Source organism: Thalia democratica, chromosome 2 (assembly GCF_965202585.1).
Source record: "Thalia democratica chromosome 2, ktThaDemo2.hap1.1, whole genome shotgun sequence".
Taxonomy (NCBI): Eukaryota; Metazoa; Chordata; class Thaliacea; order Salpida; family Salpidae; genus Thalia; species Thalia democratica.
Window position 1 is genome coordinate 17,565,658 of NC_139166.1, and position 288,358 is coordinate 17,854,015.

At 25.9% G+C, this 288,358-nt stretch overlaps 61 non-coding genes across 61 annotated transcripts; 29 read left to right on the forward strand and 32 right to left on the reverse strand.

The window, feature by feature from the left end:
• Positions 1-7,067: 7,067 nt before the first annotated feature.
• On the reverse strand, positions 7,068-7,140 carry Trnaa-cgc (transfer RNA alanine (anticodon CGC)). Its single transcript has one exon. It is a non-coding gene; the product is annotated as a tRNA-Ala (tRNA).
• A 3,653-nt stretch (positions 7,141-10,793) lies between these two features.
• Positions 10,794-10,876, forward strand: Trnal-uaa (transfer RNA leucine (anticodon UAA)). Its single transcript has one exon. It is a non-coding gene; the product is annotated as a tRNA-Leu (tRNA).
• A 9,009-nt stretch (positions 10,877-19,885) lies between these two features.
• Positions 19,886-19,967, reverse strand: Trnas-cga (transfer RNA serine (anticodon CGA)). The gene has a single exon. It is a non-coding gene; the product is annotated as a tRNA-Ser (tRNA).
• Positions 19,968-27,044: 7,077 nt separating this feature from the next.
• On the forward strand, positions 27,045-27,116 carry Trnad-guc (transfer RNA aspartic acid (anticodon GUC)). Its single transcript has one exon. It is a non-coding gene; the product is annotated as a tRNA-Asp (tRNA).
• Positions 27,117-27,767: 651 nt separating this feature from the next.
• Positions 27,768-27,840, forward strand: Trnar-ucu (transfer RNA arginine (anticodon UCU)). Its single transcript has one exon. It is a non-coding gene; the product is annotated as a tRNA-Arg (tRNA).
• A 6-nt stretch (positions 27,841-27,846) lies between these two features.
• Positions 27,847-27,928, forward strand: Trnal-aag (transfer RNA leucine (anticodon AAG)). The gene has a single exon. It is a non-coding gene; the product is annotated as a tRNA-Leu (tRNA).
• A 1,203-nt stretch (positions 27,929-29,131) lies between these two features.
• Positions 29,132-29,213, reverse strand: Trnal-aag (transfer RNA leucine (anticodon AAG)). The gene has a single exon. It is a non-coding gene; the product is annotated as a tRNA-Leu (tRNA).
• Positions 29,214-29,219: 6 nt separating this feature from the next.
• Positions 29,220-29,292, reverse strand: Trnar-ucu (transfer RNA arginine (anticodon UCU)). The gene has a single exon. It is a non-coding gene; the product is annotated as a tRNA-Arg (tRNA).
• A 651-nt stretch (positions 29,293-29,943) lies between these two features.
• Trnad-guc (transfer RNA aspartic acid (anticodon GUC)) lies at positions 29,944-30,015 on the reverse strand. Its single transcript has one exon. It is a non-coding gene; the product is annotated as a tRNA-Asp (tRNA).
• A 9,148-nt stretch (positions 30,016-39,163) lies between these two features.
• Positions 39,164-39,236, reverse strand: Trnal-caa (transfer RNA leucine (anticodon CAA)). Its single transcript has one exon. It is a non-coding gene; the product is annotated as a tRNA-Leu (tRNA).
• Positions 39,237-41,110: 1,874 nt separating this feature from the next.
• On the forward strand, positions 41,111-41,196 carry Trnay-gua (transfer RNA tyrosine (anticodon GUA)). Its single transcript is given in 2 exon segments — positions 41,111-41,147; positions 41,161-41,196. It is a non-coding gene; the product is annotated as a tRNA-Tyr (tRNA).
• A 4,067-nt stretch (positions 41,197-45,263) lies between these two features.
• Trnak-cuu (transfer RNA lysine (anticodon CUU)) lies at positions 45,264-45,336 on the reverse strand. The gene has a single exon. It is a non-coding gene; the product is annotated as a tRNA-Lys (tRNA).
• Positions 45,337-48,853: 3,517 nt separating this feature from the next.
• Positions 48,854-48,935, forward strand: Trnas-cga (transfer RNA serine (anticodon CGA)). The gene has a single exon. It is a non-coding gene; the product is annotated as a tRNA-Ser (tRNA).
• Positions 48,936-55,574: 6,639 nt separating this feature from the next.
• Positions 55,575-55,646, forward strand: Trnah-gug (transfer RNA histidin (anticodon GUG)). The gene has a single exon. It is a non-coding gene; the product is annotated as a tRNA-His (tRNA).
• A 4,097-nt stretch (positions 55,647-59,743) lies between these two features.
• On the forward strand, positions 59,744-59,815 carry Trnae-cuc (transfer RNA glutamic acid (anticodon CUC)). Its single transcript has one exon. It is a non-coding gene; the product is annotated as a tRNA-Glu (tRNA).
• Positions 59,816-60,230: 415 nt separating this feature from the next.
• On the reverse strand, positions 60,231-60,304 carry Trnan-guu (transfer RNA asparagine (anticodon GUU)). Its single transcript has one exon. It is a non-coding gene; the product is annotated as a tRNA-Asn (tRNA).
• A 6,919-nt stretch (positions 60,305-67,223) lies between these two features.
• On the forward strand, positions 67,224-67,297 carry Trnan-guu (transfer RNA asparagine (anticodon GUU)). The gene has a single exon. It is a non-coding gene; the product is annotated as a tRNA-Asn (tRNA).
• Positions 67,298-67,711: 414 nt separating this feature from the next.
• Positions 67,712-67,783, reverse strand: Trnae-cuc (transfer RNA glutamic acid (anticodon CUC)). The gene has a single exon. It is a non-coding gene; the product is annotated as a tRNA-Glu (tRNA).
• A 940-nt stretch (positions 67,784-68,723) lies between these two features.
• Positions 68,724-68,795, reverse strand: Trnah-gug (transfer RNA histidin (anticodon GUG)). The gene has a single exon. It is a non-coding gene; the product is annotated as a tRNA-His (tRNA).
• Positions 68,796-68,802: 7 nt separating this feature from the next.
• Trnam-cau (transfer RNA methionine (anticodon CAU)) lies at positions 68,803-68,874 on the reverse strand. The gene has a single exon. It is a non-coding gene; the product is annotated as a tRNA-Met (tRNA).
• A 1,173-nt stretch (positions 68,875-70,047) lies between these two features.
• Positions 70,048-70,119, reverse strand: Trnag-ucc (transfer RNA glycine (anticodon UCC)). The gene has a single exon. It is a non-coding gene; the product is annotated as a tRNA-Gly (tRNA).
• Positions 70,120-73,706: 3,587 nt separating this feature from the next.
• On the forward strand, positions 73,707-73,779 carry Trnak-uuu (transfer RNA lysine (anticodon UUU)). The gene has a single exon. It is a non-coding gene; the product is annotated as a tRNA-Lys (tRNA).
• Positions 73,780-74,164: 385 nt separating this feature from the next.
• Positions 74,165-74,246, forward strand: Trnas-cga (transfer RNA serine (anticodon CGA)). Its single transcript has one exon. It is a non-coding gene; the product is annotated as a tRNA-Ser (tRNA).
• Positions 74,247-80,254: 6,008 nt separating this feature from the next.
• On the reverse strand, positions 80,255-80,337 carry Trnal-uaa (transfer RNA leucine (anticodon UAA)). The gene has a single exon. It is a non-coding gene; the product is annotated as a tRNA-Leu (tRNA).
• Positions 80,338-82,526: 2,189 nt separating this feature from the next.
• On the forward strand, positions 82,527-82,598 carry Trnav-cac (transfer RNA valine (anticodon CAC)). The gene has a single exon. It is a non-coding gene; the product is annotated as a tRNA-Val (tRNA).
• An 8,471-nt stretch (positions 82,599-91,069) lies between these two features.
• Positions 91,070-91,140, forward strand: Trnag-gcc (transfer RNA glycine (anticodon GCC)). The gene has a single exon. It is a non-coding gene; the product is annotated as a tRNA-Gly (tRNA).
• A 1,523-nt stretch (positions 91,141-92,663) lies between these two features.
• Positions 92,664-92,749, reverse strand: Trnay-gua (transfer RNA tyrosine (anticodon GUA)). Its single transcript is given in 2 exon segments — positions 92,664-92,699; positions 92,713-92,749. It is a non-coding gene; the product is annotated as a tRNA-Tyr (tRNA).
• Positions 92,750-95,203: 2,454 nt separating this feature from the next.
• Positions 95,204-95,276, forward strand: Trnaf-gaa (transfer RNA phenylalanine (anticodon GAA)). The gene has a single exon. It is a non-coding gene; the product is annotated as a tRNA-Phe (tRNA).
• A 2,011-nt stretch (positions 95,277-97,287) lies between these two features.
• Positions 97,288-97,359, forward strand: Trnac-gca (transfer RNA cysteine (anticodon GCA)). Its single transcript has one exon. It is a non-coding gene; the product is annotated as a tRNA-Cys (tRNA).
• A 3,029-nt stretch (positions 97,360-100,388) lies between these two features.
• On the reverse strand, positions 100,389-100,460 carry Trnac-gca (transfer RNA cysteine (anticodon GCA)). The gene has a single exon. It is a non-coding gene; the product is annotated as a tRNA-Cys (tRNA).
• Positions 100,461-104,448: 3,988 nt separating this feature from the next.
• On the reverse strand, positions 104,449-104,520 carry Trnae-cuc (transfer RNA glutamic acid (anticodon CUC)). The gene has a single exon. It is a non-coding gene; the product is annotated as a tRNA-Glu (tRNA).
• Positions 104,521-105,687: 1,167 nt separating this feature from the next.
• On the reverse strand, positions 105,688-105,760 carry Trnaf-gaa (transfer RNA phenylalanine (anticodon GAA)). The gene has a single exon. It is a non-coding gene; the product is annotated as a tRNA-Phe (tRNA).
• Positions 105,761-116,702: 10,942 nt separating this feature from the next.
• Trnay-gua (transfer RNA tyrosine (anticodon GUA)) lies at positions 116,703-116,788 on the forward strand. The gene is given in 2 exon segments: positions 116,703-116,739; positions 116,753-116,788. It is a non-coding gene; the product is annotated as a tRNA-Tyr (tRNA).
• A 1,525-nt stretch (positions 116,789-118,313) lies between these two features.
• Trnag-gcc (transfer RNA glycine (anticodon GCC)) lies at positions 118,314-118,384 on the reverse strand. Its single transcript has one exon. It is a non-coding gene; the product is annotated as a tRNA-Gly (tRNA).
• A 4,745-nt stretch (positions 118,385-123,129) lies between these two features.
• Trnag-ccc (transfer RNA glycine (anticodon CCC)) lies at positions 123,130-123,202 on the reverse strand. Its single transcript has one exon. It is a non-coding gene; the product is annotated as a tRNA-Gly (tRNA).
• A 6,258-nt stretch (positions 123,203-129,460) lies between these two features.
• Trnav-cac (transfer RNA valine (anticodon CAC)) lies at positions 129,461-129,533 on the reverse strand. The gene has a single exon. It is a non-coding gene; the product is annotated as a tRNA-Val (tRNA).
• Positions 129,534-133,180: 3,647 nt separating this feature from the next.
• Trnal-uaa (transfer RNA leucine (anticodon UAA)) lies at positions 133,181-133,263 on the forward strand. The gene has a single exon. It is a non-coding gene; the product is annotated as a tRNA-Leu (tRNA).
• Positions 133,264-145,580: 12,317 nt separating this feature from the next.
• On the reverse strand, positions 145,581-145,662 carry Trnas-cga (transfer RNA serine (anticodon CGA)). The gene has a single exon. It is a non-coding gene; the product is annotated as a tRNA-Ser (tRNA).
• An 8,508-nt stretch (positions 145,663-154,170) lies between these two features.
• Trnal-aag (transfer RNA leucine (anticodon AAG)) lies at positions 154,171-154,253 on the reverse strand. Its single transcript has one exon. It is a non-coding gene; the product is annotated as a tRNA-Leu (tRNA).
• Positions 154,254-154,259: 6 nt separating this feature from the next.
• On the reverse strand, positions 154,260-154,332 carry Trnar-ucu (transfer RNA arginine (anticodon UCU)). Its single transcript has one exon. It is a non-coding gene; the product is annotated as a tRNA-Arg (tRNA).
• A 16,570-nt stretch (positions 154,333-170,902) lies between these two features.
• Positions 170,903-170,974, forward strand: Trnag-ucc (transfer RNA glycine (anticodon UCC)). Its single transcript has one exon. It is a non-coding gene; the product is annotated as a tRNA-Gly (tRNA).
• Positions 170,975-172,023: 1,049 nt separating this feature from the next.
• Trnam-cau (transfer RNA methionine (anticodon CAU)) lies at positions 172,024-172,095 on the forward strand. The gene has a single exon. It is a non-coding gene; the product is annotated as a tRNA-Met (tRNA).
• A 1,017-nt stretch (positions 172,096-173,112) lies between these two features.
• Positions 173,113-173,184, forward strand: Trnae-cuc (transfer RNA glutamic acid (anticodon CUC)). The gene has a single exon. It is a non-coding gene; the product is annotated as a tRNA-Glu (tRNA).
• A 415-nt stretch (positions 173,185-173,599) lies between these two features.
• Trnan-guu (transfer RNA asparagine (anticodon GUU)) lies at positions 173,600-173,673 on the reverse strand. The gene has a single exon. It is a non-coding gene; the product is annotated as a tRNA-Asn (tRNA).
• A 4,607-nt stretch (positions 173,674-178,280) lies between these two features.
• Trnan-guu (transfer RNA asparagine (anticodon GUU)) lies at positions 178,281-178,353 on the forward strand. The gene has a single exon. It is a non-coding gene; the product is annotated as a tRNA-Asn (tRNA).
• Positions 178,354-178,767: 414 nt separating this feature from the next.
• Positions 178,768-178,842, reverse strand: Trnae-cuc (transfer RNA glutamic acid (anticodon CUC)). Its single transcript has one exon. It is a non-coding gene; the product is annotated as a tRNA-Glu (tRNA).
• Positions 178,843-181,060: 2,218 nt separating this feature from the next.
• Trnag-ucc (transfer RNA glycine (anticodon UCC)) lies at positions 181,061-181,132 on the reverse strand. Its single transcript has one exon. It is a non-coding gene; the product is annotated as a tRNA-Gly (tRNA).
• Positions 181,133-184,612: 3,480 nt separating this feature from the next.
• Positions 184,613-184,685, forward strand: Trnaq-uug (transfer RNA glutamine (anticodon UUG)). The gene has a single exon. It is a non-coding gene; the product is annotated as a tRNA-Gln (tRNA).
• Positions 184,686-185,071: 386 nt separating this feature from the next.
• Trnas-cga (transfer RNA serine (anticodon CGA)) lies at positions 185,072-185,153 on the forward strand. Its single transcript has one exon. It is a non-coding gene; the product is annotated as a tRNA-Ser (tRNA).
• Positions 185,154-191,177: 6,024 nt separating this feature from the next.
• Positions 191,178-191,260, reverse strand: Trnal-uaa (transfer RNA leucine (anticodon UAA)). The gene has a single exon. It is a non-coding gene; the product is annotated as a tRNA-Leu (tRNA).
• A 2,174-nt stretch (positions 191,261-193,434) lies between these two features.
• Positions 193,435-193,507, forward strand: Trnav-cac (transfer RNA valine (anticodon CAC)). The gene has a single exon. It is a non-coding gene; the product is annotated as a tRNA-Val (tRNA).
• An 8,159-nt stretch (positions 193,508-201,666) lies between these two features.
• Trnag-gcc (transfer RNA glycine (anticodon GCC)) lies at positions 201,667-201,737 on the forward strand. Its single transcript has one exon. It is a non-coding gene; the product is annotated as a tRNA-Gly (tRNA).
• A 1,547-nt stretch (positions 201,738-203,284) lies between these two features.
• On the reverse strand, positions 203,285-203,370 carry Trnay-gua (transfer RNA tyrosine (anticodon GUA)). Its single transcript is given in 2 exon segments — positions 203,285-203,320; positions 203,334-203,370. It is a non-coding gene; the product is annotated as a tRNA-Tyr (tRNA).
• Positions 203,371-205,821: 2,451 nt separating this feature from the next.
• On the forward strand, positions 205,822-205,894 carry Trnaf-gaa (transfer RNA phenylalanine (anticodon GAA)). Its single transcript has one exon. It is a non-coding gene; the product is annotated as a tRNA-Phe (tRNA).
• Positions 205,895-207,183: 1,289 nt separating this feature from the next.
• Positions 207,184-207,255, forward strand: Trnae-uuc (transfer RNA glutamic acid (anticodon UUC)). Its single transcript has one exon. It is a non-coding gene; the product is annotated as a tRNA-Glu (tRNA).
• A 726-nt stretch (positions 207,256-207,981) lies between these two features.
• Positions 207,982-208,053, forward strand: Trnac-aca (transfer RNA cysteine (anticodon ACA)). Its single transcript has one exon. It is a non-coding gene; the product is annotated as a tRNA-Cys (tRNA).
• Positions 208,054-213,286: 5,233 nt separating this feature from the next.
• Trnac-gca (transfer RNA cysteine (anticodon GCA)) lies at positions 213,287-213,358 on the reverse strand. The gene has a single exon. It is a non-coding gene; the product is annotated as a tRNA-Cys (tRNA).
• Positions 213,359-213,985: 627 nt separating this feature from the next.
• Positions 213,986-214,058, reverse strand: Trnaf-gaa (transfer RNA phenylalanine (anticodon GAA)). The gene has a single exon. It is a non-coding gene; the product is annotated as a tRNA-Phe (tRNA).
• Positions 214,059-231,869: 17,811 nt separating this feature from the next.
• On the reverse strand, positions 231,870-231,942 carry Trnav-cac (transfer RNA valine (anticodon CAC)). The gene has a single exon. It is a non-coding gene; the product is annotated as a tRNA-Val (tRNA).
• Positions 231,943-238,985: 7,043 nt separating this feature from the next.
• Positions 238,986-239,068, forward strand: Trnal-uag (transfer RNA leucine (anticodon UAG)). The gene has a single exon. It is a non-coding gene; the product is annotated as a tRNA-Leu (tRNA).
• A 6,056-nt stretch (positions 239,069-245,124) lies between these two features.
• Trnas-cga (transfer RNA serine (anticodon CGA)) lies at positions 245,125-245,206 on the reverse strand. The gene has a single exon. It is a non-coding gene; the product is annotated as a tRNA-Ser (tRNA).
• Positions 245,207-288,358: the final 43,152 nt, after the last annotated feature.

The window sequence follows — 288,358 nt, forward strand, 5'->3', positions numbered from 1 at the left end:
TTGCTGCAATTAAGTAAAAATAAAATACTGTCTACTTTTAAATCAAACAATTGGTTTAAATGTGTTCAAGCTTTTTTTATTTATTAAATATTACATAAAAAAATTATCCATAATCTTTTAATAAGTCTATTCACTACTTCTGTTAGTTTACAAAATACAATTTAAATAAATGTACAAATAAATCAAACTATTTGTTTATGTGTATCCAAGTTTTTTTTAATTTGTTTGTTTATAAATTTAAAACTACAAAAACTATCCATAATATTTATATAAGGCTTAGAAAGTATTTTAATTTTCACTTAGTTGCAGCAACATCTAAATACAACCCATTGAATATAATTGATTGAAGCAATTCTACACATAAAATAGTGCCCATAAAATAGTACACATAAGAGCAAACCACTACTTTTATAAGTTTACTAAATATAAATTACATATATACAACTATAAATCAAACAATTGGTTTATGTGTGTTCAATTTTAATTTTTTTATTACGTTTATAAAATCTTAAATAAATAAAAATTTCAAAATATTTATAATATGCCACGCCATTGCTTTTGTTAATATAAAAAACATAAATTAAATAAACGTAATTTTATATCAAACAATTGGTTTAAGTGTATTCAAGTTTTTTTTCTTTATTAAATCTTAAATGAAAAACACATCCATAATCTTTTAATAAGTCTAGCCACTACTTTTTCAGTTTACAAAAAATAATTTAAATAAATGTACAAATAAATCAAACTATTGGTTTATGTGTATTCAAGTTTTTTTATTTGTTTGTTTATAATTTTAAAACAACAAAAACTATCCATAATCTTTATATAAGGCCTGGACAGTATTTTATTTTTCATTTAATTGCAGCAACTTAATTGCAGCAACATGTAAATACTACACATAATGTTAATGACATCACATCAAATTATAGGCAGAATTGATTGCAGCAATTCTACACATAAAATAGTGCCCATAAAATAGTACACATAAAAAGTCCTACCGAATTAGTTTTAAACAACAGCTAACGAACAACGTAAATTAAAATTCAACGCAAGCAAAATGTCTCTATAAGTTTGCAGTTTACTAAACCACGTGATTATTTTCAACGAGCGTCAAAGCTATCGAGCAAAAACACGTTTAAAATTTGCAGCGAAATATTATAGCACATTCTGTCGAGCTAAGGGCAAAAAAATGAACGCTTGAACGAACATATGCTAGCATTCGAGTGCGCTACAGATTTACTTGCCTTGACATTTGGGTTTATAAACAGTAATTTTTCGCCTTGAGACAAGCGTCGATGGTGTAACGGTTAGCATTGGTGCCTTCCAAGCACTAGTTCCGGGTTCGACGCACTTTTGTATTTTTGGTACAGTAGTGAAATATTTTGCATGTAAGAATGGAATGATGTAAATGTTTTAAGTAGAAATGAATAATTTCAAACTAATTTTAGCAAGCTTTATGAAACTTTAATAAAAATTGTAGAATGACTAGTGATGTAAATATACAATTTTTGACTGTACTTTATTTTGAAATTATAAAGTTTGAATCAAGTAGTAAGCAAGTAATTCAGTAATTATTTTCATGACTAGATACAAGATATTGAAAAAAAAATTCGAGTAGCTAGTTATTTGTTGGAATGTACTAATACTCTTGTTTTTAATTTTTACATAACTGTATTTTTTTCATGGTTTAGTAGTCAAGTCAAAAATCAAAAGTCAAGCTCACCTACTTAATTATGTACTACCATTTAAAGTTAACTAGTAGTTATATTTACTAGAAAATATCGTTAAAAAACAGGTCATAAATTGTACCTATTTTCTTTTTAATATACATTCATAAATATTGTTCTGTTGACCCTGCTTAAACAATATGTTGTTTTAGATTCTGTTTGATATTAAAAAAAATAAATAAAAAACACAAAATCAGCTGTAATAAAACAATGTTATTATCAAAAGATAGTTCATTCACCAAAAAACAAAAAGAAACCAAGCCCAACGTTGGGCTCGAAACCACGACCGTTGGATTAAGAGTTTAATGCTCTACCGACTGAGCTAGCCGGGCACTTGCAGTAAAGTCTTGTTACAGCTACATATTTGATAAATTTTAATTCAAACTCTCATTGATTTCTTTTATTGTGTATTACCGGTTAACAATTTAACGGTTTGGTTCATGTTTTATATAATACTGATATATTCTATGTACAACATACGATTTTTGAGTTTCTTACTTTTTTAAGAAAAGTAAAATAATACTTTAAAATTCAATTTATATTTATACCTTAGAACTTAAGGCTCTTTTGATGTAATTATGAAATTTGAACGTTCGCTCAAAATATAACTCAGCGTAAGCCAAATATTTTTAACTAAAACAGAAAAAAAAACTTTCTTTTCAAATCTTAAGCTTATTTGTTTTAATCTGTTTGTTTAAATTTAAATTTGTTTAAATTAATGATTGTAATATTAACATTATGTTAACAGTTAAATTTTTCAGCTGCTATATGGTTACTTATTCAAACATAGTATAAGTATCGAAAACTAGTTGTGATTAAAATTAAGAAACTTAATAGTTAACCTTAATTAATTATTTTATAAAAGTACTTAGCTTTACTTAAATAAGCAACAACACATACTGCAATTTTTTATTATATCTAAATTATGTTTAAAAGTAGTTTCTGTGTAGTCTAGCAACAATAACAGTCTAATTTAAACTAGTAAATAAGTTACTTGTTTGAATTACTTTGTTTTTGTTGTCAGTTACAAAAACAAAAATATTTACAAATTTTTTTATACCTCCACATATTTTTGTTCTGTTATAAATTGTTCAGTTAAAATTTTATTAAAGCTTGTTACACACATTTTTTAGTCTAGTAGTAGCACAAAAGTTTAATGATTTTCGAGTAATCTTATAAAAATAAATTAATACTAAAACAATTTACGTTTCATAAAATGGTATATTATTTAAATGCATGATGAAACTAGTATACTAAATTGATAAATAAATGCTATTTTAAGTATAAAATAATTTTTATTTAATATAAATAACAAATGTTTTTCAGACTTCAAGTAAAGCTTTCAAGCTGTAACACTTTAAACACATGAAAGTTAAGTTAAGTATATAAGTTGTTAATACACAATCATGTAAACTTGTTTACTAAAATCACCTGTAGGTTAAAGAAGTCAACGTGTAGTATTTTTGAAAATTTTGTTGTTTTTTAAATGTTGATAAATAACAAAACCTTTTTAATTAGGTTATGCTTATATTTGATATATGTATTATTTTCTTACCTAAGATACAAAACTAAAGTGGTATAAAATGTAATAGTGTTTATAGTTATTTTAAATAAATTATCTATTTTAAAGCTTTTTAGTAAGCTTTTAAAAAATGCTTAAATTAATATTTTCAGATAAGTGCGAAATTACATTTATTTTTCATACTTCTTAAGTATTTTAAAGACTGTGAAGCGATTATCTTACTTGTAAAAAATATAATTGAAATAGTTTAAGGTATCTTGAAGTGCAGTTTTCTAACTTATAGTTGGTAACAGGGGCGTAGCGTGGGGAGGGACACTGGAGCATGCGTGCCACCCAAAAAAACGAAAAGAAGTAAAAAAAAGAATGTAATATCTTTATCCTTCATTGTTTTTTATTCCTGCTTAATTTGCCTTTTTCAACTATGTTTATCCAGTATTCGAAAAGTTAAACGAAATTTTGAATACCCATTGGTGACAAGTTAGAGAAATTACCCAATATACTGATTCGGTGTTGATGAAAAACTCCATAAGGAAAAATTCTATTACCTCATTAACTTCATAAGATTTTAGACTCAAAAAGTACGCAACTAGTTAGTGCACCGCTGTAGTATAACCTTATGGCAGCTTATTTTTCTACAAAAAAATTACAAAAATACGACACGCTTAAAGGAAAATTAAACAATTTTACAAGTTTTTTTTATGCTACAATAAATGTTTAAGACTACTGCTAGTTTTCTGATCTTCATTTTTGTAAACATACAAGAAAAAGCGTGTCGGTCTATGAGAAATAAACTTTGTTTGTGATAATTATTTTAAACAAGTCCAATCAGATGAATTAAATTTAAAAAACATATCTTTAACTATTTTACAAAGTTGTAATAAACTGTAATAACAGTTATAAAGTTGATCTATTTTAACTTCTGTGTACTTTTATTTAAATTATGTGCAATGAGGTGTTCTTATCACTGTTTTATTGTATATTAAAGAGATTGATATGTTTTTCGTAAATAAAACAGATACTTTCGTTTTATTGAATATAATCATTTTTAAAGATATAAAGTTTACTGTTAGTAGTAAAAACAATTTTTATTTAATAAGTTTACATTTGTGCAAGTATAAGTAATTGTAATGAAATTTATACTTTTTTTTAATTGTTTAATTTTGTAATGTATAAGTAATTTTTACAACAGTTACTTTGAACTTATTTCACTTATTGACTTTTTTTTCAACTTTTTTACTTATAAAAAGATCTATTTATAGCTTATTACAAAAGTTTTAATTTAGGTTTTTTTTTTGAGAAAACAATTGCGAACCCCCTGACCAAAATACTTCGCTACGCCACTGGTTGGCAAGATTATAAATGCAATACAGTCTCATTTACCAAGTGGCCCGTTAATCTGTAGTTGTGATTTTTCAGAGTGAGGGAAGTCCTGGATTCAAATCCCAGGCTGGTTATACTTTTTGATAGTATAAATTGTATTGGTTAGTAGTGTAAACTTCTACTTATTTTTACTACTGCGTATTACTTCTTACTTTAGTAAGAACATTAAATAGTTATCAGCTTAAGTCTTATTTTACTTATCTATATTTTTAAAACTAATTTTATAACACGTTATTAATAAAAGTCTTATAACAGAAATTTCTCAACTAAATTTAAATAACAGTGCAACTAAAGTCTTTTATCATCTGTGAATGTTGTAAATCAATTCAATTTCTCAAAACAGTTTTCGAAAATAAAAACAATAACAAACAATAATGATAAGCTCTTAGTTATTTATATTTTAAGTATTATTTGATTAGAGTGAAACCCTTTTGTAAAACCATAACAATTTGAACAGTTTTGTTTTAAGTTTTATACAAATTACGAAATGCAAGAATGTAGAAGCAAAAAATAACTATAAATTTTTAGGTTAAAACTGTAATTAAACCTTACTAAACTAGTACAGCTAAAATTGTTTAGTAGTAAAGAAAATGGAAACTTAAAGTTGAATATACATCGTTGATTACATAAAAATAAACTTAACTTCACGTTAACATTAAACTTCAGTAACTATTTTTTTTAAATTTATATTTAGTAAATATTAAGATATTTGAAATTCTAAAGTGATTACAACGTTTACAAAATGTATAAAGTAAAATGTTTTCAAGCAAAATTTTTTTTTTGTTTTTTTAGAATATGTACAAATTAAGCCACAGTTATAAATATAAAACAAGCTCATGTAGTAATATTTAAAACTAAAAGTTGCTTTGTAATTTATGTAATGAAAGGTTTTTATTTTTTCTTTGTTTTAACAATTATTTAAACTTTAGTTTAAGCAAGTCACTAAATATAATTTAATGGTACGCTACTAAATTAACGTAGTAAAAATATAAGTAAATAAAAGACAACGCTTTATGGTTCAATCAAGCAAGTTATAGGCTTTTGTATTACAATACAAGAAAATAGCAAAAATTTAAGTTTTTATGGTCTAATTTAAACAACAAACTATTTGACAGTGTCGTACTAATTTGATAAATAAAGCTTAATAAACGTTTTAAAAACGAAAATTCCAAACAGTATTACGACTCAGTGTTTTTATATAAAAGTCATAATATCATTTATTTCTTAAATTAGTTAATTATAATTTATAAATGACATATAAGAATGCTATAATCTATCTTTAATAAAAATAGATTGCTTTTAAAATTATCTGTACATTTTTTCATGTTGAAATTTTTAAATACCGAATATCTTTTGTAACAGTTTTTTATTAGACTTTCATGAGTCGTAAATTATTTATAAAACCAATTTTATTTAAATAAAAATATGTATAGTGAGAGAACCAAGATAAATATAAAATTAAATACCTAAAGCTACATGAAACACTTAGTGATTACGTAAAATGCTTTAGAATTGCTGTTATGACAAGTTTATTAAACTTAACTATTTATTAAAACAACTCAAATACACTTGCTAACGAAATAATTTCGCAGAAAAATAACAATTTGCTCACTACTTTTTTTATTCAACTGACTCACGTTTCTCCGTGTTAATGAAGTTAAAAAGTTTTTACGGATTTATCTAAAGCTTCCAAGTAACAGTTTTCAAAGTTACTTGGAAAACTTTGATGAACCCGCAGAACTGTCTTAATTTTTTTTAAACAGAGAAACGTCCGTCAGTTTAATAACGAAAAGTAGTGTAAAATTAAGTACAACACAAAGTTTATAAATAAAACTTATATTAATCTATTAAACTGTTTTCTTAAGTAAAGTTGTACTTTTCAAATTAATATTCTCGTTTATAAAAATTGACTTCTACGAACCTAACAATAAAAGATTTTTTCACAATTTTTAGACTACTTATTTTTAAACATAAGGTATCTTTGATATTAGTAGATTTTTTTCTTTTTCTTTGCAAATAGTTTATCTGAAGCTATAAACAAAAAAATAAGTATGTGTAATAAAAAAAAACTTGCTTGTTCGATATTAATATTTGTTTTGTCATCGATGTATTAATTTTTTTTATAAATCATGTTTTATTTTAACTATGTTTTTCAACTATAAAAGTTGACATACCTTTTGTATCAAAAATATTAGCTGTTCAGTTATTAAATAAAATTAGAAGATCTAAAATTAGATAAAATTAAATTCACAATAATCAATAAATAAATCACTTAAAAAGTGCAAAACAAATAAAACCAGAACCAAAAAGATAGAAAATTTTACTAAACTTCCAGCTTACAAACAAAAATATACTTATTAATTACATGCAATATAAGCGAAACACTTAATAAAAAAGTTTGACAAAAATGAAACCTTTTTGTACAATGAAAGTAAAAATGTTTCAGCCCGGGCTCGAACCGGGAACTTTTCGCGTGCGAGGCGAACGTAATGACCACTACACTACTGAAACACTTGCCAGTAAGCGTAATATTGCGTATATAAACTTGTTGTACCTTTAATTGACTCTCTTTGAAAGCTTCAAACGACGAAAAATCGGCGAAAATATGCAGTGCAGAAGCCTGGACTATCGTGTGCCGTGAGAAAAGCTCAAGTTTAACAAAAGAGTTGATCATCAGACTTCAGTCATTCCATCTGATCATCAGTTTTTGTTGATTGATACGAGCGTACCAGATGTCTTGCCTAGTGGACAATGTATTGAACGTTGTACAGCAAAAAACAATGCTGAAGTTACTGATCAATGCCATCAAATGGTTGCTTCATGTGAAAACATGATAAACCGTTTGTAGATAGAAGGCTATAGGTTTTTCGGTTGTGACTGACTGATGAGTCCTAATAAGGACGAATCCGTTTTCAGTTTACCGAAAGCATATGGTCTGATGATCTTTGAAAGCTTATGAACATATTCAATAGTACAAAGTAAAAAATGCTGTACAATACAATTGTGTTGTTTAAGTTAAAAATTTGACTTTAAATATACTTAGCAAATTATTAGCCTAAAAGAAACTTAAATTGATATATAGAAGTAATTGCTACAAGATTGGTTTTAATTTAAATTAAATTAGCTGAAGGTCTACCCTTAGAAATAGTTAAAACTAGACTTATATGTTTTAACATTTGAATCTCACTTAGCTATAAATATACATTTTTTCGTTTTTAACAATATTGTTTCAAAAAATATAGAAGTTTTACTATTATGCTGACAACTAGTAAATGAAAAAAATGTTTAAATAATTTGAAAGGTTTTTAAATTTTTTAATCATGTAGTATTTTTAAGAGTGCAAACTTTGTTAGAATAAACGTTCTCTGTTTAATTAATTTAGAATTTTGGTGTTAGTGTAAAATATATACTTATGAGCTTTGAAAAAATATCTCAACTTTTTACTAGCTAGCAAAACATAAATGTACAACTATGTGACAAAACAGAAATATTTAATTAATTGAAAGTTGTTGTAAACATCAAATAGTACTCAAACTAGTATTAATTTTAATCAAAAGAAGACTTAGTTTATAAAACTTGAAACTTTATTTATATTACAATCAGTAAAACTTTTTAGTTTAACTTTTAGGACAAGCTTACAAGCTTAAAGTGACTATTGAGTATTAGTTATTTATTTATTGTCATACTTTGTTTAGTTGTAGTATAGTGATATGTTAATTTATTACTTATCCACAACTTAAATCAGTTTATAAATTTAAATAACAAATTTTCATTAGCTAGAAAATTTTATAATATATTTAGCAGTTTATTTCTACAGTTAGTTTTATCATTTATAAACACCTCAATTTATTTTCTCAGTCATCATTTAATCAAAACATACTTAGATTCAAAAATATTAATTTTAATAAAATCATAAACTTAATATTCTTTGGTCACACGTATGGATACATACAAATAAAAACAAAAGCAATTACAAAATAAAATGCACGACTTGAAATGAAATTTTTTTACAAATAAACATCAAGTTTATAGCCATAAGCGTTAAACCACGTGAGAGTTTACCGCTTAAACTAGCAGATAAACTGTGTATAATTCTGCTAGCGAGCGAAAACGCGTTGAAAATTTGCAACGCATTATTATAGATCATTTTGTCGAGCTAACGGCAAAAAATTAACGCTTGAACGCACATATGCTAGCATTTGACTGCAGTACAGAGCTAGTTGCATTTTCATTTGAGATTATATACAGTAATTTCTCCATTTCAATACAAGCATCGATGGTGTAACGGTTAGCTTTGGTGCCTTCCAAGCACTAGTTACGGTTTCGACTTCAGGTGGACATGTATTCAACATAATATAATCTTAATTAGATAAAACAGTAAGTAAGGATCAACGAAAAAAAAGTGTTTTAAGTAGTGTTCGATAGTTTAGTTGTTAAACTCATTGAAAAATAAGTTATAAATCAATAAACCTAAAACATACACAAAAGAGTAATTATTTTTATTTAAGTATTATAAACTGAATTAAAATTACTATATTTAAAAAGTGTATTTATTCAGTTTTGTAAAATCAAAAACTTCAAGATAATCTACAGAACTCTATTTGAATTCTATTTGAGATAAAAAAAAATATTTTTGAGTAAGATCTAGAGTTTGAAAATCCGCTTTGCGGTGAAATATTGTAATTGTTTTTCTTTAAAATAATAAATTATTACTTATAAAGATTTTAAATATATACATTTTTTTTTTAATTTAACTATATACTATCAATTTTTTGTCGATTGTTGCATAGTTTGTAACTTCAATACGTTTTTTGCAGCAAAACAGTTTGAAAATCTGTTTTACGATAAAACTGAATAGCTTTAATTTTTTTAATAAATTCTAAAACTTTAAAATTTAAATATTTTTTGAATCGTTTCTTGTCATAAATCAATTTTAACCAAGTATTCAATAATTAAAAAAATTTACTCACTGGATGTTATGTTTCTATCAATTAACTTTAATTGTTTTTGTTTATAATTGAGTTCTAAAGTTAAGCTAACAAATATTTAAGTAAATAAAATGAAAAAAGTATAGTTTTTTTTATACAGTTTGTCGACGTTTGTATATATAATATAATGCTTATTATAACTTACACAATCGTACGTTTTTGTATTTAGGTTGCAATTTTTTTTTACTCCTGCTGAAAATAACAAAATAATTTAATCTACTTACTAGAAAATAAAATATTGGACAGCAAAAGATGTTATCAAACTATTAGTAATAATTTATACTAAAAATTTACTTTAATAAAAACAAAAAGGTGCCTAGTTTGGGCTATCTTCAATATATCTTAAAGTTCTAACTAATTTTTTAAAATGTGCTACTTATAAGTATAAGTAAATTAAAGACTGATAAGTTATTTACTTAAACTTGAGAACACTTCTATAAACATTATTATAAGTAAGATAAATATTTTAAGTTTTTAAGTTTAAGTTGGTTACATAAGACACTTAAAATGTAAAAAGGTTACTTTTTAAGTTAAAGAGTATTGCTAAGTTTCCAATTTTAGCGTATAATAATCAAACGTTAATTTTAACTTTGGACAACATATCGTTTAAAATCACTTTTAAACGTAAACTCTATTTTGAATGTAAAGTAATTTTTGAGCGTAAAGTATATTTTAAAATAAAAGTCAATTTTGAATGTAAAGTATACTTTGAACAGTAAACTAGTTTTGTGTTATTTTATCACCAATCACATATAAACTAAAACTTACTTGCAACTTTATTTTGTTATACAAATTGCTATGATCACATATAAATTAAAATATTTTTAACATTGTACATACGTTCAAATGGTTTTATTTAATTGTAAGAAAAACTTTTTATTGGCTCTCTAAATATTTTTTTTAAAGTTGATGTGACTTTAGTTTTATTTTTAATTGCAAAGATAATAGTTTAGTTTTTCGAATATTGAAAAACTAAGCATTCATGTTTTAATTAAATTTTTGAAAAAGTAAACAAATTAGTCAGTGATTAATATTTACTTATTGAAAATTCATTATAATGCTAGTACAGTTTACCAAAAAAATTGCTAGTTTCATCAATTTAAATCTACTTGTTATAATTCAAAAAAGCTACGTATAATGTAGTATATAATTTAAATACTCAGTTAATCTTCGACTACTGGGTTGGCCGAGTGGTTAAGGCGTTGGACTTAAATTCCAATGGACGATTGTCCGCGTGGGTTCGAACCCCACATCCAGTATTTTTTACGTGTAGTATTATTATTTTTCTTTTTATAACTGTAAGTTTTGAACTAAAAAAAGATTTTGCTTAAAAGCCTTATAAATATTATTTATTTAACTTAAGTGTTTAAAGTTTACTTTATAAGTTCATAGTTTTATAAGCTTGTAGTTTTTATGTTTAGTTGAGAAAGTTTTTAAGTTTTTATCCTATTTTACGCATCATAACGTGTTTTATGCTATTAACTTACTATAAAGACGTTTTTAAAAGTAAACTAAAAAAGTTTAAGCTCGTTTTCTTTTGACTGTTACCTTAAGTTATAGTAGTGATTTTAATTAACATTTTAAAAATTAAAACACCATATTTAGAGGGTTGAATACGTATGAAAGTTAAAAAAAAAAACTTTTTTAATCATAGGTAATTTTTATAGTATATTTAGTTTATAATACATGGAATAACTTGAGTGATTTTACAAAAAACTAAGCGTAGTAATACATAATTAAACTAAATGTAGTTTAAACAATAGATAAGTTTCAAAAATAAATAGAGTATAAATAAAATATTTTTTGCTAATGGAATCTACGGTTTTCTACATTTGTTGATAAATAGTTTTATTACATCTTGCTCTAGTTATTTGTTATTTAACCTAGATTGGGCCGACAGGCTACAAAGTTTTACTTATATGAACGCGATAGTTGGATACCACGTAACCGACTGCGTGGCCTAATGGATAAGGCGTCTGACTCCTAATCAGAAGATTACGGGTTCGTGTCCCGGCGTGGACTTCTTATCACAACTGCATTAGAGGTAATTCGTTGGCTTGGAAATAACCTAATTGTAAAATTCAACCGAATAAATTGTTTCCTTATATTTTTTTTTGAAAAATAACTTCAACTCAAAATTTAAATTTAGTAATGTTTCACCTGTTTGAACTAAATCAAACGAGATCATCACTCGAAAAAAACTGTAATTTTTTTTATATCAACATGTAAGAAGACATTAGGCTATACTTTATTTAAAACTTGCGTTTATGTGTAAGAAAACAAAAACAAAATAAAACTTATAGCTTAAAGCTATCAACTTCGGAAAATTATTATATCGCCAGGTTAGTTTATGTTAAGGTTAGTAAAATGTAAGCTACTTAATAATAATATAATTTTAAAACATAAACAAAAAATATACTTACAATTAGCATGCTTATAAGATTCGTGAACAACAAGAAAAAACAACTCTTGTAACTAAAACACTAGGTTAATTACTGCTTTTAGTGTTTAAAATTCAATTATTGTATTGTGACGTAATTATAACTTAGGCATATAAAATCTTAAAGCTCTATTAATTAGAAATTTTGAAATTAGTTACTTTTTTTGGTTTTAATATTTGCTTGTGCAAGTTGAAATAGTGGGGAACAGGTCAAAATTACACGAAGACAAAATTGCACGGGGGCACAAAACTGCACGAAGATACTTTTGTACCAAGGGTCAGTTTTGGACGTAGGGTCATTTTTGCACGAGAGTAAAATAAAGCAAAAGAAAACTATAAGATAAATTAACATAATACCAAAAAAAAAAATTATGCATAAAGTAATACTTATTTTATATATATAAGTATATAATTTAAAATATATATTATATTATACATTATAAATATAATATATTATAAATTATATATTTGTAAGTATATAAGTACTTATACATAAATGTGTAAGTAATAGCAAAAATTAAAACAAAAAACAACTAATAAAAGTTGTTATAAAAATAAAAAATTAATAAAACAAAATAAATTAAGTAAAATAAAATAATAAAAATTAAAAAAAGTCATTTTAATACAAAGAAAAAATTCAACCCGTGCAAAAATTTCTTCTTGCAAAAGTGACCCTTCGTTCAAAAGTGTGTTTTTGCAAGTTTATTACGTGCAATTTTATCCTCTCGTGCAAAAGTTTCTTCGTGCAAAAGTATCTTCGTGCAATTTTGTGCCCTCGTGCAATTTTGTACGCTCGTGCAAACTTTAACGCTACACTAAATAGAAAATAGTGATGTATTTATCAAATTTTCTTAAGGTTAGAAATAAAGCATTTTAAAATGAAAACATGAACGTATTAACTCGTTCCCTTTATTTATAGAAGTTCTCCCGTCAGCATTCGCTATATTCATCTTCTCATCATTACTCATGCAACAATACGACAACTTGCAATTATAAATAAAAACTAACTTTAAAGGTGATTGAATTAAAAAATTTTAACGCGTTCTTACTCGCAGTATGTCTGTGATGTTCCTATTAAAAATAATTGTTTGAAGCATAGTTTATCAGAACTTAGTCTTGAAACATATTTTTAAATTTTTGATTTGTTTGAACTCAGTATCAGCCAAGTTTATCAGCACTGAAAGCTTAATTAAATATTTCAAAGTTTAAACACTTTATCAACTGAAAAATTATTAAAAAAAAGAAACATGAAAAACATTTTTAAATCCTTTTAACAAAACAAAACATAAAATTAAGAAAAAAAAAGTTTGTTCTCACGTAATGAAAACAAATAAGATAAATTATTACAACAAAATTGAGCGAAATATAGTATAAAACATTAATACCTGACTAATAAATGCTAGTTGTAATGAAATACTTTTATGATCAATAAAGTATTATACTCGACTAAGGTTTATGTTTAAAGTTTTTTGAATAAAATTTATTGACAGCCAGTGGTAAACAAAAACTTAAAGAACAATTTTTCAAATGAATATCAATTATTTCTATAAAATTTTAATAAACTTTATTCTGTTGTTTTTGTAAAAACGTAGTACTGTAATTATATAAAATGTTACTGATTTTAATTGTTTTAAATAACCACAAAACACACGTATATTAATAAAAGCTTGAAGAAATTACGTTTTATAGTTGCAAAGTTTGAAAAGTGTTTATTACGTTTCTTTCTTTAAGTATTTGTTGATATTAAATCATTGTTAATAAAATACATACCGATATAATCCATGAAATTAATTTTATATTCTCGAGTTGTAAATTACTTTCACAAGCGTCGATGGTGTAACGGTTAGCATCAGGGGCGTAGCGTGGGGAGGGACACTGGCGCATGCGTGCCACCCAAAAAACGAAAAGAAGTAAAAAAAAGAATGTAATATCTTTATCCTTTATTGTTTTTTATTTTTGCTTAATTTGCCTTTTTCAACTATGTTTATCTAGTATTCGAAAAGTTAAACGAAATTTTGAATACCCATTAGTGACAAGTTAGAGAAATTACCCAATATACTGATTCGGTGCGCAAACGAAAATGCGATGTTGATGAAAAACTCCATGAGGAAAAATTCTAAAACCTCATTAACTTCATAAGATTTTAGACTCAAAAAGTACGCAACTAGTTAGTGCACCGCTGTAGTATAACCTTATGGCAGATTTTTCTACAAAAAGTTTACAAAAATACGGCACGCTTAAAGGAAAATTAAACAATTTTACAAGTTTTTTTTTATGCTACAATAAATGTTTAAGACTACTGCTAGTTTTCTGATCTTTATTTTTGTAAACATACAAGAAAAAGCGTGTCGGCCTATGAGAAATAAACTTTGTTTGTGATATTTATTTTAAACAAGTACAATCAGATGAAATAAATTTAAAAAACATATCTTTAACTATTTTACAAAGTTGTAATAAACTGTAATAACAGTTATAAACTTGATCTATTTTAACTTCTGTGCATTTTTATTCAAATTATGTGCAATGAGGTGTACTTATCACTGTTTTATTGTATATTAAAGAGATTGATATGTTTTTCGTAAATAAAACAGATACTTTCGTTTTATTGAATATAATCATTTTTAAAGATATAAAGTTTACTGTTAGTAGTAAAAACAATTTTTATTTAATAAGTTTACATTTGTGCAAGTATAAGTAATTGTAATGAAATTTATACTTTTTATTAAATTGTTTAATTTTGTAATGTATAAGTAATTTTTATAACAGTTACTTTTGAACTTATTTTTCTTAATGAATTTTTTTTCAACTTTTTTACTTATAAAAAGATCTATTTATAGCTTATTACAAAAGTTTTAATATAGGGTTTTTTTTGAGAAATTAATTGCGCACCTCCTGACCAAAATACTTCGCTACGCCAATAAACTTAGCATCAGTGCTTTCTAGTCACTCCATAACAACTTCCGGTTGATTCACCATTTACCAATAAAACTTTGGAAAAATACAAAAACTATTTTCTATTCTCTAAAATCTTAGAACATTTAGACTACAACAACTGTATAGTGATAGTGAACCTGAAGGCTCATTATATAAACTAAGTATTACTATAAAAAGCCAACCTTGCTAATACATTCTAAATAGAACCTCTTTGTGATATTTACCTAAGTACTGTTCAATAAGTTATACAATTTATAACACATTACAATATAAACAAGTAAACACACACTACAAAGAATACATAACATAATAGTCGATTAAATAATACTTAGCTTAAATAAGAGTTAACAGGTGGCTTTGGCTCACCATTCTACCAAAAGCAACGTTTATTCAAAGTTATCATATTTAAGCATTGAGAAATTGGGAACCGTTCAGTTCCAACCTAAATCAAATCCCACCCGGTCATTTCCCACCCGCACAACTCCCACCTGAATCAAATCCCACCCGATCAAATCCAACTTGAAACAAATCCCACCCGAATCAAACCCAACCCGATCATTTCCCACCCGATCATTTCCCACCCGAATCGAATCCCACCCGATCAAATCCAACCCAAATCAAATCCCACCCGAAACAAATCCCACCCGATCATTTCCCACCCGCACAATTCCCACCCGAATCAAATCCCACTCGAATCAAATCCCACCCAATCAAATCCCACCAAAATCAAATTCCACCCGATCAATTCCTACCCAAATCAATTCCCACTCGATCATTTCCCAAACGAATCAATTCCCACCCGAATCAATTCCCATCCACATAATTCCTACCCGGTCAATTCCCACTATATTATCAAACCCGATTATATTTATTCTTGTACGAATTAAAAATTTTAATACGTTTGGAACTCACATTAAAATTTTATTTTTTGTATTTTCAAAAATCGTTTGAAATATGAAATTAGTAAGGTAAAAACGATTTTTTTATTTAAGCTAAAATTTTTACTGTTGCTTATTTTATCATGTTTTTAGTTTAATGTCATTTTTGTTTGTTGATAACTACGATAATTAAATAATTACGACTTGCGAGCAACAAAAAGTTGGTCTGTTACTTGTAAAATGCTATCATTGTTACTAAAGCTTAATCTAGATCAGGTTTGAATAATAACTAAGTTTTTAGTATCGGTACCATTTTCTATCATGCTAACTAATTTACGTCCAATTAGTTTTTTTTTTTGTACGAGTTGAAACAATTGACATTGACACTTAATTATATTTTAGTTTTTGTAACTACTTAAAACAACAAAATAATATAGTACTGTACAACATAGTTTTTTTTAATAAGAACTTTGAAATTTTAAAATTATTTTAATGCTTATTATATTAAACTCTAGACCTAAACTACTTTTGTTCGTTTATGACTAGATTTTTTTAAGTATTTACGGCCGGCAAGGAAAATTGGCCTATATTTTGTAAATTTATCTTCATTAAGAATGTAGTATGATAATTAACCAAAGATTTATAATTACAAATTTTATTAACCAATTTCAGAAATAAAAGAGTTTAATTACGAACAAAAACGAAAGCTGACACAGATACTACAATATTTAAGTTATTGGCTTAAATGCCTTATATATAAATTGATTCAACTAAATCAATCCCACTAAAGAACTTAGAACTTTTTTTTAACGTTGAGTTCTACATTTTTAAAATAACTAAAATATCAACATTATTGAAAATGGAGAGATGAAAAATTGAATATATAATAATAACCAGACAAATTATCAATAAACTTTGTAAACAAAAGAATTTTTGAACGAACAAAAACTTATACAGATACTAATAAGTTGAAGTTGTGGGCTTAAATGCCTCTTATAAAAGTCGATACTTGATCATGGCATTAATAATCAAATATTTTTTTTACAAAGTTTTACATTTTTAATACAACTGAAATTCAACATTAAAAAAAACGAAAAATTTTTGGGTTAGATTTGATCGGGTGGGAATTAATCGGGTTGGATTTGATTCGGGTGGGATTTGATCGGGTTGGAATTGATTCGGGTTGGATTTGATCGGGTGGGAAATGGTCGAGTGGGATTTGATTCGGGTGGGAAATGATTGGGTGGGATTTGATTTGGGTGGTAATTGATCCGGGTGGAAATTGATCGGGTGGGAATTGATCGGGTGTGATTTGATTCGGGTGGGAATTGATCGGGTTGGAATTGATTCGAGTGTGATTTGATTCGGGCGGGATTTGATCGGGTTGGAGTCGTGTGGGTGGGAATTGAGCGCGGGTTGGAAATGTTAGTATACCGAGAATTTAATCTTTTTTTTTGCAATCTCTTCTCTTATACAATTAAGAAAGCAGTGAAGCATGTATTACTGCTACACTCCCTTAACCTGTTTTTTTTTTAAAGTTAAAATTTGTTTCTTAGATTTTAAAATTAAAACATAATTTATGAAATTTATTTCATATTAGGTTCTTTCCCCCTCTTAAAAAACTAAAAAAATCATTTCACTGGTTAAGTTATTTTTATATTGCTATTTAAAACATTAAAAACTTTATAGAAAGTATCAAAAGACTTGAAAAAATACTTATATACATAACATAAGTGCACATGCAAAGTTATAAGTGAATTATATATTAAAACTTTTTACAACAACTAAAACACTTAATATGTTTGTGTTAGTTCAAATTTTTATAAAGTCAGCCTACTGAAGTCCACTTCTTTTCCTATCATCTTGTCGAAAAACTAACGTCTAATGTCCATACAACTTTTGTGTTTGGTACAAATAGGAAGGTAGTTGTCGCCGACTGAATGAGTCCGAACATCCGCTAAGTCAGACGATGACCTTTAGTAAAAGTTGAAGTTGGTGATGAATCAATTCATCTAATTACATCGAACTTGATGATCTTCATCAAACTTACGGCTGTGACGTCATAATAGGCTGACATGAACTAGATTGTTCGTTGTAGTTGTCCATTGATATTTTAAGATGTATTTAGTTTTATATTGTTAAAATAAATGTTATATTTAGTCACTCAAGATTAAAAGACATTTTAAATGCTTTAACATTTAAAACTTTTCAATAATTAAAACAAGTGTTTTACTAATAATATTAAGAAAGAAACTTTGTTTTCGTAAAGTAACATTTAATAAGTGTAATGTTTCGGAAACAATTAAACTGTAATAATATTATCACAAAACTATTAAGTTTTTAAATAAACCCCAAATGAAAGAAATAATTTAAATTCGTAAACAAATAGAGGAAGGAGATGTTTTGAAATATGTTTAAAATAATCAATTACTCCTTTTCGCTACACAATTTCAAAACAAATGGCTTGAAAAAGCTTTAAGGAAATAACAATCAGACTTCGTAAATAAATAACAATTTTGTTTTTAAAACAATTGTTAAAATTAACTATGAGAGTTACTCCTATAAACATTTTTAAAGTATTTATCAAATATCTGCATCGATAAAAATTATTTTAATTTCTAATATAATATTTTAAAATCATCTTAAAATAGCCAAAACGAAATTAAGTGTTACTTTTAAGTGAATGAAAATAACGTCATAAGAAATGTGCAAAACTTAACTCCCTTTACACAAGTACATTAAGTTTCAGTGAAAAATCAGCTGTAAATGTTTATTTGCTAAAACATACATTTGTTTAAAGACTACTTAAGAAGCTTTTTTTTTAACAAAATAAACTTTTTATTTCAATCTTCACAATAACACACTGACGTTTTGTAGCTAGTTTTTAAAAGTTTAACAATTACGAGTTATTTTAATGTGAAAACAAATTGAACAGTTTTTCAACAAATAATTTTCTACTTTCCTGATTAAAATGCTTTTTTTTTCGAAGCAATAAAATGTCCTTAAATGATTTGCTAGTACATTAGCTGCTTGCTTAGACTATTCATTTATTCTTAACCTCTAGTATAGAGTATTTGCTAAAAATTTTAAGAAATATCACTTTCTTTTCGACTAAACTTAGTTTTTTAAATCGAAAGTTTGCGGTATCATTACACATAGCAACTTATTCGCAACATAAATTTAAAGAATTACTTGCTCATAACTTATAAGAAAGTTTTTTGCTGTCTGCAGTTGTTTAAAATAATCTTTTTCATAAGATAGATTTTCATTTTCTTACCCAAAGGTAAATATAAGAATGGCTACAGATTCAGTATATCCACGATATAAACATTTGTAGCTTACTTTGAGCAAAATGCGAAACATTAGTTAGAAGCTTTTTGTATATGTTGAGAATAAAAGTCAACAAGATTCCTATTCATCGGGCTCATTTTTTGCTGCTAAATGTTTTCGTGGTTTAAAAAGTTCCTCCCTATACTTTTATAAAAAAAACAATTGCAATGTGCATTTATTGCGCTCGGTTGACGACTTTTTCGTGTGTTGGGGTCTTAGATAGACTGCATTTTTTGTTTAAAATTGTGCACTTTGGCACTTGAAAAAAATATAAAGAAGGTAAATGATAATAACCACGAAAACAAGAAAAAATTAAGTATTTCTTAATCTTGAATAAACAACACTTTGGTTACGCAGTTTTTGTATACATTTAACACATTAAATAATTTTAAAGCCAATTTTTTTAATAAACACTAAGTAGTTTTTACAAAGAAGATATTTAAGAGAAAAAGTCAAATTTTGTAGAAATAATTTTTTGGAGGTCGTCGTGACTTTTAAAACTTTATTTAAAAAATTTCTGAAATCTTTTTAGACTCAAGTTTGTATATAAGTTAAGTGAAAAGTCATCCCACTTTAAAATACTAAAATGATTAATGAAAAAAATATGTACATCTTCTATTAATTAAAAAGGTGACTTCTGTATTTATATAAATTATATACTACAGCAATTCCAGAACAAAATAATTCGCTGCGAGCAGGATTTAAATCTGAGCGGGCAATGCCCATTAGATTTCGAGTCCAACGCCTTAACCACTCGGCCATCGCAGCTCCCGTTAAAAATATACTTTTATTGTTTATATAGTTAAGTAGTTGCCAATACAAAACAAATCATATTAAGAAACTAAGTAAATAAGTTTTTTTAAGTGTATATAGTTTATAGTTACAAAAGACTAAACTTTTCAAAAATTTGCTATTTAAATGTTATTTAGTTATGTTATAGTTTTGTTATTTAGTTCTTATATCCAACAATAACTACCAATAAATTTATATCAATACTAATTTACTCGTAATTATATTCAACAAAATATATTCTTCGTAAGTAGATGAAAAATGATTAATTTAAAAAATAAACAATGCATAGGCAAACATAACTATTTTTTTTTTTAAATTGATATGATAAAATTAAATCATTTTCTAAAAAGAAGTTCATAAAGGAGTCTGACAGGGGACTTAAACCCCAGACCGTTGGATTAAAAGTCCAACACTCTACCGACTGAGCTAGCCAGGCTCCCATCGACACTGAAATTATAGCGTTTATAATTAAAATCGTTATACATTGTGACGTAGTGATTCAAACTTTGTGACGTAGTTATTGAAACTAATGTTGCAAAATAGAAAATACTTTTCAATTTTTTTATTTAGTATTTAGGCTGTTACAAATTAATGGTAATACGAAATTGTTAGTAATCTTTGAATTAGGAATTGTAGTAATACTACTACTATTACTTTTTATTAATAGTACTATTACTAATTATCTTTATATTTTAATTTATATAAGTTAAGTTTAGTTCTGGTAGAATTCACTTATTATTAATTTTTTTAAAATTGTACAATAGGTTATTTACCTGTTCAAGTGTGAAACTATTTCTGCTGTTCAAAAAAGAAAAATAACACTTTTAGCAGAAAACACTTTCCAGTTTTATTTAAATGTTTAATTCAAAGAAATCATTAAATAAGTTCAAATAAAAATATTTCACACGGAAATCAATAATATAGTGAAAAAAAAAACATTATTTTAAGTACCAAAACAAAAAAAGGTTTCATTGCGAAGTTATGTTCTACCGAGTCTTGAACTCGGATCACAGAATTCAGAGATCTGATAACTAACCATTACACCATAGGATCGCACGTTAATATTATATTTTTTTTGAATTTATAGCTACAAACACTATCAAACTTTTAGATAAAACACGACTTGTTTAAGTTTGTTTTACACTTAATTAAAGGGAATAAAAAGTATAGCTTTAACTACAATTATACATGTAATTTATAAAATAAGGCATGTAAAACAATTGATTTAAGGATTTGGGATTACTTTTTTAATTATACTTACACTTTAGTTTAAAAAGTTTAGTTTTTGTAAAGAAAAAAAAAAACATAATTGTAAAATATATATAATATGAAGCTTTATTACTTTTTGAAATTTTTAGAATAAAATAAAAAACCAAGTATAGATAAGTTTATATTAAAAAAATTAATTCTGTTTTTTCTATTTAGTTTGAACCGTTTAAAATAAAAAAAATTACAAACTAGTAATAAAAAAATCAATTTAATTATGAAAATGATAATTTTTTTGTTAACATAAAAACTAAACTAAATTTTACTAGTTAGTTTTGGTTACTTATAAACTTGTTTAAGGCTAGTATAGTTAGGGAGCGGGTCAGAATGACACAGCGACAAAATGACACGGTGCGTCACCTTGGCACAGCGACAAAATGACACGGTGCGTCACCTTGGCACGGCGACAAAATGACACAGTGCGTCACTTTGGCACGGAGGGTCACTTTAGCACAGCGACAAAATAACACGGTGGTTAATAAGGGAGAGAACGATTTGTTGTGAAACTTCATTGGTATGGACAACGATCTTATTTTTCTAGGAAATTTTTCGGTTTCCTGTCTTCTAACCGGTTTTGTAGAAATAGCAACAATCACATTGATTAACTTTAAAAACAAAGACCGTAGGATTTTTTGATTGTGACTTCATAAAATAAAGTGAAACACGTAATGTTTATACCTTCTATTGTCCATCGTCGTACTTATAAACAACATACTCATTTTTAAGCAGTAGCAAGGTGTTAGATGTGCTTAATAAACGAAAAATAATTGTTTGTATCAAACAACGTTCACAAAGATGCAAAAGCAGCAATTTTTTTAACAAAATACGACTACCAAAATTAAAGGGAATTTATTTTTGATTTCTTTCAAATGGAAAAACTTAAATACAGTTTAGTACTAGAACTTGAAACGAGTAATAAAAATTAGAAAATGACTTGCCATTTTACGACTAGAAAGATAAAAACTCATATAAACGTGTTTTTTAAACTTCAGCAATATTCTGACTTAAAAAAACAATCTACATTTTAGATCAATAATTCAGCACATCAATTCAATAAACTAGTAGATGTAAATACAGAGGAAAGTTTGTTTTATAAACTAAAACTCAGACGTTAGCGAAAACTCAGACGTTAGCTGTTGTAATTCTAAATTCTAATGCGGTTTTTATTTTACGTTTTTATGCTTAAAAAAATTGATACTTGCGCTCTTTTGGCGACTTAATAGGTTGCAATTTTGAACTAAAATACTGCATTCCCTGACGACCTATGTTAGTAGCAACATCTTCAAAAAATCATTATGCACTTGACTTAAAAGATCGAAGTTTTGCGCCTCTACGCGACTTATGTTAGTTGCAACATATATTGTGCACTTACAAGTATAAACATAATGCTCTTTCGCAAATAAAATTGTGCACCTAAGCACTAAAAATGCATAGATAAAAGTATAAGTACAAATAACCGCAAATAAATTAATTTTTTAGCAAAACATTCCCTACATCAAGCATCTATTTAAATAAAACTCAATAAATCACTAATACACACTTGTAATACAATTGTAGACTTGCTTTAACAAAATACAATGTTTCTCACTTTTATATAAGTAAAACTTCGCAAAATAAAACATTGTTGCAATTGACATTGTCAAGATTTAAACTCGTTAAAAAATTGATTAGTAATTATTTAAATTATTTTCTCGCTCCGTTTTTTAACGGATTAGGCGTCTGATTCCTATTAGAATATTCCTAAAGCTCAGGCAACTCGTGGTCTCTAATGTCTCAATACAGATATTGGAGACCACGGGTTGCCCATGATAATTAGGTAAATAGAGCATCGCTTTCACCAATTACTTCCAATTGCACCATACTTTCAAAATGTTGTCTATTTTATATCAAAATAATTTTTTTTTTTATCAGAAAGAAATTAACTCCTAATTAATAAACAATATTGTTTTAAGATTTTAGAAACAAGTTTTTAGAAATCCTAGAAAATGTATTTATTTTTACAAAAAACTCCGTTTTTTATTTGCAAGATTAAAAATAGAAAATTAAATATTATTTTCATAACAGAGTTATGACAAAACCGAGTTTTTTAAAACTTTGTAATAGAACTCAAGAATATAAAGTAGCAGAAAAGGTTAACTAGCAAATTAAAATCTGCTTTTACTGTATTATTATGAAATTTACTTACTGATTTTGTATTAATAATAAATGCTATTTAATTCCTTATATGTAAAAAAATACTATTTTATCTGTCATACTCTAAGTTTAACTTTTTATATTTTAGACTAAAAAGTTTTGTAAAAATAAAAAAGACTTATATTATTAACTTTAATAGAATGGCTGCAGCTTTAATAAGAAGGCTGCAGTAGCAATGTTGTATGTATAACCTCTAGTGATTATTTTTTTAAAGTGATAAATATATAAATGCGCATGAATGGTTGCATCAGACTCTTAATTTTTCTCAACTGTTCATAATACTGTTTTTAACTTTTTTCATAAATTTAGGCTCCAGGACCGTTTATTTTAATTATTTGCTTTTAGACAAGTTTATTATAAATTTTCAATGCAGAGTTTTAAGTATACATCCTAACTTATTAACTTTTGTTGAATATAAATATATATACATATTTAATATAAATGGCTAGTTACTACAAAAGCATCTGTATTCTTAAAAAATGGAGTTAAAACACGCATGACTTATTCTTACTACGAAATATCTCTGTATTAAATTAAATCTTAGTTATTTTTCATAACAATTCCTAATAATAATTAGTTAAACGTTTAACAAAAAATACTAAATTTTATTCATTACATAAATGTGAAAAGTCGTGAAACGTAAAAATTAAAACTTAAGAAAGTTTTTGTTTTTATACTATGACTTAAATTTAAAGTAATGTATCATATAAAGTTTCAAATGTATCAAGCTACTATAGTTTGGAAAAAATATAATAAATCTTTTGTTTAACTAATTTTTATCTAAATTTTACATTTAAAAATTATATTACTGAAGAAGTTTAGTTTTGCTTATAAGTTTGTTTATCCATGCTATAGTAACGCACGGTGTCATTTTGTCGCTATGTCGAAGTGACGTATTGTGTCATTTTGTCGCTATGCCAAAGTGACGCACCGTGCCTAAGTGACGCACCGTGTCATTTTGTCGCTGTGCCAAAGTGACCCTCCGTGCCAAAGTGACGCATCGTGTCGTTTTGTCGCAGTGCCAAAGTGACCCTCTGTGCCTATGTGACGCACCGTGTCGTTTTGTCGTTGTGCCAAAGTGACCCTCTGTGCCAAAATGACGAACCGTGTCACTTGTCGCTGTGCCAAAGTGACGCACCGTGTCATTTTGTCGCCGTGCCAAAGTGACGCACCATGCCAAGGTGACGCACCGTGTCATTTTGTCGCTGTGCCAAAGTGACGCACCGTGTCATTTTGTCGCCGTGCCAAAGTGACCCTCTCTGCCAAAGTGACGCACCGTGCTAGAGTGACGCACCGTGTCATTTTTTCGCCGTGCCAAAGTGACCCTCTGTGCCAAAGTGACGCACCGTGACAAAGCAGAAGTGTTACTGCTACAACTATTAATTTCTTTATACTACCACTGTATTAGGTTATCTGACTTAACACTGTTTTTGTTTAAAAAAAAAAATCTGCGTGAAAAATATGTTATATAGCGATAAAACTGCTCTTTTATGGCTAATACATAACTGACAAAACACTTACAAAAATATTAAAATATTATACAACCTTAAATTGTATTATACTACCAAAAGGCCTAAAAGTTCATCTAATGTTTTTATTCTTAAATATAGAAAAATAACAAAACATTTAAAAAAAAGTTCAATATGGAGTGTGAGTAAAAAATCTTTATAACTGATTTAAAAGTCTAATATTAATTCAGTTGTTTTGGAATTTTTTTGGAAACCAATTTACTAGTTTAACTATTTTATTTCTAAGTTAGTTTTCTTTTCACATAGTTTTTGTTAAACTGATTTTATACACTGATTACAAAATTGGGTTATAGATCTGTTGATTAAAATTTCATGCAGTTTTTTAAGTTGTATATAAAACTTACTTTAAGTATAAGTAAAAGGTAAAGTAAATGCATCTAGAAATTTTTTCAAAACAAAACATAACTTATAATTTATATTGGTTTCCTTCTTAGAGAGATTTTTTTTAATTTAGATTTTTAGCTGTTTTTAAACTTGTAAATTTTTAAAGTTAATCTAAATAAATTAAAAAAATTCAGTTCAATTAAAGGTCAGTTATAGTAGAGAACTTTTATTTTCTCATTTCAGAACTTACTATTAACCATTTTATATTGTGTTACACTGAGTTGCACAGTAGTGTGACTTTATACTTACTTTAAAAGTAGTTTTTTGTACTTTGATTACTTTGTTAAACAGTTGGTATAGAAAAGCATTTTTTGAATCACTTATTTTTTACATTGCATGCAAAGATTTTAGCATTTTTAAATTGAAGTAAAGGCTTATTCTAAAACTTGCACACTAATGCACAGAGTTAGGGTTTTATATTAAGATAATATTTAGCTATCAAAAAAATATAATCATAGACAATTTTTTGTGTTAGTAAAACCTGTTGAAAAACTCAAACTTATGAATTGTTATATCTGTCACCAAAATCAGTTAACTGATGCAGAAAATGAACAAATTTATTTTTTTTTGTACTACCGTTGTAATATTTGGAATTTAAGAATGCTTACAAAAATGTATTTTTGACATTACTGCTTAAATGCCTATCAAAGCCTAAGTGAAATGCTTTTAAATTTATGCTTTAAGAAACTCTATCGTATTATATTAAATAATTGTGTGGGTTTGAAAAGTACAATGTTATTTTTCTGTGATAAAGATAGTAATTAAAACTAACTTATTTAAAGTTTATACTTTCAAAAACTTTTTTTTTCTTGAATTAAATTCAAACTCAGTAATTAGTAAATTGCTGTAATTTTTAAAGTTATATTTCTTGTTGAGTTTATATTATATAAAATAGTTCAATTTAAGCACCACTTATTTAAAACTCCTCTAAATACTTCTGAAGTTTCTCATGGATATGACTTATGAGCAGACTTATGCTGTTTATATTTGTCAAGATTAAAGTTGACTGTTTTGATAACCTTAAATTTTTTTTTCCTCAAGTAACCTGTTTTTACTTTTCAGTTTAATTTAAGGTTTAAATTTATCTATTCAGCAAATAGGGTAGCTAATATGAAATATTTGCAGCTTTTAGTATTTATAACTTATTATATTTGCTAGATATATAAATACAACTAATATTTATAAATGTTTATATGTTTTTTTATTCTTAATGCTGTTTAAATGCACTTCAAAAACTCTAAAAAAACATTACGTTTATGCTTAATAGACATAACATTTCAATCAACTTCCGCATATTTGCAAATTTTAAGTAAACTTGAGATTTTATTTCTATTAATTCAATAAAAGTAAATGTAAAGCTTAATAACTTGTAAAAATAAGCATACCAATTGTTCATAAAACATTGTTATTTAAACTTCAAGCAACTATAAAAACTTTATTTATTCGAAGTAATAGAGAAACAAGTAATTAAAACAACAAAACAGAAAATGTTAAGGAATTAATGTGTTTTTCTCAGAGACGTAGTCGCGCAGTGTTGATCACGACGTAACAATCGAAACTTCCAGCTTTATAAATTAAAAATTTGCAAGTACTTATGTGTGGCCGGTTAGCTCAGTTGGTTAGAGCGTCGTGCTAATGACGCGAATGTCGCGGGTTCGATCCCCGTACTGGCCACATTTCATCCTCGTTAGTATAGTGGTGAGTATTCCCGCCTGTCACGCGGGCGACCGGGGTTCGATTCCCCGACGGGGAGCTTTTTTATTTTGCTAAAACTTTAGTTGATATTAATGATGACGTAACTGTCATAGTTATTGTGTTAGTAAATAAATTAACACTAATATAAGCTAAATAGACGTTTATAAAACGAACAAATTTAATAAAAACTGTTTTGAACTTCAACCAATGTAATTTTTCTTATCAACTATTCTAGAATAAAACTGTTATAGTTTACTCAGCAGTGGTTAAAAAGTTTGTTTATAACTTGACAAAGGTTTTTATGATAATTAGTTTGAATTGTTGTAACAAATAAACCCATTTGTTTTTATAAATACGTAAATAAACTTAACTTTTATAAACTCAGAAAGCTAAATATTATTTCTATAAAATAAATCAAGTTTATTTTCTTATTAAATTAATAGTTACGTGTTAAAAGCATATAGTAAACTTTGTTATTTTTTAAAACTGTAGCAAAGATATACATGTATAAAAATAAGATGTATGAAATAACTTAACAATAAGTAATTTTATTATTTACAGCTTTAGAAAACATAAATATCATTCCTATGTAATTAAATTTATCTCAATTAGTCTATGTTTGCTTTGCATATATATTAAATGCTTCAATTATTACGTCACGAATAGTCAATTTGAAATTATAAACCGTGCCGTGCCAATTTCCACAAGCGTCTCCGTAGCGCAATGGATAGCGCGCTTGACTTCTAATCCAGAGGTTCCGGGTTCGAGTCCCGGCGGAGATGTGTTAAGGTAGCATGGCCGAGCGGTCTAAGGCGCTGGATTAAGGCTCCAGTCTCTTCGGAGGCGTGGGTTCGAATCCCACTGTTGCCATCTCCTTTATTAACTTTTATCCAATGTTTTACAAGAAATTTGGTTTAATCGTCATGATGTTATATGCTTAGACATAAATAAACTTTAAAGAAATGTATATCTAATATTTTCGTTGTTTAATACTTAGTTAACCCGAAAATTATGATTATTTAAAACATAACTACGGACGATAAGCTGATTTTAGCTTGTTAAAGAAAGACCTTACCTAGTAAAATTAGAAAACAGATTAAAAAACGAATCGGGGAACACATTCTTATATAGAAATAAAATTTTCTTAAACATAAAACGAGCATAATGAGCGCGTGAGATAATAACTTCACTTTTTTCAGTGCTGTAACGCGTTTTCAGTATATAAAACTACAACAGGTCATAATTAGAACAAATTTAATTACATTCGACAAGTAATACTACAGCTATAAGTGTTAAGTTGTATCCATCTTCAGTAATAAAGTTTTTTTTTTCCTTTCCCTTAAACTTTTTCTATTTAAAATTTTTTATTACATTAAGTTAAAAAAACTTTCATTTTCAGTAATTAATACTTATATTAAACTTACCCAACTATGCATTTTTCATTAAATTTGAACACTTAGTATCAAAATTCTTTTGTTTATGTTTTTACGCATCAATATGTTCGGATCAAATTTACAGCCATTGTCTAAATATTATTTACTGTCTTGTTGTTATTCGAAAAGGTCAACTCATGATCACCGAAACCTGGTAGTTAAACGAAGCAGTGTATAAAAGTTTGTTTTATTATATATATATATAAGACATAGTGTCGCTTTTGCACGAGAGTCATTTTGCACAAATCGTCATTTTCGAACATTGCATCACTCTTGCAAGAGGTTAAGGTCAGTGTAATTAGTAATATATTTAGTTTTTGATTAATGAACAAAATAGTAAATTTGTTATGCTCGTTTTATGTTTAAGAAAATTTTATTTCTATATAAGAATGTGTTCCCCGATTCGTTTTTTAATCTGTTTTCTAATTTTACTAGGTAAGGTCTTTCTTTAACAAGCTAAAATCAGCTTATCGTCCGTAGTTATGTTTTAAATAATCATAATTTTCGGGTTAACTAAGTATTAAACAACGAAAATATTAGATATACATTTCTTTAAAGTTTATTTATGTCTAAGCATATAACATCATGACGATTAAACCAAATTTCTTGTAAAACATTGGATAAAAGTTAATAAAGGAGATGGCAACAGTGGGATTCGAACCCACGCCTCCGAAGAGACTGGAGCCTTAATCCAGCGCCTTAGACCGCTCGGCCATGCTACCTTAACACATCTCCGCCGGGACTCGAACCCGGAACCTCTGGATTAGAAGTCAAGCGCGCTATCCATTGCGCTACGGAGACGCTTGTGGAAATTGGCACGGCACGGTTTATAATTTCAAATTGACTATTCGTGACGTAATAATTGAAGCATTTAATATATATGCAAAGCAAACATAGACTAATTGAGATAAATTTAATTACATAGGAATGATATTTATGTTTTCTAAAGCTGTAAATAATAAAATTACTTATTGTTAAGTTATTTCATACATCTTATTTTTATACATGTATATCTTTGCTACAGTTTTAAAAAATAACAAAGTTTACTATATGCTTTTAACACGTAACTATTAATTTAATAAGAAAATAAACTTGATTTATTTTATAGAAATAATATTTAGCTTTCTGAGTTTATAAAAGTTAAGTTTATTTACGTATTTATAAAAACAAATGGGTTTATTTGTTACAACAATTCAAACTAATTATCATAAAAACCTTTGTCAAGTTATAAACAAACTTTTTAACCACTGCTAAGTAAACTATAACAGTTTTATTCTAGAATAGTTGATAAGAAAAATTACATTGGTTGAAGTTCAAAACAGTTTTTATTAAATTTGTTCGTTTTATAAACGTCTATTTAGCTTATATTAGTGTTAATTTATTTACTAACACAATAACTATGACAGTTACGTCATCATTAATATCAACTAAAGTTTTAGCAAAATAAAAAAGCTCCCCGTCGGGGAATCGAACCCCGGTCGCCCGCGTGACAGGCGGGAATACTCACCACTATACTAACGAGGATGAAATGTGGCCAGTACGGGGATCGAACCCGCGACATTCGCGTCATTAGCACGACGCTCTAACCAACTGAGCTAACCGGCCACACATAAGTACTTGCAAATTTTTAGTTTATAAAGCTGGAAGTTTCGATTGTTACGTCGTGATCAACACTGCGCGACTACGTCTCTGAGAAAAACACATTAATTCCTTAACATTTTCTGTTTTGTTGTTTTAATTACTTGTTTCTCTATTACTTCGAATAAATAAAGTTTTTATAGTTGCTTGAAGTTTAAATAACAATGTTTTATGAACAATTGGTATGCTTATTTTTACAAGTTATTAAGCTTTACATTTACTTTTATTGAATTAATAAAAATAAAATCTCGAGTTTACTTAAAATTTGCAAATATGCGGAAGTTGATTGAAATGTTATGTCTATTAAGCATAAACGTAATGTTTTTTTAGAGTTTTTGAAGTGCATTTAAACAGCATTAAGAATAAAAAAACATATAAACATTTATAAATATTAGTTGTATTTATATATCTAGCAAATATAATAAGTTATAAATACTAAAAGCTGCAAATATTTCATATTAGCTACCCTATTTGCTGAATAGATAAATTTAAACCTTAAATTAAACTGAAAAGTAAAAACAGGTTACTTGAGGAAAAAAAAAATTTAAGGTTATCAAAACAGTCAACTTTAATCTTGACAAATATAAACAGCATAAGTCTGCTCATAAGTCATATCCATGAGAAACTTCAGAAGTATTTAGAGGAGTTTTAAACAAGTGGTGCTTAAATTGAACTATTTTATATAATATAAACTCAACAAGAAATATAACTTTAAAAATTACAGCAATTTACTAATTACTGAGTTTGAATTTAATTCAAGAAAAAAAAAGTTTTTGAAAGTATAAACTTTAAATAAGTTAGTTTTAATTACTATCTTTATCACAGAAAAATAACATTGTACTTTTCAAACCCACACAATTATTTAATATAATACGATAGAGTTTCTTAAAGCATAAATTTAAAAGCATTTCACTTAGGCTTTGATAGGCATTTAAGCAGTAATGTCAAAAATACATTTTTGTAAGCATTCTTAAATTCCAAATATTACAACGGTAGTACAAAAAAAAATAAATTTGTTCATTTTCTGCATCAGTTAACTGATTTTGGTGACAGATATAACAATTCATAAGTTTGAGTTTTTCAACAGGTTTTACTAACACAAAAAATTGTCTATGATTATATTTTTTTGATAGCTAAATATTATCTTAATATAAAACCCTAACTCTGTGCATTAGTGTGCAAGTTTTAGAATAAGCCTTTACTTCAATTTAAAAATGCTAAAATCTTTGCATGCAATGTAAAAAATAAGTGATTCAAAAAATGCTTTTCTATACCAACTGTTTAACAAAGTAATCAAAGTACAAAAAACTACTTTTAAAGTAAGTATAAAGTCACACTACTGTGCAACTCAGTGTAACACAATATAAAATGGTTAATAGTAAGTTCTGAAATGAGAAAATAAAAGTTCTCTACTATAACTGACCTTTAATTGAACTGAATTTTTTTAATTTATTTAGATTAACTTTAAAAATTTACAAGTTTAAAAACAGCTAAAAATCTAAATTAAAAAAAATCTCTCTAAGAAGGAAACCAATATAAATTATAAGTTATGTTTTGTTTTGAAAAAATTTCTAGATGCATTTACTTTACCTTTTACTTATACTTAAATTAAGTTTTATATACAACTTAAAAAACTGCATGAAATTTTAATCAACAGATCTATAACCCAATTAATAATAATTTTGTAATCAGTGTATAAAATCAGTGTAACAAAAACTATGTGAAAAGAAAACTAACTTAGAAATAAAATAGTTAAACTAGTAAATTGGTTTCCAAAAAAATTCCAAAACAACTGAATTAATATTAGATTTTTAAATCAGTTATAAAGATTTTTTACTCATACGCCATATTGAACTTTTTTTAAATGTTTTGTTATTTTCTATATTTAAGAATAAAAACATTAGATGAACTTTTAGGCCTTTTGGTAGTATAATACAATTTAAGGTTGTATAATATTTTAATATTTTTGTAAGTGTTTTGTCAGTTATGTATTAGCCATAAAAGAGCAGTTTTATAGCTATATAACATGTTTTTCACGCAGATTTTTTTTTTAAACAAAAACAGTGTTAAGTCAGATAACCTAATACAATGGTAGTATAAAGAAATTAATAATTGTAACAGTAACACTTCTGCTTTGTCACGGTGCGTCACTTCGACACGGAGGGTCACTTTAGCACGGCGACAAAATGACACGGTGCGTCACTTTGGCAGAGAGGGTCACTTTGGCACGGCGACAAAATGACACGGTGCGTCACTTTGGCACAGCGACAAAATGACACGGTGCGTCACTCTGGCACGATGCGTCACTTTGGCACGGCGACAAAATGACACGGAGGGTCAATTTGGCACAGCGACAAAATGACACGGAGCGTCACTTTGGCACAGAGGGTCACTTTGGCACTGCGTTGTGACGTAGCTATTCAAACTTTCTGACGTAGTTATTGAACCTAAAGTTGCAACAGTAGAAAATACTTTTTAAATTATTCGTGTAAGCTAATATAAATTACTGATATTACAACACTTTTTGTAACCTTTGAGTTAACCATTGTAGCACTACTATTACAATATTACTAAAGTTGCATACACTAAAGCAATTGGTTTCAGTTTTATTTTTTAACACTTATTTTTTGAAAATAAATCAAAACCTTGTTTACGTATTTTTTTTTGACTAGTTAAGCAATCAGAAAGGTCTTTTATTTTATTTTGTAATAACTTAATTATCTTTAAAAGTTTTAGATAACTTCGGAGTACATACTATAACATACTCGGAGTATTAAAAGCATAACATAAAAGTTTAAATACTAGAAGAAATGAATAGTTAATCGAAAAAAATTATTTAATATGTTAAAATACAAACACTTTAAAAGATCTTAATATTACAGTCTAGAGGCTATTCTGTAAGCCTAGTGCAAATGTTGTACGGCTGTTGATTAATATATTACTAATTTATAGTCGTATAGACACTCCGCCTAACTGTTCAACATCAAGCAAAGTTTTCTTGCGTAAAGCATAAATTGTTAATTATCAACCAAAACTATTAAGCATCAAGCAAAATTATTCAACATCATAAAAAAATATATGAATGAAGCAAAACTATTAGTCATCAAGCTTAATTATTCGACATCAAAAATACTATTTCGTTTTATTTGAAGAGGAGGGGACACAGGGATTTGAACGAGGGGCCTATCGATCTGCAGTCGATTGCTCTACCACTGAGCTATATCCCCTCACATCCATATAAATACAGAACAAAATATAAACAGTTTGTCAGCGTTGCCTAAAGCAAAACTGTTAACAACTGATTGAATTCGACTTATTTTTTTGTAGCTGAATAATCATTTTGCAATAGTTTTTAAACCTTTACGACAAACTCTTACTAAAACACTTTAAAACTTTTTCCTTTCACTAAAAAATCAATGTTTAACAAAAAAAAGTTAACTTTTATTTAGTTTCAGTTATTTAAACACTATGTTTGAAATAATTTTTCGAATTTTTTTATTTTACAACAATGAATGAATAACATTTTAAAAGGTAGTAACGTTAATGTAGTTTACAATACTAAATAAAAACAATCACTCTTTTGTATACGTTTTAGGTTTATTGAATTATAATTTAACTTTATAAGAACTTAAACATCTAAAGCAGGGGTCGGCAGGCAGTTGGTACTCGCGGGCCAGTTTTCAAGTTTCCAAAATCTTCGCGGGCCCCAGTTTTAGTTTTAGTGACACTAATAAAAAACTTTTATTTTTATTTAGTTTATTATTTTTAATTACTTTTAGCTACACATAGAATACCTATTAAAATTATACACATTTAATGGAGTAATATTTTCATAGACTAATATACTCAAGACTTAACAAACTATGTACTGTCTTTAAAAGTTAATAAGAATAACTTGATATGTTTCTTATTTTACTTACATCTAACTCTCTATAAAACCAAGCTTGAAAACCATCTATAAGTCACTTTTATGTATTGTTTATAATGTCAACCACTTTTTCATATTTAAAAAAAATTTAAACTCTTAAAAATAGTTTTTGAATTTTAAATAATTTGCTTTTTTTTAAAAATTCAGTAACTAGTTTTAATTTAATAAATTTAGCACCTATGTGTAATGTAAAGAAGTATAAAAAAAATAATGCAATAAATGCTTAAATACTTTAGTAAAATACCTTATTAAAAATTAATTAGTTTTTTACATGGTTGTCACTTTAAAAGCAAAAAGTCTGAATTACATAAAACCAGCCTGAGTTTATTAAAAGTTTAAAAAGCCAAAAATTTGCTTTGAAGAAACAAAAGCTTTAATACTTAACTAAAATATCATCATACAAAAGTACAAAATATTCAAAACGACAAGTAAAAAATTATAGTTAATCAACTTCACTACAGTCATAAATATTATTCTGAGAATTCAAAATGTTTTAAATAAAAATTGTACACTTGCACCTAAGTTTTCTTAAATGTTTGAATAGGTTTAACCAAGTGTGAGTTTTTCAAATAGTTTGTATTGCAACCGTGTTTTAAATAAAACTCACGAAATCACGAAGTAACGAAGTTTTTTGACAGCGAAATAAATACATACAGCAAAAAAATATTGTTGTAAGTCAGCTTGAATGGACAGTTAAGTTTCTTAAATATTGTTGACAAAAGTAAAAATTTATTAAGCTATAAATGAAGTAGAAAAACTTATTTTTTATTAATAGTTGTAGCAATTATTTATTGCTTTATCTGCAATGAAAATATTGCCTACAAAAAAGAGTAAATTAAAAATATAAGACGATTTATAAGAATCACAAAACGTTAATTAGTAGTTGTTGCGAGAACCGAAAAAAACAAACCGCTCAAGTCAGTTTTAAGGAAAGCACATGATTATCTTCAGTACTACATACTAAAGAGAAAAAATTGTCAAGGTAAGTTATTAAGAAGCAAAAGTAAATACTTAAAAGGAGACACAGTTCAGATTTCAAAACTTTTTTAAAGAACTTGTGTTGGTGGTAGTAAGAGTATTTTATTAATTTCTTCAGTGACAAAAAAAATGCTTTTAGGCAATTTCTGATATTTCAAAGTCAAATAAATCAAATTGGAACTTTAATCGATCTATTAAGATAAAAGCAACAACAAATGCTGCTCATCTGAGAATATTTATTTCAGGTATTTTTACTAACTCATGTCCTATTTAAAATTGTGGTTTAAAAATAAGCATCTCTGTACAATGGTGTGGTTAGAAATAAATTTAAAATACACACAAAACTTCTAAAAAAATCAAAACGTGTGAAACCAAAATTAAATAAACACTATTACTTATTATTGTGTTATTTCAAATATTTTTGTGTACACTCAAATATAACAAGTAGTGTTAAAACATATATAAGAGAAACTTAGGTATAAACTATATGTCAAACAAAATACTATGGTAATTTCTGTATAAGGTTTACGTATATTTATTAAAAAGGTTAAGAACATTATACTGCGAAATCATATGAATCTGACTACTTACAAGGGGTGTTAAAGATAAGAAAATTGAAACAGTTGGTCATTATACTTAAAATTACCATTATAACATATTTTGTGAAAAAAAAAATTTTACTATGGTCTTTACACATAACATATGTCAAACATAAAATATTTGTGCTATTTTTAACTCCTAGAAAGAATGTAATCAGTTTCAGGGTTGCCAAAGGTTTTTAAGATTTTTTTTCCAGGTATTCTGAATTTCTTCTATCTTTTGAAAAGTGCAAGTTTTGTAATCTAATTTTAGTATGAAATTAAGTTTAAAGTAAAAAAAAACTGTCTAAAATAGTATAGCAATATTAAAAAGATACTGTTAGGCGATTTTAAATGTGTTTTTTAATAAATTAAATTGTTGAGAAATCTTTTGTATAAAGTCGAAGTTTCATAACTTTACATGTAAAAATTGTTTAAAACTCAAGGTGTTTTCGAAAATTCTTAAGTTCCAGATTTTTTTGCCTAAACTGTCAAATTTCAATTTTTTTTCAAAATTCAAGATTTTTGGGCAACAATGATTGTTTACATTTATATGTAAATAATAATAAAAATAATACTTCCTTTTATAGCAGCTGCAAAACTTAAAACTTAACATATATCATAATTAAAATTAAAACTGTGAAATGAACAAAACATACATCATAAGTTTACTATGCCAGTCTTCAAAGCAAAACATCCTGCCTAAGTGATCAAAAAACTATCCTTACATTTAAAAATAAAACTAACAATTTAAGTCAAAAACTAAAAATGCCTAAACTGGCCTGATATTTGAAAAGTTTATAAACTAGTCTGACTTAGTCTGAGTGTGTGGCAATGCTTTGTTTATTTGCTTAAATTTAAACTATTTTGATTGATAATAAACAGACTCAACAAATTTATTATCCCTAAATCTTTTTTGTATTAAATAGGTAATTCTAAAAAAGAACATCTGTGTATATAATTTTGCAATGCAAAGAAATTAACTTAAGTTTCCAAAAAGCTTTGTTTGTAAAATAAAAATGTATACTGAACAAAAATAATGTGATTATGTTATATTAGTTGTTTTAAATGTGTCTGTACACTTTTAGATATTTTATGTAAAATCAATTATAATCGAAAATTATGCTTAAATTGAACTAAATTTAACTTAAATAATGTTTTCAAAGTGGTTTAAAAATAAACTTCACTGTACATTGGTGTGGATAGGAATTAACTTAAAGTACACAGAAAACTTATACAACATTCAATTTATGTTGAAATCTAAATAAAACAAACCTTATTTCTTTTTATTATATTACTTTTAATGTTTTTATGTACACTTAAATACAGTGATAAAATATAATAGGTATAAGTTACGTATTAAACGAAATGTATAAACTTAAAAGAAATGACATTTTTGTCAGTTACTGTGCATTTCTTTTGTAAACAAGGGAAAACATTTGCATTTTGTTCACTTACTTAATAGGTGATATAAATAACTGAGTCCAAGTATTTTTAAGACTGTTTTTTCTCTTCATATTTTGTTATGGTAAGAAGAAAGTTGTTATAAAACACAGCTCGAAGGCTAATCTGTCTTTTTTACTTGTTTAATTTAAAGGAGTGAAGCTTTTTAATTGTTTTAAAATGTTATACAGGGAGTTTAAATGAAACTAATCAAATCTAAACAAATTACAGCATTTTTACTATAAAAAATTATACTTAGAATATATTTTTGCTCAGCGGGCCACATTTACATGCTCGCGGGCCACAGAATTTTCTTTCGCGGGCCGCATCCCATCCAAAAAATAAACGTGCTCGCGGGCCGCAGATATACTCTTCAAGGGCCGCAATTGGCCCGCGGGCCGCAATTTGCCGACCCCTGATCTAAAGTATCGAACATAACACTTCTTTAGCACTATATATTTTTTTCAAGAATGCTTACTTACTAATTAGTTTAATTAAGTTTATTTTATGATGTATATATGTAAAACTTGAATAGATTTTTTTTAAAGAACCTATTTTATTTAATATGTGATTAAAGCTAACGTTTAATCCAACTTATTAATTTCTTAATTAATTTAATTTCATGTATTTTAAGTACAAAAAGTTACATAAAGGTGTTCATAGATTTGTGTAGTTTATAAACGAAATTTGTTACACAGCTTAAAAACTAACTTCTAATTTTCTATTCAAATAAAAAGTTCCTACACCGGGAACTGAACTCGGGCCGCCTGGGTGAAAGCCACGAATCCCAACCACTAGACCATGTAGGACTATGGTTCAAAGAAATATTTTGCATTTATATATGTATACGTAAGCGTTATGACGTGTCAATTAAAGCACGTTTATGTAACTTAAACTTCTGTGAGCTTTATTACTTGAAACTTTTGTGCTATATCTTTATATTTCAAACTATTTGTATGTTAAGTTTTAAAAATTTTTAAGTACTCATAACAATCGAAATGTTCTTTTTTATAAACAGTAAGCTATTTATTATATGTTGTTAATTTAACTTAGTTTAGTTTTGTAAATTATTGAAACATAAACTTATAAAAAGTTTTGACAAAATTTTTCGTTTAAAAAATTAAAAAAATCATTCCTAACAATATATGTATACATATATGTTTTAAAGTCTTACTGTAGCGCATTGCAGTTTATTTGTATAAATACTTATACACTTTACTTTATACTTTTCAATAAAATAAATGTTAAGTCCCTCTTACTTTTAATAAAATAATTACAACCTTTCTGTTTATAAACCGAGTCATTATTCGAAAAGATTATCATAGAGCTTTTTTTTATCTGTTCAAACTGCATTTAGAAAAAGTTGTATAACATATAAGCTTTTACTACTTTTAAAGTCGCTTAAACATTTAAAATTCTAACTCAATAACTTTTAAATTTTATTTCAATCTCTTAAAACTTACAGTTAATGGTGAACATATTTCAAACTTAGTAAAACTTAACTTGATAAAATAAACAAATGTAATTTACAAATAACTAAAACTTACTTAAGTAACTTATGCTACAAAAAATTCTTTTTGATATTTTTTGCCTATATTCTTGCCACACACATTAGCGCCAGAGAGTATTATTGTTTTTTTGTTACTCTTATGTTGTTCAGTTGCTTCTTTAGTGAGTTTATTTGATTGCTTTTCTTAGAATAAACTTTGTTAGCACAATTTTTACTTGTATTATATATATTTTTAGCAGTACATAATAACTAATCACTCTGATACTTATACATACTTAGTTTTTAAGATAGTTGTTACTAAGGTGTTCTGGACTCTAACTTAAATAAGATATATAGTATTAAAAAGTTTACAACTCCTTATATTTAGCATTTAATTTATATTTAATTAGTAAAAGTAATCTCCTAACTCAGACCTTGGGGATTGTAATGCATAAAGCACAACCATTGTAACATAAATCATAAAAAAGCACAACTACATAACGTTGAAAATATATATACGTTAAGAAAAAAAACAACTATGTTAAATAATTCACTATATAAAGTAAAGTGATTTTAACATGAACAAAAGATAAGTACATTTTAAGTAGGTAAAAGGCATGCCTCGACCCGGGATTGAACCAGGGACCTTCAGATCTTGAGTATGACGCTCTCCCGACTGAGCTATCGAGGTATCATGTATGACTCAATTAAATCCGTTTAGTTTTACTAATACATGCTGGACTAAATTAAGTCATGTTTGATTTTACTATATAGTTTATGGAACGGCAAAAAAAGCGCTCAAAAATATTTAATCAAACGACCTAGTGTACGAAAAAACCTTTCGGTTTTTATTACACTTTGAATATCTTAAATCATATTTAATTTTACTAAATCATTTTTTATTAACTAAATCATGTTTGACTTTGCAAAATTAAAAATGAATTAAGTAATTATAAGTTATTAAAAACTTTATTAAACTTGTTCAGACAAATATAAGTTCTTAAAAATTATGTATAATTAAAACAATGAGCTGATTTTTTTCTAATAAGATCTGCAATAAGCTGTGTATTAAAAGTAAGTTCTTGTTTTATTACTAATGATTAGTATTTTTTACATATTAAACAAAAAAAAATAAACAAGTAAAATAATAAAGAGTGTTGTGCTCTCATTTATTTTAGCTAAATTGTTAAAAAAAATCAAATAAGATAAAAGTATATATTGTAACCATTATTTAGATGTGTAGGAGCCGGGCATAGTTCTGGTACATCTCGCATGCTAAGCGAGCGCTCTACAATCTGAGCCAGACCCCCATGTGATTACAAGCGATTCGTAGCGTTTATAATGCATTAATTAACGTTTCCATTATTACGTCACAAAACTGTTGTGACATATGCAGTTTGTGACATACTAACTCTTTAGAGTATGTTTATAATTTAAATTGTATTTTAAAATTTCTAGTTTTCATTGTGTGGAATTCTTTAAAAAAAACTACTCTGTATTTACGTCATAACAGTTTGTGATCTGCACGCGTGGGTTCAAAGCCATCTCCGTATTTTTCTTTGAAATTAATTCCAAAAAGTCGTATTATACTTTGAAGGTTTAGTGTAAATTTATTTACTAATACTTTAATACATTTATATAGTTTTATTTGTATTTGTTTATTACGAAAATAAGTCTTACTTTACTTTTTGTTTATAAAATCAGTTACTGTTTTATTTAAATTTAAATTTATTTTAAACCGTTTAAAAATATGACTTGTTAATTGTAATTTATGTAAATTTTAACACTGCAACATTTATTTATTAACTTATAAACATTTATTAGTTCATTTTTGATAAAAAAAATTCAAAAGTGTAAACAATTTCAATTTTATTGTAAACAATATTTCCTACATTTTATGGTAGCTTTTATTAAATTTGATATTTTTAATCTAAATTAAAAGTAATACTTGTTTTACATAAGTTTAGAATGTATCTATAAAATATTTATTTTACAATTTTAAAATTTTTATTTAATTTTTGTTTAGTTATAAAAGCATATAAAACATATTTATCTGTTTACAAATAAAATTGTGCAAAAACTTAGATTTAAGAACTATGATAGGTTACAATTACAATTTAAACCACATGTAAACAAGCTAATTTAGTTTTATATTATTCTCGGTGTTTACAAGCTTCTTTAAAAAAAATTGTAAAGGTATGCATTTATTATTTAAGTATATAGAAAAAACAATCATGGTTACTATAACAACCTTCGGTAGCTCAGTTGGTACGCATTAAAAATTATTATAAAAGTCTACTTACAAAATATTGTTTGTAAATTGGTATTTAGAAATTTTTAAGCTTTAAAGACTTCAATTGGTACGCATATATTAACTTAACAGTAGAAGCGCATAAGGCCATACTAGTGAGTTGATAAAAGCAATCAAAAAATTTTCAACTTTAGAAGCATACTTATGTTAAAATATGCCGTGTTGATGTACTTAATAAACAAAATCAATTGTTGAGTGCACAAGTGCTTCGAACACTAACGTTTATAAACACAAAATTGTCCTTTATTCCAGCGCCTTCGATAGCTCAGTTGGTAGAGCGGTGGACTGTAGCCAGTTGTTAGAAATCCATAGGTCGCTGGTTCGACTCCGGCTCGAAGGACTATTTTAGTTTCATCAAACTTTATGTTTTTCGTGATTAATATAAATAATGTTTTATTTGACATTTTTTATTTTTAATATCAACAAATTTAACTATTTTTTGAAATATCATTTTATAAAGAAGTATTTTACTAAAAAAACACGTTATAATTTAAATAGTTTGTTAACAACTAAATTTCTAGATAAATATACAAAACATCAAATATTTAAACACAATAATAATTATTAGTTTAGTTTTTTTTTTTTCTAAACAGGCAAACTCCTTGTTTTATATTAGTTTTTTCTTTAACGAAATAAGTTTTTAGTGATAAAACTTACATTACTGTTAAAAATTATTAATGAAGTATTTAAAGGCAGTATTATAAAAATAATTCATTTAATTGTTGTCATCTTTTATTTTCAAAAAACAAATATCTAGAAGACTTTATTGAAATAATTGTTATACTTTTAAGTTAGTTCTGTCGTTAATATTGAAACTTGCACCATTTATATATTAATGGTAACCAACAAAAGCCGATTGATCTATAATTGTTTTATGATTACAAAAACAAAAAGGCAATGCTAAGAATAACAAATAACCTTGATACTTAATTTTAAATGTAAAAATTCTGCCGCTTAAGTTCGAACTTTTTGATTATGTAAAAACTTTGTGTAGAAAGTGTAACTTATTCTTAAGAAAAACTTGTTCCTTTAAATAAGTGTTAAGAAGTTTAGTTTTAAACATGTTTAGTTAAAATATATAAAAATCAATACGAATTAGTACAAAGTTAATAAACACACCAAGCAAGTTATTCAAATGCATTAAACAAAACATGATTTTCTTAATCATGTACAACACAGTTGAAACTTTAATAAAAATTATTTCAAAAAAGCCGGACTAAGTTTTAGTTGTTAAAAGAAAATAAAAAACAGTGAAACTGTGATTTATTTAGATTCAAAAACACTTAAACTAGGATCACATTTTAGTTTATATAAAGTTATCATAGAAAAGTATTTATGGCATAGTTTACAATTAGAGGTGATATAATAAGACCAGGAAGAAAAACTAAAATCATGACTTTCAATAATTTCTATGCCAAATCGAAAGTCATTTAAAAACTTAATAGACTACAGAGACTCTGGTTTATATATTAAATAACTAGTAATTTAGATTTAGCTTTAGTATGAAGGACAATAATTTAGATAAATTTGCACTTTTTTGGCTGTGTTTAAAGTACGAGCTCAAAAAGCATACAATTATAATTTGTTCTCTGGTTTATAGTTTGAAAAATTAAGCAGTAAGTTATGAAAAATAAACAAAACTGTTATACTGGTTATTATTGTTGTATAAAACAACTCGTTATCTTTAATAAAAAACCAAAATAATAAATTTTAAGTTTTTAGGGGAAACTCGTTAAAAAATTTAAAAAAGTAAATTATAAAATTTTCCTTTTTTTTGTTGAAAAGAAATTAAAAAAAAATCTTTTTTAAATAATTCAGTCTCTCGGATAAGAAAAAATAAAACAAACTAAATTAAGACAATATTCAATCAAATGAGCAAAAGTGCATTGTCCGGAGTCGAACCCGGGCCTCCCGCGTGGCAGGCGAGAATTCTACAACTGAACCAACAATGCTTGTTTCAACTTAAAATTTATAGTATATAAACCAAGTGGTTATCAAATGCAGCTTATCTGCATTTGCTTATCAAAAGTAGCAACTGTTGTGATGATATAAACAATCAAGTGTTCATTTAGCTTTGATTTTATGCGACTTGAATATTAGTGCATTTTAGTATTTACTTTTTTCTAACTATTTTATTAGCGGCTAAATATTTAGTTTTTGTTCATTTTTAAATTATAACCATTTTTAAATAGAATATTTATTTTAAAAATGTTATTTCATCTTTATTACAGTAAAACAATTCATGTACAAACTAGAAAATTTTGATAGTAACACTAACCAAAATTTGTATATCACAATTTAAAACTAGCTTATTTATTTATAAAACTAATTTACCATTTTATTTTCGTTTATTTAAATAATAACAGACATTATTTGGTTGAAAACTGAAACAAATTTACAGTTGCAACTACTTAAGCTTAGTAGAAAAAAGTTGAGAAATTTTGTAAAAATATCAAAATTTACTTAAATTTTGTTAAAACCAAGTTGTCACTTTGATATCTAACTTTGTCAAACATTTTAGAAGCCGGTTGTTAAAAAAACAAAACTGAAAATTAATAATGTTTTTAGACGTGTCAATTAAGACAATTAAAATGTTTGCATTCAAACATACCATAAGCAGTAAGTAAAATTTGTGAATGAAACATTAATAGGTATATCCTTTTTTTACGTTTGTGTAAGCACGATGATGACCAATAAAACCAGGGAACTATTTCTTTCTTATTAAATGTATTTATTTGGAAAGGTCCTTAATTGTATTCTATTTGTAGTGTACGACTCGATAACAGAAACGCTTTTTTGTGCACCAGGTCCTAGGACCAAACACTTTTGGTATTTTATTTTTGTCGTTCAGTAAACTATTCTACAAATTGCTCAAGACTATACTTGGATAAAAATATTTAGCCTAGTTTAATCTTCTGATCCCATTAAAAATCGTAAGGTTATGGTAGTTGAAATTGTATAATAAAAAATAGTTGATAGAATCCTTTCATAAGTACGATTAATCTTTAGTTATCATTTAATTCATACAAAGCTATTTTATTAGATTATAAATTAAATAGTGGCTATGAGAATGAGAATTTTATTTATACTTTACTAAATTAAGAAAATTTAAGCCATAGCTTTAAAATTAACATAACTTAATGAAATTAGTAATTTTTGTAGCTAATGAGAATTTGGTATTTATATTTGAAAAAAAAAATTCAACAAGTATTTGTTTATGATTCATCTGAAATGTAGTATATAATAATTATTCTTGATAGCGTAAGCTATTAAGGTATTCTTTTTCACCTAAAGAAAGCTGTAGGAAAATACTTAAATTTTGATTAGACTATTAACACCATTCATCGTTAGTTCTATATTATAAACAATTTTTTTAAAAACCATAGTAGCTAAAACTTAAATATGACGTCAAGAAATTCACTAATTAGTTTTAAACAATAGCTAACGAACAACGTAAATTAAAATTCAACGACCGACAAGCAAAACGTCTCTATAAGTTTGCAGTTTACTAAACCACGTGATTATTTTCAACGAGCGTCAAAGCTATCGAACAAAAACACGTTTAAAATTTGCAGCGAAATATTATAGCACATTCTGTCGAGCTAAGGGCAAAAAAAATAACGCTTGAACGAACATATGCTAGCATTCGAGTGAGCTACAGATTTACTTGCCTTGATATTTGGGTTTATATACAGTAATTTTTCGATAGTGTAACGGTTAGCATTGGTGCCTTCCAAGGACTAGTTCCGGGTTCGACTCCTGGTCCACGCACTTTTGTATTTTTGGTACAGTAGCGAAATATTTTGCATGTAAGAATGGAATGATGTAAATGTTTTAAGTAGAAATGAATAATTTCAAACTAATTTTAGCAAGCTTTATGAAACTTTAATAAAAATAGTAGAAGGACTACTGATGTAAATATACAATTTTTAACTGTACTTTATTTTGAAATTATAAAGTTTGAATCAAGTAGTAAGCAAGTAATTCAGTAATTATTTTCATGACTAGATACAAGATATTGAAAAAAAAAATTCGAGTAGCTAGTTATTTGTTGGAATGTACTAATACTCTTGTTTTTAATTTTTACATAACTATATTTTTTTCATGGTTTAGTAGTCAAGTCAAAAATCAAAAGTCAAACTCACCTACTTAATTATGTACTACCATTTAAAGTTAACTAGTAGTTATATTTAATAGAAAATATCGTTAAAAAACAGGTCATAAACTGTACCTATTTTCTTTTTAATATACATTCATAAATATTGTTCTGTTGACCCTGCTTAAACAATATGTTGTTTTAGATTCTGTTTGATATTAAAAAAAATAATAAAAAACACAAAATCAGCTGTAATAAAACAATGTTATTATCAAAAGATAGTTCATTCACCAAAAAACGAAAAGAAACCACGCCCAACGTGGGGCTCGAACCCACGACCGTTGGATTAAGAGTCCAACGCTCTACCGACTGAGCTAGCCGGGCGCCTGTAGTAAAGTCTTGTTACAGCTACTTATTTGATAAATTTTAATTCAAACTCTCATTGATTTCTTTTATTGTGTATTACCGGTTAACAATTGTTATCAATTTATTTATAAGTAATGCTTTTAAAGTTACGTTAAAGTAATATATTTTTTTAATTTATGTAAGTAGTTGTTAGATAGTTCCCTAAAAATAAAATTCATTTTTATTCACACATACTGGTCTACTAAATAAAATATATTTTATAGATACATTATTGTGCATAAATAACGGTATTAATTTTTAGTCATGAAGTTTAGTATATGAATTGTTTTTCTTTTTTATATACTTTTATATTGATAAGTTTTATTGGTAGTGTCATATTCTTTATAACTTTATTTTCCTAATATATTTATAAACATAACCAACTTATTTCTTGAAGCTTTGTATATAGCTAACAAGTATGTGAACGGGTCAAATATGCACGAAGACACTTTTGCAAGATTTTAATTAATTTTAATACTAAGATTTTCATTTTACTCCAAAAAAACTTTTATAGTCATTAAGAAGTTGCTTGTTTATTTAGAACTTCACATTTTTCTAACATTTTTTATTTTTAGAATTGTTTTTGTAACGTTCAATTCATATGATATATAGTGAAATTATAAAAACTGTAATATTTTATAGCTAGAGTGAATAACACAAAAATTAAATTAATAATTTATGATTAAGAAAAATTAAAGCAGCTAAAATTGTTTACTAAATAAATAGTTTAATGACGATTAAAAATAACAATTAATCATAATAATTAATTCATTTTGATAAAAAAATATATGGCCAGTACGGGGATCGAAACGCGTTATTAGCACGACGCTCTAACCAACTGAGCTAACCGGCCACTCATGTAGACTATATTTTGTACGTATATAAAACATTGTGGTTTATAGTGATGTTGTTTTTAATGACTTACAAGAATGTATAATTCAAATTGTTTACTACACCAACTTATCTTTGGTTCATGTTTTATATAATACTGATATATTCTATGTACAACATACGATTTTTGAGTTTCTTACTTTTTTAAGAAAAGTAAAATAATACTTTAAAATTCAATTTATATCATACCTTAGAACTTAAGGCTCTTTTGATGTAATTATAAAATTTGAACGTTCGCTCAAAATATAACTCAGCGTAAGCCAAATACTTTTAACTAAAACAGAAAAAAAAACTTTCTTTTCAAATCTTAAGCTTATTTGTTTTAATCTGTTTGTTTAAATTTAAATTTGTTTAAATTAATGATTGTAATATTAACATTATGTTAACAGTTAAATTTTTCAGATGCTATATGGATACTTATTTAAACATAGTATAAGTATCGAAAACTAGTTGTCAACTTCGGAAAATCAGTATATCGCCAGGTTAGTTTATGTTAAGGTTAGTAAAATGTAAGCTACTTAATAATAATATAATTTTAAGAAAAAACAAAAAAACAAACTTACAATAAGCATGCTTGTAAAATTTGTGAACAACTAGAAAAAACAACTCTTGTAAATAAAACACTAGGTTAATTACTGCTTTTAGTGTTTAAAATTCAATTGTTGTATTGTGACGTAATTATTACTTAGGCATATAAAATCTTATAGCTCTATTAATTTGAAGTTTTTAAATTAGTTACTTTTGTTGGTTTTAATATTTGCTTGTACAGGTTGAAATAGTGGGGAACAGGTCAAAAATACACGAAGACAAAATTGCACGAGGGCACAAAACTGCACGAAGATACTTTTGCACCAAGGGTCAATTTTGGACGTAGGGTCATTTTTGCACGATAGTAAAATAAAACAAAAGAAAACTATAAGATAAATTGATATAATAACAAAAAGGATAGTAAAATAATTTAAATTCAAAAAAAAAAAAGTTCAATCCGTGCAAAAATTTCTTCGTGCAAAAGTTACCCTTCGTTCAAAAGTGTCTTAGTGCAAGTTTATTACGTGCAATTTTATCCTCACGTGCAAAAGTGTCTTCGTGCAATTTTCTACGCTCGTTTAAACTTGAAAGCTACACTACATAGAAAATAGTGAAGTATTTATCAAATTTTCTTAAGTTTAAAAATAAAGCACTTTAAAATGAATACATGAACGTATTAACTCGTGCCCTTTATTTAATCAAGTTCCCCCATAAGCGTTCGCTATTTCCATCTTCTCATCAGTACAAGTCATCAGATTCTCTGCGGATTCCTTATTTCTCCAATGTGATGTAAAATGTTCCAGTTGATGATGTAATCAGTATTTTTGTTTTTAAACTTTCAAATATATTTCGACAGTTCACCGCTTTCCTTGTGGACTTTAAAATTTCTAATATGGCTATACCACCTTGTTTTAAAAGCCCCCCAGTGCTTCCTACGTGTTGCTGTATTTAATATTTTGTTGTAACCGTAGCTTTATAAATTACGTTTTTATTGGGGCATTTGTTTTTGAGTGGGCATAGGTTTTTGTTTCTGCAATTGCAAAGTGATTTTTCTGTGCTAGTGCTTTCAGTTTTTTCTATATTATTTGAAGTCTTTTTGAAACGTTCTTGAATTATCATTTTTATATTACTCATGCAACAATACGACAACTTTCAATTAGAATTAAAAACTAACTTTAAAGTTAATTGAATTAAAAAATATTAACCCGTGCCTTCTAGCAGTATGTCTGTTATGTTTGTATTTAAATAATTGTTTGAAGCTTAGTTTAGCAGAACTTAGTTTTGAAACAATTTTTTTAATTTTTGATTTTTTTGAACTCAGTATAAGCCAAGTTTATGAGCACTAAAAGCTTAATTAAATTTTTCAAAGTTTAAACACTTTATCAACTGAATACTTACAAAATAAAGTACTATTATTAAAAGGTAATAGTATTAGTACTACTACTATCCTTAATCTAAAGATTACTAACAATGTTGTATTACCAGTAATTTATAACAGCCTAACTACTAAAAGAAAACTTTGAATTTTTTTTTTCTATTTTGCAACATTAGTTGCAATAAATACGTCACAAAATTTGATTTATTACGTCACAATGTAAAACAGTTTTATTTATAAACACAACAATTTCATTACCGACGTGAGCCTGGCTAGCTCAGTCGGTAGAGCGTTGGACTTTAAATCCAACGGTAGGGGTTAAAGTCCCCTGTTAGGCTCCTTTTTGACTAAGTTTATAGGAAATGATCCAATTTTATCATCATATTTGCCTAAGCATTGTTTGTTTTTTAAATAAATCATTTTTCTTCTACTTATGAAGTATATATTTTATTGAACATATTTACGAGTGAGTTTATATTGATATAATTTTATTGGAACTTATTGTTGGATATAAGAATTAAATAACAAAACTAAAACATAACTAAATAACATTTAAATAACAAATTTTTTAAAAGTTTAGTATTTTTTAACTATAAACTATATATACTTAAAAAAACTTATATACTTAGTTTCTTAATATGATTTGTTTTGTATTGAAAACTACTTAACTTTATAAGCTAAAAATGTATGTGTTAATCACGAGCTGCGATGGCCGAGTGGTTAAGGCGTTGGACTCGAAATCCAATGGGCATTGCCCGCGCAGGTTCAAATCCTGCTCGCAGCGTACTATTTTGTACTGGAATTGCTGTAGTATATAATTTATGTAAATATAAATAGGGCTTTTTTAATTGATAAAAGGTGTATAGATTTTTTTCGTTTTACTTTTAGTATTTTAAAGTGGGATGACTTTTCACTTACCTTAAATACAAACTTGCGTCTAAAATCATTTCCAAAATTTTTTAGATATAGTTTTTAAATTCACGACGACCTACATAAATTTTTTTCTACAAAATTTGACTTTATCTTTTAAATAGTTTCTTTATAAAAATTGCCGGTTTAAACAAAAAACTACTTGATGTTTATCAAAACAATCGGCTTTATAGTTATTTAATGTTTTAAAGTTATACGAAAACTACGTAACCAAAGTGTTGTTTATTCAAAGGTTTAATAGATTCTTACAGTATTCTAATAAAAACTAAATTTTAAGTTTTGGAATATTCTAATATCTTTAATTTTATATCTAATAAAAAACTAAACAAATCAAAAAAACCAATAAGCTAAAAAAAAATTATAAATTTTTACAGTTGTTGTGGTCTAAAAGTTCTAAAATTTTAGAGAATAAAAAAATAGTTTTTTTATTTTTCCAAACTTTTATTGATAAATGGCGAATCAACTGGAAGTTGTTATGGAGTGATTAGATAGCACTGATGCTCACCGTTACATCATCGACGCTTGTGAAAGTAAGTTACAACTCGAGCATATAAAATTAATTTTATGCATTATATCGGTATGTATTTCAATTACAAAATTTTTAATTTAAAGAAATACTTAAAGAAAAAAACGCAATAAACACTTTTTAAAGTTTGCGATGATAAAACGTAATTTCTTAAACTTTTTCGTGTGTGTTGTGGTTATTTAAAATAATTAATATCAGTGACATTTTAAATACTCACAGTACTACGTTTTTACAATATAATACGTAAATAAAATTTATTGAAATTTAATACAAATAATTGATATTCATTTGAAAAATTGTTCTTTAAGCCTTGGTTTACCACTGGCTGTCAATAAATTTTATTCAAAAAACTTTAAACATAATCCTTAGTCGAGTATAATACTTTATTGATCATAAATAAAGTACAAAATTCAAAGTATTTCATTACAACTAGCATTTATTAGTCAGGTATTAATGTTTTATACTGCATTTAGCTCAATTTTGTTGTAATAATTTATCTTATTTGTTTTCATTACTTAAAAAAAACGTTTTATTTTTTTCTTAATTTTATGTTTTGTTTTTCTGAAAGGATTAAAAAATATTTTTTCATGTTTCTTTTTTTTTTGTAAGTTTTCAGTTGATAAAGTGTTTGAACTTTGAAATATTTAATTAAGCTTTCAGTGCTCATGAATTTGGCTTATACTGAGTTCAAACAAATTAAAAATTTGAAAAAATGATTCAATACTAAATTCTGTAAAACTATGTTTCAAACAATTATTTAAATACAAACATAACAGACATACTGCGAGTAAGCACGCATTAATATTTTTTAGTTCAATTACTTTTCAACTTAGTTTTTATCGGCTCTACATGTTGTCGTATTAATGCATGAGTAATATAAAAATGTTAGTTCAAGAACATTTTAAAAAGACTTCAAATAATATAGAAAAAACTGAAATCACTAGCACAGAAAAATCACTTTGCAATTGCAGAAACAAAAACCTATGCCCACTCAAAAACAAATGCCTCAATAAAAACGTAATTTATAAAGCTACGGTTACAACAAAATATTAAATACAGCAACACGTAGGAAGCACTGGGGGGCTTTTAAAACAAGGTGGTATGGCCATATTAGAAATTTTAAAGTCCACAAGGAAAGCGGTGAACTGTCGAAATATATTTGAAAGTTTAAAAACAAAAATACTGATTACATCATCAACTGGAACATTTTACATCACATTGGAGAAATAAGGAATCCGTAGAAAATCTGATGACTTGTACTGATGAGAAGATTGAAATAGCGAACGCTTATGGGGGAACTTGATTAAATAAAAATAAAGAGTTAATACGTTTATGTTTTCATTTTAAAAAGCTTTATTTCTGAACTTAAGAAAATTTGATAAATACTTCACTATTTTCTATTTAGTGTAGCTTTCAAATTTGCACGAGAGTACAAAATTGCACGAGGGTACAAAATTGCACGAAGATACTTTTGCACGAAGACACTTTTACACGACAGGATGAAATTGCACGTAATAAATTTGCACAAAGACACTTTTGAACGAAGGGTAACTTTTGCACGAAGAAATTTTTGCACTTAATACTTATTAAGCATTAATGCAAAGTAAGACTTGAATTACCATTTTAAATTATATATTAAAAATGCAGTAATGTTAACGCGCTGATCTTTGAATCCAAAGGTTCCGGGTTCGAATCCTGGCAGAGATGCATGTTTTAAGTGATAATAATTCTTATTAGCTGTAACTTATACTTATATGTTCTACTTAAGATGAAAAATATCATTATATACGTAAAAATGATTTTAAAAAATAACTAATTCAAATTATGCATTATAAATATATAAATTATTTATCATTAGCTTTAAAATCTACTAACTTTACAGTAGTAAACGGATTATCAAACTACAAAGCAATATAATTAAGAGTTTGATAATACGTTTAACGGTGTAGCTGCTAAAGTGTTAAAATAATTTTAAAAACTTAACAGCATCAAAAAGTTTAAAATATATACATATAGCACTAAATCTTCAAGTAATAAGTTTTAAGTGACATAAACGTGCTTTAATAGTTACGTCTTAAGGCTTACTTATATGTTTATATATGCAAAGTAACGTCTGATAACATAGCTCTACATGGTCTAGTGGTTAGGATTCCTGGCTTTCACCCAGGCGGCCCGTGTTCGATTTTCGGTAAGGGAACCTTTTTGTTTAAATAGAAAATTAGAAATTGGTTTTTAAACGGTATTGTATATTTCGTTTTTAAACTAAAAAAATATATGAACACATTTATATAGTTGTTCGTACCTTAAATACATGAAATTAAATACAATAACAAATTAAAAATCCTGATTAAACGTTAAATTTAAACAAATTTCAAACTGTTTTTTTTTAATTTTATACAAGTTTATTCGAGCAGGAAAAATTCAAGCAGGAACAACTCGAGAGGGAACAACTCGAGCAGGAGCAAATCGAGAGGGAACAACTGGAGCAGTAAAAACTCGAGCAGGGGCAAGCTCGTTTTTAAGTTACTTGCGTGTTTTTCTTTTTTTTTTATATTACTAGTTAGACAAGTCCTAAAATCAAGTTGGTAAATTAAATAATTAAGTTAGTAAATTTATGGTTAGGTAAATACCAGGGGCGTAGCGTGGGGAGGGACACTGGCGCATGCGTGCTACCCAAAAAAAGAAAAATATAAAAAAAAAGAATGTAATATCTTTATCCTTTATAGTTTATTTTTTCTGCTTAATTTGCCTTTTTTCAACTACTTTTATCTAGTATTCAAAAAATTAAACGAAATTTTGAATACCGATTAGTGATAAGTTAGGAAAGTATATGTTAATACTCAATATACTGATTCGGTGCGTAATTGCAAATGCGCACCGATGTTGATGAAAAACTACATAAGGAAATATTTTATAAGTTTATTAACTTCATAAGAATTTAGACTCAAAAAGCACGCAATTAATATAGCGCACCGCTGTAGTATAACCTTATGGCAGATTATTTTTCTACAAAAAAGTTTACAAAAATACGTCACGCTTAAAGAAAAATTAAACAATTTTACAAATTTTATTTTATGCTTTATTGTTAAGACTACTGCTAGTTTTCTGAACTTTATTTTTGTAAACATACAAGAAAAAGCGTGTCGGCCTATGAGAAATAAACTTTGTTTGTGATTTTTATTTTAAACAAATATAATTAAATAAATTAAATTTAAAAACTATACCTTTAACTATTTTACAAAGTTGTAATAAACTGTAATAACAGTTATAAAGTTGGTCTATTTTAACTTCTGTGTAACTTTATTAAAATTATGTGCAATGAGGCGTTATTATCACTGTTGTATTGTATATTAAAGAGATTGATATTTTTTTCGTAAATAAAACAGATACTTTAGTTTTATTGAATATATTAATTTTTAAAGATATAAAGTTTACTATAAGTAATAAAAAAAATTTAATTTAGTAAGTTTACATTTTTGCAAGTATAAGTAATTCTAATGAAATTTATACGTTTATTTAATTGTTTAATTTTGTAATATATAAATATTTTTTAAAACAGTTAACGAACTTATTTTACTTAATAAATTTATTTCAATTATATTACTTATAAAAAGCTTTTTTATATCTAATTACAAAAGTTTTAGTTTAGAGGATTTTATGAGAAATAAATTTGCGCACCCCCTGACCAAAATACCACGCTACGCCACTGGTAAATACATAAACTTACATGTACATAAATAAAAATAAAAGTAGCTACAGTTGTTAAGAAACGGTTTTAATATACAAAGGTATGAGATATGTGTTTTTTTTTTAAATCAAAAAATTACTTAGATAAACTAGCATATTAATTTTTTTTTTTCTGAAAAATTTGCTATTTTTTCGTATTACCTTTATAGTTTTAATATAAATGTTTCAAACTAGGGGATTTTTTAACCACGCGACGCCAATGGAACATAGCATACTAAGTAAATTTCATCAAATTAATTGCAATGTTAATTCTAACTAATTTAATTTAACTGAAAAAAAATCATAAAAAGATTGTTAAACTTTTGTAAGACAAGTGTTTTACAGTTTTGAAGTAATAAACATAAGTTTAATGTATGCGATATATATTGTCAACATAATTATGTCAACTATAGATAAAATATGATTTAAACTTTTATAACAAAGTTAGCTATAAACTGTGTTTTAACAATTACAAATAAACTGAAACTAATTTCAAATCGATAGTTTTTATAAACTTTAGCAAATTTAAAAGACCTGATACCAAGCTTAAATTTGTAAATTGTATTTTAAAATTAAAAAAAGTTAGTTTTGAAATTTATTAAACTAAGTTAAATGTACGCTTATTGTGTTAAAGTTTAATTTATAAAAATTTCTATATAAAAAACATTTCAGCTGTTTAAGTTTTTACATTATGTAGCTGGTTTACATTTTAGTATGTAGTAACCTTAACTGCTTAAAAAAAATCTTATAGTTGTTATGAAAATTAGGTAAATAAAAAGGCAACAAATTAGCTAAGTTATAAAACTTTGTTTAAATAGACCAATTCAAAAGATAAATACAAAACAATACTTTTGCATGTTCAGTTTACTAATAGTTACGTTTGCGTTTATAAACTATTTATTCAACGAAATCTACAAGCGTCGATGATGTAACGGTTAGCATTGGTGCCTTCCAAGCACTAGTTGCTGGTTCGACTCCCGGTCGACGCACTTCTACTTTTGTTTTTAATGGACTATTTCAAATGATAACTACTTTATCTTTTTTAATTAGTGAATACAACTTCGAAAAATTTCAAACATAAAACTTTAGTATTATTATTTTACTTCATTTTATAAAGATCTTGTTTTAGGCCTAAAACTTTTTCAATATAGTTTCTTATGGTTTAGATTTAGATAGTTTTAACTTATTAATCAAAAAATTTCTAACATTGAAAAGATATTTTAAAATATACAAACTAGAAATAAGCTTTAGTGGTTAATGTTTAAAGTTGTAACTTAGTTACTAAAGTTATAGATATTTGCAATTTATTTTAGTAATCAAGTAAATTAACTGACAAAACGCTAATGTTGTTTTCAAAACTTAGAAAAAAGTTAATTTAGTTTACTGAAATTACAAGTTTAAATGTGTATTAGGCTAATACAGTAAGATTAAGCTAAAAGTTTAAACTCAATTATGGTATAAAAGTTGTAATTATCCTTTTTCTAAGCACATAGTTATAAGTTTTTTAACCCTTAATAGTACTTTGCAATCAGTACTTATTATAACATATACATGAAAACATTTATTTGTATGAATTAAAACTAACAAAAAGTTTACAACACTTGAATTAGTTCAGTTGATTAGCAAAGTTAAAAGCTTATTTATCATTTAGTAACAACATTAATTTTTATGATGTTTACTGCTGTTTAAAATTAGAAAAACCTCTCAGTTTCATTAAAAAAAGTTAAAGTTTTATTTAAGATTATTTTTTTTTTGTATAACGTAAGCTGAAATATATTTTAGCTGTTTTCAAAGAGTAAAAAACAAGAATAAAAATAAAATAATATATAGATGTATGATATTAGATAGTTAAAAATCAACTTCAGTTTAGGAAACTGATGAATATATAAGACTAAAATAGCTTTTGGTCATAACATGTTGCAATTTAAGTTATTTTAAATTTTACCATAAAAATAATAAATATAAAGCTTAAAAAGCTTTATAACAAACAAAAAATTTAAGCTCAAACAGTTTTACAACATAAGTTTAAATTAAAGTTTAAATAGCAAGGCAAATAAGTAAATTTTAAGTAAGTTTAATTGCATCAACAAAAGTATATAAGTAAGCATTAAGCTTAGAGCAAATTTTCAAGTATACATACGCTATATGAAGCAGTTACAAACAGCAGAGTGGCGCAGCGGATGCGTGCTGGGCCCATAACCCATAGGTCGATGGATCGAAACCATCCTCTGCTACCTTCTTGCTGTAATCGTATAGTGGTTAGTACTTCACGTTGTGGCCGTGACAACCCAGGTTCGAATCCTGGTTACAGCATTTTTTGTTACTGCAATATAAAATTTTATTATTATTAGTTTATACGAATATATATATAATAAATTTGGTCAACATAAGAAAAAAATTATAATAATAATATTTATTTACATAGTTATGAGACTTATTCAAAAAATTTCAATTTGTTATAGTTTTATAAGTAATAAAAAGCTCTTGTCTTAAAAAATAGTTTTAGATTAAACCTCTGCTTCACTTTAACTCCTTATATTATATTTGCTTTAACATATTTTGTTATAGAAAATATTTTTGTATCTTTAAAACGCTTGTTCATAAATAACATACATAAGTTAGCTTAAAATAATAACAAAGAGCATAAAGGTTTACCACATACATGATTTAGTAGTTTTGATTACTAATATATGCACTAAAGTTTAAATGTAATCAACAGTAATATGTTATATTTTTTCGAATTGAATAAGGGTAGATCATGTTTTAGTTTAAATAGTTTTCTAGTTGAAGAGAGTGATTTTTTAAAGTAGATTAGTAATATATGTTTTACTCTAGCTAAATAAAATAAAACGTTACTATGCAAACAAACATTATTTGAAAAGCAAGTTTAAATGTTTCAGAAAAATTAAGTAATACACATAGTTTAAGACAATTCAAAACACAAATACAGTATTTCAATTATTGAGCAAAATAGAGTAATAATGAAATAAAAACTTTTACACATTAAATATGTATTAGACCAGGGGTCAGCAGGCAGTTGGTGCTTGCGGGCCAAATTTCAAGTTTCAAAAAACTTCGCGGGCCGCAGTTTTAGTTTTAGTTATATTTAAATAATCTTCTGGTTTTAGTTTTAGTCAAACTTTTAGTTAACTTTTAGTAAGTTTATTATTTAGATTTGCTTTTACTTTTACATAGACTATTTATTTAAAAAAAAGGATTTACATTTACATTGACTAATATATTTAATTCTTAATATACTATGTACTATTTTTTTCAGTTAATAGTTTAACTTAATATTTACTTAACTTTTTATAAAAACCAAGCTTGAATTACTTTATGATTGACTTTTATACATTCTTTTATGTTATCAACTAATTTTTCATATAAAAAACTGTTAATTATTGAAAATAAATTTTAAGTTTTTAAAAATTTGCACTCTTTTAAAAATTCAGTAATTAGTTTACATAAAAATAAAACCTATTTGTATTGAAGAAACCTAAAACTTTTTTTTTACATAATTATTGCTCGAATTATTTATTACTAATTAACTAGTCTTTTACATAGTTGTCACTTTAACAACTAAAAATGTTTGAGTAATATAAAACCAGTCTAAGTTTACTAAAAGTTAAAAAGCTTAAAAATTGCTGTTAATCAAGCTTAAATAACTAACTAAAATATTATCATTATTAAAAAGTACAAAATATGTACGTAGCCTAGAATAAATTACAATAATTAAATTACACTACAATCATAAAACTATTATGAGTACTGATAGATTTACTTAAAGTACTTGAAAAATAAGTTTCACACAGACCTGAAATTTCAACAATGTCTTAAACAGGTTTAATTTAGTCTGAGTACACAAAATTCTAAACTAGGCATTTTTTTTTGCAATCCTGTTTATATCAAAGTTTACAAAAATAACGAAGTTTATTAAAAGATTAAATATGAACAAAAAAATAAACGTTATAAGTCAGCTTGAATGTATATTTAAGTTTTTAAAATATTTATAACGAAAAAATGAAAAATTATTAACCCTTTAATAAAAGGAAGTTTTTTTTTAGCATTATAACAAATCTTTATCGCAATAAGAATTTTGCATTTATAAATAGTAAATGTGAAATATAAGACGAACTATAAAAATATAAAAACGTTGGTTAGGAGTTATTGCAAGAAACGAAAAAATGCTTACGTCAGTTTTACATGGTTGCCATTGATCAAGCTGAGAAAAAATTCCTGACTTTTCCTGACTTTTTCCTGACTTTTTACCAAAATTTTTTTGACTTTTCTAAATCAAACTCTTAAATTAAATTTATTCTAAAATACATAATCTAACACCTGAAACTATATAAAGCTTTCAATCTAATTTTAATACAGGTTATAAACAACAGTTTTTTGCTGAATTCTATCATCAAACTTCCAGTACATCACTTAAACCATCTGTGTATGATTGATGTTTGTAATAAACAGCTTTATTAGCAAAATACTTGTATTTTTACCTTATTCACACAGCTTGTCTAAAAAAAGACACAATTTTTTAGCATTTCCTAGCATAAATGTATCTAGATAAACAAACGACATATAAGGAACTTTTACAATTAAAACCTTGATTCTAAAATTATGCTAGATAAACTTTTGTGTATATATCACAGTTTCACTATGGAAGTGTCCTTGCTACAGATCATCAATACTAAAAAGCTCTACAAAATCTGCTTGTTCAAGTAGGGTACTTGTTCAATATGTTGATAGAAAAAATTTGCAGTTTTATAAAGGATATTTTACTAACTTATACCAGATAAAGGCATTGGAAATAAAATTAAATATTTTTGTAAATTTCTAGGAAAATTTTGGAATTTTTTTCTGACTTTAATGGATTTTTAATTAATTTTTACCATTTGAAGGCTTTGGAAAAGAAGGAATTTCGTAAATTTAAACTGAAAAAATCTGACTTTTTTTTTATTTTATCAAATTTCCTGACTTTTCCTGACTTTTTTTCAAAACCCCCCATGTTTTCCTTACTTTTCCTGAATTTTGTCATTTTTTAAAATTTTTCCTGACTTTTCCTGATTTCCTGACTTTTCCTGACCGAGTGGCAACCCTGGTTTTAACAAAGCGCATGATTATCTTCAGTAACTACAGACTGATCAGAAAATTTTTTCAAGGCATTTATAAAGTAGCAAAAGTAATTAATTAAAAGGAGATACCGTTTGAACTGAAAACATTTTAAAACATTTGTCTTAGTAACTTAATTTGGTACTACAAAAAAAACAAGTTATCTATGAAATGTGGTGCCATATAATGACACTTGAAACAAGTCAAAACTTTTGGAGTTTCAGATAAACGAACCTTTGAAACATAAAACTAATAACAGATTTTGACTTTTTAGATGCAAATAAAACCCACATACAATTTTTTTTTTCTACAATTTTTTGACCTTCAATAGTTATAAATTAAATTTAGATTCTAAAAAACTTACACAAAAAAATTTAAGTTAAAGTCTAACGCACATTTACAAACAAAGTTTTCTGCGTGCAATAGCTTGATTGAAGTTGTTTTTTTTTTTTTGTAAATTAAGTTGTATCCTAAGTTATCAAATAACGCAAAAAATGACAAAAGAATTAACAATGAAATTAATGAAGGGAAGGATCATTTGAATCACATACGAAAAAATTATATTGTTCATTTCTGCATCTGTAGCTATAAAAGAAAAAAAACATTACTGTGCATTACATGGAAAGCATTTGCGTTTAGTTTGTTATATAAATAATTAAATAAATGTTATATAAACAACCTACTGCATCCAAGCACTTCCTTTTTCAGCTAAAAATTTACAGATGCAATAAGAAAGTTATTGTGAAACTGATACAAAAACACTTGTCAGATGCTAATCTGTCTTTTTAACAATTTCAAGTCAAAGCAATATAGTTTTTTAGTTGTTTTAAAGTGTTATTCAGGGACTTAAAACGATATTAATCAATCTAAACCAAATTCCCGAAAAAAAATTCACCAAAATTTATTTTTGCTCAGCGGGCCATATTTAGTAGCTCGCGGGCCACAGAAATTTCTCTCGCGGGCCGCATTCCATTCAAAAAAACAACGTGCTCGCGGGCCGCAGATTTACCCTTCGCGGGCCGCATTTGGCCCGCGGGCCGCAGTTTGCCGACCCCTGTATTAGACCGTGAAAGTGGTTAGAACTTCAAAAACTTTATCTTGATGTATTTGAGAAAAGTTTAATTATATTAAACAAAAGTTCTTTAGAAGCCATTTAAATAAAAATAATCTTTGCTAAAATGTTTTAATTAAAGCTTACTTTTTTCAGTTCAAAGTATCGTATAAAACAATTCACTTAAAACACTCTGCATGCAAAAAAACATAGGATTATAAACGTGAAAAGTTGTTTGTAGACGTCCTCCCAGGTGGTCTAGTGGTTAGGATTCGTGGCTCTCACCCACGCGGCCCGGGTTCGATTCCCGGTCTAGGAACTTTTTTTAATATGTTGAAATAGCCTAAGTTTAAAATTAATTTCTTTAATATTTTCTACCTTATAATGAAAACTTGTGAACTTCATTATAAAAGTTGCGGATGCTTTCGTTAACATATTTCATTAAGAACTTTAACATAGCGGTTCATTAATTAATACGTGACTAATTGGACTTATGTGAACGCAAAAAATATATACTTAAACTGTTTTGAGCAGTATAGAATTTTAAAAAAGAAGACAGTAATACTTAAACAAATTAGACAATTTAAAATAGTGACTTATGTTTTACTATTTTAAGCACAAAGTTTTAGAAAATTAAAAAAAAAACAGCTTTAATGCCAAGTATTAATAAAATAAAAAGTCTTATTATCAAAAGTAAAGGAAAACACACTTTATTAAAAGTTAATAACAAAACTCGTCCTCGGGTGGGCTCGAACCACCAACCTTTCGATTAACAGTCGAACGCGCTAACCGATTGCGCCACGAAGACTTGTTTGATCTACACTTATACTGTATATAAATTAAAGTTTTCTCGCTTAACATGTGCGTTATTTAATTACAATTATGTACTCAGTTGCTGAATTTAAAACAATTCTGAATTCTTTAATATGAAGTTTTCGAGCATATTTTGAATATTTCAGTAAACTAACCGTTTTGTTAAAATTAGTAATTTTGAAAAAAAATCTTTTTTAATATATAAAATAAGTATTTATTTTTTACAACTACAGTAAAATTACATAACTCTACTTGATATGAAATTAGATTTGAAAATTGTTTTATCTTACTACTTATCTACTACTTATCTTACTTAAGACTATCTTAAATGTTTAATCTAAATAAAAACTACTTTGAAATTTTAATATCAATATGTCAATTACTATAAAACACGAGCTTAAACATTTTTTGAATACTGCAGTTTGTGTGTATATAAATTGTTTTTTTGATATATATTTAATGTTGTGAAGTTTAATATTCTTATTTTAGATAGAAATTTTCGTTTTAGAATTTAAATTTTGACACTAAAGTTTTTAAATTTGTAGATTATTATAACTTTGATTAAGTTGGGTATGCGACTCGATTACCGAGAGGTTTTTTTGCGTATCCAGGTCCTTGAACCAAAAAAAATTGAGCAATTTTTCGTTTTTGTTCAATAAACCAATAATTAAGACCATCTGGAAAATATTTTACACTTGCATGAACAACATTAAGAAAAAATTTAAAAGTATAACCATAAATACTTAAAAATAAAATCAATGAGGAAAAAAAAAACTTTACAAACAAAATGCAAGTTTGAAAAACATTGTAATGATATTAGCATCTCATTTTAATATTTTAAAGCTCGTGAATAAATATGGAATTTTTTGTAATAATAAAAACAATTTTCATTATTCTCAAAACAAGCTTTTGCAAAACAATTTTTATAACTCTTAAAACAATTTTCTAAAACAATAAACAATATTGTTTACTTAAAGGAGTTACATTTGTTTTAGTGCTTATAAAACGGAATTTGACTTGCAATTACAGTGCAGTAGCAGTTTCGGCAAGTGTGCTTTAAGTTAAAATGCATTTTAAACACGTTAGATTTAAGAACTAATATTTTCTTGTGTGTTTAACTTTAGTTCTCGTATAGAGTGATGTAATTGTATCTTTGTGTTGTTTAGTTTATGTAAATAAATATAAGTGTTGTTTTGATTGTTGTACTAATCTACTTTACTAATCCCTATTACCCCCATTAACATCTCTGTATCGAGACATTGGAAACCATGTGTGGCCTGTATTTTAGGAATCTTCTGATATTTAGGAATTAGGTGCCTTATCAATTAAAAAACGCAGCGAAAAAAAAAACTTTAGTTTATTACTAAACAACTTTTTAACGAGTTTTAAATTTTGACACTATAATTTGCGATAATACTTTACTTTGCGACATTTCACTATGATAATAGTAAGAAAAATTGTGTGAATAACTTTCTACTTTGAAACAGCAAGTCTACAATTATAATACAAGTGTGTGGTAGTGGTTTATTTAGTTTTGTTAAAAGTGAAGCTTGATGTCAAGGATTTTTTGCTGGAAGTACTATATAATTTTTGCGGTTATTTCTATGTATAGTTTTATATATGCTTTTTTAGTGCTTAGGTGCACATTTTATCTGCTAACGAGCATAATATTTCTTCTTCTTAGTGCACAATATATGTTGCAAATAACATAAGTCGCATGGGGGCGCAGTATTTCGATCCTAAAAAGCTTAATCTTTTTAGCTAAGAGTATAATATAAGTTGCAACTAACATAAGTCGCATAGGGGCGCAGTATTTCGATTATAAAAAGCACAGTCTTTTTACTCTAGTGCACAATGTTCTTTTGAAGATGTTACAATTTACATAAGTCGTCAGGGGACGCAGTACTTTAGTGCAAAATTGCATTTTATAAGTTGCCAAGAGAGCGCAGTTATTATATTTTTCTTAGCATAGAAATGTGAAGTAAGAACCGCAATAAAATTTAGAATTACAACAGCAGAATAGTTGTTCTTAATAACGTCTGAGTTTTAGCTGATAAAACAAATTTGTCTATTTGTTTACTACTACTACTTTATTGTTTTGATCTGCTGATTGATTGTTCTAAAGTATAGATTGTATTTGTTTTAAACCAGAATGTTGCTGAAGTTTAAAAATATATTTGAATGAGTTTTCATCTTTCTTAGTCGTAAAAAGATAAGTTTCTTGCCTTATTTTATTACTCGTTTCAAGTTCAAGTATAAAGTTGTGTTAAAATTTTTCTTTTGAAAGAAATCAAAAATAAACTCCCCTTAAATTTAGCAGTCGTCGCTTGTAAATAAATTGTTGCGTTTATATCTTTTTAACGTTGTTTGAAGCAAATTGTTGTTTGATAACCACAACTTTTAAGCACACCTGACACCTTGCTGCTGCATGAAACTTTAAAAGTTTTTTTGTTTATAAGTACGACAATAAACAAAGATTGAATGAAGATTTTGTGTTTGTTCCATTACGTCACAATCAAGTTCCTGCTGTCATTGTTTCCGAAGCCAATCGATGTGGTGTTTTGCTGATTCAACAAACCAGCTAGAAGACAGAAAGTCAAATGTTTCCTAAAAGAAACAAGACGTTGTCAATGATCCAATTGATGGTTCAGAAGCCTCTATTAACAACCTGAGGATAACAGCCCGACGACAAGCCCGAGGATAACAGCCCAAGGACAAGAACTTCGAGGACAACAAGGCAGAAGCCAACTAAATGACTATCATTGTTACCTTGTTGTGTTTTATCTAAGTTTTTGTAAATTATGTAATTTTTAAGATAATAAGAAATATAATTTCTTTTTCTTACTTTTTTTAAACCGGACTTTTGATAATTTCTAAAAAGTTTAAAGTTAAGTAGGATTTTAAGGATTTAAATTATTTAAAACCAGGCTTTAAACGTTAAAATTGAAAATTAAAAAAGAAACAATGTAATGAAACTAACATTTCATTTTAGTATTTTAAAGCTTGTGAATAAATATGGAATTTTTTGTAACAATAAAATCTTTTCCAAAACAATTTTTATAACTCTTTTAACAATTTTCTAAAACAATAAACAATATTGTTTACTTAAAGGAGTTACATTTGTTTTAGTGCTTATAAAACGGAATTTGACTTGCAATTACTTGCAGTTGCAGTGTAGTGCAGTAGCAGTTTCGGCAGAGCATTCGGCAAGTGTGCTTTAAGTTAAGATGCATTTTAAGCACGTTAGATTTAAGAACTAATGTTTTCTTGTGTGTTTAACTTTAGTTCTCGTATAGAGTGATGTAATTGTATCTTTGTGTTGTTTAGTTTATGTAAATAAAATATAAGTGTTGTTTTGATTGTTGTACTAATCTACTTTAATAATCTATCACCCCCTTAAACATCTCTGTATCGAGACAACATTATGAGTAAATGATAATAGTTAAATACAAGGCACTAAACATTCCGCCAGAAACGATTGAACTGTCGACTGCTGGTTTGTAAGACCAGCACTCTGCCACTGAGCTATGGTGGCTGCAAGTAGAACTATTTTTTAGTATTTCTAAACCGTACAGTTTTATTACGTGACAATGTAAATGATTCATTTTTCTCATCTTGCAGACAAATTTTTAAGTTTTGTAGCTACAATTTACGTAGTAACTTAGGTTTCAGCAATTTATTTACAATGCTGCTAGTTGAAATTTTCTTGACCTATTTGATTGCAACTAACAAATAATCTGAATTATATTTTTCATTATTCACATTATAACACAGATAAAGTGCTTCAATAATTAATTTAAATTTTCATTTGATAGTTAATTAAAAAAATATTTAAACAAAAACAATATAAAATTAAGCTACAGCTGCATGTCAAACATTGAAACAATAATAAAAAACCACAACAAAAAAGCAATAAACAACAATAAAGTAAATAAAGATGAATCATGTAACTGCAGAAAGAAAGAAACTTGCCCGCTAGAAGGAGAGAATGTAGGGCAGAAAATGTAAATTACCAGGCAACAATAGAAACAGATAATTTAAGAAAAGTATGCATTGGACTAAGTGTTAATCAACTAAAAAAACGTTTATCTACACAAAACAATAAAAAGCAATCCAAATGACAAAAACTACCTCCAGTATAAACAAGCAACTGAACTCTCAAAATTAACCCATCAATTAAAAAGTGAAAATAAGAAATACAATATAAGTTGGAAAATATTACAAAGTGAAAAAAAATCTAAACTAGGAATTATGACATGCAGATTGTGCTAAAAAGAAGCTTTATTAATACTAAAATATGGTACAAATTGCATCAACAAAAGAACGGAATTAATGAATTCATGCAGAGACAGAAACAAATTTTTAATAATAAACTGGAAAGCAGACAAAACTTAAACCAAAGTATAATTATAGTACTAAATAGGTTATTTTTCTTGATTTTTTTATTGATTTTTTGTTGACAATCGGCTTAAATTAAAAAAAAAAGTTTTTTTAGATAGTTCAAAATTCAACTAAGATAAAATTTTAGACTTTTTTTAGATAGTTCTTAAATCCGTTTAAATTTTTACTGTTATGTTAACTTAACACAAATTAGATTTTGAAATCTTCAGTGACTTAGAGTTTTATTAATATTTTGTTGACTATTGACTTAAAATCACAATTTTAGACAATTCTTAATTTCATTTAGATAAATTTCAAGGTATAAATATTAAAAAAATAAATAAATAAATAAAACTCTGAACTAAGTTTTTTTTCTTTGACTCATTTTATTAATATTAATTCAATTCGTTTAAAGAAAAACTAGTACTAATTTTACCTAAATATACTCTGACATACTTGAATTTTCAAATATGCAACATTTTAGATTTTGTTATGTTTATATTCTTCACGCATGAATAAGTTTTTAAATAACAGTATAAATAACTAACATTGTTATATGCAGTTTAATATTTTATTTTTTGCTTGAAAAGGTCGCAATCTCTTGCCACCGAAACCGGTCGCGATTAAAATATACAATTTGCATAAATCTATTTGAAAGACATTACTATAAACACAAGTGAACAAGCTCATGTTTTATAGTATTTGACATATTGATATTAAAATTTCAAAGTAATTGGTACTTAAATAAAACATTTATGATAGTCTAAAACAGTGGTCGTCAAGGTGTACACTAAATTTATTTTGGGGTGCACGAAACTTTTAGGGTACACAAAACTAATTTAGGGATACACAAAATTTTTAGAATACAAAAAAAAATCCAGTTTTTATTATAATATTTATTTAGTTTAAGCGACATTAAAGTATTAAATAAAACATTTTAAGAGTACTGGTATTTATTAAATAATTGCAGAGATGTGTTCAATTAATAAGTATGTAAGATATAACCATATAAATAAAATATCATTGTGCAAACAAGGTAAACCAAATAGAAAGGTTCATTAAAAACAGGATTTAATGATAAATTAGCGTTTTAGTTGTTAGAAGGTTTGCATGTAAATATAAGCTGAGTTAACACTTTAAAGGAAAAATGCATTGGTAAAAGTTTTTACGCAGTGACACCACTAGTAGCATTTATTAAAATCATTTCTTGGGGTTCACCGATTTTATTTTTTGCATTTTGGTGTACACAGACTTTGATTAGCTTGACATTAAAACTGTACGGTTTAAAAATACTAAAAAGTAGTTCTACTTGCAGCCACCATAGCTCAGTGGCAGAGTGCTGGTCTTATCCTCTCTGGCGGAATGTTTAGTGCTTTGTATTTAACTATTATCATTTACTCATAATGTTTTTCAAACTTGCATTTTGTTTGTAAAGTTTTTTGTTTCTTCATTGATTTTATTTTTAAGTATTTATGGTTATACTTTTAAATTTTTTCTTAATGTTGTTCATGCAAGTGTAAAATATTTTCCAGATGGTCTTAATTTTTGGTTTATTGAACAAAAACGAAAAATTGCTCAAATTTTTTTGGTTCAAGGACCTGGATACGCAAAAAAACCTCTCGGTAATCGAGTCGCATACCCAACTTAATCAAAGTTATAATAATCTACAAATTTAAAAACTTTAGTGTCAAAATTTAAATTCTAAAACGAATTTCTCTATCTAAAATAAGAATATTAAACTTCACAAAATTAAATATTTTTCAAAAAAAAAATATATATCAAAAAAAACAATTTATATACACACATGTATCTAACATTATAGACATATTAAATTTATTTTGAACTTTACGTCAAAAGGTAGATTTTATATCTGAAATGATTTTAATTTTAAAATTCATCAATAGTTCAAGCAAATATTTTAAGCTTTTATATGATTTAAAAATGAGAAAAAAAAAATTAATAAATTTGAAATTTTTCTCTTTTTTAAAAGTATGCTTAAGATTTATACTCTATTATCAACTTATTTCAATTTATTATAAAACAAGCAAAAATAAATCAAAGCTATAACGTTAAAAAAATTAATAAATAACAGTGTATATATAAAATAATACTGCAGTATTCAAAAAATGTTTAAGCTCGTGTTTTATAGTAATTGACATATTGATATTAAAATTTCAAAGTAGTTTTTATTTAGATTAAACATTTAAGATAGTCTTAAGTAAGATAAGTAGTAGATAAGTAGTAAGATAAAACAATTTTCAAATCTAATTTCATATCAAGTAGAGTTATGTAATTTTACTGTAGTTGTAAAAAATAAATACTTATTTTATATATTAAAAATTTTTTTTTCAAAATTACTAATTTTAACAAAATGGTTAGTTTACTGAATTATTCAAAATATGCTCGAAAACTTCATATTAAAGAATTCAGAATTGTTTTAAATTCAGCAACTGAGTACATAATTGTAATTAAATAACGCACATGTTAAGCGAGAAAACTTTAATTTATATACAGTATAAGTGTAGATCAAACAAGTCTTCGTGGCGCAATCGGTTAGCGCGTTCGACTGTTAATCGAAAGGTTGGTGGTTCGAGCCCACCCGAGGACGAGTTTTGTTATTAACTTTTAATAAAGTGTGTTTTTCTTTACTTTTGATAATAAGACTTTTTGTTTTATTAATACTTAGCATTAAAGCTGTTTTTTTTTAATTTTCTTAAACTTTGTGCTTAAAATAGTAAAAAATAAGTCACTATTTTAAATTGTCTAATTTGTTTAAGTATTACTGTCTTCTTTTTTAAAATTCTATACTGCTCAAAACAGTTTAAGTATATATTTTTTGCGTTCACATAAGTCCAATTAGTCACGTAGTAATTAATGAACCGCTATATTAAAGTTCTTAATGAAATATGTTAACGAAAGCATCCGCAACTTTTATAATGAAGTTCACAAGTTTTCGTTATAAGGTAGAAAATATTAAAGAAATTAATTTTAAACTTAGGCTATTTCAACATATTAAAAAATATTCCCAAACCGGGAATCGAACCCGGGCCGCGTGGGTGAGAGCCACGAATCCTAACCACTAGACCACCTGGGAGGACGTCTACAAACAACTTTTCACGTTTATAATCCTATGTTTTTTTGCATGCAGAGTGTTTTAAGTGAATTGTTTTATACGATACTTTGAACTGAAAAAAGTAAGCTTTAATTAAAACATTTTAGCAAAGATTATTTTTATTTAAATGGCTTCTAAAGAACTTTTGTTTAATATAATTAAACTTTTCTCAAATACATCAAGATAAAGTTTTTGAAGTTCTAACCACTTTCACGGTCTAATACATATTTAATGTGTAAAAGTTTTTATTTCATTATTACTCTATTTTGCTCAATAATTGAAATACTGTATTTGTGTTTTGAATTGTCTTAAACTATGTGTATTACTTAATTTTTCTGAAACATTTAAACTTGCTTTTCAAATAATGTTTGTTTTCATAGTAACGTTTTATTTTATTTAGCTAGAGTAAAACATATATTACTAATCTACTTTAAAAAATCACTCTCTTCAACTAGAAAACTATTTAAACTAAAACATGATCTACCCATATACAATTCGAAAAAATATAACATATTACTGTTGATTACATTTAAACTTTAGTGCATATATTAGTAATCAAAACTACTAAATCATGTATGTGGTAAACCTTTATGCTCTTTGTTATTATTTTAAGCTAACTTATGTATGTTATTTATGAACAAGCGTTTTAAAGATACAAAAATATTTTCTATAACAAAATATGTTAAAGCAAATATAATATAAGGACATAAAGTGAAGCAGAGTTTTAATCTTAAACTATTTTTTAAGACAAGAGCTTTTTATTACTTATAAAACTATAATAAATTGAAATCTTTTGAATAAGTCTCATAACTATGTAAATAAATATTGTTATTATAATTTTTTCTTATGTTGACCAAATTTATTATATATATATTCGTGAAAACTAATAATAATAAATTTTTATATTGCAGTAATAAAAAGGTGCTGTAACCAGGATTCGAACCTGGGTTGTCACGGCCACAACGTGAAGTACTAACCACTATACGATTACAGCGAGAAGGTAGCAGAGGATGGTTTCGATCCATCGACCTCTGGGTTATGGGCCCAGCACGCTTCCGCTGCGCCACTCTGCTGTTTGTAAATGCTGCATATAGCGTATTTATACTTGAAAATTTGCTCTAAGCTTAATGCTTACTTATATACTTTTGTTGATGCAATTAAACTTACTTAAAATTTACTCATTTGCCTTGCTAGCTAAACTTTAATTTAAACTTATGTTGTAAAACTGTTTGAGCTTAAATTTTTTGTTTGTTATAAAGCTTTTTAAGCTTTATATTTATTATTTTTATGGTAAAATTCAAAATAACTTAAATTGCAACATGTTATGACCAAAAGCTATTTTAGTTTTATATATTTATCAGTTTCCTAAACTGAAGTTGATTTTTAACTATCTAATATCATACATCTATATATTATTTTATTTTTATTCTTGTTTTTTACTCTTTGAAAACAGTCAAAATATATTTCAGCTTACATTATACAAAAAAATTTAATCTTAAATAAAACTTTAACTTTTTTTAATGAAACTGAGAGGTTTTTCTAATTTTAAACAGCAGTAAACATCATAAAAATTAATATTGTTACTAAATGATAAACAAGCTTTTAACTTTGCTAATCAACTGAACTAATTCAAGTGTTGTAAACTTTTTGTTAGTTTTAATTCATACAAATAAATGTTTTCATGTATATGTTATAATAAGTACTGATTGCAAAGTACTATTAAGGGTTAAAAAACTTATAATTATGTGCTTAAAAAAAGGATAATTACAACTTTTATATTATGATTGAGTTTAAACTTTTAGCTTTATCTTACTGTATTAGCCTAATACACATTTAAACTTGTAATTTCAGTAAACTAAACTAACTTTTTTCTAAGTTTTGAAAACAACATTAGCGTTTTGTCAGTTAATTTACTTGATTACTAAAATAAATTGCAACTATCTATAACTTTAGTAACTAAGTTACAACTTTAAACATTAACCACTAAAGCTTATTTCTAGTTTGTATATTTTGAAATATTTTTTCGATGTTAGAAATTTTTTGATTAATAAGTTAAAACTATCTAAATCTAAACCATAAGAAACTGTATTGAAAAAGTTTTAGGCCTAAAACAAGATCTTTATAAAATGGAGTAAAATAATAATACTAAAGGTATATGTTTGAAATTTTTCGAAGTTGTATTCACTAATTAAAAAAAGATAAAGTAGTTATCATTTGAAATAGTCCATTAAAAACAAAAGCAAAAGTGCGTCGACCGGGAGTCGAACCCGGAACTAGTGCTTGGAAGGCACCAATGCTAACCGTTACACCATCGACGCTCATAGAAATAGTTGAATAAAAAGTTTATAAACGCAAGCGTAACTATTAGTAAACTGAACATGCAAAAGTATTGTTTTGTATTTATCTTTTGAATTGGTCTATTTAAACAGTGTTTTAAAACTTAGCTAATTTGTTGCCTTTTTATTTACCTAATTTTCATAACAACTATAAGATTTTTTTTAAGCAGTTAAGGTTACTACATACTGAAATGTAAACCAGCTACATAAGATAAAAACTTAAACAGCTGAAATGTTTTTTATATAGAAATTTTTATAAATTAAACTTTAACACAATAAGCGTACATTTAACTTAGTTTAATAAATTTCAAAACTAACTTTTTTTAATTTTAAAATACAATTTACAAATTTAAGCTTTAGCATTTATATTTAATACAAAATCAGTAAGTAAATTTCAAAATAATACAGTAAAAGCAGATTTTAATTTGCTAGTTAACCTTTTCTTTTACTTTATATTCTTGAGTTTTATTACAAAGTTTTAAAAAACTTGGTTTTGTCTTAACTCTGTTATGAAAATAATATTTAATTTTCTATTTCTAATCTTGCGAATAAAAACGGAGTTTTTTGTAAAAATTAATACATTTTCTAGGATTTCTAAAAAAAAATTTCTAAAATCTTAAAACAATATTGTTTATTAATTAAGAGTTAATTTCTTTCTGATGAAAAAAAAAAATATTTTGATATAAAATAGACAACATTTTGAAAGTATGGGGTAATTGGAAGTAATTAGTGAAAGCGACGCTCTATTTACCTAATTATCATGGGCAACCCGTGGTCTCCAATATCTGTATTGAGACATTAGAGACCACGAGTTGCCTGAGCTTTAGGAGTATTCTAATAGGAATCAGACGCCTAATCCGTTAAAAAACGGAGAGAGAAAATAATTTAAATAATTACTAATCAACTTTTTAACGAGTTTAAAATCTTGACAATGTCAATTGCAATAATGTTATATTTTGCGAAGTTTTACTTAAATAAAAGTGAGAAACATTGTATTTTGTTAAAGCAAGTCTACAATTGTATTACAAGTGTGTATTAGTGGTTTATTGAGTTTTATTTAAAGAGATGCTTGATGTAGGGAATGTTTTGCTAAAAAACTAATTTATTTGCGGTTATTTGTACTTATACTTTTATCTATGCATTTTTAGTGCTTAGGTGCACAATTTTATTTGCGAAAGAGCATTATGTTTATACTTGTAAGTGCACAATATATGTTGCAACTAACATAAGTCGCATAGAGGCGCAAAATTTCGATCTTTTAAGTCAAGTGCATAATGATTTTTTGAAGATGTTGCTTCTAACGTAGGTCGTCAGGGAATGCAGTATTTTAGTTCAAAATTGCAACCTACTAAGTCGCCAAAAGAGCGCAAGTATTATTTTTTTTTAAGCATAAAAATATAAAATAAAAACCGCATTAGAATTTAGAATTACAACAGCAGAAAAGTTGTTTTCGCTAACGTCTGAGTTTTAGTTGATAAAACAAACTTTCCTCTGTATTTACATCTACTAGTTTATTGAATTGAAGTGCTGAATTATTGATCTAAAATGTAGATTGTATTTTTTAAATCAGAATATTGCTGAAGTTTAAAAAACATGTTTATATGAGTTTTTATCTTTCTAGTCGTAAAATGGCAAGTCATTTTCTAATTTTTATTACTCGTTTCAAGTTCTAGTACTAAACTGTATTTAAGTTTTTCCATTCGAAAGAAATCAAAAATAAATTCCCTTTAATTTTGGCAGTCGTATTTTGTTAAAAAAGTTGCTGTTTTTGCATCTTTGTGAACGTTGTTTGATACAAACAACTATTTTTTGTTTATTAAGCACATCTAACACCTTGCTACTGCTTAAAAATGAGTATGTTGTTTATAAGTACGACGATGGACAATAGAAGGTATAAACATTACGTGTTTCACTTTATTTTATGAAGTCACAATCAAAAAATCCTACGGTCTTTGTTTTTAAAGTTAACCAATGTGATTGTTGCTATTTCTACAAAACCGGTTAGAAGACAGGAAACCGAAAAATTTCCTAGAAAAATAAGATCGTTGGCCATACCAATGAAGTTTCACAACAAATCGTTCTCTCCCTTATTAACCACCGTGTTATTTTGTCGCTGTGCTAAAGTGGCCCTCCGTGTCAAAGTGACGCACCGTGTCATTTTGTCGCTGTGCCAAAGTGACCCTCCGTGCTAAAGTGACGCACCGTGTCGTTTTGTCGCCGTGCCAAAGTGACGCACCGTGCCAAGGTGACGCACTGTGTCATTTTGTCGCTGTGCCAAAGTGACGCACCGTGTCATTTTGTCGCTGTGCCAAAGTGACCCTCTGTGCCAAAGTGACGCACCGTGTCGTTTTGTCGCCGTGCCAAAGTGAACCTACGTCCTAAAGTGACGCACCGTGCCAAGGTGACGCACCGTGTCATTTTGTCGCTGTGTCATTCTGACCCGCTCCCTAACTATACTAGCCTTAAACAAGTTTATAAGTAACCAAAACTAACTAGTAAAATTTAGTTTAGTTTTTATGATAACAAAAAAATTATCATTTTCATAATTAAATTGATTTTTTTTATTACTAGTTTGTAATTTTTTTATTTTAAACGGTTCAAACTAAATAGAAAAAACAGAATTACTTTTTTTAATATAAACTTATCTATACTTGGTTTTTTATTTTATTCTAAAAATTTCAAAAAGTATTAAAGCTTCATATTATATATATTTTACAATTATGTTTTTTTTTTTTTCTTTACAAAAACTAAACTTTTTAAACTAACGTGTAAGTATAATTAAAAAAGTAATCCCAAATCGTTAAATCAATTGTTTTACATGCCTTATTTTATAAATTACATGTATAATTGTAGTTAAAGCTATACTTTTTATTCCCTTTAATTAAGTGTAAAACAAACTTAAACAAGTCGTGTCTTATCTAAAAGTTTGATAGTGTTTGTAGCTATAAATTCACAAAAAATATAATATTAACGTGCGATCCTATGGTGTAATGGTTAGTTATCAGAACTCTGAATTCTGTGATCCGAGTTCAAGTCTCGGTAGAACATAATTTCGCAATGAAACTTTATTTTGTTTTGGTACTTAAAATAATGTTTTTTTTTTCACTGTATTATTGATTTCCGTGTGAAATATTTTTATGTAAACTTATTTAATGATTTCTTTGAATTAAACATTTAAATAAAACTGGAAAGTATTTTCTGCTAAAAGTGTTATTTTTATTTTTTGAACAGCAGAAATAGTTTCACACTTGAACAGATAAATAACCTATTGTACAATTTTCTACCAGAACTAAACTTAACTTATATAAATTAAAATATAAAGATAATTAGTAATAGTACTATTAATAAAAAGTAAAAGTAGTAGTATTACTACAATTCCTAATTCAAAGATTACTAACAATTTTGTATTACCATTAATTTGTAACAGCCTAAATACTAAATAAAAAATTTGAAAAGTATTTTCTATTTTGCAACATTAGTTTCAATAACTACGTCACAAAGTTTGAATTACTACGTCACAATGCATAAAGATTTTAATTATAAACGCTATAATTTCAGTGTCGATGTGAGCCTGGCTAGCTCAGTCGGTAGAGCGTTGGACTTTTAATCCAACGGTCAGGGGTTCAAGTCCCCTGTCAGGCTCATTTGTGAATTATTTTTTAGAAAATTATTTAATTTTATCATATCAATTTAAAAAAAAAATGTTATGTTTGCCTATGCATTGTTTATTTTTTAAATTAATCATTTTTCATCTACTTACGAAGAATATATTTTGTTGAATATAATTACGAGTAAATTAGTATTGATATAAATTTATTGGTAGTTATTGTTGGATATAAGAACTAAATAACAAAACTAAAACATAACTAAATAACATTTAAATAACAAATTTTTGAAAAGTTTAGTCTTTTGTAACTATAAACTATATATACTTAAAAAAGCTTATTTACTTAGTTTCTTAATATGATTTGTTTTGTATTGGCAACTACTTAACTATATAAACAAGAAAAGTATATTTCCAACGGGAGCTGCGATGGCCGAGTGGTTAAGGCGTTGGACTCGAAATCTAATGGGCATTGCCCGCTCAGATTTAAATCCTGCTCGCAGCGAATTATTTTGTTCTTGAATTGCTGTAGTATATAATTTATACAAATACAGAAGTCACCTTTTTAATTAATAGAAGATGTACAGATTTTTTTCATTAATCATTTTAGTATTTTAAAGTGGGATGACTTTTCACTTAACTTATATACAAACTTGAGTCTAAAAAAATTTCAGAAATTTTTTAAATAAAGTTTTAAAAGTCACGACGACCTCCAAAAAATTATTTCTGCAAAATTTGACTTTTTTTCTTAAATATCTTCTTTGTAAAAACTACTTAGTGTTTATTAAAAAAATCGGCTTTAAAATTATTTAATGTGTTTAAGGTATACAAAAACTGCGTAACCTAAGTGTTGTTTATTTAAGATTAACAAATACTTATTTTTTTCTTGTTTTCGTGGTTATTATCATTTACCTTCTTTATATTTTTTTCAAGTGCCAAAGTGCACAATTTTAAACAAAAAATGCAGTTTATCTAAGACGCCAACACACGAAAAAGTGCACATTGCAATTGTTTTTTTATAAAAGTATAGGGAGGAACTTTTTAAACCACGAAAACATTTAGCAGCAAAAAATGAGCCCGATGAATAGGATTCTTGTTGACTTTTACTCTCAACATCTACAAAAAGCTTCTAACTAATGTTTCGCATTTTGCTCAAAGTAAGCTACAAATGTTTATATCGTGGATATACTGAATCTGTAGCCATTCTTATATTTACCTTTGTGTAAGAAAATGAAAATCTATCTTATGAAAAAGATTATTTTAAACAACTGCAGACAGCAAAAAACTTTCTTATAAGTTATGAGCAAGTAATTCTTTGAATTTATGTTGCGAATAAGGTGCTATGTGTAATGATACCGCAAAATTTCGATTTAAAAAACTAAGTTTAGTCGAAAAGAAAGTGATATTTCTTAAAATTTTTAGCAAATACTCTATACTAGAGGTTAAGAATAAATGAATAGTCTAAGGAAGCAGCTAATGTACTAGCAAATCATTTAAGGACTTTTTATTGCTTCGAAAAAAAAAAGCATTTTAATAAGGAAAGTAGAAAAATATTTGTTGAAAAACTGTTCAATTTGTTTTCACATTAAAATAACTAGTAATTGTTAAATTTTTTAAAACTAGCTACTAAACGTCAGTGTGTTATTGTGAAGATTGAAATAAAAAGTTTATTTTGTTAAAAAAAGCTTCTTAAGTAGTCTTTAAACAAATGTATGTTTTAGCAAATAAGCATTTACAGCTGATTTTTCACTGAAACTTAATGTACTTGTGTAAAGGGAGTTAAGTTTTGCACATTTCTTATGACGTTATTTTCATTCACTTAAAAGTAACACTTAATTTCGTTTTGGCTATTTTAAGATGATTTTAAAATATTATCTTAGAAATTAAAATAATTTTTATCGATGCAGATATTTGATAAATACTTTAAAAATGTTTATAGGAGTAACTCTCATAGTTAATTTTAACAATTGTTTTAAAAACAAAATTGTTATTTATTTACGAAATGTGATTGTTATTTCCTTAAAGCTTTTTCAAGCCATTTGTTTTTAAATTGTGTAGCGAAAAGGAGTAATTGATTATTTTAAACATATTTCAAAACATCTCCTTCCTCTATTTGTTTACGAATTTAAATTATTTTATTCATTTGGGGTTTATTAAAAAACTTGATAGTTTTGTGATAATATTATTACAATTTAATTGTTTCTAAAACACTACACTTATTAAAAGTTACTTTACGAAAACAAAGTTTCTTTCTTAATATTATTAGTAAAACACTTGTTTTAATTATTGAAAACTTTTAAAAGTTAAAGCATTTAAAATGTCTTTTAATCTTGAGTGACTAAATATAACATTTATTTTAAAAATATAAAATTAAATACATCTTAAAATATCAATGGACAACTACAACGAACAATCTAGTTCATGTCAGCCTATTATGACGTCACAGCCGTAAGTTTGATGAAGATCATCAAGTTCGATGTAATTAGATGAATTGATTCGTCACCAACTTAAACTTTTACTAAAGGTCATCGTCTGACTTAGCGGATGTTCGGACTCATTCAGTCGGCGACAACTACCTTTCTATTTTTAACAAACACAAAAGTTATATGGACATTACACGTTAGTTTTTCGACAAGATGATAGGAAAAGAAGTGTACTTCAGTAGACTGACTTTATAAAAATTTGAACTAACACAAACATATTAAGTGTTTTAGTTGTTGTAAAAAGTTTTAAAATATAATTCACTTATAACTTTGCATGTGCACTTATGTTATGTATATAAGTATTTTTTCAAGTCTTTTGATACTTTCTATAAAGTTTTTATTGTTTTAAATAGCAATATAAAAATAACTTAACTGGTGAAATGATTTTTTTAGTTTTTTTAGGAGGGGGAAAGAACCTAACATGAACTAAATTTCATAAATTATGTTTTAATTTTAAAATCTAAGAAACAAATTTTAACTTTAAAAAAAAACAGGTTAAGGGAGTGTAGCAGTAATGCATGCTTCACTGCTTTCTTAATTGTATAAGAGAAGAGATTGCAAAAAAAAAGAATAATTTCTCAATGCTTAAATATGATAACTTTGAATAAACGTTGCTTTTGGTAGAATGGTGAGCCAACCAAAGCCACCTGTAATTCTTATTTAAGCTGAGTATTATTTAATCGACTATTATGTTATGTATTCTTTATAGTGTGTGTTTACTTTGTTTATATTATAATGTGTAATAAATTGTAAAACTTATTGAACAGTACTTAGGTAAATATCACATAGAGGTCCTATTTAGAATGTATTAGCAAGGTTAGCTTTTTATGGTAATACTTAGTTTATATGATGAGCCTTCAGGTCCTCTATCACTATACAGTTGTTCTAGTCTAAATGTTCTAAAATTTTAGAGAATAGAAAATAGTTTTTGTATTTTTCCAAAGTTTTATTGGTAAATGGTGAATCAACCGGAAGTTGTTGTGGAGTGACTAGAAAGCACTGATGCTAACCGTTACACCATCGACGCTTGTGAAAGTAAGTTACAACTCGAGCATATAAAATTAATTTCATGGATTATATCGGTATGTATTTTATTAACAATGATTTAATATCAACAAATACTTAAAGAAAGAAACGTAATAAACACTTTTCAAACTTTGCAACTATAAAACGTAATTTCTTCAACTTTTTCTTAATATACGTGTGTTTTGTGGTTATTTAAAACAATTAAAATCAGTAACATTTTATATACTTACAGTACTACGTTTTTACAAAAACAACAGAATAAAGTTTATTAAAATTTTATAGAAATAATTGATATTCATTTGAAAAATTGTTCTTTAAGTTTTTGTTTACCACTGGCTGTCAATAAATTTTATTCAAAAAACTTTAAACATAAACCTCAGTCGAGTATAATACTTTAATGATCATAAATAAAGTACAAAATTCAAAGTATTTCATTACAACTAGCATTTATTAATCAGGTATTAATGTTTTTTACTATATTTCGCTGAATTTCGTTGTAATAATTTATCTTATTTGTTTTCATTACGTGAGAACAAACTTTTTTTTTCTTTATTTTATGTTCTGTTTTGTTAAAAGGATTTAAAAATGTTTTTTCATGTTTTTTTTTTTAATAATTTCTCAGTTGATAAAGTGTTTAAACTTTGAAATATTTAATTAAGCTTTCAGTGCTGATAAACTTGGCTTATACTGAGTTCAAACAAATCAAAAATTCAAAAATATGTTTCAAGACTAAGTTCTGATAAACTATGCTTCAAACAATTATTTTTAATAGGAACATCACAGACATACTGCGAGTAAGAACGCGTTAATATTTTTAATTCAATAACCTTTAAAGTTAGTTTTTATTTATAATTGCAAGTTGTCGTATTGTTGCATGAGTAATGATGAGAAGATGAATATAGCGAATGCTGACGGGAGAACTTCTTTAAATAAAGGAAACGAGTTAATACGTTGATGTTTTCATTTTAAAATGCTTTATTTCTAACCTTAAGAAAATTTGATATATACATCACTATTTTCTATTTAGTGTAGCGTTAAAGTTTGCACGAGCGTACAAAATTGCACGAAGATATTTTTGCACGAAGACACTTTTGCACGAGAGGATAAAATTGCACGTAATAAACTTGCAAAAAGACACTTTTGAACGAAGGGTCACTTTTGCAAGAAGAAATTTTTGCACGGGTTGAATTTTTTTTTTTTTGTATTAAAATGATTTTTTTTTTATTATTATTTTATTTTACTTAATTTATTTTGTTTTATTATTTTTTTATTTTTATAACAACTTTTATTAGTTGTTTTTTTATTTTAATTTTTGCTATTACTTATACATTTATGTATAAGTACTTATATACTTACAAATATATAATTTATAATATGTTATATTTATAATATAATATATATTTTAAATTATATACTTATACATATAAAATAAGTATTACTTTATGCATTAATTTTTTTTTGGTATTATGTTAATTTATCTTATAGTTTTCTTTTGCTTTATTTAACTCTCGTGCAAAAATGACCTTACGTCCAAAACTGACCCTTGGTGCAAAAGTATCTTCGTGCAGTTTTGTGCCCTCGTGCAATTTTGTCTTCGTGTAATTTTGACCTGTTCCCCACTATTTCAACTTGTACAAGCAAATATTAAAACCAACAAAAGTAACTAATTTCAAAATTTCTAATAAATAGAGCTATAAGATTTTATATGCCTAAGTTATAATTACGTCACAATACAATAATTGAATTTTAAACACTAAAAGCAGTAATTAACCTAGTGTTTTAGTTACAAGAGTTGTTTTTTCTTGTTGTTCACGAATCTTATAAGCATGCTAATTGTAAGTATATTTTTTGTTTATGTTTTAAAATTATATTATTATTAAGTAGCTTACATTTTTCTAACCTTAACATAAACTAACCTGGCGATATACTGATTTTCCGAAGTTTATAACTTTAAGCTATAAGTTTTATTTTGTTTTTGTTTTCTTACACATAAACGCAAGTTTTGAATAAAGTATAGCCTAATGTCTTCTTACATGTTTATATTGAAAAAAAATAACAGTTTTTTTTTCAAGTGATGATCTCGTTTGATTTAGTTCAAACAGGTGAAACATTACTAAATTTAAATTTTGAGTTGAAGATATTTATCAAAAAGAAATATTAGGAAACAATTTATTCGGTCGAATTTTACAAATAGATTATTTCCAAGCCAACCAATTACCTCTAATGCAGTTGTAATAAGAAGTCCACGCCGACACACGAACCCGTAATCTTCTGATTAGGACTCAGACGCCTTATCCATTAGGCCACGCAGTCGGTTACGTGGTATCCAACTATCGCGTTCATATAAGTAAAACTTTGTAGCCTGTCGGCCCAATGTAGGTTAAATAACAAATAATTAAAGCAAGATGTAATAAAACTATTTATCAACAAATGTAGAAAACCGTAGATTCAATTAGCAAAAAATATTTTGTTTATACTCTATTTATTTTTGAAACTTATCTATTGTTTAAACTGCATTTAGTTTAATTATGTATTACTACGCTTAGTTTTTTGTAAAATCACTCAAGTTATTCCATGCATTATAAACTAAATATACTATAAAAATTATCTATGATTAATAAAGTTTTTTTTTATAAACTTTCATACGTATTCAACCCTCTAAATATGGTGTTTTAGTTTTTAAAATGTTAATTAAAATCACTACTATAACTTAAGGTAACAGTCAAAAGAAAACGAGCTTAAACTTTTTTAGTTTACTTTTAGAAACGTCTTTATAGTAAGTTAATAGCATAAAACACGTTATGATGCGTAAAATAGGATAAGAACTTAAAAACTTTCTCAACTAAACATAAAAACTACAAGCTTCTAAAACTATGAACTTATAAAGTAAATTGTAAACACTTAAGTTAAATAAATAAAATTTATAAGGCTTTTAAGCCAAATCTTTTTTTAGTTCAAAACTTACAGTTATAAAAAGAAAAATAATAATACTACACGTAATAAATACTGGATGTGGGGTTCGAACCCACGCGGACAATCGTCCATTGGAACTTAAATCCAACGCCTTAACCACTCGGCCAACCCAGTAGTCGGAGATAAACTGAGTATTTAAATTATATACTACACTATACGTAGCTTTTTTGAATTATAACAGGTAGATTTAAATTCAATTAGAATTCAAATAGAGTTCTGTAGATTATTTTGAAGTTTTTGATTTTACAAAACTGAATAAATACACTTTTTAAATATAGTAATTTTAATTCAGTTTATAATACTTAAATAAAAACAATCACTCTTTTGTGTATGTTTTAGGTTTATTGATTTATAACTTATTTTTTAATGAGTTTAACAACTAAACTATCGAACACTACTTAAAACACTTTTTTTTTTCGTTGATCCTTACTTACTGTTTTATCTAATTAAGATTATATTATGTTGAATACATGTCCACCGGAAGTCGAAACCGAAACTAGTGCTTGGAAGGCACCAAAGCTAACCGTTACACCATCGATGCTTGTATTGAAATGGAGAAATTACTGTATACAATCTCAAATGAAAATGCAGCTAGCTCTGTACTGCAGTCAAATGCTAGCATATGTGCGTTCAAGCGTTAATTTTTTTGCCGTTAGCTCGACAAAATGATCTATAATAATGCGTTGCAATTTTTCAACGCGTTTTCGCTCGCTAGCAGAATTATACACAGTTTATCTGCTAGTTTAAGCGGTAAACTCTCACGTGGTTTAACGCTTATGGCTATAAACTTGATGTTTATTTGTAAAAAATGTTCATTTCAAGTCGTGCATTTTATTTTGTAATTGCTTTTGTTTTTATTTGTATGTATCCATACGTGTGACCAAAGAATATTAAGTTTATGATTTTATTAAAATTAATATTTTTAAATCTAAGTATGTTTTGATTAAATGATGACTGAGAAAATAAATTGAGGTGTTTATAAATGATAAAACTAACTGTAGAAATAAACTGCTAAATATATTATAAAATTTTCTAGCTAATGAAAATTTGTTATTTAAATTTATAAACTGATTTAAGTCGTGGATAAGTAATAAATTAAGATATCACTATACTACAACTAAACAAAGTATGACAATAAATAAATAACTAAAACTCAATAGTCACTTTAAGCTTGTAAGCTTGTCCTAAAAGTTAAACTAAAAAGTTTTACTGATTGTAATATAAATAAAGTTTTAAGTTTTATAAACTAAGTCTTCTTTTGATTAAAATTAATACTAGTTTGAGTACTACTTGATGTTTACAACAACTTTCAATTAATTAAATACTTCTGTTTTGTCACATAGTTGTACATTTATGTTCTGCTAGCTAATAAAAAGTTGAAATATTTTGTCAAAGCTCATAAGTATATATTTTACACTAATACCAAAATTCTAAATTAATTAAACAGAGAACGTTTATTCTAACAAAGTTTGCACTCTTAAAAATACTACATGATTGAAAATTTAAAAACCTTTAAAATTATTTAAACATTTTTTTCATTTCCTAGTTGTCAGCATAATAGTAAAACTTCTATATTTTTTGAAACAATATTGTTAAAAACGAAAAAATGTATATTTATAGCTAAGTGAGATTCAAATGTTAAAACATATAAATCTAGTTTTAACTATTTCTAAGGGTAGACCTTCAGCTAATTTAATTTATATTAAAACCAATCTTGTAGCAATTACTTCTATATATCAATATAAGTTTCATTTAGGCTAATAATTTGCTAAGTATATTTAAAGTCAAATTTTTAACTTAAACAACACAATTGTATTGTACAGCATTTTTTACTTTGTACTATTGAATATGTTCATAAGCTTTCAAAGATCATCAGACCATATGCTTTCGGTAAACTGAAAACGGATTCGTCCTTATTAGGACTCATCAGTCAGTCACAACCGAAAAACCTATAGCCTTCTATCTACAAACGGTTTATCATGTTTTCACATGAAGCAACCATTTGATGGCATTAATCATTAACTTCAGCATTGTTTTTTGCTGTACAACGTTCAATACATTGTCCACTAGGCAAGACATCCGGTACGCTCGTATCAATCAACAAAAACTGATTATCAGATGGAATGACTGAAGTCTGATGATCAACTCTTTTGTTAAACTTGAGCTTGTCTCTTTCGGCACACGATTGTCCAGGCTTCTGCACTGCAGACTTTCGCCGATTTTTTCGTCGTTTGAAGCTTTCAAAGAGAGTCAATTCAAGGTACAACAAGTTTACGCACGCAATATTACGCTTACTGCCAAGTGTTTTAGTAGTGTAGTGGTCATCACGTTCGCCTCACACGCGAAAGGTCCCCGGTTCGACCCGGGCTGAAACATTTTTACTTTCATTGTACAAAAAGGTTTCATTTTTGTCAAACTTTTTTATTAAGTGTTTCGCTTATATTGCATGTAATTAATAAGTATATTTTTGTTTGTTAGCTGGAAGTTTAGTAAAATTTTCTTTCTTTTTAGTTCTGGTTTTATTTGTTTTGAACTTTTTAAGTGATTTATTTATTGATTATTGTGAATTTAATTTTATCTAATTTTAGATCTTCTAGTTTTATTTAATAAGTGAACAGCTAATATTTTTGATACAAAAGGTATGTCAACTTTTATAGTTGAAAAACATAGTTAAAATAAAACATTGCATTTCTTTACATCGATGACAAAACAAATATTAATATCGAACAAGCAAGTTTTTTTTTATTACACATACTTATTTTTTGTTTATAGCTTCAGATAAACTATTTGCAGAGAAAAAGAAAAAAATCTACTAATATCAAAGATACCTTATGTTTAAAAATAAGTAGTCTAAAAATTGTGAAAAAATCTTTTATTGTTAGGTTCGTAGAAGTCAATGTTTATAAACGAGAATATTAATTTGAAAAGTACAACTTTACTTAAGAAAACAATTTAGTAGATTTACATAAGTTCTTATTTATAAACTTTGTGTTGTACTTAATTTTACACTACTTTTCGTTATTAAACTGACGAACGTTTCTCTGTTTAAAAAAAATTAAGACAGTTCTGCGGGTTTATCAAAGTTTTCCAAGTAACTTTGAAAACTTTTACTTGGAAGCTTTAGATAAATCCGTAAAAACTTTTTAACTTCATTAACACGGAGAAACGTGAGTCAGTTGAATAAAAAAAGTAGTGAGCAAATTGTTGTTTTTCTGCGAAATTATTTCGTTAGCAAGTGTATTTGAGTTGTTTTAATAAATATTTAAGTTTAATAAACTTGTCATAACAGCAATTCTAAAGCATTTTACGTAATCACTAAGTGTTTCATGTAGCTTTAGGTATTTAATTTTATATTTATCTTGGTTCTCTCACTATACATATTTTTATTTAAATAAAATTGGTTTTATAAATAAGTTACGACTCATGAAAGTCTAATAAAAAACTGTTACAAAAGATATTCGGTATTTAAAAATTTCAACATGAAAAAATGTACAGATAATTTTAAAAGCAATCTGTTTTTATTAAAGATAGATTATGGCATTCTTATATGTCATTTATAAATTATAATTAACTAATTCAAGAAATAAATGATATTATGACTTTTATATAAAAACACTGAGTCGTAATACTGTTTGGAATTTTTGTTTTTAAAACATTTATTAAGCTTTATTTATCTAATTAGTACGACACTGTCAAATTTTTACTAGTTTGTTGTTTAAATTAGACCATAAAAACTTAAAATTTTTGCTATTTTCTTGTATTGTAATACAAAAACCTATAACTTGCTTGATTAAACCATAAAGCGTTGTCATTTATTTACTTATATTTTTACTACGTTAATTTAGTAGCGTACCATTAAATTATATTTAGTGACTTGCTTAAACTAAAGTTTAAATAATTGTTAAAACAATGAAAAAATAAAAACCTTTCATTACATAAGTTACAAAGCAACTTTTAGTTTTAAATATTACTACATGAGCTTGTTTTATATTTATAGCTGTTGCTTAATTTGTACATATTCTAAACTAACAAAAAAAATTTTTTGCTTAAAAACATTTTACTTTATACATTTTGTAAACGTTGTAATCACTTTAGAATTTCAAATATCTTAATATTTACTAAATATAAATTAAAAAAAAAAAAGTTACTGAAGTTTAAAGTTAACGTGAAGTTAAGTTTATTTTCATGTAATCAACGATGTATATTCAACTTTAAGTTTCCATTTTCTTTACTACTAAACAATTTTAGCTGTACTAGTTTAGTAAGGTTTAATTACAGTTTTAACCTAAAAATTTATAGTTATTTTTTGCTTCTACATTCTTGCATTTCGTAATTTGTATAAAACTTAAAACAAAACTGTTCAAATTGTTATGGTTTTACAAAGGGTTTCACTCTAATCAAATAATGCTTGAAATATAAATAACTAAGAGCTTATCATTATTGTTTAATATTGTTTTTATTTTCGAAAACTGTTTTGAGAAATTGAATTAATTTACAACATTCACAGATGATAAAAGACTTTAGTTGCACTGTTATTTAAATTTAGTTGAGAAATTTCTGTTATAAGACTTTTATTAATAACGTGTTATAAAATTAGTTTTAAAAATATAGATAAGTGAAATAAGACTTAAGCTGATAACTATTTAATGTTGTTACTAAAGTAAGAAGCATTACGCAGTAGTAAAAATAAGTAGAAGTTTACACTACTAACCAATACAATTTATACTATCAAAAAGTATAACCAGCCTAAAATTTGAATCCAAGACTTCCCTCACTCTGAAAAATCACAACTACAGATTAACGGGCCACTTGGTAAATGAGATGTATTGCATTTATAATCTTGCCAACCAGTGGCGTAGCGAAGTATTTTGGTCAGGGGGTGCGCAATTATTTTATAAAAAAAAAACCTAAATTATAACTTTTGTAATAGATCTTATATAGATATTTTTATAAGTAAAAAAGTTGAAAAAAAATTCATTAAGTAAAATAAGTTCGAAGTAACTGTTATAAAAATTACTTATACATTACAAAATTAAACAATTTAAAAAAAAGTATAAATTTCATTACTATTACTTATACTTGCACAAATGTAAACTTATTAAATAAAAATTGTTTTTACTACTAACAGTAAACTTTATATCTTTAAAAATGATTATATTCAATAAAACGAAAGTATCTTTTTTATTTACGAAAAACATACCAATCTCTTTAATATACAATAAAACAGTGATAAGAACACCTCATTGCACATAATTTAAATAAAGTTACACATAAGTTAAAATAGATCAACTTTATAACTGTTATTACAGTTTATTACAACTTTGTAAAATAGTTAAAGATATGTTTTTTAAATTTAATTCATCTGATTGTATTTGTTTAAAATAAATATCACAAACAAAGTTTATTTCTCATAGGCCGACACGCTTTTTCTTGTATGTTTACAAAAATAAAGATCAGAAAACTAGCAGTAGTCTTAAACATTTATTGTAGCATAAAAAAAAAACTTGTAAAATTGTTTAATTTTTCTTTAAGCGTGACGTATTTTTGTAAACTTTTTGTAGAAAAATCTGCCATAAGGTTATACTACAGCGGTGCACTAACTAGTTGCGTACTTTTTGAGTCTAAAATCTTATGAAGTTAATGAGGTTATAGAATTTTTCCTTATGGAGTTTTTCATCAACATCGGTGCGCATTTTCGTTTGCGCACCGAATCAGTATATTGAGTAATTTCTTTAACTTGTTTTTATGGGTATTCAAAATTTCGCTTAACTTTTCGAATACTAGATAAACATAACTGAAAAATTGCAAATTAAGCAGAAATAAAAAACAATGAAGGATAAAGATATTACATTCTTTTTTTACTTCTTTTCTTTTTTTGGGTGGCACGCATGCGCCAGTGTCCCTCCCCACGCTACGCCCCTGTTACCAACTATAGGTTAGAACACTGCACTTCAAGAGACCTTAAACTATTTTAATTATATTTTTTACAAGTAAAATAATCGCTTCACAGTCTTTAAAATACTTAAGAAGTATGAAAAATAAATGTAATTTTACACTTATCTGAAAATATTAATTTAAGCACTTTTTAAAAGCTTACTAAAAAGCTTTAAAATAGATAATTTATTTAAAATAACTATAAACACTATTACATTATATACCACTTTAGTTTTGTAACTTAGGTAAGAAAATAATACATATATCAAATATAAGCATAACCTAATTAAAAGTGTTTTATTAAATATCAACATTTAAAAAACAACAAAACTTTCAAAAATACTACACTTTGACTTCTTTAATCTACAGGTGATTTTAGTAAACAAGTTTACATGATAGTGTATTAAGAACTTACATACTTAACTTAACTTTCATGTGTTTAAAGTGTTACAGCTTAAAAGCTTAACTTGAAGTCTGAAAAACATTTGTTATCTATATTAAATAGAAGTTATTTTATACTTAAAATAGAATTTATTTATCAATTTAGTATACTAGTTTCATCATGCATTTAAATAATATACCATTTTATGAAACGTAAATTGTTTTAGTATTAATTTATTTTTATAAGATTACTCGAAAATCATTAAACTTTTGTGCTACAACTAGACTAAAAAATGTGTGTAATAAGCTTTAATAAATTTTTAACTGAACAATTTATAACAGAACAAAAAATGTGGAGGTAAAAAAAAAATTGTAAATATTTTTGTTTTTGTAACTGACAACAAAAACAAAGTAATTCAAACAAGTAACTTATTTACTAGTTTAAATTAGACTGTTATGGTTGCTAGACTACACAGAAACTGTAGTATCTGATGCTAGACTGTTATTATTGCTAGACTGTGTATCAAGTATGTGTTGATGCTTATTTAAGTAAAGCTAAGTACTTTTATAAAATAATTATTTAAGGTTAACTATTAAGTTTCTTAATTTTAATCACAACTAGTTTTCGATACTTATACTATGTTTGAATAAGTAACCATATAGCATCTGAAAAATTTAACTGTTAACATAATGTTAATATTACAATCATTAATTTAAACAAATTTAAATTTAAACAAACAGGTTAAAACAAATAAGCTTAAGGTTTGAAAAGAAGGTTTTTTTTCTGTTTTAGTTAAAAATATTTGGCTTACGCTGAGTTATATTTTGAGCGAACGTTCAAATTTTATAATTACATCAAAAGAGCCTTAAGTTCTAAGGTATAAATATAAATTGAATTTTACAAGTATTATTTTACTTTTCTTAAAAAAGTAAGAAACTCAAAAATCGTATGTTGTACATAGAATATATCAGTATTATATAAAACATGAACCAAAGATAAGTTGGTGTAGTAAACAATTTGAATTATACATTCTTGTAAGTCATTAAAAACAACATCACTATAAATCACAATGTTTTATATACGTACAAAATATAGTCTACATGAGTGGCCGGTTAGCTCAGTTGGTTAGAGCGTCGTGCTAATAACGCGTTTCGATCCCCGTACTGGTCATATATTTTTTTATCAAAATGAATTAATTATTATGATTTTTTGTTATTTTTAATCGTCATTAAACTATTTATTTAGTAAATAATTTTAGCTGCTTTAATTTTTTTTGCTTGAATTTTTCTTAATCATAAATTATTAATTTAATTTTTTTGTTATTCACTCTAGCTATAAAATATTACAGTTTTTATAATTTCACTATATATCATATGAATTGAACGTTACAAAAAAAATTCTAAAAATAAAAAATGTTAAAAAAATGTGAAGTTCTAAATAAACAAGCAACTTCTTTTTGACTATAAAAGTTTTATTGGAGTAAAATTAAAATCTTAGTATTAAAATTAATTAAAATCTTGCAAAAGTGTCTTCGTGCATATTTGACCCGTTAACATACTTGTTAGCTATATACAAAGCTTCAAGAAATAAGTTGTTTATGTTTATAAATATATTAGGAAAATAAAATTATAAAGAATATGACACTACCAATAAAACTTATCAATATAAAAGTATATAAAAAAGAAAAACAATTCATATACTAAACTTCATGACTAAAATTTAATACCGTTATTTATGCATAATAATGTATCTATAAAATATATTTTAATTAGTAGACCAGAATGTGTGAATAAAAATGAATTTTATTTTTAGGAAACTATCTAACAACTACTTACTAAAATTAAAAAAATATATTACTTTAACGTAACTTTAAAAGCATTATTTATAAATAAATTGATAACAATTGTTAACTGGTAATACACAATAAAAGAAATCAATGAGAGTTTGAATTAAAATTTATCAAATATGTAGCTGTAACAAGACTTTATTGCAAGCGCCCGGCTATATCAGTCGGTAGAGCGTTGGACTCTTAATCCAACGGTTGTGGGTTCGAGCCCCACGTTGGGCGTGGTTTCTTTTTGTTTTTTGGTGAATGAACTATCTTTTGTTAATAACATTGTTTTATTACAGCTGATTTGTGTTTTTTATTTATTTTTTTTAATATCAAACAGAATCTAAAACAACATATTGTTTAAGCAGGGTCAACAGAACAATATTTATGAATGTATATTAAAAAGAAAATAGGTACAATTTATGACCCGTTTTTTAACGATATTTTCTAGTAAATATAACTACTAGTTAACTTTAAATGGTAGTACATAATTAAGTAGGTGAGCTTGACTTTTGATTTTTGACTTGACTACTAAACCATGAAAAAATTACAGTTATGTAAAAATTAAAAACAAGAGTATTAGTACATTCCAACAAATAACTAGCTACTCGAATTTTTTTTTCAATATCTTGTATCTAGTCATGAAAATAATTACTGAATTACTTGCTTACTACTTGATTCAAACTTTATAATTTCAAAATAAAGTACAGTTAAAAATTGTATATTTAAATCAGTAGTCATTCTACAATTTTTATTAAAGTTTCATAAAGCTTGCTAAAATTAGTTTGAAATTATTCATTTCTACTTAAAACATTTACATCATTCCATTCTTACATGCAAAATATTTCACTACTGTACCAAAAATATAAAAGTGCGTCGAACCCGGAACTAGTGCTTGGAAGGCACCAATGCTAACCGTTACACCATCGACGCTTGTCTCAAGTCGAAAAATTACTGTATATAAACCCAAATGTCAAGGCAAGTAAATCTGTAGCGCACTCGAATGCTAGCATATGTTCGTTCAAGCGTTAATTTTTTTGCCCTTAGCTCGACAGAATGTGCTATAATATTTCGCTGCAAATTTTAAACGTGTTTTTGCTCGATAGCTTTGACGCTCGTTGAAAATAATCACGTGGTTTAGTAAACTGCAAACTTATAGAGAAATTTTGCTTGTCGGTCGTTGAATTTTAATTTACGTTGTTCGTTAGCTGTTGTTTAAAACTAATTAGTGAATTTCTTGACGTCATATTTAAGTTTTAGCTACTATGGTTTTTAAAAAAATTGTTTATAATATAGAACTAACGATGAATGGTGTTAATAGTCTAATCAAAAATTAAGTATTTTCCTACAGCTTTCTTTAGGTGAAAAAGAATACCTTAATAGCTTACGCTATCAAGAATAATTATTATATACTACATTTCAGATGAATCATAAACAAATACTTGTTGAATTTTTTTTTTTCAAATATAAATACCAAATTCTCATTAGCTAAAAAAATTACTAATTTCATTAAGTTATGTTAATTTTAAAGCTATGGCTTAAATTTTCTTAATTTAGTAAAGTATAAATAAAATTCTCATTCTCATAGGCACTATTTAATTTATAATCTAATAAAATAGCTTTGTATGAATTAAATGTTAATTAAAGATTAATCGTACTTATGAAAGGATTCTATCAACTATTTTTTATTATACAATTTCAAATACCATAACCTTACGATTTTTAATGGGATCAGAAGATTAAACTAGGCTAAATATTTTTATCCAAGTATAGTCTTGAGCAATTTGTAGAATAGTTTACTGAACGACAAAAATAAAATACCAAAAGTGTTTGGTCCTAGGACCTGGTGCACGAAAAAACGTTTCTGTTATCGAGTCGTACACTACAAATAGAATACAATTAAGGACCTTTCCAAATAAATACATTTAATAAGAAAGAAATAGTTCCCTGGTTTTATTGGTCATCATCGTGCTTACACAAACGTAAAAAAAGGATATACCTATTAATGTTTCATTCACAAATTTTACCTACTGCTTATGGTATGTTTGTATGCAAAAATTTTAATTGTCTAAATTGACACGTCTAAAAACATTATTAATTTCTAGTTTTGTTTTTTTAACAACCGGCTTCTAAAATGTTTGACAAAGTTAGATATCAAAGTGACAACTTGGTTTTAACAAAATTTAAGTAAATTTTGATATTTTTACAAAATTTTTCAACTTTTTTCTACTAAGCTTAAGTAGTTGCAACTGTAAATTTGTTTCAGTTTTCAACCAAATAATGTCTGTTATTATTTAAATAAACGAAAATAAAATGGTAAATTAGTTTAATAAATAAATAAGCTAGTTTTAAATTGTGATATACAAATTTTGGTTAGTGTTACTATCAAAATTTTCTAGTTTGTACATGAATTGTTTTACTGTAATAAAGATAAAATAACATTTTAAAAATAAATATTCTATTTAAAAATGGTTATGATTTAAAAATGAACAAAAACTAAATATTTAGCCGCTAATAAAATAGTTAAAAAAAAGTAAATACTAAAATGCAATAATATTCAAGTCGCATAAGATCAAAGCTAAATGAACACTTGATTGTTTATATCATCACAACAGTTGCTACTTTTGATAAGCAAATGCAGATACGCTGCATTTGATAATCACTTGGTTTATATAGTATAAATTTTGAAGTTGCAACAAGCATTGTTGGTTCAGTGGTAGAATTCTCGCCTGCCACGCGGGAGGCCCGGGTTCGATTCCCGGACAACGCACTTTTGCTTATTTGATTGAATATTGTCTTAATTTAGTTTGTTTTATTTTTTCTTATCACACCCGAGAGACTGAATTATTTAAAAAAGATTTTTTTAATTTCTTTTCAACAAAAAAAAGGAAAATTTTATAAATTACTTTTTTAAATTTTTTAACGAGTTTACCCTAAAAACTTAAAATTTATTATTTTGGTTTTTTATTAAAGATAACGAGTTGTTTTATACAACAATAATAACCAGCTTAACAGTTTTGTTTATTTTTCATTACTTACTGCTTAACTTTTCAAACTATAAACCAGAGAACAAGTTATAAATGTATGCTTTTTGAGCTCGTACTTTAAACACAGCCAAAAAAGTGCAAATTTGTCTAAATTATTGTCCTTCATACTAAAGCTAAATCTAAATTACTAGTTATTTAATATATAAACCAGAGTCTCTGTAGTCTATTAAGTTTTTAAATGACTTTTTATTTGGTTTAGAAATTGTTGAAAGTCATGATTTTAGTTTTTCTTCCTGATCTTATTATATCACCTCTAATTGTAAACTATGCCATAAATACTTTTCTATGATAACTTTATATAAACTAAAATGTGATCCAAGTTTAAGTGTTTTTGAATGTAAATAAATCACAGTTTCACTGTTTTTTATTTTCTTTTAACAACTAAAACTTAGTCCGGCTTTTTTGAAATAATTTTTATTAATGTTTCAACTGTGTTGTACATGATTAAGAAAATCATGTTTTGTTTAATGCATTTGAATAACTTGCTTGGTGTGTTTATTAACTTTGTACTAATTCGTATTAGTTTTTATATATTTTAACTAAACATGTTTAAAACTAAACTTCTTAACACTTATTTAAAGGAACAAGTTTTTCTTAAGAATAAGTTACACTTTCTACACAAACTTTTTACTTAATCAAAAAGTTCGAACTTAAGCGGCAGAATTTTTACATTTAAAATTAAGTATCAAGGTTATTTGTTATTCTTAGCATTGCCTTTTTGTTTTTGTAATCATAAAACAATGATAGATCAATCGGCTTTTGTTGGTTACCATTAATATATAAATGGTGCAAGTTTCAATATTAACGACAGAACTAACTTAAAAGTATAACAATTATTTCAATAATGTCTTCTAGATATTTGTTTTTTGAAAATAAAAGATGACAACAATTAAATGAATTATTTTTAAAATACTGCCTTTAAATACTTCATTAATAATTTTTAACAGTAATGTAAGTTTTATCACTAAAAAATTATTTCGTTAAAGAAAAAACTAATATAAAATAAGGAGTTTGCCTGTTTTGAAAAAAAAAAATAAACTACTATTTATTATTGTGTTTAAATATTTGATGTTTTGTATATTTATCTAGAAATTTAGTTGTTAACAAACTATTTAAATTATAACATGTTTTTTTAGTAAAATACTTCTTTATAAAATGATATTTCAAGAAATAGTTAAATTTGTTGATTTTAAAAATAAAAATGTCAAATAAAACATTATTTATATTAATCACGAAAAACATAAAGTCCTTCGAGCCGGAGTCGAACCAGCGACCTATGGATTTCTAACAGCTGGCTACAGTCCACCGCTCTACCAACTGAGCTATCGAAGGCGCTGGAGTAATGCACAAATTTGTGTTTATAAACGTTAGTGTTTGAAGCACTTGTGCACTTAACAATTGATTTTGTTTATTTAGTACATCAACACGGCATATTTTAACATAAGTATGCTTTTAAAGTTGAAAATTTTTTGATTGCTTTTATCAACTCACTAGTATGGCCTTATGCGCTTCTACTGTTAAGTTAATATATGCGTACCAATTGAAGTCTTTAAAGCTTAAAAATTTCTAAATACCAATTTACAAACAATATTTTGGAAGTAGACTTTTATAATAGTTTTTAATGCGTACCAACTGAGCTACCGAAGGTTGTTATAGTAACCATGATTGTTTTTTCTACATACTTAAATAATAAATGCATACCTTTACAATTTTTTTTAAAGAAGCTTGTAAACACCGAGAATAATATTAAATTAAATTAGCTTGTTTACATGTGGTTTAAATTGTAATTGTAACCTATCATAGTTCTTAAATCTAAGTTTTTGCACAATTTTATTTGTAAACAGATAAATATGTTTTATATGCTTTTATAACTAAACAAAAATTAAATAAAAATTTTAAAATTGTAAAATAAATATTTTGTAGATACATTCTAAACTTATGTAAAACAAGTATTACTTTTAATTTAGATTAAAAATATCAAATTTAATAAAAGCTACCATAAAATGTAGGAAATAGTGTTTACAATAAAATTGAAATTGTTTACACTTTTGAAATTTTTTTATAAAAAATGAACTAATAAATGTTTATAAGTTAATAAATAAATGTTGCAGTGTTAAAATTTACATAAATTACAATTAACAAGTCATATTTTTAAACGGTTAAAAAAAATTTAAATTTAAATAAAACAGTAACTGATTTTATAAACGAAAAGTAATTAAGACTTATTTTCGTAATAAACAAATACAAACAAAACTATATAAATGTATTAAAGTATTAGTAAATAAATTTACACTAAACCTTCAAAGTATAATACGACTTTTTGGAATTAATTTCAAAGAAAAATACGGAGATGGCTTTGAACCCACGCGTGCAGATCACAAACTGTTATGACGTAAATACAGAGTAGTTTTTTTTAAAGAATTCCACACAATGAAAACTAGAAATTTTAAAATACAATTTAAATTATAAACATACCTTAAAGAGTTAGTATGTCACAAACTGCATATGTCACAACAGTTTTGTGACGTAATAATGGAAACGTTAATTAATGCATTATAAACGCTACGAATCGCTTGTAATCACATGGGGGTCTGGCTCAGATTGTAGAGCGCTCGCTTAGCATGCGAGAGGTACCAGAACTATGCCCGGCTCCTACACATTTAAATAATAATTACAATATATACTTTTATCTTATTTGATTTTTTTTTAACAATTTAGCTAAAATAAATGAGAGCACAACACTCTTTATTATTTTACTTGTTTTTTTTTTTGTTTAATATGTAAAAAATACTAATCATTAGTAATAAAACAAGACCTTACTTTTAATACACAGCTTATTGCAGATCTTATTAGAAAAAAATCAGCTCATTGTTTTAATTATACATAATTTTTAAGAACTTATATTTGTCTGAACAAGTTTAATAAAGTTTTTAATAACTTATGATTACTTAATTCATTTTTAATTTTGCAAAGTCAAACATGATTTAGTTAATAAAAAATGATTTAGTAAAATTAAATATGATTTAAGATATTCAAAGTGTAATAAAAACCAAAAGGTTTTTTCGTACACTAGGTCCTTTGATTAAATATTTTTGAGTGCTTTTTTTGCCGTTCAATAAACTATATAGTAAAATCAAACATGACTTAATTTAGTCCAGCATGATTTAGTAAAACTAAACGGATTTAATTGAGTCATACATGATTCAGTAAATTTATACATGACTTAGTTTAAAAAAATTCTGATTTAGTTGATTAAAACATATTTTAGTTAGGTCAAACATGATTTAGTAAATCAAACAAGATTAAGTAAAGTATAAGTCATACAAAGGTTAGTGAAATCAAACATGATTTCGTAAAATAAAACTTGATTTAGTAAAATTTAACCTGATTTAGTTAAGTCAAATTTGATTTGATAAATTCAAACATGATTTAATAAAATTTAACCTGATTTAGTAAAGTCAAAAACTTTAGTAAAGTGAAAAATTATTTTTTAAAGTCTGACACGATTAAGTAAAGTCATACATTATTTAGTTTAAAACATTTGTAAGATTCTGATTTAGATAATTGAAATATTTTCTAGTATAGTTAAACACAGTTTAGTAAAGTCGAACAAAATTTGTTCCTTTTCTACTTATGTTTTTATAATAAACAAGTTGTCTGAAAATAATTTAGTTTATGTAAAGCAAATACTTTTCATGGGTGAATTGAAATAGCGAAAATGTTGATGTAATTCAGTATTTGAATTTGTATGATGTATATAAACGTTACAAAATGTTTTGTCCACAAGCCTCGATAGCTCAGTCGGGAGAGCGTCAGACTGAAGATCTGAAGGTCCCTGGTTCAATCCCGGGTCGAGGCATGCCTTTTACCTACTTTAAATGTACTTATCTTTTGTTCATGTTAAAATCACTTTACTTTATATAGTGATTTATTTAACATAGTTGTTTTGTTTCTTAACGTATATATTTTTTCAAGTACTTTTACTAATTAAATATAAATTAAATGCTAAATATAAGGAGTTGTAAACTTTTTAATACTATATATCTTATTTAAGTTAGAGTCCAGAACACCTTAGTAACAACTATCTTAAAAACTAAGTATGTATAAGTATCAGAGTGATTAGTTATTATGTACTGCTAAATATATATAATACAAGTAAAAACTGTGCTAACAAAGTTTATTCTAAGAAAAGCAATCAAATAAACTCACTAAAGAAGCAACTGAACAACATAAGAGTAACAAGAAAACAATAATACTCTCTGGCGCTAATGTGTGTGGCAAGAATATAGGCAAAAAATAACAAAAATAATTTTTTATAGCATAAGTTACTTAAGTAAGTTTTAGTTATTTGTAAATTACATTTGTTTATTTTATCAAGTTAAGTTTTACTAAGTTTGAAATATGTTCACCATTAACTGTAAGTTTTAAGAGACTGAAATAAAATTTAAAAGTTGTTGAGTTAGAATTTAAAATGTTTAAGCAACTTTAAAAGTAGAAAAAGCTTAAATGTTATAAAAAATTTTCTAAATGTAGTTTGAACAGATAAAAAAAAAGCTTTATGATAATCTTTTCGAATAATCACTCAGTTTATAAACAGAAAGGTTGTAATTATTTTACTAAAAGTAAGAGGGACTTAACATTTATTTTCTTGAAAAGTATAAAGTAAAGTGTATAAGTATTTATACAAATAAACTGCAATGCGCTTTAGTAAGACTTTAAAACATATATGTATACATATATTGTTAGGAATGACTTTTTTAATTTTTTTAAACGAAAAATTTTGTCAAAACTTTTTATAAGTTTATGTTTTAATAATTTACAAAACTAAACTAAGTTAAGTTAACAACATATAATAAATAGCTTACTGTTTATAAAAAAGAACATTTTGATTGTTATGAGTACTTAGAAATTTTTAAAACTTAACATACAAATAGTTTGAAATATAAAGATAAAGCACAAAAGTTTCAAGTAATAAAGCTCACAGAAGTTTAAGTTACATAAACGTGCTTTAATTGACATGTCTTAACGCTTACGTATACAAATATAAATGCAAAATATTTTTGTACATCTTTGTCCTTCATGGTCTAGTGGTTAGGATTCCTGGCTTTCACCCAGGCGGCCCGGGTTCGATTATCGGTGTAGGAACCTTTTATTTGAATAGAAAATTAGAAGTTAGTTTTTAAGCTGTGTAACAAATTTTGTTTATAAACTACACAGATCTATGAACACCTTTATGTAACTTTTTGTACTTAAAATACATGAAATTAAATAAATTAAGAAATTAATAAGTTGGATTAAACGTTAGCTTTAATCACATTTTAAATAAAAAAGGTTCTTTAAAAAAAATCTATTTAAGTTTTACATATATACATCATAAAATAAACTTAATTAAACTAATTAGTAAGTAAGCATTCTTGAAAAAAATATATAGTGCTAAAGAAGTGTTATGTTCGATACTTTAGATGTTTAAGTTCTTATAAAGTTAAATTATAATTCAATAAACCTAAAACGTATACAAAAGAGTGATTGTTTTTATTTAGTATTGTAAACTACATTAACGTTACTACCTTTAAAATGTTATTCATTCATTGTTGTAAAATAAAAAAAATCGAAAAATTATTTCAAATATAGTGTTTAAATAACTGGAACTAAATAAAAGTTAACTTTTTTTCGTTAAATATTGATTTTTTAGTGAAAGGAAAAAGTTTTAAAGTGTTTTAGTAAGAGTTTGTCGTAAAGGTTTAAAAACTATTGCAAAAGGATTATTCAGCTACAAAAAAATAAGTCGAATTCAATCAGTTGTTAACAGTTTTGCTTTAGGCAACGCTGACAAACTGTTTATAATTTTTTCTGTATTTATATGGATGTGAGGGGATATAGCTCAGTGGTAGAGCAATCGACTGCAGATCGATAGGCCCTTGGTTCAAATCCGAGTGTCCCCTCCCCTTCAAATAAAACAAAATAGATTTTTTGATGTCGAATAATTAATCTTGATGACTAATAGTTTTGCTTCATTCTTAATATTTTTTATGATGTTGAATAATTTTGCTTGATGCTTAATAGTTTTGGTTGATAATTAACAATTTATGCTTTACGCAAGAAAACTTTGCTTGATGTTGAACAGTTAGGCGGTGTGTCTATACGACTATAAATTAGTAATATATTAATCAACAGCCGTACAACATTTGCACTAGGCTTACAGAATAGCCTCTAGACTGTAATATTAAGATCTTTTAAAGTGTTTGTATTTTAACATATTAAATATTTTTTTTCGATTAACTATTCATTTCTTCTAGTATTTAAACTTTTATGTTATGCTTTTAATACTCCGAGTATGTTATAGTATGTACTCCGAAGTTATCTAAAACTTTTAAAGATAATTAAGTTATTACAAAAATAAAATAAAAGACCTTTCTGATTGCTTAACTAGTCAAAAAAAAAATACGTAAACAAGGTTTTGATTTATTTTCAAAATATAAGTGTTAAAAAATAAAACTGAAACCAATTGCTTTAGTGTATGCAACTTTAGTAATATTGTAATAGTAGTGCTACAATGGTTAACTCAAAGGTTGTAAAAAGTGTTGTAATATCAGTAATTTATATTAACTTACAAGAATAATTTAAAAAGTATTTTCTACTGTTGCAACTTTAGGTTCAATAACTACGTCAGAAAATTTGATTTATTACGTCACAATGTAAAACAGTTTTATTTATAAACACTACAATTTCAATATCGACATGAGCCTGGCTAGCTCAGTCGGTAAAGCTTAGGACATTTTATCTAACGGTCAAGGGTTCAAAATTAAAACAATTTGTTACAACTTAAAAACATTTTTCAGGTCTAAAATTCAACGAAATCAAACTCAGAAAGACAAAAATCATTTCAAAATTTACGATTAACTTAGTTCACTAGTAAATGATTTGTTAAAACAAACTACAACTTAAACAAACAAACTTTAACAAAAAATTTGAAGCTTAATCTTTACTTTTCTTAACTCAGTTGCTGAATACAAGCATTCAAAAACTTAATTGCTTCACCGATTTGAACTTTTCAGCTTTTAAGAACGAAACCACACGTCATTCATCTAACCATCTTGAAACTTCACTTAATTTGCTGATAAACATGTTTATCATATTTTCGACTTTAAACAAAGTAGAAGGTGCATTACTGATAGCATTAAACACTGACGAGATACTGCTACACTTAATTTCCAAATACTCGATACCAATTAACAGCTCGAATTTTTGAAAGTCAATCTCTACGTCCTCATCCAAGATCACTTTGAATAGATGGCTGTTAGACTAGTCTGCTGCAAAGTCAACTACAAACTTTAGGTAGTCACCATTGGTCTGAAACTCATTCATTAGACCATAAAACATTAATTTACAGTGAACATTCCAACTTTACAATAAATGAATATTAGCATCATCGGTGTCACGAAACTCTTGAAAAGCATCGTAAAGTCTTACAAGGAAACGCTGCAAATGATCCGATAATTTCACACACTCATCCCGGACACATTGTTGTTCGCAGTAAACTTTGGCGGTCTGTTTGCTTTTCTGTAGAAAATATAAGTCAAGAAATTATAGATTAAAGCAAATCCGAGCAATTCCAGTTCAACATCAATTTTGAAGAAAACCATTAGTACAGAGGGAAATTACACAATGCTTATTCAAAAAGAATCTTTTTTCTATAAAAACACAGAATATTAAAACTTTTATTGAAATCTTTTTCTCAACCTAACAGAAAAGACAAACTTTTACAGTGGTATGTTTGCTTTTCGCAGATAAGGGATATTACTTAGACATTTGCAAACATGAGGGGTAAATCTTCTTAGAAACTTACGATTTTGAATAGTTAAGCGACCTGATCCATCAACTTTGACAACACATTGATGACAGTCCTTCACTTCCACCACCACTCCACTATTCACCTACTTGCTAGGAAAGTTACCTGTTTGATTAAGTATCACGACATGATCACCGCAATTCAGTGGTGGCAACGGTTTTGTGTTCTCACTTATATTTTCAATAGACTTAACAAAACAAATACTGAGAGATTCTTCCTTTTTATTCCAAACGTCACGCCACATATTTGATATCTGCGGGTTTTTGTAAGTCATAACACTTTTTCTGACGTGAGGTAATGATTTCTTTAAATTTCGTCGCGATCCAGTGTGTAAAAGTACGTTTTTCTGTCCCTGTACCTCCTTTTTCTTCTTTGTGACGTAACTATTCAAACTTTCTGACGTAGTTATTGAACCTAAAGTTGCAACAGTAGAAAATACTTTTTAAATTATTCTTGTAAGTTAATATAAATTACTGATATTACAACACTTTTTGCAACCTTTGAGTTAACCATTGTAGCACTACTATTACAATATTACTAAAGTTGCATACACTAAAGCAATTGGTTTCAGTTTTATTTTTTAACACTTATTTTTTGAAAATAAATCAAAACCTTGTTTACGTTTTTTTTTTGACTAGTTAAGCAATCAGAAAGGTCTTTTGTTTTATTTTTGTAACAACTTAATTATCTTTAAAAGTTTTAGATAACTTCGGAGTACATACTATAACATACTCGCAGTATTAAAAGCATAACATAAAAGTTTAAATACTAGAAGAAATGAATAGTTAATCGAAAAAAATTATTTAATATGTTAAAATACAAACACTTTAAAAGATCTTAATATTACAGTCTAGAGGCTATTCTGTAAGCCTAGTGCAAATGTTGTACGGCTGTTGATTAATATATTACTAATTTATAGTCGTATAGACACACCGCCTAACTGTTCAACATCAAGCAAAGTTTTCTTGCTTAAAGCATAAATTGTTAATTATCAACCAAAACTATTAAGCATCAAGCAAAATTATTCAACATCATAAAAAATATTAAGAATGAAGCAAAACTATTAGTCATCAAGCTTAATTATTCGACATCAAAAAATCTATTTTGTTTTATTTGAAGGGGAGGGGACACTCGGATTTGAACCAAGGGCCTATCGATCTGCAGTCGATTGCTCTACCACTGAGCTATATCCCCTCACATCCATATAAATACAGAAAAAATTATAAACAGTTTGTCAGCATTGCCTAAAGCAAAACTGTTAACAACTGATTGAATTCGACTTATTTTTTTGTAGCTGAATAATCCTTTTGCAATAGTTTTTAAACCTTTACGACAAACACTTACTAAAACACTTTAAAACTTTTTCCTTTCACTAAAAAATCAATATTTAACAAAAAAAGTTAACTTTTATTTAGTTTCAGTTATTTAAACACTATATTTGAAATAATTTTTCGAATTTTTTTATTTTACAACAATGAATGAATAACATTTTAAAAGGTAGTAACGTTAATGTAGTTTACAATACTAAATAAAAACAATCACTCTTTTGTATACGTTTTAGGTTTATTGAATTATAATTTAACTTTATAAGAACTTAAACATCTAAAGCAGGGGTCGGCAGGCAGTTGGTGGTCGCGGGCCAAATTTCAAGTTTACAAAGTTGTCGCGGGCCGCAGTTTTAGTTTTAGTGACATTTGAATACTAGTTTGGTTTTAGTCTTAGTCACACTAGAGAAAAGTTTTACTTTTATTCAACTTATTGTTTTAAATGACTTTTAGCTATACATAGAATGCCTATTTAAATTAATATTTATTAGAATAGAATTTACATTGACTAATAAACTTAAGTGTTAATAAACTATGTACTTTCAGAAGCACTTAATAAGTTAAACTTAATATTTTTGTAATTTTACTTACAACCTAACTCTCTATAAAAACCTAACTTGAAAGACAATTTATGGGTTACTTTTATACATTTGTTACATTATCAACCGTTTTTTCAAGAATATTAACTTAAAATTTTTTGCGTATTAAATAATTTACACTTACTAAAAATTTAGTGATCAGTTAACTTAATTAAATTAATACCTGTTTGTATTCCAGAAAGCTAAAACAAATTCTTCAAAATAATTAATTCTCGAATACTTTGATAAAATATTTTATTAGTAATTAGTCTTTTAAATAGTTGCCATTTAAAAAGCAAAAATGTCTGACTTGTATCAAACCAGCCTAAGTTTATTAAAAGTTAAAAAAGCTATTAAATAGTTGTTATCAAGCTAAAATACCTAGTTAAAATATCATCATTATCAAAAAGTACACAAAGTGTAAGAAAACAAGAAAAAAATACAATTAGTAAGCTACACTACAGTCATAAGAACTATTCTGAGAATTGGAAGATTTCTTTAGTTTAAAGATTAAAGTTATTGAAATAAAAGTTTCACAAACATCTGAGATTTTAAGCTTTTAAAACAGCCTGTTTGTGTAGCAGCCAAATTAAAAAAAAAGTTCACAAAATATAGAAATAACGAAGGTTATTAAAAGTAAATAAATTACTTGTCAAAAAAAATATAAGTTAGCTGGAATGGATAATTAAGTTTCTTAAACAAATTTAACAAAAGTATAAAACTTTATTGAGTCATTAGCGAAGTAGAAAAACTTATTTTTTATTAAACATTATAGCAATTCTTTATCTGCAATATAAATATTTCATTTAAAAATAGTAATTGTAAAATATAAGACGAGCTTAAAATAAAATTAGTTTGGAGTTATTGCGAGCAAAATTAAAATCAAATCACCAAAGTCAGTTCCAACAAAGCACATGATTACCTTCAGTAACTACAGAATGATCAGAAAAATTGTTAAGTTATAAAGTAGCAAAACTTATTACTTAAAATGAGATACCGTTTATAGTTGAAAACTTTTTAAAGAATTAATGTTGGCGGTAAGGAAAAACTTTTGTATATTTATTTGATTACAACAAGAAGTGGTGTTTAGGAAATTCATTAAGGTTATAAAGTCGCATAAATCAAATTAGGACTTTAATCAATCTGTTAACATGGGAGCACTGATAGAAAAACTATTGCTCATCTGAGAGTGTTAATTAGAGATGTTTTTACTAACTTTGATATTTTAGTAGAATTTCTTGGTTTAGTTCCAACACGAAGCACAACGATTGGTGAAATTTTACAAATAAAGGTGAAAAGTACCAATACAAAGTTTTTGGAAGTACAATTCCTTCTTTTATTTTTAGTAAAAAGTTTAACTAAAGTTTAAAAGAATGTCTTAAAAAATATATCTATATTAAACAATACTGTTAAGTTACTTTAATATATTTTTTAATTAAAAAAAATTCATTTGGTAATTTTTTTTGTCAAATCGAAATTTTATTTTTTACATGTAAAAGTTGTTTGAAATTCCAGGTTTTTCAAAAATTCTCAAATTCAATTTTTTTTCCAAAATTTTTAACATAAATTTTCAAATTCAAAGCTTTTCCGGGATTCAAATTTTTTGGCAACACTGATTGTTCACACTTAAATGTACACAATAATATAAACAATATGTTGAATTATATTAGCTGCAAAGCTTAAAATTTAACATATATTACAACTCAAACTAACACTGTGGATTGAAAAAAACATACATCATAAGTTTAATTTGCTACTCTATTAAGCAAAAAAGCCAGCCTGAGTCAACAAAAACTTTCCTGATATATTTGTATACAAAATAAAATTCTAGTCAAAAACTTAAAAAATGACTTAGTTGGCCTTAGATTTGTAGTCTTCAAGTAGTGATAGTCTGAGTGTGTGGCAATGTTAAGTTGTTTATTTGCTTGAATTTGAACTATTTTGATTAAAAATGTACAAACTTAATAAATTTACCATCCCTAAATCTAGTTTATATTAAATAGATAGCTCCAAAAAACAGCGATTGTGTGAATTGATATGCAAAGCATTAAAATTAAGTTAGTTTGACAAAAACAATGTTTGAAAAATGAAAATGTATACATAAAAAAAACTATATTAATTTATGTCATATATATTGTTTTAAATGTGTCTGTACAAATTTAGATATTACATGTAGAAACAACAATGTAGAAAATTATGCATAAACTAGACTTAAACTAACTAATATTAAAGTATTAAATAAAAAGTGGTTTAAAATATGAGCATCGTTTTAAGTTAGTATGCATAGAAATTAATTTAAAGTGCAAAAAAACTTCTAAAAAATTAAAATGTGTCGAAACAAAAATCAAATAAACCTTATTTCTTATTACTATGTTTTTTTTTATATGTTTTTACACTAAAATATAACATTTACAAATAAAAAATCTACAAAAGAAACTTAGGTATAAAAAATATTGAAAAAGAATATCTAAGATATAAAGAAATGACACTTCAGTTAGTTACTGTGCATTACTTTTGTACAACATTGGAAACACTTGCATTTAGTTTGTTAAATAAATAGGTATTATGTAACTAACTTATTAATCCCAAGCACTCTTTACACTCATTTTTCAGATAACTACTTGCTGTTGTAAATAAGAAGTTATTATGAAACTGAGAAAAAAATCCTGTTAGAATGCTAATCTGTCTTTTTCACATTTTTAAACTAAAGCAGTAATTTCTTCTAAATATTTTAAAATGTTATTCAGAGACTTAAAACCAAGCTAATCAAATTAAGTCGAATTACTGAAAAAAATTAATCTGAAATATATTTTTGCTCAGCGGGCCACATTTACATGCTCGCGGGCCACAAAAATTTCTTTCGCGGGCCGCATTCCATTCAAAAAAATAACGTGCTCGCGGGCCGCAGATTTATCCTTCGCGGGCCGCAATTGGCCCGCGGGCCGCAGTTTGCCGACCCCTGATCTAAAGTATCGAACATAACACTTCTTTAGCACTATATATTTTTTTCAAGAATGCTTACTTACTAATTAGTTTAATTAAGTTTATTTTATGATGTATATATGTAAAACTTAAATAGATTTTTTTTAAAGAACCTTTTTTATTTAAAATGTGATTAAAGCTAACTAAATCCAACTTATTAATTTCTTAATTTATTTAATTTCATGTATTTTAAGTACAAAAAGTTACATAAATGTGTTCATAGATTTGTGTAGTTTATAAACGAAATTTGTTACACAGCTTAAAAACTAACTTCTAATTTTCTATTCAAATAAAAGGTTCCTACACCGGGAATCGGACCCGGGCCGCCTGGGTGAGAGCCAGGAATCCTAACCACTAGACCATGTAGGACTATGACATATCAATTAAAGCACGTTTATGTAACTTAAACTTCTGTGAGCTTTATTACTTGAAACTTTTGTGCTATATCTTTATATTTCAAACTATTTGTATGTTAAGTTTTAAAAATTTCTAAGTACTCATAACAATCAAAATGTTCTTTTTTATAAACAGTAAGTTATTTATTATATGTTGTTAACTTAACTTAGTTTAGTTTTGTAAATTATTAAAACATAAACTTATAAAAAGTTTTGACAAAATTTTTCGTTTAAAAAAATTAAAAAAATCATTCCTAACAATATATGTATACATATATGTTTTAAAGTCTTACTAAAGCGCATTGCAGTTTATTTGTATAAATACTTATACACTTTACTTTATACTTTTCAAGAAAATAAATGTTAAGTCCCTCTTACTTTTAGTAAAATAATTACAACCTTTCTGTTTATAAACTGAGTGATTATTCGAAAAGATTATCATAAAGCTTTTTTTTTATCTGTTCAAACTACATTTAGAAAAAGTTTTATAATATTTAAGCTTTTTCTACTTTTAAAGTCGCTTAAACATTTTAAATTCTAACTCAACAACTTTTAAATTTTATTTCAGTCTCTTAAAACTTACAGTTAATGGTGAACATATTTCAAACTTAGTAAAACTTAACTTGATAAAATAAACAAATGTAATTTACAAATAACTAAAACTTACTTAAGTAACTTATGCTATAAAAAATTATTTTTGTTATTTTTTGCCTATATTCTTGCCACACACATTAGCGCCAGAGAGTATTATTGTTTTCTTGTTACTCTTATGTTGTTCAGTTGCTTCTTTAGTGAGTTTATTTGATTGCTTTTCTTAGAATAAACTTTGTTAGCACAGTTTTTACTTGTATTATATATATTTAGCAGTACATAATAACTAATCACTCTGATACTTATACATACTTAGTTTTTAAGATAGTTGTTACTAAGGTGTTCTGGACTCTAACTTAAATAAGATATATAGTATTAAAAAGTTTACAACTCCTTATATTTAGCATTTAATTTATATTTAATTAGTAAAAGTACTTGAAAAAATATATACGTTAAGAAACAAAACAACTATGTTAAATAAATCACTATATAAAGTAAAGTGATTTTAACATGAACAAAAGATAAGTACATTTAAAGTAGGTAAAAGGCATGCCTCGACCCGGGATTGAACCAGGGACCTTCAGATCTTCAGTCTGACGCTCTCCCGACTGAGCTATCGAGGCTTGTGGACAAAACATTTTGTAACGTTTATATACATCATACAAATTCAAATACTGAATTACATCAACATTTTCGCTATTTCAATTCACCCATGAAAAGTATTTGCTTTACATAAACTAAATTATTTTCAGACAACTTGTTTATTATAAAAACATAAGTAGAAAAGGAACAAATTTTGTTCGACTTTACTAAACTGTGTTTAACTATACTAGAAAATATTTCAATTATCTAAATCAGAATCTTACAAATGTTTTAAACTAAATAATGTATGACTTTACTTAATCGTGTCAGACTTTAAAAAATAATTTTTCACTTTACTAAAGTTTTTGACTTTACTAAATCAGGTTAAATTTTATTAAATCATGTTTGAATTTATCAAATCAAATTTGACTTAACTAAATCAGGTTAAATTTTACTAAATCAAGTTTTATTTTACGAAATCATGTTTGATTTCACTAACCTTTGTATGACTTATACTTTACTTAATCTTGTTTGATTTACTAAATCATGTTTGACCTAACTAAAATATGTTTTAATCAACTAAATCAGAATTTTTTTAAACTAAGTCATGTATAAATTTACTGAATCATGTATGACTCAATTAAATCCGTTTAGTTTTACTAAATCATGCTGGACTAAATTAAGTCATGTTTGATTTTACTATATAGTTTATGGAACGGCAAAAAAAGCACTCAAAAATATTTAATCAAAGGACCTAGTGTACGAAAAAACCTTTCGGTTTTTATTACACTTTGAATATCTTAAATCATATTTAATTTTACTAAATCATTTTTTATTAACTAAATCATGTTTGACTTTGCAAAATAAAAAATGAATTAAGTAATCATAAGTTATTAAAAACTTTATTAAACTTGTTCAGACAAATATAAGTTCTTAAAAATTATGTATAATTAAAACAATGAGCTGATTTTTTTCTAATAAGATCTGCAATAAGCTGTGTATTAAAAGTAAGGTCTTGTTTTATTACTAATGATTAGTATTTTTTACATATTAAACAAAAAAAAAACAAGTAAAATAATAAAGAGTGTTGTGCTCTCATTTATTTTAGCTAAATTGTTAAAAAAAATCAAATAAGATAAAAGTATATATTGTAATTATTATTTAAATGTGTAGGAGCCGGGCATAGTTCTGGTACCTCTCGCATGCTAAGCGAGCGCTCTACAATCTGAGCCAGACCCCCATGTGATTACAAGCGATTCGTAGCGTTTATAATGCATTAATTAACGTTTCCATTATTACGTCACAAAACTGTTGTGACATATGCAGTTTGTGACATACTAACTCTTTAGGGTATGTTTATAATTTAAATTGCGGTAGGACTTTTTATGTGTACTATTTTATGGGCACTATTTTATGTGTAGAATTGCTGCATTCAATTTTTGATGTGATGTCATCAAAATTATGTGTAGTATTTAGATGTTGCTGCAATTAAGTTGCTGCAATTAAATGAAAAATAAATTACTGTCCAGGCCATATATAAATATTATGGATAGTTTTTGTAGTTTTAAGTTTATAAACAAAAAAATAAAATATAACTTGAATAAACATAAACCAATAGTATGATTTATTTATACATTTATTTAAATAATAATTTGTAAACTAACAGAAGTAGTGGCTAGACTTATTAAAAGATTATGGATAGATTTTTTCAAGTAATTTTTAATAAAGAAAAAAAAAACTTAAATACACTTAAACAAATTGTTTGATTTATATTTATATTTATGTAATTTATTGTTTTTATACTAACAGAATTAATGGCTAGTCATATAATAAGTAATTTTGGTATTTTTTTTTATTTAAGATTTTATAAACAAAATTTATAAATTAAACTTGAACACACATAAACTGTTTGATTTAAATCTAAAATTGTTTGATTTATAGTTTTATATACGTAATTTGTATTTAGTAAACTTATAGAGTAGAGGTTTGGCCTTATGTGTACTACTTTATGGGCACTATTTTATGTGTAGAATTGCTTCAATCAATTATGCCCATAATTTGATGTGATTTCATTCAAATTATGGGTAGTATTGAGATGTAGCTGCAATTAAGTTGCTGAAATTAAATGAAAAATAAAATACTGTCTAGATCTTATATAAATATTATGGATAGTTTTTGTAGTTTTAAGTTTATAAACAAACAAATAAAATATAACTTGAATAAACATAAACCAATAGTATGATATATTTTTACATTTATTTGAGTTATATTTTGTAAACTGACAGAAGTAGTGGCTAGACTTATTAAAAGATTATGGATAGTTTTTTTATGTAATATTTAATAAAGAAAAAAAAAACTTGAATACACTTAAACAAATTATTTGATTTATATGTATATTTATGTAATTTATTGTTTTTATTAACAGAATTAATGGCTAGTCGTATAATAAGTAATTTTTATTTTTATTTTTTTAAGATTTTATAAACAAAATTCATAAATTAAACTTGAACACACATAAACTGTTTGATTTTATTCTAAAATTGTTTGATTTATAGTTGTATATACGTGATTTTTATTTAGTAAACTTATAAAGTAGAGGTTCGACCTTATGTGTACTACTTTATGGGCACTATTTTATGTGTACAATTGCTTCAATCAATTATGCCCATAATTTGATGTGATTTTATTCAAATTATGGGTAGTATTGAGATGTAGCTGCAATTAAGTTGCTAAAATTAAATGAAAAATAAAATACTGTCTAGATCTTTTATAAATATTATGGATAGTTTTTGTATTTTTAAATTTATAAACAAACAAAAACAACTTGAATACACATAAACCAATAGTTTGATTTATTTTTACAATTATTTAAATTATGTTTTGTAAACTAACAGCCGTAGTGGCTAGACTTACTAAAATAATATGAAGAGTTTTTTTTATGTAATATTTAATAAAGAAAAAAATTATTTGATTTCTAATTATATTTATGTAATTTATTTTTTTTGTACTAACAGAACTAATGGCTTGGCATTTTATAAATATTTTGGATATTTTTTTTTTTAAGATTTGAATAACAATATTAAAAAATAAAAATTGAACACACATAAACCAATTGTTTGATTTATACTTGTATAGTTGTAATTTATATTTACTAAACTTATAGAAGTAGTAGTTTGGTCTCATGTGTACTATTTTATGGGCACTATTTTATGTGTAGAATTGCTTCAATCAATTATGCCCATAATTTGATGTGATTTTATTCAAATCATGGGTAGTATTGAGATGTTGCTGCAATTAAGTTGCTGAAATTAAATGAAAAATAAAATACTGTCTAGATCTTATATAAATATTAAGGATAGTTTTTGTATTTTTAAATTTATAAACAAACAAAAACTAAATAACTTGAATACACATAAACCAATGGTTTGATTTATTTTTACATTTATTTAAATAATATTTTGTAAACTAACAGCCGTAGTGGTTAGACTAATTGAAAGATTATGGCTAATAAATTTAAATTTTACTTATCTAACACTTAAGAAAATAAACTTAAACAACTATAAAAAACAAAGTTTTTAAATAAGTTGTTATTTTAATGAATAAAAGATAAATCACTAACAAGTATATTGATTTTTTTTTCTATTCTTACAAAATTTTTCTGTTAATTAATGCTTTCTAAAGATCTACCCTTTCAATATTAAAGTAAGTAACGTGTAAAGAAGTAATAAAAAAGAATAATAAAGAATTAATAACGAAAGACACTTGTATTACAACATTAGCAGATTAGCAAAAAACTAACATGATTAACCTATCTTTAAATATTTATTTGATATGTAGTAAAAAGGTATACTTGATAAATAATAAAGAATTTAGATGATAAATGACTAATACCTTGTTTAGAACTTTTTTTGGTATACTAAAACTTATCAAATTGAAAAATAAACACTAAGAAGAACACTTAAAAAAAATTTGCTTAGTAAAAAAATAAGAAGCAGTAATAAAACTAATACATAATAATAACTTTATATTTTTTTTCTATTCTTACAAAATTTTTCTGTTAATTAATGCTTTCTAAAGATCTACCCTTTTAATATTAAAGTAAGTAACGTGTAAAGAAGTAATAAAAAAGAATAATAAAGAATTAATAACGAAAGACACTTGTATTACAACATTAGCAGATTAGCAAAAAACTAACATGATTAACCTATCTTTAAATATTTATTTGATATGTAGTAAAACCTATACTTGATAAATAATAAAGAATTTAGACGATAAATGACTAATACCTTGTTTAGAACTTTTTTGGTATACTAAAACTTATCAGATTGAAAAATAAACACAAAGAAGAACACTTAAAAAAAATTTGCTTAGTAAAAAAATAAGAAGCAGTAATAAAACTGATAAATAATAACAAATTTATATAGATTTTTTAAATCATAAATCATCACTTGTAATATAAAAAAAAAACCTCAGAGTTAAATTTTAAAATAAAAAATACTTAAAACAAACAATCTACTGAAAACTATAACCTTATACATTAAATTATCTTATACAACAAAATATTAATACTAATATTATAAATTATCCATTAGTTAATTTATATAATGTAGCTCACTGGTCTGTTTATAATTTAAATTCAACTAATTATACTTGAATGTTTAAACTAAGACATAACAAAAAAACCTCAGACTTGACTTTAAAAAAAAACAATCTAATAAAAACAAAGAACTTATAAATAAATTTTTACACTAATTAAGGCAATAATTATGTTTTTGAAATAGTACGTGTTGCCTTAATTCTTTTTCTGCTACCAGGTTTTTTAGCAGTACCTTGTAGGTTTGTAGGAATTTTTGTTTTGCCAGTGTCAGATACAATGTATCTGAACGAATTAATAATAAGATCTTTATAATGTTTATTTCTTACTTGTTTACTAAATTCTTGAAATTGATGGTATGAAAAAGAGTTATATATTTTATAATCTCCTTGGTTAAAAATTGCAAATTTTAGATTGTCATAGTGAAATTTAACTATCGACTTCAGATTGTTTATTAATTCAGCTATATTGGTCTTATTCCAGCCCACATAATTTTTAATGACGTGATTCATTGATTCAGATTGGTTTGTTGTCAAAGGAGACAACAACTTTTTTTCCCACATTGGTTGCTTAACAAAAATAAAAATTTCTTCTATCAGTTTTTGTAAGTTATCTTCTGTTTTTTTATCCATTGGAGTGCTTAATATATCCATTTTTGTTTCTGCGAAGCTAAAGATATTTTCAGAAAGAATTAAAGAATTGAATTGTTGTTTTATTTTTGTTTTTTTTGTAAAATTAATATTTGATTTTCTTAAATTGTATATAATGTTTTTACTTATGTGTAAATGGCATCTGAATTTCAAACTTTCTGGGAATATTTTATAGACTGAATTTATAAGAGCTTGTTCCCCATCTGTAACAAATGATAGTTTGGAATAATCAAACTCAGGGAAATAACTGTGTATTTTAGATTTAATAAAATTAAAAAAATGATCGTAGTCCTCTTGCTTAGATTTTTTGTGCAGAAAACATGGACCTAGAAACACAGGATTACAGTTATTATTTCTGAAGGTAACTTTATTGTTTTTGAAAGTTATAGCTGTAAGAAAATGAGCTCCTAAATTGAAAGTTCTATCGACACTTAAAATTGATCCAAGATCTTTTGAACATGTGATCATGTCAAGAAATTGGTCTTCTGTGAAAAGTACAAACGAAGACAAGTTATCATGTACATTATTAAAATCCGGGTTGTTAAATTTTTTTATATACTGAACAAATCCATCACCAACTTTTTCAAAACAGTTTTCCAAGTCATTAGCAATATTTTTTTCTTTAAACTCTTTGTGCTTATTATTTACTCTATATTTAGTATTTTTGATAGTTTTAGTTGATACAATAGGATCATCAACAGTATTCTTTATTTTTTTACTTTTTACATTTATGTCATCTTTAACTTTTTTAATTGAAATTGGATCAACTCTTATTTTTTTACATTTCATGGGTTGTTTACCTATGTACTGAAACAAAGCTCTTTTGATTTTATTTGAAACTATAACTGTAACTATTCTAAAAAATTTTTCATTAAGTTTATGTTTTGTTTTATACCATACAAATTTAACTATGCCAGTTTCTTTTATTTCATCTGGTATTTTTATTAGAGTTTCTACAGAGCAGGATTTAGACTTTTTGAAAAAAAAACCATCTTTTTTATAAACTTGAGAAAAATTTGATTTTAAGTAATACAATGTTTTATAGTTTTTAGTTTTATAATCCCACTCCCCGCAATCATCATAAAATTTAAAAGGTCTTTTGCTATTTGGAAAATAATAATTGTTCATGTCAACAACAAATTGTTTATTGCTTTTTATAACGTTTGGTATTTTATCAAAAACTTGATCACAGTTAATTAGAAACTCATATATATCCTTGTTTCGTTTAAATTCTCTGTAAGGTTTAATAAAGACATTATCCAAATTGTTTTCTAATTCATTGTTTTTTGTATCTTCAATTGAAACTGATTGCTCAATGTTATTACCCTTATTGTTTTCTTTTTGACCATGAACAGTTTTTAAGTTATTTTTTGTTTTACTATAGTTACTTTTAAATTCTTTATAATCAGCATTATTTACAAAATCATTTTCATCAGAATCATAACTTGAAAAAGATTGTGGAGCTTTATTAATTTTATTTTGGTTTTTAATATCAACAGTTTTTATAGAAGGTTTTATTTTAGCTTCCTTACAAATGTTTTTTTTATCATCACTATCATTTACAAATTCATCTTTATCATTTTCATCATTGTCAAGTAATATAACTCCATCGCTATTAATATTAAAATTATAACTTTTTTTAGTTTTATCAACTAAACTCACAAAATGATTAGGCTGCCAATAACGTTTTGTTTTGTCAAAAATTATGCTTGACCATTGAATATTAATGATCACTTCGCTACCAACTGCTTCACAATTATATATTGTGTTAAGCACTTTAGCCGTAGTGTTTTCTAATCCATTAACAAAGGGATAAAAAGTACTTATGTGAACCTTCAATGCCATTGCACTGCAAGCAATATGGGCCACCCCCATCCAAGTTTGTGGTACTCCAACTTGTAGCGTCAAGGAAAACACAGAATCTGATACAAAATACTTGTACTTCTCTTTGATTTTGACAACAGTTTCTGTATTTTTCAACATCCAAATAAAAACTTGGAGCCTTAGGTTGTGGTGATTGTCTTCAGTACCATATAGTGACTGTGAAATAGCCTTGAAGAGGCAGTCCCCTGCTCCAGAGTTTTTAATTGGAATTAACTCTGTAGGCAAACCAAGTTGCAATTCTAAGGCTGTTTTATCAACTTCATGAGTTTCATCAAAGTGTACACTTTTTCTAAACTCACTAAGTGACCTCAAACTTAATCTGGAAAATTCGCTAAAGAAAAGTTTTTTAAACTCATCTTCTGGCAAGTGTTTCAATTTACTAATTAAAGAAAAAACTTCTTGTTTCATAGCTTTTAAAAAAGAAACCTGTTACAAAAAATATATAAAACAAATTTAGTAAATGATCTTATTTGTATGGTTTGAACTAAGGTATAAATTGCTTTTTACTGTTTTACAAAGTTCAAATTATTTTTGATATTTAACCAGTCAAAGGCAGAAACCAAAAAACATGGTAAAATTAAGAAACTCAAATATAAAGCAACTAAGATTACTGTGCAAGAACTAAAAACTACATAATTAAACTGTGTAATAACTGATACCAAAATACAGGGTTGTCACTCATTTTTTAATTTTTTTTCCAAATTTCTTCCAGATCTTTAAAAGTACATATTTTTGGGTCTTTTTTTGTGTAAAATTAAATTTAAGGTAAGATGACTATGTTAAATAATATAAAAAAATAAAAAAAAATCCTGTAGAGCTACTTTAAATCTTTTTTTTTTAATTTTTTGATGATGAAAAAAAAATTCTTTCTATGAAATAGATTTTTTGTGTCAAATTTAAATTTTACTACTAAACATGTTCAAACTGTATAAAATTCCAGGTTTTATGTTTAAAATTCAATGTTTTTCCTGGTTTTGTTCAAAATTTCTTAAATTTAAGGTTTTTCAGGTTTTTTTTTCCATAAATTTACAAACTCAAGGTTTTTCTATGTTTCCAGGTAAAGAGGCAACCCTGAAAATAATATTAGGGTTGCCACACACTCAGGGAACTCAGGGAATCTCAGGGAATTTTCAAACTGTAGAAAATCTCAGGGAAACTCAGGGAATCTCAGGGAATCTCAGGGAATTTTGGAATTTTCTTTCAACTCAGGGAAACTCAGGGAAGTTTTGATTTTTTCTCTAAATTTCAGGGAAGTTTTTGAAAATCTCAGGGAATTTTTTTTCTAGATCTAGAATGAGGTTTAGTTAATCCAGTTTCAATATTTTGTTCAAAAGTAGTAATTTTTATTATTTAAGTGGTTATTTAGAATTTTTTTAGCCTTGCGGCTAGTTCTTCAATATTCTTAGTATTAACATTGTAGTTTTTTAAGTTTTAAATTTATATTTACTTAAGTAAAATCAAACAGTTTAGAGAAATGAAAGTTGTTGTTAACTATTCATTGAAAAGTTCTAATAAACTTTTTATTTTTAGTTACTTATGTAGTTTAAAAAACACTATGTTGTACTATTAGTTCTTATTTTTTAAATAATAAAGTTATTTGTTATTTGTTTACAACTACTTGTTTTCAGTAAAAAAATTAAAATGAATATAGATTAGTTTTGTATTACTTTTGTTAAAAAAATAGAGGTCAAATTTTTGTTTACAAATAATAATTTCAAAAGTAGTAGCAGTAATGGTAATTAATTTTTTAGTGTGAATGTTTTAATATATTTTGAACTGACTGCAGAAGCATACACATACAACCTTCCTTTTATTATTAAAGAAGAAAAATAAGAATGAGGTATTAATAATTTGTGTTAAGAGAAAATTTTTTTTTTAAGATTTGAAAAATACTCAGGGAAACTCAGGGAAATTTAAGGTTACTCAGGGAAATTTTTGGTCACTCAGGGAAGATTTTTTGGCTCAGAGAGTGGCAACCCTGTAATATTACTATTACTAAAAAAAAATTAATGAGCATTATAACAAATACTTTAACCTAAAAAGACCAACTTAACAACTGTTTTACTACTTATATACTTATTTTCTATATTTTACAAAAAAAAGTTAATATTAATTCTGTTATATAGTCTTCTATTTTGCTGCTGACACTTTTACTTCTTTTAAGTTTTAAATCCTGTAAAAAACTACAAAATATTTTAAACAATACAAAATATATAAAATGTTAAAATTATATTTTTTTGAAAAAAATATATTTTGTAATATATTATATATTACTTTTATAGTTAGAAATATAAATTTCCAATATGAAAAACAAAAACAAAAAAAAAATTGATCAATTTTTATGAAACAATTAAAAGTTACACACCAATTTTTAAAGTGATTTGGCTATTTAAATAAAACAAGCATTCAGAAACTTAACCATAAGCAAATTTTTAACACTTAAAACACTAATGTAAATTTTCAATGTTTTGTTTTAGTCAGTATTGTTTACATGGAATAAACATAAATTTAAATTCAACATTTTAGAGGTTTTTATACTTACAGTTTTTGTTTGTTTACAAAAGAAAAATACAAAAATTTTTTTCACTTAATTGCAGCAACTTAATTGCAGCAACATCTAAATACTACACATAATTTTGATGACATCACATCAAAAATTGAATGCAGCAATTCTACACATAAAATAGTGCCCATAAAATAGTACCCATAAAAAGACCTACCCTTTAAATTGTATTTTAAAATTTCTAGTTTTCATTGTGTGGAATTCTTAAAAAAAAAACTACTCTGTATTTACGTCATAACAGTTTGTGATCTGCACGCGTGGGTTCAAAGCCATCTCCGTATTTTTCTTTGAAATTAATTCCAAAAAGTCGTATTATACTTTGAAGGTTTAGTGTAAATTTATTTACTAATACTTTAATACATTTATATAGTTTTGTTTGTATTTGTTTATTACGAAAATAAGTCTTAATTACTTTTCGTTTATAAAATCAGTTACTGTTTTATTTAAATTTAAATTTTTTTAAACCGTTTAAAAATATGACTTGTTAATTGTAATTTATGTAAATTTTAACACTGCAACATTTATTTATTAACTTATAAACATTTATTAGTTCATTTTTTATAAAAAAATTTTCAAAAGTGTAAACAATTTCAATTTTATTGTAAACACTATTTCCTACATTTTATGGTAGCTTTTATTAAATTTGATATTTTTAATCTAAATTAAAAGTAATACTTGTTTTACATAAGTTTAGAATGTATCTATAAAATGTTTATTTTACAATTTTAAAATTTTTATTTAATTTTTGTTTAGTTATAAAAGCATATAAAACATATTTATCTGTTTACAAATAAAATTGTGCAAAAACTTAGATTTAAGAACTATGATAGGTTACAATTACAATTTAAACCACATGTAAACAAGCTAATTTAATTTAATATTATTCTCGGTGTTTACAAGCTTCTTTAAAAAAAATTGTAAAGGTATGCATTTATTATTTAAGTATGTAGAAAAAACAATCATGGTTACTATAACAACCTTCGGTAGCTCAGTTGGTACGCATTAAAAACTATTATAAAAGTCTACTTCCAAAATATTGTTTGTAAATTGGTATTTAGAAATTTTTAAGCTTTAAAGACTTCAATTGGTACGCATATATTAACTTAACAGTAGAAGCGCATAAGGCCATACTAGTGAGTTGATAAAAGCAATCAAAAAATTTTCAACTTTAAAAGCATACTTATGTTAAAATATGCCGTGTTGATGTACTAAATAAACAAAATCAATTGTTAAGTGCACAAGTGCTTCAAACACTAACGTTTATAAACACAAATTTGTACATTGGTCCAGCGCCTTCGATAGCTCAGTTGGTAGAGCGGTGGACTGTAGCCAGTTGTTAGAAATCCATAGGTCGCAGGTTCGACTCCGGCTCGAAGGACTTTATGTTTTTCGTGATTAATATAAATAATGTTTTATTTGACATTTTTATTTTTAAAATCAACAAATTTAACTATTTCTTGAAATATCATTTTATAAAGAAGTATTTTACTAAAAAAACATGTTATAATTTAAATAGTTTGTTAACAACTAAATTTCTAGATAAATATACAAAACATCAAATATTTAAACACAATAATAAATAGTAGTTTATTTTTATTTTTTTAAAACACGCAAACTCCTTATTTTATATTAGTTTTTTCTTTAACGAAATAATTTTTTAGTGATAAAACTTACATTACTGTTAAAAATTATTAATGAAGTATTTAAAGGCAGTATTTTAAAAATAATTCATTTAATTGTTGTCATCTTTTATTTTCAAAAAACAAATATCTAGAAGACTTTATTGAAATAATTGTTATACTTTTAAGTTAGTTCTGTCGTTAATATTGAAACTTGCACCATTTATATATTAATGGTAACCAACAAAAGCCGATTGATCTATCATTGTTTTATGATTACAAAAACAAAAAGGCAATGCTAAGAATAACAAATAACCTTGATACTTAATTTTAAATGTAAAAATTCTGCCGCTTAAGTTCGAACTTTTTGATTAAGTAAAAAGTTTGTGTAGAAAGTGTAACTTATTCTTAAGAAAATCTTGTTCCTTTAAATAAGTGTTAAGAAGTTTAGTTTTAAACATGTTTAGTTAAAATATATAAAAACTAATACGAATTAGTACAAAGTTAATAAACACACCAAGCAAGTTATTCAAATGCATTAAACAAAACATGATTTTATTAATCATGTACAACACAGTTGAAACTTTAATAAAAATTATTTCAAAAAAGCCGGACTAAGTTTTAGTTGTTAAAAGAAAATAAAAAACAGTGAAACTCTGATTTATTTAGATTTAAAAACACTTAAACTTGGATCACATTTTAGTTTATATAAAGTTATCATAGAAAAGTATTTATGGCATAGTTTACAATTAGAGGTGATATAATAAGATCAGGAAGAAAAACTAAAATCATGACTTTCAACAATTTCTAAACCAAATAAAAAGTCATTTAAAAACTTGATAGACTACAGAGACTCTGGTTTATATATTAAATAACTAGTAATTTAGATTTAGCTTTAGTATGAAGGACAATAATTTAGACAAATTTGCACTTTTTTGGCTGTGTTTAAAGTACGAGCTCAAAAAGCATACATTTATAACTTGTTCTCTGGTTTATAGTTTGAAAAGTTAAGCAGTAAGTAATGAAAAATAAACAAAACTGTTAAGCTGGTTATTATTGTTGTATAAAACAACTCGTTATCTTTAATAAAAAACCAAAATAATAAATTTTAAGTTTTTAGGGTAAACTCGTTAAAAAATTTAAAAAAGTAATTTATAAAATTTTCCTTTTTTTTGTTGAAAAGAAATTAAAAAAAATCTTTTTTAAATAATTCAGTCTCTCGGGTGTGATAAGAAAAAATAAAACAAACTAAATTAAGACAATATTCAATCAAATAAGCAAAAGTGCGTTGTCCGGGAATCGAACCCGGGCCTCCCGCGTGGCAGGCGAGAATTCTACCACTGAACCAACAATGCTTGTTGCAACTTCAAAATTTATACTATATAAACCAAGTGATTATCAAATGCAGCGTATCTGCATTTGCTTATCAAAAGTAGCAACTGTTGTGATGATATAAACAATCAAGTGTTCATTTAGCTTTGATCTTATGCGACTTGAATATTATTGCATTTTAGTATTTACTTTTTTTTAACTATTTTATTAGCGGCTAAATATTTAGTTTTTGTTCATTTTTAAATCATAACCATTTTTAAATAGAATATTTATTTTAAAAATGTTATTTTATCTTTATTACAGTAAAACAATTCATGTACAAACTAGAAAATTTTGATAGTAACACTAACCAAAATTTGTATATCACAATTTAAAACTAGCTTATTTATTTATAAAACTAATTTACCATTTTATTTTCGTTTATTTAAATAATAACAGACATTATTTGGTTGAAAACTGAAACAAATTTACAGTTGCAACTTGCAACTACTTAAGCTTAGTAGAAAAAAGTTGAGAAATTTTGTAAAAATATCAAAATTTACTTAAGTTTTGTTAAAACCAAGTTGTCACTTTGATATCTAACTTTGTCAAACATTTTAGAAGCCGGTTGTTAAAAAAACAAAACTAAAAATTAATAATGTTTTTAGACGTGTCAATTTAGACAATTAAAATGTTTGCATACAAACATACCATAAGCAGTAGGTAAAATTTGTGAATGAAACATTAATAGGTATATCCTTTTTTTACGTTTGTGTAAGCACGATGATGACCAATAAAACCAGGGAACCAGGGGCGTCGCGTGGGGTGTTGCACTGCCGCAACTGCACCACCTTGAAATTTTCTAAGAAAAAAAATAAGTATCTATAACGTTTTCGTTATTTTTTGAACGAAATCTCTTTTAAAACTTCAATTTTGAAAACGACCATTTTGCCCACTTCACTGCCGCAAACTCTTAGCTGACTGCCGCAAATGAACTCAAAAAAGCAAAATTTCTTCAAGAATTACCGCAAAATCAATATCTTGCGGTAAATAAGCTAAGTTGAAAATTCCCTAAAACAGGACTTGCTTAAGTATCATCTACAAGCTATTGTAAACATAAAAAAAAACAAAGCAAGCTACTGCAAAGGATTAAACTTGAGTTTATGTACCCACATGATTTTTTAAATTTAACCGATCACTTCTATTAAAAGATTTGTCATAAATTGCATATTTGAAAAAAAAGATAAAAACCCTAAATCACCAAAGTCTTAAAAATTTGATTTTTTATTTTAATCTGCATACATAAACTTAACTATAACTGATTATTGTTATCATAAAGTTAATAAAATAAATAATAAAATTCAAGTTCTGAAAAAAAGAATTAAGAAGTTTATTATAAACTTCTAGTTCACTCTTACAGAAAAATATTTTAGATTTATATTAAATAAAAAATAGTATTATTGAAACAATCACATATTTAAATAAAGTAAATAGCCTTAATTTAGAAACTTTGATTACTTAGAGTAGTTTAACATTTTAGGAAAATTTAGTCTACCTCTACTTTATATAACTTTTGGTTTAATTTTTTCATAAACAAAGCAAAAATTTTAGATAAAATTGTTGAAACATGGTTGCCTTGCCTCATAATCAGGATAACTTAGAAATGTTAAAAACTCAAGATGACCCAAGATAAATTAAAACAGACCAAATTAGAAAAATATTCAGGCTGACTAAAGCAGTTTTAATTTTTACTCTGAAAATAACAAGGTTATTTAAAATTAAAAAATAAGTGTTTTACCCCTATGGCCACATGAAAACTAACTAACCAAACTTTTACTTCTATAATGGTTACATATTTATAAATTATCTTTAAAATTCTTGAAAAGTTCAACAGCCTCACAACTAAACTTAAAAAAGTTGAGCTCCTGAGAAAAATACTGTCATCAAAATGAAAAACAAATAAATATTAAATAAAGAAAAGATACCCTTAAAAAACTATTGAATTTTAAACCTCCAACAAAAAACATTAAAATTAGAAAAAAAGTTAATAAAAATGTTAATGTTTGTAAAAAAAAATGTGCAAATTAGTGAGGAGTAAGGGGGGAGGGTGTATAGGCACTTTTTTACATGTTGTTCTTATTTTAACTTTTTCAGAAAGCTAATAGTTACTCTTTAATAAACTTGAAATTTCCAATTAAACTTTTAGTTACAACCAGTCAAAGCCAGAGAGTACAATGGTTTATTATACAAGGAGCAAACCAAAACAGCAAAAAATACAATTTTACTGAAAACCTATATTCTCCATCATTTTTAAAACAATTTTTAATTAAACTTTTTCATCCTAATTTTTTAAAAACTTTATACTTTTGTTGAAGAGAAGTTTTCAATTTTTAAGTATCAATATATATTTTTATATATACAAAAAAAAAAACTTTTGTTATAACTTTTTTTTTCTTGGTGTTTTAAATATCTAATTTAGCATTTTTTTTTTGTTTTATATAAGAAACATTTAAAGATTTTGAGGCCAACTTATAAAAAAAAGATATGATTTTAGTGATTTGATTTATTTGTTGTTTGAGTTTATATTATAAAAATAAGGATTCATTTGTACCTCTGACTGTGAATTACCGTATTTCAAAAATTTTAAGAATTTTTTATATTGATAAAAGATGACTTGTAGTTAAATTAAAACTGTATAAAGTAATTTCAGTAAAATAATTCTAAAGTAGATGTTAAGGGCATAAAGGGGGGGGGGGGTAAAACATTTTTTTAAACACTGTTTTAGTTTGTGCCTCCCATTATGAACCTTTTGTTGCCTTTGACTTTGACCGGCTATATCTTAAAACATATACTGAATTTTTAAAATCTGTAAAAAGCATCTTGTAGCTTAGTAAAAACTACATAAAATAAGATCAAATTGTTTTATCCCCCCTATGCCCTTAAAAGCAAAGCTTATCTTCAGGTGTAGCAAAAGTTCAGTTGTTTTCAAACTTGACAGTAAAAACATATTTTTATTAAAATAATTGATATTTTTTAAATTCTGCACCACCTAAAAAAATACCACGCGACGCCACTGCAGGGAACTATTTCTTTCTTATTAAATGTATTTATTTGGAAAGGTCCTTAATTATATTCTATTTGTAGTGTACGACTCGATAACAGAAACGTTTTTTCGTGCACCAGGTCCTAGGACCAAACACTTTTGGTATTTTATTTTTGTCGTTCAGTAAACTATTCTACAAATTGCTCAAGACTATACTTGGATAAAAATATTTAGCCTAGTTTAATCTTCTGATCCCATTAAAAATCGTAAGGTTATGGTAGTTGAAATTGTATAATAAAAAATAGTTGATAGAATCCTTTCATAAGTACGATTAATCTTTAATTAACATTTAATTCATACAAAGCTATTTTATTAGATTATAAATTAAATATTGGCTATGAGAATGAGAATTTTATTTATACTTTACTAAATTAAGAAAATTTTAGCCATAGCTTTAAAATTAACATAACTTAATGAAATTAGTAATTTTTGTAGCTAATGAGAATTTGGTATTTATATTTGAAAAAAAAAATTCAACAAGTATTTGTTTATGATTCATCTGAAATGTAGTATATAATAATTATTCTTGATAGCGTAAGCTATTAAGGTATTCTTTTTCACCTAAAGAAAGCTGTAGGAAAATACTTAATTTTTGATTAGACTATTAACACCATTTATCGTTAGTTCTATATTATAAACAATTTTTTTAAAAACCATAGTAGCTAAAACTTAAATATGACGTCAAGAAATTCACTAATTAGTTTTAAACAACAGCTAACGAACAACGTAAATTAAAATTCAACGACCGACAAGCAAAATTTCTCTATAAGTTTGCAGTTTACTAAACCACGTGATTATTTTCAACGAGCGTCAAAGCTATCGAGCAAAAACACGTTTAAAATTTGCAGCGAAATATTATAGCACATTCTGTCGAGCTAAGGGCAAAAAAATTAACGCTTGAACGAACATATGCTAGCATTCGAGTGCGCTACAGATTTACTTGCCTTGACATTTGGGTTTATATACAGTAATTTTTCGACTTGAGACAAGTGTCGATGGTGTAACGGTTAGCATTGGTGCCTTCCAAGCACCAGTTCCGGGTTCGACGCACTTTTGTATTTTTAGTACAGTAGTGAAATATTATTGCATGTAAGATTGGAATGATGTAAATGTTTTAAGTAGAAATGAATAATTTCAAACTAATTTTAGCAAGCTTTATGAAACTTTAATAAAAATTGTAGAATGACTACTGATGTAAATATACAATTTTTAACTGTACTTTATTTTGAAATTATAAAGTTTGAATCAAGTAGTAAGCAAGTAATTCAGTAATTATTTTCATGACTAGATACAAGATATTGAAAAAAAAATTCGAGTAGCTAGTTATTTGTTGGAATGTACTAATACTCTTGTTTTTAATTTTTACATAACTGTATTTTTTTCATGGTTTAGTAGTCAAGTCAAAAATCAAAAGTCAAGCTCACCTACTTAATTATGTACTACCATTTAAAGTTAACTAGTAGTTATATTTACTAGAAAATATCGTTAAAAAACGGGTCATAAATTGTACCTATTTTCTTTTTAATATACATTCATAAATATTGTTCTGTTGACCCTGCTTAAACAATATGTTGTTTTAGATTCTGTTTGATATTAAAAAAAATAAATAAAAAACACAAATCAGCTGTAATAAAACAATGTTATTATCAAAAGATAGTTCATTCACCAAAAAACAAAAAGAAACCACGCCCAACGTGGGGCTCGAACCCACGACCGTTGGATTGGGAGTCTAACGCTCTACCGACTGAGCTGGCCGAGCACTTGCAGTAAAGTCTTGTTACAGCTACATATTTGATAAATTTAAATTCAAAATCTCATTGATTTCTTTTATTGTGTATTACCGGTTAACAATTTTACGGTTCGGTTCATGTTTTATATAATACTGATATATTCTATGTACAACATACGATTTTTGAGTTTCTTACTTTTTTAAGAAAAGTAAAATAATACTTTAAAATTCAATTTATATTTATACCTTAGAACTTAAGGCTCTTTTGATGTAATTATAAAATTTGAACGTTCGCTCAAAATATAACTCAGCGTAAGCCAAATATTTTTAACTAAAACAGAAAAAAAAAACTTTCTTTTCAAATCTTAAGCTTATTTGTTTTAATCTGTTTGTTTGAATTTAAATTTGTTTAAATTAATGATTGTTATATTAACATTATGTTAACAGTTAAATTTTTCAGATGCTATATGGTTACTTATTCAAACATAGTATAAGTATCGAAAACTAGTTGTGATTAAAATTAAGAAACTTAATAGTTAACCTTAATTAATTATTTTATAAAAGTACTTAGCTTTACTTAAATAAGCAACAACACATACTGCAATTTTTTTATTATCTCTGAATTATGTTTTAAAGTAGTTTCTGTGTAGTCTAGCAACAATAACAGTCTAATTTAAACTAGTAAATAAGTTACTTGTTTGAATTACTTTGTTTTTGTCGTCAGTTACAAAAACAAAAATATTTACAAATTTTTTTATACCTCCACATATTTTTGTTCTGTTATAAATTGTTCAGTTAAAATTTTATTAAAGCTTATTACACACATTTTTAGTCTAGTAGTAGCACAAAAGTTTAATGATTTTCGAGTAATCTTATAAAAATAAATTAATACTAAAACAATTTACGTTTCATAAAATGGTATATTATTTAAATGCATGATGAAACTAGTATACTAAATTGATAAATAAATGCTATTTTAAGTATAAAATAATTTTTATTTAATATAAATAACAAATGTTTTTCAGACTTCAAGTAAAGCTTTCAAGCTGTAACACTTTAAACACATGAAAGTTAAGTTAAGTATGTAAGTTGTTAATACACAATCATGTAAACTTGGTTACTAAAATCACCTGTAGGTTAAAGAAGTCAACGTGTAGTATTTTTGAAAATTTTGTTGTTTTTTAAATGTTGATAAATAATAAAACCTTTTTAATTAGGTTATGCTTATATTTGATATATGTATTATTTTCTTACCTAAGTTACAAAACTAAAGTGGTATAAAATGTAATAGTGTTTATAGTTATTTTAAATAAATTATCTATTTTAAAGCTTTTTAGTAAGCTTTTAAAAACTGCTTTTATTAATATTTTCTGATAAGTGCAAAATTACATTTATTTTTAATACTTCTTAAGTATTTTAAAGACTGTGAAGCGATTATCTTACTTGTAAAAAATATAATTAGAATAGTTTAAGGTATCTTAAAGTGCAGTGTTCTAACTTATAGTTGGTAACAGGGGCGTAGCGTGGGGAGGGACACTGGCGCATGCGTGCCACCCAAAAAAAGAAAAGAAGTAAAAAAAAGAATGTAATATCTTTATCCTTCATTGTTTTTTATTTCTGCTTAATTTGCCTTTTTCAACTATGTTTATCCAGTATTCGAAAAGTTAAACGAAATTTTGAATACCCATTAGTGACAAGTTAGAGAAATTACCCAATATACTGATTCGGTGCGCAAACGAAAATGCGCACCGATGTTGATGAAAAACTCCATAAGGAAAAATTCTATAACCTCATTAATTTCATAAGATTTTAGACTCAAAAAGTACGCAACTAGTTAGTGCAGTGTAGTACAGTGCTTCCTCGCTAATCCGGCCAAATTGGGCAAGATTTTTTTGAAAATACGGCCGGATTTGCCTTTGGCCGGATAAGAACAAAATATCGCTTTTTTTACAAATTATCTACCTTAGTTATATTATGAATGTATATAACAAAACGTACTATAAAATTTCTGTTAATTTAATTTATTTTACTTTATTCAAAGAAAAAAGAATTAAAGCAGACAAAACTAAACGAAACAAAATTTTATAAGTTCTAAATTAGTGGAAAAAAACTACACTGTTAACACTTTTACTAAATTAAGATTTTTTTGAAAAAAGAAAGAATGGAAGATTGTTTTACAGTGCTTTCTCGTTTCTTAGCAGAAAACTCACGGAGGCTTTTTCTAACAGTATTGGGCCAGTTATTGGACAACCCTATTCGCGTTCCTGATGAAACCAAATGTGAAGGGCGCTGTCTAGCTTGTCAAAGACGCCTCCCTCTACTTTTTTTGCCGTTTTAGCAGCTCCAATTAGTCCCAGCTCCTCCTTTTCGGCTTTAAACTTTTTGAACTTTTCTTCGCCTCTCAAAATGTCATTTAAAGTTGACTTACCAATGTTAAACTGGCTCATTAAAACAGCTTTAGGCACATTATTGTTTGCCATTTCGCAAACTTTTAACTTGTTTTCAATTGTTAGTTGAACGCGTTTTCGTTTCTTTGCTGTCTTAAACATTTTTTAACCAGATATGTTGATTGTAGTATATTAAAGTGTAACTTGCTTAGCAAAGACAAAAAATTGCAAATGAATAATAAACAAGTTTGTTACAACTGAGCGGGAAAAGTATGAAAAAAAACTTAAGATTATACAAATGATACTTTATTATGACGTAACAATACATTGCTTGCATACTTATAAAACGTAAATTGAATAATTTATTCGAAGTAAAATGAAGTTAAACGCTAAAAACGCTAAAGTAAATAAGTGACTTCTCGACTAAAACCGGCCGGATTAGCGAGGAACCGGATTAGCGAGGACCGGATTAGCGAGGAAGCACTGTATAACGTTATGGCAGCTTATTTTTCTACAAAAAATTTACAAAAATACGACACGCTTAAAGGAAAATTAAACAATTTTACCAGTTTTTTTTTTATGCTACAATAAAGTTTAAGACTACTGCTAGTTTTCTGATCTTTATTTTTGTAAACATACAAGAAAAAGCGTGTCGGCCTATGAGAAATAAACTTTGTTTGTGATAATTATTTTAAACAAGTACAATCAGATGAATTAAATTTAAAAAACATATCTTTAACTATTTTACAAAGTTGTAATAAACTGTAATAACAGTTATAAAGTTGATCTATTTTAACTTCTGTGTACTTTTATATAAATTATGTGCAATGAGGTGTTCTTATCACTGTTTTATTGTATATTAAAGAGATTGATATGTTTTTCGTAAATAAAACAGATACTTTCGTTTTATTGAATATAATCATTTTTAAAGATATAAAGTTTACTGTTAGTAGTAAAAACAATTTTTATTTAATAAGTTTACATTTGTGCAAGTATAAGTAATTGTAATGAAATTTATACTTTTTTTTAATTGTTTAATTTTGTAATGTATAAGTAATTTTTACAACAGTTACTTCGAACTTATTTTACTTATTGACTTTTTTTTCAACTTTTTTACTTATAAAAGGATCTATTTATAGCTTATTACAAAAGTTTTAATTTAGGTTTTTTTTGAGAAAACAATTGCGAACCCCCTGACCAAAATACTTCGCTACGCCACTGGTTGGCAAGATTATAAATGCAATACAGTCTCATTTACCAAGTGGCCCGTTAATCTGTAGTTGTGATTTTTCAGAGTGAGGGAAGTCCTGGATTCAAATCCCAGGCTGGATAACTTTTTGATAGTATAAATTGTATTGGTTAGTAGTGTAAACTTCTACTTATTTTTACTACTGCGTATTACTTCTTACTTTAGTAAGAACATTAAATAGTTATCAGCTTAAGTCTTATTTTACTTATCTATATTTTTAAAACTAATTTTATAACACGTTATTAATAAAAGTCTTATAACAGAAATTTCTCAACTAAATTTAAATAACAGTGTAACTAAAGTCTTTTATCATCTGTGAATGTTGTAAATCAATTCAATTCTCAAAACAGTTTTCGAAAATAAAAACAATATTAAACAATAATGATAAGCTCTTAGTTATTTATATTTCAAGTATTATTTGATTAGAGTGAAACCCTTTTGTAAAACCATAACAATTTGAACAGTTTTGTTTTAAGTTTTATACAAATTACGAAATGCAAGAATGTAGACGCAAAAAATAACTATAAATTTTTAGGTTAAAACTGTAATTAAACCTTACTAAACTAGTACAGCTAAAATTGTTTAGTAGTAAAGAAAATGGAAACTTAAAGTTGAATATACATCGTTGATTACATAAAAATAAACTTAACTTCAAGTTAACATTAAACTTTAGTAACTATTTTTTTTTTAATTTATATTCAGTAAATATTAAGATATTTGAAATTCTATAGTGATTACAACGTTTACAAAATGTATAAAGTAAAACAGTGCTTCTGAAATGGGGTTCCACGGAACCCTAGGGTTCCGCAACGTCTCTCAGGGGTTCCGCGAAGCCTTTCGAAATTAAAAAAAAAACATTTATTTATTTAAACATTTTATGTAAAATTGAAATTAGGAGTTCCGCGGAAAAGTTAAACTTTGGAAAAGGGTTCCGCCACTAGAAAAAGGTTCAGAAGCACTAAAGTAAAATGTTTTTAAGCAAAACATTTTTTTGTTAGTTTAGAATATGTACAAATTAAGCAACAGTGATAAATATAAAACAAGCTCATGTAGTTATATTTAAAACTAAAAGTTGCTTTGTAACTTATGTAATGAAAGGTTTTTATTGTTTCATTGTTTTAACAATTATTTAAACTTTAGTTTAAGCAAGTCACTAAATATAATTTAATGGTACGCTACTAAATTAACGTAGTAAAAATATAAGTAAATAAAAGACAACGCCTTATGGTTTAATCAAGCAAGTTATAGGTTTTCGTATTACAATACAAGAAAATAGCAAAAATTTTAAGTTTTTTTGGTCTAATTTAAACAACAAATTAGTAAAAATTTGACAGTGTCGTACTATTTAGATAAATAAAGCTTAATAAATGTTTTAAAAACAAAAATTCCTAACAGTTTTACGACTCAGTGTTTTTACATAAAAGTCATAATATCATTTATTTCTTAAATTAGTTAATTATGATTTATAAATGACATATAAGAATGCTATAATCTATCTTTAATAACAATAGATTGCTTTTAAAATTATCTGTACATTTTTTCGTGTTGAAATTTTTAAATACCGAATATCTTTTGTAACAGTTTTTTATTAGACTTTCATGAGTCGTAACTTATTTATAAAACCAATTTTATTTAAATAAAAATATGTATAGTGAGAGAACCAAGATAAATATAAAATTAAATACCTAAAGCTTCATGAAACACTTAGTGATTACGTAAAATGCTTTAGAATTGCTGTTATGACAAGTTTATTAAACTTAAATATTTATTAAAACAACTCAAATACACTTGCTAACGAAATAATTTCGCAGAAAAACAACAATTTGCTCACTACTTTTTTTATTCAACTGACGCACGTTTTTCCGTGTTAATGAAGTTAAAAAGTTTTTACGGATTTATTTAAAGCTTCCAAGTAACAGTTTTCAAAGTTACTTGGAAAACTTTGATAAACCCGCAGAACTGTCTTAATTTTTTTTAAACAGAGAAACGTCCGTCAGTTTAATAACGAAAAGTAGTGTAAAATTAAGTACAACACAAAGAAGTTTATAAAAAAAAACTTATATTAATCTACTAAACTGTTTTCTTAAGTAAAGTTGTACTTTTCAAATTAATATTCTCGTTTATAAACATTGACTTCTACGAACCTAATAATAAAAAATTTTTTCACAATTTTTAGACTACTTATTTTTAAACATAAGGTATCTTTGATATTAGTAGATTTTTTTCTTTTTCTCTGCAAATAGTTTATCTGAAGCTATAAACAAAAAAATAAGTATGTGTAATAAAAAAAAACTTGCTTGTTCGATATTAATATTTGTTTTGTCATCGATGTAAAGAAATGCAATGTTTTATTTTAACTATGTTTTTCAACTACAAAAGTTGACATACCTTTTGTATCAAAAATATTAGCTGTTCACTTATTAAATAAAACTAGAAGATCTAAAATTATATAAAATCAAATTCACAATAATCAATAAATAAATCACTTAAAAAGTTGAAAACAAATAAAACCAGAACCAAAAAGATAGAAAATTTTACTAAACTTCCAGCTTACAAACAAAAATATACTTATTAATTACATGCAATATAAGCGAAACACTTAATAAAAAAGTTTGAGAAAAATGAAACCGTTTTGTACAATGAAAGTAAAAAATTTTCAGCCCGGGCTCGAACCGGGGACATTTCGCGTGTGAGGCGAACGTGATGACCACTACATTACTGAAACACTTGGCAGTAAGCGTAATATTGCGTATATAAACTTGTTGTACCTTGAATTGACTCTCATTGAAAGCTTCAAACGACGAAAAAATCGGCGAAAGTCTGCAGTGCAGAAGCCTGGACTATCGTGTGCCGTGAGAAAAGCTCAAGTTTAACAAAAGAGTTGATCATCAGACTTCAGTCATTCCATCTGATCATCAGTTTTTGTTGATTGATACGAGCGTACCAGATGTCTTGCCTAGTGGACAATGTATTGAACGTTGTACAGCAAAAGACAATGCTGAATTACTGATCAATGCCATCAAATGGTTGCTTCATGTGACAACATGATAAACTGTTTGTAGATAGAAGGCTATAGGTTTTTCGGTTGTGACTGACTGATGAGTCTTAATAAGGACGAATCCGTTTTCAGTTTACCGAAAGCATATGGTCTGATGATCTTTGAAAGCTTATGAACATATTCAATAGTACAAAGTAAAAAATGCTGTACAATACAATTGTGTTGTTTAAGTTAAAAATTTGACTTTAAATATACTTAGCAAATTATTAGCCTAAATGAAACTTATATTGATATATAGAAGTAATTGCTACAAGATTGGTTTTAATTTAAATTAAATTAGCTGAAGGTCTACCCTTAGAAATAGTTAAAACTAGATTTATATGTTTAAACATTTGAATTTCTATTAGCTATAAATATACATTTTTTCGTTTTTAACAATATTGTTTCACAAAAATATAGAAGTTTTACTATTATGCTGACAACTAGGAAATGAAAAAAATGTTTAAATAATTTGAAAGGTTTTTAAATTTTCAATCATGTAGTATTTTTAAGAGTGCAAACTTTGTTAGAATAAACGTTCTCTATTTAATTAATTTAGAATTTTGGTATTAGTGTAAAATATATACTTATGAGCTTTGACAAAACATTTCAACTTTTTACTAGCTAGCAAAACATAAATGTACAACTATGTGACAAAACAGAAGTATTTAATTAATTGAAAGTTGTTGTAAACATCAAATAGTACTCAAACTAGTATTAATTTTAATCAAAAGAAGACTTAGTTTATAAAACTTAAAACTTTATTTATATTACGATCAGTAAAACTTTTTAGTTTAAATTTTAGGACAAGCTTACAAGCTTAAAGTGACTATTGAGTTTTAGTTATTTATTTATTGTCATACTTTGTTTAATTGTGGTATAGTGATATGTTAATTTATTACTTATCCACGACTTAAATCAGTTTATAAATTTAAATAACAAATTTTCATTAGCTAGAAAATTTTAAAATATATTTAGCAGTTTATTTCTACAGTTAGTTTTATCATTTATAAACACCTCAATTTATTTTCTCAGTCATCATTTAATCAAAACATACTTAGATTTAAAAATATTAATTTTAATAAAATCATAAACTTAATATTCTTTGGTCACACGTATGGATACATACAAATAAAAACAAAAGCAATTACAAAATAAAATGCACGACTTGAAATGAACATTTTTTACAAATAAACATCAAGTTTATAGCCATAAGCGTTAAACCACGTGAGAGTTTACCGCTTAAACTAGCAGATAAACTGTGTATAATTCTGCTAGCGAGCGAAAACGCGTTGAAAATTTGCAACGTATTATTATAGATCATTTTGTCGAGCTAACGGCAAAAAATTAACGCTTGAACACACATATGCTAGCATTTGACTGCAGTACAGAGCTAGCTGCATTTTCATTTGAGATTAAATACAGTAATTTCTCCATTTCAATACAAGCATCGATGGTGTAACGGTTAGCTTTGGTGCCTTCCAAGCACTAGTTACGGTTTCGACTTCCGGTGGACATGTATTCAACATAATATAATCTTAATTAGATAAAACAGTAAGTAAGGATCAACGAAAAAAAAGTGTTTTAAGTAGTTTTCGATAGTTTAGTTGTTAAACTCATTGAAAAATAAGTTATAAATCAATAAACCTAAAACATACACAAAAGAGTAATTATTTTTATTTAAGTATTATAAACTGAATTAAAATTACTATATTTAAAAAGTGTATTTATTCAGTTTTGTAAAATCAAAAACTTCAAGATAATCTACAGAACTCTATTTGAATTCTATTTGAGATAAAAAAAAATATTTTTGAGTAAGATCTAGAGTTTGAAAATCCGCTTTGCGGTGAAATATTGTAATTGTTTTTCTTTAAAATAATAAATTATTAATTATAAAGATTTTAAATATATACATTTTTTTTTTAATTTAACTATATACTATCAATTTTTTGTCGATTGTTGCATAGTTTGTAACTTCAATACGTTTTTTGCAGCAAAACAGTTTGAAAATCTGTTTTACGATAAAACTGAATAGCTTTAACTTTTTAAATAAATTCTAAAACTTTAAAATTTAAATATTTTTTGAATCGTTTCTTGTCATAAATCAATTTTAACCAAGTATTCAATAATTAAAAAAATTTACTCACTGGATGTTATGTTTCTATTAATTAACTTTAATTGTTTTTGTTTATAATTGAGTTCTAAAGTTAAGCTAACAAATATAAAATAAAATGAAAAAAGTATAGTTTTTTTTATACAGTTTGTCGACGTTTGTATATATAATAAAATGCTTATTATAACTTACACAATCGTACGTTTTTGTATTTAGGTTGCATTTTTTTTTTACTCCTGCTGAAAATAACAAAATAATTTAATCTACTTACTAGAAAATAAATTATTGGACAGCAAAAGATGTTATCAAACTATTAGTAATAATTTATACTAAAAATTTACTTTAATAAAAACAAAAAGGTGCCTAGTTTGGGCTATCTTCAATATATCTTAAAGTTCTAACAAATTTTTTAAAATGTGCTACTTATAAGTATAAGTAAATTAAAGACTGATAAGTTATTTACTTAAACTTGAGAACACTTCTATAAACATTATTATAAGTAAGATAAATATTTTAAGTTTTTAAGTTTAAGTTGGTTACATAAGACACTTAAAATGTAAAAAGGTTACTTTTTAAGTTAAAGAGTATTGCTAAGTTTCCAATTTTAGCGTATAGTAATCAAACGTTAATTTTAACTTTGGACGTCATATCGTTTAAAATCACTTTTAAACGTAAACTCTATTTTGAATGTAAAGTAATTTTTGAGCGTAAAGTATATTTTGAAATAAAAGTCAATTTTGAATGTAAAGTATACTTTGAACAGTAAACTAGTTTTGTGTTATTTTATCACCAATCACATATAAACTAAAACTTACTTGCAACTTTATTTTGTTATACAAATTGCTATGATCACATATAAATTAAAATATTTTTAACATTGTACATACGTTCAAATGGTTTTATTTAATTGTAAGAAAAACTTTTTATTGGCTCTCTAAATATTTTTTTTTAAGTTGATGTGACTTTAGTTTTATTTTTAATTGCAAAGATAATAGTTTAGTTTTTCGAATATTGAAAAACTAAGCATTCATGTTTTAATTAAATTTTTGAAAAAGTAAACAAATTAGTCAGTGATTAATATTTACTTATTGAAAATTCATTATAATGCTAGTACAGTTTACCAAAAAAATTGCTAGTTTCATCAATTTAAATCTACATGTTATAATTCAAAAAAGCTACGTATAATGTAGTATATAATTTAAATACTCAGTTTATTTCGACTACTGGGTTGGCCGAGTGGTTAAGGCGTTGGACTTAAGTTCCAATGGACGATTGTCCGCGTGGGTTCGAACCCCACATCCAGTATTTTTTACGTGTAGTATTATTATTTTTCTTTTTATAACTGTAAGTTTTGAACTAAAAAAAGATTTTGCTTAAAAGCCTTATAAATATTATTTATTTCACTTAAGTGTTTAAAATTTACTTTATAAGTTCATAGTTTTATAAGCTTGTAGTTTTTATGTTTAGTTGAGAAAGTTTTTAAGTTTTTATCCTATTTTACGCATCATAACGTGTTTTATGCTATTAACTTACTATAAAGACGTTTTTAAAAGTAAACTAAAAAAGTTTAAGCTCGTTTTCTTTTGACTGTTACCTTAAGTTATAGTAGTGATTTTAATTAACATTTTAAAAATTAAAACACCATATTTAGAGGGTTGAATACGTATGAAAGTTTAAAAAAAAAAACTTTTTTAATCATAGGTAATTTTTATAGTATATTTAGTTTATAATGCATGGAATAACTTGAGTGATTTTACAAAAAACTAAGCGTAGTAATACATAATTAAACTAAATGTAGTTTAAACAATAGATAAGTTTCAAAAATAAATAGAGTATAAATAAAATATTTTTTGCTAATGGAATCTACGGTTTTCTACATTTGTTGATAAATAGTTTTATTACATCTTGCTCTAGTTATTTGTTATTTAACCTAGATTGGGCCGACAGGCTACAAAGTTTTACTTATATGAACGCGATAGTTGGATACCACGTAACCGACTGCGTGGCCTAATGGATAAGGCGTCTGACTCCTAATCAGAAGATTACGGGTTCGTGTCCCGGCGTGGACTTCTTATCACAACTGCATTAGAGGTAATTCGTTGGCTTGGAAATAACCTAATTGTAAAATTCAACCGAATAAATTGTTTCCTTATATTTTTTTTTGAAAAATAACTTCAACTCAAAATTTAAATTTAGTAATGTTTCACCTGTTTGAACTAAATCAAACGAGATCATCACTCGAAAAAAACTGTAATTTTTTTTATATCAACATGTAAGAAGACATTAGGCTATACTTTATTTAAAACTTGCGTTTATGTGTAAGAAAACAAAAACAAAATAAAACTTATAGCTTAAAGCTATCAACTTCGGAAAATTATTATATCGCCAGGTTAGTTTATGTTAAGGTTAGAAAAATGTAAGCTACTTAATAATAATATAATTTTAAAACATAAACAAAAAATATACTTACAATTAGCATGCTTATAAGATTCGTGAACAACAAGAAAAAACAACTCTTGTAACTAAAACACTAGGTTAATTACTGCTTTTAGTGTTTAAAATTCAATTATTATATTGTGACGTAATTATTACTTAGGCATATAAAATCTTATAGCTCTATTAATTAGAAATTTTGAAATTAGTTACTTTTTTTGGTTTTAATATTTGCTTGTACAAGTTGAAATAGTGGGGAACAGGTCAAAATTACACGAAGACAAAATTGCACGAGGGCACAAAACTGCACGAAGATACTTTTACACCAAGGGTCAGTTTTGGACGTAGGGTCATTTTTGCACGAGAGTTAAATAAAGCAAAAGAAAACTATTAGATAAATTAACATAATACCAAAAAAAAATTAATGCATAAAGTAATACTTATTTTATATGTATAAGTATATAATTTAAAATATATATTATATTATAAATATAATATATTATAAATTATATATTTGTAAGTATATAAGTACTTATACATAAATGTATAAGTAATAGCAAAAATTAAAATAAAAAAACAACTAATAAAAGTTGTTATAAAAATAAAAAAATAATAAAACAAAATAAATTAAGTAAAATAAAATAATAATAAAAAAAAAATCATTTTAATACAAAAAAAAAAAATTCAACCCGTGCAAAAATTTCTTCTTGCAAAAGTGACCCTTCGTTCAAAAGTGTCTTTTTGCAAGTTTATTACGTGCAATTTTATCCTCTCGTGCAAAAGTGTCTTCGTGCAAAAATATCTTCGTGCAATTTTGTGCCCTCGTGCAATTTTGTACGCTCGTGCAAACTTTAACGCTACACTAAATAGAAAATAGTGATGTATTTATCAAATTTTCTTAAGGTTAGAAATAAAGCATTTTAAATCAAAACATGAACGTATTAACTCGTTTCCTTTATTTAAAGAAGTTCTCCCGTCAGCATTCGCTATATTCATCTTCTCATCATTACTCATGCAACAATACGACAACTTGCAATTATAAATAAAAACTAACTTTAAAGGTTATAGAATTAAAAAATATTAACGCGTTCTTACTCGCAGTATGTCTGTGATGTTCCTATTAAAAATAATTGTTTGAAGCATAGTTTATCAGAACTTAGTCTTGAAACATATTTTTAAAATTTTTGATTTGTTTGAACTCAGTATCAGCCAAGTTTATCAGCACTGAAAGCTTAATTAAATATTTCAAAGTTTAAACACTTTATCAACTGAAAAATTATTAAAAAAAAAACATGAAAAAACATTTTTAAATCCTTTTAACAAAACAAAACATAAAATTAAGAAAAAAAAAGTTTGTTCTCACGTAATGAAAACAAATAAGATAAATTATTACAACAAAATTGAGCGAAATATAGTATAAAACATTAATACCTGACTAATAAATGCTAGTTGTAATGAACTACTTTGAATTTTGTACTTTATTTATGATCAATAAAGTATTATACTCGACTAAGGTTTATGTTTAAAGTTTTTTGAAAAAAATTTATTCACAGCCGGTGGTAAGCCAAAACTTAAAGAACAATTTTTCAAATGAATATCAATTATTTTTATAAAATTTTAATAAACTTTATTCTGTTGTTTTTGTAAAAACGTAGTACTGTAATTATATAAAATGTTACTGATTTTAATTGTTTTAAATAACCACAAAACACACGTATATTAATAAAAGCTTGAAGAAATTACGTTTTATAGTTGCAAAGTTTGAAAAGTGTTTATTACGTTTCTTTCTTTAAGTATTTGTTGATATTAAATCATTGTTAATAAAATACATACCGATATAATCCATGAAATTAATTTTATATGCTCGAGTTGTAAATTACTTTCACAAGCGTCGATGGTGTAACGGTTAGCATCAGGGGCGTAGCGTGGGGAGGGACACTGGCGCATGCGTGCCACCCAAAAAAAGAAAAGAAGTAAAAAAAGGAATGTAATATCTTTATCCTTCATTGTTTTTTATTTTTGCTTAATTTGCCTTTTTCAACTATGTTTATCTAGTATTCGAAAAGTTAAACGAAATTTTGAATACCCATTAGTGACAAGTTAGAGAAATTACCCAATATACTGATTCGGTGCGCAAACGAAAATGCGATGTTGATGAAAAACTCCATGAGGAAAAATTCTAAAACCTCATTAACTTCATAAGATTTTAGACTCAAAAAGTACGCAACTAGTTAGTGCACCGCTGTAGTATAACCTTATGGCAGATTTTTCTACAAAAAGTTTACAAAAATACGGCACGCTTAAAGGAAAATTAAACAATTTTACAAGTTTTTTTTTTATGCTACAATAAATGTTTAAGACTACTGCTAGTTTTCTGATCTTTATTTTTGTAAACATACAAGAAAAAGCGTGTCGGCCTATGAGAAATAAACTTTGTTTGTGATTTTTATTTTAAACAAGTACAATCAGATGAATTAAATTTAAAAAACATATCTTTAACTATTTTACAAAGTTGTAATAAACTGTAATAACAGTTATAAACTTGATCTATTTTAACTTCTGTGCATTTTTATTCAAATTATGTGAAATGAGGTGTACTTATCACTGTTTTATTGTATATTAAAGAGATTGATATGTTTTTCGTAAATAAAACAGATACTTTCGTTTTATTGAATATAATCATTTTTAAAGATATAAAGTTTACTGTTAGTAGTAAAAACAATTTTTATTTAATAAGTTTACATTTGTGCAAGTATAAGTAATTGTAATGAAATTTATGCTTTTTATTAAATTGTTGAATTTTGTAATGTATAAGTAATTTTTATAACAGTTACTTCGAACTTATTTTTCTTAATGAATTTTTTTTCAACTTTTTTACTTATAAAAAGATCTATTTATAGCTTATTACAAAAGTTTTAATATAGGGTTTTTTTTGAGAAATTAATTGCGCACCTCCTGACCAAAATACTTCGCTACGCCACTGGTTAGCATCAGTGCTTTCTAGTCACTCCATAACAACTTCCGGTTGATTCACCATTTACCAATAAAACTTTGGAAAAATACAAAAACTATTTTCTATTCTCTAAAATCTTAGAACATTTAGACTACAACAACTGTATAGTGATAGTGAACCTGAAGGCTCATTATATAAACTAAGTATCACCATAAAAAGCCAACCTTGCTAATACATTCTAAATAGGACCTCTTTGTGATATTTACCTAAGTACTGTTCAATAAGTTATACAATTTATAACACATTACAATATAAACAAGTAAACACACACTACAAAGAATACATAACATAATAGTCGATTAAATAATACTTAGCTTAAATAAGAGTTAACAGGTGGCTTTGGCTCACCATTCTACCAAAAGCAACGTTTATTCAAAGTTATCATATTTAAGCATTGAGAAATTGGGAACCGTTCAGTTCCAACCTAAATCAAATCCCACCCGGTCATTTCCCACCCGCACAACTCCCACCTGAATCAAATCCCACCCGATCAAATCCAACTTGAATCAAATCCCACCCGAATCAAATCCAACCCGATCATTTCCCACCCGATCATTTCCCACCCGAATCGAATCCCACCCGATCAAATCCAACCCAAATCAAATCCCACCCGAAACAAATCCCACCCGATCATTTCCCACCCGCACAATTCCCACCCGAATCAAATCCCACTCGAATCAAATCCCACCCAATCAAATCCCACCAAAATCAAATTCCACCCGATCAATTCCTACCCAAATCAATTCCCACTCGATCATTTCCCAAACGAATCAATTCCCACCCGAATCAATTCCCATCCACATAATTCCTACCCGGTCAATTCCCACTATATTATCAAACCCGATTATATTTATTCTTGTACGAATTAAAAGTTTTAATACGTTTGGAACTCACATTAAAATTTTATTTTTTGTATTTTCAAAAATCGTTTGAAATATGAAATTAGTAAGGTAAAAACGATTTTTTTATTTAAGCTAAAATTTTTACTGTTGCTTATTTTATCATGTTTTTAGTTTAATGTCATTTTTGTTTGTTGATAACTACGATAATTAAATAATTACGACTTGCGAGCAACAAAAAGTTGGTCTGTTACTTGTAAAATGCTATCATTGTTACTAAAGCTTAATCTAGATCAGGTTTGAATAATAATTAAGTTTTTAGTATCGGTACCATTTTCTATCATGCTAACTAATTTACGTCCAATTAGTTTTTTTTTTTGTACGAGTTGAAACAATTGACATTGACACTTAATTATATTTTAGTTTTTGTAACTACTTAAAACAACAAAATAATATAGTACTGTACAACATAGTTTTTTTTAATAAGAACTTTGAAATTTTAAAATTATTTTAATGCTTATTATATTAAACTCTAGACCTAAACTACTTTTGTTCGTTTATGACTAGGTTTTTTTAAGTATTTACGGCCGGCAAGGAAAATTGGCCTATATTTTGTAAATTTATCTTCATTAAGAATGTAGTATGATAATTAACCAAAGATTTATAATCACAAATTTTATTAACCAATTTCAGAAATAAAAGAGTTTATTTACGAACAAAAACGAAAGCTGACACAGATACTACAATATTTAAGTTATTGGCTTAAATGCCTTATATATAAAATGATTCAACTAAATCAATCCCACTAAAGAACTTAGAACTCTTTTTTAACGTTGAGTTCTACATTTTTAAAATAACTAAAATATCAACATTATTGAAAATAGAGAGATGAAAAATTGAATATATAATAATAACCAGACAAATTATCAATAAACTTTGTAAACAAAAGAATTTCTGAACGAACAAAAACTTATACAGATACTAATAAGTTGAAGTTGTGGGCTTAAATGCCTCTTATAAAAGTCGATACTTGATCATGGCATTAATAATCAAATATTTTTTTTACAAAGTTTTACATTTTTAATACAACTGAAATTCAACATTAAAAAAAACGAAAAATTTTTGGGTTAGATTTGATCGGGTGGGAATTAATCGGGTTGGATTTGATTCGGGTGGGATTTGATCGGGTTGGAATTGATTCGGGTTGGATTTGATCGGGTGGGAAATGGTCGAGTGGGATTTGATTCGGGTGGGAAATGATTGGGTGGGATTTGATTTGGGTGGTAATTGATCCGGGTGGAAATTGATCGGGTGGGAATTGATCGGGTGTGATTTGATTCGGGTGGGAATTGATCGGGTTGGAATTGATTCGAGTGTGATTTGATTCGGGCGGGATTTGATCGGGTTGGAGTCGTGTGGGTGGGAATTGAGCGCGGGTTGGAAATGTTAGTATACCGAGAATTTAATCTTTTTTTTTGCAATCTCTTCTCTTATACAATTAAGAAAGCAGTGAAGCATGTATTACTGCTACACTCCCTTAACCTGTTTTTTTTTTAAAGTTAAAATTTGTTTCTTAGATTTTAAAATTAAAACATAATTTATGAAATTTATTTCATATTAGGTTCTTTCCCCCTCTTAAAAAAACTAAAAAAATCATTTCACCAGTTAAGTTATTCTTATATTGCTATTTAAAACATTAAAAACTTTATAGAAAGTATCAAAAGACTTGAAAAAATACTTATATACATAACATAAGTGCACATGCAAAGTTATAAGTGAATTATATATTAAAACTTTTTACAACAACTAAAACACTTAATATGTTTGTGTTAGTTCAAATTTTTATAAAGTCAGTCTACTGAAGTCCACTTCTTTTCCTATCATCTTGTCGAAAAACTAACGTCTAATGTCCATACAACTTTTGTGTTTGGTACAAATAGGAAGGTAGTTGTCGCCGACTGAATGAGTCCGAACATCCGCTAAGTCAGACGATGACTTTTAGTAAAAGTTGAAGTTGGTGATGAATCAATTCATCTAATTACATCGAACTTGATGATCTTCATCAAACTTACGGCTGTGACGTCATAATAGGCTGACATGAACTAGATTGTTCGTTGTAGTTGTCCATTGATATTTTAAGATGTATTTAGTTTTATATTGTTAAAATAAATGTTATATTTAGTCACTCAAGATTAAAAGACATTTTAAATGCTTTAACTTTTAAAACTTTTTAATAATTAAAACAAGTGTTTTACTAATAATATTAAGAAAGAAACTTTGTTTTCGTAAAGTAACTTTTAATAAGTGTAATGTTTCGGAAACAATTAAATTGTAATAATATTATCACAAAACTATTAAGTTTTTAAATAAACCCCAAATGAAAGAAATAATTTAAATTCGTAAACAAATAGAGGAAGGAGATGTTTTGAAATATGTTTAAAATAATCAATTACTCCTTTTCGCTACACAATTTCAAAACAAATGGCTTGAAAAAGCTTTAAGGAAATAACAATCAGACTTCGTAAATAAATAACAATTTTGTTTTTAAAACAATTGTTAGAATTAACTATGAGAGTTACTCCTATAAACATTTTTAAAGTATTTATCAAATATCTGCATCGATAAAAATTATTTTAATTTCTAAGATAATATTTTAAAATCATCTTAAAATAGCCAAAACGAAATTAAGTGTTACTTTTAAGTGAATGAAAATAACGTCATAAGAAATGTGCAAAACTTAACTACCTTTACACAAGTACATTAAGTTTCAGTGAAAAATCAGCTGTAAATGTTTATTTGCTAAAACATACATTTGTTTAAAGACTACTTAAGTAGCTTTTTTTTAACAAAATAAACTTTTTATTTCAATCTTCACAATAACACACTGACGTTTAGTAGCTAGTTTTAAAAACTTTAACAGTTACGAGTTATTTTAATGTGAAAACAAATTGAACAGTTTTTCAACAAATATTTTTCTACTTTCCTGATTAAAATGCTTTTTTTTCGAAGCAATAAAAAGTCCTTAAATGATTTGCTAGTACATTAGCTGCTTCCTTAGACTATTCATTTATTCTTAACCTCTAGTATAGAGTATTTGCTAAAAATTTTAAGAAATATCACTTTCTTTTCGACTAAACTTAGTTTTTTAAATCGAAAGTTTGCGGTATCATTACACATAGCAACTTATTCGCAACATAAATTTAAAGAATTACTTGCTCATAACTTATAAGAAAGTTTTTTGCTGTCTGCAGTTGTTTAAAATAATCTTTTTCATAAGATAGATTTTCATTTTGTTACACAAAGGCAAATATAACAATGGCTACAGATTCAGTATATCCACAATATAAACATTTGTAGCTTACTTTGAGCAAAATGCGAAACATTAGTTAGAAGCTTTTTGTAGATGTTGAGAATAAAAGTCAACAAGAATCCTATTCATCGGGCTCATTTTTTGCTGCTAAATGTTTTCGTGGTTTAAAAAGTTCCTCCCTATACTTTTATAAAAAAACAATTGCAATGTGCATTTATTGCGCTCGGTTGACGACTTTTTCGTGTGTTGGCGTCTTAGATAGACTGCATTTTTTGTTTAAAATTGTGCACTTTGGCACTTGAAAAAAATATAAAGAAGGTAAATCAGGGTTTCCCAAAGTGGGCGATATCGCCCCCCTGGGGGCGATTTTAGTAAGTCGGGGGGCGATAATTAGTAAGGGGGCGAAAGGGTGGGCGATAACTAGTAAGGGGGCGAAAAGGGGGCGATTTTAAAATTTTGGGCAATTAAAAAATTTTTACTTTTTATCTTGCTTTTTTACTAGTTTTAGCTAGCTTACAAATATTTGACCCTGAGGTAAAACTTAAACAAAAAAGTTTATTTTGTTTATGCAAAATATAGAAAAAAAACCAATTGCTTATGATTCCTACTTTCAAGTAAATTACATATTTTCATTCATATATTTTTTTACTTAAAAATTACATAAATCATAGACGATCAGAATCCATCTCGACATTTTATAACCTGACATATATGTTATTTGTGATCATAAATGGTTTATAAAAATCTATGGTGTCTATTATTAAGTATCACCTCATGATATTTCCAATTGTTTTTTGAAAATTTACTAAGTTAGACTAAGAAATAAAACTATACAGGGTTGCCAATTTACCTAGAAACCTGGAAAAACCTGGAGTTTGACAATTTAGGCAAAAAAACCTGGAAAATCTGGAATGTTTAACAATTTTGAATTATTAAAAAGTAAAATTTCGATTTGTCACAATAAAGCTATCAAATAGATAAAAATATGAATCCCTTTGAGGCAGATCTTTTTGAAGTAAACGACTTACAGGAAACATGCTCAGACTTACAAACTGACCTTGAACTTAAAGTAAAATTTTCCAAAGAACGATCTGAAAGCTTTTAGACTCAACAAAAACTAAGACAAAAGCTTCCAATAATTTAAAAGAAATTTAGATTTTTCTTTATAGCTTTTCCTTCTAGCTATGGTATTAAAAAAACTTTCAGTTCAGTTATTAACATTTTGAGCAAAAGATCTAATCTAGATATTTGTAAAGGAGGTGACTTAAAGCTTTATTTTACTGATTTAGAATCAGATTAGAAAAACTTGCAAGAATTCATGAACTTCATCCTTCGCATTATATTTGAATTCAGTAGCAGACATTATTTTATGAAAGTTTTTTTATTTATTTGATCTTTTAAAATACTTCTTGTTTAACCTGGTTTGTATTGTATTTAAGTAGTCATTTTATATTAAAAATTCTTTTAAGTTATTTATTCTATAACAGGTTTGCATAATGCCTAATAAATATTAATTACGGTAGACTTTCTCTTGAGTTCGCACTTTTTACCTAAAAAAGTGCAAATTTATATTTTCTTAAGTTTAAAATAAAAAAAGTCTATTACTAACTAAGTATCAATAAAACAAAAAAAAATATTTTATAGCTCAAATAGATCTATTTTTTAAAGGAATGTTTGTTTTATGTTTTAGTGGACTTCATGTTTATTCATAACATTATTGCATATAACATATTGAAATTTGTCATTTTGTAAAAATAAATGATAATGCATTTTTGAGTTTAAACTTTTTGATTTTTTTCAAAGTGCGAACTTAAGCGGAAGTCTACTGAAACTATTAGATGGTTTATGTTTTAAAAATGTTAATAGTTTTTTTTTGACCTGGTTAATTTTGTAGTTTATATTTGTCGTTTTACATTATACTAAAAGTTTTTAAAGCATAGTGATTAAAATATTTGTTTGAAAAATATTTATTTAATCTTGTTTAATCTGTTTATTCAATAAATAAAAAAATCTTGATAACCATTAAAATTTTTATGTCAAAAAAGATTTTTTTGGTTTTAAAAGATTATAGATTTAAGGTCTTTATTTGAGATGACTTAAAATATTTCATCAAAAAGATTTTTAAACTCATTTTTATTTTCTAACTTGATTTATTATTGTTAAGAAATTTATATATTGAGGATTTTCAAACTATTAATACAACTGTTTTTTATTTCATCTTAATTCAAAGTATCTTAGCAATTAGAATGTGTTGTTTATTTTAATATTTCAACACTAGCTTTTAGTTTTTACTATTTTTCTCTGATAAGTTATTATAGGCTAATAGCTAGAAAAAAAAATAAACACAATTAAATAAGCCATCAAAAAGACTGCTACAGTTACAAAATAAAATTTTAACCTAATTAACAGTTTTTTTTTTTAATTGATTACTATCTGTTCACAGAATTAACTGTAAAACATTTGATTTTTTTTGAGTTTAAATTAAGATAAAAAATTTTGTTAGAATTAAGGTTTAGTTTCCTTAAGGTTATTCCAAGTCAAATACTATTTCATGGTATTCTACTACGCAACATATATCTTAAAATGTTTAAAATTAAAATTTTAACTTTACAGCTAACTTACTTATAATATATCTTCGCATTGAAATTTATAATTTTACTGCATTAACTGAAGCTGTTGATGAAACTACTTTTCATGTGAGATAATCAATCAGTCGGTCAAACTTCCTCAAACTAGATCAGAAATTATGTTTTAATATTTATTTCATTATGTGTAAAATAAACTGTTCATTCTTTTATAGTTCTTTAATCTCTGGTATAGTAATTTTAGAATATGCCTATTTATAAAAAAAAATTAAGTATTTTGTGCGGCTTAAATAAGTTACTTAGTATTAACTACTAAATGTCCAAAATTCGTTATATGAGAGATTATTACAATGCCAGGTTTAAGTAAAGATTTTAGATGGGTAACGTACGGTTCGGATTCAGTCAAATTTCGACCCGCTAATTAACTTGAAAACTACTTTCTGAAAAATAAATAAAATTAGTTTTTTGATACTTAATATTTTGAAATACGCTTTCAACTTGGGTATCAGTTCACAATAGTATTTCTTAGATCACAATAATACTAAACATTTTATTACAATTTCCCTCCAGTTTTTTTATTTTCTTATAAGTTATTTTTTTTAATTATGCAGCCCGCAATCTTATTTTTTAACGAGTTGAAACTAGAAAAGACTTTTTAGTAAATATGAATTGCTGACTACAAAAGTTGTCCACTACTAACCTAAAAGTTTTATTAGTTTTGAAACAATTCATATTTAAAAAGGGTTGATTACAAGTTACTAAAGGATTTTTAATAATTAAGTATTTTTATATACTTTACTGGGCTTATAAGAAAATAACTGTAGACGATTTTCTAAAGCCGTGTAAACTACTCTAAACATAGCCCAAAAGTGCGTGCATAAGAAGTACCGGACTGAATTAGATTTCAAACACAACTTTTTTGGCTTAAAATTTTGTGCTCAAGAGAAAAACTACTTTGTAAAATCGTGGAGGCGTTTTTTTTTTCAAATTTCTGAAAAGGGGGCGATTTAGTAAATAAGTTTGGGAAACCCTGAGGTAAATGATAATAACCACGAAAACAAGAAAAAATTAAGTATTTCTTAATCTTGAATAAACAACACTTTGGTTACGCAGTTTTTGTATACCTTTAACACATTAAATAATTTTAAAGCCGATTTTTTTAATAAACACTAAGTAGTTTTTACAAAGAAGATATTTAAGAGAAAAAGTCAAATTTTGTAGAAATAATTTTTTGTAGGTCGTCGTGACTTTTAAAACTTTATTTAAAAGATTTCTGAATTTTTTTTAGACTGAAGTTTGTACATAAGTTAAGTGAAAAGTCATCCCACTTTAAAATACTAAAATGAAAAATGAAAAAAATCTCTACATCTTCTATTAATTAAAAAGGTGACTTCTGTATGTATATAAATTATAAACTACAGCAATTCCAGGACAAAATAATTCGCTGCGAGCAGGATTTAAATCTGCGCGGGTAATGTCCATTAGATTTCGAGTCCAACGCCTTAACCACTCGGCCATCGCAGCTCCCGTTGGAATTATACTTTTCTAGTTTATATAGTTAAGTAGTTGTCAATACAAAACAAATCATATTAAGAAACTAAGTAAATAAGTTTTTTTAAGTATATATAGTTTATAGTTACAAAAGACTAAACTTTTCAAAAATTTGCTATTTAAATGATATTTAGTTATGTTATAGTTTTGTTATTTAGTTCTTATATCCAACAATAACTACTAATAAATTTATATCAATACTAATTTACTCGTAATTATATTCAACAAAATATATTCTTCGTAAGTAGATGAAAAATGATTAATTAAAAAAATAAACAATGCATAGGCAAACATAACTATTTTTTTTTAATTGAGATGATAAAATTAAATAATTTTCTAAAAAATAGTTCATAAAGGAGCCTGACAGGGGACTTGAACCCCAGACCGTTGGATTAAAAGTCCAAGCTCTACCGACAGAGCTAGCCAGGCTCACGTCGACATGGAAATTATAGCGTTTATAATTAAAATCGTTATACATTGTGACGTAGTAATTCAAACTCTGTGACGTAGTTATTGAAACTAATGTTGCAAAATACAAAATACATTTCAAATTTTTTATTTAGTATTTAGGCTGTAACAAATCAATGGTAATCCAAAATTGTTAGTAATCTTTGAATTAGGAATTGTAGTAATACTACTGCTATTACTTTTTATTAATAGTACTATTACTAATTATCTTTATATTTTAATTTATATAAGTTAAGTTTAGTTCTGGTAGAATTCACTTATTATAAATTATTAAAAAATTGTACAATAGGTTATTTATCTGTTCAAGTGTGAAACTATTTCTGCTGTTCAAAAAGTTCAAATAAAAATATTTCATACGGAAATCAATAATATAGTGAAAAAAAAACATTATTTTAAGTACCAAAACAAAATAAAGTTTCATTGCGAAGTTATGTTCTACCGAGACTTGAACTCGGATCACAGATTTCAGAGTTCTGATAACTAACCATTACACCATAGGATCGCACGTTAATATTATATTTTTTGTGAATTTATAGCTACAAACACTATCAGACTTTTAGATAAGACAAGACTTGTTTAAGTTTGTTTTACACTTAATTAAAGGGAATAAAAAGTATAGCTTTAACTACAATTATACATGTAATTTATAAAATAAGGCATGTAAAACAATTGATTTAAGGATTTGGGATTACTTTTTTAATTATACTTACACGTTAGTTTAAAAAGTTTAGTTTTTGTAAAGAAAAAAAAAAACATAATTGTAAAATATATATAATATGAAGCTTTATTACTTTTTGAAATTTTTAGAATAAAATAAAAAACCAAGTATAGATAAGTTTATATTAAAAAAATTAATTCTGTTTTTTCTATTTAGTTTGAACCGTTAAAGATAAAAAAAATTACAAACTAGTAATAAAAAAAATCAATTTAATTATGAAAATGATAACTTTTTTGTTAACATAAAAACTAAACTAAATTTTACTAGTTAGTTTTGGTTACTTATAAACTTGTTTAAGGCTAGTATAGTTAGGGAGCGGGTCAGAATGACACAGCGACAAAATGACACGGTGCGTCACCTTGGCACGGTGCGTCACTTTGGCATAGAGGGTCACTTTGGCACGGCGACAAAATTACACGGTGCGTCACTTTGGCACAGCGACAAAATGACACAGTGCGTTACCTTGGCACGGTGCGTCACTTTGGCACGGAGGGTCACTTTGGCACAGCGACAAAATGACACGGTGCGTCACTTTGGTACGGAGGGTCACTTTAGCACAGCGAAAAAATAACACGGTGGTTAATAAGGGAGAGAACGATTTGTTGTGAAACTTCATTGGTATGCACAACGATCTTATTTTTCTAGGAAATTTTTCGGTTTCCTGTCTTCTATCTGGTTTTGTAGAAATAGCAACAATCACATTGATTAACTTTAAAAACAAAGACCGTAGGATTTTTTGATTGTGACTTCATAAAATAAAGTGAAACACGTAATGTTTATACCTTCTATTGTCCATCGTCGTACTTATAAACAACATACTCATTTTTAAGCAGTAGCAAGGTGTTAGATGTGCTTAATAAACGAAAAATAGTTGTTTGTATCAAACAACGTTCACAAATATGCAAAAGCAGCAACTTTTTTAACAAAATACGACTGCCAAAATTAAAAGGAATTTATTTTTGATTTCTTTCGAATGGAAAAACTTAAATACAGTTTAGTACTAGAACTTGAAACGAATAATAAAAATTAGAAAATGACTTGCCATTTTACGACTAGAAAGATAAAAACTCACATAAACATGTTTTTTAAACTTCAGCAATATTCTGACTTAAAAAATACAATCTACATTTTAGATCAATAATTCAGCACATCAATTCAATAAACTAGTAGATGTAAATACAGAGGAAAGTTTGTTTTATAAACTAAAACTCAGACGTTAGCGAAAACAACTTTTCTGCTGTTGTAATTCTAAATTCTAATGCGGTTTTTATTTTACGTTTTTATGCTTAAAAAAATAATACTTGCGCTCTTTTGGAGACTTAATAGGTTGCATTTTTGAACTAAAATACTGCATTCCCTGACGACCTACGTTAGTAGCAACATCTTCAAAAAATCATTATGCACTTGACTTAAAAGATCGAAATTTTGCGCCTCTATGCGACTTATGTTAGTTGCAACATATATTGTGCACTTACAAGTATAAACATAATGCTCTTTCGCAAATAAAATTGTGCACCTAAGCACTAAAAATGCATAGATAAAAGTATAAGTACAAATAACCGCAAATAAATTAGTTTTTTAGCAAAACATTCCCTACATCAAGCATCTCTTTAAATAAAACTCAATAAACCACTAATACACACTTGTAATACAATTGTAGACTTGCTTAAACAAAATACAATGTTTCTCACTTTTATATAAGTAAAACTTCGCAAAATAAAACATTATTGCAATTGACATTGTCAAGATTTTAAACTCGTTAAAAAGTTGATTAGTAATTATTTAAATTATTTTCTCGCTCCGTTTTTTAACGGATTAGGCGTCTGATTCCTATTAGAATATTCCTAAAGCTCAGGCAACTCATGGTCTCCAATGTCTCAATACAGATATTGGAGACCACGGGTTGCCCATGATAATTAGGTAAATAGAGCATCGCTTTAACCAATTACTTCTAATTGCCCCATACTTTCAAAATGTTGTCTATTTTATATCAAAATATTTTTTTTTTATCAGAAAGAAATTAACTCCTAATTAATAAACAATATTGTTTTAAATTTTAGAAAAAAGTTTTTAGAAATCCTAGAAAATGTATTTATTTTTACAAAAAACTCCGTTTTTTATTCGCAAGATTAAAAATAGAAAATTAAATATTATTTTCATAACAGAGTTAAGACAAAACCGAGTTTTTTAAAACTTTGTAATAAAACTCAAGAATATAAAGTAGCAGAAAAGGTTAACTAGCAAATTAAAATCTACTTTTACTGTATTATTATGAAATTTACTTACTGATTTTGTATTAAATATAAATGCTATTTAATTCCTAATATGCAATAAAATACTATTTTATCTGTCATACTCTAAGTTTAACTTTTTATATTTTAGACTAAAAAGTTTTGTAAAAATAAAAAAGACTTATATTATTAACTTTAATAGAATGGCTGCAGCTTTAATAAGAAGGCTGCAGTAGCAATGTTGTATGTATAACCTCTAGTGATTATTTTTTTAAAGTGATAAATATATAAATGCGCATGAATGGTTGCATCAGACTCTTAATTTTTTCTCAACTGTTCATAATACTGTTTTTAACTTTTTTCATAAATTTAGGCTCCAGGACCGTTTATTTTAGTTATTTGCTTTTAGACAAGTTTATTATAAATTTTCAATACAAAGTTTTAAATATACATCCTAACTTATTAACTTTTGTTGAATATAAATATATATACATATTTAATATAAATGGCTAGTTACTACAAAAGCATCTGTATTTAAAAAAAATGAAGTTAAAACACGCATGACTTATTCTTACTACGAAATAACTCTATATTAAATTAAATCTTAGTTATTTTTCATAACAATTCCTAATAATAATTATTTAAACGTTTAACAAAAAATACAAATTTTATTCATTACATAAATGTGAATGGTGAAACGTAAAAATTAAAATATAATAAATCTTTTGTTTAACTAATTTTTATCAAAATTTTACATTTAAAAATTATATTACTGAAGAAGTTTAGTTTTGCTTATAAGTTTGTTAATCCATGCTATAGTAACGGACGGTGTCATTTTGTCGCTATGTCGAAGTGACGTATTGTGTCATTTTGTCGATATGCCAAAGTGACGCACCGTGCCTAAGTGACGTACCGTGTCATTTTGTCGCTGTTCCAAAGTGACCCTCCGTGCCAAAGTGACGCACCATGTCGTTTTGTCGCAGTGCCAAAGTGACGCTCCGTGTCATTTTGTCGCAGTGCCAAAGTGACCCTCCGTGCCAATGTGACGCACCGTGTCGTTTTGTCGCTGTGCCAAAGTGACCCTCTGTGCCAAAGTGACGCACCTTGTCATTTTTTCGCTGTGCCAAAGTGACGCACCGTGTCATTTTGTCGCCATGCCAAAGTGACGCACCGTGCGAAGGTGACGCACCGTGTCATTTTGTCGCTGTGCCAAAGTGACGCACCGTTTCATTTTGTCGCCGTGCCAAAGTGACTCTCTGTGCCAAAGTGACGCACCGTGCCAGAGTGACGCACCGTGTCATTTTGTCGCTGTGCCAAAGTGACGCACCGTGTCATTTTGTCGCCGTGCCAAAGTGACCCTCCGTGTCGAAGTGACGCACCGTGACAAAGCAGAAGTGTTACTGTTACAATTATTAATTTCTTTATACTACCATTGTATTAGGTTATCTGACTAAACACTGTTTTTATTTTAAATAAAAAAAATCTGCGTGAAAAATATGTTATATAGCGATAAAACTGCTCTTTTATGGCTAATACATAACTGACAAAACACTAACAAAAATATTGAAATATTATACAACCTTAAATTGTATTATACTACCAAAAGGCCTAAAAGTGCATCTAATGTTTTTATTCTTAAATATAGAAAAATAACAAAACATTTAAAAAAAAGTTCAATATGGTGTATGAGTAAAAAATCTTTATAACTGATTTAAAAATCTAATATTAATTCAGTTGTTTTGGAAATTTTTTGGAAACCAATTTACTAGCTTAACTATTTTATTTCTAAGTTACTTTTCTTTTCTCATAGTTTTTCTTAAACTGATTTTATACACTTATTACAAAATTGGGTTATAGATCTGTTGATTAAAATTTTGTGCAGTTTTTTAAGTTATATATAAAAATTACTTTAAGTATAAGTAAAAGGTAAAGTAAATGCATCTAGAAATTTTTTCAAAACAAAACAGAACTTATAATTTATATTGGTTTCCTTCTTAGAGAAATTTTTTTTAATTTAAATTTTTATCTGTTTATAAACTTGTAAAGTTTTAAAGTTAATCTAAATAAATTAAAAAATTCAGTTCAATTAAAGGTCAGTTATAGTAGAGAACTTTTATTTTCTCATTTCAGAACATACTATTAACCATTTTATATTGTGTTACACTGAGTTGCACAGTAGTGTGACTTTATACTTACTTTAAAAGTAGTTTTTTGTACTTTGATTACTTTGTTAAACAGTTGGTATAGAAAAGCATTTTTTGAATCACTTATTTTTTACATTGCATGCAAAGATTTTAGCATGTTTAAATTGAAGTAAAGGCTTATTCTAAAACTTGCACACTAATGCACAGAGTTAGGGTTTTATATTAAGATAATATTTAGCTATCAAAAAAATATAATGATAGACAATTTTTTGTGTTAGTAAAACCTGTTGAAAAACTCAAACTTATGAATTGTTATATCTGTCACCAAAATCGGTTAACTGATGAAGAAAATGAAAAAAATTATTTTTTTTGTACTACCGTTGTAATATTAGAAATATAGTTGGAACTTAAGAATGCTTACAAAAATGTATTTTTGACATTAATGCTTAAATGCCTATCAAAGCCTAAGTGAAATGCTTTTAAATTTATGTTTAAGAAACTCTATCGTATTATATTAAATAATTCTTAGGGTTTGAAAATTACAATGTTATTTTTCTGTGATAAAGATAGTAATTACAACTAACTTATTTAAAGTTTATACTTTCAAAAACTTTTTTTTTCTTGAATTAAATTCAAACTTAGTAATTAGTAAATTGCTGTAGTTTTAAAAATTATATTTAATAAAAATTAGATATAAATTTATAATGAGCGCGTGAGATAATAACTTCACTTTTTTCAGTACTGTAACGCGTTTTCAGTATATAAAACTACATCAGGTCATAATTAGAACAAATTCAATTACATTCGACAAGTAATACTACAGCTATAAGTGTTAAGTTGTATCCATCTTCAGTAATAAAGTTTTTTTTTCCTTTCCCTTAAACTTTTTCTATTTAAAATTTTTTATTACATTAAGTTAAAAAAACTTTTATTTTCAGTAATTAATACTTATATTAAACTTACCCAACTGTGCATTTTTCATTAAATTTGAACACTTAGTATCAAAATTCTTTTGTTTATGTTTTTATTCATCAATACGTTCGGATAAAATTTACAGCTATTGTCTAAATATTATTTACTGTCTTGTTGTTATTTGAAAAGGTCAACTCATGCTCACCGAAACCTGGTAGTTAAACGAAGCAGTATATAAACGTTTGTTTTATTATATATATATTAGACATAGTGTTGCTTTTGCACGAGAGTCATTTTGCACAAAGCGTCATTTTCGCACAATGCATCACTCTTGCAAGAGGTTAAGGTCAGTGTAAGGTATACGTGCAAAGTGACGACGAGCAAAAGTGAAACGTCATGCAAAAGTTACGCCTTTCAAAAGTTTTCATTTGTGCTAAAGTGACACATTGTGCAAAAAAAAAACCTTTAAAAAGTGACGCTTTTTTGACAAACCAACCCAATTTTTTAACGTCTAGCAAAAATTTCTTACGTCATAAATAGTTAATTATCAACCAAAATTATAAAGAATCAAGCAAAAGCATTGAGCACCAAGCAAAATTATTCAGCATTAAGCAAAATTGATCATCATCAATCATAATTAATAAACACCAAGCAAAATTGTTATGGTTTAAGAAACTTTATAAATATCAAACAAAATTACTAAACATCAAGCATTATTGGTCGAAATCAAGAAAACTGTTTAATTTTTATATTATTTAACTACGTTAACAAAAAACGGGACACTCGGATTTGAACCAAAGCGCCTATCGATCTGCAGTCAATTGCTCTACCACTGAGCTATATTTCCGTACATATGTAATGAAACAAAGCATATTATAAACAGTTTATCAGCGTTGCCTAAAGCAAAAATATTAACAAATGATTGAACGCGACTTTTGTAATTGTATAATCTTTTTACAACACTTCTAAACCATTAAGATAAGTTCTTACTAAAACACTTTAAACATTTTTCCTTACACTAAAAATTAATATTTAACAAAAAAAAAAGGTTCTTTCTTATGTTTCGGTTTTTTAAACACTATATCAAAATACTTTTTTGAATTTTTTGATATTACAACAATTAATAAATATTATTTTTAAAATTAGTAAATTTAAATTAGTTTATAAAACTAAAAAAAACATTACTCACTCTTTTGTATAGGTTTCAGGTTTATTGATTTATAACTTATTTTTATAATGACTTAAACAACTAAACTATCGAACACTACTTTAAACACTATTTCTTTTTTTTTCTGTTAATACTTACTTACTAATTAATAAAGTTTGTTTTATGTTGTATATATATTAAACGTAAATAGACTTTTTCAAGAACATTTTTAGATTTAAACGTGTTTAAAGCTAACGTTTAATCCAGCTTTCTAAATTGTTATTGTATTTAATTTCATTTATTTTAAGTACGATCAATTATTTAAAAGTGTTCAGAGAATTGTGTAGTTTATAAACGAAATAAGTTACACCGTTCAAAAACCATTTTCTAATTTTCTATTCAAACATAAAGTTCCTACATAGCATAAAAAAATACATTAAAAATAAATTTTTAAGAAATTTTTTTTTAATATTTTCGTAGAATAATATTTAGTTATATTTTACTTAACTTTATTTAATTAGTAATATATTTAGTTTTTGATTAATGAACAAAATAGTAAATTTGTTATGCTCGTTTTATGTTTAAGAACATTTTATTTCTATATAAGAATGTGTTCCCCGATTCGTTTTTTAATCTGTTTTCTAATTTTACTGGGTAAGGTCTTTCTTTAACAAGCTAAAATCAGCTTATCGTCCTAGAAGTTGTGTTTTAAATAATCATAATTTTCGGTTTAACTAAGTATTAAACAACGAAAATATTAGATATACATTTCTTTAAAGTTTATTTATGTCTAAGCATATAACATCATGACGATTAAACCAAATTTACTGTAAAACATTGGATAAAAGTTAACAAAAGAGATGGCAGCAGTGGGATTCGAAACCCACGCCTCCGAAGAGACTGGAGCCTTAATCCAGCGCCTTAGACCGCTCGACCATGCTACCTTAACACATCTCCGCCGGGACCCGAACCCGGAACCTCTGGATTAGAAGTCCAGCGCGCTATCCATTGCGCTACGGAGACGCTTGTGGATATTGGCACGGCACGGTTTATAATTTCAAATTGACTATTCGTGACCTAATAATTGAAGCATTTAATATATATGCAAAGCAAACATAGACTAATTGAGATAAATTTAATTACATAGGAATGATATTTATATTTTCTAAAGCTGTAAATAATAAAATTACTTATAGTTAAGTTATTTCATACATCTTATTTTTATACATGTATATCTTTGCTACAGTTTTAAAAAATAACAAAGTTTACTATATGCTTTTAACACGTAACTATTAATTTAATAAGAAAATAAACTTGATTTATTTTATAGAAATAATATTTAGCTTTCTGAGTTTATAAAAGTTAAGTTTATTTACGTATTTATAAAAACAAATGGGTTTATTTGTTACAACAATTCAAACTAATTATCATAAAAACCTTTGTCAAGTTATAAACAAACTTTTTAACCACTGCTGAGTAAACTATAACAGTTTTATTCTAGAATAGTTAATAAGAAAAATTACATTGGTTGAAGTTCAAAACAGTTTTTATTAAATTTGTTCGTTTTATAAACGTCTATTTAGCTTATATTAGTGTTAATTTATTTACTTACACAATAACTATGACAGTTACGTCATCATTAATATCAACTAAAGTTTTAGCAAAATAAAAAAGCTCCCCGTCGGAGAATCGAACCCCGGTCGCCCGCGTGACAGGCGGGAATACTCACCACTATACTAACGAGGATGTAATGTGGCCAGTACATGAATCGGACCCGCGACATTCGCGTTATTAGCACGACGCACTAACCAACTGACCAACTACTTGCAAATTTTTAGTTTATAAAGCTGGAAGTTTCGATTGTTACGTCGTGATCAACACTGCGCGACTACGTCTCTGAGGAAAACACATTAATTCCTTAACATTTTTTGTTTTGTTGTTTTAATTACTTGTTTCTCTATTACTTCGAACAAATTAAGTTTTTATAGTTGCATTAAGTTTAAATAACAATGTTTTATGAACAATCGGTATGCTTATTTTTACAAGTTATTAAGCTTTACATTTACTTTTATTGAATTAATAGAAAAAAAATCTCAAATTTACTTAAAATTTGCAAATATGCGGAAGTTGATTGAAATGTTATGTCTATTAAGCATAAACGTAATGTTTTTTTTAGAGTTTTTGAAGTGCATTTAAACAGCATTAAGAATAAAGATATATATAAATATTTATAAATATTAGTTGTATTTATATATCTAGCAAATATAATAAGTTTTAAATACTCAAAGCTGCAAATATTTTATATTAGCTACCCTATTTGCTGAATAGATAAATTTAAACCTTAAATTAAACTGAAAAGTAAAAACAGGTTACTTAAGGAAAAAAAAATAAGGTTATCAAAACAGTCAACTTTAATCTTGACAAATATAAACAGCATAAGTCTGCTCATAAGTCATATCCATGAGAAACTTCAGAAGTATTTTGAGAAGTTTTAAATAAGTGGTGCTTAAATAAATATTTTATATAATATAAACTCAACAAAAAATCTAATTTTAAAAACTTCAGCAATTTACTAATTACTAAGTTTGAATTTAATTCAAGAAAAAAAAAGTTTTTGAAAGTATAAACTTTAAATAAGTTAATTGTAATTACTATCTTTATCACAGAAAAATAACATTGTACTTTTCAAACCCTAAGAATTATTTAATATAATACGATAGAGTTTCTTAAAGCATAAATTTAAAAGCATTTCACTTAGGCTTTGATAGGCATTTAAGCAGTAATGTCAAAATACATTTTTGTAAGCATTCTTAAATTCCAAATATATTTCTAATATTACAACAGTAGTACAAAAAAAATAAATTTGTTCATTTTCTGCATCAGTTAACTGATTTTGGTGACAGATATAACAATTCATAAGTTTGAGTTTTTCAACAGGTTTTACTAACACAAAAAATTGTCTATGATTATATTTTTTTGATAGCTAAATATTATCTTAATATAAAACCCTAACTCTGTGCATTAGTGTGCAAGTTTTAGAATAAGCCTTTACTTCAATTTAAACATGCTGAAAACTTTACATGCAATGTAAAAAATAAGTGATTCAAAAAATGCTTTTCTATACCAACTGTTTAACAAAGTAATCAAAGTACAAAAAACTACTTTTAAAGTAAGTATAAAGTCACACCACTATGCAACTCAGAGTAACACAATATAAAATGGTTAATAGTATGTTCTGAAATGAGAAAATAAAAGTTCTCTACTATAACTGACTTTTAATTAAACTGAGTTTTTAAATTTATTTAGATTAACTTTAAAACTTTACTAGTTTAAAAACAGCTAAAAATCTAAATTAAAAAAAAATCTCTCTAAGAAGGAAACCAATATAAATTATAAGTTCTGTTTTGTTTTGAAAAAATTTCTAGATGCATTTACTTTACCTGTTACTTATACTTAAAGTAAGTTTTATATACAACTTAAAAAACTGCATGAAATTTTAATCAACAGATCTATAACCCAATTTCGTAATCAGTGTATAAAATCAGTTTAAAAAAAACTATGTGAAGAGAAAACTAACTTAGAAATAAAATAGTTAAGCTAGTAAATTGGTTTCCAAAAAATTTCCAAAACAACTGAATTAATATTAGATTTTTAAATCAGTTATAAAGATTTTTTACTCACACACCATATTGAACTTTTTTTTTAATGTTTTGTTATTTTTCTACATTTAAGAATAAAAACATTAGATGCACTTTTAGGCCTTTTGGTAGTATAATACAATTTAAGGTTGTATAATATTTTAATATTTTTGTAAGTGTTTTGTCAGTTATGTATTAGCCATAAAAGAGCAGTTTTATCGCTATATAACATATTTTCACGCAGATTCTTTTTATTTTAAACAAAAACAGTGTTAAGTCAGATAACCTAATACAATGGTAGTATAAAGAAATTAATAATTGTAACAGTAACACTTCTTCTTGAAATTTACTATATTTGACACGTCATAATACAAAATTAGTTACTTCAAAAAAATATATTAACGAAATGGGAATACTTATCATATTTAAAGTTTAAGTTTGTTATACTAAGTATAGCCTTGTAGTAGGTTCTTATTTAAGTATAAATCAAGAAATCTATATTTTTAATAAGTTTGTATTGATACATGTTAGTGTTTTTATTTGTATTACAAGAAGACACTATAGAGGTATATTTGTAAAACAATCATTTTTAAAATACAAACAGGTACAATTGTATGTAATATATAAATGTATACTTGTATTTGCTTACATTTTAAAAACACCTGAGTAGATAAAATACAAATAAGTGTTTATTGTTTATTTAGGAATGTGAATATCAACAGACAAATATGTAGGGACGTGTTTAGTGTTTCTGTGTAAATACATCTTGAAAATCTATAAAGGAAAAATATATTTCAATAATAATAAGGTATGTATTGAGGGTATAGCAAAATAAGATAAATTTATACATCCGAAACCGGCAATAAATCATGTAAAGGTGCAACTGAAAGAAAGTTCAAATTAAGTTACTATGAGAACAAAGCTTCTTTTCCTAATGTTGGTAAAAATAAGTTAAAAAACACAACAGTAATAGCAAAGTAGTTATGGAAACTAAACGAAAATAATATTAAATATTCAGTTAAATGGAATAGTATCGGATCTGTGAAAATAAGACCAACCATATTAGTATGTGTAACCTATGCAATTTAAAAACTTCATATTACATTATCAAATAAAAAACAGTAAACAAAATAAATGAAGTCTTTATTCGATGCCCACATTATTTAAACGATTTTTTATAAATCATCATTTTACAAATATGTTTACGGCACTAAACACCTCATTTCAGTACTAAATTGTACAACAAAATATGATTTGCAAACAAAGTATAATAAATTTTACTTTATTTATATTAAATATAAAAATTCCAACTTTATTTGCTTATTTTTAGTTTGGTGAAATAGTTTTATTAACCATTATATCGTATTTAAAATTTATACAAAACTATTTTCAACATGTGTATTTATTTATTTATGTAGTTAAATAAAAACATATACTTTATATCTGTTTTATATAAATATCGCTTGTGTTTATTTTCTGAGAATTGAAAAAAGTTGTTCAATATACGAAACATATGTACAAACCGCTTTTACTATCTAACCACAAACTTTTAATAAAATTACAAAAGTAGAATTATATATAAAAAGTAATTTAGTACAGTCTACAATTCATGTAACTAACAATTGTTTTATTAACTTTTGCAATAAATTCAGATAGTAATTCATAACAGAATTGCAGTTTGATAATCTATTCACCAGTTAAACTTAGTAACTATTTGAATTCGTAAAAAGTATTTGTTATTTATTTAATTCTATTTTAACCATATATTTAATTACAGACTTTGAAACATAAAGTTTATAGGTTATCAATTTTTAATATTTTATTTGTTTATGTCGTTATCCTATCTTTTTTAGACTTACAATTTATAAATTCATTAATTTGTATGTTTTTAAGAGCAAATTTATTTTTATGGAATTTTATTTATAAGGTTTTATTATTAATTTCTTACGTGTTAAAACGTGTTCAAGCCTCGTATTAATGATGCGTTTAATTTCCGAATACGTGTTAACCATGAACTTACAGTTTATACAAATCTAAAAGTCAATAAGTTTAGTTAATTTTTACTTGTTCGGCAGCAGATTAAACCAACATAAATTTTGTTACTACGTTCAGATTAACTTAGTTGATGCAGTACTAACAAAAACTTGTTTTTTTCAAGTTAAACTTCTATTTTTTTATCAAACAATAGCTTTAAGTAAGGGTTAAGATATACAAAAATTTTATACAAAAACTTCTAATATTAGCCTTTTCACTAAAGCAAAAATGCTCAAGTTTTTGATTTATAAAAATATAATAATTTAATTTCAAGCTACAGTTACAAGAGTATGTTACAAATACAACCTCTTACCAGCTATTAAACAACTAGTTTTAATATCACGAAAAGTGATTATAAAGACGTATTTTTAAAATATTTACATAAAAACGCATGATATTTAAGATACGCTTAATATAATGTTATATAATGAAAATGTTGAATAAATCATCATTAAACTTTTTACATTCAATCAATCAATTTGTGTTGTGTGTAAATTTTGTATTAGAAGAAAAAAACCGAAAAATAATAAAAAACGAAAATTGTATAAAATACTGCATGTTTTGTTAAAACTTATGAAATAATATATAAAATATTTGCAAATATTAAGCAACTTTAGGTTCGAAATAAAAAGTAAAAAATATCTTTCAATCATTAGAAAATGGATAAATATATAAAAACTCTTTTTATTTTAAACTCAACATCAGTATTGATTATTTTTACATTTGGTGTTCTCTATGGAGTAGGTACTTTTTCAATCACCGAGGAAACAAATAAGGTTTTTTTTTTATTATTTTTTTAAATAAATTTTAATTAATAATTTTACAAAAGGTCATGAAGGTCATGCAGGAGAAAATTAATGAGCAGGAGAAAACAATTGAAGGTAAATACAAACTTTTTATTAAAAAAAAAATTGAAAGTAAATACAGACTTTTTACTTAAGAAAAATTTGAAGGTAAATACAAACTTTTCTTACAAAAAAAAGAGGTTAAATACAAACTCTCTATTAAACAAAAAAAAATGAAAAAATATATACAAACTTTTAACTTAACATAAAAGAAAGTAAAAACAAAGTTTGTACTTAACAAAAAATGTTAAAAATATGTATATTTTATTTAGTATACAAAATATTAAAGGTGAGCAAAATTTTAAAATTTTTGTTTAACAACGTGCTTACATTTAGCAAATTTCACAATGATATCGTGTGCAAAAATTTTATATGTTTAAAAAACTGTTTTTATTGTGCCAAAATCGATTTTTTAAAAACAAATTAACATAATATAAAAGTTGATACTGTAAATTTTATTTCAATGTACAGCAAAAACTACTTTAAATTTTATTTTTTGTAGGCAGATCTATGTTTAAGGGTTTTTTGTAAAGCTGAAGCCCCAAAGTTTTTTTTACAATTATGAAGTCATAAGAGCGGAATTTACATAATGTAAAGTTGAACCCTGAGTTTTATACATATAATACAATCAACAACTTTTACATTAAACTATTTAAGTTAACTCAATGATTTTAAATTCAATATAGCTTAAAAACAACATAAGCAAAGCATAAAAAAATAATTTAAAGCACTTAATTGTATTAAACTTAGATACATTTTTACGCGAAGGAAAAGCTACAGAGTAAAAGCTGTAATATATATTGTGTTACTAAAATAATATTGTTAAGTAGATTTATTTGAAAATGTGACAAAATATAGTAAATGTATGTAATTTTTTTTGTACTTTTAAGCTTTTCAAAATGTCCTCAAACATAGTATAAATTGAGAAAAGTTATAGTTTTTTTAATTTTGTGTTTTTGTGATATTTGTCAACAGTATTTTTTTTTGCGGTTGAAAGCTCAAAAACTGCTTTTTATAAGCACTTTACTGTACTGCTGTGCATTGAGAATTTATTATTTCAGAATTAAAGACGCGATGTGATGTTAAAACTTCAACACATCTCTACACAGAAGCAGCTACAACTGAAATCGCGCAAACGTCTGAGAATTCTACAACAGCAACAACTGCTGTGGAAACATATGAGATTTCTACAACAGCAGTAATTGAAGAGACTTCGAGTTAGTAAACATTTTTAATGCTTCAAAATTTGTACGAAGTTAAATAGTACTTATAGTTAGCCAAAAACAAACCAACAAAAATGAGTTAAACTAAAAATTTTTTAGACTTTTATTTTTTGTTTTTAATCTAAAACCTTAAAAGAAAGCTTCCGAGAACTTAATATCTGAGTAGAAGTTAAAAAAAAACATTTATGTAAAACGGTTCATACAAATAAGTATTTACAACAAGACTAAATAAACTGTAAAGAAAAACTATTAACTTGAAGCAGACAGTTGTTAAGTGAAATAGAAAAATTTTGCTTACCCTTTTAAATCTTTTATAAAAATGATTACCAGTGAAATTTATTAAAATTAGAAAAAAAAAACTTTTAATCAGATATATTACTTAAATCTATCATTTGTAATAAAGTTTTAATTGTTGAGAATACATACTAAAACATATCTAACATTTAAAAAATTAAAGTTTAGTATTAAATTAAGATTATAATTAAAAAAAAGTTTCATTGGTGTAGTTTTTTTTTCGGAAAACGATCGTTACAAGCAAACTGTTTAAATTAAAAATAATGTTTTTGATTTCAAATTAAGAAAACTAAAAAAGTTACAAGTTAATTGTTCAGTTGAGAGAATTTTAAAACTTGCTGTCTGTCAGTAAATGAGTTTCAATTAATACTATTTTAAAAACACATATATGAAAAGTTAATTAAATAATAAACAAAATTTAAATTACATCAAGTTAAATGCTTTTTAGAAAAACAAATAATCAACAGAGTATAGGTTCGAAGTTGTCAGACGAGGAATGAATTGGGAGGCAGCGAGAAGTTATTGTCAACAGAGATCTGGAGACTTAATACAACACGACCCAAGAATTTTAAATAAACGTGGAAGAAAGTTAGTTGCTTAAAATTTATAATTAACTCAATTATGTTTACTTTTAAAGTCTTGATAGACGTTTAGGTTTGTAAAAAAAAATCAATATAATTTACAAATTTTTTCTGTAACATAAAATATTTTTAACGTATTTATTTTATTATTACTAAATAAATAATTTGTTTTGTGAATGTTGTTGAAACAGTTAAGTTGTCTTATTATTTTTATTACTTAGTTATCAACTTTTTTATACAGTCTAAAAAATAAAATTCGCACTAACTTTTACTTAAAAGTAAGTTAAGAAACAAAACAAAGTTTTAGTATGAGCAAACAATTTCAGTCAACTTAGTTATATTATAACACAAAATAATAAGTTTATTTATATTTATTATATATCTAATTATTGAATTAAAAATTTTTAGACAAATTTCCGAAGAGTTACAAATTCCGCTTTATAATAGCTACCACACGGGAATCAGAAGAGATGCAACAAACACCAACATTTGGAGGAGGAGCAGCGACGGAGTTGAGGTGAAGTTGGAGGATTGGTATCCTGGTCGTCCTATTAGCAACGATGGTTGGGATTTTTGTCCTGGTACTTCTACAATAACATAAACAAAAATACCATTTTTAACAACCCTGATTACCCATGTTACTTTATTTCTGAGTACTAACTTTATCTGATCCGAACTTGTTGTTCTTCAAACACAAACAAGCATTTATTAAACATGAATTTAAAATTTTAGAAAACATTTAAGACTACGTTAAAAGAAAATAAATCAAAATATTTTTAATAATAAATTATATTTTCAAATGCTTCAAGTTTTCTCTTTTTACAAAAAAAACAGTAATATTTTCTTATCAAAGTTGTTTGCCTCTTATAATTAAACATGTTAATTTTATTATTTACTATTTAAATAATCTATTTTGTTACATATAATTTCAAAATATATGTTATTTCTTTAAAATTAAACAAACAATATTTTGTTAGTTTAAATTTTTACTAATTTTTTATCTGCTTATTTTACAACAAACAAAAATATTTTTTTATATCCAGTTATTTGCCTCTTACAATATAAGATGTTATTTTTATTTGTGTTTTATTTACTACTTTAAATGTTTTTCTTTTTGTATCACAACAAATCAAAGAATTCTAACTTTTTAAACGCTGAATAAACACTATATTATTAAATTGTATGCTATGTAATTAATAATCTAACAAAAAAAAAACGTTTAACGAAATAATTTTTATTTTTATAAGACACCATGGTATATTCGTGACAGCAAATTTATAAATAAAGTAACAAAAAAGCAAAAAAAAAACAATCACAGAGACTATCAAATTATTATTTTAAATTTAAAAATTAAAGATTTATTTAAGATTTTAAATTTATTAAAGTTGTGGATAAATTTATACTAATTTGTTTTAGATTTAAATTCACTAATGAATTTTATTTTAAAACTTAGCGTATTTAATTCTTTTATCACTTATTTCCATTTTTGTTATTACTTGTACCCTCATTTGTTAAGCGCCATTTTGTTTTGTGTTGTTATAAGCTAAATACAAATCTATATAGAACAAATCATCTATTGTAAGTATAAATCATATTTAAAATTAAAAAAGTATTTTTCATTATTTTAAAACTTTTAATTTTGTTAATTAATTATCTAGTAATAACACTATGCATTTTTAAAATTTAATTTGAATTCAATTATAATTTCTTGCATTATTGTATTCTTTTAAGTTTTCCATCGTCTTATGTTTATTTTATTTTGCAGGCCTGAAGATCCCTTAGGGGAGAAACATTGTTGCCTTTGTAAATAAATTTAAAAATTAGATTTAAATTAAATATTATTTTTAATCAGGTATCAAAGACTTGTGTAACTTTTAAAATAGTCAGGTTTTTTATTTTAATCAGAAAAATTTCAGTGCATTAAAAAAAATAAAATAAAAAATAAATAAATAGACATAATTGAGACAAAATAACAAAACAAAATTAAAAAAATAAAAGTTCACCATAACATTTTCGGCAGATTATAAACTAAACTATTTTGCCTATAAAAATGTGAATTTTTGTATACGAAATTAATTTATTTTAAAAACCGAACTTAATTATTATTCTATTAAATAAAAAAAAGGCTGTGCTGAAAAGTTGAACGAAATTTGAGTCCAGTGTAAGAAAAAAATTTCGTTTCTCAACATAAAAGTGTTTTTGAGGTGAAATAAGTAACCTAGCAATTACAAACAAAACAAACTTTTTTATGACGTCACTACAAAATAATTACGTCATAATTGCGTCATCAATGAGCTCAAATGTCCAAGTATTCCTGTAATTGAATATTCAAGTAAAAGAAATAATAAAATCTTTATGAAAAATTAGTTATCTAATTGTTACTTAAAAACTGTATTTAATTTTAGTTATTACTATTATTGATATCTTTGAAGATATTACACTTAAATAATTTCTGAACAGGAATTTTTGATTGGAATTATTTATATAATTGTTCAAGTAACTTCTCATAATTTAATTAATAAATTATAATGTAAAAAACACCAAAAATCATATTTTGTTTTTACTTAATTTAAACAAACTTTTAATTTTTAATTCTGTAATCAATTAATAACTAACTTGTGTTTAGGTTTAAATTAAATGTGTAGATTATGAAAATTATGAAAACATGACAATTTTTTTTATTGTTATTTGTTAGAAAGAAAAAAATTTAAATTAAAGCAAAATAACTATTTAAGATGTTAGAACTTTTTATTCATGTTGTTATTATAATAAGTGCACCTAAAAACTTCTTAAGTAAAAATATTTTAATTTTTTACTATTGTACATGAAGCCAAGTCAAAAAAGAATAAGGAAATATATTTTGACATGTATCAAACAGAAATAAAAGAAAGTTTATTTTTTCTGCCAGTTTCAAAAAGATGAATTTTGATATGTATTAAAGTTTTACAATTCCAAGTAAATTTGTTAGTTAAAATAAAAACCCTCTCTTACTAAAGTCATACTGAATTTTAAAGACAAAAAAGATCGTTATTTTATAAAATCATTTGTTTATATTAAAGGTATATGAGGGGTAAACATTATTTTCTAAACAAGTTGGTCTTATTTTGTAGAGTTTTAATTAAGATAAAAGTTGCTATTTACACATTTTCAATATTTGAATAATATTTCAATATATAGCCGGTTAAAGTCAGAGAGTACAATAGGTTGCTTACTGGAGTAAAACTAAAAAGATAAATAAATTAAATTACTTAAAATCCATATTTTCCTAAGTTGTAGAGTTAATTATATGTTTTAAGGAAATATTTCATAAAACTCTTAGAAAACTGTGTAACGTATTTATTTTTAAATAGACAATATATAGGAACTCCAGTCAAATTTGTTGTATCTATTACTAATTATTAAAAAAAAACATAATATACCACAATATATTTTACCTGTTTCCCTCATTCAGGATGGTCGCTTTTTTTTGGAAAACTTTCTCCAGGTTTTCAAAGTTTCTTCGAGGTTTTAGAAAATACGCGTTTTTGGATCTACTTTTAGTTTTAAATTAAACTTAAGGTTAAAACTGTGTTAAATATTACTGTAAAGCTACTTTAGTTGTGCTTTAATAAAAAATTGATGACAACAATCTATACGATAAACTTTTCGTGTGAATTCAAATTTTTACTACTTAAAATGGCAAAAATTTCTTAAAATTCCAGATTTCTTTAGCCTTAAATGTCAAGTTTCAGGTTTTTCCAGGGTTCCAGGTTTAAGAGAACCCTGCTCATTATAAAAATCCAAAAGCCTACTTTGTAAAATTAATTGTATAACTTCAACTTTTTTAATTTTATTATCAAAAAAATGTTTCACTCAAACGATATCTTATCAATTAAATATTATTATCTATTTAAGATCACCTTAATCATAAGTTAAAAAATATAATTGTAACCCTAAAAGTACGAAATCAAATTATAAACTTATTATTAATTACTAATCCAAAAAATAAACAATTATACAATAAATTTAGTTATTGAGCTACAGTTTAGAACACTGAAATCCATTTAGCTAAATTAATTGTGTAAGTTGTTAAAATAATAAATAAATAGTTTCCAAAATTTTTTATGTGTTTAGCCCAGAGTTGGTAAAATGCTAATAGTTACTATGGTAATTCAGCAATGAAGCGTATAAACTTTGGTTTGTTTTAAGTTAGTAATTTCACGCTCGAGTAAACAAAGAGGAGCTTTTTAACATGTCTGGTTTAGCCTCATTGTATAAATCCGAAAATCTTCCATTTTATTTTACATAATCCTCCATAAAATCAAATTAATTTCTTTCATTTCCTCTTAACAACTTTTGGCCTCTCTGATCCGGTCAATCGCGATTAATTTCTTCTGTTACGTCATAATACATACATTTTCACTTCAAAACCTTAAATCATAGTACCAAGATTTATTAACTCGTAATACATTTTAATGTCATAATGTGTTAAATGATACTTAATAACTAAACTTTTTTAGCCTCATAATATTAAATATTCCGTCATATTTAGAAATTTTTCTTCAGAATAGAATATTTGTTAAGTCATACTTCAAAAATTGTTACTTCTATACAATATGTTTAACAAAATGGGAATACTCAACCTGCGAGTACGTATCGTATTTAAGGTTTTAGCAAATAAATGTTAGTTGTAAGACTAAGTTTAGCCTTGTAATAGGTTCTCATTTTAACTGAAGAGATTTGATGTTTAATAAGTTACTGTTTTACATGTTAGTGATTTTATCTATATTATTCTTTCAATATAAGGACTTCACAGAGGTAAATTTGTAAAAAAAAACACGTTTGTAAAATACACACAAATATAATTGTATGTAATTTACAAATATATATTTATATTTTCTTACATTTTAAAAACACCTGAGTAGATGGAATACAAATAAGTGTTCTTTCTTTATTTAGGAATGTGAATATCAACAGACAAATATGTAGGGACGTGTTTAGTGTTTCTGTGTAAATACATCTTGAAAATCTATAAAGGAAAAGGGAGTTTTATAATAATAAGGTATGTATTGAAAGTATAGCAACCTTAGGTACAGGTGCCGTAAATATCGACTAGTCTATGCAGAGGTGTTAGTAGAGTGTACATAATAAAGATGGTAAACTAATTTATAAATTTTATTAAATAAAATACTAGTAAATGAGCATGTTTGCTTTTAAATTGACAAAAACTTCAATTTTCATCCACAAAAGTTGCAAGATTTTTTTAATTTTCTTAGTTTTAAAACAGAACTTAGCTTATATTAAATTATAACTATAAAGTTAATTGAGTTAAACTTTGCTAATGAAACGCTTTAAATTAAATACATATAAAAACCAAGAACTCTGGTTGTAGAAAAACATAAATACTTTTTTAACTGTACATCATTATAACTACTCTAAATAGGTGTTTAATTTTACAACTTATTTTTAAATTTTAATTTCCATAGAAATTTTAAGTAAAAAAAGTTAACTATTTAAGTTAGTTAAATTTTTGCTGAGATATTTATTATTTATGATAATAATAAGTAAACACCTAAAATAAAGAGCTTAAATAAAAAATTTCTTTCAACTAAAACATCAATTTATTTTATTTTCATTATATTTATTCATGTAGTTAATTAAAAACAGTGTTTTTCATATGTTTCATATATGATATACAAATTTCGCTTTTGTTTATTTTATTAGGAGTAATTGAATTGTTTCATATACGAAACATATGTATAAACCGTTTTTTATTATTTAACCACTTTAATATTTAGCTTCAAATTTTGTCGATCACTTTTGACTAAAACTTTATAGTAAAACTACGAATGAAGGAGAATACATAAAAAGTATAAACATATTAATATAAATTAACTGATATCAAAAGTAAACGTGGGGAGTGACACTGGCGTATAATTGGCTAAAAATAAAATAAACATATTATTCTTATCCTTCAAATATCTAGTTTCCCTACTTAATTTGTTTCTTTTTCCAGTATTTTTACGTAGTATTCGAAAAGTTAAACGAATTATTCCAATAGCAAATCTACATAGCCAGGTTTCGGTGCGTTGAGATCATTGTGTACAGGCATTGATGAAAAAATTTCATACATATATAAGCTTCATAAGAATTCAAAAGAACACAGCTATTGTAGTGCACCGCAGTGGTATAAAAGTTAAAACGGATTTTTTTAAAAGGAAAAACAGTTGGTAAAAAACCGTTTAGCAAAACCAATCTTATGATGATAATAATTAAAGAATAAACAAATTGTCACAAAAAATTAATAAGTATTAATAACTAGTTAGAATATGAAAATAAACTAATTATTAACAGAAGAATACACAAAATTATTATAAAATAATAATAAAATAAATGATAGAAAAAAAAAAACTTTAAACATAATAAATAGACTAATAGATAAACAGTAAATACAATGACAACCTTATAATACACAAATGACAAAGTTTAATCTTAGTAAACTTAAAACTTCTAGTAAAAGTAATTTCTTGTTGCTTTAAGATTAAACATATCAAAAAGTGTAATTCTATCGTCCAGTACACTTAAAAGTTCATAAATTTTTGTAGAATATTAGTCTGCTAGGTTTTTCACTTATTTTTTAAGAAGCATTACCTTAGACTGTCTACTTTTATAATTTAATTTATTTTAATTTTATGTATTTATGTAATAAAAAACTAAATAAAGTTGAAACATTTTAATGGTTGCTTTGGGACCAAATTTTTAGTATGTTTGGATTAAAATTAAAAACATATTTTTTTAACATAAATTTTTACCTCAGGATCAAATATTTTATGGCTAGCTAAAATTAGTAAAATAACAAGATAGAAAGTAAAAGTTTAATGACTACCAAAAGTTATAAAATCGCCCCCCCCCCCCCCCCCCATTCGTCCCCTTATTAATTATCGCCACCCGACTTACTAAAATAGCCTCCAGGGGGGCGATGTTGCCTACTTTGGGAAACTCTGTTTTAAACTGATTGTAGTACTCTTTGGTCTTGTAGCTTCAAACTAATTGTAGTATTATTTGGTCTTGTAGGTTTTAAATCGATTGTAATGCTATTTAATCTTGTAGCTTTTAAACTGTTTGTAAAACTAATCGGTCTTGTAGATTTTAAACTGTATGTAGTACTATTTGGTCTTGTGGTTTTTAAACTGTTTGTATTACTATTTTGTCTTGCAGTTTTTAAACTGATTGTAATGCTATTTGGACTTGTAGCTTTTAAAATGCTGATAGTACTATTTGGTCTTTGAGCCTTCAAATTGACTCTAATACTGTTTGGTGTTTCAACTTTTTAACTACTTTTAGTGGTACTTTGACTTTTTGTTTTAAACTGATTGTAGAATAATTTGGTCTTGTAGGTAATAAACAAAATTACTATTTGGTCTCATAGCTTTTAAAATGTTTTTAGTAGTTTCTGGTGCTGAAAATTTTATACTTGTACTTTTTGATAACATAGTTTTCAAACTTTTTTTTTATTTAAAGTTGTAGTATTTAACCTTTTTCCAGTAGTATTTTGTGCTGTAGATACGTTTGTTGACCTTAGCTGTAGCGAGTAGTGAATATTTCAGATGTGGCAGCAACTGTTGTATCTTTCTTAACTTTCTTAGTCGATGCTACTACTTCGAAAATTTTCTTTACTTTCTCTTGCTGTTTCGCCAGGGTAGCCTTTTCTATTTTGTTCGAACCTAATCTTAGTGCGTAGTTTGAAGTTGTCTCTTCAATGTTCATCTGCGATCCTGAACCTTGTCCTGATACAAAACCGTGAGCACTTGTTTGTTCATTAACACTGTTCATTCATGATCCTAATTCTGCCTGAGTGCTGAACTCAGTTGTATATTTGTTACTTCTGTTCATTCTTGTACCTGAAATCAACTCTGCGCTTTTGCTGAGCTGACCTATGTCCGTTGTAAGATTAGTAACTGTACCAATGGCTCCGATGTAGGTTTTTGTTGTAGAGTCAACAGAAGTTGGTTTGAGGTAACTACTCGTGATAGAATTAGTGCCATTGTAATCTAAAGTAGAAGTATCAATAGAAGTTGAACTGGTATATCTATTTGTTAAATTATTTTCTCGCTCCGTTTTTTAACGGATTAGGCGTCTGATTCCTATTAGAATATTCCTAAAGCTCAGGCAACTCGTGGTCTCTAATGTCTCAATACAGATATTGGAGACTACGGGTTGCCCATGATAATTAGGTAAATAGAGCGTCGCTTTCACCAATTACTTCCAATTGCCCCATACTTTCAAAATGTTGTCTATTTTATATCAAAATATTTATTTTTTCATCAGAAAGAAATTAACTCCTAATTAATAAACAATATTATTTTAAGATTTTAGAAAAAAAATTTTAGAAATCCTAGAAAATGTATTTATTTTTACAAAAAACTCCGTTTTTATTCGCAAGATTAAAAATAGAAAATTAAATATTATTTTCATAACAGAATTAAGACAAAACCAAGTTTTTTAAAACTTTGTAATAAAACTCAACAATATAAAGTAACAGAAAAGGTTAACTAGCAAATTAAAATCTGCTTTTACTGTATTATTATGAAATTTACTTACTGATTTTGTACTAAATATAAATGCTAAAGCTTAAATTTGTAAATTGTATTTTAAAATTAAAAAAAGTTAGTTTTGAAATTTATTAAACTAAGTTAAATGTACGCTTATTGTGTTAAAGTTTAATTTATAAAAATTTCTATATAAAAAACATTTCAGCTGTTTAAGTTTTTATCTTATGCAGCTGGTTTACATTTCAGTATGTAGTAACCTTAACTGCTTAAAAAAAATATTATAGTTGTTATGAAAATTAGGTAAATAAAAAGGCAACAAATTAGCTAAGTTTTAAAACACTGTTTAAATAGACCAATTCAAAAGATAAATACAAAACAATACTTTTGCATGTTCAGTTTACTAATAGTTACGTTTGCGTTTATAATTTTTTTATTCAACAATTACAAGCGTCGATGGTGTAACGGTTAGCATTGGTGCCTTCCAAGCACTAGTTCCGGGTTCGACTCCCGGTCGACGCACTTTTGCTTTTGTTTTTAATGGACTATTTCAAATGATAACTACTTTATCTTTTTAATTAGTGAATACAACTTCGAAAAATTTCAAACATAAAACTTTAGTATTATTATTTTACTCCATTTTATAAAGATCTTGTTTTAGGCCTAAAACTTTTTCAATATAGTTTCTTATGGTTTAGATTTAGATAGTTTTAACTTATTAATCAAAAAATTTCTAACATTGAAAAGATGTTTTAAAATATACAAACTAGAAATAAGCTTTAGTGTTTAATGTTTAAAGTTGTAACTTAGTTACTAAAGTTATAGATATTTGCAATTTATTTTAGTAATCAAGTAAATTAACTGACAAAACGCTAATGTTGTTTTCAAAACTTAGAAAAAAGTTAATTTAGTTTACTGTAATTACAAGTTTAAATGTGTATTAGGCTAATACAGTAAGATAAAGCTAAAATTTTAAATTCAATTATGGTATAAAAGTTGTAATTATTCTTTTTTAAGCACATAATTATAAGTTTTTTAACCCTTAATAGTACTTTGCAATCAGTACTTATTATAACATATACATGAAAACATTTATTTGTATGAATTAAAACTAACAAAAAGTTTACAACACTTGAATTAGTTCAGTTGATTAGCAAAGTTAAAAGCTTATTTATCATTTAGTAACAACATTAATTTTTATGATGTTTACTGCTGTTTAAAATTAGAAAAACCTCTCAGTTTCAATAAAAAAAGTTAAAGTTTTATTTAAGATTAAATTTTTTTTGTATAACATAAGCTGAAATATATTTTGGCTGTTTTCAAAGAGTAAAAAACAAGAATAAAAATAAAATAAAGTAAAATCATGTTGCAATTTAAGTTATTTTAAATTTTACCATAAAAATAATAAATATAAAGCTTGAAAATAACATAAGTTTAAATTAAAGTTTAAATAGCAAGGCAAATGAGTAAATTTTAAGTAAGTTTAATTGCATCAACAAAAGTATATAAGTAAGCATTAAGCTTAGAGCAAATCTTCAAGTATACATACGCTATATGCAGCAGTTACAAACAGCAGAGTGGCGCAGCGGAAGCGTGCTGGGCCCATAACCCAGAGGTCGATGGATCGAAACCATCCTCTGCTACCTTCTCGCTGTAATCGTAAAGTAGTTAGTACTTCACGTTGTGGCCGTGACAACCCAGGTTCGAATCCTGGTTACAGCGTTTTTTGTTACTGCAATATAGAATTTTATTATTATTAGTTTATACGAATATATATGTAATAAATTTGGTCAACATAAGAAAAAATTATAATAATAATATCTATTTACATAGTTATGAGACTTATTCAAAAGATTTCAATTTATCATAGTTTTATAAGTAATAAAAAGCTCTTGTCTTAAAAAATAGTTTTAGATTAAAACTCTGCTTCACTTTAACTCCTTATATAATATTTGCTTTAACATATTTTGTTATAGAAAAATTTTTTGTATCTTTAAAACGCTTGTTCATAAATAACATACATAAGTTAGCTTAAAATAATAACAAAGAGCATAAAGGTTTACCACATACATGATTTAGTAGTTTTGATTACTAATATATGCACTAAAGTTTAAATGTAATCAACAGTAATATGTTATAATTTTTCGAATTGTATAAAGGTAGATCATGTTTTAATTTAAATAGTTTTCTAGTTGAAGAGAGTGATTTTTTAAAGTAGATTAGTAATATATGTTTTACTCTAGCTAAATGAAATAAAACGTTACTATGCAAACAAACATTATTTGAAAAGCAAGTTTAAATGTTTCAGAAAAATTAAGTAATACACATAGTTTAAGACAATTCAAAACACAAATACAGTATTTCAGTTATTGAGCATAATAGAGTAATAATGAAATAAAAACTTTTACACATTAAATATGTATTAGACAGTGAAAGTGGTTAGAACTTCAAAAACTTTATCTTGATGTATTTGAGAAAAGTTTAATTATATTAAACAAAAGTTCTTTAGAAGCCATTTAAATAAAAATAATCTTTGCTAAAATGTTTTAATTAAAGCTTACTTTTTTCAGTTCAAAGTATCGTATAAAACAATTCACTTAAAACACTCTGCATGCAAAAAACATAGGAATATAAACGTGAAAAGTTGTTTGTAGTGGTCCTCCCAGGTGGTCTAGTGGTTAGGATTCGTGGCTCTCACCCACGCGGCCCGGGTTCGATTCCCGGTCTGGGAATATTTTTTATTATGTTGAAATAGCCTAAGTTTGAAATTAATTTCTTTAATATTTTCTACCTTATAATGAAAACTTGTGAACTTAATTATAAAAGTTGCGGATGCTTTCGTTAACATATTTCATTAAGAACTTTAATATAGCGGTTCATTAACTCATACGTGACTAATTGGACTTATGTGAACGCAAAAAATATATACTTAAACTGTTTTGAGCAGTATAGAATTTTGAAAAAGAAGACAGTAATACTTAAACAAATTAGACAATTTAAAATAGTGACTTATGTTTTACTATTTTAAGCACAAAGTTTAAGAAAATTAAAAAAAAAACAGCTTTAATGCTGAGTATTAATAAAACAAAAAGTCTTATTATCAAAAGTAAAGGAAAACACAATTTATTAAAAGTTAATAACAAAAGTCGTCCTCGGGTGGGCTCGAACCACCAACCTTTCGATAAACAGTCGAACGCGCTAACCGATTGCGCCACGAAGACTTGTTTGATTTACACTTATACAGTTCATATATTAAAGTTTTCCCGCTTAACATGTGCGTTATTTAATTACAATTATGTACTCAGTTGCTGAATTTAAAACAAATCTGAATGCTTTAATATGAAGTTTTCGAGCATATTTTGAATAATTCAGTAAACTAACCATTTTGTTAAAATTAGTAATTTTGAAAAAAAATCTTTTTTAATATATAAAATAAGTATTTATTTTTTACAACTACAGTAAAATTACATAACTCTACTTCATATGAAATTAGATTTGAAAATTGTTTTATCTTACTACTTATCTACTACTTATCTTACTTAAGACTATCTTAAATGTTTAATCTAAATAAAAACTACTTTGAAATTTTAATATAAATATGTCAATTACTATAAAACACGAGCTTAAACATTTTTTGAATACTGCAGTATTATTTTATATATACACTGTTATTTATTAATTTTTTTAACGTTATAGCTTTAATTAATTTTTGCTTGTTTTTTAATAAATTGAAATAAGTTGATAATAGAATCTAAATTCTTAAGCATACTTTTAAAAAAGAGAAAAATTTCAAATTTATTAATTTTTTTTTCTCGTTATTAAATCATATAAAAGCTTGAAATATTTGCTTGAACTATTGATGAATTTTAAAATTAAAATCATTTCAGATATAAAATCTACCTTTTGACGTAAAGTTCAAAATAAATTTAATATGTCTATAATGTTAGATACATGTGTGTATAGAAATTGTTTTTTTGATATATATTTAATGTTGTGAAGTTTAATATTCTTATTTTAGATAGAGATTTTCGTTTTAGAATTTAAATTTAGACACTAAAATTTTTTAATTTGTAGATTATTATAACTTTGATTAAGTTGGGTATGCGACTCGATTACCGAGAGGTTTTTTTGCGTATCCAGGTCCTTGAACCAAAAAAATTTGAGCAATTTTTCGTTTTTGTTCAATAAACCAATAATTAAGACCATCTGGAAAATATTTTACACTTGCATGAACAACATTAAGAAAAAATTTAAAAGTATAACCGTAAATACTTAAAAATAAAATCAATGAAGAAAAAAAAAACTTTACAAACAAAATTCAAGTTTGAAAAACATTATGAGTAAATGATAATAGTTAAATACAAGGTACTAAACATTCCGCCAGAGAGGATTGAACTGTCGACTGTTGGTTTATAAGACCAGCACTCTGCCACTGAGCTATGGTGGCTGCAAGTAGAACTACTTTTTAGTATTTTTAAACCGTACAGTTTTAAAGTCAAGCTAATCAAAGTCTGTGTACACCAAAATGCAAAAAATAAAATCGGTGAACCCCAAGACATGATTTTAATAAATGCTACTAGTGGTGTCACTACGTAAAAACTTTTACCAATGCATTTTTCCTTTAAAGTGTTAACTCAGCTTATATTTACATGCAAACCTTTTAACAATTAAAACACTAATTTATCATTTAATCCTGTTTTTAATGAACCTTTCTATTTGGTTTACCTTGGTTGCACTATGATATTTTATTTATATGGTTATATCTTACATACTTATTAATTGAACACATCTCTGCAATTATTTAATAAATACCAGTACAGTACTCTTAAAATGTTTTATTTAATACTTTTATGTCGCTTAAACTAAATAAATATTATAATAAAAACTGGATTTTTTTTTGTAGTCTAAAAATTTTGTGTATCCCTAAATTAGTTTTGTGTACCCTAAAAGTTTCGTGCACCCCAAAATAAATTTAGTGTGCACCTTGACGACCACTGTTTTAGACTATCATAAATGTTTTATTTAAGTACCAATTACTTTGAAATTTTAATATCAATATGTCAAATACTATAAAACATGAGCTTGTTCACTTGTGTTTATAGTAATGTCTTTCAAATAGATTTATGCAAATTGTATATTTTAATCGCGACCGGTTTCGGTGGCAAGAGATTGCAACCTTTTCAAGCAAAAAATAAAATATTAAACTGCATATAACAATGTTAGTTATTTATACTGTTATTTAAAAACTTATTCATGCGTGAATAATATAAACATAACAAAATCTAAAATGTTGCATATTCGAAAATTCAAGTATGTCAGAGTATATTTAGGTAAAATTAGTACTAGTTTTTTTTTAAACGAATTGTTTTAATATTAATATAATGAGTCAAAAAAAAAAAAACTTAGTTCAAAGCTTTTTTTTTTTTTAATAATTATACCTTGAAATTTATCTAAATGAAATTAAGAATTGTCTAAAATAGTGATTTTAAGTCAATAGTCAACAAAACATTAATAAAACTCAAAGTCACTGAAGATTTCAAAATCTAATTTGTATTAAGTTAACATAACAGTAAAAATTTAAACGGATTTAAGAACTATCTAAAAAAAGTCTAAAAGTTTATCTTAGTTGCATTAAGAACTGTCTAAAAAAATTTTTTTTTTGATTTAAGCCAATTGTCAACAAAAAATCAATAAAAAAATCAAGAAAAATAACCTATTTTGTACTATAATTATACTTTGGTTTAAGTTTTGTCTGCTTTCCAGTTTATTATTAAAAATTTATTTCTGTGTCTGCATGAGTTCATTAATTCCGTTCTTTTGTTGATGCAACTTGTACCATATTTTAGTATTAATAAAGCTTCTTTTTAGCACAATCTGCATGTCATAATTCCTAGTTTAGATTTTTTTTTCCCTTTGTAATATTTTTCAACTTATATTGTATTTCTTATTTTCACTTTTTAATTGATGGGTTAATTTTGAGAGTTCAGTTGCTTGTTTTTACTGGAGGTAGTTTTTGTCATTTGGATTGCTTTTTATTGTTTTGTGTAGATATACGTTTTTTTAGTTGATTAGCACTTAATCCAATGTATACTTTTCTTAAATTATCTGTTTCTATTGTTGTCTGGTAAGTTACATTTTCTGCCCTACATTCTCTCCTTCTAGGGGGCAAGTTTCTTTCTTTCTGCAGTTGCATGATTCATCTTTATTTACTTTATTGTTGTTTATTGCTTTTTTGTTGTGGTTTTTTATTATTGTTTCAATGTTTGACATGCAGCTGTAGCTTAATTTTATATTGTTTTTGTTTAAATATTTTTTTGATTTACTATCAAATGAAAATTTAAATTAATTATTGAAGCACTTTATCTGTGTTATAATGTGAATAATGAAAAATATAATTCAGATTATTTGTTAGTTGCGATCAAATAGGTCAAGAAAATTTCAATTAGCAGCATTATAAATAAATTGCTGAAACCTAAGTTACTACGTAAATTGTTGCTACAAAACTTAAAAATTTGTCTGCAAGATGAGAAAAATAAATCATTTACATTGTCACGTAATAAAATAGTACGGTTTAAAAATACTAAAAAGTAGTTTTACTTGCAGCCGCCATAGCTCAGTGGCAGAGTGCTGGTCTTATAAACCAGCAGTCGACAGTTCAATCCTCTCTGGCGGAATGTTTAGTGCCTTGTATTTAACTATTATCATTTACTCATAATGTCTTTCAAACTTGCATTTTGTTTGTAAAGTTTTTTTTTTCTTCATTGATTTTATTTTTAAGTATTTATGGTTATACTTTTTAATCTTTTCTTAATGTTGTTCATGCAAGTGTAAAATATTTTCCAGATGGTCTTAATTATTGGTTTATTGAACAAAAACGAAAAATTGCTCAAATTTTTTTGGTTCAAGGACCTGGATACGCAAAAAAACCTCTCGGAAATCGAGTCGGATACCCAACTTAATTAAAGTTATAATAATCTACAAATTAAAAAACTTTAGTGTCAAAATTTAAATTCTAAAACGAAAATCTCTATCTAAAATAAGAATATTAAACTTCACAACATTAAATATATATCAAAAAAACAATTTATATACACACATGTATCTAACATTATAGACATATTAAATTTATTTTGAACTTTACGTCAAAAGGTAGATTTTATATCTGAAATGATTTTAATTTTAAAATTCATCAATAGTTCAAGCAAATATTTCAAGCTTTTATATGATTTAAAAACGAGAAAAAAAAATTAATAAATTTGAAATTTTTCTCTTTTTTAAAAGTATGCTTAAGAATTTAGACTCTATTATCAACTTATTTCAATTTATTAAAAAACAAGCAAATATTAATTAAAGCTATAACGTTAAAAAAATTAATAAATAACAGTGTATGTATAAAATAATACTGCAGTATTCAAAAAATGTTTAAGCTCGTGTTTTATAGTAATTGACATATTTATATTAAAATTTTAAAGTAGTTTTTATTTAGATTAAACATTTAAGATAGTCTTAAGTAAGATAAGTAGTAGATAAGTAGTAAGATAAAACAGTTTTCAAATCTAATTTCATATGAAGTAGAGTTATGTAATTTTACTGTAGTTGTAAAAAATAAATACTTATTTTATATATTAAAAAAGATTTTTTTTCAAAATTACTAATTTTAACAAAATGGTTAGTTTACTGAATTATTCAAAATATGCTCGAAAACTTCATATTAAAGCATTCAGATTTGTTTTAAATTCAGCAACTGAGTACATAATTGTAATTAAATAACGCACATGTTAAGCGAGAAAACTTTAATTTATAAACAGTATAAGTGTAAATCAAACAAGTCTTCGTGGCGCAATCGGTTAGCGCGTTCGACTGTTAATCGAAAGGTGGTGGTTCGAGCCCACCCGAGGACGACTTTTGTTATTAACTTTTAATAAAGTGTGTTTTCCTTTACTTTTGATAATAAGACTTTTTGTTTTATTAATACTTAGCATTAAAGCTGTTTTTTTTTAATTTTCTTAAACTTTGTGCTTAAAATAGTAAAACATAAGTCACTATTTTAAATTGTCTAATTTGTTTAAGTATTACTGTCTTCTTTTTTGAAATTCTATACTGCTCAAAACAGTTTAAGTATATATTTTTTGCGTTCACATAAGTCCAATTAGTCACGTATTAATTAATGAACCGCTATATTAAAGTTCTAAATGAAATATGTTAACGAAAGCATCCGCAACTTTTATAATTAAGTTCACAAGTTTTCATTATAAGGTAGAAAATATTAAAGAAATTAATTTCAAACTTAGGCTATTTCAACATATTGAAAAATGTTCCTAGACCTGGAATCGAACCCGGGCCGCGTGGGTGAGAGCCACGAATCCTAACCACTAGACCACCTGGAAGGACGTCTACAAACAACTTTTTACGTTTATAATCCTATGTTTTTTGCATGCAGAGTGTTTTAAGTGAATTGTTTTATACGATACTTTGAACTGAAAAAAGTAAGCTTTAATTAAAACATTTTAGCAAAGATTATTTTTATTTAAATGGCTTCTAAAGAACTTTTGTTTAATATAATTAAACTTTTCTCAAATACATCAAGATAAAGTTTTTGAAGTTCTAACCACTTTCACTGTCTAATACATATTTAATGTGTAAAAGTTTTTATTTCATTATTATTCTATTATGCTCAATAACTGAAATACTGTATTTGTGTTTTGAATTGTCTTAAACTATGTGTATTACTTAATTTTTCTGAAACATTTAAACTTGCTTTTCAAATAACGTTTGTTTGCATGGTAACGTTTTATTTTATTTAGCTAGAGTAAAACATATACTACTAATCTACTTTAAAAAATCACTCTCTTCAACTAGAAAACTATTTAAACTTAAACATGATCTACCTTTATACAATTCGAAAAAATATAACATATTACTGTTGATTACATTTAAACTTTAGTGCATATATTAGTAATCAAAACTACTAAATAATGTATGTGGTAAACCTTTATGCTCTTTGTTATTATTTTAAGCTAACTTATGTATGTTATTTATGAACAAGCGTTTTAAAGATACAAAATTTTTTTCTATAACAAAATATGTTAAAGCAAATTTTATATAAGGAGTTAAAGTGAAGCAGAGTTTTAATCTAAAACTATTTTTTAAGACAAGAGCTTTTTATTACTTATAAAACTATAATAAATTGAAATCTTTTGAATAAGTCTCATAACTATGTAAATAAATATTATTATTATAATTTTTTCTTATGTTGACCAAATTTATTACATATATATTCGTATAAACTAATAATAATAAAATTTTATATTGCAGTAACAAAAAACGCTGTAACCAGGATTCGAACCTGGGTTGTCACGGCCACAACGTGAAGTACCAACCACTTTAAGATTACAGCGAGAAGGTAGCAGAGGATGGTTTCGATCCATCAACCTCTGGGTTATGGGCCCAGCACGCTTCCGCTGCGCCACTCTGCTGTTTGTAGCTGCTGCATATAGCGTATCTATACTTGAAGATTTGCTCTAAGCTTAATGCTTACTTATATACTTTTGTTGATGCAATTAAACTTACTTAAAATTTACTCATTTGCCTTGCTATTTAAACTTTAATTTAAACTTATGTTATTTTCAAGCTTTGTATTTATTATTTTTATGGTAAAATTTAAAATAACTTAAATTGCAATATGATATGACCAAAAGCTATTTTAGTTTTATATATTTATCAGTTTCCTAAACTGAAGTTGATTTTTAACTATCTAATATCATACATCTATATATTATTTTATTTTTATTCTTGTTTTTTACTCTTTGAAAACAGCCAAAATATATTTCAGCTTATGTTATACAAAAAAAATTTAATCTTAAATAAAACTTTAACTTTTTTTAATGAAACTGAGAGGTTTTTCTAATTTTAAACAGCAGTAAACATCATAAAAATTAATGTTGTTACTAAATGATAAATAAGCTTTTAACTTTGCTAATCAACTGAACTAATTCAAGTGTTGTAAACTTTTTGTTAGTTTTAATTCATACAAATAAATGTTTTCATGTATATGTTATAATAAGTACTGATTGCAAAGTACTATTAAGGGTTAAAAAACTTATAATTATGTGCTTAAAAAAGAATAATTACAACTTTTATACCATAATTGAATTTAAACTTTTAGCTTAATCTTACTGTATTAGCCTAATACACATTTAAACTTGTAATTACAGTAAACTAAATTAACTTTTTTCTAAGTTTTGAAAACAACATTAGCGTTTTGTCAGTTAATTTACTTGATTACTAAAATAAATTGCAACTATCTATAACTTTAGTAACTAAGTTACAACTTTAAACATTAAACACTAAAGCTTATTTCTAGTTTGTATATTTTAAAACATCTTTTCAATGTTAGAAATTTTTTGATTAATAAGTTAAAACTATCTAAATCTAAACCATAAGAAACTATATTGAAAAAGTTTTAGGCCTAAAACAAGATCTTTATAAAATGGAGTAAAATAATAATACTAAAGTTTTATGTTTGAAATTTTTCGAAGTTGTATTCACTAATTAAAAAAGATAAAGTAGTTATCATTTGAAATAGTCCATTAAAAACAAAGGCAAAAGTGCGTCGACCGGGAGTCGAACCCGGAACTAGTGCTTGGAAGGCACCAATGCTAACCGTTACACCATCGAAGCTTGTAGAAATTGTTGAATAAAAATATTATAAACGCAAACGTAACTATTAGTAAACTGAACATGCAAAAGTATTTTTTTTGTATTTATCTTTTGAATTGGTCTATTTAAACAGTGTTTTAAAACTTAGCTAATTTGTTGCCTTTTTATTTACCTAATTTTCATAACAACTATAATATTTTTTTTAAGCAGTTAAGGTTACTACATACTGAAATGTAAACCAGCTGCATAAGATAAAAACTTAAACAGCTGAAATGTTTTTTATATAGAAATTTTTATAAATTAAACTTTAACACAATAAGCGTACATTTAACTTAGTTTAATAAATTTCAAAACTAACTTTTTTTAATTTTAAAATACAATTTACAAATTTAAGCTTTAGCATTTATATTTAGTACAAAATCAGTAAGTAAATTTCATAATAATACAGTAAAAGCAGATTTTAATTTGCTAGTTAACCTTTTCTGTTACTTTATATTGTTGAGTTTTATTACAAAGTTTTAAAAAACTTGGTTTTGTCTTAATTCTGTTATGAAAATAATATTTAATTTTCTATTTTTAATCTTGCGAATAAAAACGGAGTTTTTTGTAAAAATAAATACATTTTCTAAGATTTCTAAAAAGATTTTTCTAAAATCTTAAAATAATATTGTTTATTAATTAGGAGTTAATTTCTTTCTGATGAAAAAATAAATATTTTGATATAAAATAGACAACATTTTGAAAGTATTGGGCAATTGGAAGTAATTGGTGAAAGCGACGCTCTATTTACCTAATTATCATGGGCAACCCGTAGTCTCCAATATCTGTATTGAGACATTAGAGACCACGAGTTGCCTGAGCTTTAGGAATATTCTAATAGGAATCAGACGCCTAATCCGTTAAAAAACGGAGCGAGAAAATAATTTAAATAATTACTAATCAACTTTTTAACGAGTTTAAAATCTTGACAATGTCAATTGCAATAATGTTTTATTTTGCGAAGTTTTACTTATATAAAAGTGAGAAACATTGTATTTTGTTAAAGCAAGTCTACAATTGTATTACAAGTGTGTATTAGTGGTTTATTGAGTTTTATTTAAAGAGATGCTTGATGTAGGGAATGTTTTGCTAAAAAACTAATTTATTTGCGGTTATTTGTACTTATACTTTTATCTATGCAATTTTAGTGCTTAGGTGCACAATTTTATTTGCGAAAGAGCATTATGTTTATACTTGTAAGTGCACAATATATGTTGCAACTAACATAAGTCGCATAGAGGCGCAAAATTTCGATCTTTTAAGTCAAGTGCATAATGATTTTTTGAAGATGTTGCTTCTAACGTAGGTCGTCAGGGAATGCAGTATTTTAGTTCAAAATTGCAACCTATTAAGTCGCCAAAAGAGCGCAAGTATTATTTTTTTTAAGCATAAAAATGTAAAATAAAAACCGCATTAGAATTCAGAATTACAACAGCAGAAAAGTTGTTTTCGCTAACGTCTGAGTTTTAGTTTATAAAACAAACTTTCCTCTGTATTTACATCTACTAGTTTATTGAATTGATGTGCTGAATTATTGATCTAAAATGTAGATTGTGTTTTTTAAATCAGAATATTGCTGAAGTTTAAAAAACATGTTTGTATGAGTTTTTATCTTTCTAGTCGTAAAATAGCAAGTCATTTTCTAATTTTTATTACTCGTTTCAAGTTCTAGTACTAAACTGTATTTAAGTTTTTCCATTCGAAAGAAATCAAAAATAAATATCCTTTAATTTTGGCAGTCGTATTTTGTTAAAAAAGTTGCTGTTTTTGCATCGTTGTGAACGTTGTTTGATACAAACAACTATTTTTTGTTTATTAAGCACATCTAACACCTTGCTACTGCTTAAAAATGAGTATGTTGTTTATAAGTACGACGATGGACAATAGAAGGTATAAACATTACGTGTTTCACTTTATTTTATGAAGTCACAATCAAAAAATCCTACGGTCTTTGTTTTTAAAGTTAATCAATGTAATTGTTGCTATTTCTACAAAACCGGTTAGAAGACAGGAAACCGAAAAATTTCCTAGAAAAATAAGATCGTTGGCCATACCAATGAAGTTTCACAACAAATCGTTCTCTCCCTTATTAACCACCGTGTTATTTTGTCGCTGTGCTAAAGTGACCCTCCGTACCAAAGTGACGCACCGTAACATTTTGTCGCTGTGCCAAAGTGACCCTCCGTGCCAAGGTGACGCACTGTGTCATTTTGTCGCTGTGCCAAAGTGACGCACCGTGTCATTTTGTCGCCATGCCAAAGTGACCCTCTATGCCAAAGTGACGCACCGTGCCAAGGTGACGCACCGTGTCATTTTGTCGCTGTGTCATTCTGACCCGCTCCCTTACTATACTAGCCTTAAACAAGTTTATAAGTAACCAAAACTAACTAGTAAAATTTAGTTTAGTTTTTATGTTAACAAAAAAATTATCATTTTCATAATTAAATTGATTTTTTTTATTACTAGTTTGTAATTTTTTTTATTTTAAACGGTTCAAACTAAATAGAAAAAACTAAATTAATTTTTTTAATATAAACTTATCTATACTTGTTTTTTTATTTTATTCTAAAAATTTCAAAAAGTAATAAAGCTTCATATTATATATATTTTACAATTATGTTTTTTTTTTTCTTTACAAAAACTAAACTTTTAAAACTAACGTGTAAGTATAATTAAAAAAGTAATCCCAAATCGTTAAATCAATTGTTTTACATGCCTTATTTTATAAATTACATGTATAAATGTAGTTAAAGCTATACTTTTTATTCCCTTTAATTAAGTGTAAAACAAACTTAAACAAGACGTGTCTTATCTAAAAGTTTGATAGTGTTTGTAGCTATAAATTCACAAAAAATATAATATTAACGTGCGATCCTATGGTGTAATGGTTAGTTATCAGAACTCTGAATTCTGTGATCCGAGTTCAAGTCCCGGTAGAACATGATTTTGCAATGAAACTTTATTTTGTTTTGGTACTTAAAATAATGTTTTTTTTTCACTATATTATTGATTTCCGTGTGAAATATTTTTATTTAAACTTATTTAATGATTTCTTTGAATCAAGCATTTAAATAAAACTGGAAAGTATTTTCTGCTAAAAGTGTTATTTTTCTTTTTTGAACAGCAGAAATAGTTTCACACTTGAACAGATAAATAACCTGTTGTACAATTTTCTACCAGAACTAAACTTAACTTATATAAATTAAAATATAAAGATAATTAGTAATAGTACTATTAATAAAAAGTAAAAGTAGTAGTATTACTACAATTCCTAATTCAAAGATTACTAACAATTTTGTATTACCATTAATTTGTAACAGCCTAAATACTAAATAAAAAATTTGAAAAGTATTTTCCATTTTGCAACATTAGTTTCAATAACTACGTCACAAAGTTTGAATCACTACGTCACAATGTATAACGATTTTAATTATAAACGCTATAATTTCAGTGTCGACGTGAGCCTGGCTAGCTCAGTCGGTAGAGCGTTGGACTTTGAATCCAACGGTCAGGGGTTCAAGTACCCTGTCAGGCTACTTTATGAACTATATTTTAGAAAATGATTTAATTTTATCATATCAATTTAAAAAAAAAATAGTTATGTTTGCCTATGCATTGTTTATTTTTTAAATTAATCATTTTTCATCTAGTTACGAAGAATATATTTTGTTGAATATAATTACGAGTAAATTAGTATTGATATAAATTTATTGGTAGTTATCGTTGGATATAAGAACTAAATAACAAAACTAAAACATAACTAAATAACATTTAAATAACAAATTTTTGAAAAGTTTAGTCTTTTGTAACTATAAACTATATATACTTAAAAAAGCTTATTTACTTAGTTTCTTAATATGATTTGTTTTGTATTGACAACTACTTAACTATATAAACTAGAAAAGTATATTTCCAACGGGAGCTGCGATGGCCGAGTGGTTAAGGCGTTGGACTCGAAATCTAATGGGCATTGCCCGCTCAGATTTAAATCCTGCTCGCAGCGAATTATTTTGTTCTTGAATTGCTGTAGTATATAATTTATACAAATACAGAAGTCACCTTTTTAATTAATAGAAGATGTACAGATTTTTTTCATTAATCATTTTAGTATTTTAAAGTGGGATGACTTTTTACTTAACTTATATACAAACTTGAGTCTAAAAAGATTTCAGAAATTTTTTAAATAAAGTTTTAAAAGTCACGACGACCTCCAAAAATTATTTCTCCAAAATTTGACTTTTTCTCTTAAATATCTTCTTTGTAAAAACTACTTAGTGTTTATTAAAAAAATCGGCTTTAAAAATATTAAATGTGTTTAAGGTATACAAAAACTGCGTAACCAAAGTGTTGTTTATTCAAGATTAACAAATACTTATTTTTTTCTTGTTTTCGTGGTTATTATCATTTACCTTCTTTATATTTTTTTCAAGTGCCAAAGTGCACAATTTTAAACAAAAAATGCAGTTTATCTAAGACGCCAACACACGAAAAAGTCGTCAACCGAGCGCAATAAGTGCACATTGCAATTGTTTTTTTATAAAAGTATAGGGAGGAACTTTTTAAACCACGGAAACATTTAGCAGCAAAAAATGAGCCCGATGAATAGGATTCTTATTGACTTTTATTCTCAACATCTACAAAAAGCTTCTAACTAATGTTTCGCATTTTGCTAAAAGTAAGCTACAAATGTTTATATCGTGGATATACTGAATCTGTAGCCATTGTTATATTTACCTTTGTGTAACAAAATGAAAATCTATCTTATGAAAAAGATTATTTTAAACAACTGCAGACAGCAAAAAACTTTCTTATAAGTTATGAGCAAGTTATTCTTTGAATTTATGTTGCGAATAAGTTGCTATGTGTAATGATACCGCAAAATTTCGATTTAAAAAACTAAGTTTAGTCAAAAAGAAAGTGATATTTCTTAAAATTTTTAGCAAATACTCTATACTAGAGGTTAAGAATAAATGAATAGTCTAAGGAAGCAGCTAATGTACTAGCAAATCATTTAAGGACTTTTTATTGCTTCGAAAAAAAAAGCATTTTAATAAGGAAAGTAGAAAAATATTTGTTGAAAAACTGTTCAATTTGTTTTCACATTAAAATAACTCGTAATTGTTAAAGTTTTTAAAACTAGCTACTAAACGTCAGTGTGTTATTGTGAAGATTGAAATAAAAAGTTTATTTTGTTAAAAAAAAGCTTCTTAAGTAGTCTTTAAACAAATGTATGTTTTAGCAAATTAGCATTTACAGCTGATTTTTAACTGAAACTTAATGTACTTGTGTAAAGGGAGTTAAGTTTTGCACATTTCTTATGACGTTATTTTCATTCACTTAAAAGTAACACTTAATTTCGTTTTGGCTATTTTAAGATGATTTTAAAATATTATCTTAGAAATTAAAATAATTTTTATCGATGCAGATATTTGATAAATACTTTAAAAATGTTTATAGGAGTAACTCTCATAGTTAATTTTAACAATTGTTTTAAAAACAAAATTGTTATTTATTTACGAAATCTGATTGTTATTTCCTTAAAGCTTTTTAAAGCCATTTGTTTTTAAATTGTGTAGCGAAAAGGAGTAATTGATTATTTTAAACATATTTCAAAACATCTCCTTCCCCTATTTGTTTACGAATTTAAATTATTTCTTTCATTTGGGGTTTATTTGAAAACTTAATAGTTTTGTGATAATATTATTACAATTTAATTGTTTCCAAAACATTACACTTATTAAAAGTTACTTTACGAAAACAAAGTTTCTTTCTTAATATTATTAGTAAAACACTTGTTTTGATTATTGAAAACTTTTAAAAGTTAAAGCATTTAAAATGTCTTTTAATCTTGAGTGACTAAATATAACATTTATTTTAAAAATATAAAATTAAATACATCTAAAAATATCAATGGACAACTACAACGAACAATCTAGTTCATGTCAGCCTATTATGACGTCACAGCCGTAAGTTTGATGAAGATCATCAAGTTCGATGTAATTAGATGAATCGATTCATCACCAACTTCAACTTTTACTAAAGGTCATCGTCTGATTTAGCGGATGTTCGGACTCATTCAGTCGGCGACAACTACCTTCCTATTTGTAACAAACACAAAAGTTGTATGGACATTAGACGTTAGTTTTTCGACAAGATGATGGGATAAGAAGTGGACTTCAGTAGACTGACTTTATAAAAATTTGAACTAACACAAACATATTAAGTGTTTTAGTTGTTGTAAAAAGTTTTAATATACAATTCACTTATAACTTTGCATGTGCACTTATGTTATGTATATAAGTATTTTGTCAAGTCTTTTGATACTTTCTATAAAGTTTTTATTGTTTTAAATAGCAATATAAAAATAACTTAACTGGTGAAATGATTTTTTTAGTTTTTTTAGGAGGGGGAAAAAACCTAATATGAACTAAATTTCATAAATTATGTTTTAATTTTAAAATCTAAGAAACAAATTTTAACTTAAAAAAAAACAGGTTAAGGGAGTGTAGCAGTAATGCATGCTTCACTGCTTTCTTAATTGTATAAGAGAAGAGATTGCAAAAAAAAAAGAATAATTTCTCAATGCTTAAATATGATAACTTTGAATAAACGTTGCTTTTGGTAGAATGGTGAGCCATCCAAAACCACCTGTTGACTCTTATTTAAGCTGAGTATTATTTAATCGACTATTATGTTATGTATTCTTTGTAGTGTGTGTTTAATTTGTTTATATTGTAATGTGTAATAAAATGTAAAACTTATTGAACAGTACTTAGGTAAATACCACATAGAGGTCCTATTTAGAATGTATTAGCAAGGTTAGCTTTTTATGGTAATACTTAGTTTATATGATGAGCCTTCAGGTCCTCTATCACTATACAGTTGTTGTAGTCTAAATGTTCTAAGATTTTAGAGAATAGAAAATAGTTTTTGTATTTTTCCAAAGTTTTTATTGGTAAATGGTGAATCAACCAGAAGTTGTTATGGAGTGACTAGAAAGCACTGATGCTAACCGTTACACCATCGACGCTTGTGAAGGTAATTTACAACTCGAGCATATAAAATTAATTTCATGGATTATATCGGTATGTATTTTATTAACAATGATTTAATATCAACAAATACTTAAAGAAAGAAACGTAATAAACACTTTTCAAACTTTGCAACTATAAAACGTAATTTCTTCAAGTTTTTCTTAATATACGTGTGTTTTGTGGTTATTTAAAACAATTAAAATCAGTAACATTTTATATACTTACAGTACTACGTTTTTACAAAAACAACAGAATAAAGTTTATTAAAATTTTATAGAAATAATTGATATTCATTTGAGAAATTGTTCTTTAAGTTTTGGTTTACCACTGGCTGTCAATAAATTTTATTCAAAAAACTTTAAACATAAACCTTAGTCGAGTATAATACTTTATTGATCATAAATAAAGTACAAAATTCAAAGTATTTCATTACAACTAGCATTTATTAGTCAGGTATTAATGTTTTTTACTATATTTCGCTGAATTTCGTTGTAATAATTTATCTTATTTGTTTTCATTACGTGAGAACAAACTTTTTTTTCTTAATTTTATGTTCTGTTTTGTTAAAAGGATTTAAAAATGTTTTTTCATGTTTTTTTTTTAAATAATTTCTCAGTTGATAAAGTTTTTAAACTTTGAAATATTTAATTAAGCTTTCAGTGCTGATAAACTTGGCTTATACTGAGTTCAAACAAATCAAAAATTCAAAAATATGTTTCAAGACTAAGTTCTGATAAACTATGCTTCAAACAATTATTTTTAATAGGAACATCACAGACATACTGCGAGTAAGAACGCGTTAATATTTTTAATTCAATCACCTTTAAAGTTAGTTTTTATTTATAATTGCAAGTTGTCGTATTGTTGCATGAGTAATGATGAGAAGATGAATATAGCGAATGCTGACGGGAGAACTTCTTTAAATAAAGGAAACGAGTTATGTTTTCATTTTAAAATGCTTTATTTCTAACCTTAAGAAAATTTGATAAATACATCACTATTTTCTATTTAGTGTAGCGTTAAAGTTTGCACGAGCGTACAAAATTGCACGAGGGCACAAAATTGCACGAAGATATTTTTGCACGAAGACACTTTTGCACGAGAGGATAAAATTGCACGTAATAAACTTGCAAAATGACACTTTTGAACGAAGGATCACTTTTGCAAGAAGAAATTTTTGCACGGGTTGAATTTTTTTTTTTTTGTATTAAAATGATTTTTTTTTATTATTATTTTATTTTACTTAATTTATTTTGTTTTATTATTTTTTTATTTTTATAACAACTTTTATTATTTGTTTTTTTGTTTTAATTTTTGCTATTACTTATACATTTATGTATAAGTACTTATATACTTACAATTATATAATTTATAATATATTATATTTATAATTTATAACATAATATATATTTTAAATTATATACTTATACATATAAAATAAGTATTACTTTATGCATTAAATCTTTTTTTGGTATTATGTTAATTTATCTTATAGTTTTCTTTTGCTTTATTTAACTCTCGTGCAAAAATGACCCTACGTCCAAAACTAACCCTTGGTGCAAAAGTATCTTCGTGCAGTTTTGTCTTCGTGTAATTTTGACCTGTTCCCCACTATTTCAACTTGTACAAGCAAATATTAAAACCAACAAAAGTAACTAATTTCAAAATTTCTAATAACTAGAGCTATAAGATTTTATATGCCTAAGTTATAATTACGTCACAATACAATAATTGAATTTTAAACACTAAAAGCAGTAATTAACCTAGTGTTTTAGTTACAAGAGTTGTTTTTTCTTGTTGTTCACGAATCTTATAAGCATGCTAATTGTAAGTATATTTTTTGTTTATGTTTTAAAATTATATTATTATTAAGTAGCTTACATTTTTCTAACCTTAACATAAACTAACCTGGCGATATACTGATTTTCCGAAGTTGATAACTTTAAGCTATAAGTTTTATTTTGTTTTTGTTTTCTTACACATAGACGCAAGTTTTGAATAAAGTATAGCCTAATGTCTTCTTACATGTTTATATTGAAAAAAAATTACAGTTTTTTTCAAGTGATGATCTCGTTTGATTTAGTTCAAACAGGTGAAACATTACTAAATTTAAATTTTGAGTTGAAGTTATTTTTCAAAAAGAAATATTAGGAAACAATTTATTCGGTCGAATTTTACAAATAGATTATTTCCAAGCCAACGAATTACCTCTAATGCAGTTGTAATAAGAAATCCACGCCGGGACACGAACCCGTAATCTTCTGATTAGGAGTCAGACGCCTTATCCATTAGACCACGCAATCGGTGACGTGGTATCCAACTATCGCGTTCATATAACTAAAACTTTGTAGCCTGTCGGCCCAATGTAGGTTAAATAACAAATAATTATAGCAAGATGTAATAAAACTATTTATCAACAAATGTAGAAAACCGTAGATTCAATTAGCAAAAAATATTTTATTTATACTCTATTTATTTTTAAAACTTATCTATTGTTTAAACTACATTTAGTTTAATTATGTATTACTACGCTTAGTTTTTTGTAAAATCACTTAAGTTATTCCATGCATTATAAACTAAATATACTATAAAAATTATCTATGATTAAAAAAGTTTTTTTTTTAAACTTTCATACGTATTCAACCCTCTAAATATGGTGTTTTAGTTTTTAAAATGTTAATTAAAATCACTACTATAACTTAAGGTAACAATCAAAAGAAAACGAGCTTAAACTTTTTTATTTTACTTTTAGAAACGTCTTTATAGTAAGTTAATAGCATAAAACACGTTATGATGCGTAAAATAGGATAAAAACTTAAAAACTTTCTCAAGTAAACATAAAAACTACAAGCTTCTAAAACTATGAACTTATAAAGTAAATTGTAAACACTTAAGGTAAATAAATAATATTTATAAGGCTTTTAAGCCAAATCTTTTTTTAGTTCAAAACTTACAGTTATAAAAAGAAAATTAATAATACTACACGTAAAATTTACTGGATGTGGGGTTCGAACCCACGCGGACAATCTTCCATTGGAACTTAAGTCCAACGCCTTAACCACTCGGCCAACCCAGTAGTCGAAGATAAACTGAGTATTTAAATTATATACTACATTATACGTAGCTTTTTTGAATTATAACAAGTAGATTTAAATTCAATTAGAATTCAAATAGAGTTCTTGAAGTTTTTGATTTTACAAAACTGAATAGATACACTTTTTCAATACAGTAATTTTAATTCAGTTTATAATACTTAAATAAAAACAATCACTCTTTTGTGTATATTTTAGGTTTTTTGATTTATAACTTGTTTTTTAATGAGTTTAACAACTAAACTATCGAACACTACTTAAAACACTTTTTTTTCGTTGATCCTTACTTACTGTTTTATCTAATTAAGATTATATTATGTTGAATACATGTCCACCGGAAGTCGAAACCGTAACTAGTGCTTGGAAGGCACCAAAGCTAACCGTTACACCATCGATGCTTGTATTGAAATGGAGAAATTACTGTATATAATCTCAAATGAAAATGCAGCTAGCTCTGTACTGCAGTCAAATGCTAGCATATGTGCGTTCAAGCGTTAATTTTTTTACCGTTAGCTCGACAAAATGATCTATAATAATGCGTTGCAAATTTTCAACGCGTTTTCGCTCGCTAGCAGAATTATACACAGTTTATCTGCTAATTTAAGCGGTAAACTCTCACGTGGTTTAACGCTTATGGCTATAAACTTGATGTTTATTTGTAAAAAATGTTTAGTTCAAGTCGTGCATTTTACTTTGTAATTGCTTTTGTTTTTATTTGTATGTATCCATACGTGTGACCAAAGAATATTAAGTTTATGATTTTATTAAAATTAATATTTTTAAATCTAAGTATGTTTTGATTAAATGATGACTGAGAAAATAAATTGAGGTGTTTTTAAATGATAAAACTAACTGTAGAAATAAACTGCTAAATATATTATAAAATTTTCTAGCTAATGAAAATTTGTTATTTAAATTTATAAACTGATTTAAGTCGTGGATAAGTAATAAATTAACATATCACTATACTACAACTAAACAAAGTATGACAATAAATAAATAACTAAAACTCAATAGTCACTATAAGCTTGTAAGCTTGTCCTAAAAGTTAAACTAAAAAGTTTTACTGATTGTAATATAAATAAAGTTTCAAGTTTTATAAACTAAGTCTTCTTTTGATTAAAATTAATACTAGTTTGAGTACTATTTGATGTTTACAACAACTTTCAATTAATTAAATATTTCTGTTTTGTCACATAGTTGTACATTTATGTTTTGCTAGCTAGTAAAAAGTTGAAATATTTTGTCAAAGCTCATAAGTATATATTTTACACTAATACCAAAATTCTAAATTAATTAAACAGAGAACGTTTATTCTAACAAAGTTTGCACTCTTAAAAATACTACATGATTGAAAATTTAAAAACCTTTCAAATTATTTAAACATTTTTTTTATTTCCTAGTTGTCAGCATAATAGTAAAACTTCTATATTTTTTGAAACAATATTGTTAAAAACGAAAAAATGTATATTTATAGCTAAGTGAGATTCAAATGTTAAAACATATAAGTCTAGTTTTAACTATTTCTAAGGGTAGACCTTCAGCTAATTTAATTTAAATTAAAACTAATCTTGTAGCAATTACTTCTATATATCAATATAAGTTTCATTTAGGCTAATAATTTGCTAAGTATATTTAAAGTCAAATTTTTAACTTAAACAACACAATTGTATTGTACAGCATTTTTTACTTTGTACTATTGAATATGTTCATAAGCTTTCAAAAATCATCAGACCATATGCTTTCGGTAAACTGAAAATGGATTCGTCCTTATTAGGACTCATCAGTCAGTCACAACCGAAAAACCTATAGCTTTCTATCTGCAAACGGTTTATCATGCTTTCACATGAAGCAACCATTTGATGGCATTGATCAGTAACTTCAGCATTGTCTTTTGCTGTACAACGTTCAATACATTGTCCACTAGGCAAGACATATGGATTGCTCGTATCAATCAACAAAAACTGATGATCAGATGGAATGACTGAAGTCTGATGATCAACTCTTTTGTTAAACTTGAGCTTGTCTCACGGCACACGATAGTCCAGGCTTCTGCACTGCAGACTTTCGCCGATTTTTTCGTCGTTTGAAGCTTTCAAAGAGAGTCAATTCAAGGTACAAAAAGTTTATATACGCAATATTACGCTTACAGCCAAGTGTTTCAGTAGTGTAGTGGTTATCACGTTAGCCTCACACGCGAAAGGTCCCCGGTTCGAGCCCGGGCTGAAACATTTTTACTTTCATTGTACAAAAAGGTTTCATTTTTGTCAAACTTTTTTATTAAGTGTTTCGCTTATATTGCATGTAATTAATAAGTATATTTTTGTTTGTAAGCTGGAAGTTTAGTAAAATTTTCTATCTTTTTAGTTCTGGTTTTATTTGTTTTGAACTTTTTAAGTGATTTATTTATTGATTATTGTGAATTTAATTTTATCTAATTTTAGATCTTCTAGTTTTATTTAATAAGTGAACAGCTAATATTTTTGATACAAAAGGTATGTCAACTTTTATAGCTGAAAAACATAGTTAAAATAAAACATTGCATTTCTTTACATCGATGACAAAACAAATATTAATATCGAACAAGAAAGTTTTTTTTTATTACACATACTTATTTTCTTGTTTATAGCTTTAGATAAACTATTAGCAGAGAAAAAGAAAAAAATCTACTAATATCAAAGATACCTTATGTTTAAAAATAAGTAGTCTAAAAATTGTGAAAAAATCTTTTATTTTTAGGTTCGTAGAAGTCAATGTTTATAAACGAGAATACTAATTTTAAAAGTACAACTTTACTTAAGAAAAGAATTTAGTAGATTTACATAAGTTTTTATTTATAAACTTTGTGTTGGACTTAATTTTTACACTACTTTTCGTTATTAAACTGACGGACGTTTCTCTGTTTAAAAAAAATTAAGACAGTTCTGCGGGTTTATCAAAGTTTTCCAAGTAACTTTGAAAACTGTTACTTGGAAGCTTTAGATAAATCCGTAAAGACTTTTTAACTTCATTAACACGGAGAAACGTGCGTCAGTTGAATAAAAAAAGTAGTGAGCAAATTGTTGTTTTTCTGCGAAATTATTTCGTTAGCAAGTGTATTTGAGTTGTTTTAATAAATATTTAAGTGTAATAAACTTGTCATAACAGCAATTCTAAAGCATTTTACGTAATTACTAAGTGTTTCATGTAGCTTTAGGTATTTAATTTTATATTTATCTTGGTTCTCTCAATATACATATTTTTATTTAAATAAAATTGGTTTTATAAATAAGTTACGACTCATGAAAGTCTAATAAAAAATTGTTACAAAAGATATTCGGTATTTAAAAATTTCAACATGAAAAAATGTACAGATAATTTTAAAAGCAATCTGTTTTTATTAAAGATAGATTATGGCATTCTTATATGTCATTTATAAATTATAATTAACTAATTCAAGAAATAAATGATATTATGACTTTTATATAAAAACACTGAGTCGTAATACTGTTTGGAATTTTTGTTTTTAAAACATTTATTAAGCTTTATTTATCTAATTAGTACGACACTGTCAAATTTTTACTAGTTTGTTGTTTAAATTAGACCATAAAAACTTAAAATTTTTGCTATTTTCTTGTATTGTAATACAAAAACCTATAACTTGCTTAATTAAACCATAAAGCGTTGTCATTTATTTACTTATATTTTTACTACGTTAATTTAGTAGCGTACCATTAAATTATATTTAGTGACTTGCTTAAACTAAAGTTTAAATAATTGTTAAAACAATGAAAAAATAAAAACCTTTCATTACATTAGTTACAACGCAACTTTTAGTTTTAAATATTACTACATGAGCTTGTTTTATATTTATAGCTGTTGCTTAATTTGTACATATTCTAAACTAACAAAAAAAATTTTTTGCTTAAAAACATTTTACTTTATACATTTTGTAAACGTTGTAATCACTTTAGAATTTCAAATATCTTAATATTTACTAAATATAAATTAAAAAAAAAAAGTTACTGAAGTTTAAAGTTAACGTGAAGTTAAGTTTATTTTCATGTAATCAACGATGTATATTCAACTTTAAGTTTCCATTTTCTTTACTACTAAACAATTTTAGCTGTACTAGTTTAGTAAGGTTTAATTACAGTTTTAACCTAAAAATTTATAGTTATTTTTTGCTTCTACATTCTTGCATTTCGTAATTTGTATAAAACTTGAAATAAAATGTTCAAATTGTTATGGTTTTACAAAGGGTTTCACTCTAATCAAATAATGCTTGAAATATAAATAACTAAGAGCTTATCATTATTGTTTAATATTGTTTTTATTTTCGAAAACTGTTTTGAGAAATTGAATTAATTTACAACATTCACAGATGATAAAAGACTTTAGTTGCACTGTTATTTAAATTTAGTTGAGAAATTTCTGTTATAAGACTTTTATTAATAACGTGTTATAAAATTAGTTTTAAAAATATAGATAAGTGAAATAAGACTTAAGCTGATAACTATTTAATGTTGTTACTAAAGTAAGAAGCATTACGCAGTAGTAAAAATAAGTAGAAGTTTACACTACTAACCAATACAATTTATACTATCAAAAAGTATAACCAGCCTAAAATTTGAATCCAAGACTTCCCTCACTCTGAAAAATCACAACTACAGATTAACGGGCCACTTGGTAAATGAGATGTATTGCATTTATAATCTTGCCAACCAGTGGCGTAGCGAAGTATTTTGGTCAGGGGGTGCGCAATTATTTTATAAAAAAAACCTAAATTATAACTTTTGTAATAGATCTTATATAGATATTTTTATAAGTAAAAAAGTTGAAAAAAAATTCATTAAGTAAAATAAGTTCGAAGTAACTGTTATAAAAATTACTTATACATTACAAAATTAAACAATTTAAAAAAAAGTATAAATTTCATTACTATTACTTATACTTGCACAAATGTAAACTTATTAAATAAAAATTGTTTTTACTACTAACAGTAAACTTTATATCTTTAAAAATGATTATATTCAATAAAACGAAAGTATCTTTTTTATTTACGAAAAACATACCAATCTCTTTAATATACAATAAAACAGTGATAAGAACACCTCATTGCACATAATTTAAATAAAGTTACACATAAGTTAAAATAGATCAACTTTATAACTGTTATTACAGTTTATTACAACTTTGTAAAATAGTTAAAGATATGTTTTTTAAATTTAATTCATCTGATTGTATTTGTTTAAAATAAATATCACAAACAAAGTTTATTTCTCATAGGCCGACACGCTTTTTCTTGTATGTTTACAAAAATAAAGATCAGAAAACTAGCAGTAGTCTTAAACATTTATTGTAGCATAAAAAAAAAACTTGTAAAATTGTTTAATTTTTCTTTAAGCGTGACGTATTTTTGTAAACTTTTTGTAGAAAAATCTGCCATAAGGTTATACTACAGCGGTGCACTAACTAGTTGCGTACTTTTTGAGTCTAAAATCTTATGAAGTTAATGAGGTTATAGAATTTTTCCTTATGGAGTTTTTCATCAACATCGGTGCGCATTTTCGTTTGCGCACCGAATCAGTATATTGGGTAATTTCTTTAACTTGTTTTTATGGGTATTCAAAATTTCGCTTAACTTTTCGAATACTAGATAAACATAACTGAAAAATTGCAAATTAAGCAGAAATAAAAAACAATGAAGGATAAAGATATTACATTCTTTTTTTACTTCTTTTCTTTTTTTGGGTGGCACGCATGCGCCAGTGTCCCTCCCCACGCTACGCCCCTGTTACCAACTATAAGTTAGAACACTGCACTTCAAGAGACCTTAAACTATTTTAATTATATTTTTTACAAGTAAAATAATCGCTTCACAGTCTTTAAAATACTTAAGAAGTATGAAAAATAAATGTAATTTTGCACTTATCTGAAAATATTAATTTAAGCACTTTTTAAAAGCTTACTAAAAAGCTTTAAAATAGATAATTTATTTAAAATAACTATAAACACTATTACATTATATACCACTTTAGTTTTGTAACTTAGGTAAGAAAATAATACATATATCAAATATAAGCATAACCTAATTAAAAGTGTTTTATTATTTATCAACATTTAAAAAACAACAAAACTTTCAAAAATACTACACTTTGACTTCTTTAACCTACAGGTGATTTTAGTAAACAAGTTTACATGATAGTGTATTAAGAACTTACATACTTAACTTAACTTTCATGTGTTTAAAGTGTTACAGCTTAAAAGCTTAACTTGAAGTCTGAAAAACATTTGTTATCTATATTAAATAGAAGTTATTTTATACTTAAAATAGAATTTATTTATCAATTTAGTATACTAGTTTCATCATGCATTCAAATAATATACCATTTTATGAAACGTAAATTGTTTTAGTATTAATTTATTTTTATAAGATTACTCGAAAATCATTAAACTTTTGTGCTACAACTAGACTAAAAAATGTGTGTAATAAGCTTTAATAAAATTTTAACTGAACATTTTATAACAGAACAAAAAATGTGGAGGTAAAAAAAAATTTGTAAATATTTTTGTTTTTGTAACTGACAACAAAAACAAAGTAATTCAAACAAGTAACTTATTTACTAGTTTAAATTAGGCTGTTATTGTTGCTAGACTACACAGAAACTGTAGTATCTGATGCTAGACTGTTATTATTGCTAGACTGTGTATCAAGTATGTGTTGATGCTTATTTAAGTAAAGCTAAGTACTTTTATAAAATAATTATTTTAGGTTAACTATTAAGTTTCTTAATTTTAATCACAACTAGTTTTCGATACTTATACTATGTTTGAATAAGTAACCATATAGCATCTGAAAAATTTAACTGTTAACATAATGTTAATATTACAATCATTAATTTAAACAAATTTAAATTTAAACAAACAGATTAAAACTAATAAGCTTAAGATTTGAAAAGAAAGTTTTTTTTTTCTATTTTAGTTAAAAATATTTGGCTTACGCTGAGTTATATTTTGAGCGAACGTTCAAATTTTATAATTACATCAAAAGAGCCTTAAGTTCTAAGGTATAAATATAAATTGAATTTTAAAGTATTATTTTAATTTTCTTAAAAAAGTAAGAAACTCAAAAATCGTATGTTGTACATAGAATATATCAGTATTATATAAAACATGAACCAAAGATAAGTTGGTGTAGTAAACAATTTGAATTATACATTCTTGTAAGTCATTAAAAACAACATCACTATAAACCACAATGTTTTATATACGTACAAAATATAGTCTACATGAGTGGCCGGTTAACTCAGTTGGTCAGAGCGTCGTGCTAATAACACAAATGTCGCGGGTTTGATCCCCATACTGGCCATAATTTCCCTTTTCAAAATGAATTAATTACTATGATTTTTTGTTATTTTTAATCCGTCATTAAACTATTTATTCAGTGAACAATTTTAGCTGCTTTAATTTTTTTTACTTGATTTTTTCTTAAAAATAAATTATTAATTTAATTTTTGTGTTATTCACTCTAGCTATAAAATATTACAGTTTTTATAATTTCACTATATATCATATGAATTAAACGTTATAAAAAAAATTCTAAAAATTAAAAATATTAAAAAAATGTGAAGTTCTAAATAAACAAGCAACTTCTTTTTGACTATAAAAGTTTTATTGGAGTAAAATTAAAATCTTAGTATTAAAATTAATTAAAATCTTGCAAAAGTGTCTTAGTGCATATTTGACCCGTTCACATACTTTATTATAAGCATTATTCATAAATTAATTGGTAACAATTGTTAACTGGTAATACACAATAAAAGAAATCAATGAGAGTTTGAATTTAAATGTATCATATATGTAGCTGTAACAAGACTTTACTGCAAGCGCCCGGCTAGCCCAGTCGGTAGATCGTTGTACTCTTAATCCAACGGTCGTGGGTTCGAGCCCCACGTTGGGCGTGGTTTCATTTTGTTTATTGGTGAATGAACTATCTTTTGATAAATTGTTTTATTACAGCTGATTTTGTGTTTTTTATTTTTTTTTCAATATCAAACAGAATCTAAAACACCATATTGTTTAAGCAGGGTCAACAGAACAATATTTATGAATGTATATTAAAAAGAAAATAGGTACAATTTATGACCCGTTTTTTAACGATATTTTTTAGTAAATATAACTACTAGTTAACTTTAAATGGTAGTACATAATTAAGTAGGTGAGCTTGATTTTTGATTTTTGACTTGACTACTAAACCATGAAAAAAATACAGTTATGTAAAAATTAAAAACAAGAGTATTAGTACATTCCAACAAATAACTAGCTACTCGAATTTTTTTTGACTCTTGTATCTAGTCATTGAAATAATTACTAAATTACTTGCTTACTACTTGATTCAAACTTTATAATTTCAAAATAAAGTACAGTTAAAAATTGTTTATTTACATCAGTAGTCCTTCTACTATTTTTAGTAAAGTTTTATAAAGCTTGCTAAAATTAGTTTGAAATTATTCATTTTTACTTAAAACATTTACATCATTCCATTCTTACATGCAAAATATTTCGCTACTGTTTCAAAAATACAAAAGTGCGTCGACCGGGAGTCGAACCCGGAACTAGTGCTTGGCAGGCACCAATGCTAACCGTTACACCATCGACGCTTATCTCATGTAGAAAAATTACTGTATATAAACCCAAATGTCAAGGCAAGTAAATCTGTAGCGCACTCGAATGCTAGCATATGTTCGTTCAAGCGTTATTTTTTTTTGCCCTTAGCTCGACAGAATGTGCTATAATATTTCGCTGCAAATTTTAAACGTGTTTTTGCTCGATAGATTTGACGCTCGTTGAAAATAATCACGTGGTTTAGTAAACTGCAAACTTATAGAGAAATTTTGCTTGTCGGTCGTTGAATTTCAATTTACGTTGTTCGTTAGCTGTTGTTTAAAACTAATTAGTGAATTTCTTGACGTCATATTTAAGTTTTAGCTACTATGGTTTTAAAAAAATTGTTTATAATATAGAACTAACGATGAATGGAGTTAATAATCTAATCAAAAATTAAGTATTTTTCTACAGCTTTCTTTAGGTGAAAAAGAATACCTTAATAGCTTACGCTATCAAGAATAATTATTATATACTACATTTCAGATGAATCATAAACAAATACTTGTTAAATTTTTTTTTCAAATATAAATACCAAATTCTCATTAGCTAAAAAAATTACTAATTTCATTAAGTTATGTTAATTTTAAAGCTATGGCTTAAACTTTCTTAATTTAGTAAAGTATAAATAAAATTCTCATTCTCATAGGCACTATTTAGTTTATAATCCAATAAAATAGCTTTGTATGAATTAAATGTTAATTAATTGTACTTATGAAAGGATTCTATCAATTATTTTTTATTATACAATTTCAACTACCATAACCTTACGATTTTTAATGGGATCAGAAGATTAAACTAGGTTAAATATTTTTATCCAAGTATAGTCTTGAGCAATTTGTAGAATAGTTTACTGAACGACAAAAAATAAAATACCAAAAGTGTTTGGTCCTAGGACCTGGTGCACGAAAAAACGTTTCTGTTATCGAGTCGTACACTACAAATAGAATACAATTAAGGACCTTTCCAAATAAATACATTTAAAAAGAAAGAAATAATTCCCTGGTTTTATTGGTCATCATCGCGCTTACACAAACGTAAAAAAAGGATATACCTATTAATGTTTCATTCACAAGTTTTACTTACTGCTTATGGTATGTTTGAATGCAAACATTTTAATTGTCTAAATTGACACGTCAAAAAACATTATTAATTTTTAGTTTTGTGTTTTTAACAACCGGTTTCTAAAATGTTTAACAAAGTTAGATATCAAAGTGACAACTTGGTTTTAACAAAGTTTAAGTAAATTTTAATATTTTTACAAAATTTCTCAACTTTTTTCTACTAAGCTTAAGTAGTTGCAACTATAAATTTGTTTCAGTTTTCAACCAAATAATGTCTATTATTATTTAAAATAAACGAAAATAAAATTGTAAATTAGTTTAGTAAATAAATAAGCTAGATTTAAATTGTGATACACAAATTTTGGTTAGTGTTACTATCAAAATTTTCTAGTTCGTACATGAATTATTTGACTGTAATAAAGATAAAAAAAATTTTTTTAAATAAATATTCTATTTAAAAATGGTTATAATTTAAAAATGAACAAAAACTAAATAATTAGCCGCTAATAAAATAGTTAAAAAAAAGTAAATACTAAAATGCACTAATATTCAAGTCGCATAAAATCAAAGCTTAATGAATACCTGATTGTTTATATCATCACAACAGTTGCTACTTTTGATAAGCAAATGCAGATACGCTGCATTTGATAATCACTTGGTTAATTTTGAAGTTGCAACAAGCATTGTTGGTTCAGTGGTAGAATTCTCGCCTGCCACGCGGGAGGCCCGGGTTCGATTCCCGGACAATGCATTTTTGCTTATTTGATTGAATATTGTCTTAATTTAGTTTTTTTTTTTTTTATTATCACATCCGAGAGACTGAATTATTTAAAAAAGATTTTGTTTTAATTTCTTTTCAACAAAAGAAAGAAAAAAATTGATAATTTACTTTTTTAAATTTTTTAACGAGTTTCCCCTAAAAACTTAAAATTTATTATTTTGGTTTTTTATTAAAGATAACGAGTTGTTTTATACAACAATAATAACCAGCTTAACAGTTTTGTTTATTTTTCATTACTTACTGCTTAATTTTTCAAACTATAAACCAGAGAACAAATTATAATTGTATGCTTTTTGAGCTCGTACTTTAAACACAGCCAAAAAAGTGCAAATTTATCTAAGTTATTGTCCTTCATACTAAAGCTAAATCTAAATTACTAGTTATTTAATATATAAACCAGAATCTCTGTAGTCTATTAAGTTTTTAAATGACTTTTTATTTGGTTTAGAAATTATTGAAAGTCATTATTTTAGTTTTTCTTCCTGGTCTTATTATATCACCTCTAATTGTAAACTATGCCATAAATGCTTTTCTATGATAACTTCATATAAACTAAAATGTGATCCAAGTTTAAGTGTTTTTGAATCTAAATAAATCACAATTTCACTGTTTTTTATTTCCTTTTAACAACTAAAATTTAGTCCGGCTTTTTTGAAATAATTTTTATTAATGTTTCAACTGTGTTGTACATGATTAAGAAAATCATGTTTTGTTTAATGCATTTGAATAACTTGCTTGGTGTGTTTATTAACTTTGTACTAATTCGTATTAGTTTTTATATATTTTAACTAAAAATGTTTAAAACTAAACTTCTTAACACTTATTTAAAGGAACAAGTTTTTCTTAAGAATAAGTTACACTTTCTACACAAACTTTTTACTTAATCAAAAAGTTCGAACTTAAGCGGCAGAATTTTTACATTTAAAATTAAGTATCAAGGTTATTTGTTATTTTTAGCATTGCCTTTTTGTTTTAGTAATCATAAAACAATGATAGATCAATCGGCTTTTGTTGGTTACCATTAATATATAAATGGTGCAAGTTTCAATATTAACGACAGAACTAACTTAAAAGTATAACAATTATTTCAATAAAGTCTTCTAGATATTTGTTTTTTTGAAAATAAAAGATGACAACAATTAAAAGAATTATTTTTAGAATACTGCCTTTAAATACTTCATTAATAATTTTTAACAGTAATGTGAGTTTTATCACTAAAAACTTATTTCGTCAAAGAAAAAACTGGTATAAAATAAGGAGTTTGCCTGTTTTGAAAAAAGAAAATTGAACTACTAATTATTATTGTGTTTAAATATTTGATGTTTTATATATTTATCTAGAAATTTAGTTGTTAACAAACTATTTAAATTATAACATGTTTTTTTAGTAAAATACTTCTTTATAAAATGATATTTCAAAAAATAGTTAAATTTGTTGATTTTAAAAATAAAAAATGTCAAATAAAACATTATTTATATTAATCACGAAAAACATAAAGATTTATGAAACTTAAATAGTCCTTCGAGCCGGAGTCGAACCTGCGACATATGGATTTCTAACAACTGGCTACAGTCCACCGCTCTACCAACTGAGCTATCGAAGGCGCCGGAGTAATGCACAAATTTGTGTTTATAAACGTTAGTGTTTGAAGCACTTGTGCACTTAATAATTGATTTTGTTTATTAAGTACACAACACGGCATATTTTAACATAAGTATGCTTTTTTAGTTGAACATTTTTTAATTGCTTTTATCAACTCACTAGTATGGCCTTATGCGCTTCTACTGTTAAGTTAATATATGCGTACCTATTGAAGTCTTTAAAGCTTAAAAATTTCTAAATACCAATTTACAAACAATATTTTGGAAGTAGACTTTTATATTAGTTTTTAATGCGTACCAACTGAGCTACCGAAGGTTGTTATAGTAACCATGATTGTTTTTTCTATATACTTAAATAATAAATGCATACCTTTACAATTTTTTTCTAAAGAAGCTTGTAAACACCGAGAATAATATAAAATTAAATTAGCTTGTATACATGTGGTTTAAATTGTAATTGTAACCTATCATAGTTCTTAAATCTGAGTTTTTGCACAATTTTATTTGTAAACAGATAAATAACTTTTATATGCTTTTATAACTAAACAAAAATTAAATAAAAATTTTAAATTGTAAAAAAAATGTTTTATAGATACATTCTAAACTTATGTAAAACAAGTATTACTTTTAAAGTAGATTAAAAATATCAAATTTAATAAAAGCTACCATAAAAATGTAGGAAATAGTGTTTACAATAAAATTGAAATTGTTTACACTTTTGAAAATTTTTTATAAAAAATGAACTAATAAATGTTTATAAAATAATAAATAAATGTTGCAGTGTTAAAATTTACATAAATTACAATTAACAAGTCATATTTTTAATCGGTTTAAAAAAATTTAAATTAAAATAAAACACTAACTGATTTTATAAACAAAAAGTAAAGTAAGACTTATTTTCGTAATAAACAAATACAAATAAAACTATTTAAATGTATTAAAGTATTAGTAAATAAATTTACACTAAACCTTCAAAGTATAATACGACTTTTTGAAATTAATTTCAAAGAAAAATACGGAGATGGGTTTGAACCCACGCGTGCAGATCACAAACTGTTATGACGTAATTATAAAGTAGTTTTTTTTAAAGAATTCAACACAATGAAATTTTAAAATACAATTTAAATTATAAACATACCCTAAAGAGTTAGTATGTCACAAACTGCATATGTCACAACAGTTTTGTGACGTAATAATGGAAACGTTAATTAATGCATTATAAACGCTACGAATCGCTTGTAATCACATGGGGGTCTGGCTCAGATTGTAGAGCGCCCGCTTAGCATGCGAGAGGTACCAGAACTATGCCCGGCTTCTACACATTTTAATAATGGTTACAATATATACTTTTATTTTATTTGATTTTTTTTAACAATTTAGCTAAAATAAATGAAAGCACAACACTCTTTATTATTTTACTTGTTTATTTTTTTTGTTTAATATGTAAAAAATACTAATAATTAGTAATAAAACAAGACCTTACTTTTAAATACACAGCTTATTGCAGATCTTATTAGAAAAAAAAAATCAGCTCATTGTTTTAATTATACATAATTTTTAAAAACTTATATTTGTCTGAACAAGTTTAATAAAGTTTTTAATAACTTATGATTACTTAATTCATTTTTAATTTTGCAAAGTCAAACATGATTAAGTTAATAAAAAATGATTTAGTAAAATTAAATATGATTTAAGATATTCAAAGTGTAATAAAAACCGAAAGGTTTTTTCGTACACTAGGTCCTTTGATTAAATATTTTTGAGTGCTTTTTTTGCCGTTCCATAAACTATATAGTAAAATCAAACATGACTTAATTTAGTCCAGCATGATTTAGTAAAACTAAACAGATTTAATTGAGTCATACATGATTCAGTAAATTTATACATGACTTAGTTTAAAAAAAATCTGATTTAGTTGATTAAAACATATTTTAGTTAGGTCAAACATGATTTAGTAAATCAAACAAGATTAAGTAAAGTATAAGTCATACAAAGGTTAGTGAAATCAAACATGATTTCGTAAAATAAAACTTGATTTAGTAAAATTTAACCTGATTTAGTTAAGTCAAATTTGATTTGATAAATTCAAACATGATTTAATAAAATTTAACCTGATTTAGTAAAGTCAAAAACTTTAGTAAAGTGAAAAATTATTTTTTAAAGTCTGACACGATTAAGTAAAGTCATACATTATTTAGTTTAAAACATTTGTTAGACTCTGATTTAGATAATTGAAATATTTTCTAGTATAGTTAAACACAGTTTAGTAAAGTCGAACAAATTTTGTTCCTACTCTACTTATGTTTTGATAATAAACAAATTGTCTGAAAATAATTTAGTTTATGTAAAGCAAATACTTTTCATGGGTGAATTGAAATAGCGAAAATGTTGATGTAATTCAGTATTTGAATTTGTATGATGTATATAAACGTTACAAAATGTTTTGTCCACAAGCCTCGATAGCTCAGTCGGGAGAGCGTCGGACTGAAGATCTGAAGGTCCCTGGTTCAATCCCGGGTCGAGGCATGCCTTTTACCCACTTAAAATGTACTTATCTTTTGTTCATGTTAAAATCACTCTACTTTATATAGTGATTTATTTAACATAGTTGTTTTGTTTCTTAACGTATACATTTTTTCAACGTTATGTAGTTGTGCTTTTTTATGATTTATGTTACAATGGTTGTGCTTTATGCATTACAATCCCCAAGGTCTGAGTTAGGAGATTACTTTTACTAATTAAATATAAATTAAATGCTAAATATAAGGAGTTGTAAACTTCTTAATACTATATATTTTATTTAAGTTAGAGTCCAGAACACCTTAGTAACAACTATCTTAAAAACTAAGTATGTATAAGTATCAGAGTGATTAGTTATTATGTACTGCTAAATATATATAATACAAGTAAAAACTGTGCTAACAAAGTTTATTATAATAAAAGCAATCAAATAAACTCACTAAAGAAGCAACTGAACAACATAAGAGTAACAAGAAAACAATAATACTCTCTGGCGCTAATGTGTGTGGCAAGAATATAGGCAAAAAATAAGAAAAATAATTTTTTGTAGCATAAGTTACTTAAGTAAGTTTTAGTTATTTGTAAATTACATTTGTTTATTTTATCAAGTTAAGTTTTACTAAGTTTGAAATATGTTCACAATTAACTGTAAGTTTTAAGAGACTGAAATAAAATTTAAAAGTAGTTGAGTTAGAATTTAAAATTTTAAGCGACTTTAAAAGTAGAAAAAGCTTAAATATTATAAAACTTTTTCTAAATGTAGTTTGAACAGATAAAAATAAGCTTTATGATAATCTTTTCGAATAATCACTCAGTTTATAAACAGAAAGGTTGTAATTATTTAATTAAAAGTAAGAGGGACTTAACATTTATTTTCTTGAAAAGTATAAAGTAAAGTGTATATGTATTTATACAAATAAACTGCAATGCGCTTTAGTAAGACTTTAAAACATATATGTATACATATATTGTTAGGAATGATTTTTTAAATTTTTTAAACGAAATATTTTGTCAAAACTTTTTATAAGTTTATGTTTCAATAATTTACAAAACTAAACTAAGTTAACAACATATAATAAATAACTTACTGTTTATAAAAAAGAACATTTTGATTGTTATGAGTACTTAAATATATTTAAAAATTTTTAAAACTTAACATACAAATAGTTTGAAATATAAAGATATAGCACAAAAGTTTCAAGTAATAAAGTTTAAGTTACATAAACGTGCTTTAATTGACACGTCATAACGCTTACGTATACATATATAATGCAAAATATTTCATTTCACTAGAGTCCTACATGGTCTAGTGGTTAGGATTCCTGGCTTTCACCTAGGCGGCCCGGGTTCTATTCCCGGTGTAGGACCTTTTTATTTGAATAGAAAATTAGAAGTTAGTTTTTAAGCAGTGTAACAAATTTCGTTTATAAACTACACAAATCTATGAACATCTTTATGTAACTTTTTGTACTTAAAATACATGAAATTAAATAAATTAAGAAATTAATAAGTTGGATTAAACGTTAGCTTTAATCACATTTTAAATAAAATAGGTTCTTTAAAAAAATTCTATTTAAGTTTTACATATATACATCATAAAATAAACTTAATTAAACTAATTAGTAAGTAAGCATTCTTGAAAAAAATATATAGTGCTAAAGAAGTGTTATGTTCGATACTATAGATGTTTAAGTTCTTATAAAGTTAAATTATAATTCAATAAACCTAAAACGTATACAAAAGAGTGATTGTTTTTATTTAGTATTGTAAACTACATTAACGTTACTACCTTTTAAAATGTTATTCATTCATTGTTGTAAAATATAAAAATTCGAAAAATTATTTTAAATATAGTGTTTAAATAACTGAAACTAAATAAAAGTTAACTTTTTTTTGTTAAATATTGATTTTTTAGTGAAAGGAAAAAGTTTTAAAGTGCTTTAGTAAGAATTTGTCGTAAAGGTTTAAAAACTATTGCAAAAGGATTATTCAGCTACAAAAAAATAAGTCGAATTCAATCAGTTGTTAACAGTTTTGCTTTAGGCAACGCTGACAAACTGTTTATAATTTGTTCTGTATTAATATGGATGTGAGGGGATATAGCTCAGTGGTAGAGTAATCGACTACAGATCGATAGGCCCTTGGTTTGAATCCGAGTGTCCCCTCCTCCCTAACCAAAACAAATTAATATTTTTGATGTCGAATAATTAAGCTTGATGACTAATAGTTTTGCTTCATTCTTAATTTTTTTTATGATGTTGAATAATTTTGCTTGATGCTTAATAGTTTTGGTTGATAATTAACAATTTATGCTTTACGTAAGAAAACTTTGCTTGATGTTGAACAGTTAGGCGGGTGTGTCTATACGACTATAAATTAGTAATATATTAATCAACAGCCGTACAACATTTGCACTAGGCTTACAGAATAGTCTCTAGACTGTAATATTAAGATCTTTTAAAGTGTTTGTATTTTAACATATTTAATAATTTTTTTCGATTAACTATTCATTTCTTCTAGTATTTAAACTTTTATGTTATGCTTATAATACTCCGAGTATGTTATACTATGTACTCCGAAGTTATCTAAAACTTTTTAAGATAATTAAGATATTACAAAAATAAAATTTAAAGACCTTTCTGATTGCTTAACTAGTCAAAAAAAAAACGTAAACAAGGTTTTGATTTATTTTCAAACAATAAGTGTTAAAAAATAAAACTGAAACCAATTGCTTTAGTGTATGCAACTTTAGTAATATTGTAATAGTAGTGCTACAATGGTTAACTCAAAGGTTACAAAAAGTGTTGTAATATCAGTAATTTATATTAGCTTACAAGGATAATTTAAAAAGTATTTTCTACTGTTGCAACTTTAGGTTCAATAACTATGTCAGAAAGTTTGAATAGTTACGTCACAATGTATGACGGTTTTATTTATAAACGCTACAATTTCAATATTGACATGAGCCTGGCTAGCTCAGTCGGTAAAGCTTAGGACATTTTATCCAACGGTCAAGGGTTCAAATTTCTGTCAGACTAGTTGATAAATATTTTTTTAGAAAATATATTAAGTTTACAATTGCAATTTTTATAAACTAATTATGTTTGCCTATGCATTGTTTGTTATAGAAATTGATCATTTTCTTCTACATACTAAATAAATATATCTTTCTTTGTTGAGTTTATTCACAAACAGTTAAAAGAATGATAAAGTCTGTAATATAAAACATAACTAAAACTAGGTAAATACTACTACATCTCCCCCCAGATTTTATCTATTAAGGAGATAAAACGATAAATTTACCTAGTGAAACAAAAAAAATTTTAAACAATTTGTTACAACTTAAAAACATTTTTCAGGTCTAAAATTCAACGAAATCAAACTTAGAAAGACAAAAATCATTTCAAAATTTACGATTAACTTAGTTCACTAGTATATGATTTGTTAAAACAAACTACAACTTAAACAAACAAACTTTAACAAAAAAATTGAAGCTTAATCTTTACTTTTCTTAACTCAGTTGCTGAATACAAGCATTCAAAAACTTAATTGTTTCACCGATTTAAACTTTTCAGCTTTTAAGAACGAAACCACACGTCATTTACCTAACCATCTTGAAACTTCACTTAATTTGCTGATAAACATGTTTATCATATTTTCGACTTTAAACAAAGTAGAAGGTGCATTACTGATAGCATTAAACACTGACGAGATACTGCTACACTTAATTTCCAAATACTCGATACCAATCAACAGTTCGAATTTTTGAAAGTCAATCTCTACGTCCTCATCCAAGATCACTTTGAATAGATGGCTGTTAGACTAGTCTGCTGCAAAGTCAACTACAAACTTTAAGTAGTCACCATTGGACTGAAACTCATTCATTAGACCATAAAACATTAATTTACAGTGAACATTCCAACTTTACAATAAATGAATATTAGCATCATCGGTGTCACGAAACTTTTGAAAAGTATCGTAAAGTCTTACAAGGAAACGCTGCAAATGATCCGATAATTTCACACACTCATCCCGGACACATTGTTGTTCGCAGTAAACTTTGGCGGTCTGTTTGCTTTTCTGTAGAAAATATAAGTCAAGAAATTATAGATTAAAGCAAATCCGAGCAACTCCAGTTCAACATCAATTTTGAAGAAAACCATTAGTACAGAGGAAAATTACACAATGCTTATTCAAAAAGAATCTTTCACAGAAAACACAGAACATTAAAACTTTTATTGAAATCTTTTTCTCAACCTAACAGAAAAGACAAACTTTTACAGTGGTATGTTTGTTTTTCGCAGATAAGGGATATTACTTAGAGATTTGCAAACAGGAGGGATAAGTCTTCTTAGAAACTTACGATTTTGAACAGTTAAGCGACCTGATCCATCAACCTTGACAACACACTGATGGCAGTCCTTCACTTCCACCACCACTCCACTATTCCCCCACTTGCTAGGAAAGTTACCTGTTTTATTTAGTATCACGACATGATCACCGCAATTCAGTGGTGGCAACGGTTTTGTGTTCTCACTTATATTTTCAATAGACTTAACAAAACAAATACTGAGAGATTCTTCCTTTTTATTCCAAACGTCAAGCCAAATTTTTGATATCTGCGGGTTTTTGTAAGTCATAACACTATTTCTGACGTGAGGTAATGACTTCTTTAAATTTCGTCGCGATCCAGTGTGTAAAAGTACGTTTTTCTGTCCCTGTACCTCCTTTTTCTTCTTTGCGTTTTTCCGCTCGAACATATTTTTTCTACGACCTCGGCTACAAAGGCCATTAAAGTTTTGTGTACACAATCCACCAACTAGAAGTGAATTTGACTCATCAGCATAATTTTGATGACTTTGATAAGCTTTTTTACGGGACTTTATCCATTATTGTTTACAGGCAAAACACTCAATGTACCTCAAATTTTTACTGCTCCAAACAAATTTATCAGTTGATTTATTACATATGCTACAAGTTGTTTTACCACTTGGTTTTTGTGTGGTTTTCTTTAAGGATTTGTATACATTTTGTGTATACAATCCACCAACTAGAAGTGCATTTGACTCGTCAGCATAATTTTGGTGACTTTGATAAACTTTTTTACAGGACTTTAACCAGCATTTTTTACAGGCAGAACACTCAATATACCTCATATTTTTACTGCTCCAAACAAATTTATCAGTTGATTTATTACATATGCCACAAGTTATTTTACCACTTAGTTTTTGTGTGGTTTTCTTTGAGGATTCGTATGAGAAAACTGATGCTGTAACAGCGGGTTTTGACATTGCATCACGTGCCATCTCTTTTCCTTCAATAAAACCGATTGTCTCATTGACATTTTTCTCATCTAGATTTTCCCATCCTAGCACCTCTTTACGGATATTCTCATCGGCTAAACCTGTTACCATGACATCTTTTAGAATTATGTCTGTAAAATCTATCATTTGATTACAGCCATCCTTTGGGCATTTACATGTGTACGAGCATGTACTGGCTTTTCCCTTTAAACGGGCAGCAAATGATCTAGTGTTTTCAGTCAAATCCTGTCTTGCACTAAGAAAGTCTGATCGTCGTACAACAACTGAAACAGGAATAACTGCAAGCTGCTTGATCATCCTTAAAAGCTCTTGCTCATTTAAATTTACTACATCTTTATGTCCTTTTAGAATAGCATCGCCTAAATCTTCCTGGTACATCTGTCATCCGGCGTTTTTCTACATATGTCATCTGCATGCTATCTTTAAACATAGTCCACTTTTGTACAAATATGTTCCAACCCTCTTCACTGCAGTCTGTCCCTATTCGAGGACGGTCCATCTTTGGAAGCTTTGGTTTTGAAGAATTTGCATTAATGTGTACGTTGTTGTGAATGATAAGCAAAGAAGCAACTACAGAAGCATCGACGTCTGGTGTTTCATATGTGCAACTCTCAAGAGGGCATTTAATCACAGGCATTATTGATTCAATTCAGCTTGACTTTATCATAAATAAATATATCTTTCTTTGTTGAGTTTATTCACAAACTAGTTAAAAGAATGATGAAGTATGTAATATAAAACATAACTAAAACTAGGTAAATACTTCTACACTTACGAACAAAAAATTAATTTTCATAATGTAACCAAAAACTGTTAGACTATCTTTTGTACAACAACTAAGAGGTAAAATAATTTAAAACTTAATAAATAACATCTTAACTAATAGGTTTTTATTCAAATTTTTAATAAGTTAAATCTATGCATGAAAAAATTAAGCAATACCTTAGTTTAACATTGAAAACACTTTGTTGTGAAAAGTATAAACGCTGGTTTAAAAATAAACCTTTACTTATCTTAAAATTCGATAATATAAAGTTAAATATTTTTAGCGAAAGTTGTAGTAAATTATAAAGTTAAAAACCTATATAGTAAGAGCTAACAATTTAATATTGCAACAAATAGAAGTCCTGCTGAGATATGAACTCCATTGTGATGACCATTACACCACCATATAATATCATGCGTTTATAATTGAAACTATTTATTGCTGCGTGACAACGGTTGTATTATTTGTTTACCTTCCTTACACTTATAATATGAGAAAACTTAACTAGTAAAAACAGTTTTTTAATAAAGAATAGTTGTAAAACCTTCAATCAGGGTTACAAAATACATATTTAATGCTATCATACATCAATCAAAAATACTAAGCATCAAGTAAAACTACTAAACATCAAGGATATTCTTGTAAGCTAATATAAATTACTGATATTACAACACTTTTTGTAAACTTTGAGTTAACCATTGTAGCACTACTATTACAATATTACTAAAGTTGCATACACTAAAGCAATTGGTTTCAGTTTTATTTTTTAACACTTATTTTTTGAAAATAAATCAAAACCTTGTTTACGTTTTTTTTTTGACTAGTTAAGCAATCAGAAAGGTCTTTAAATTTTATTTTTGTAATAACTTAATTATCTTTAAAAGTTTTAGATAACTTCGGAGTACATAGTATAACATACTCGGAATATTATAAGCATAACATAAAAGTTTAAATACTAGAAGAAATGAATAGTTAATCGAAAAAAATTATTAAATATGTTAAAATACAAACACTTTAAAAGATCTTAATATTACAGTCTAGAGACTATTCTGTAAGCCTAGTGCAAATGTTGTACGGCTGTTGATTAATATATTACTAATTTATAGTCGTATAGACACACCGCCTAACTGTTCAACATCAAGCAAAGTTTTCTTGCGTAAAGCATAAATTGTTAATTATCAACCAAAACTATTAAGCATCAAGCAAAATTATTCAACATCATAAAAAATATTAAGAATGAAGCAAAACTATTAGTTACAAGCTTAATTATTCGACATCAAAAATACTATTTTGATATATTTGAAGAGGAGGGGACACTCGGATTTGAACCAAGGGCCTATCGATCTGCAGTCGATTGCTCTACCACTGAGCTATATCCCCTCACATCCATATTAATACAGAACAAATTATAAACAGTTTGTCAGCGTTGCCTAAAGCAAAACTGTTAACAACTGATTGAATTCGACTTATTTTTTTGTAGCTGAATAATCCTTTTGCAATAGTTTTTAAACCTTTATCGCCAGAGAGTCTTATTGTTTTCTTGTTACTCTTATGTTGTTCAGTTGCTTCTTTAGTGAGTTTATTTGATTGCTTTTCTTAGAATAAACTTTGTTAGCACAGTTTTTACTTGTATTATATATATTTAGCAGTACATAATAACTAATCACTCTGATACTTATACATACTTAGTTTTTAAGATAGTTGTTACTAAGGTGTTCTGGACTCTAACTTAAATAAAATATATAGTATTAAGAAGTTTACAACTCCTTATATTTAGCATTTAATTTATATTTAATTAGTAAAAGTAATCTCCTAACTCAGACCTTGGGGATTGTAATGCATAAAGCACAACCATTGTAACATAAATCATAAAAAAGCACAACTACATAACGTTGAAAAAATGTATACGTTAAGAAACAAAACAACTATGTTAAATAAATCACTATATAAAGTAAAGTGATTTTAACATGAACAAAAGATAAGTACATTTTAAGTGGGTAAAAGGCATGCCTCGACCCGGGATTGAACCAGGGACCTTCAGATCTTCAGTCTGACGCTCTCCCGACTGAGCTATCGAGGCTTGTGGACAAAACATTTTGTAACGTTTATATACATCATACAAATTCAAATACTGAATTACATCAACATTTTCGCTATTTCAATTGGGAGCGGGTCAGAATGACACAGCGACAAAATGACACGGTCGTCAAATAGACACGATCCGTCACTTTGGCACAGCGACAAAATGACACGGTGCGTCACCTTGGCACAGTGCGTCAGTTTGGCACGGAGGGTCACTTTGGCACGGCGACAAAATGACACGGTGCGTCACTTTGGCACAGAGGGTCACTTTGGCACGGCGACAAGATGACACGGTGCGTCACTTTGGCACAGCGACAAAATGACACGGTGCGTCACCTTGGCACGGTGCGTCACTTTGGCACAGAGGGTCACTTTGGCACGGCGACAAAATGACACGGTGCGTCACTTTGGCACAGAGGGTCACTTTGGCACGGCGACAAAATGACACGGTGCGTCACTTTGGCACAGAGGGTCACTTTGGCACAGCGACAAAACGACATGGTGCGTCACTTTGGCACGGAGGGTCACTTTGGCACAGCGACAAAACGACACGGTGCGTCACTTTGGCACGGAGGGTCACTTTGGCACAGCGACAAAATGACACGGAGGGTCACCTTAGCACAGCGACAAAATGACACGGTGGTTAATAAGGGAGGGAACGATTTGTTGTGAAACTTCAATTTTTATTGGTATGGACAACGATCTTATTTTTCTAGGAAACTTTTCGGTTTCCTGTCTTCTAACCGGTTTTGTAGAATCAGCAACAATCACATTGATTAACTTTAAAAACAAAGACCGCAGGAATTTTTGATCGTGACTTCATAAAATAAAGTGAAACACGTAATGTTTATACCTTCTATTCTCATCGTCGTACTTATAAAAAACATGCTCGTTTTTAAGCAATAGCAAGTGTTAGGTGTGCTTAATAAACAACAACTAGTTGTTTATACCAAACAACGTTCACAAAGATGCAAAAGCAGCAATTTTTTTAACAAAATACGACTGCCAAAATTAACGAAAATTTATTTTTGATTACTTTCGAATGGAAAATCTTAAACACAGTTTAGTACTAGAACTTGAAACGAGTAATAAAAATTAGAAAATGACTTGCCATTTTACGACTAAAAAGATAAAAACTCATATAAACATATTATTTAAACTTCAGCAACATTCTGATTTAAAAAATACAATCTTCATTTTAGATCAATCATTCAGTACATCAAAACAATAAACTAGTAGATGTAAATACAGAGGAAAATTTGTTTTATAAACTAAAACTCAGACGTTATCGAAAGCAACTTTTCTGCTGTTGTAATTCTAAATTCTAATGCGGTTCTTATTTTACGTTTTTATGCTTAAAAAAATTTATACTTGCGCTATTTTGGCGACTTAATAGGTTGCAAGATTAAAAATAGAAAATTAAATATTATTTTCATAACAGAGTTAAGACAAAACCGAGTTTTTTAAAACTTTGTAATAAAGCTCAAGAATATAAAGTAGAAGAAATGTTTTACACGCAAATTAAAATCTGCTTTTACTGTATCATTATAAAATTTATTTACTGATTTTGTATTAAATACAAATGCAATTAAATCCTTATATGCAATAAAATACTATAATATCTGTCATACTCTAAGTTTAATTTTAGACTAAAAAGTTTTGTAAAAATAAAAAAGACTTAAAGTATTAACTTTAATAGAATGGCTGCAGCTTTAATTAGAAGGCTGCAGCAGCAATGTTGTATGTATAACCTCTTCTAGTGATTTTTTTTTTAAGTGATAAATATATAAATGCGCATGAATGGTAGCATCAGACTCTTAATTTTCTTTCAACTGTTCATAATACTATTTTTAACTTTTTCATAAATTTAGGCTCCAGGTCCGTTTATTTTAATTATTTGCTTTCAGACAAGTTTATAACATATTTTCAATACAGAGTTTTAAGTAAACATCCTAACTTATTATTTTTTGTTAAATATAAATATATATACATATTTAATATAAATGGCTAGTTACTACAAAAGCAGCTTAACTCTGTATTTTTAAAAACTACAGTTAAAACACGCATGACTTATTCTTACTACGAAATAACTCTGTATTAATTTAAATCTTAGTTATTTTTTTAAACAATTCCTGATAATAATTAATTAAACTTAACAACAAAAAATACTAAATTTTATTCATTACATAAATATGAAAAGTCATGAAACGTAAAAAACAAACTTAAGAAATTTATGTTTTTATACTATGACTTAAATTTTAAAGCAATGTAACATATATAGTTTCAAATGTATCAAGCTACTATAGTTTGGAAAAAGTATAATAAATCTTTTGTTTAACTAATTACTATCAAAATTTTACAATTAAAAGTTATATTACTGAAGAAGTTTAGTTTTGCATATAAGTTTGTTAATCCATGCTATCGTGACGCACCGTGTCATTTTGTCGCTGTGCCAAAGTGACGCACCATGTCATTTTGTCGCTGTGCCAAAGTGACCCTCCGTGCCAAAGTGACGCACCGTGTCGTTTTGTCGCTGTGCCAAAGTGACCCTCTGTGCCAAAGTGACGCACCGTGTCATTTTGTCGCTGTGCCAAAATGACGCACCGTGCCTAAGTGACGCACCATGTCATTTTGTCGCTGTGCCAAAGTGACGCACCGTGTCATTTTGTCGCTGTGCCAAAGTGACGCACCGTGCCAGAGTGACGCACCGTGTCATTTTGTCGCTGTGCCAAAGTGACGCACCGTGTCATTTTGTCGCCGTGCCAAAGTGACCCTCCGTGTCGAAGTGACGCACCGTGCCAAAGTGACGCACCGTGTCATTTTGTCGCTATGTCATTCTGACACCCACCCATTTCAATTCACCCATGAAAAGTATTTGCTTTACATAAACTAAATTATTTTCAAAAAATTTGTTTATTATAAAAACATAAGTAGAAAAGGAACAAATTTTGTTCGACTTTGCTAAACTGTGTTTAACTATACTAGAAAATATTTCAATTATCTAAATCAGAATCTAACAAATGTTTTAAACTAAATAATGTATGACTTTACTTAATCGTGTCAGACTTTAAAAAATATTTTTTCACTTTACTAAAGTTTTTGACTTTACTAAATCAGGTTAAATTTTATTAAATCATGTTTGAATTTATCAAATCAAATTTGACTTAACTAAATCAGGTTAAATTTTACTAAATCAAGTTTTATTTTACGAAATCATGTTTGATTTCACTAACCTTTGTATGACTTATACTTTACTTAATCTTGTTTGATTTACTAAATCATGTTTGACCTAACTAAAATATGTTCTAATCAACTAAATCAGAATATTTTTAAACTAAGTCATGTATAAATTTACTGAATCATGTATGACTCAATTAAATCCGTTTAGTTTTACTTAATCATGCTGGACTAAATTAAGTCATGTTTGATTTTACTATATAGTTTATGGAACGGCAAAAAAAGCACTCAAAAATATTTAATCAAAGGACCTAGTGTACGAATAACCTTTCGGTTTTTATTACACTTTGAATATCTTAAATCATATTTAATTTTACTGAATCATTTTTTATTAACTAAATCATGTTTGACTTTGCAAAATTAAAAATGAACTAAGTAATCATAAGTTATTAAAAACTTTATTAAACTTGTTCAGACAAATATAAGTTCTTAAAAATTATGTATAATTAAAACAATGAGCTGATTTTTTTCTAATAAGATCTGCAATAAGCTGTGTATTAAAAGTAAGGTCTTGTTTTATTACTAATTATTAGTATTTTTTACTTATATTTAGTATTTATATTTCTTCATAACACCTCAAGTTAAAGAAATTAGTATTTACATAAAGTTCGTGAAAATTACTGCTAGTTATATTGTTTGTTTCTTGTATTATTTTTATGGTGTATCACTTTTTGTTTTTTGGGTTAACTAATCAGTTTCATTAATGTACATATACTGTAGTGCGGTAAAAACAATTTTATTATTTGTATGTAATAAATTATTGAATCAATAGTTGCGTATGGAAGAGAACTGCAATAACTAAGTGTGTGTTTAAAAGTAAAATATGTGAAGTATATAAACTGAAAATCGGCAATTATTTGCTGACGCGATAGCCGAGTGGTCTACGTCGTTGGGCAGTCAGTATCCGAATTTAAGTGACTAAGGTTCGAAACCTCGCGGGTGCACTTTTTTGTTTGAAATTATGATTGAATATTACTTATATTTTTAATGAATGAGTTATTTATAATCATAAAACTAGTTTTTAAAAACCATTAATAAGAAGTATTTTTCTTTTTAGATTTACGATAAACTTATTTTATAATTGTATTTAAATAAATGTTTTATCTTTATATCATTAGGTCTTTATTATAAAATTAGTATTTTATATATTTTATAGATCATCTTAAATAATGATAAATCAATTTATAACTTTTAAATATATTTTGAAAACTTTTAAGGCATGTAATACTTGTATTTCTATTCAATCTTTAATAGATTTATCTTGAGGTTCAAAATTGAACAAAAATAGTTCTCAACTTATTGAAAATTAAGGAGACAAATTTACAAGATTTATTAATCAAGTTTTTTATTTGCAAAACTAAGTTACATCTTTAGTTACAATTTAAATTTGAAAAATAAAAGCTAAACAGAACATGGGAGATACTATGTAGCAAAACAAAACAAATAAATTATAAAATGTAAAGCCTCAAAAAAAGACAATTTCACTAAAAATCTATCTCATCCTACGTTTTTTGAGATAAATTCCTCAAACTTTTAGGAAATATTCCTTGGAATATTTAGAAAATTCTGATAGAACAAAATTTCAAAAAAATAATAAATTAAAATTTTCAAAAAAAAAAAGTTTATTTGTTTTAAATTATAATTTTAAAAAAAATAATATTTTAGAAATTCCTTCTGACAGAACAATAAATATTGCAAGGAACATTTACTGAAAGTTTGAGGTACTTATCTCAAAAAATGTAGGAGGAGATATATTTTTAGTGAATTGGTTTTTTTTTGAGGTTTTAGTTTGAGCCTCCCATAAGGAACCTATTGTTGCCTCTGATACCTGCTATATCTCAAATTTTTTTTTTGAAATTTCAAAGTCTGTAAAAAGCATCTCGTAGCTTAGTTAAAACTATATAAAATTAGATCAAATTGTGAAAAAAAATTTTTACCCCCCTCTCCCCCCTATGCTCTTTGTAATGAAACTAACATTTCATTTTAAAATTTTAAAGCTCGTGAATAAATATGTAATTTTTTGTAACAATAAAACCTTTTCAAAAACATTTTTAATTATTCTCAAAACAATCTTTTCCAAATTTATTTAAAATCGGATGTTGTAAACTGTTTTACGCAGATTTCGTGACGTGCTATCAGTAATGAAAAAACAAACATTTTTTATTGTTAGGAGTTACATTTGTTTCAGTGCTTATAAAACGGAATTTTACTTGCAGTTGCAGTAGCAGTTTCGGCAGAGCATTCGGCAAGTGTGCTTTAAGTTAAGATGCATTTTAAGCACGTTAGATTTAAGAACTAATGTTTTCTTGTGTCTTTAACTTTAGTTCTCGTATAGAGTGATGTAATTGTATCTTTGTGTTGTTTAGTTTATGTAAATAAAATATAAGTTTTGTTTTGATTGTTGTACTAATCTACTTTACTAATCATATTACCCCTTAATAAAATCTGTAACGAGACATTGGAGACCATGTGTGGCCTGAATTTAAGGAATTTTCTATAAGGAATTAGGTGCCTTATCAATTAAAAAACGCGGTGGAAAAAAATTAGTTTATTACTAAACAAATGTTTAACGAGTTAAAAATTTTGACAGTATAATTTGCGATAATACTTTACTTTGCGTCATTTCACTATGATTATAGTAAGAAAAATTGTGTGAATAACTTTCTACTTTGAAACAGCAAGTCTACAATTATAATACAAGTGTGTAGTAATGGTTTGTTGAATTTTATTAAAAGAGAAGCTTGATGTCAAGGATGTTTTGTTTAAAATACCAAATGATTTTTGCGGTTATTTCTAATTTTACTTTTGTATATGCTTTTTTAGTGCTTAAATGCACAGTTTTTTGCTAACGAGCATAATATTTCTTCTTCTAAGTGCACAATATATGTTGTAACTAACATAAGTCGCATGGGGGCGCAGTATTTCGATCCTAAAAAGCTTAGTCTTTTTAGTTAAGTGCATAATATAAGTTGCAACTAACATAAGTCGCATTGGGGCGCAGTATTTCGATTATAAAAAGCACAGTCTTTTTACTCTAGTGCACAATGTTTTTTTGAAGATGTTGCAACTTACATAAGTCGTCAGGGGACGCAGTATTTTAGTGCAAAATTGCATTTTATAAGTTGCCAAGAGAGCGCAGTTATTATATTTTTCTAAGCATAGAAATGTAAAATAAGAACCGCAATAAAATTTAGAACTACAACAGCAGAACAGTTGTTCTTAATAACGTCTGAGTTTTAGCTGATAAAAAAAAATTGTCTATTTGTTTACTACTACTAGTTTATTGTTTTGATCTGCTGATTGATTGTACTAAAGTATAGATTGTATTTGTTTTAAATCAGAATGTTTCTGAAGTTTAAAAATATGTTTGAATGAGTTTTCATCTTTCTTAGTCGTAAAAAGGCAGTCGTTTGCCACATTTTATTACTCGTTTCAAGTTCAAGTATAAAGTTGTGTTAAAATTTTTCCTTTGAAAGAAATCAAAAATAAACTCCCCTTAAATTTAGCAGTCGTCGCTTGTTAAATAAATGCGTTTGTATCATTTTAACGTTGTTTGAAGCAAATTGTCGTTTGATAACCACAGCTTTAAGCACACCTAACACCTTGCTACTGCATGAAACTTTAAAAGTTTTTTTTTTGTTTATAAGTATGACAATAGACAAAATATAGAATGAAGATTTTGTGTTTATTATATGACGTCACAATCAAAATTCCTGCAGTCATTGTTTCCAAAGCCAATCGATGTGGTGTTTTGCTGATTCAACAATCCAGCTAGAAGGCAGAAAGTCAAATGTTTCCTAAAAGAAACAAGATGTTGTCAATGATCCAATTAATGATTCATGAGCCTCTATTAACCACCAGAGAAGAAAAAGCCCGAGGACGACAAGCCCAAGGACAAGAACCCCGAGGACAACAAGCCGGAAGACAACTAAATGACTATCATTGTTACTTACTTTGTCTTTATGTTGTGTTTTATCTAAGTTTTTGTAAGTTATGTAATTTTTAAGATAATAAGAAATATAATTTCTTTTTCTTACTTTTTTTAAACCGGACTTTTAATACTGTTAAAAAAGTTTAAAGTTAAGTAGGATTTTAAGGATTTATATTATTTAAAACCAGGCTTTTAATACTAAATTTAAAAAAATAAATCAAGTAATGTAATGAAACTAACATTTCATTTTAATATTTTAAAGCTCGTGAACAAATATGTAATTTTTTGTAACAATAAAACCTTTTCCAAAACATTTTTAATTATTCTCAAAACAATCTTTTCCAAATTTATTTAAAATCGGATGTTGTAAACTGTTTTACGCAGATTTCGTGACGTGCTATCAGTATTGAAAAAACAAACATTTTTTATTGTTAGGAGTTACATTTGTTTCAGTGCTTATAAAACGGAATTTTACTTGCAGTAGCAGTTTCGGCAGAGCATTCGGCAAGTGTGCTTTAAGTTAAGATGCATTTTAAGCACGTTAGATTTAAGAACTAATGTTTTCTTGTGTCTTTAACTTTAGTTCTCGTATAGAGTGATGTAATTGTATCTTTGTGTTGTTTAGTTTATGTAAATAAAATGTAAGTTTTGTTTTGATTGTTGTACTAATCTACTTTACTAATCCCTATTACCCCCCGTAAACATCTCTGTAACGAGACACCTTAAACTAAGTTTGAGTTGAATCAAGTTTTGTATGACATGTATAATATTCTATATATACTTATGAGTCTTTTTTTTTAATAAAAATCAACTTTGGCTTTTATATGAAAGTTTTAGTACATACTACAAGCTAAATCTATTTCCTCCTTCATTTTTTAAGCAATCTTCTTAAAACTTGCAGGAAATTTTCTTTATATTAAAAGAAAAAAACAATTTTTTTCATGTTTAATTTTCTCAGTTCAATGTGAACTTGATAGTAAACTTTTCTCTGGTAAAATTTGCTTTTTATTTGGAGTACAAAAAAATACTTTTTTTCAAAAAAAAAAGACAACTTCTTTCTATAATTGGAAATAAAATAGTGTTGATTGTTCGTTTGTAACTGTAAGACCGATGAAAATTTTTTTTTGGATTTATTAAAAAAAAATTTTACAACAAATCAAATAGTTACAACCAGAATACAATGGAAACTATTTTGAGTAGTTTAATCAAAAGCTGTAAACATAGATTTATATTCAAAAAAAAGCTTAGTATTTAGCAACATAAATAACTTATGCTTCTCAAATGAAAAGCTTGTATAACTATAAAACTAATTAAAAATAGTATTCTACAAAATTGCAAATAAACTTTTGTGTAAACTAAAAGTTCCCAAAAAAAATAAACTATATAGTATACTGATCTACTATTATTAAAATAACTCTTTTTGTCAACAACTTCAAAGTATTAACACACATGCTTTATACTCAAAGGGGGTCTTATCCTGTATTGGACTAGATACTTTTTTTTTTGTTTTATATACCTGACATATTTTTTTCTATATTTATACATTTGTCACTTTGCCTGTTTTTAATTTTTATATCTGAAATTTTGAGGTATTTCTAAACTGATGACCATATAGTTTAAATTGTTTAATAGTATTTATATAATCTTCTGAAATCATATATATCACATTATGTTGTATTTAATTTAAATTTCATTAAACTAAAATCAAATATTTTGAACTTTCATATTTTATATGGTTTTAGTTAAGAATTGAAGGTTTATTAGGTTTTTTGACTGAATTTAAATTCATGATTTGAAATTAAAATTCCATGTTTTCTTGTTTCTAAGTTTTCTGGTAAAATAACCTGCTTGTTTTTTAAAGTTAAATAAAATTCTTTTTTTTTTCATTTTTCATATCAAACTACAAGTTGTTTTACAAGTTAGCTTGCTTTGGTTGTTCTTAGTGCAATTCTGAAACATTTTTATTTCATGCTCAGTGATGCATAAATAAAAGGACCGTATTTGCAGAAATAGTACACCTATTTGGCAAGACACCCAGCAAAAACACGTTTAAAATTTGCAGCGAAATATTATAGCACATTCTGTCGAGCTAAGGGCAAAAAAATTCACGCTTGAACGAACATATGCTAGCATTCGAGTGCGCTACAGATTTACTTGCCTCGACATTTGGGTTTATATACAGTAATATTTCGATTTTGGGAATGGATGGTGTAACGGTTAGCATTGGTGCCTTCCAAGCACTAGTTCCGGGTTCGACTCCCGGTCGACGCACTTTTGTATTTTTGGTACAGTAATGAAATATTTTGCATGTAAGAATGGAAGGATGTAAACGTTTTAAGTAGAAATGAATAATTTCAAACTAATTTTAGCAAGCTTTATGAAACTTGAATAAAAATAGTAGAAGGACTGCTGATGTAAATATGCAATTTTTAACTGTACTTTATTTTGAAATTATAAAGTTTGAATCAAGTAGTAAGCAAGTAATTCAGTAATTATTTTCATGACTAGATACAAGAGTCTTGATCAGATATTCAAAAAAATAAATCGAGTAGCTAGTTATTTGTTGGAATGTACTAATACTCTTGTTTTTAATTTTTACATAACTGTATTTTTTTCATGGTTTAGTAGTCAAGACAAAAATCAAATATCAAGCTCACCTACTTAATTATGTACTACCATTTAAAGTTAACTAGTAGTTATATTTACTAGAAAATATCGTTAAAAAACAGGTCATAAATTGTACCTATTTTCTTTTTAATATACATTCATAAATATTGTTCTGTTGACCCTGCTTAAACAATATGTTGTTTTAGATTCTGTTTGATATAAAAAAAATAAATGAAAAACACAAAATCAGCTGTAATAAAACAATGTTATTATCAAAAGATAGTTCATTCACCAAAAAACAAAAGGAAACCACGCCCAACGTGGGGCTCGAACCCACGACCGTTGGATTTAGATACCAACGCTCTACCGACTGAGCTAGCCGGGCGCTTGCAATAAAGTCTTGTTACAGCTAAATATTTGATAAATTTTAATTCAAACTCTCATTGATTTCTTTTATTGTGTATTACCAGTTAACAATTGTTATCAATTTATTTATAAATAATGCTTCTAAAGTTATGTTAAAGTAATATTTTTTTTTAATTTATGTAAGTAGTTGTTAGATAGTTTCCTAAAAATAAAATTCATTTTTATTCACGCATTCTGGTCTACTAATTAAAATATATTTTATAGATACATTATTATGCATAGATAACGGTATTAAATTTTAGTCATGAAGTTTAGTATATGAATTGTTTTTCTTTTTTATATACTTTTATATTGATAAGTTTTATTGGTAGTGTCATATTCTTTATAATTTTATTTTCCTAATATAATTATAAACATAACCAACTTATTTCTTGAAGCTTTGTATATAGCTAACAAGTATGTGAACGGGTCAAATATGCACGAAGACACTTTTGCAAGATTTTAATTAATTTTAATACTAAGATTTTAGTTTTACCCCAAAAAAACTTTTATAGTCATTAAGAAGTTGCTTGTTTATTTAGAACCTCAAATTTTTTTAACATTTTTTATTTTTAGAAATTTTTTTGTAACCTTCAATTCATATGATATATAGTGAAATTATAAAAACTGTAATATTTTATAGCTAGAGTGAATAACACAAAAATTAAATTAATAATTTATGATTAAGAAAAACTCAAGCAAAAAAAATTAAAGCAGCTAAAATTGTTCACTAAATAAATAGTTTAATGACGATTAAAAATCATAAAAAATCATAATATTTAATTCATTTTGATAAAAAAATATATGGCCAGTACGGGGATCGAACCCGCGACATTCGCGTTATTGGCACGACGCTCTAACCAACTGAGTTAACCGGCCACTCATGTAGATTATATTTTGTACGTATATAAAACATTGTGGTTTATAGTGATGTTGTTTTTAGTGACTTCCAAGAATGTATAATTCAAATTGTTTACTACACCAACTTATCTTTGGTTCATGTTTTATATAATACTGATATATTCTATGTACAACATACGATTTTTGAGTTTCTTACTTTTTTAAGAAAAGTAAAATAATACTTTAAAATTCAATTTATATTTATACCTTAGAACTTAAGGCTCTTTTGATGTAATTATAAAATATGAACGTTCGCTCAAAATATAACTCAGCGTAAGCCAAATATTTTTAACTAAAACAGAAAAAAAACCTTCTTTTCAAACCTTAAGCTTATTTGTTTTAACCTGTTTGTTTAAATTTAAATTTGTTTAAATTAATGATTGTAATATTAACATTATGTTAACAGTTAAATTTTTCAGATGCTATGTGGTTACTTATTCAAACATAGTATAAGTATCGAAAACTAGTTGTGATTAAAATTAAGAAACTTAATAGTTAACCTTAATTAATTACTTTATAAAAGTACTTAGCTTTACTTAAATAAGCAACAACACATACTGCAATTTTTTTATTATCTCTAAATTATGTTTTATAGTAGTTTCTGTGTAGTCTAGCAACAATAACAGCCTAATTTAAACTAGTATATAAGTTACTTGTTTGAATTACTTTGTTTTTGTTGTCAGTTACAAAAACAAAAATATTTACAAATTTTTTTACACCTCCACATTTTTTTGTTCTGTTATAAATTGTTCAGTTAAAATTTTATTCAAGCTTATTACACACATTTTTTAGTTTAGTAGTAGCACAAAAGTTTAATGATTTTCGAGTAATCTTATAAAAATAAATTAATACTAAAACAATTTACGTTTCATAAAATGGTATATTCTTTAAATGCATGATAAAACTAGTATACTAAATTGATAAATAAATGCTATTTTAAGTATAAAATAATTTATATTTAATATAAATAACAAATGTTTTTCAGACTTCAAGTAAAGCTTTTAAGCTGTAACACTTTAAACACATGAAAGTTAAGTTAAGTATGTAAGTTGTTAATACACAATCATGTAAACTTGTTTACTAAAATCACCTGTAGGTTAAAGAAGTCAAAGTGTAGTATTTTTGAAAGTTTTGTTGTTTTTTAAATGTTGATGCATAATAAAACACTTTTAATTAGGTTATGATTATATTTGATATGTGTGTTATTTTCTTACCTAAGTTACAAAACTAAAGTGGTATATAATGTAATAGTGTTTATAGTTATTTTGAATAAAGCTATCTATTTAAAAGCTTTTTTTTAAATATAAAAGCGATTATTTTACTGGTAAAAAATATATTTAAAATAGTTTAAGGTCTGTTGAAAAGCGGTGTTCTAACTTATAGTTGGTAACAGGGGCGTAGCGTGGAGAGGGACACTGGCGCATGCGTGCCACCCCAAAAAAAGAAAAGAAGTAAAAAAAAAGAATGTAATATCTTTATCCTTCATTTGTTTTTATTTCTGCTTAATTAGCATTTTTCAACTATGTTTATCTAGTATTCGAAAAGTTAAACGAAATTTTGAATACCCATTAGTGACAAGTTAGGGAAATTACATAATATACTGATTCGGTGCGCAAACGAAAATGCGCACCGATGTTGATGAAAAACTCTATAAGGAAAAATTCTATAACCTCATTAACTTCATAAGATTTTAGACTCAAAAAGTACGCAACTAATTAGTGCACCGCTGTAGTATAACCTTATGGCAGACTTTTCTACAAAAAGTTTACAAAAATACGTCACGCTTAAAGGAAAATTAAACAATTTTACAAGTTTTTTTTTATGCTATAATAAATGTTTATGACTACTGCTAGTTTTCTGATCTTTGTTTTTGTAAACATACAAGAAAAAGCGTGTCGGCCAATGAGAAATAAACTTTGTTTGTGATATTTATTTAAAACAAGTACAATCAGATGAATTAAATTTAAAAAACATATCTTTAACTATTTTACAAAGTTGTAATAAACTGTAATAACACTTATAAAGTTGATCTATTTTAACTTCTGTGTAACTTTATTTAAATTATGTGCAATGAGGTGTTATTATCACTGTTTTATTGTATATTAAAGAGATTGATATGTTTTTGGTAAATAAAACAGATACTTTCGTTTTATTGAATACAATCATTTTTAAAGATATAAAGTTTACTGTTAGTAGTAAAAACAATTTTTATTTAATAAGTTTACATTTGTGCAAGTATAAGTAATCGTTATGAAATTTATACTTTTTTTTTTAATTGTTTAATTTTGTAATATATAAATAATTTTTATAACAGTTACTTCGAACTTATTTTACTTAATGATTTTTTTTTCAACTTTTTTACTTATAAAAAGATCTATTTATAGCTTATTACAAAAAATTTAATTCAGGTTTTTTTTGATAAAAAAATTGCGAACCCCCTGATCAAAATACTTCGCTACGCCACTGGTTGGCAAGATTATAAATGCAATACAGTCTCATTTACCAAGTGGCCCGTTAATCTGTAGTTGTGATTTTTCAGAGTGAGGGAAGTCCTGGATTCAAATCCCAGGCTGGTTATACTTTTTGATAGTATAAGTTGTATTGGTTAGTAGTGTAAACTTCTACTTATTTTTACTACTGCGTATTACTTCCTACTTTAGTGATAACATTAAAGAGTTATCAGCTTAAGTCTTATTTTACTTATCTATATTTTAAATACTAATTTTATAACACGTTATTAATAAAAGTCTTATAACAGAAATTTCTCAACTAAATTTAAATAACAGTGCAACTAAAGTCTTTTATCATCTGTGAATGTTGTAAATCAATTCAATTTCTCAAAACAGTTTTCGAAAATAAAAACAATATTAAACAATAATGATAAGCTCTTAGTTATTTATATTTCAAGCATTATTTGATTAAAGTGAAACCCTTTTGTAAAACCATAACAATTCGAACAGTTTTGTTTTAAGTTTTGTACAAATTACGAAATCTAAGAATGTAGAAGCAAAAAATAACTATAAATTTTTAGGTTAAAACTGTAATTAAACCTTACTAAACTAGTACAGCTAAAATTGTTTAGTAGTAAAGAAAATGGAAACTTAAAGTTGAATATACATCGTTGATTACATAAAAATAAACTTAACTTCACGTTAACTTTAAACTTCAGTAACTTTTTTTTTTTAATTTATATGTAGTAAATATTAAGATATTTGAAATTCTAAAGTGATTACAACGTTTACAAAATGTATAAAGTAAAATGTTTTTAAGGAAAATTTTTTTTGTTAGTTTAGAATATGTACAAATTAAGCAACAGTTATAAATATAAAACAAGCTCATGTAGTAATATTTAAAACTAAAAGTTGCTTTGTAACTTATGTAATGAAAGGTTTTTATTTTTTTATTGTTTTAACAATTATTTAAACTTTAGTTTAAGCAAGTCACTAAATATAATTTAATGGTACGCTACTAAATTAACGTAGTAAAAATATAAGTAAATAAAAGACAACGCTTTATAGTTTAATCAAGCAAGTTATAGGTTTTTGTATTACAATTAGTGATGTACCGGACCCACAATTTCGGGTCCGGCCGGACCCGGATACGGACTTTTTTTTCAAACTAGAATCCGGTCGGAACCGGATCCGGACTTTTTTTTCAAATTAGAATCCGGCCGGAACCGGATCCGGACTTTTTTTTCAAATTAGAGTCCGGCCGGAACCGGATCCGGACTTTTTTTCAAATTAGAATCCGGCCGGATCCGGATATCAGACAAAAATGGCAATAACCGGCCGGACCCGGATAGTGAGTCCGGTACATCACTAGCCTGAGTCAGAATGAGGTTTATAAAAACTGAAAAAAAAGAACTTCAATCTAATAATAAGTAGAACAGCTAGCCACAAGTTTTACAAATTTAGGTGTTATTTACAATTAAAAATCTGAAATCAAGTTCTTGAACAAAATACAGTAGAAAATTACAAAATATTGAAAACTTGATCAGCTCAAACTCATTCAAAATCTAAAAGAAAACTAGCCTGAGTTTTTATAAAAAACTAAACTAGCCTGAGGCAGTTCAAGATTTTCTAAAATTCCCAAAAATTTTCAAATTAGCAGGGTTGCCACTGTTTAAGTCAATAAAACTAGCTAGAGTGAGTATAAACAAGCCTGAGTCAGAATGAGGTTTTTAAAAACTGAAAAACTACTTTGATCTAATAATAAGTAAATCAGTAGAACAGCTAGCAAAGGTTGACAATTTGGTAGTAAAGTTGGAGACTGATTATGGTACACTTAACTTATTAGTACTACCCATCATAATTAAATCCTACCTTATTTAATTAATATCTAACAAATACTAAATTCTAACTGAGACTACTTTCTATAATCAGACACGACAGTTTTGAGTGATGAATCTTTTATATAAAACACAAGAAATACTAGCATATACAAAATTATTAATTACTTTGGTAACACTTAAAAAACTGGAAGCTATTTATTTATGTCTATATCAAAAGACTTAAAACAAAAAACTAAAAATTAAATAAAACTTTTAGTAAACAAGAAACTGTAAAAATTTTAATAAACTGTTAAACTATAAACATGGCTTAAATATTTAAACAATTCAACACCAGTTGAAATATTCACTTTTAGGACAAAACACTTCTTACAATAGGCATTCACAAAAACGTTCAAGATATTTTGTTGCTTCAAGCTACACACCAAACTAACTAACTGCTTACATATAAACTGCCTGTCATGTTCTGATGTTTTGTTGCATCAGTATTTAGTTTGAAACATTTCGTCATATGATTCTCATTGGCTCGTACATTCAACCGTATTAACTCTAAATATTCTCTGAGCTCAACTTCAAACAATAAATAATGCAAGTATTCATTCCAAAGTTTTTAATTTTACAACATATGTAAAGAGTTGCATTTCATGAAATGTTTATTTATATTTTGAATGTAAACAAATGTAAATTAGTCACGTGTACAAAATGAGCCAATCACGGTAGGTGTTTAATTTTAACTGACGAAAATAACTCTTATTAATTTTCACAGTGTTTGTTTTTGAAAAAATACTTTCCAGTATGCTCTTTTTTACTAACTAGTTACAAGTCCGGCCGGATCTCTGTTAGGATCCGGCCGGACCCGGATCCGGACTTTTTTTTCAAATTAGAATCCGGCCGGAACCGGACCCGGACTTTTTATTCAAATTAGAATCCGGCTGGAACCAGATCCGGACTTTTTTTTCGAATTAGAGTCCGGCCGGATCCGGATATCAGACAAAAATGGCAATATCCGGCCGGACCCGGACCCGGATAGTGAGTCCGGTACATCACTAATTACAATACAAGAAAATAGCAAAATTTTAAGTTTTTATGGTCTAATTTAAACAACAAACTAGTAAAGATTTGACAGTGTCGTACTAATTAGATAAATAAAGCTTAATAAATGTTTTAAAAACAAAAATTCCAAACAGTATTACGACTCAGTGTTTTTATATAAAAGTCATAATATCATTTATTTCTTAAATTAGTTAATTATAATTTATAAATGACATATAAGAATGCTATAATCTATCTTTAATAAAAATAGATTGCTTTTAAAATTATCTGTACATTTTTTCATGTTGAAATTTTTAAATACCGAATATCTTTTGTAACAGTTTTTTATTAGACTTTCATGAGTCGTAACTTATTTATAAAACCAATTTTATTTAAATAAAAATATGTATCGTGAGAGAACCAAGATAAATATAAAATTAAATACCTAAAGCTACATAATACACTTAGTGATTACGTAAAATGCTTTAGAATTGCTGTTATGACAAGTTTATTAAACTTAACTATTTATTAAAACAACTCAAATACACTTGCTAACGAAATAATTTCGCAGAAAAACAACAACTTGCTCACTACTTTTTTTATTCAACTGACGCACGTTTCTCCGTGTTAATGAAGTTAAAAAGTTTTTACGGATTTATCTAAAGCTTCCAAGTAACAGTTTTCAAAGTTACTTGGAAAACTTTGATAAGCCCGCAGAACTGTCTTAATTTTTATTAAACAGAGAAACGTCCGTCAGTTTAATAACGAAAAGTAGTGTAAAATTAAGTACAACACAAAGTTTATAAAAAAAAACTTATATTAATCTACTAAACTGTTTTCTTAAGTAAAGTTGTACTTTTCAAATTAATATTCTCGTTTATAAACATTGACTTCTACGAACCTAACAATAAAAGATTTTTTCGCAATTTTTAGACTACTTATTTTTAAACATAAGGTATCTTTGATATTAGTAGATTTTTTTTCTTTTTCTCTGCAAATAGTTTATCTGAAGCTATAAACAAAAAATAACTATGTGTAATAAAAAAAAACTTGCTTGTTCGATATTAATATTTGTTTTGTCATCGATGTAAAGAAATGCAATGTTTTATTTTAACTATGTTTTTCAACTACAAAAGTTGACATACCTTTTGTATCAAAAATATTAGCTGTTCACTTATTAAATAAAACTAGAAGATCAAAAATTAGATAAAATCAAATTCACAATAATCAATAAATAAATCACTTAAAAAGTTCAAAACAAATAAAACCAGAACTAAAAAGATAGAAAATTTTACTAAACTTCCAGCTTACAAACAAAAATATACTTATTAATTACATGCAATATAAGCAAAACACTTAATAAAAAAGTTTGACAAAAATGAAATCTTTTTGTACAATGAAAGTAAAAATGTTTCAGCCCGGGCTCGAACCGGGGACCTTTCGCGTGTGAGGCGAACGTGATGACCACTACACTACTGAAACACTTGGCAGTAAGCGTAATATTGCGTGCGTAAACTTGTTGTACCTTGAATTGACTCTCTTTGAAAGCTTTAAACGACGAAAAAATCGGCGAAAGTCTGCAGTGCAGAAGCCTGGACTATCGTGTGCCGTGAGAAAAGCTCAAGTTTAACAAAAGAGTTGATCATCAGACTTCAGTCATTCCATCTGATCATCAGTTTTTGTTGATTGATACGAGCGTACCAGATGTCTTGCCTAGTGGACAATGTATTGAACGTTGTACAGCAAAAGACAATGCTGAAGTTACTGATCAATGCCATCAAATGGTTGCTTCATGTGAAAACATGATAAACCGTTTGTAGATAGAAGGCTATAGGTTTTTCAGTTGTGACTGACTGATGAGTCCTAATAAGGACGAATCCGTTTTCAGTTTACCGAAAGCATATGGTCTGATGATCTTTGAAAGCTTATGAACATATTCAATAGTACAAAGTAAAAAATGCTGTACAATACAATTGTGTTGTTTAAGTTAAAAATTTGACTTTAAATATACTTAGCAAACTATTAGCCTAAATGAAACTTATATTGATATATAGAAGTAATTGCTACAAGATTGGTTTTAATTTAAATTAAATTAGCTGAAGGTCTACCCTTAGAAATAGTTAAAACTAGATTTATATGTTTTAACATTTGAATCTCACTTAGCTATAAATATACATTTTTTCGTTTTTAACAATATTGTTTCAAAAAATATAGAAGTTTTACTATTATGCTGACAACTAGGAAATGAAAAAAAATGTTTAAATAATTTTAAAGGTTTTTAAATTTTTAATCATGTAGTATTTTTAAGAGTGCAAACTTTGTTAAAATAAACGTTCTTTGTTTAATTAATTTAGAATTTTGGTATTAGTGTAAAATATATACTTATGAGCTTTGACAAATATTTCAACTTTTTACTAGCTAGCAAAACATAAATGTACAACTATGTGACAAAACAGAAATATTTAATTAATTGAAAGTTGTTGTAAACATCAAATAGTACTCAAACTAGTATTAATTTTAATCAAAAGAAGACTTAGTTTATAAAACTTGAAACTTTATTTATATTACAATCAGTAAAACTTTTTAGTTTAAATTTTAGGACAAGCTTACAAGCTTAAAGTGACTATTGAGTTTTAGTTATTTATTTATTGTCATACTTTGTTTAGTTGTAGTATAGTGATATGTTAATTTATTACTTATCCACGACTTAAATCAGTTTATAAATTTAAATAACAAATTTTCATTAGCTAGAAAATTTTATAATATATTTAGCAGTTTATTTCTACAGTTAGTTTTATCATTTATAAACACCTCAATTTATTTTCTCAGTCATCATTTAATCAAAACATACTTAGATTTAAAAATATTAATTTTAATAAAATCATAAACTTAATATTCTTTGGTCACACGTATGGATACATACAAATAAAAACAAAAGCAATTACAAAATAAAATGCACGACTTGAAATAAACATTTTTTACAAATAAACATCAAGTTTATAGCCATAACCGTTAAACCACGTGAGAGTTTTCCGCTTAAACTAGCAGATAAACTGTGTATAATTCTGCTAGCGAGCGAAAACGCGTTGAAAATTTGCAACGCATTATTATAGATCATTTTGTCGAGATAACGGCAAAAAATTAACGCTTGAACGCACATATGCTAGCATTTGACTGCAGTACAGAGCTAGCTGCATTTCATTTGAGATTGTATACAGTAATTTCTCCATTTCAATACAAGCATCAATGGTGTAACGGTTAGCTTTGGTGCCTTCCAAGCACTAGTTACGGTTTCGACTTCCGGTGGACATGTATTTAACATAATATAATCTTAATTAGATAAAACAGTAAGTAACGATCAACGAAAAAAAAGTGTTTTAAGTAGTGTTCGATAGTTTAGTTTAGTTGTTAAACTCATTAAAAAAAAAGTTATAAATCAATAAACCTAAAACATACACAAAAGAGTGATTGTTTTTATTTAAGTATAATAAACTAAATTAAAATTACTATATTTAAAAAGTTTATTTATTCAGTTTTGTAAAATCAAAAACTTCAAGATAATCTACAGAACTCTATTTGAATTCTAATTGAGATAAAAAAAAGTATTTTTGAGTAAGATCTACAGTTTGAAAATCCGCTTTGCGGTGAAATATTGTAATTGTTTTGCTTTAAAATAATAAATTATTAATTATAAATATTTTAAATTTATACTTTTTTTTTAAATTTAACTATATACTATCAATTTTTTGTCGATTGTTGCATAGTTTGTAATTTAAATACGTTTTTTGCAGCAAAACAGTTTGAAAATCTGTTTTACGATAAAACTGAGTAGCTTTAACTTTTTTAATAAATTTAAAAACTTTAAAATTTAAATATTTTTTGAATCGTTTCTTGTCATAAATCAATTTTAACCAAGTATTCAATAATTAAAAAAATTTACTCACTGGATGTTATGTTTCTATCAATTAACTTTAAATGTTTTTGTTTATAATTGAGTTCTAAAGTTAAGCTAACAAATATTTAAGTAAAAAAATGAAAAAAGTATAGTTTTTTTTTATACAGTTTGTCGACGTTTGTATATATAATATAATGCTAATTATAACTAACACAATCGTACGTTTTTGTTTTTAGGTTGCAATTTTTTTTTACTCCTGCTGAAAATAACAAAATAAATTAATCTACTTACTAGAAAATAAATTATTGGACAGGAAAAGATGTTATCAAATTATTAGTAATAATTTGTACTAAAAGTTTACTTTAATAAAAACAAAAAGGTGTCTAGTTTGGGCTATCTTCATTATATCTTAAAGTTCTAACAAATTTTTTAAAATGTTGTAATGATATTAACATCTCATTTTCGTATTTTAAAGCGGATGTTGTAAACTGTTTTACGCAGATTTCGTGACGTGCTTCCAGTATTAAAAAAACAAACATTTTTTATTGTTAGGAGTTACATTTGTTTTAGTGCTTATAAAACGGAATTTGACTTTCATTTACTCGCAGTAGCAGTAGAAGTTTCGGCAGAGCATTCGGCAAGTGTGCTTTAAGTTAAGATGCATTTTAAGCACGTTAGATTTAAGAACTAATATTTTCTTGTGTGTTTAACTTTAGTTCTCGTATAGAGTGATGTAATTGTATTTGTGTTGTTTAGTTTATGTAAATAAAATATAAGTTTTGTTTCGATTGTTGTACTAATCTACTTTAATAATCTTATTACCCCTTAAACATCTCTGTAACGAGACATTGGAGACCATGTGTGGCCTGAATATTAGGAATCTTCTTTAAGGAATTAGGTGCCTTATCAATTAAAAAACGCAGCGAAAAAAAAACTTTAGTTTATTACTAAACAACTTTTTAACGAGTTTAAAATTTTGACAGTATAATTTGCGATAATACTTTACTTTGCGACATTTTACTATGATAATAGTAAGAAAAATTGTGTGAATAACTTTCTACTCTGAAACAGCAAGTTTACAATTATAATACAAGTGTGTGGTAGTGGTTTAGTTAGTTTTGTTAAAAGTGAAGCTTGATGTCAAGGATTTTTTGCTGGAAGTACTATATAATTTTTGCGGTTATTTCTATGTATAGTTTTATATATGCTTTTTTAGTGCTTAAATGCACAATTTATTTGCTAACAAGCATAATATTTCTTCTTCTAGTGCACAATATATGTTGCAACTAACATAAGTCGCATGGGTGCGCAGTATTTCGATCCTAAAAAGCTTAATCTTTTTAGCTGAGGGTATAATATAAGTTGCAACTAACATAAGTCGCATGGGGGCGCAGTATTTCGATTATAAAAAGCACAGTCTTTTTACTCTAGTGCACAATGTTCTTTTGAAGATGTTACAATTTACATAAGTCGTCAGGGGACGCAGTATTTTAGTGCAAAATTGCATTTTATAAGTTGCCAAGAGAGCGCAGTTATTATATTTTTCTAAGCATAAAAATGTAAAGTAAAAACCGCAATAAAATTTAGAATTACAACAGCAGAATAGTTGTTCTTAATAACGTCTGAGTTTTAGCTGATAAATCTAATTTTCCTATGTGTTTACTACTACTAGCTTATTGTTTTGATCTGCTGATTGATTGTATTAAAGTATAGATTGTATTTGTTTTAAATTAGAATGTTTGAATGAGTTTTCATCTTTCTTAGTCGTTAAATGGCTTATCGTTTGCCACATTTTATTACTCGTTTCAAGTTCAAGTATAAAGTTGTGTTAAAATTTTCCTTTTGAAAGAAATCAAAAATAAACTCCCCTTAAATTTAGCAGTCGTCGCTTGTAAATAAATTGTTGCGTTTGTATCTTTTTAACGTTGTTTGAAGCAAATTGTCGTTTGATAACCACAGCTTTAAGCACACCTAACACCTTGCTGCTGCATGAAACTTTAAAAGTTTTTTTGTTTATAAGTACGACAACAGACAAAAGATTGAATGAAGATTTTGTGTTTATTCTATGACGTCACAATCAAAATTCCTGCTGTCATTGTTTCCAAAGCCAATCGATGTGGTGTTTTGCTGATTCAACAAACCAGCTAGAAGGCAGAAAGTCAAATGTTTCCTAAAAGAAACAAGATGTTGTCAATGATCCAATTGATGATTCATAAGCCTCTATTAACCACCAGAGAAGAAAAAGCCCGAGGATAACAACCCGAGGACAACAAGCCCAAAAAAAAGCCCAAGGACGACAAGCCCGAGGACAACAAGCCCAAGGACAAGAACCCCGAGGACAACAAGCCGGAAGACAACTAAATGACTATCATTGTTACTTACTTTGTCTTTATGTTGTGTTTTATCTAAGTTTTTGTAAATTATGTAATTTTTGAGATAATAAGAAAAACAGTTTCTTTTTCTTACTTTTTTTAAAACCGGACATTTGATACTGTTAAAAAAGTTTAAAGTTAAGTAGTACTTTAAGGATTTAAATTATTTAAAACCAGGCTTTTAATACTAATTTAAAAAAAATAAAATAAGTAATGTAATGATATTAACATCTCATTTTCGTATTTTAAAGCGGATGTTGTAAACTGTTTTACGCAGATTTCGTGACGTGCTTCCAGTATTAAAAAAACAAACATTTTTTATTGTTAGGAGTTACATTTGTTTTAGTGCTTATAAAACGGAATTTGACTTTCATTTACTCGCAGTAGCAGTAGAAGTTTCGGCAGAGCATTCGGCAAGTGTGCTTTAAGTTAAGATGCATTTTAAGCACGTTAGATTTAAGAACTAATGTTTTCTTGTGTGTTTAACTTTAGTTCTCGTATAGAGTGATGTAATTGTATCTTTGTGTTGTTTAGTTTATGTAAATAAAATATAAGTTTTGTTTCGATTGTTGTACTAATCTACTTTACTAATCCCTATTACCCCCCTTTAACATCTCTGTAACGAGACAATGTGCTACTTATAAGTACAGTATACTATCGCTTAAGTACGCACTTTTTTTGGTACGCATCACGCCTTAAGTACGCACTTATCCAGAAAGACAAAGTAAAGGATGTTATACTAGAACTTATAAGAAATTCCAGTATTTTTGCCTAAATTTTCAATCATCAAGTTTTTCCAGATTATTTTATGTTTCCAGGTAAAATGGCCAACCTGCTGAGTTAGCCTGAAACTTTCACAACTTTTAAACTAGGGTGAGTAATCCTGAGTAGTCTAAAGTAACCTGAGATTCTGACAGTCCTGTTTTAAAATGTTAATAAACTAAATACTTATGTAGTGGTTGCAGAAAAGTAAAAAGAATAATGATATTTTAGCTGTAATGCTACAAAATAAATAAATAAATATAGATGACAAAGTTAAAAAAACCTACAAATACAAAATAGTTAAGTCATAAATTAATTTAAATGTACATACATTGATGTTTTGAAAATGTTTGGTAAACACAATGTAGTTTGGTACTTTTCCTCTAACAAAACAAAATGTAGCTTAATATTTTTTTAAAATCATTGACTGACATTGGCTTTCTATACTAAATGTATGTATTAATTATGTACAACTTTTTATAGAAAAAATAAATCATTTTAAAATTTATAAAAAAATTTTACAAATTAGAATTATGTATTAAATATTATTTAAAATAAAAAGACTTGTTTGTTTGGCTTAATCATTCGGTGGCTAGTTGTAAGAAAGAAAACAAACAACTCAATTTCATATTATACTATTTCGTCAAAAAGTACGCACTTTTTGGTCGGGTTCAATTTGCGTACTTAAGCGGTAGTGTACTGTATAAGTAAATTAAAGATTGATAAGTTATTTACTTAATTTTGAGAACACTTCTATAAACATGATTATAAGTAAGATAAATATTTTAAGTTTTTTAAGTTTAAGTTGGTTACATAAGACACTTAAAATGTAAAAAGGTTACTTTTTAAGTTAAAGAGTATTGCTAAGTTTCCAATTTTAGCGTATAGTAATCAAACGTTAATTTTAACTTTGGACGTCATATCGTTTAAAATCACTTTTAAATGTAAACTCTTTTTTGAATGTAAAGTAATTTTTGAGCGTAAAGTATATTTTAAAATAAAAGTCAATTTTGAATGTAAAGTATACTTTAAACAGTAAACTAGTTTTGTGTTATTTTATCACCAATCACATATAAACTAAAACTTACTTGCAATTTTATTTTGTTATACAAATTGCTATGATCACATATAAATTAAAATTTATTTTTAACATTTTACATACGTTCAAATGGTTTTATTTAATTGTAAGAAAAGCTTTTGTATTGGCTCTCCAAATATTTTTTTTAGTTGATGTGACTTTTGTTTTATTTTTAATTGCAAAGCAAATAATTTAGTTTTCGAATATTGAAAAACAAAGCATTCATGTTTTAGTTAAAGTTATGAAAAAGTAAGCAAATTAGTCAGTGATTAATATTTACTTATTAAAAATTCATTATAATGCTAGTACAGTTTACCAAAAAAATTGCTAGTTTCATCAATTTAAATCTACTTGTTATAATTCAAAAAAGCTACGTATAATGTAGTATATAATTTAAATACTCAGTTTATCCTCGACTACTGGGTTGGCCGAGTGGTTAAGGCGTTGGACTTAGGTTCCAATGGACGATTGTCCGCGTGGGTTCGAACCCCACATCCAGTATTTTTTACGTGTAGTATTATTATTTTTCTTTTTATAACTGTAAGTTTTGAATTAAAAAAAGATTTGGCTTAAAAGCTTTATAAATATTATTTATTTAACTTAAGTGTTTAAAATTTACTTTATAAGTTCATAGTTTTAGAAGCTTGTAGTTTTTATGTTTAGTTGAGAAAGTTTTTAAGTTTTTATCCTATTTTACGCATCATAACGTGAATTATGCTATTAACTTACTATAAAGACGTTTCTAAAAGTAAACTAAAAAAGTTTAAGCTCGTTTTCTTTTGACTGTTACCTTAAGTTATAGTAGTGATTTTAAATAACATTTTAAAAATTAAAACACCATATTTAGAGGGTTGAATACGTATGAAAGTTTAAAAAAAAACTTTTTTAATCATAGATAATTTTTATAGTATATTTAGTTTATAATGCATGGAATAACTTGAGTGATTTTACAAAAAAATAAGCGTAATAATACATAATTAAACTAAATGTAGTTTAAACAATAGATAAGTTTTAATAATAAATAGAGTGTAAATAAAATATTTTTGCTAATTGAATCTACGGTTTTCTACATTTGTTGATAAATAGTTTTATTACATCTTGCTCTAATTATTTGTTATATAACCTACATTGGGCCGACAGGCTACAAAGTTTTACTTATATGAATGCGATAGTTGGATACCACGTAACCGACTGCGTGGCCTAATGGATAAGGCGTCTGACTCCTAATCAGAAGATTACGGGTTCGTGTCCCGGCGTGGACTTCTTATCACAACTGCATTAGAGGTAATTCGTTGGCTTGGAAATAATCTATTTGTAAAATTCGACCGAATAAATTGTTTCCTAATATTTCTTTTTGAAAAATAACTCTAACTCAAAATTTAAATTTAGTAATGTTTCACCTGTTTGAACTAAATCAAACGAGATCATCACTTGAAAAAAACTGTAATTTTTTTTCAATATAAACATGTAAGAAGACATTAGGCTATACTTTATTCAAAACTTGCGTTTATGTGTAAGAAAACAAAAACAAAATAAAACTTATAGCTTAAAGCTATCAACTTCGGAAAATCAGTATATCGCCAGGTTAGTTTATGTTAAGGTTAGAAAAATGTAAGCTACTTAATAATAATATAATTTTAAAACATAAACAAAAAATATACTTACAATTAGCATGCTTATAAGATTCGTGAACAACAAGAAAAAACAACTCTTGTAACTAAAACACTAGGTTAATTACTGCTTTTAGTGTTTAAAATTCAATTATTGTATTGTGACGTAATTATAACTTAGGCATATAAAACCTTATAGCTCTATTTATTAGAAATTTTGAAATTAGTTACTTTTGTTGGTTTTAATATTTGCTTGTACAAGTTGAAATAGTGGGGAACAGGTCAAAATTACACGAAGACAAAATTGCACGAGGGCACAAAACTGCACGAAGATACTTTCGCACCAAGGGTCAGTTTTGGACGTAGGGTCATTTTTGCACGAGAGTTAAATAAAGCAAAAGAAAACTATAAGATAAATTAACATAATACAAAAAAAAAATTTAATGCATAAAGTAATACTTATTTTATATGTATAAGTATATAATTTAAAATATATATTATATTATAAATTATAAATATAATATACTATAAATTATATATTTGTAAGTATATAAGTACTTATACATAAATGTATAAGTAATAGCAAAAATTAAAATACAAAAACTACTAATAAAAGTTGTTATAAAAATAAAAAAATAATAAAACAAAATAAATTAAGTAAAATAAAATAATAATAATAAAAAAATCATTTTAATACAAAAAAAAAAAAATTCAACCCGTGCAAAAATTTCTTCTTGCAAAAGTGACCCTTCGTTCAAAAGTGTCTTTTTGCAAGTTTATTACGTGCAATTTTATCCTCTCGTGCAAAAGTGTCTTCGTGCAAAAATATCTTCGTGCAATTTTGTGCCCTCGTGCAATTTTGTACGCTCGTGCAAACTTTAACGCTACACTAAATAGAAAATAGTGATGTATTTATCAAATTTTCTTAAGGTTAGAAATAAAGCATTTTAAAATGAAAACATGAACGTATTAACTCGTTTCCTTTATTTAAAGAAGTTCTCCCGTCAGCATTCGCTATATTCATCTTCTCATCATTACTCATGCAACAATACGACAACTTGCAATTATAAATAAAAACTAACTTTAAAGGTGATTGAATTAAAAATATTAACGCGTTCTTACTCGCAGTATGTCTGTGATGTTCCTATTAAAAATAATTGTTTGAAGCATAGTTTATCAGAACTTAGTCTTGAAACATATTTTTGAATTTTTGATTTGTTTGAACTCAGTATAAGCCAAGTTTATCAGCACTGAAAGCTTAATTAAATATTTCAAAGTTTAAACACTTTATCAACTGAGAAATTATTTAAAAAAAAAACATGAAAAAACATTTTTAAATCCTTTTAACAAAACAGAACATAAAATTAAGAAAAAAAAAGCTTTTTCTCACGTAATGAAAACAAATACGATAAATTATTAGAACGAAATTGAGCAAAATATAGTAAAAAACATTAATACCTGACTAATAAATGCTAGTTGTAATGAAATACTTTGAATTTTGTACTTTATTTATGATCATTAAAGTATTATACTCGACTAAGGTTTATGTTTAAAGTTTTTTGAATAAAATTTATTGACAGCCAGTCGTAAACAAAAACTTAAAGTACAATTTTTCAAATGAATATCAATTATTTCTATAAAATTTTAATAAATTTTATTCTGTTGTTTTTGTAAAAACGTAGTACTGTAGTCAGTAAGTATATAAAATGTTACTGATTTTAATTGTTTTAAATAACCACAAAACACACGTATATTAAGAAAAAGTTGAAGAAATTACGTTTTATAGTTGCAAAGTTTAAAAAGTGTTTATTACGTTTCTTTCTTTAAGTATTTGTTGATATTAAATCATTGTTAATAAAATACATACCGATAAAATCCATGAAATTAATTTCATATGCTCGAGTTGTAACTTACTTTCACAAGCGTCGATGGTGTAACGGTTAGTATCAGTGCTTTCTAGTCACTCCATAACAACTTCCGGTTGATTCACCATTTACCAATAAAACTTTGGAAAAATACAAAAACTATTTTCTATTCTCTAAAATCTTAGAACATTTAGACTACAACAACTGTATAGTGATAGAGGACCTGAAGGCTCATCATATAAACTAAGTATTACCATAAAAAGCTAACCTTGCTAATACATTCTAAATAGGACTTCTTTGTGATATTTACCTAAGTACTGTTCAATAAGTTTTACAATTTATTACACATTACAATATAAACAAAGTAAACACACACTATAAAGAATACATAACATAACAGTCGATTAAATAATACTCAGCTTAAATAAGAGTTAACAGGTGGCTTTGGCTGGCTCACCATTCTACCAAAAGCAACGTTTATTCAAAGTTATCATATTTAAGCATTGAGAAATTATTCTTTTTTTTTGCAATCTCTTCTCTTATACAATTAAGAAAGCAGTGAAGCATGCATTACTGCTACACTCCCTTAACCTGTTTTTTTTTAAGTTAAAATTTGTTTCTTAGATTTTAAAATTAAAACATAATTTATGAAATTTAGTTCATATTAGGTTCTTTCCCCCTCCTAAAAAAACTAAAAAAATCATTTCACCAGTTAAGTTATTTTTATATTGCTATTTAAAACAATAAAAACTTTATAGAAAGTATCAAAAGACTTGAAAAAATACTTATATACATAACATAAGTGCACATGCAAAGTTATAAGTGAATTATATTTTAAAACTTTTTACAACAACTAAAACACTTAATATGTTTGTGTTAGTTCAAATTTTTATAAAGTCAGTCTACTGAAGTCCACTTCTTTTCCCATCATCTTGTCGAAAAACTAACGTCTAATGTCCATACAACTTTTGTGTTTGTTACAAATAGGAAGGTAGTTGTCGCCGACTGAATGAGTCCGAACATCCGCTAAGTCAGACGATGACCTTTAGTAAAAGTTTAAGTTGGTGACGAATCGATTCATCTAATTACATCGAACTTGATGATCTTCATCAAACTTACGGCTGTGACGTCATAATAGGCTGACATGAACTAGATTGTTCGTTGTAGTTGTCCATTGATATTTTAAGACGATTTAATTTTGTATTTTTAAAATAAATGTTATATTTAGTCACTCAAGATTAAAAGACATTTTAAATGCTTTAACTTTTAAAAGTTTTCAATAATCAAAACAAGTGTTTTACTAATAATATTAAGAAAGAAACTTTGTTTTCGTAAAGTAACTTTTAATAAGTGTAATGTTTTGGAAACAATTAAATTGTAATAATATTATCACAAAACTATTAAGTTTTTAAATAAACCCCAAATGAAAGAAATAATTTAAATTCGTAAACAAATAGAGGAAGGAGATGTTTTGAAATATGTTTAAAATAATCAATTACTCCTTTTCGCTACACAATTTAAAAACAAATGGCTTGAAAAAGCTTTAAGGAAATAACAATCAGATTTCGTAAATAAATAACAATTTTGTTTTTAAAACAATTGTTAAAATTAACTATGAGAGTTACTCCTATAAACATTTTTAAAATATTTATCAAATATCTGCATCGATATAAATTATTTTAATTTCTAAGATAATATTTTAAAATCATCTTAAAATAGCCAAAACGAAATTAAGTGTTACTTTTAAGTGAATGAAAATAACGTCATAAGAAATATGCAAAACTTAACTCCCTTTACACAAGTACATTAAGTTTCAGTGAAAAATCAGCTGTAAATGCTTATTTTCTAAAACATACATTTGTTTAAAGACTACTTAAGAAGCTTTTTTTTAACAAAATAAACTTTTTATTTCAATCTTCACAATAACACACTGACGTTTAGTAGCTAGTTTTAAAAACTTTAACAATTACGAGTTATTTGAATGTGAAAACAAATTGAACAGTTTTTCAACAAATATTTTTCTACTTTCCTTATTAAAATGCTTTTTTTTTCGAAGCAATAAAAAGTCCTTAAATGATTTGCTAGTACTTTAGCTGCTTCCTTAGACTATTCATTTATTCTTAACCTCTAGTATAGAGTATTTGCTAAAAATTTTAAGAAATATCACTTTCTTTTTGACTAAACTTAGTTTTTTAAATCGAAATTTTACGGTATCATTACACATAGCAACTTATTCGCAACATAAATTCAAAGAATTACTTGCTCATAACTTATAAGAAAGTTTTTTGCTGTCTGCAGTTGTTTAAAATAATCTTTTTCATAAGATAGATTTTCATTTTGTTACACAAAGGTAAATATAACAATGGCTACAGATTCAGTATATCCAAGATATAAACATTTGTAGCTTACTTTGAGCAAAATGCGAAACATTAGTTAGAAGCTTTTTGTAGATGTTGAGAATAAAAGTCAAAAACAATCCTATTCATCGGGCTCATTTTTTGCTGCTAAATGTTTCCGTGGTTTAAAAAGTTCCTCCCTATACTTTTATAAAAAAACAATTGCAATGTGTACTTATTGCGCTCGGTTAACGACTTTTTCGTGTGTTGGCGTCTTAGATAAACTGCATTTTTTGTTTAAAATTGTGCACTTTGGCACTTGAAAAAAATATAAAGAAGGTAAATGATAATAACCACGAAAACAAGAAAAAAAATAAGTATTTCTTAATCTTGAATAAACAACACTTTGGTTACGCAGTTTTTGTATACCTTTAACACATTATATAATTTTAAAGCCGATTTTTTTAATAAACACTAAGTAGTTTTTACAAAGAAGATATTTAAGAGAAAAAGTCAAATTTTGTAGAAATATTTTTTTGGAGGTCGTCGTGACTTTTAAAACTTTATTTAAAAGATTTCTGATTTTTTTTAGACTGAAGTTTGTACATAAGTTAAGTGAAAAGTCATCCCACTTTAAAATACTAAAATGAAAAATGAAAAAAATCTCTACATCTTCTATTAATTAAAAAGGTGACTTTTGTATTTGTATAAATTATATACTACAGCAATTCCAGAACAAAATAATTCGCTGCGAGCAGGATTTAAATCTGAGCGGGCAATGCCCATTAGATTTCGAGTCCAACGCCTTAACCACTCGGCCATCGCAGCTCCCGTTAAAAATATACTTTTCTCGTTTATATAGTTAAGTAGTTGCCAATACAAAACAAATCATATTAAGAAACTAAGTAAATAAGCTTTTTTAAGTATATATAGTTTATAGTTACAAAAGACTAAACTTTTCAAAAATTTGTTATTTAAATGTTATTTAGTTATGTTTTAGTTTTGTTATTTAGTTCTTATATCCAACAATAACTACCAATAAATATATATAAATACTAATTTACTCGTAATTATATTCAACAAAATATATTCTTTGTAAGTAGATAAAAAATGATTAATTTAAAAAATAAACAATGCATAGGCAAACATAACTATTTTTTTTTAAATTGAGATGATAAAATTAAATAATTTTCTAAAAAATAGTTCATAAAGGAGCCTGACAGAGGACTTGAACCCCTGACCGTTGGATTAAAAGTCGAACGCTCTACCGACTGAGCTAGCCAGGCTCACGTCGACACTGAAATTATAGCGTTTATATTTAAAATCGTTATACATTGTGACGTAGTAATTCAAACTTTGTGACGTAGTTATTGAAACTAATGTTGCAAAATGGAAAATACTTTTCAAATTTTTTATTTAGTATTTAGGCTGTTACAAATTAATGGTAATACAAAATTGTTATTAATCTTTGAATTAGGAATTGTAGTAATACTACTACTATTACTTTTTATTAATAGTACTATTACTAATTATCTTTATATTTTAATTTATATAAGTTAAGTTTAGTTCTGGTAGAAAATTGTACAATAGGTTATTTATCTGTTCAAGTGTGAAACTATTTCTGCTGTTCAAAAAAGAAAAATAACACTTTTAGCAGAAAATACTTTCCAGTTTTATTTAAATGTTTAATTCAAAGAAATCATTAAATAAATTCAAATAAAAATATTTCACACAGAAATCTATAATATAGTGAGACAAAAAAACATTATTTTAAGTACCAAAACAAAATAAAGTTTCATTGCGCAATTATGTCCTACCGAGACTTGAACTCGGATCACAGAACTCAGAGTTCTGATAACTAACCATTACACCATAGAATCGCGCGTTAATATTATATTTTTTGTGAATTTATAGCTACAAACACTATCAAACTTTTAGATAAGACACGACTTGTTTAAGTTTGTTTTACACTTAATTAAAGGGAATAAAAAGTATAGCTTTAACTACAATTATACATGTAATATATAAAATAAGGCATGTAAAACAATTGATTTAACGATTTGGGATTACTTTTTTAATTACACTTACACGTTAGTTTAAAAAGTTTAGTTTTTGTAAAGATAAAAAAAACATAATTGTAAAATATATATAATATGAAGCTTTATTACTTTTTGAAATTTTTAGAATAAAATAAAAAAACAAGTACAGATAAGTTTATATTGAAAAAATTAATACAGTTTTTTCTATTTAGTTTGAACCGTTTAAAATAAAAAAAATTACATACTAGTAATAAAAAAATCAATTTAATTATGAAAATGATAATTTTTTGTTAACATAAAAACTAAACTAAATTTTACTAGTTAGTTTTGGTTACTTATAAACTTGTTTAAGGCTAGTATAGTTAGGGAGCGGGTCAGAATGACACAGCGTCAAAATGACAAGGTGCGTCACCTTGGCACGGTGCGTCACTTTGGCACGGCGACAAAACGACACGGTGCGTCACTTTGGCACGGAGGGTCACTTTGGCACAGCGACAAAATGACACGGTGCGTCACTTTGACACGGAGGGCCACTTTAGCACAGCGACAAAATAACACGGTGGTTAATAAGGGAGAGAACAATTTGTTGTGAAACTTCATTGGTATGGCCAACGATCTTATTTTTCTAGGAAATTTTTCGGTTTCCTGTCTTCTAACCGGTTTTGTAGAAATAGCAACAATCACATTGGTTAACTTTAAAAACAAAGACCGTAGGATTTTTTGATTGTGACTTCATAAAATAAAGTGAAACACGTAATGTTAAAAATAAAATATAAAATGTTAAAATTTATAAAGCTGTTACAAACATCGGTAGTTACGGTGGTAGTTTGCAATTAAATCATCAATTATATTTAAACATTGCTTTTTCAGCTTCTCATTTTGATTTAAAGATATGACATCATCATTTGACAAACCAATTTTGTGACACTTTTACCTAGTATTTAGAAAATGATGAGTTAAAAAGAAATAATGAAAATAAATTAAAATATTCATTATAAAATTTATAACCTTCTTGATAAAAGCTTCTATAGCTAGAAAAACCTAAAACATCTTACTTTAATCTCAATCTCGTAAAAATAGAATACGAAATAAAGTTTTATAACTTATTGCTAACCAGGACCAGTTAGTTTGGAGAATAAATACTCTATTACTAATTTCTATCATTACATGTACTATATTGATCTACTTTAAATTTTGAAGAATTAAAACATATAAAAAAAATGTATTTGAAGTGCTGAGACTGCAACATTATATGTATTTTTTTTACTATAGAGTAAACGTATATTACCTTAAGTTAACAAATAAGTGTAATTATGAATACATTTTTGTCTATTTAAACTGTACTGCCGTCATAAATTTTAATATTTCATTATTTTTGTATAGGTTATAATTGTTTTGGACTTTTTACTCTCAAAGTTTGTTGTGGTAATTTAAAATATATATTATTTGTTGAACCTATTTAAAAGTTTTTAGCTAAAAAATAACTCTAATAGCCTATATTTAGTTTTCCTAAATATAAACGAATTTTAAAGTACCGGTATCTACATCACTGACACTGTTTTTTTGTACTTTATGTTTTTATTTTTAAACTAAAATAATTAACTTTTGAATTTTTAACTTACATTAAACTGTTTACTTTCTTAAAGTACTCATGCTAACTTAAAAAGCTACTAATTGCTTTATTAAAAATTATATACATAAAAGTTTAAATAAAACATCTTGATATTTTATTCTTAGTTAACAAAAGTTTTACAGCTACTGAAAAGCTGTTACAAATAATAGAAAAACAAGGGAGGCAGTTAGTCAAATAGTCATTTAACTTTATATTTTAAATAATCAGCTTAGTATTGTGATTTCAAGATATGACACAGTCATTTGATAATCTAAGTTTGCGACTTTTACTTAAGTAGTTAAGAATATTAAAACTATATAAGAAAAGTTTAAACTTTAACTTAGTTTAGATGAAAAGAAAAACTTTTTCTTACTTTTACAAACATTTAAAATAAAAAATTTAGTTTCATGAAATCACCATTATTTTGTTTTTAAATAAAATCAGTTATTTTATTGAATTAAATTGGTTTACTTCGGCATCTAAACGTTTTTCACTCAAACGGTTAAGTTAATAATTGAAAAACTTCTTGTAATATTGGAACTATCATAGATTTTTTTTTGTTGCTTAGACTGTATCTTTGTGTCTCAAACTTGAAGAAAAAACAATTTTATTAATAGAATAATTATAAATTAAAACTCAAAATACTCTAACAGAAACATGCATATTATAGATTTTAAATAAAGAATTTTTGTTAAAATACTCTAGTTTTTAAAGAAAAACAAAGACAAAAGTATCACCTTTTGTAAAACCTTTTATTTTTGAAACTAAGATTTTGATTAAAAAGAGTAGATTTAAAATTACTTAAATACAGATTGATAGTAAAAATTATAAAATTTACTGATAAATTTATAACTTTACTAAAAGTTATTAGTACTGAACGAAGTTTTCTTAAAATTTTTATTTAGATGTTTAAAAAAAGTTATTGTTTTTTTTTACCCTGTTTGAGTAAAAAAAAATTGATTGTTCAATTAAGTATTTGAATATTTTTGTTTTTTTACAGGTTGTTTGACCAGTTTAAAAACCTACATAATAATATTTGGAAAAAAAAACTTATCTATCGTTTTATATTACCTAACTTAGTAAAATAATTGATTGTTTCCTAAATCAATTTTTTTTTTTGAGAATGCAAAATATTAATAATAATCAATTAAAGTATTTATTTTGTTAGTAAAAGTTTTGATAATCACTTGTTTTATTTACTTTTCTCATAGACTTACTATGTAAAATTTTATTTTTTTTACTCACTTTAACAAGTATTCGCTTGATGAAAAATTGCAATCGTAGTACAACAAGACAATATGAAACCAACTCAAAATCAGAACTAATTTTATACTTATAAGTGTGAGTATCAGTTTGCGTTAAACGTAAGCACATTGTTAATATCGTATTTTATTTTAAAAGCGTTAAACATGTAATTGAATTAAAGATCTGAAAATATACCTTAACATTTTTTACTTTAGAATTGTAAACCAAACTTACATTTAATTTTTTTTGTGTTAAATCAAAATAGTCTTTACAAATTTAGTTAGTTTAATAACTATTTAGAGTACTAAAATATGTTGTTAATAAAAACTATCTAAATAACAAAGTTTATATCAGTTATTATTTAGAGCAAACCATTCGAACTATTTAAAAACAAATACTAAAACTAATAAACTTTATTAGTACGACTAATTAGTAACAGTACATTAGTTTTACCAAAATTATGTTTTTCAATTATCCAAAAGTAAACTATCTAATTATTGTTTAATCAAATGTTTTTTTTTAAATATTAAAACAGTTTAAATGCTGTAAATAGTAATATATATTTTTTTTATATCCGTATTTATTTTGAAAATTTACAGATTTAAGAAACTTATTTTATTAGAGATAAGCATTATTTCAAAAAATATGCTAGTTTATATTTAGAAAAAATTCAAAAATTCGGTACTGGTTCATTATTGAATAATTTAAAAATTTAGCTAATACTTGATCAGCTCAATGTTGTTTAGTCACAATATGACGTAATAGTTTGTAAAATCTGGTCATTTTGGTTGTTTTTCAGTTTTTTGTGAAAAAAAACAGATCTAGAATTTTTACTCTCTTAAGTTTTATTGCTAATTAAAAAATATAATACTTCCGTAGCTTAATTTTTTTTTACAAAAAACATACACTCCCTGTTCTTTGGTTTTCTTAATCAACAAAAGAGTTTACAGCTACTGAAAAGCTGTTACAAATTTAAGTGTCTAAATTGCATACCTATTATTAAAAAATCAGTTACATTTATAAACTAATAATTCATCTCACTGTTGTGTATTTTGGATAAGACGTAGCCTATTGTTAAACCTAGTTTGTAACTTTTACGTAATACTTGAGGGAACAATGAGTATATTGTTACCCAGACTAGGAGCCTCACTGATTTCCTTCGAAATTGCCTCGGTCTCAGGCTCGACAATCTCATCAGATTCCAGGTTAGCAGTAGTCTCGGAACAACTCATTTCGGTGCACGTTTGTGTGCGTGGCACTTTCAAGACTAATGCCTTTTTTAGGGGTTTTAAGGACATAACTATATAATTTATATAACTAAATATAATAAAACTAAGTAATGTTGTTTTATTATGTACAAATAAACGCAATGACAGCTCACAATAAGTCTAAACACTTAAAGTTAACAATTAGAAGGAAAACGTGCTCTGGATTCCCTCCTTGACGTGTCACTGGAGACGTGTCACTGGTCTCCGGTCGCTCAGTTTCTGGCACTCGACGTTGGTCCGTCTCGTTTACAGAATCTTGATGTACGTGGCTTGATCTTCTTCCGTTTCCTTCCCGTAATCGGAGCGTGGTGATAAAATACAATATAAATAGGCACGATGATATAAATATGTAAAAATATTACAATACAAGTACAATAGTAAGTAGATACGATAATATAAATATGTATAAATATTACGACAGAATTATTTAAAAGTACGAAAACAACTTGTTCGTAGAAGTGTAGCTAAGGTTGACGCCACAATCTGTGTGGGCTTGCTCAATAAGATGAATGTTCAAGTTTGTTTCTTTGAACGCTGTGGACTCAATCGTGGAATTCAGTGTTCAAATTGATCCAAAGAAGTTGTCTGCTACAGTATGCGTAGGCTTATGATTATGGCACGTTAACAACTCAAATCGAGTTGTTCGCCCCGTCGACGTTGTTGTATAAGAAGGTTTTCTCGGGTGTCATCTAGCTTTTCCAAGATGGCGGCTAACGCTTAAATTTGCGAGCAGCAGAGTGTCGCTTCGTGCTTGTTTCGAGGTAAATGACCTGCTTCACGCTCTGATTGGGCGTATTTATAGTTTTTCGATTCTTTTTCTAGAATTTTCAATAATCACGCGATCTCTCATTTGATTCTCTCATTTTCCTGGACTTTGGACTGTAGATCACTTGATCTATCATTTGATTCTCTCATTTTCCCTTAGCCACACCCATAAACAAGCTATTTCCAGTTCAATCAAGAAATCAAAGACAAAAATCATTTTAACTAGCACTTATTTTGTTTGTGAAAAATAGTTTTTTTGGGAATTAGTTTTACTATATTTATTTGTTGTTTTTTTTAAAGGAAAAATATAATATCAAGTGATTAACATTAATTTCTTTAAGTTATCAAAATTTGGACACAAGGCAAAATAAGATTTTGCATAAGTGTCCTACAAGTAAAGTAAAATGATATCAAAAATTTAACAAACCAGTTAGTTGTTTATATTTATTTTTATTTTCTTAATTTTTACTTTTATTACATATTTAAATTTTCATTATTCTTATTTATATGAATCATTTTTTAAATATATCAATATGTGTCACATCATAGCTTCTTTGAAAATAAGTTCAACACAAAGTTTATTATGAACTATAAAGTAAAGCAGTTATGCCAATTTTCCTATCTACTTATTAATTAGGAACAGTTAAAGTGCATAATTTTTTGTGTCGTCATTTTCTGAAGGTTTGTAACTTTAAAGGTTCAATGCTTTAAATACCTAACAATTTTTTTTTAGAATTTCTAACTTTCAAAATTTTTTAGTAATAATGCAGTTATAGTTTGTTTTATTACCTGCTATTTTGATTGTAGTTCCTTAAACTTAAAAAATAAGATTAACAGTATACTAAAAAATAAATTGTTAAGCTAAAAGTTTAGTAAAGCTTAGTTACAAAAAACATAGAAAATGCTAAATCAAATTTAAAATTGTAAATATTTAGTTTGGAACAAACATAACTTATTGCACTCTGAAAAAAGGAAGTTTTTAAGTTTTCTGTGAATTAAAACAGCTTTAGAGTTTATACTCTCTTTAGTTAATTTTGCTAGTTAAAAAATCTTCTACTTGATATTGCTTTATTAAAACTTTTTCCCTAAAAAAATACACATTTTGTTCTTAGTTTTTCTTTATTTACAATTTAATTTACAGCTACTGGAAAGCTGTTACAAATTTTGTTTCTATATGACCTACCTTTAGTAAAACAGTCAGATGTAATTATAAACTAATTATTTAGTTCATTGCTGTGATATTTAGATATGATGTAACCATTTGATAAACCAAGTTTGTTTAAATTACGTAATATTTGGGTAAAATGTTGAGTTAAAATAAGATCATATCGTATTTTAAACAAACAAATTATTTATTATTAATTTTTATCACTCTGTTTTTACTTTTGTTAAATTTTTGTATTTTATTTATACTTATTTAAATTAATCATTTTGTATATATATCAATATGTGTCACATCTTAGCTTATTTGAAAATAGTAAAAATAAGTTAAGCTGAACAAAATGTTATAGCAGTTGTACCAACTTTTCTAACTACTTTTTAACTAGGAGTAATTAAAGAGAAAAATTCGTTTAGTCGTTATTTTCGAAAGTTTTAATGGTTTTTGAAAAAGTAAGCTTTTATTACTTCAAATTTTTAATGTCTTCACACCTAACAGTTTGTTTTAGGTTTTCTATATTTTAAAATTTTTCAGTGATATTGCATTTATAGTTTATTTTTTTTACCTGCTAATTAGACTTATTTCCTTAAACTAAAATAGTAATATTAACATAATATTACAAAAATTAGTTGTAAAACTAAAATTTGAGTAAAGTTTAGTTACACAATGATAAAACGCCAAATCAAAGTTATTATTCTAAATATTTAGCATGGAAAAAGCATAGTTTTTCACACTCTAGAAAAATAAAATTCTTTTAAGTTATTGTTTATTATTTTTTTATATTTAATGAAACGTATGAAAACTCGGTTACTAAGTCTAAATAATTGTGTTTCACAAATACAAATAAAAACTTAGAGTTTGATTATAAATGTGTAATCTGGGCTAAATTTGTTTATAAAAACTTTATTTATTAAGAACTTAAAGTAATAGTGGCTTTATTAATACACTTAAAATATAGATATTTTTTAATTTTAAGTAGCGTTAATTGAAAGAAATACAACTAAACAGTTTATTTTTAAATAATAACACTTATTATCTTTAACACTTTCAACGATCTGTTAGATCAAAAATAATAAGAGTTACATACTTTTCCAATTTAACTTCTATCTTCTCACTAATAGAAAACATTTTCTGCAAATATCAGAAAAAAGCATACAGGGACACACAAGTTAATCATTTCAGTGATTTTGTTGCAACATTCAGCAGCTTAGTAAATAAATCACTTCAACACCATAATATGATTTAAACTTTTATCATAGTCAGTTAGAACACACTAGAATTTCAAAATACAAAGTAGCAATAAAAACTAAAGGTTCTTTTGTCTTTTTAATTAACTATTAACCCAGTATAACCATCATTACTATCTGAACTTGGTACTTCATAGTCGTTTAACCTTTTTTTTATTGTTTTATGTGTTTTTGCTAAGGGATAATCAATACAATTGAAAACGTGCAATTTCAAATTAAGGTACTAAGAATTTTTGAAAAATATTAATGATATGTGTATCGACTAACAACAAAAAAGAAAACCCAAAGCCCATTAACTCATTAACAATAGACTGGGCAGATGAATACTCATTAATTACATTGAAAAAAGACTCATGATTAATAGAGGAAGGGCGCTTTTAATCAAATCGAACTATGAATTGAACTAAATATTAAAATTAAACCAACGGTTAATAACAATTATGTATTATTTTAATTGAAAAACAGTTTATTTAAATCAATCTTTTAACTTTAGTCGAAGATATATTTAAAATTTATTCACCAATTAATCTATGAAAACTACTAGAAGCACCCCAAAACCATATGTTAAATTTCCGTTTGAAACAATACTTCTGTTTAAGAAAAGAAACATTTTTAATAAGTTACCTAAAGATACATTTTCTTATTAATATTGACCGCAATTTAAATTTTAGTGATGTACATTCTTTTTGTCCAAGTGACGTCATTTCACAAACTAAAGCATCTAGTTTATTATTAAATTTATTACTGGTGAGACAAAGTAAAGAACAAGCTTGTGATTTTTTATCGATATTTTTTGTTTACGGGCAAGCGTCTTTTTAATAAAATAATTTAAACAGTTTATAAAAGTCGGAATGTTTTAGTAAAAACGATATTTTAATTAATTTTAAGGTTTCCTGAAACATTATTATTTTGTTATAAGATTTATCTAAAAGTATTGTCTATGTGGTATACAGTACTCTTTTTTTTGAAATTCTTAAGTAACATTCAAAGAATTAAAATCTTTTGAATAATACAGTCTTTTAAAGCATTTGACTACATTGTTTTATTTTTAAGTTAACCTACACTATTTTGGGTTAAAATATTAATTTATTGTTTAACTAATTTTATATAAACTACAATTTTATCATAAGTTTCGATCATTAGTTTATCATAAGTTTTGTTAATCGTACGTAATGTTTATTTTTTTGAACTAAATTAGTTGTGAAACTTTACACTATTTAGATTTTCGTGTTAACTTAAGAAAAACTACTTATTTCCACATTAAATACCTTTATATATTATGTATGTGCAAAATGTTAAGATTGAATATCTTGATAGTTAGTTTTGTTATTTAACAAGTAAGTTTACAGCTTCTGAAAAGCTGTTATAAACATTTGCTTTAGGACTTTTGAGCCTTAATAATATTTCAATTAGACATATATATATATATTACTTGCTTAGCTATTTTCTAATTTTGAGATGTGACGTAACCATTTGATAAACCAAGTTTGCAACTTTTTTCTAGTATTAAAAAAAACAATTGACAAAAAATGTTATGTAAACGTACATATACAAACTATTGTTCTATAACAAAAGTTCACGTTTAAGCTTGGTTGTCAACAATGAAATAATTTTAACTAATTTCTAGAATACACTTAAAGTAATTTATTTATGATTTTTCAAATTATCATAATTTATACTTATGTTTAAAATTATTTGATTAAAAAAAGTGAACTTGGTGTACATTAGCAACGAACAGTTTTTCTTACAAATAGTGGTTTATCAAAAATTATTTTTTAATCAGTTTTATCATAGTTAATTTTTTTATTTGTTGTTTACGATTTGTCTCTATGTCTAAAACTAGAAGGAAAATATGTAGTATTAACAGATTACTTATAAAATTAATTGTAAAATAAAATTAATAAGTATTATATAAATTTTTTTTATTTATAATAAAGAAAACCTTTGAATAGAGTTTAAGTAAGATCTTAAATTAGTTTTTATACTTAAATATTTATTAAAAATAAGTAGAAGCCTACGTTTTGTTAGAAGAAATACCAAAAAGTCTTTTATTCACTAAAAAACTGTAATTTTTATTTATGGATTTTAAAGCGGTTTATTTCTTCAAAACTATAAATTCAACAATATTTTAAACTACAGCTGCATTTAGTTTATTTGATATCAGTTTTATGTAACATTTTCACCATTCTAATAATTTACAAGTAAAACTTAGGTAAAAAAAAGTGAATAAATTTATTATAAGTAAATAAATTTAACATAAATTAAGTATTTTTTCAAGTAGAGTTTTAACTAACAAGTTAACATTAAAGTAAAACCTACTAGAGTTCATTTTCTAATACATAGTTTACAATAAAACTACGTATTTTATATACTATATTGCTGACAATAGAACCAGACTAGAAATAGTTAAGTGTTATGACGAATTCTTTGCAATAAAACAAAGTTTATAAGTTATTTATTAATGTATCCAAAACCTCTAACTTTAATCTATCTCTCCTATAGATAGAAAACTAAAAGATAAAAGGTTCAGTTTTTCTTATTAATTAAGAACTAGGACAAATCAGGTTTTATAATTGGATTTTTGAAACTTACTTTATCATTAGTTGCGTTATAATGAACTACTTCTAAATTTTAAAGAATTTAAACATATCGAAAAAAAAGTTGTATTGCAAGCTCTGAGAATGCAATGTTATAAGTTATATTTACTAATGAGTTAACCTAGATTACCTTAGGTTTTCAAGTAAGATTAACAGCTATTATTTACATGTTTACTTAAACTATACAGTTCATCATAATTGATTTTTGTTATTTTTATTGTTTGTAGGTTTTTTGTTATTAAAAACCGTTTTAAACTCTTTAATCTCTAAATGTTTTGTCATAGTTTCAAAAAATGTTTACTGGTTGTTACTATATTAATAGATTTCTAATGAAAAATATATTTTTAAATTACCTGTGTTCTGTTTTAATTAAATAATAGACAAAATTACAGCTTTATAAAGCTGTTACAAACATCGAAAGTTTCATTGGTAGTTTGTAATTAAATCATTAATATTATTTATAGACTGCTTTTTCAGTTTCTAATTTTAATTTAAAGATATGACGTCATCATTTGACAAACCAAAATTGTTATTTTTACATAGTAATTATGAAAATGAGGAGTCAATAAGAAATAATAACAATAAACAAAACCATTAAAGTAAAAAAAACTGATAACCTTTTTCTTAAAAGGTTCTTTAGCTAGAAAAACCTAAAGCATTTTACTTTAATTTCAATCTCGTAAAATAGAATAAAAAACAAAGCTTTTTTAACTAACTACTTACCAGGACTGTATGTTGCTACTATATATAGTCACTTCGGAGAAGCTTAAAAATATTGCGTTATAGTTTAGTTTCATAACATTTTTGTTTTTGTACTTAAATTAGATAGCTAGAAACATATTATACTAATTTTTTTGTATTTCTATAAAAGGCTATTTGTAATGCAAAAAGATTTCATTTTTTTAAGATACAGTTATAATATTTAACTTGGTTTTAAAGTATTTTACGTTGAGTTTTAACATACATAACACATGCAACATATTTTAGATACTTAACAAGTTTATTATCTAAGCAGATTTTTAACTAGATCCTCTACCTAAACGAATTCTTGATAGATAATTTTTGAGTATGAACTACTTTTTTTGTTATTTCAAGTAATCATGTTATAAAAATTATTTAAAAATAAGTTGTGTTGACTTAGTTCGTTTTAACTAGGCAAAAAAAATTGATTTAAAACAATTGAAATTAATTTTTTCATGAATTTTTCCACGAAAAGGTTTTCGCAAAGCATCACATTTGCACAAGGCGTCATTTTTACACATAGACACTTTTGTGTGGTTTGGTTTTTCCTTTTTTATTCTAATTTTCACTGTTATCCTTAAACCTTACTCTCGGTCGGTAAACCTTTTTTTTATACATTAACATACTTTTTTTTTACTGTCGTGCGAAAATAACCCTTTGAGCAGAACTAACTCTACACGCAAAAGTTTCTCTTCGTGCATGTTTGACCCTTCGTCCAAAAATGTCTTCGTGCATTAATGGCCCGTCCCTGGAGATTCTAAGTTCATTTAGCTTTTTAGTTACTATACTTTAAAAAGAACACTTTAAAATATTTTCTTTCTTATGTACACTTTCTGGGGTAAAGTAAAAGGATAATAAAAAAACACTTAATTGATGTATATATGTAGGAGTTCTTAAGGTGTTAGCAATAAAAAAATATTAAGCTCTGGTGTAGTAAACGAATAGAACAAAAAAGTTAAAAGAGTCCTGTAGAGTTGATTTGATGCCATAAAACCTGTCTTTACCTAAAACAATCGACAGTAGTTCAGTCGGGTATTTTTTCAAATCCGTTTTCAAACTTGAAAGGATTCAGAATTAAAAAAATATTTTATACTGTACAATTTATTTAATCCTATCACAATGCATAGTTTAGTAAATTATTTAAATTAATGAAAAATAATGCGTTTTTATACTTAGCACCTATTAGAAAGGTATATTTAAATTAGTTTAAATTCAATTTAATACTATGCTAAACTATTTCAAATAATAAAATACAGTATAAATTTTATTTCATTAACTATTACAAATAAAAGAAAGTATTTTTATGATATAAATTTTTTAAGCTTTTGTTATTTCAAATCACTAGTAGTTTTTTATAGACAAACTATGTATAATGTTTTTTACTTTTTAAGTGCTTAAAACAAAGATAATACCTAGACAAAAGCAGTTTCTATCTAAACTTTTTACAACACCTAACTTCTATTTGTTTAATATTGTTTTTATTTTTTCTTAGATTTTAAAAGTTTGTAACAAGTTTTAAATGAACCTCACACATCAAAACACTTATTCTTCTGTATAATAAGTTATTATTCTTTATAACGTTGAACAATAAATTTACAAATAAATACAATAGACAAAATGGTTTACAAGAGACTTAAAAAATTATCTAGTTTTACAATAGTTATTTTGAACTAATGTTATGGCAATTAATAACTGTATAGAATTTTATCAGTACTACACACTTGTAAAAAAACACTTAATATACCACTAAAACTTTATTTTATAAGTTACTAAACTCTCTTTTACCAAACATGTTATTTCGGTGCTACCATACTTGAGATAGGTTAAAGCCTCTATTGATAAATTTTAAAAAATGTTTAACTAAAAAATTTGAATGTCCAATACAAATAGTATTGATAAGAATTAAAAAATAATTTCTAATTGAGTTTTTTGCACTTAGAGTATTATAAAGTTATATAACAGTTAATTGTTTAAAAGTATCTGTGTTTTTAACTTGTGCTTTAAATTAACAAAATACTTAACCGTAATAGAAATTCTCTCCGGAACGCAAGTTTTATTGACGCGAACTTAATCAAAATTTCTGAAAGTGAGCAGTAAGAGCGGAGTCAAGCTCAAGACCTTCCAGGTGTAGTTCAAAAGTTTAATTTAATTATTTATATTGATTATTCTAAAGTCTTTTTATAAACATTGTTATTTCTTACAAAAATTTTTTGATTAAAAATTCTAAGTACAGCCATTTCTGGCAAGTATACGCACATTGAGTTCACAGAAAAAGTGCGTAACTCAAAATCACAATGCGTAACTAAACGAGAGTTTGCAAAAATAGCGCCGGCTAAAGGTCTAAAGTCGCTTTTAGTTGGCTAATATTTCACTTATATTTATTATACCTTTAAAGTTTTCTTTTTTAGGTTACTTTTTATGTATTTCGGTGAGATGGGTTAGAGATAAGGGTACATATGTCCTTATTATTTTTTAGTATTATCACTTAACCTCATTTGCATAAAATTGCATAACGATATGAATGGAAATAAAACTTAAAACTAACAACTGCAGTCAACCCGCAAAAAATTACTATATTGGCTGTTTTCTTACAATGCATTCAATATAATACAGTTTGGGGACTTTCCTAATCTAACTGTTTACAAGATTATTTTAAAAACAAATTCTATGTAGAAATCAACACATGTATACACCTACTTTAGCTTCTGTTGTTTCATTACAGTATTTAATTTTTTACAGTACCCAGTTGAAGTGTGTTGGTTCGTTAACACTCAGAGACAAATGTTGGTACAATAAAGGAAGATTACTGTATAATTTGTTTTTATTTTTAATGTATAGCTATTTAAATCAGTCACAGTGTGATTGCAGTCAAATTTTAGTAAAAACCTTCTAAATGGAGTTACAGAACTTAACTTATCCTTTATTGTACTGTTTATTGTATTTTTTTTTAAATATAGTTTATTACTTATAATTGATTTTTTGATTTAAACTGCAAGTAGTTAATTCTCAATTTAAATATATATTGTAATAGTATATTTGTGTGAAATTTGAATTTTGCGTAGAAGTTTTGACCACATTTAAAGTATCTCCTAGAGTGGTCGTGAATATGTATACAGAAATCTTTTGGGGTGCACGAAATTTTTAGGGTAGGTACAAAAATAATAAAACCTATTTATTACGTTATTTATTTCAAGCCACATACTTAGGTGTTATACTTTAATTCAGCCCTGTTATTTGATTTGTCTTTCTATAAACAGCCATTTTAGTCATAACACTTTTTTGGTTTTAAAACTCAACTATATCCTTTTATTAAAGAATATTACTAAGAAAACATCTTCAACTATTGTCAATTCCATGGGTTAGTATAGACAAAGTCCTGTCCAGTGTCCATCAACAAGCCACATCCGTGATAGAGATTTAAGGACTGAATTTAAAAGATGAATAATTTCTTGTTTTGGGTATTATTTTAATTTTTTTTTTTTTTTGATTTAACCTACAGTTGTATCATACATAGTTAATACCTTAGTTATTATTAATTATTGAAATATGATTTAAAAAATATTTTTTGTACTTATTATAAATTTAATAAACTATTTAAAATAAAAAAATATCTTAAATATGTAAAAGCTTTCAATGTATAACTTTTGTCTTTTAATGCATCATAGTGGAAGTATAAAGGAAAATATAAAAAAAAATTAAAAATTACTAAATTATATAATTTCAAATAAACAATAATCATATATTATATATAAACATAAGTGTATTTACAAAGGAAAAAAATATACATATAAAACTTAAAGAAAATATTAATTTTTATAATAAAGAGTTTTTTAAAGATCTTACATTTATGCTAGTTTGAACTTTTTAAAAGTTTAATGAAAAGTTTAGGCTTAGATTTTTTTGAAGTTTGCAGGGTTGCCACTTTACCTGGAAATACCTAGGAAAACCTGGAATTGACAATTTAAGTAAAAAAAAACGGAAAAACCTGGATTTTTGGAAATTTTTAATAAAGCCTGAAAAAACCTGTAATTTTAACAATTTTCACATGATCAGTAACAAAGTTTTTATTTGACTCAAAAAATCTATAATATAAATTTTATATATAAGTCATCATCTAAAATGTTTTATCAAAAAACATATTAAAGTAACTTTACAATTTTATTTCAATGCATTAACACTTTTTAACACAGTTTCTAACCTTAAACTTAACTCTAAACTAAAAATAAACCAAAAATTGTGTACTTCTAAAAATCTAGAAGAAATGTTGAAAACCTGGAAAAATTTTGAAAATATGAGTGGCACCCCTGAGTTTGTTTCGAAAATCTCAAAGTACATTAACTCTAATTTTTTAATGCATCATAGTGGTTGTATAAACTAAATAAAAATTAAAAAATTTAATTCAAGTTATTAATAATTATAACTCTATAAAGTCTATTTACAAAGGAAAAGAATTTGAAAAGTACATATAGAAGTTAAAGAAAATATTAGCATTTATAAATACATAAATGCCCTACAATTAGGCTAGTTTAAGCTATTTAAAGTTTAAGAAAAATTTAGGCTTGCTTGGATTTTTCTGAAGTTTATTTTCTGAAGATTTTTTTGCATTTCTCAGGCTAGTTACATCTCTATTTGTCTGAATAAATCTTAAGATTCTTAATCTTAAGTTTTCCAGTTTCTTAACTTGTCTTATACTATTCTTTTTATTTCATAAACTTAACATTGACTAAAGCTAGTTTAATGTAACACAGGCAAGATTTTTTTTATATCAGACTAATATTTTTAATCTAAAAAATGTTAACTCTGTTAATATCCAGTTCTAGGTTTTAGTATGAGTTAGGGTTGCCTTTCACTAGTTAAAACCATTCTTAATAATACAATCTAACTCAAGATGTCATTTTTTGCAAAACCTGAGCTAGTTTTGATGTTTTTGTAAAATCTCTGGATGCTTTTATGACTCAAATTTTAAGAATGTTTATAAGAATAAGAATGTTGTTGAGCTTTATAGTTTTCATTATTTGACATTCTTTTTAATTTAATTTAAGATGACCCAGAATAGTTCAACTTAACTCATGCGGGGTCCTTCACGCACTCAGGTTAACTAAGGTCATTTAGATGTTTTGAAAATCTTAAAATGACTTAGTATAAATCAGGCTTACTTGGACTAGTTTGAAATTGTAACTCAGGTCAGTTTGTTTTTTTTTTAAGTCAGCATACTTTCTTAATTTTAAGAAAATCTAAATCCTTTGTTTTTCTAGATCTTAAATGAGATTCTTTATCTTAGTTCAACATTTCAGGTATATTTTAGCCAATCTTATTAACAAGCTAATTAAAAAACATTATCCAAATTGAAAAAAGTAGATATTTATAACTTTTTTAAAGGATTAAAACTCAGGATGACTTAGTACAACTTAAAGTACTTTATTTTTTTATTCAACCTTTTTCATGCTTGTTATTGGTTACTTAGACTGATTTCGTTTTATTAAAAAAAAAACTACTTGATAGTTATACTCTTTATAAAAAATTAATAAGTGATTTTAAAATTAACTTTAAAGTTTATTCTTGAAACTCACTTAAAATATATTTTATGTTTTGTAGTGTGATAAAACGTAATTTAAAAAAACAAAATTATTCAAAATCTTTTGAAATATAAAGATTATTTCTGTGGTTTTATTAAAAGTAACTTCAAAACTATTAAAGTATTGTTTATTCCAAGAGTTTCGTATTTCTTCATTTTTGTCTGAACACTTCAAAAGTTAATTAATATTTCATTTTAATATTTCTGTATACTTCCATAATTTAATTGAAAATAAAGGTTAGTATGAGGTTTTGTAATATCTAAATTGAAACTAAGACTAGTAAGGATTTTTTAAATAATCAGGTTAGCCTAATTTTTTTTTAACCTAAGATTAGATTAATTTAATATAATCTTTTTTGCCTTAAAACTAATGTTTTAATTTTCTAAAAATTTTGTCTATTTGTTATATCTATCATGTTTTAGGCGTTGAAGTTTGTTAACATCGTCTATTTTTTGTTTTTGGTTCTTACTACAATTTCAGTAAAAACAACTTCAACATAAAAAAGTAGCATTCCTGGTATTAGAACAAAGTAACTATGTATTAGTTGCAAAGTATTGCAAAGTCATATTATTTATTTGTTATGCAACTGTCATAGCTATTACTAAGTAAAGTTAGTATTTTACTTAACCTAAACTTAACTAGACATTAATATATTTAAAAACAATAATAAGATTAATAGAATATTTTTTTAAATATTAAAAAACTCATTAAATATTTAAGACTTCTAAAAAATTTCAAATTATGCCTTTCTAGATTATGATTGAGATTTAGTTTAAAATTTTGTTGTTTTAAAACTAATTTGATTAAACTACTTTATTTTTTATTTATCTTAAAGATTCTTTTCCAAATTAAAAACATTTAGGACAGTTCAAAGTCACTCAGTATGTTTTTTTTTTTCAATTCAAATAAGTGGCAACAGTTTATCAGTTACAAACTTAAAATAAGGCTGTTCATAACAAATGTTTAAAAAAATCTCGGAATGTGCTTATCTTGACATTGAGCTAAGTTTTAAACTTTCATTTTGATTAATAGAAAGAAATGACAATCTTTTACTGTCTTGAATTTCATGAAGTGCAAAAGTTCAGTTTATTATTTGAACAATACTATGTAACAGTACGCAGGTCTTGTGAACGAAAGTTTCTTTTCAGAGAGCAACAGCATATATATATATACATTTAAAGGTTTTATACAAAGTTCTGATCGATAGTGCTCGACAAATCAAATTGGAGCTTAATATTTATTTATTTAATTATATAAAAACTATAATTCAAACAGCTGTTTCACACATTGAAGTGTAAAATTTCATGTGATCTTCAGTGAGTTGTAGTTTATTATAATTAATAAACTACAACTCACTGAAGATCACATGAAATTTTACATTTCAATGTGTGAAACAGCTGTTTGAATTATAGTTTTTATATAATTAAATAAATATATATACATTTAGATATACTCAAAAATTATAATTGTGCTGATTTTTTTCGTTTTTTTTTTGTTGTCCTTTTTAATTTTGTTTAACATCTTTACTGTGTTCAGATTATTACTGAAAAAATGTTGAAGTTACATTAAATATGTAGTTGATACTAAATGAATTATTTTAATACAACTTGGTATTAATTAAAAAAATCTGATATGTGCTTGAATAAACCAGTATGTAGGAGGAAAGAATATTATAGTGCGAAAATATGTTTGAATAAAAAAGTTTCATTGAAAAGACATACCTAACCTGAAATGTTTGTATGTTTCAGTTAATATAAGTTTTACATGTTTAAATAAACTTTGATATTTATAATCGTAAAGATATGATAACAAAGTCAATTAAAGGTGGTTACGTAGTCAAGCCACTAGAGGCCCTCAAAAGATATAAATTTTGGTTAAGAGAACTCTAACTTTTCACTTGAGTGTTGACAAATTATTTATGACATTCTTTAATATATAACCACGAAAAGTCATGCCTAGTTTTTATAAGTAGTGTAGACTGTGGAATACCTTAAAGTATTATATAGTTGTAATTAAAGTTTTAACTTGTGTATGATTTTTAGTTTGGTTGCACACAACGTATAACCTTACATAGTATTAGAAAAAAATTATTAGGTGGGCAAGGAACAAATTAGCTAAAGATTTACTATCACTTTTACCCCTAACACTTACCCTCTGTCGGTAACTTTTTTTTTTCATTAATTCATATTTCTTATTTTTTAATTATAATTATTGTCATTTAATTTATTAATTATATTTTTACTATCATTGTTACCTCTAACCCTTACCCTTTTTGAGTAGCTTTTTGTATTTTCGTTTTTCCATTAATTAATTTTTTTTTCTTGATTTTTATGCATTTATTTTTTCAGTTTTTTTACTCTCATGCAAAAATGACCCTCCGTGCAAAATTGTATCTCATGCAAAATTTTCACATGGTGAAAGTTGTATTCGTTTAATTTTTTCTCCGTGCAAAAGTATCTTGGTGAAATTTAGTCTCCTCGTGCAACTTTGTCATCGTGTAATTTTGACCCGTTCCCACGTTGACCATACAAGTTTATTTAAATTTTATTACCCCTCTTTAATTTCAGGTTTGTAAGATGTTTATACTGTTATGCTTTACGTAGTAATATTTTTTAAGTAAATTATATATCAGAATAGAATAATAAACTTTTTAGACTTATAATAGATTAGATTTGCTTAACATTATAACAATGGAAAACCCGAATGACAATTTCGTAACGGTTCGTTACAACGGTGTGTTTGAAGTCTTAATTAGTAAGAAAAAGTTAACTGAAAACTCTTTATACTTAAGGGTACAGTTGAAACCCAATTTTAACAGTGAAAATTCAAACATGATAGAACTAATATCCAGCTCGAGCGTTGATGCTTTTAATTCAGTAATTGAGTTCTTGCAAACCGGTGACGTCAAACTTAATAGTGAATATCAGTTTGAAGTGTACGGACTAGCTGATTACCTGCTTATAGAAGACTTAAAGCAGATGTGCATCAATTACTTTACATATAACTTAAACAGAAATACTGTAAAACATCAGTACAATATGTTGAAAAAGTATAACTTTGATGTAGAACCTTTTGAAGAAAGAGCGCTGAAGTTTTTTGAGACCGGAAGACCTACTTACTCTGGACTTTACTTCGTAGAAACTATTGGCTACAAGACATGGATTAAAATGTCTTCTTACAGCAATGGAGGAAACCGTTGTTCGAGAATTTTGTTAGTTGAAAAAAAATTCAAACCGAGCAAAGTTGAGATGGAGTACTTTAACTACTCTTTTATACTTTGTTTAACTGCAAAAACAAGTTCTCAATTAGGAAAACGAAAATCTAATAGTGGAACAACTTGTACGCAAAACAAGTTAGTTCAATGCGATATATCAACAGGAAAACTCACTGAAATAAACCTGAAAACTATGAACCAACTCACTATTTGTTCTAATGTGAAACACTTGTTTGCGATCAGTCTAATTGAAAAAGAAAATCAAGATAGTCAAATTTCCATAAGTGTTTTTGAGAGAACAAACATGGAAAAGATAGGATTGTGTAATTCAAAATCACTTAAACAATTGCCTCAAACAACTCTTTCAGGCCAAAGATTAAAAATGAAAATATGTTTTTCGTTTTTGGTTGCTGAAACACTCTACGTGTTTTACAGTACTTATGGAACAACTAAAACGTTAAATGATATTTATGTTATGTGCGTTTGTACCAAAACACTTGCTATCTTTAAAAATATAAACATCACTGATGAGATTGAGACTTGTGGCAAAAGTGCAAAGACTAACGCTGTTAAAATTACACATTTAGCAAAGATGTTTTACTTAAAACAAAAAAAGAAGCTTTTTATTAGAATGCACGAAGACTTGAGTAAAGTTCTAGTGTTTGATGTAGAGAATCAATCTTTTCAAATGTCTAGTATTATGGCAAACTTAGTGCGACCCTCTGAAAATTACCACTTTTCAATGAAAGATGATGTACTGTACGTCATGTACATAAACAAGTATCATAGAAAACGTGACAGTGCCTTCGGCTGGAGTGAAACAGTAAAATTCAATTACAATGAGGGCATGTTTGTAAAAGATAAACTATATACGAGAGTAAAGGATGAAATAGGTTTATGTTTTAGCAATTTACACTCTGCCTATTATCTAAGAGGCATGTCAAAATAAGTTCAAAATACTGACAAAAAAAATTAGGTCGAACGTTTAATTACGTTTTAAATACTTTTTAGATCTTTAGTACTAGTTTACAACTGAAAAAATGATAATATTTTTAGTGTTAACTATTCAGATTTTAGTACAACAAAAGAAGTAACTTTTAGATACTTTTAAAATAAAAAACTTCTAACTTTTTAAGAATTTTGAAAATATAAAAAAAAAATATTCTCTTTTAATAAAATTGCAACAAATGACGTTTTAGATTTAAATAAACAATTTAAAGTATTTGTTAAACATTTTAAGAGCTAAATAATTTAAAATATTCTCCTTTATTCTATTTTCTCTTAACTTCAATAGAAATATCTTAGTTGGTTTCTTATCGTAGATTTATTAATTATGTTGTAATAAACTCATAACTAAACATATTTATCATTTTATTTGTATAGATATTTATTAAGTACGTAAAGTATATTCTGTAGTAATCAATAAAGATAACTTCTTTTTAATTCTATTTTTTTTAGCTTTAAGATTTTTACCAGTAAATATTCGGCTGCAAAATAATGTTTTTCAAAATACTTAAATTTATGATTTTCTGTAAATCGCTAAGTTCGAGCCTGCAATCATTTTCACCCGCACAATTTCCACTCGATGAAATTCTGGACCCGCTTACCGACCAAGGGTAAGCGATAACAGTGATTGTCAATAATAAATTAAAAGGTAAACAAAAAAACAATAATAAACCAAAAATACCAATAAATTAAAAATATTGGTGTGAATTGAGCGGGTTGGTATTGCTCGGTCGGAGGCATTTATACAATATTTCACTTTCTAAATCAAGTCCAGCACTACTTTTTCCCATTAACAAATTGAAATAAATCGAGCAATTTTTGATTAATTGTTATAAAAAATTGCTAAAAAAGACTTGTACACTGTAGATATGTTTGAAATAATTTAACAACAGAAAAAACGTTATTTATCCAAAAAAAAAGTTTAGGTTTATATAAGTATTAAACTTGTGAAATATCTTAAATATTTTGCATGTTTTAAAGATTATCAAACTCATATTTTATTTAAATTTATTTTAAAGTATTAAATTGAAACAAAATTTTATAGTTGTATCTTTTAAAGCACGGGTCGGCAGACATTTTTGACTCGCGGACCAATTTCCATAGAAAAAAATGCTTGTGGGCGGCACTATTTAGAAAAAAGCTTTTGAGGGCCAGACTTATTTCAAAATAAATGTGATTTTCACTAAAAAAATAAAAAGTTTCACCAAAGTTATGATAAAGTAAGCAATAACAAAGCACTAGTAAGAAGTTTTTATTGAATTTAGAGCCTAATTCTAAGTTTTTGTTACAAAACCTTTTTATTTTATCGTTTTTCAAAAGTCACTTGCGGGCCGCAGATTTTTGCTTTGAGGGCGGGGTTTGGCTCGCGGGCCACAGTTTGCCAAACCCTGTTTTGAAGCATGCAGTTTACTTTGTAGTTCAGGAGCATTTTAAATAATAAAATTAACTATTTGGTAAAGCATTTAATAGGTATCTTTTCTAAGAAAACAGACAGCGTTTTTATAAAAACTAAAACTGAAACAGGGTGTCATCATTTATTAATTGAAACTTTAGTTTTTATTATAGCTGTAGACATTTTGAAATTTATTACAATTTTAAAGCAACATGTTTTTTTGTATAATCACAACTATTATTTTGAGATTTAGCACTTATATGCTTTTCAGTTTTGTTATACAAGTAGTATTTACAAATTACACTTGAAAACTTCATATTATCAATTTCAAACTATTCATACAAGTTCTTTTTAATTGATATCGGCTAACCTGTTTTATAATTCATTTATATTCCTAAATAATTCAAGCTCATATATTGATAATAAAATAAGGCATTTAATCAAATTTAATAAAAACTATAAATTTAGATTTATCTCTTTTTCCGGTGTATCTAAAGTTTAACTTTCATTTCTGCTATTAGTTTTTCTTTTTTTTTATTAGTTATAAAATACATACTATTGTAGAAAGGTTTATATACCATTTGCAACTTAATATCAATAGATTATTCATTTTATTTCTTTTTTATTTACAAAGCTTTTCAAAACTATACGAGCTGTTATTTAAAAATAATTTAAACAAGAGCATTGAGATCAGTTGGTTACTTGTTTTTACATTATCTTTTATATTTAGAAAAATACTTTGTTTTTGAGAAGATCAAATGTAGTATGTTCGCTTTACTCAGCTAATTTAAATGATATTAAATAATTTATAAAAAGTAATACAGAAAGCAATATCATTTTTTAATACTTATATATTTTATAGTTATGTTTAACTTGTACTATCAATTTTTTAGAGTCTTAGTCTAAAAGTATGCAACATATTTTTATGAGAATTTTTTACTTTTTTAGCTGAAGCTGACTGCATTTTTGGTTTTACGTTTTTCAATTCAGTATTTTTTGTCAAGATTTTTTTGTTAACTCATGATTTTTCTAGACTTTTACACTTATGTGTTACTGTTTATTGTTATAAATACTTACTTGTACAAAAATATTTTTGGTATTAAGAGTAATTGATTTTTAAATTGCATTAATCATAAACCAATCAAAACTCAAAGTACTTGTTTGTAAACGTTTTAAACTTTTTAAACACTAAAACCTTTGTAAATCCAAAAGTTATTTTTTTTTAGACTTAATAACAAAATCAATTTTAGTTGAAAGAAGCATAATACGAGGTTTTTAGTTACAAAAATAAAAACTTTAAAATATGCTTTTAGAAAAAAACAAATTTTAGAAACCAAGTATATTACAACAGTCTTTAACAATAAAATCTTAAAATAGAAAATATTAGCAAACTGTAGTTTTATTATTCACAACACTCTTTTATCTAGGTGATGTTAAAATATATACAATATTGAAACTTTCTTAAACTGAAAAAGTAAAGAAGCATATGTAAAAGTATTTAGAAATTAGTATTACTAACAGCTTTGATATTGCATTGTAGTTTCAACTTAATGTAAAACAATTTATGTTTATTAAGTTTAGGATTTTCATTATTTTTTTAGCTACTTTAAGCTTTGGATACTCAATTAAACATATTTTTGAAACCTAAAAGTTCTTTTATGTGTCATGATTATAAATATTAACACTAAACAATAATATATTTTAAGACAACATAGTTGAATACTTCAAAGTTAATTATCAGTACTGATATAATGAAAGTTATTTATAAGAAAACTTTGTTTGACGTCAAAAGTTTTTGTAACGCAAAGCGAAGCTTACGGATAACATTTAATTATTAGACAATACTTAAATAACTAGTATTTGCTGTATTTTTTATCGAGTTCATTTTTTATCAAGCGATTGCTTAATAATGGTTAGAATAAAATAAAATAAAGCTGATAAGATTTTTTTGTATAAAACAATATTTTAAATAAGTAAATTTTAAATTATTTTTCAAATATAACTTAAAAAAATTAAAAAATTATAGTTAAACTTTTGACTTTTTTTTTTAATTTCTAAAATTTTTTACTTAGTTTTTTATATACCCTTTAAAAAAGTTATATTTATTTATTTCTGTAAACAATAGCAAGTTATGTTTTGAAAGCCATTTCATCTACTATATACTTTTTAAAACTAATATATGTTACTATTCTGATATGTTTCTGGACAGATTTTCATAATAATATAGTGATAAATTTTATAAACAGCAAATTATAAAAACTACACGTACTACAACACTATATGTGCTACAAAAAAAATTAGCTTATCATCTATAAACCTGTACAGCATAAAAGATAAACATAAACATCCACCAAAATTATTTATTATATTTAATACTAAACAAAAACATTGTTGGGTTTCAATATACTACACATTTTAATATATCAAAGTAAGCTATCGTTTTTTTTTTTTTGTTTTTATAAAGGTAATTGTTTTATTGAAAAATTAATGGTATTACTTAAGTACTTTTTAAAGTTTTTAATTTTTACAGCGTGAATCATAACCTTGATTTTTAAATACAAGCTTTGTACAATATTTAAACTGTTATATATTTATTAATCATAACTTTTTAAAGGAACATTTTTTAACAAATAGATGTTCGTTAACTGTTTCAAAAGTTGTATACTAAGAAATTAAACTTTAAATAAAAATATTTAATAAATACTTCCTTTTTTAAAACTTAGAGTTATTCTTTTTTAAACAAAACTTAAATCTTAGACTGTTCGTATACAGCATTTGTTTAGTTAACAAAGAATTGAATATTTATTTTTTACTAACTGTTGTCATTTAATAACTATATACTAACTAATTAAAAATAAATATGTTTCATAAATGTTTTTATTCGTTTCAACAAGCATCCGCTTTATAAAAATTTGCAATCTTAGAACAACAAGACAAAGTAAAACTAAATTTAAATTAGAACTATTTTTCTCTAATACAAAGTAAGCTTTAGTTTTCTTTTACGTTATCACAACATCAAACGAGTGTTTTTTTTTTAAAGCGTAAAACATCTAACAGAATTTGGAATTCTAAAAGTATGTTTTATTTATTTTTGTTTTTTATTTTACAATATAAAAACATACTCTTAAGTGTTAAACTAAAATAGTCTTTACATAACCAGTTAGTTTAGTAACTATTTAGAATATCGAAAAAAAATCATCAATAAAATTTACACTTTGGTTAGAGAATTTATAATCAAATTTGTACTACTATAACCATTTTAAAACAAATATTCAAGTTTTTAGAACAACAGCTAAATGGTAACAAAACATTAGTTGGATTCATCAATACTCAAAACCTATTTTTTTAGTTAAGTCGAAGCTTAGTAACAATGTGATTAATGGTTAATAAGATATCTTTTATAAAATACTTTAGCAGTCTAAATGTTAAAAGTATTTACATGTATGCATCTATATTATATTTATTTTGAAACCTTACATAATTTTTTAAGTTAATTTAATTGATCAATCACTAAATTCAAAATGTACGAAACTTACACTTAGAAAATCTCGCAATTTACTGTGCAAATTTAAAATTTCAGAACAGAGTATGTAGTAGTATCAAATATACTTCTTAAAGTTTTATACCATAATGCAACTAAAAAAACAAAAAATAAAAACACGCAGTAAATAATTTTTAAACTAATGATAGATAACTGTTTGGTGGGAAAATACACAAAACGCAAATTTTAAAAATCCGACTTATGCAAAAAACAACAAGGTTTAGAAAATGATGACTTTTTCAAAATAGTTGACTAAAATCTATAATATAGTAGTATAAGCTTTTAATTTATTTTGAAAAAAATCGAAAGATGTTTATGTAAAATGATTTAATAACTAACCAGCTTTACTACTGTTTTTTCTACTTACTTAATATTTATAAGCTGCATTAACTTTATCTCTCTTCGTTTTAACAAGCATCGCTTGAATAAAATGTTTAAAAATAACAAAATAAAAATTAAAACTACTACTATTATGTTTTCTTACCTACATTACTACTTTACGTTATCATGAACTTTGCTTAATATATTTTTATAAAATATATGTAAAAAGATTATTATTTTATAAATACAGTATTTTAGAACGATCTTACTATGTTTTGTTAAATTAATTCGGATTTCAGATAAATAAAACTAATTACAGTAACACAATTTTCATTATTTAACTTTTATCATCTTTGGACTACTTAAGTGTATATTTTTTTAAAGATGCTAGATTTAGAAATGCTATAGAAATAGTGTATTTGCTATAAGAAAAAAACTATTAGCCGCGAAATTGTAGCCAGGTGACATCTAGTGTATTAGGCAGAATAATTAAATTGTACGACTATAATAAAAAAATCGTTAAAAACCCTTTCAATTTATGCAACTGGTAAACTACTAATAAAATTTCAGTTTCGTCTAAAATTCAATTATAATATTTGAAGCTTCAGTTTGCTTTAAACATACAATCTTATTTAATATATTAGCTTATTTTGAGTGATTCAACGATTTTTTTAGATATATTTTGATTAAACAAATAAATTTGTTTTTATAAAATCTAAATAAAAAGTTTTTTTTTTTGTAATTTTTTGAACATAAATTTAGATATTTTATCGATTAAAATTTTTTGTCTGAATCTTAACTTTTAGATGACAAGTAATTTATATAAATTTGTTCAAAACATTGTTTAATAGTTCAATTTACATAGTTAGACAAACTGTTAATTATATGTATAAATGATTAGAACAAAGATGAATTTAATTTGTTTTTTTCACAACAAAAAATCGATGAAAATAAAAAATTCAGTTAAGTTTTTACTAGTATACAAAACTTTATACTATCCTAACTTAATAGTTATTATTAAATCAAAACAAAAACTTAAATAAAAAAATATAATTTCATAGATGAGCGCATTTTGAATAGCACATAAGTGCGAAATATTAAAATAAAAGATTAGTTTGCAAAAATCTGTAGCTATAACAATTATAAAATAATTGTTTGAGTTTTTATTGATAAATACAAATTTTAACTTTTTTTTGTTTTTCGATTACTGTAAACAATCAAAAGACAAAAATAGAATATTGTTAAATATCAGTTTATGTTTATGATAGATTTTTACATATATAGTTGCACTTTTTAATAACCCTTTTATAATCGTAGACCAAACTTAGCATAAGGTTTTCGGTTTTTTATAAATCCATCCTACTCATAAAACAAAATTCATTTGCACCTAATAAAAATCATTTTGTTTGTTTTATTTATGTTTTAATCTGCAAATAATAATATATTTTTTTTAATTATATTAACTTAAAATAACTTTTGCAGCATTAAATTTATCGATATACTTCTCTAGAATAGCTAAGTATATTCAAAAAGGTTTTGAAAACATAAAATTTCTAATGTTTACAAAAAAAAACTAATTAATTCGCACAAGCAGTCTTATGTTTAAAGCGTTGTTTAAAAGCAGCAATAGTATTTAATAACGATGTTTTTATTTATCAACAATAAATTTACCAAGTTCTATTTCAGATATTACAACAGTTTAAGCTACTAGTTAAAAAAAACTGTTAATTAACTAGCTTGATAAGAATTGTTAAAACCCACTTTAAAGAGGTGATGAAAAAAAACTTATAATTGCACTTCACGTTTTTAATCAGCTTTTTATAGTTAAATTGAATTGATCCCATTTTTGTTAATGGACTAGCTAATATAAATTTTCGATAAATTCAAATGTTATAAAAAAACATCAAAAAAAAACATATTTTTATGCTTCAGAACTTTTTAGCGTTTATTATCATTATAACATTTTACATTTAAGTACAGATTTACTTTTATGAACATAGTTTTCCATATAAAGAGTATTTAAAAAATTATGTTAAGTCATCATCTTATATTTTGATACTTAAGTGTTATCCTTAGCTTATTTTGTTTTTTCTTATTTTACTCATAACAAATATAAAAAACACAAGTTACTAAGCAACTAAAAATACATCAAAATTTCTGCATTTTTATAATTTTAAAACAGTATTAAAACACTTAAAAGAAGTTTAACATCTTTCCTTTTTTTTAATAAAAGTTTCAAAATATGGTTTTTAATCAGCAATGCAATAATACTTTTATAAATTAGTTCAAAATATTTTACTTTACAAAAAAAGGTACAACTAAAAAACGAAAAAAGATATTTTATATTTACTTAAAAATTAGTATTTGATAAGTATGTTTTCAAAAAGCTTATTAAAGTAGATGATTTAATCAAGGCTTTAAATTGCTTAAAATTAAACTTTATGTTTTATTTTAAATAAATAGTCAATAAACACTAAATTAATAACTAAATACAAATAAAACTCATCTAGTGTCGAAAATACAATATACTTAAATAACTTTTGTTAGTTATTTTTACATAAAATCCAACTAGATATAAAAACTGAACCATTTAATTTTTTCAGAATCAAAAGCTAGTTATTCAAAGTTGCTTTTTGCAGCTTAAATACATATAAGTTTGTGTGGTTAAAGCTTTACACTAATTTGTAAACTTTAAAGTTAGTGTAACTTAACTTAAATTTTTACTATTTAACCTTTAGTTTTAGTATTTATTTCACTTTGTTTAACTTTCATTAAATTTAGACCCTGCTGCAAAAAAAGAATTACTAATATCTATTGTTTTACATACATTAACATATTACTTTGATTATTGAATCAAACTGTAACTTGTTTCAACAATAATTGAGTTTTTGTAACAAGTGTCACTACAGATATACAAACCTTTCTAAGTCTAAAAAATTTAGGATTGGAAAAAAGTGTAGATAAACTGAAAACAAAGTAATTAACTTTACATAAAATACGTTATGGCATAAAAATAATCACCCAAGTTTATAAACCATGTACTTTAATAAAGTTCTTGTAAAAAAGTAGTTTGGGCATTATTCACTTTGATTTTAGTACATATTTCTACTTTAAATAGTTTAAAATTAACAAAAGAAGAAACAATTGTGCTAATTATGAACAATTCCGTATGTACTACGATTACCTTTAAATTGTTTTAATAATTACGCCAAACTGAGTGCATTTTTAAAGTGAACGTTTATAAACTTAAATATTGTGTAAATAATTAAATTAAGTTTTATTTTTAATAAACTACATGTTTTTTGGTATTAAAAATGTCTACACTGTATGAATTATCTCGTTTAAAACCTTCCTCTAAAAAAATTAAAATCTACAGATTTATGACGTCACAATTTTTCAACGACAAACGATAGTCATTGAATGAACAGACGCGTATAAATTACAGCTTTGTTGCCTCTTCTGTCAGTTATAATTCCATTGTGCTACAAATAGTCGTTAACACAGTGGCATGATAACTCTCAATATTTTAAATCTTAACTTTAGACACTTGAACTTATTTTTTACATTTTATTGTCAAAAAAAAACACATTTAAATTAGCAAGAAGACTGTTTTAGGTAGTTTTATTGCTAATTCCTTAAAGTTTGAAAAAAAAATCTTTGATTTTAAATAGAAAATCAAAAAAAAAAAAACGGTATATTAGATTACTTTTTCGTGCAAAAAGTGACATTGTTTTGTAAAGATTTCGGATAGTTTATATCAGTAACTTAGCTTTCGCGACAAAATATTAATTTTACAGTCCTGGGGAAATTAAAAGTAAATTGCAAAACAAAAAATCAAATAAAGTAAATAAAGCCATTTTAAATGGTTAACCTACACAGCTGATAAATTTCCCTAAAACTTTCCATAAAACAAATATCTAATACATAAATTGCAGTAACTTAAGATTATACAAATAGTCTAATTACTTAAACTTTTGTAATAGTTTATAAAAACTGGTCTAGTTTGATAGTTTTAACTTTAAAGTCTGTACTTGATTATATATTTCAATGTATGTTGACACTTTATTAAAATTCATTGTGCTTTTACAGTTTAACGTTTATAAATAATAACTTGTTTATGATGTTATTACTACTTCTTCACTCTCGTTTGTAATAAAGATAGCTTTTACAATCTTTTAGTAGCACTTGTAGAAAGGTAAAATAAACTAATTCTTTTTACCTCCAAAAAGTACAGAAAAATATGAAAGTGTATATTTTTACTGATTTATGACTTGACATACTCTTTTTGTACCAGGTCTATAGACCAAACTAATTCTAAAAACTTGCTGTATTGTTTAATAAGTAATTCTATTGAACAAAAAAGTAAACTATAAACATTTATTAAAGAACCTGTGCACAAAAATACTTCTTGGTTATCTGTAGCTTATTTTTTCATTCAAAATCTAAAGGAGGAGACAGTGTGGTGCCCACCAATGAGGGTTTATACATGTTTGGTTTAATCATTTTGTTTTTATATATGAAAATAGTGGGTAGCTGTATAAATTGCGCTAGCGTACAAAATTGCACGAGGGGACAAAATTGCACGAAAACACAAAATTAAACGAAGGTACTTTTGCACGAAGACTAATTTGCACGAGAGCACAAAATTTCACGTAGACAAAATAGCACGAAGGTTCACTTTTGCACGAAGACACTTTTGCATTAAGGGTCATCTGCACGAGTGACAATTTTGCACGGATATCATTTTTGCACGGGTTTTGTATCCGTCTCAGGGACGGGTCAGAGTTGCACATAGACACCTTTGCACAAGTGGACAATATTGCACCAAAAAAATTTATACAATATTTAAAAAAAAACAAAAGATTGAATTAAAAAACTTAATAACTAAATAATAAAAACAATAAAAAACCAAAAATAAATAAGTAAAACAAAACTACTGAAAAATAACAAATCAAAAAAAAAAAAAACAAATATAAAATTTAAACTAAACAAAAAATTATAAAATGAAAAATTTTTACTAAAAAGAAATATTTTTAAGTAACAAGTAATAAATTAAAAGCTAAATAGATTAAAATAATAATAAAAAGTCAGAATTTAAAAAATCAAATAACAAAATAATAAACAATTTTTTTTTTAACCAAAAAATAAATAAGACTTATAAAAATTTAAAATTAATAAATTAAATAATAAATACATTACATAAACGTCCAAAAAAAAGTTAATGGAATAATCAAAAAAGTCAAACTAAATGAAATAAATAACTAAATAAATATAAAAGAAATAATAATAGTTAAATAACTTAAAATGAATAAATTAAATAATTAAACAAAAATCAAAAAAAAAAATTATATAAGTTGAAAATTGAAACCAGATTATAAAATAAGATTCTAACCGTTACTAAAATTTTTTTTTTTAAGTAAATAAATATTTTATTTATTTTAAAAATAGAAATTTACGAATTGTAGCTGTTGTATTATTTAGTTTGTTTCGTTTTAGTCAAAAGCTAGTATCTCCTTTTTCTTCTAAAAAAGTAAGAAGAAAATAGCTTCTGACAGTGTTTTTTCGCAAGCCTGGGTTAGATAAACAGAAAAAACAAAGAAGGAAAAACTTAAGAGATAATTAGAGTAAAACGCGTGCAAATAATGATGCAACTAAAATAAAGTTTAGACAAATAAAAAATAATGATATATAAATTGTGTTTAAAATTTTTTTATAAACAAAAAAAAAATATTTTAAGTACAATTAATGGAAGTACACAACCGTAACAGAACTTTAAAATTTCAGACGGATTTTCTCCTCTCTAGATTTATCTAATTGTCTCACTACTCTGCATGCTCGTTTTTTTTCTGTGCAAAAGTATTTTCGTGCAACTTTGTCCCCTCGTGCAGTTTCTATGCTCGTGCAATTTTAATACCTACCCATGTCCCATAGAAATATTATTTATTCTTTTTTTAATCTTTTTTTATTTCATATAGAAGTTTAGTATAACATTAATATTGTTTAAGTTTACATCAATACATGTTTGTTCATTGTTATGGGATACTTTATTAATCCAAAATTATAATTTTATTTTCATTAAAAACTTAATAGTTTATACTAAATTTTAAACAAAATAATTTACTTTCAATTAAAAAAAAGTAACTAATTTTTAAAAAATTGATAAATATATTTAATATCCACCTGATAAATTAAAATTAATTACACCAATACATGCTTTGTTTTTTTTTTTAATATAAAGGGTTTAAAATATTTATATTAAGTTATTTTAAGTTAGAATTTTTTGTGTAAATATTGACCCTCTGTGCAAAACTATCTTTCGTGCAAAATTTACCTTCCGTGCAAAATAGTCTTCGTGAAATTTATTGCCCGCGTTCAAACTAGTTTTCGTGCAAAAGTATCTTTGTACAATTTTGTATACTCGTGCAATTGTGTTCTCGTGCAATTTAGTCCCCACGCGCAATTTAGTAACCTCGTGCAATTTTGTCTTCGCACAATTTAGACCCCTTCCCGAAAATAGTTTTTTTTTTTTTACTAAAATATGTTTATGATAAGAGAAGTTAGTGCAATTTTTTTTACAATTTTAGTTTAAATTTGATAAATAATAACTTTGTGAATTCATATGTTCTTTATACATGTGATTGACAAAAACAGTTTAAAGTTTATACGGTCAAGATTCTTTTATAAACTGCTGTATTATACTTTGAATCATTGCTCTTGTATTCAGCTATATGTATTTTTTTAATTTTTAGTTTAGTCTAATTATAAGTAGTTGCACTAAATTTACAAAAAAAAAATTGCTAAGTTACCACAGACTCAGCTTAGTTTAAGTATTTGTACAAAAAAACTCTGCTGGTTTAAAACTAAAAAAAAATAAAACTAAAAAGTTTTTTGTGAAAATTTGGTTAGCTTGAATTTTTTTGCTAAACTCAGGTTAAACCTTTTTTGTATGCTGTTTTGTACTACAACCTACAACTTTTCAGTGGGTTCAACTGTATAAAAAGTTTAGATTTTCCTTTATCTCAAATTATTTATTGTGACTTCTAACTAAACTTTTTTTTTCTAGGAGATGATGTATCATGTTTCAGATTTTTTTTTCATTTTTTGAAATTTTTAACCTTTTCTTTATTTTAGCTTTTTTGACGTAAACTGAGGCTAGATTTTAATAATTTAGGCTAGCTGAATTACTTCAAAGGTTTAGAGAAAATAACCAAAAAGTTACATTTGTAAATTACAGATATAAAAACTTCGAAAACAATGAAAACAATTACAAACAATTTTTTTATACTAATGCTTTTCTATAGTTTTTATCCTTTGAATAATAAATAAGAATTTATATACAGAGTTATAACATAAAAACACAATTCAAAACACTTAGCATCAAAATTTCAATTCAAAATGATACTAAAATTAGCAATATGTGTATTTTTTTGATTAAAATATTGTTAATATTTATAAAACCATATAATTAAAACACATATAAGCTAAATAACTTTGATTAAGAAGTTTTGGATTTGCCAAAAAGTTTATTTAAAATTTTGCATTATAAAAAAACTATTTGTTGCTAATTAGCCAAAAATTTATAATTCATAAAAGTAATTACACTAATAGAATTTAAATTAGTATTTATTTAACTACGTCCTGAAAATTTTAGTTGTTTTTCTTTTAATTTTTGTCAGTTAATTTAAAATATGCTTCCTAAAGTATTTATATCTACATAAAACAAAAATTCGATAAAAAATTAAATGATAACAGATAAAAACTTGAGATAAACTTTTTTAACTCCTTAAAAACGTTTCTAACAAATTGATGGGCTAATAAAACACAAGTTTTTATGTGTTAGTTTTGTGACAAAAAAACTTAGTTTTTGTATAACTGTTCATTTATTTTGTCAACTATTGCAAACTAATTTATTTTTAACTTTTATAGTTCTGTAAGATTTTAATTTTATTCATAAACAGTATTTATAAAAGATAATCAATAAATACAATTTATATTCAATGCTTTAACTTTAAAATAACTTTGAAAAAAAATTTGTAAATTAATTCAGTCTGTATAGAATTACTAAAACCTAATTTTATTAAAACCAGATTTTTGAACTGAAAATTATTCTTTAGTAAATACTTCATAACTTTAAGTTGTTACCAAAATAATAATTAAATAGTTTTATTCAAAATAAATAAAAAGTACATATTTAAAACTGTAAAACACATGATAAGCAATAAATTAGACATGACTTTAGAATATTAATATAAATATATTTCTTTATACATTACAAATTCATAAAACAAATAATCTTATTTGATAATTTACACATAAATAAAAGGTAATATATTGCTTTACGCTGTTATTTTTTTTTTTTATAAGACAAACTATCTTAAACTTTAAAGTCGTTTTTGTTACCTTACTTTTTTATTATTCACTTTCAAGAAATCATAAATAAACAAAAAAGTGTTTAGTTCATATTTAACTCATCTAGTGCTGGCTAAAATTTATATAAAAATAAAAAATAGTTCGTTTTTTTTTAAACACGACTAGCTGAAAAATCCTTTACCCAAATATAGAAGGAAAAGTATTAAGTCATTCGAAGTAGCTTTTCGAAGCTACAAATGTGTAACTATAAAACAAGCTATGTTTGTTTAGCTTTAAAATAAATATTATCTTCAAAATTAAGTTTCTAAAGTTTATTTTTAAACACTTATTAGCCTAAAATGTACTTTCTTCAGATTTTTTAAAAGCATAAATCCTGGAAAGTCATGAGAGCTGGGATGAATAAACTTTTGAAAATTTACATTGTAAAGAAGTAAGAGAGCTTAGAAATTTAAATACAACCGGTATTCAACAATGAAAGAAACAAAAACTTCTTTAAGCATCAGTTGGTTGAATTTACAGAATTACATCTAATCTTTGTATGCAAACTTCAATTAATATATTTATTTTGTTTTAGCTTTAGTTGTTTATGTTAGTTTTCAAAGATACTTGAGGTTAAGTATACATTTAAGTATTGTATTTAACTTTTAGTATATATTCATAGTAAATAAACTTTTATATAACGAATTATAACAGTTGATAACAGCTTAAACTCAATCTTATTATTAAAATTTAATTTGTTCAGTTTTTTATATAAAAATTTGTTTTTATTTTAATTTAATTGTTTAAATGCCATTTTCCATGACTGTCACATATGTTTTCAGATTTATTTAAGCACTAACTAGGCCTTTGACCGAAACTTAGTTGATAAAATAAATTTTTGAAAGAAAAAATTCACAGTTGAAAACATTTAAAAAATCAAAAACTGAAAATTGACGAGGAATAAAGATAAACTAAAACTTTTTAACATGTAAAACTCCGTCTGCGTTGCTTATATTTAAAGTTTACATTATAAATTAGTTTTACAACCCAAATTAAAGCTAAGTAGTTTTGCTAAAAGCAAACCTTAAGATACCTAATAGATAAATAAAAAAATAATATCTGTTTTATTACTGATTTCGGTTTATAAATATCTACAATTGCTGCAACTGTTCAAAATCTGAATATTCAATCGTTGAACTATGCACTATTTATATTGTGAGATATGTTTAAGTTTTTAAAACATTAGTTGAAATAATGTTTTAAAGAGTAGATATCTAAACGGAAACACTATTTTATGAAAATGAAAAGATATTATTTTATTTACTACTCGATAACGATATAAAAACTTTGATAAGTTGATAATAGATAACTTTATTTTTAAGAAATGTAACTTAAACTATTTAGTTTATTATTAACCGTCTGTTTCTTAATCAAATTTTACTAATATGCGACTATGTTAGTTGTTTGGAATACAAAAAAATATTTATATAAAACATTTATTTGCACATTTTTAAAATCAATTTAGTAGACAAATTTAAAAATAGTATGTTACATACAGCAAATTATTTTTATATACTTTTTTTAACAATTTTATATAACTTTTTTTTAAACATACTTTTAACCATGACATAAGTCAAGAAAAACAGAATGGAATTGAACAAAATAAGACTTTTGTAAACAAAAAAAGTTCTAAACGACCTGAAAATAGCCTAAGTTAACCTTAATTATTAAAACAAAATTATTTAAAGCTTAAAACTGACAAAATACTGTAAAAAGGAAGAATGGTCTTAAGAGAAAAAAAGATAGTTTATTTTTATAATTAGTTCTCTTAAAATATCAAACTAGGCTAATTGAGCGGCTATAGTAGCCCCGATATGACACATTTTTTTAAGTTTTAAATTATTATAATTATTGAAGTTTGAGCTGAATTTTTGTATAAAAGTGTACATAACTTAGTATAACAAATAAATAAAAAATTTATTTTCTGTTTTGGTTACCAGTGGTAGTCAAAGTGTGTACGAAATTTGTTTTAGTGTGCACGAAATCTGTTTTGGTGTGCATGAAAAATAATCCTAAAATTTGCACTAGATAATCTGGAGTTGCAAATGGAGAGATAAAAAAAGGTCGTTGATGCTTTAAGTGGTAACTTTTGAGTAACCTTGTTTGAGGGGGCCATTACTTTTTTAATTTCTATAAAAGAAGCCTAAGTTTGGAAAATCTATCAGTAAGCATTATGAGAAAATTGTACATTTGGTTGCAAAGAATTTTTATTTTGTAATTTTGTGTGCAAAAATTTTGTTCAATTTGAAGACCACTGAATAAAGTATTAGACAATATTTCATTGTCAAAATCTTAGAATATGAAATAAATACTTTTATAAGTTCATGCAAATCTAAAGCGTCTTTTAATGGATAGTTTTTGAAATACCATTCTAAAGTCAAGAACTTTCTAATGGATATTATTTTCAAAATATTTAAGATATAAGAAGTTTTAAACTAGAAATATATAAAAATGAACTTTTGGTTTATTATACTAAAGTTAAATAAATACTATTATATTAAAACATATCAACTTTATGTGCTAGGTTAACAGTAAAGTTCTACGGAGTGTTTAAATCATAATTTTAGAAATTAAATTTGAAAACTTTTCGATAGTAACTTGCAATAAAATTTACAAGCTTTATAAGTAATATGCAGAGTGTAATTTCTCATTACCTTTATTTTCTCTCGTATATAGTTTATCTTTTACAAACATGCCCTCATTATAATTGAACGTAGCCATTTCACTCATGTCCTCGCAACAAACTTGAAACTTTCTACGAAACTTGTTTATGTACATGACGTACATGACGTCATCTCTCATTGAAAAGTGGTAATTTTCAGTGAAGGGTCGCACTAGACTTGCCATAATATTGGAAATTCGAAAAGATTGATTCTCTACATCGAATGTTAGAACTTTGCTCAAGTCTTCGTGTATTCTAATAAAAAGTTTTTTCTTCTGTTTTAAGTAAAACATCTTTTCCAAACGTGTAATTTTAACAGCGTTAGTCTGTGCACTTTTGTCATTAGTCTCAATCTCAGCAGTTAAGTTTATGTCTTTAAGGAAAGCAAGCTTTTTGGTACAAATGCACAGAACATGAATATCATATAGTGTTTTAGTTGTACCACAACTACTATAAAACACAAAAAGGGTTTCAGCAACCGAAAACGAAAAATGTATTTTTATTTTCAATCTTTGGCCTGAAAGAGTTGTTTGAGACAACAGGTCAAGTGATTTTGAATTACACAATCCTATCTTTTCCATGTTTGTCTTCTCAAAAACACTTATGGAAATTTGACTATCATGATTTTTTTTTTCTACTAAACTAATCGCAAACAAGTGTTTCTTATTGGAACAAATAGTAAGTTGGTTCATAGTTTCCAGTTTTATTTCAGTGAGTTTTCCTGTTGAAATATCGCATTGAACTAACTTGTTTTGTTGTTCCACTATTAGATTTTCGTTTTCCTAATTGAGAATTTGTTTTTGCAGTCAAACAAAGTATAAAAGAGTAGTTAAAGTACTCCATCTCAACTTTGCTCGGTTTGAATTTTTTTTCAACTAACAAAATTCTCGAATGAAGGTTCGCTCTTTCAATGTAAAACATTTTGATCCATGTCTTGTAGCCAAAAGTTCCTACGAAGTAAAGTCCAGAGTAAGTGGGTCTTTCAGTCTGATGAAAAAAAAGTGCTCTTTCGGAAAAAGGGTCTACAACAAGTTTGTACTTTTTTAGCATATTGTACTGATGTCTTGCAGTACTTCTGTTCAAGTTATATGTAAAGTGATTGATGCATAATTGCTTCAAGTCTTCTATAAGCAGGTAATCAGCTAGTCCGTACACTTCAAACTGATATTCACTATTAAGTTTAACGTCTCCGGTTTGCAAGAACTCAATTACTGAATTAAAAGCATCAACGCTCGAGCTGGATATTAGTTCTATCATTTTTAAATTTTCATTGTTAAAATTTGGTTTCAACTGTCCCCTTAAGTATAAAGAGTTTTCAGTTAACTTTTCCTTACTAATTAAGACTTCAAACACACCGTTGTAACGAACCGTTACGAAATTATCATTCGGGTTTTCCATTATTATAATGTTAAGTAAATCTATTATAAGTCTAGAAAATATAAAATTTTATTTTGAAGTGTTGTTTGCTCAAAAAAAAACTACAACATATCATTATAAATATTTTGAAAAACTATATTTATAAGAGGTTTGTTAAATTAAAAGACTTCAATGCTTATAGCATACTCTAAGTTCCATACTGTTAACAATTACTAAAAATAAATATTAACTTAACTAATACTAATAATACTGAATGATACTAACCGCTAATGTATACAAAAAAGGCACAAGTAATAAGTGGTTTGGTTATTATTAAAAGAACATGTACAAAAACTAATAATACAAATACGTTTTTAGAAAAATCCTTTAAATGAAATGAATTCGTTTAAGAACAACTTAAATTTAAAAAAAGTATATTTAAGAATGTACAAAAAATAACAAATTTAACTACAGTCTGAAGTAAATATCTGTTTTTCTGTTTTGTTACACATTTTAGAGTTCAAAGTAAATAGAAATATGATAAAATTTGAATTTATCTCAGATTTTTACAGGATTCTAAATTTTTGGCAACAAAATTTTTAGCAAAACTTAAAAAAAATTTCAAGAAAATTTAAAGTAAATACTTTGAAAATGAATATTTTGCATTTCTAGTTCGTGCAGAGTTGCCAAACAGCCTTGAGCTTTAAAGCATTTTTAAAAAAACTAGATTGAACAAAAATCACTAAAAAAATGAAATATTTAATAAAATCTTTACATGTAAAGTAATGAAAATTTTGATTTGGCACAAAAATTCCATCATTAGAATTTTTTTTTGTTTTTGTTATTTTTAATCAAAAAACATTTTCAGAGTAGCTTTACAATATGTTTTTATTGTTGTTATAATAATTAAGACTGTTCTTTACCTAATATTTTTAATAAAAGACAGAAAAATTGTACTTTAGTAAATCTGGAAGAAACTTCTCAAAAACCTTTGGCAACGCTGTATGTGTTTCCATAAGAAACCTACTGAACTCTTTGATTTTACCTTTACTATTCGACTTTATTACACTTTAGGAGTGTTAGCTACCATTTATTCTTTTAAATCAGACAAGTAATGTTCGACTCCTCAGAATATTTATGGCATTAAATTTCTTTTCGAGTAAATATATCTCCTATCTTCAGCTAATTTGTTCTTGCCCACCTAATAATTGTTTTCTTTAATACCATGTAAGGTTTTACTTAGATGTACAACCAAACTAAGATCATAACTAATAAAAACTTAACTTAGAACTAAATGGTATTTAAACGTAATCTACAGTTTAAACTTTATAAAAACCAGGCATGACTTTTGGTAACTTTATTATATATTTAATAACATCATACTTTACAACAGTGGTCGTCAAGCTATTAAAAACCTTTGCACATCTCAGTTAAAAAGTACTGTAAGTAAGTAAATTAAAATTCTGTTTATCTAAATTTTTAACTTTAGAGAGCCTCTACGTAACTACGTGACCACTTTTAATTGACGATGTTATATATTCTTATAATTATAAATAACAAAGTTTATTTAAACATGTAATACTTATATTAAATGAAACATATATGTATTTCAGGTTAGATATTTCTTTTCAATCAATCTTTTTTATCAACCATATTTTCGCATTATCTATAACGCTTTCCTTCTACACACTGATTTATTCAAACACATACCTTTACTTTATACCAAGTTGTCTTAAAATAATTCATTTAGTATTAACTACATATTTAATTTAACTTTGAAATTTTTTCGGTTATTATGTATATAAAAAATATTTCAAACAAAATAAAAAACGACAACAAAATAAAACGAAATAAAATTATCTAAATAAAAATTGAATATATATATAAATATATTGTTGCTCTCCGAAGAGAAACTTATGTTCTAAAAGTCTGCGCACTTTAAGCTGATATTGTTTATACCATAAACTGAAATTTTGCAATCTATGAAATTTAAGGATTGTAAAAGATTGTCATTTTTTACTATTAAACAAAATGAAATTTAAAAACTAAGTTCAATGTCAACATGAGCATATTCGAAAAGTGTTTTTATTAATTTATTATAACTAGTCTTATTTTAAGTTTGTAACTGAGTGTACATCGTTGCCACTTGTTTGAATCAAAAAACCATACTTAAACTGTTTTGAATTTTTTTTTAACTTGAAAAAATAATTTTCATGAGTCTTTTTATTTTGAACAAAACTATCCCTAGTCAGCCTAAAATAAAAACTTAATTAAATTATCCTGGATATAAGGAAACCAAGATACAGCAGTTTGATTAAGAATTGGTTACAGAGTTGTCACTCTTTGGAGTAAAAAAGCCAGTCTGAGTAACCAAAAACCAGCCTAATATTTGTTAAATTAACCAAAACCTAAAACAGTAATGTTTGACTAAAATTTATAAAATGATAGAGCTTAAACATAAAAATCTTAAAGTTAAAAAATCTAAGTGTCATAAGAACTTAGTAAATACACAAACTATAAAAAAAAGATAACAACTACTAAAAAATTAAGAAAAATATGAAAAGTAGTCTGAATGTTATTTTTGAATATTTACTTGTGTCAGTGTAAGTTTTCTATAAAGTTCATAGATTTTTTAAGATTTCGAAAATATAAAGTAGCTTAAAAGTTATCATGAGTATTTTTTTGAGTATGTGACAATCCTGTTTTTCAAACAACTAAATGCCTTTATCTATCAAAATTTAATTAATACTGTTTAAAATTTATTTAGATTAATATTTAGCAGTAGAAAATTTATGATGAATTTCAACTTTTATATTTTTTATTTTTACTAAAATGTATAAATAGGCACATTTAAATCAATAAAGTAAATATAGGTTGGTATTCTAAACTACAATTTAATACCTTACTGTAATTACTTGAAACTAATTATTAATTTTCAATATCTTAATGTGTAGTTATAGTTAGTAAAAGCTATGTTAGTAGCAAAAAAAATAAGTAAAATGATTTTGGAATACTTTGCAGAAACACATAGTTGCTTTGTACAAATCATGGTTGCCACTCGTTTTTAAAATTTTTTTTCCAGGTTTTTTAAGTTTCTTCCAGGTTTTTAAAAGTATACATTTTTGGGTCTACTTTTAGTCTAAAGTTAAGTCTAAGGTGAAAAAAACTATTTTTTATAGTATAAAAACATTGAAAAGATACTGTAAAGCTACTTTAAATATGTTTAATAAAAAAATTGATGATGACTAAGTTGTTTAATTATATGATAGATTTTTTGAGTCAAAATGAAATTTTACTAAAAAACATGTGAAAACTGTTAAGATCACAGGTTTCTTTCAAAACTTCTGAAAATCCAGGTTTTTTATGCCTAGTTTTCAAATTCCAGGTTTTTCTAGGTTTTTCCAGGTTTCCAGGTAAAGTGGCAACCCTGACTAATATCAAGAATACTACTTCTTGAAGCAAAAGTTGCTTCTATTGAAATAGTAGTAAGTACAAAATACTAAAAAATACATATTAATAAAGTTTAGCAACTAAAATATGATAGGTAAAACAGACGGAGTAGTAACAAAATTAAAACGTTATTTTTAAGGCAAAGATAATAATTAAAAAAAAACTAGCCTTAAGTTTGTAAAAAACACTTAAGTTAACTTAATAATTTAAAATGTCTTTACTAGTCTGATTTTGGAATCAAATAAACAAAACCAGAAACTAACCTTTATTTTTCAATTAAAAAATAAAAGTATACAGAAGTATTAAAAAAATGATAATTTATTAATTTGTTTTGAAATGTTCTGGTAAAAAGCATAAGAAATATAAAATTTTTGGAAACA